Source organism: Neolamprologus brichardi, chromosome 23, assembly GCF_056152115.1.
Source record: "Neolamprologus brichardi isolate AB-2024 chromosome 23, ASM5615211v1, whole genome shotgun sequence".
In the NCBI taxonomy this organism is placed as follows: Eukaryota; Metazoa; Chordata; class Actinopteri; order Cichliformes; family Cichlidae; genus Neolamprologus; species Neolamprologus brichardi.
The window spans coordinates 3893927-4122557 of record NC_142125.1 but is presented as its reverse complement, the minus strand read 5'-3'; the positions used below and the strand labels follow the sequence as shown (position 1 = coordinate 4122557).

Sequence of the window (228631 nt, the reverse complement as noted above, 5' to 3'; positions counted from 1 at the left end):
AGTTTAAGGAGGAAAACTGCTTGATGTGCAAAATGTGGGTGTTTGGCCACATGTATAAGCGCATGGTCATTGCGTAGGATAAACGTTTTGTGTGTGGTGTCATGTGAAGGCAGTGTGCAGGTGGGAGTGGTGGTATGGAGGACCCAAAGTGCAGACATTCAGAGGCAAACGTGAACTCAAACTCAGCTTTATTGCTAGACGGCAACGCAGAACAGAAACTAAACAAACTGAGACTACAGATAACTGAGTAGCAGACAGATGGACACACAGCGCAGGATGCTGGACACAGACAAAACAAAACACAGAGGGAGCAATCAGGGAATGGGAAACAGGAGGGAAACACAGCTGGGGCAAATCAGGGCTAACGAGACAAGGGAAGCAATCCCAGGCTGTGTCCCAATTCAGGGTCTGCACGCTTGAAGTACGCGCACTACGTACGATGCGTACTATAAGTACGAGAAGTGCAGAAGTGAGAGGCTTGTGAAATGGGACGGTCTAGCCTTCGTCGCGCTGTTCAGGTTGCCTAGCAACCATGATACTAACCGTGAGAAACGTTACATACAGCTTTGTTTGACAGAAATGAAGGAGAAAAAATGTTTTGTTGGTCATTCATTTTTGTCATGACATCACTTTGATTAGTTGAGTATCTGAGGCTGAGACCACGGGACTGTAAACATGATTCAAGGTCTTCATTTCTGTACCGAACAGTCATTTCAAGAGTTGCCGGCATGTGGCCAACAGCAATGTTTTAATGTTCTTCGTTATTAAACATTCACACATGAATAAGTGACGTCATATTCAGTACTTACTTTTGACAGTTCACTCTTCGGCCGCTCCCTTCTGCCGTATTTTGCGGCAAAATTATCCACACCCACCGCCGTGCTATGAATTGTGGGATATATGGGACCACGAAGCGTGCACCGGACCACGCTTGATATTTGGGGAAATCGACGGCGCATTTGGAGTATGCATTTGAAGTACACTTCGAATTGGGACAGCCGTCGTCGCGTGGCGGTGACGTAATCACACTTAAAATGCGTACTTCAAGCGTGCAGACCCTGGATTGGGACACAGCTCCAGATACATTAACACGAGACACTTTCAAAGTAAAACAGGAAACATAACACAGAGACGCAGACTTGACCCAGGTCTCCTAACACCTAGCAGGTGAGCCACCATTGATCAAATTAATCTACCATTTCTGCGCAAGCAGGTTCTGCCTAAATGGTACTAATGCTTATTTTAAAGAATATATCGTTCACAAACAGACATTTTTTGTCCAGCTGTAACCTTTTTTTTCCATTTGCAGAGAGTTTTTTGCTCGATCAAACCCAGTGACGGTGAAGTCCTGCAGTGGTGGAGCAAAAGTATCAGCAGTAAACCAGAAACATCAACTTTCTCTTTTAGCTTTACTGATTTATATTTAAAGTAAACATACCACTCCACTAACTCGTTACTTACTAATATCAGTCACATTGTTTCTCTTTTTAGTCATAAAACATTAACGAATGCCTGATTCCAAAAGAAAGCATATTTTAAAACACCTAGGGCATTTACTAAGACTTTTCCCTCAATAACCTGCCAATGAATGCTTATTAGGAGGTGATACAGTCATTCTCTTGGAGTGACCCATTGGCGTATTTGTATATTAACAAATCACAAAAGAGTAACTGGTAATAATTTCCAAAGTATGGTAGATCTCAGAGATCTGTGCATGACCAGTAAAGTGGACAACTGCAGTGCTGATCATACTTTAGGCTTGCAAGCTCTACATCTGCAGCTGATAAACATCTGGATCTTACATTTTAGTCATGAATGTATGCACGTGATGCAGATGCACGTGTACACTGCTGCGCGCTCACTAAAAGGCCCGATTCCATGCGTATGGATTGCTTAATGTTGCACCCGTGGGTGGTTCATCCATATTATATGAGTGGAATGCAGCAGATGAGAATCCTGAATGGGACGTGTGTTTCATCTATGACGACAGCTGCTCGTGCTGCTGTTCATTGGGTTTAAAGGACATGTGAGGAGCTGTGAGTACAGCCTGGTGTGACTGGGGTTTCTCAAGTCGCAGATGTCCCAACTCAGGAGGGAGAATATGTTTCATAATTATTGGATTTCATCTCCTCCAGAGGATACCACCGTCTGGGAGGCAGAGGTGAGACAAGGCTGCATGAACAAACAGGCATATAGTTGTTGGTCTTCAGACTCATTTTGTTGTGTTGAAATTTATACCAACTAAGTTTAAAAGTTTTTTTTTCTCTAAAAGCATTTAATCACCTGATCTACTGGGTTGTTATTACTGGCTGATTTTCTTCACGGTGTTCCTCTTCTGCAGCTTCATCAGGGAACAAATCAGGCTTAGGTCTTCACTTGGTTTCTTCTAAATGTGGTTACAGAGTTGCAGAGTTTGGGAGCCAGGAGACATAATTTGCTTCACTGCATGTCTGCGCATGTGCAATTTTTATGTTGTTTCAACATCATGCAGAGCTGACCTCACGCAGAGAACGAGGATTTGCATTCTGAAGGTGCTGAGTTAGAAAGAAGTGAGGTCCCATCTTTTTTACCTCGTCTGTGCAAACAGCTCAAGGCTACAAATGCAACTAAAATCTGAATATTGGATTAAAATCAGGGCCGTACTTGCACTGTGAATAAAACAAGGCACCAGGTTTGGCAGGTAAAAGAAAGGAATGAAAAAGCACAACTGGTTCTTCTGCAGTAATTTTGGTCCTTATTTAAAGATCTCTGATCAAGCTTTGATACCATGTGTCCTTCGTAGTATCAGCTACTTTATTTTGGTTTTAATTGGTTTTATTCATAAAGCACCAGCATCTTGTAGGAAGGCGGTCATCAGAATAGGGCAAAGAAAAGTGATGAAAGAAAAACATAAAGAAAAAACAACCAAGACAAAGCAAAAACTACGAGAGAGGAGACAAAACTAATGGGATAGTGGCAACCGAGGCAAGGTTCAGAATCATCTGACTGAGCCGTAAATAAGATTTAACACCAAAAAGAACATTTTAAACTTAAGTAGAGAGGAAGTCTAATCGTCTAATTTTCCAGCTTACGCTCTTGTTTGGAGTTTTACGTTTGTTAAAACATAACAAGGATGTTTTCTCAGCTTTGTTTTCCCTCAACTCTGCAAAGAAGCTCCCGGTGGATCTCCCTGTGATGATCTCGGGTCTGGCCTTTCAGACCAACATATAGGAGAGCATTGCATTACATTACAACCCCTCCCATCGTGTTATTACACATGTAACACTTCAGAGTCAAGAACCTATCAGAGCAAATGCTGCATATAAGCTCACTGGAAGCCTGCTGTGTAATGTGATGTGAATTCCACAGTGTTTTTTTCTCTTGTGGGTTTGTCTTTCTCCAACATGCAATGAGATCCATTGGTTTTTGAACAAACGTGGGGCGATCGTGGCTCAAGAGTTGGGAGTTTGCCTCGTAATCGTCCGGTTGCCGGTTCGAGCCCCGGCTTAGACAGTCTCGGTCGTTGTGTCCTTGGGCAAGACACTTCACCCGTTGCCTACTGTTGGTGGTCAGAGGGCCCGGTGGCGCCAGTGTCCGGCAGCCTCGCCTCTGTCAGTGCGTGTCTCCTCGAGAGACGCGTGAAATTATTTTTCTTAACTACTGAAATAATTCTGTCATCGTGCTTTTTTTGTCTTCTGTGGTCTTTCAGGCATTTTGGAATCGATGAGTCAGTGCAGCCATTGTTTTTAAGAATGTACCAGCTTGTAGATTCAACCCTCCCTAAAGGTTTTTACAATCTTTGTTATAACAGTAGTCACCAAATACAAGTGGAATTAGCTGCAAATATTTTATCTGTTTAATTTGTAATGGAGTACCAAGGGAACAGGACACATCTGGGCATGACAGCTAAAAAAAAGCTGAAAGTCTGCGCTTCAGTCACATTTAGATTGATTTAAAATCTTCTGAGGTGGTGCACAAAGGCACAATTACACAAAAAAGCTGTATTTGTGCAAAGAAACTGTATGATCAAGGAAAGAGAGACAACCATGTCTGTAAAATCAAAGATGCAGAGTAAAGCTTGTCGAGACCCAAACACATCAATCAGTCTTCAGCTCCGAAGCTCATAGAGCCTCTCTGAAGATGTAAGAAACACATGTTGCATTCAACTAACCCGACCTTCTGTTTCAAAAAATAAAAAAGTAATTAATGTTTTGAAAATCTTTAAACTTTAAAGCTCTCTCCGCTAAATCAACGCTACAATTTTCAGATAGACGAAAGATAAAACAATCAATAGATAAAAATCATCCGAAACAGATGAAAGGCAGCGTGTTTCTGCTTGAGTTTACTTCCGTCGATGATTCTCTAAAAAACGTGAGTCCCATATTTGTAGCTACCTGCTATGAACTGTCTATTTCTGTAAAATAGATCTAGTGGGGGGGGGTTTTCTTCAAAGAAATAGAAAAGAGAGACGCTGCAGAGACAAAGGACAGCCCAGACATTAGAAAAAATGTAATTTTCCAAAGGCCAAGAATCTGGGTAAATGATGTTTCACAGCATGGGGGTCGATGTTGAGCATCAGTGGGTGTCTGAGTGCATTCCTCGTGTAGTGACCTCTGTGTGAGAGTGTGCACGGGTGCTTGCAAACCATATTTCTGCAGCTACGTCCAGGCTCTCACGTTGTTTTCCTCGTCTCAGCAGTCAGTGATGTTGATTTAAGCTGGACATTCGACATCTGGCGGACTGTTTGTTCTTAAGGAGTGGCCAGTCAGGGTGTCAGAGAGCCGTTATGTATGTCCTGATTTTAACCTCGCTCACACAACCTCTGGGCCCCAGTCGTCTGTCCTTTTTTTTTCTTACACCTGTCATTTGGGGATTTTTTTTCTGTTTGCTTGTTTGTTTTGCTTTTGCACATAGAACATAAATTAAACAATCATTAAAAAAAATATATATTATTAATTTTTACACTTGCAATGACTGCCACGCATAACAAACTGGCGTAAAAGCTAGATATTACCAGTCTGTTTCTATTTACGACTATAGGATGCCCTCTGGTGGAGAAAAATGAAAAGAAAGAGGAAAATCTGGGAGATTTAGGGGCTTTTTTATGATTGAAATAGTCTTAATGACATTGTAATTAAGAAGTAGCCCTCAATAATTTCCCCCCAGGTTTATTTGCTAATTCTAATATAGTCTCTGCATTTTAAGAGTAAGATATCTAGGCTTACTGTCAATGGTCACTTTATTAGGTACGCATCACTAATACTGTGTTGGACCCACTTTGTGCCTTGTTAACTAACATGTTTACAGATCCAATAAGTTCCCGAGACCTTGCCAAAATATTTTGATCCATATTGAGATGCTAATGTCGCACAGTTGCTACAGATTAGTTGGCTGCACACAGTGTTGGGAAGGTTACTTTTAAAATGTATTCCATTGCAGATTACAGAATACGTGCCCCAAAATGTATTCTGTAACGTATTCCGTTACGTTACTCAATGAGAGTAACGTATTCTGAATACTTTGGATTACTTATATATTATCATGCTGTTTACAACTACATGAATGTACTATTGCTGTGATTTATTACTGTTACTGAAGGTCCGCGGCTCCGAACCGTAGTAAAGGGACCTCTGACTAATACGGTGGGTTCCGTGTCGGGCTCGTAGCCGAAAACTAGCTTTACTTTGTTGTCTGGGTCAACTTTGCTAGCGAGAGACAGAGAGAGGCGTTGAAAGGCTGCTCCAACGGGACTTATTGTTTCGGAGGAAAACACGAACACGGTGTACAGTCGAGTCTTAATAGCTTACTTACAACTGGGCTCGTCAGGCACTCTTCTTGGCTGCAGTGGTTATTATTATATTTACATGCTTCCAGCTCCCGTTTTTACTGGATGACAGCTCGTACTTTTCCTTTTTCTCCCTCCCTCGCTCACAGACACATAACGGGTATGGCAGTCCATTCTCCCTGCAGCACGGACTACACTGCCTATGATGCTACATTCTTTAGAGCTATACCTGTAGCATTCAGCCTGTTAGCTTAGCACCACAACAACAAAAAGGCCTCTCTCACCCAGGAAACACGCAGAGAGAGAGCGTCACTCTGTAACCATGGCAACCGTAACGCTGCCGCCTGGAACAACAGAACGTAGCTGTCAAACAAAACCCAAACAGTCCTGACCCGCCACAATATGAAACAGGGAAGTACCGCCGTGTAATCCATTTATTTCAACAAAGTAACTGTATTCTAAATACCACCTTTTTAAACGGTAACTGTAACGGAATACAGTTACTCATATTTTGTATTTTAAATACGTAACGGCGGTACATGTATTCCGTTACTCCCCAACATTGGCTGCACATCCGTGATATGAAGCACTCATTCCACTGCACCCCCAAGGTGCTCTAGTGGGTTGAGATCTGGTGACTTTGGAGGCTGTTTGAACCAAGAAATCAGCTTGTTATGATTTCAGCTTCATGGCATGACATGTTTTGTTGCTTGAAGCAGCCATCAGACGATGGGTACACTTTATGTGGCCGTAAAGGGATGAACATAATGAATAGCAATACTTGGGTAGGCTGTGAGCCCTGCGACAGACTGGCGACCTGTCCAGGGTGTCCCCTACCTCTTGTCCTAAGACAGCTGGGATAGGCTCCAGCGCCCCTGAAAAAGGAGAAGGGAGAGGATGGATGGATGGATGGATGGATGGATGGATGGGGAGGCTGTGGCATCCATGCTTTCATGTTGTTTACATCAGATTCTGAGCCTACCATTCAAAATGCCATTCAAACTCAGTACAAATTAAGTCCTATCAGACAGGGCAACATTTTAATTTTGGCAAACCCAAATTGTGACCTCAGTTTCCAGTTCTTAGCTGACAGGAGTGGCACCCAGTGTTGTCTTCTTGTGCTTCGAGGTTCAATGTGTTGTGTGTTCAAAGATGCCATTCTGCACCTTGTGACCTTTCCTATCAGCTTAAGCAGTCTGGCAATTCTCTCCTGACCCCTAGTAACAAGAGGCCAACTTTCCCCCAGAGATCTACGCTCAGTGGATATTTCTCTTTTTCAGACCATTCTCTGAGATGATTGTAGTGGGAAAATCCCAGTAGATCTTCATCTTTTATTTCTTTTTTACTTTTCTGAATCACTGTATGTGTCACCCTTAACACTTAACAACAGGATCTTAGGACTCATATTTAACATTGTTATATTTACATCAATAAATAAATGACCACGCTTAATATTTTCTCCAGTTTGTTTGTTTTTATCTTTTTGCTAGTCCACAAATATCGACATGATAAAGGCTTTGCAAACATTATATATCACTGTGAGACATCATTTTGACCTCTGTTCATAACACCCACAGAGATGAGCACACACAGCTGTCACAGCTCCACGTATAGCTTCTTCCTTTTTTCCTTTTTATTTTACATTTCAACAAAATAAAGCTACTTGTAACCTTTCTATGTTAGTTCTTTATTCCTGAAATTGAGTTCCTGTATTTGAACTTTTACTTCACTTCATCAAGACTCAGCAGATCATGTGTCATATAGTATGATACAAACTGGTGTTTAAGGTCATCCCAGCGTGTTCGTTCTTTTAAAGTGAACGAGCTCCAAAACGAGTCATACACTCTTAGTTTACAGCTTTATATTATTACTTTAAACAACTTGTGAGTACTTAACATTTCACACTAAATATGCAAAGCCCTTGTTTTTATTTTTCTCCCATCACCCCTGTATTTAGTCACCTGTGTAATCACAAATTAGTGTTTTAAAAAAGTGCAAATCTGAAAAGAGAGCGGAACATATAAATGTTTACTGAACTTACTGCAATGTCTGCAGAGAGCCTGGCTGGAGTGCAAACATACAGAATGCAACACTGATCTGACTATACACTTCTGATACACTTTAATACACCTCTCTGCATTGAATCATATCTGTTATTAATCTCTGTCTCTCTTCCACAGCATGTCTTTATCCTGTTTTCCTTCTCTCACCCAAACCGGTTGCAGCAGATGGCCCCGCCCCTCCCTGAGCCTGGTTCTGCTGGAGGTTTCTTCCTGTTAAAAGGGAGTTTTTCCTTCCCACTGTCGCCAAAGTACTTGCTCATAGGGGGTCATATGATTGTTGGGTTTTTCTCTGTATCTATGAAGCGCCTTGAGGCGACTTTTGTTGTGATTTGGCGCTATATAAATAAAATTGAATTGATAGTTTATGATTTAAACCAGCGGTCCCCAACCTTTTTTGCGCCACGGACCGGTTTATGCCCGACAATATTTTCATGGACGGGCCTTTAAGGTGTCGTGGATAAATACAACAAAATAAAACTAGTACTGGTACCAAAAAAAAGAAAATTTATTCATAACACACGTGAAAAGACCAAGGAAAACCGAGTAAACGATAAAAACGATAACAAAATAACGCTGAAAACGATAAAATCCCTGAAAACTATACATTTCATACCTGAACCTCAACTCTCGCGGCCCGGTACCAAACGACTCACGGACCGGTACCGGTCCGAGGCCCGGGGGTTGGGGACCGCTGATTTATACCACTATCCATTTAGGTTATATGTATGAATCCAGTCAATAATAAAACAGCCAAAAACTTTGATTTTCTCCTGTAAAAATAATTAATTTCAACAGTAAAACTGTTCTGTTTGCTAGTGAAGGACCCAATTACTCAGACCTGAGTGTCCTCCTAGTTGGTGGTTGCTAAAATGATTGCAAAGCGTACAATGCTGCTCTGAAAACCTGATTGCTCAGGTCGACAGGTTTCACCTAACAAGAAGTTGGGAAATGCATTTTAGCCAGGTGTCAGAGCTTGTTTTATGACATAATTTTGCTGACCACATATCTGTATTAATTTCCATTCATAAACTTCTTTAATAATAATCAGGCCTCATACCGCTTCATTTCTGAGAGCCACAAGGACGGGACATTTTCACTGCCATGTCCAGTAACTGTTGGTGCAATTTTATTTGCAAAATAAAATCTTTAAATCTTTAAAAATCTGACAAAAACAATGCGCATGTGCATTGTGCAGTTTTATACCCGCAGCCCGAGTTTCTGTGCCACCGCGCGGCGCAGAAAATGTTTTAAAAACATCCACAAAACTAGAAAGACATTTGAATCACGACCACACATTTAATTCTAGAATTTATCACAAGTCTAAAAGGAAAACTAGAAAAACAAAAACGTTACAAGCAAGGAGAATCAAAGTGTGACATTTAATCTTAAAACGCTTTCATCTGCAACAAACTTTCACTGAGCATCTTTTTAAAAATGACGAGAACCTGAAACTCTCAAATTATTTTCAATAAAGTTTCATCAAAAAACAAAACAACAACAAGAAGAAAAAAACTTTTAAGGGCTTGGATACAGAAAGGAGGCTTGTGAGGTTAGGTCCATGAACTCAGGCGTCTAAAGCCTCTTTCAGACATGCGCTCTTCTTCATTAAACTAACGGCAACAACGTATCAGCATCCTGATCACTCGTCCTTAAAAGACAAAAAATAAAAATGTGGAAATCTGTCTAGGTCAAACCTAGAAACATCCATGTATTATTGAAGCCAGCAATATTACATATCACATGTCTGAAAAGGGTTTAATAAACATCTGAATTTATTTTACACGCACGCACACACACACTCACGCCAACTTGCGAATGCATAACAGCTGTGATGTACAAACAAGGTAGGGCTGTATGATAAATACACTATCACTGTATCACAAAAGGATAAACACACGTCCATCGAAAATCGATGGGAATTGTGCCAAAAAAGGAAAAAAATAATCCTGATTTTAAAAAAACGATTTTTTAATTTTCTTCTTTTTACAAAAACAACATAACCACATCATTACACAACCGTCTGCAGACAGGCATCAGTAACGGCGACCGAAAGCTCCGCCCTGCAGCCCGCTGCCCTGCATCAGCTGGTTCTGTCTGTTAAGCGCTCCGGACAGAGACTGAGATGTTCCCGTGTTCATGTAGCCGCCACGGCCTCTGAAATCAAAGACGCACCGACATCAGCTCTGTTGTGAAACCAGCGAGGCTAGCTGCAAACAAAAACAACACTGAATGCAGAAGCTACTCACCCAGCCATTCCTCCCCGTGCCATGTGGCTCTGTCCTGGGATGGCTCCATCCCGACCTGGAATTTAAAAAAAAAAGAAAGAAAGATCCAAGTTAAGACATCAGTGCTTTTATAGCTAACACCTTAAAGTGCAGGTTGACCTACCTTGCCAGGGTCTGTCTCCATCCATCTTACGGTTAGAATCCCAGTCACGACCGCCCTCCCTAATAAAAGACAGGAAAACGGCATTAGTGGACTATAAAAGTCGCTTATTGCGCTTGAAAAGAAGCCAACATAGAGTGATATTCACCTGGGATTCATGCGCTTGTCATAGCCTCCACCCCACGAGTCTCTTCCGTCTCTGCCGTGTCTTTCTGAGAAGTGCTGCAAAAGGACACAAGACAGCTGAAACTTCTATATTCTCACATGCGTCTGCATATTCTACACACTAAAAGTTTAGCGTTTAGTGGCTTTTGCTGTTAGTTAAAGCTCTGAACCACAACAACATATCAATACTGTGGGAGCTCCCTTTAAAGAGCACTTGTGTTTGATATCCACACGCCAAGTTTGTGAAGCTGCAGTGCTCAGCTCAACTGTGTTTTATTTAACTTAAGAGGCTTTGCCGGTGTGCATGTCCCACATCTAGACTTCAATATGAAGAATTTAGGAGTCAGGGTGGTGCCAACAATAAATATTTGTGGTTTTTGTAACTCATGGTGTTTCTTTTCCTAACAGAATAATATCTGGGGGGAGGATGCAGGGTTCTTACCTGACCATCTCTGTCAGCACCCATATTACGGGTGTTGTCCCGCCTGTCCATCATCATGTCGTCTTGGTAACGTCCCCTTTCTCTGTGATCAAAATCCTGATAGCGACCGAAGTCTGAGCGGCCGTAACGGTCATCCATGGCCATACGCTTATCAGGCCAGTCGTCTTTCCTAAAAAGGAACCACAAAGACCACGAGGATCGACCAGTGAGCAGAGCTGTATCCAACAGTTAAACGCAGCATGCATCAGTGTCACACACACGTCACTGTACCTGCCGTCCATGTCGTAAGGCCTCTTAACGGGGCGCCGCTCCTGTTCATACCGCAGCTGCTCCTGCTGCCGTCTCAGCTCCTCGCGCTCCCTGAGGATCCTTTCCTGCTCTCGCCGCCTTTCGTACTCGATGCGTAGCCTTTCGCGCTCCAGGAACTGACGCTCCATGCGATCTGCGTCGAGACGCTGCTTCTCAGCCTGCAAATGAAATCGTTTGCTTACAGTTAATTCATACATTTTTAGAACTAACAGGGATTAAGGTGAGAAGTGAATGAAAGCAAATGTAGTGATTATGTGCAGAGTGCATCGGATTGAGAGTTGTACCAAAGGACGCATATTTGGAGGCAGAGAGGAGTCATGTGACGGTACCTCCAACCAGTGTCTCTTCCTCATTAAGTGGTTTCGCTCCTCCCTCTCCCGGAAGAGACGGATGCGCTCACGCTCTCGGTCAGGTCGGAATTCCCGATTGCGGTCACTGAATGAAAAAAAGCAAAGATCAGCTGCTATTTATTATCCGATCAAAACCTCAGCTAAGTGCTAATCTATAGAAGTGTCTTTATGAATACATTCTGCATTGTTAAGCTCCACGATGGGCTAAGTGTTATTTCTGTATTCATGATCCTTACGTGAATCTGCGTCTCTCGACCTCTCTGATCTCCCTCTCCCTCTGCCTTTGTCTCTCCCTCTCCCTTTGCTCCTTAATCTGATCAAATGACAAGATGTCTTTCCTCTCCTTACTCGAAGACGTTCGGTCCCGACTCTTGGAGCTCTGAAGAAAGAGCAGAAGAGTGTGAAGACGGGCATGATCTAACCACTTCATGCATCAACAAAACAACACTGATTAAGAGGGAGATGGCAGTTACAGGGTCATTAATCATTACTTACCCTCTCCTTGCTTTTGCTTTTGGTTTTGACACTGATAACAGGCTCTCCCTTGGACTTGTCCATAACTACAGTCCTCTCATTTCGTCCTGTCAAAAAATCATAATTATTAATGTCAAGTATGTAATAAAGGTTGTTTTTTTTTTTTTAAATCATGTCCAGGTGGAAATTCTAACACATCTCACACCTTTGCCATCTTTTCCTTCACCCTCAGACTTCTCATCCTTTCCATCAGACCTGCAGAAACATCCATATTGTCAGAAATCATTGAACAGTTAACCTGATCCTTATCTTGGTTTATACAAAGGGCTAAATGTCTGACAAACTACCCAGACACATGGCATGCTAAAAATATAAATACACCTGTGATATTTAAAAGCTCACTGGGCCAAATTTTCCCAGCAGAAGAGGCACTTTTAGCGATATCACTCAAACACAAGTCAACGGTCTGGCAGTCTTACTTGGAGTCAGTGGAGTGTCTCCTGTCACTGCTAGACCTCTTGGGGTCGTTCTTGTCAGCTGGCTTCTTCCCTGCAGGTTCATTTTTAGCCTGCAATGTTTCAACGGGAACACGTTTATTCACAAGCTCAACATCAGTGTGTTTAACCCTTTAAGACCTACCATAGAAACAAGTCCGCCAGAGCTTATATTATATTTTTACACGCTGTAGTGCTATTTTTGGGAGCATTTCAAGTTGATATACATCAATACAACTGTTATAGCCCAAATTTGAATAATATGTCTGCATTAAGTGCATAGAAACTACATAATTTGCAAAAAGTGCAATAAACTACAAAAAATTTTTAAACTATATATTTTTTTTTAACATATATTTCTAGTTAGAGAAATTTAAGAGGCTTATCCCTCAAAACTGTAAATACAAAAAAGTTGCACAAAATAGTTTCCCACCACAGGAAATTTATTTTGAGTGTCTTCATAGTTTTATTTTTGAAATACACCAATTTTTATATACTGCAGGAAAAACGAAAATAAATATTATAGTGCAAATTTGCAAAAAAGCAGCATATGCATCAAAATAAACTATTTCCAGCAGTGCAATATGAGTCCTAAGCATCCCAGAAACCACACAGAAAGTCATAAAGTCAAACATAACTTTTAAAAACACCAGTATAGGCTCATAAGGCCTTGATGGTAAAAAACTACATTTCCGCAAAATGACGTCACTTCCGGTTTTGGGCAGGACATGGAGGACATGCGATAGTTCGAGCTGACATAGGAAGTGTTACAAACAGCTGATCGGATCCGCAAAGCGTGTTTCTGGAATATTATGTTTTTGTTGCTGCAAGTGCTTTTTATGCAGTTTTTGCAAAGCTATATGTGGAAGGAAACGGTGACCGAGGACAAGCTGATGACATAAGATGTAAGTACAACTCCTCCGGTTTCATATGCAAAAAAAATTATTGCGCTAGCTTACGTGGTTACAGAGCTACCGGGATTTAAAAATAGTTACGCAAAATGGAGCGTGTCCGCTCTGACCGGCTTTAAAGGGTTAAAGAAACAAATACTACTGCCTTCTCTATAGCTTTCTAATTACTTCAGATCATTTCTAATCTTTGCCATTTTTAACCATTTTATTTACTGCGTGGTTTTTATTTAGAGCTAACGCTTTAGTCTGATTACAAACATCAGTTTAACAAAGTTTCAGGCATTGCAATACAACTAAACAAAATAAACTGCTGCTTCCAAATGATCAGTAGGGCTGCTCGATTATGGCAAAAGTGATAATCACGATTATTTTCACTGAAATTGAGATCTCGATTATTTGACGATATTTATTTAACCCTTTAAGACCTACCATAGAACCAAGTCCGCCAGAGCTTATATTGGTTTTTTTTTTACATGTTGTAGTGCCATTTGTGGGAGCATTTCAAGTTGCTATATATCAATACAACTGTTATAGCCCATATTTTAATAATATGTATGCATTAAGTCCATAGTAACTACATTAATTGCAAAAAAGTGCAATAAACTACAAAAAAAATTGAAAATCGTTTTTGTTTTGTTTTTTACATATATTTCTACTTGGAGAAATTTAAGAGGTTTATCCCTCAAAACTTTAAATACAACAAAGTTGCAAAAAATAGTTTACAACAACAGGAAATTTATTTTGAGTGTCTTCATAGTTTTATTTTGGAGATACAGCAATTTTTATATACTGCAGGAAAAACAAAAAACAATCCTATGATGCAAATTTGCAAAGAAAACAGCATGTGCATCAAAATAAACTATTTTAAGCAGTGCAATTTGAGTTCTAAGCATCCCAGCAACTATTCAGAAAAGTCAAACATGACTTATAAAAAAAACACCAGTATAGGCTTTTAAGGCCTACAAGTAAAAAACTACATTTTCCGTGAAAATAACGTCACATCCGGTTTCGGACAGGAAATGGCAGACATGCGATAGTTCGCGCTGACATCTGTTTCAATGTGGGAAGTGTTACGAACAGCCGATCGGATCGGCAAAGCGTGTTTCTGAATTATTATGTTTTTGTTGCTGCAAGCGCTTTTTATGCAGTTTTTGCAAAGCTTTATGTGGAAGGAAACCGTGACCTAGGACAAGCTGATGGCGTAAGATGTACTTACATCTCCTCCGGTATCATATGCAAAAAAAATTTATTGCACTAGCTTACGTGGTTCAGGTTCTACAGGGATTTAAAAATAGTTGCACAAAACGGAGCGTGCCCCCTCTGACCGGCTTTAAAGGGTTAACAATAACAATGTATTGAATAATGACTTTAAAAAATAATATAAAATAGTGTGCAAATACTGATAACAGTGCAAATGTTTGCAATATAAAAAATGAATGAAAAATGTAAACATCTATGTTTAGTGAACTTTGCAGTGTTGCTCTGTGGTGCAGCTACGACACTGTAGCAAAGTTTACACACTGTGTCTACTTGATCCACGTCTGACTCCACGAACCCATAATGTTTCCACACCACTGAAGTTTTTTTTACCTCTCTCTTCAACCAACGGCAGTCACTCTCCTCTCCAAATAACTTCTGCTTAGCTTTCCGAGCTTCCCTCGGGTCCTCTTAATTGTTGTGACACGTGTTCGAAACACAGAGAGGTGCGCTCGATTTGCCACACGGAGCAGCGCGAGAGTAATTCAATTCAATTTTATTTATATAGCGCCAAATCACAACAAAAGTCGCCTCAAGGTGCTTCATAGATACAGAGAAAAACCCAACAATCATATGACCCCCTATGAGCAAGCACTTTGGCGACAGTGGGAAGGAAAAACTCCCTTTAAACAGGAAGAAACCTCCGGCAGAACCAGGCTCAGGGAGGTGCTAATAATCGGCTCAGTCATTTTTAATGATCGTTGAAAGCCCAGATCGTAATCGTGATTAAAATTCGATTAATTGAGCAGCCCTAATGATCAGACTGTCAGATGAAATGTTAGTTACTATAGAATAAATACTAAAATCAGCCGTCCTTCTGTCCACACTCACCCGCTCCACAGAGATCATCCTGCCATGCAACTCGGTCCTGTGAAGGTGGCTGATACACTTGGTTGCTTCCTCTGTGGATGACATGGTGACAAACCCGTAGCAGCGAGCCCCGGGACTTTTGGCATTGGTCACCACCTTTGCTCCGACAACCTGCAGGACATTTATAAAGCCCATAAATATTTCCTGTTGCGTCCATGCAGAAAGTAACTGTCTGGCGACACTGGTGAGAGACCGTTTTCAATCAACTAACCTTGCCATATTTGCTGAAAAGCGTCTTCAGATCAGTCGCTCTGGTAGTGGAAGAGAGGCCACTGACCCACAGATTCCTGCTGCTGCTTGCTGCGGCCCCAGCTCCAGCACCTACACATGTGCACCATAAAATAATGAGCACACAGCCACTGAAAACAAGACCACCAAGACAAAGAAGCCATTTGATTTACTCACCCTTTTCATCCTTCGACTCGGTCTTGCCATCTTTCTCCTCAGCGCTAGAGAAGAAGGGGAAAAAAGCCATCAACCTACAACGGTGAGGATGTTGGCGAGGACATCCACGATCTTCTGGCACACATGTTTGTATTTCTGTTATATAGCATCTCTCATTGCCTACAGCGATCAACCCAACATGTACCATAGTGCAGTGATGTACTGGCGAATAAATGGAGTTATATCCTCTGGCAATCCGAATAGTTAGGTTTTTAATGGATAATAAAGTGGGACGGGTGAGTGCAAGGAATGGAAAAATGGGGGAAACAAACCAAAACAAATGTACAAAACGTTTTTACCTCCAAAAGAGCATCCAAATTTTGCTAGCACAAAGGGGCCAAAGCAACAGAGATAACCATTTTTGGTTTCTAGTATACAGAAAGCAACAAACCTCTTTTTCTGATCATCGCCCTCTACAGAAGAGGACTCTTTCAGTGTCGAGGCTGAATCCGCAGCAGCTTTCTCTTCTGTCTTCTCATCCTCCTCAACCTTCTTAGCCCCCGTTTCTGAATCAACAGTTTCAACCTCGCCGCCCTGTTTGCTTACACTAACAGCCTGCGACATTTTGTTTTCACCGTCAACTGTCTCTTCTGGGGCGTTCTGTTCCTCCCCAACCTCTTTGGGATCAGTCCCCACAACATCCCCGCTGCCCTCCACATCTCCAGCGGCAGTCACGTTGGACTGGGCACCTGTGTCGGACACACTTTCTTCCCCTCCGGCGGTGGCTCCTTGGTCTTCTTCAGGGCTCGTCTCGTGGCTCTGGTGGTGATCTTCGTTATGCGGCTCAGATAAACAAGACCCGGCTACTTTGTCATTTTCTACGGATTTAACAGGAATAGAATGGCACATAGTTTAATCACTTCTGAAACACATCAATGGTTAACGAGGAACTGGCAAGGCCTGGATTAGGAACGTCATGACCACTGGCCTGTGCTCTTAGAACTATGTATTAAAACGATGACCCTAAAGAGAGACTGGAAAAGGGCCCAAAGGCTGTTGGGACAACCGAGCAACTAAAGGGGCTAAAACTCATTTCTCAAGCTCAACAACTTCACTCTTTTCACCTGATCCAAGACAGACAAAGAGTAGAGTGCTGAAGAGAGCCACAACATCAGCAGTACACCGGAAGCTCGCTGAACTCCATCTTCTTTCAGCCTTTGAGACTTTTCCAGCGTCCATTGGTAGTGAGCAGACCTTCAGCTCAAGTCCAGCAGCTTCTTATCCAGCTGATTTATGATTCACCGTCTTTAAAAAGTCGTAAGAGTTGACAAATCTTGATGCATCTTCTTTGCCTTGACCTTCGCGTGGCAACCTAGAAACACTACAATCACCTGCACACCTTAAACCTCCCTCACCTTGAAACTGAATTGCTGGCAGTGTGAATCAACTTGTTAACCACAGTCACGCGAGCGTGTGAGAAGATATATGGTAACTTGACCGATATTTACAAACGAACAAAGACAAGATCATATGTGGCTAAACAAATTTCAACACCATGTCAGCAATTCCCTTTGGGCTTCCAGTCTCTCTTGTTGGTTGAAACTAAACAAAGTGTTTGCATTTTCAAGCTTAACACTGCACATCTACACCTCAACCTTATGATGAGCCAATTTTTTTTACAGTACCTGTTTCTTCTTTTGTGTCGTCAGCCTCTGGATCCTGAGCCTTTAACACAGAAAATGATGTCTCGTTCAAAACGTTATCGTGTTTTAACAGGCTCTGCAGGTAGGGGTGCACCGATACCGATACTGGTATCGGGTATCGGGCCGATACTGTAAAATGTGTGTGTACTCATACTCGTAAAAGTTAACCGATACCATGAACCGATACTAACTTATTTCATTAATCAGAGGGTGGCTTGTCATTTTTGTTGTAGTTTTTTAGATTGGCCACTAGGGGGACATCCCGCGCTAAACAGGCACAGGGTTAGGCGAGTGAGACTGGTGGCTCCAGATAAAAAACAGAGAAACTGGAGGCTGCTGTAGCTAGGCTAAACAAAATGTCAGCAGTGTGGACCGGAACAGTCAACTTTAACTCAGGTTTTGGAAAAGCAATGAAAAATGTCAAGAGAAAATCCACAGGCAGTTAAAATAACAGAGGCTCTGACTCATTTTATTGCTCTGGATGACCAGCCAATGCCAGTCGTGGAAAATGTAGGATTCTTCTCAGCATACTCGAGCCGCGATATGAAATTCCCAGCCGCCCACACATCAGGGAGATAATGGTGCCAAAACTTTCTGAAGAGGTAAAGACAAGCAGTGTGTGCGCGATGTCAGTCCTTGGTTTAACGGCACAGTGGTCTGATGATCCACGGGCAGATGAGGAGTTTGTTCGTCAATGCCAAATACTTTCGTTATTTTGTTTGTTTGTTTACAATATGGACACTCTGCAACAATTTAAGTTTATTTTATTCTCAAACCTAATTTGTATTTATTTTACTCCAAACAGAAGTGTTTATTTATTATTCTGAAAGCTCGAGACAGTGCCAATAGTTCAGTGATATTTTGTTAAATTACAATGTGGAGACTCTGCAATAATTTAACAGAAGTGCTTATTTTTCACTTGAAATTTTTTTGTTTTTTATCGGCAGAGAATAAAATAAAACCTTTCTTCCAATTAATTGCATTTGTGTGTGTGTGTGTGTGTGTGTGGTAGAAGTATCGGTTTTTGTACTCTGTATCAGCAAGTACTCAGATCCAAGTATCGGTATTGTATCGGTTTGAAAAAATCGGTATCGTTGCATCCCTATCTGCAGGCGTAAGAAATACTTATCAGTAAACCTACCACATTGGCCGCTGAAAATGTTGAATCTTCATCCTTATCCAGCATCTCAAATTCATCCATCTGTTAAAATATATTCAAATAAACTAACATTAAAACAGAGTTACAAGTAAAGATTTTGCAGACAGGTTTCTAGTATTCTCTCTCACCTCGGGACCTCTCGTGTCTTCTTCTGACTCGAGTGCCCTGTAGTCGTTTTCTTCATTCATCCCCGAGTCGTCCTCTCTGTAAAAGTTCTCGCTTCCGTACTCGTCGTCTTCAGCCGGTATTCCGTTGTCATTGTCAGTCTCGTCCAGAATGTTCATGTCAAGGATGTCCATGTCCTGCATGTTCTCGTGTTCGTGCTCATCCTCCTGATTATCCTCCTGATGAGACAAAGACGTTTTTAATACATCAGCCGTAGCATCCAAACTGGAGGAAAAGCAAGATAATCCTATCAATAAACTTACATGGCCATCGCGGGAATCCTCCTCCATAGTGCCATCCTCCGGTTCATCGTTCTCCTGCTTGGTATCTAAAGAAAATACACTTTAGTTTAGTCTTCGCCTGATTTTGACAGGTGACTAAATCTCTCCCACGCATATTCTGTTATCATTGCTCTTGCTATACTCTTCTTTTAAACCCCCAAAACGGCCTAAAGGTTTTATTGACATGGTAAATGGTAAATGGCCTGTATTTGTATAGCGCTTTACTAGCCCCTAAGGACCCCAAAGCGCTTTACACATTCAGTCATCCACCCATTCACACACAGGTGATGGCAAGCTACATTGTAGCCACAGCCACCCTGGGGCGCACTGACAGAGGCGAGGTTGCCAGACACTGGCGCCACCGGGCCCTCTAACCACCACCAGTAGGCAACGGGTGAAGTGTCTTGCCCAAGGACACAACGACTGAGACTGTCCAAGCCGGTGTCGTGCCAAACTAGGTATCCCCGACAGAATTTGTTTCCCCTGCATCGGGAGCACACGCTGGACTGTCCAAATCATGGACAAATAGTATCCCACATTGTTGATTTTTAGTTTACAAACACTTCTTATAATGACTAACTACTCCTGACATTTTTGAGATGGTAGCTCTTTATACAACGACGTTATAGTGGGATACAAATAATATCAGGCTGATCTTGCCACAATTTGTTCCCCCTGTGTAAATCACGGACAAACAGTATCCCACATTGCTGATTTTTTGTTCACAAACACTTCTTATTATGACGCATTACTCCTGAAACTTTGGAGGATTTAGCTCTTTATATAGTAAAGTTACAGGAGAATAAAATAGTTATCAGCCAAAATGTTAATGGTTTGTTAAAATAATCCCATCTGATACGCCGTGAGCAATAAATATATAATTTTCTGTTGTAACCCTCAAACTGAATGGTAATGTAATGATACTAATTTTTCACTTTTTCACAAAATGAAAACATCAGTACTTGCTGCGTGCTCCCAGCACAGGGAAAACAAATTCTGTCGGGGATACCTACTTTGGCACGATTACAAGGCGAACTCCCAACTCTTGAGCCACGATCGCCGCACATTATCAAAACTCTTTGTCCATAAAGATTTGGGAATTATAAAGGCAAGGAAGTCTGCATCATTTGACTAACAACAAAATGTGCTCAGTAATGTGAAGCGAACAGAAAGCGACATATAACGAAATACCGTAATTGTTCACGAATGCTGCACAAGCACGAAATACAACGACATGACATATCACGTGTCACCTGCCTTGCAGAAGCCTCTCGAGCACAGAAACAAACGGAAAACATGCTGTTTTAAGAGCTTGCTGCAAATCTTACCTCTGGCAGCGCGTTTAGGTGTGACGTTAGCCTTTTTGGTGGTCAACTCCGGAGCGACGATAATCTCGTCGGGATTCCCACCCTCCTCCTCGACTGCCTGTTTGTCAAGAGTACGGCAAAAACGCTTTACAGATTGTACATTTAAGCAACAGTTGAAATAAAAACATGTCAAATAGGTGAATGCACGCAAATTAGCGGCATTAGCGAGTTGTTTGGTACAAGCGTATGCTAGCACTTAGCATACATTTAGGGTCAACGGCCTTGTAGCGTAGTACGCTTGAAATTTTGCGGCTGTGTGAGCGTCAAACTAAACTTCTACAATGCAGGCCTTTCTGTGCATTTTAAGCATTGTTATTCAGCGAATGGCTGTTTAAGAGACTGTAAAATTCAGACCTTTTTAAGACGCTCTGATAGCACGCTCTTCACGCCCGTCGTGTCCAGGTTTCGTTTCTTCAGCTCGGCCTTCAGGTCTATGACCCGCAGCTCCGACAGTTTGCGCACTTCTGCACCCTCCGGCACCTCCACATCTGCTGATGGGTCAGCCATCGCAAGACACGGGGAAATATCTCTTCAGCTTGCAATAGTAATGATAATATTCCTTCAGAGAGCCGTGTTTACTGGCGCCGCACAACGAATGGAAGCAGCGGGATTACTAAATTACAGCAAAATGGCGGATGCTGCAAGCAAAGGTGGTGACGACACAGCGCAGGCGCAGTGCAGCGATAGTGCGGAGACTTGCACCAACCAGCGACGAGGATCTGATGGCCGTGAGAGCGCAGAGTATAGTAAAGTTAGCAGCTGCTGTTATTTATGCAAGCGTTAAAACACGATAACAGCACACAGACAGCTATTTTAGTTAGTTCTTCTTTTCTGCTCCCACCATCTTCATCCTTCTTACCCTACCTCTTACATCCTCCACTGTTACACCAACCATATCCACTCGCTCCACCCACTCCACCCTACCTGCACTCTTTTTCACGTCTTGTGCACTTTCCCTTGCTTTGGATGGTTGACCCCAAGTATTAAAACTCTTCCTCCTTCACTGTTACACCTGTCTCCCTCTCATTCACACACTGCTGACTTTTATTCCTTTTCTCTCCAGTGCATACCTGCAACTCTCCAGGCCATCTTCCACCTTCTTCCTATTCGTGTCATCTTTGAACGTCATAGTCCATCTCTGCAAGCAAGAATGATCTCAGATGTAATCCCACCCCCAACTTAAACCCATATGTCCCTCCAGCTGCACCTCACCACTGTCTTACTGTCCTCATACATGTTTTTCTAAGGCATGTTACAAAAAGGTTAAAGGTATAAAGTTTATGCTTTATTCTCCTGTTTTGAAGGCAGTCTTTGGGTTGCATAACATTGTTACACATCCATAATAAAGAAAAAAACATTACACAACTTAATGCATAGTTAATACAAAGATCACAGCTTAAACGGCCCCCATACAGCCCGGGCCGAATTTAAAGAAACGCCATATTAACAGGACTCGTCTGTCAAGCTTTCCACACATTCATGATTTTGTACTGCTGATTTATTAGTGGGTAAAGGCTGAATCTCAGTCTCAGAAAGAATGAAAATTGTACATGTCACTGAACTTGTAGTTCGAGTCATTTACTTTACTGTGGGGCAAACTTTTGCTGGCAACAAGAGGTCGAGGGTTATCTAGTATTTCAGGACTGTCAGTCTCCTCTGGCACGTTGGCACTCCTGGGTGATGTCGGGGAGGCACCGGTGAAAGACACACTGGCACTTTGTGCATGATGCGACCATGTGTTTGAGGCTGTACCAGTCAGGGACAAGTCTTCACCAAAGGAGGAGCATCCGGGAACGTTAAAAGAGTCGAGGCTGAAGGTCGAGGAGGCGGAGCTGACGTGAGCTGCTCGCGGTTCGTGGAGATTGAGTTTGGAGACCAGTGGTTTGCCGACTGTTACTTGCTGCCTTTCTTGTACTTCCTCATCCATGTTGGTGTAGGTGTAATGAAGGCATATTGTGAATGTGAACTCCCTCTATAAAGACAGTAAAAAGCACAATTTATTTTAGGTTTTTTTAGCAGTTATGAAAAAGCATCGGCTTCAGTCTTCAATGCATATGATTAAACTGCCTTTAGATGGCATATATAATTTTTTTTAAAGTTTCTTTAAGGCAGTGATTCCCAAAGTGTGGGTTGAGGCCCTCTGGGGGCCACAGCAAAACAAAAATTCTGTTTAAAATGATTTATCTATTCACATATTTATATAAATGTATTTATTTTTATAAAAACTACATTAAAACTGGTAATAAGAGGAGGTTACTTTGTGACATTACTCATTACTTTGACCCTTTGACGGGATTTCCTGTTTTTTAAGTGAGCTGCAGCCGGCTTGGTATTGGAAACGACTGCTCTGAGGTCATAAATAGAAGAACTTATTGTAAAAATAGGGGAAAATGACAGACCTTGAGTCTCTGCAGGCTGCGGATGCGCGTGTAGAGACTGTGGGCTTCTGGTGAAGGAAGCTCCTCTTTTATCAATAATAAACAGCCAGCTTCCAGTAGAGTCTCCTGATTGCTCTTCTTCAAATCAATGTCCACATCCTGCAAAAGTGATGCGAAAACTCTGTAAAGCTCAGTGCATTTTCAATTAGATGCTTGTGCTTTAACCCTTTAAAGCCAGTCAGAGCAGCACGCTCCGTTTTGTGCAACTATTTTTAAATCCCGGTAGCACTGCAACCACGTAAGCTAGCACAATAATTTTTTTTGCATATGAAACCGGAGAAGTTGTACTTGCACCTTATGTCATCAGCTTGTTCTAAGTCACGGTTTCCTTCCACATAAAGCTTTGCAAAAACTGCATAAAAAGCACTTGCAGCAACAAAAACATAATATTCCAGTAACATGCTTTGCCGATCCGATCAGCTGTTTGTAACACTTCCTACGTCCATCAGCGTGAATTATCGCATGTCCGCCATGAGCTGCCCGAAACCGGAAGTGATGTCATTTTCGCGGAAATGTAGTTTTTTACCATCAGGGCCTTATGAGCCTATACTGGTGTTTTTAAAAGTTATGTTTGACTTTATGACTTTCTGTGTCGTTTCTGGGATGCTTAGGACTCATATTGCACTGCTGGAAATAGTTTATTTTGATGCATATGCTGCTTTTTTGCAAATTTGCACTATAATATTTATTTTTGTTTTTCCTGCAGTGTATAAAAAATGGTGTATTTCAAAAAGAAAACTATGAAGACACTCAAAATAAATTTCCTGTGGTGGGAAACTATTTTGTGCAACTTTTTTGTATTTACAGTTTTGAGGGATAAGCCTCTTAAATTTCTCTAACTAGAAATATATGTTAAAAAAACAAAAACGATTTTCAATTTTTTTGTAGTTTATTGCACTTTTTTGCAATTTATGTAATTACTATGCACTTAATGCAGACATATTATTAAAATCTAGGCTGTAATGGTTGTATTGATATATAGCAACTTGAAATGCTCCCAAAAATGGCTCTACAGCATGTAAAAATATAATATAAGCTCTGGTGGACTTGGTTCTATGGTAGGTCTTAAAGGGTTAAGGGGCTGCAGCAGCAGATTTAGTCCTGGGTAAAATTCTGTCTGTTCTGTATTGAATCACATGCTTTTTAGATCTAAGTGGAATAATGCGTCACACACCTCAGGGAAATCGGTCAGCTGAGCCGAGCAGGAGACTATTTCATCGGGTTTGTCAAGTATCCGAGTGTAGATGACCATGACGTTGGAGAATTCTGCAGCAAATCCAAGCTGAACCTTCACTCCACAGTCAAACTGGAGGTAACGGCTTTCAGGGAGAACTGTGAAATAAATAAATAAATATGAGTAGAAATGTGCCTTTTGAAATATTTCATCATTTCAGTTAATACTTTTTTTTACCATGTGCAATAGCCCACTGCAGGTTTCGAGCTGAAGAGGATGCAGAACACTCAGAAACCTGTATCCTGTCAGTGAGGGAGCGTCTTTCAGAGAGATTACTGCGGAGCTCCAGCGCCTGCCGCCCTCGTGTGATTACACAGCGACCCATGTCTGAGAAGAAAAAACAAGCTTTAATATTGGGAGCACAGATGTGACGTGTCTATTTTTCTGTTGCAGGACATTATTTTTGTTTAAAACACTTTAATAATAGGACTAATATGCATTTTAAAAAGTGTCATAGATGATCTTAGAGCTTTAAATAACTGGATGAAATCAATTTAATAGTTTTTCTTGCAGGCTGTGCCACTAGATCTCAAATCTGTCATAAGACTAAACAGGCCATAAAATCAACAAATAATTGTAAAGTTATTTAAAATAGAAATGATGCACTCAGTTTGCACCATTCAGTGTGGGTTTTCATGCTACAGCATGTATAAGTGGGATATGACCGGACCTGCAACATCCTCCTTGTTAAACAGCATTTAGTGGGCTTTCAGGTTTCTCTTCATATCCACGTTGGCATATTGCTACACCTTGACTCAATCCATCTAAGTCTGGTAAATGTTGCCAATGAGTCAACACGCATGATAAGTACTTACATGAAAAATCAGTGAGTACCTCCCCACTGACTCCCTTGGAATCAGCTTTTCTTCCTCCAATAACTTTGATAGATTACAATGAAGCCATGAAAAAATTTACCTTCGTTGTATGCATTTTAAAAACATAAAAGTGGCTTTAATTACGGTGCTCACAGTTTACACACTAGGGCTGCCACGATTAGTCGACTAGTCACGATTACGTCGACGACTGATTTAATAGTCGACGCGTCGTTTGAAGCTTTGTAAGATCACAAAAGACGCAGGAATAAGTAGTAGGATTTAAGAGTGTAATAACGGACTGAAACAGAAGATGGCAGCACTGCATGTACAAGGATGCCAGCTGCCGTTAAACCCCGAAGAAGAAGAAGCTGTGTCCCAGAATTCATAGCGCAGCCCAGCTCAGTTTCCAACAATGGCGGCAGCTAGTTAGTTTTAATATTACTCTTATTATTCTTTCTGTGTCACAAAATAAACGTTTAACATATTTTCAGGCGAGAATGTAGCTGTGTAAACCTCAAATATCTGCTCAGTTTATCAAGACACCACATATTTTCAAAAGCGCTCCGACGTTTTCGGAGACGTCTGTTACCCACCAGCTCGATAGCTAGCCGGGGGCTAGGCTCACTAGAGCCGTGAGTACACCGGACTCCCGGCAAATCGATTTTCAAACCCACCACCGTCTTTCGCTACTCAGGTTAAACATATATAAGTCACTTAGATAACTTAACAATGTTATTGTTTGGCTTTTTTTTTAGTATTTTATTTGTTCCTGAGTAAATCGGTTTGGCTGAGATTAAAGTTATAGTTTTCACACAGCTGAATAAACATCAAGCAGACAACTGATTATCAGAAGTGTGAGATGCTCGAGAATATACTCCGGTGTCCTGTTATATTTTAGATAGCAAGGAGTTTATTAAACTTCACCGAAACAATCTGCAAATTTCATTGAAATTTAATAAACTATCATCTTGTCTTTATTTTTAGTTAGCACATACCTTAAACACTTAAAGCTGTAAGCTAATGATAGTTATATAAGAGCAGATGTTGCTGGTGCAATAAGCTGTACGTTTTACGTCCAATGGATGCATGATCTGATTAGTCGACTAATCGCAAAAATAATCGGTGACTAGTCGACTATCAAAATAATCGTTTGTGGCAGCCCTATTACACACATTACAAAGCTTCACCAAGGGTTCGAGCATCGTGCCAAAAACGAAAGGAATCAGTTTGTGGTTGATGCTCACAAAGTAGGAGATGGATACGCAAATTTATCCCAGCATTTCAGTAAGTGTCAGGAATAATCATTTCTCACTCCTCACACGACTTTGCAGAATTCCTGCAAAATGAAGGATGTTGAACTGTTTTCACAGTTACTTGAAAAGAAAAGCGAATGGACTTCTGTAAGTTTTGTGAAGACGTTTCACGGCGCATCCAAGAGACATCTTCACTTCTAAAACCGTCGGAGTCGGAGGTGTTTAAACCCCGTTGGGGGTTATCCCTTAAAAGGGTCGTTGACCCACTATTAATCGTGCTTTATCACATTAGCCAAGACATGTGTCAGTGACACCTTGCCTCATCCTATCATGTGACCTATTATAGTAAACCGACGCAATATTTTGGGGGAGCTTGCAAAGGATCTCAAGACTGCACTGTAGGTGGCCAATAGCTGGTGTCAGTACCCAGCCACTCTGTTCGATGATTGTTATTCACGGTGGACACAGATGGCCCCTTTTACTCCTCTTTCAAATCTTCTGTCTTTGAGTTCCAAAATGTGAACATTGGCATCCTCGAAAGAGTGACCTTTATCCTTTAGGTGCAGGTGTGCAGCTGAGTCTTGTCCTAAGGACTTAAGAAAATCTCCGGCACTGCCAGAGCAGTCTACTCTGAACGTGAAGCCAAACTGAAATCAGATATGTTTTTAAAATTTTTTTAGATGAGGAATATTGCGATCCGACAGATTGTTGAGTGCTCTACCTTCAGCCACTCTGTCGAGCATAACGGTGACCTTCTCGTCTTCACAAACTCGCCGTTTGAGGAAGCTTATGAAGATGCCATTTGACACGTCTTCCCTCTTCACCTCATACGCTTCAGCGTCTACGCATCTGAAAGACAGCAACTTTCACGTGAGTTTGACCTTGTAGCCTGAAGTAGAAATACACAATAAGTGCTAGAAAACAACACCCGATACTGAAGAAATTCAAAACTGAACCGCATTTAGGACTGGGAACTTACGTGGCATAACCAAACACTATATTTGCTGTGACCTTCAGCAGTCCAGGCTGCACGATGACATCATCGTGTGGGTTTCTGAAAAAGAAAACGCACGAACAGATTCAGAGGGTCTGCTCTGATTATAATTTCATTAAATAAAAACAAAACATACCTTTTGCGACACATGTCCAGCAGGAATACATTAAGACCAGTCTTCTTCTCCTGCATCTTTGTGAGTATATTCTGTACACACAAGCAGTGCTCTGATGTGTAGGAGACCGGCGCGTCAATGGGAACCATGAAGCTGTTTCCGTAGTTCTCATAGCCGTGACCAGCAAAATATAGCAAACCTTCAGAAGTAAAGAAAAACAGATGCAATTATTTATCCTAGTTGTATTCTCCATCTACCCATCTTCATCCGCTTTATCCGAGGCCGGGTCGCGGGGGCAGCAGCCTAAGCAGAGAGGCCCAGACCTCCCTCTCCCCAACCACCTCCTCCAGCTTATCCGGGGGAACTCCAAGGCGTTCCCAGGCCAGCCGAGAGATATAATCTCTCCAGCATGTCCTGGGTCTGCCCCGGGGCCTCCTCCCGGTGGGACATGCCCGGAACACCTCACCCAGGAGGCGCCCAGGAGGCATCCATATCAGATGCCCGAACCACCTCAGCTGGCTCCTTTCGATGTGGAGCAGCAGCGGCTCTACTCTGAGCCCCTCCCGGATGGCCGAACTTCTCACCCTATCTCTAAGGGAGAGGCCAGCCACCCTTCAGAGGAAGCTCATTTCTGCCGCTTGTATCCGCGATCTTGTTCTTTCGGTCACTACCCACAGCTCGTGGCCATAGGTGAGGGTAGGGACGTAGATCGACCGGTAAATTAAGAGCTTCGCTTTTACACTCAGCTCCCTCTTCACCACGACGGACCGGTGCAGCGTCCGCATTACTGCAGCTGCAGCACCAATCCGTCTGTCGATCTCCGGCTCCCTTCTCCCATCACTCGCGAACAAGACCCCGAGATACTTGAACTTCTCCACTTGGGGCAGAAACTCATCCCCGACCCGGAGTGGGCACTCCACCCTTTTCCGGCTGAGAACCATGGCCTCAGATTTGGAGGAGCTGATCCTCATTCCCGCTGCTTCACACTCAGCTGCGAACCGTTCCAGTGCGAGCTGGAGGCCCTCACCCGATGAAACCAACAGAACCACATCATCCGCAAAAAGCAGAGATGAGATTCTGAGGCCACCGAAGTGAAAGCCCTCCGCCACTTGGCTGCACCTAGAAATCCTGTCCATAAAAATTATGAACAGAACCGGTGACAAAGGGCAGACGTATGCAGCAGACGTACCGTAGACTCCTTTGTCGAGCAGCAACAGGAACTCAGTAACAGCGCTGTGCATCTCCTGCCAGTTGAGGTCGAGCAAGGAAACCACCTTGAAGTCCAACTGTCGAAGAAGGTTGGTCAACTCGTGGACGTCAGAAATGGGAGCACACAGCTGCGTGTGGTAAATGTAGTTCATGTTACCAATCAGAAGAGCGACTTTGTCTGTGGCTGTGGACAGGAAGAGAACGAGCAGTGAAACACCCACAAATCGACAAAAGTAAGACTCGGTATTTGTCTGTTTGCTTGCGTAAATTCACCATAAACGTCCTTGGCAGATGGGGGCGAACTGGCTATCTGTTGAAGCGGATGTGTTTTGTAGGATTTGTGGACTTCCTGTGACTCTGAGAACACCAAAAGAAAAAACATGCTGTGTTATCTGATAACTATTTGTTTAACATCTCGTTTTCACTTCTGTAAAGCATGGTAACCAGACTAACCAGACTTCACATTAACCCAATTAACCACAGCTATCAGTAGCTGTTTTTAGGTTACAGTATACACATGCACACTATCTATAAATACCACTGTTTAATTACCTGTTATATTTAAAAAGAGGAATCAAAGTCAGACGGGACATAGAAATTACAATACTGCGGTAGTTCCTCTAAATATTCTACCAGAAATTAAAGAGTACCTAGACCGCGGTCAACCTCTACCCAGGAGGCGTCAGTGACAGAACTGGGGCCTGCATGAGAGTCGAAAACAAGAACAGTTACCACAGCACGGTACTGCCATTTTGTAACTATACAAATGTGAAGTGTCAGACTTATTCTAATGTGCTTTTACTTATTTACTTCATGCAAATATATAAACATTTTAACATTAAGAGCTTACTAAATTTTCTCATTTATGTTTACATCCCTAATTTAGAAAATACAAACAATGGCTCACCGATGGTGACTGTTGCCGTGCTGCTCCACACCTCATGATACAAATTGAACACCTTGCACGTGTACTCTCCTCTGTGTGCTGTGGTCACACATGGGATCTGCACAGATACAAAGCATACGCCACATAGAGCATCAAGCTGACATCGAGCTACAACCTGCAGAGATGGAAAATGAATGTGGGAGTGCTATAAACTTGTAACTGCCAAGTGACTCCCGGTACATGGAGTGATTTGGATCCTTACTGATAGTCACATCCCTCGTGGGGGACCAAAAAGCCATCACGTGACAGCAGAGATGGGCAGTAACTGTAATCCAATTACTTTTTTCAAGTAACGAGTAAAGTAAGGGATTACTATTGCAAAAACGGTAATTAGATTACCGTTACTTTCCCGTAGGAACGCTGCGTTACTGCGTTACTAAAACCGTGAGAGCAACAATGGATCACATATCGAGTGCAGAGAGAGTATGAGTGTGCAGCGTTTAAAGCGTGGAAGTACTGACCTTACTTTGAGTTTGATTCCATAAAAAGTGACAAAAACATTAGTGTCCGTTGTGCGTGGGAAGAAAACTTCTTTTTACAGCGAATAAAACCCCTAAACTTCCAAGCAAGCACCGAGTAGCTACGACGTAATGGGAAACTCACAGAGAAACTCGCGGATTCTTCCACTGACCGCTGCGGCACACCTGCACCAGGATAAACCTCCGCCTACCCCACTCCTGCTTTACAGGTGAAAATAGAGCAAAAGGACCGCTAGTCTTTGATTTTATTTATTTTCTGCTGTGTTTTACTTGCATCTATTTGAAAGAGTGAGTGTAAACACACAAAAAAAAATTATTTTATGTGCTGGAATGTGCAGAAAATAGGTTTAAATATTAAACAAATTTCTTCCAGTCAGAGAATGTTGCAGATAATTAAATTTTTGCTTGATGCATAAAGTTAAAAGGTTAAAACTAATAAAACAAGTTTTAAAAAGAGACTTTTCCATTTGATTACATTTTGTATGATGGATTATGTAGAAAAAGTAGAATTGGGCTGAAAGATCTATTTATCACCTATTCAGGTTGTAAATCGTGATTTTAAAAAGTAACTAAGTAACTAAGTAATTAATTACTTTTGAAAATAAGTAATCAGTAAAGTAACGGGATTACTTTTTGGGGGAAGTAATCAGTAATTAGTTACTGATTACTTTTTTCAAGTAACTTGACCAACACTGCGTGACAGCCAAAATGTAAATATTTAGGTATTAAAATGCAGAACCCATAAACCAATAACTGATGCTCACGTGCCTATCTCCATCTTTTATATACAGTCTATAACCGATATAACAATCAGCTGCATTTTAATGTGAAAGTTTAAAAAAAAATTAAGGTGTTGCAGACATGTGACATTTTCTTACAAATGTTAAATGGACTGATTCTTATATTTATACTTTACTTGAGTAGAAGACGTCTTAAGTTTCCGACACACGTGTGCTTTCTATCCAACACTCACCGAGTAATGCATCTCAGGGTTCAGTATCTTGCCCAAAGAAACTATGGCATGCAGACTGGAGCAGACAGAGATTGAACTAGCAACGTTCCGATTAGTAGATAAACTAGAATACTTGCTCTATCTCCTGAGCCACCCAATTTAGGATCAAGTGAACGAGGTTCCGGTCACAGAGGTCACACAGTCGCCACCCATCCAGTAAGCACTGATGGAGGTTGATATCAGTTGCTCGGGAAATTATTACTAAAGCCCAGGTCACACAGACCAGTCGGTGAACCCCCAGGAACCACTTGCCACTAGGGAAAAATGCATTTTCCTTATATGGTTGATAAAAATTGCTTGGATGGACATGACAGATGTGTCTACAAGCATTGTGCAGTTAATCTGTGACGTTGAGTCATAACTTCTGCTTTTAGGTGAATACGGTACTCTCTCTGCAACAAAGTTCATTCCCCACACAGCTCCAGGACACATCGCCAAATAGTTGTTTTCCATCCCAACTATATCCACATGCACAAAAATACCCATCTTTCCATCGCAAATGGTGAATATATCATATCCAGTGCGCATGACGTCACATGTAAATCCACCGTGCTCTTTAAGTGAATATAATTCAGTGGTTTTCATATCCAGTAGAGAAGCAGCTCTGTGCAGCATAGCTGTGCTGCTTACTTACCCTGAGCGAGCTCGTCTTTTGTTGTGGCATGGGCACTTTGTTGTGGTACCACTCATACTGTGCAGGTGGGTTTCCCTCTGCAGTGCACTCCAGGACTAGAGTGTCCCCCTCAGAGGCTGCCTGGGACCGCGGGCGCTGGATGATATGCAACCCGCTCACTGAACCTGGAAACAGACTGCTGCTGCAGCCTGAGAAAAGTCACCAAAACATTACATGACATGCTGAAAGATAAATTAAAACGACGTCAGAGAAGCAGAAGGAAGAAGAACCTGCAGAGGAGATCAAGCGAACTTGAGCCCACTTGGAGAAAACAAATTTCTCTCCATGGCTTATCCTGCAGATATAGTGACCCTGGTGGGTGGGGCTTAAAGGGCAAAGAACCAGTTCTGAGGAATTTCCTGATTCCCCCAAAATCTATAAGACAAAAGCAAAAAAAATCAACATGCATGAGAGTTCACAGCTGAAACTGTGTTAAGATATTAAGATGCTATCTCATTGCCTCTGCGGGTTTATCCAGGAATCTTTTTCCTTCTTTTTATAATCCATTAATCACAAAAATGTCAGTGACCTCCTGTTTGCCTTTGAACCACTGGTAGCCGAGTCCGGGGGGACCAGAGGCCCTGCAGGTCAATACCACATTGCTGCCAGGTGCGGCTTCCTGGGACTGCGGCTGCACTGTGATCTGAATCTGCTCTGCCACTACCACACAAACACACAACATGAGCAAACACATCACAGGAGAGAAGAAACAAAGAAAGGGCATTACTAAATATTACTGCTAGAGACTAAACTGGGGAAAAAACTGCTCCATACAAGGCCTAGTATTGTTACTGACCATGTCTATCTTTTAATGACCCCAGTGTATCAGCTTTATGACACGTGCAAAACGACCAATACTGCTGTGCATATGTGAGTAAATCAAAATCATTGTAAATCAGTGGGCTCGTGCTTGCTGTTTACAATCTGCATTCTACCTGCACACGGACACACCGCCATTTCTTTATATAGGGGAAACAGTTTACCTGAAGATGAAGTGGAAAGAGTTGTGATGTTGTAAGAGAGAAGCATACATCGCCGAGGCAAAAAAGAAGGAAAAAGTGCGACTGGGGAAACTTAAATAATGGTGTCTGAAGTCTGAGGAGGCAGCCAGAACAGGGGCAGCTTTCCAAAGAGTTTACACAGGCGTGATTACTCCAATTACTGGCTGAAATAACAAAGGTGCCGAATTACTTTTCCCTTGAGATGCTCACTAAAAGTTAAACTTGATATGAGAAGACTAACAGGGTATAAGAAAAATAAGAAAACGAGGAAAAGGAGCGTGTGATCTATCAGCCGCAGATAACTTACTCTATGAAACTGGACTGTAAGTGACGAATATATAGCCAGAAGTCATGTTTAATTAAAGATAGGATGAGATAAGAGATACTGGAATGTATCTTTTACATTTAAATGTGTTTAAATGTAAAGGTTAAAGCCTATACTTAACCATTAAGCATTCTGTTTTCTTTACAAGTAATTTTATTTTTAAATGTTGATGTATTTTGGGGGATTTTGTGGCTTATGGGGTTCTGGAAAACTGTCTGTAATTATCAGGGTTAGCCTTATTATTCGTAATAGTAGTATTTCAGTATTCATTTATGCACAGATTTGTGTGTATGCCCTGTTAGTAAATGAGGGTCAGTTAGTTTACTGTAGTCAAATGGCCTCCACGGTCACATGATTGAGATGACAGTCACAGTCATTAGAATTAAGGTAGTTCTGAAGGCAAAAGGAAGTACTAGTGAGGTGTACCTAATAAAGCGGCTTGTGAATGTGTGTTTTACAGTTACATGGTCTAAACAGGACTATGTCTTCCTCCTGTTTATAAGGAAACAGTAGGTAACAGTCGCAGTAAGAAACAGACTTTGCATATATAACAGCCCAGTGACTTCTCCTTTACCTGCAGTGGTGAGGAACTGCACAGCTTCCTGGTGCTCCATCTTCCTCAGGCAGTGGAGCAGGAAGTCCAGGGAGCAGGAACGCTCAGCCAGTAATGCCAGCAGGGTGCGTGCCGGGCTGCCTGCAGCAGTCAGCACCTGGAGAGAACAGCTGGTCAGCTCCCGCTCACTGCAGGAGACAGGGCAGTGTGTGATGTTAGCAGATGGTGGCATAGTCAGTCTTGAGGGGGATCCATAACCCCCCATAACAACACACCATACAGTAGAGACACAGCTTAAGTTTTAGAAACTGTGAGTAAAGCGTAAAGCTACCACCTTCACGTGATGCCTTCAAGGTCTCACCTGCAGCGGAATTTCGGCTGCTCGGACACCGCGTTAGCTAGCTGCCTCCATCCACAGGTGGAGTTGTCCAACATCTTTGCCAGCTTAATTAGGATTTCGTCGCTGAGAGTACCGATGCTCCTTTTCCACTCCTCCATCTTCGTAATCCTTCACTACTAACAAAGCAGGACATCGAATTTAAACTTTAGGAGCTAAAATCGCCGAGTGACTGCGCAGTCGCGGTTTCTCTAACGCTTCTACCTCGAGGTGTGACTGACAGCGGTGATCTACAACATTGCTTTGATTGTTGAATGAATGCACTACTTATTCGCCTACGGAGCCGAAACGCCACTAACCTACGGGTTGTAAACACAGCCTCGGGTTTTCCCGTTTCTTACTTTATGAAAATCCGCCTATAACTGCACACGCCCGCGGATCATAGCACCGCTGTGAATCAGGAGGAAGACTTAACAACGAAACTCCCCGAAAATGAACTGAGTTGAACTCATACCAAACTATCAAGACGTCCATTAATAGCTGCGCCAAGTGCCGCTTCCGCTATTTAGCGCTACTAAAACCTTAGTTTTTTGGGGGGGATTTTAAGCCGTTAAATAAGCGCTCGACTTACCAGATTTACAACAAACCGGTGTTCAAATCTCAAATACATAGAAAGAGGAACAGAGTTACTTTTACATTAACGAGATAGATGATGCATCCTGATACAATCACTCTTCCAATCTTGCATGATTTGTTCCCCAGATGAGTCGCTTCTCATTTCGGTTCCTCGTTTCTGCAACCCCTGCTACGCAGTCATTTGCATGAAGCGTTTTTTATGGCAACACCACCACTGTAGCTAGTATTTAAAGATCAGCGCAATAACTATTACAAACTGCGACCCAAAGCTTTTCCTGTGACTTGGGGTTGGGCTGAAAAGCACCGACTTACCAACCGTGAACACAGCTCTACATTACAACCTAAAGTGGTGCCACATCTGGATACCTAATATCAATTAAAGCAATGGGACAAACTCAACTTTTGAATATAATTTCATTTTTATTTATAGACAGTCTGCACATTCACAAACAGGCAATGTGATTTGCAAAAAGAAAACAAAACACCATAAACACATGTTCAAATGATTTAATCCAAGTTAAACACAATGAAATCCTTTTTTTCTACTTTTTGCCACAAAGTAACTACTCCAGAGCGTTCTAGTATACAACAGATATGTTGAAAATTGTTACTACAACTTCATGAAAACTGGTCAAATTTGATTTAATGAAGAGTTTGTCTGAAGTGAGACAATAACTTTATTAGGTTCATATGATGTTCAGTTTTGGCCTTCTTGAAGGACTCCTTTGCTGTTATATCACCACCTTTGTTTAACACAAGAGAACATTTGCATCAAACAGAACCAGCGATGAAGAGACAAAAGTCTCTCAGCTGTCAGGTGGGATAGACTGATCCAGAAGTCCGTTTCTGTCATGGTAATTCAGTCCAGGGTGTAAAACACTGCTGTTGCCCTCAGTATGTCCAGTGAAACCCTAAAACTTCTTCCCTTTATGTAGTCTGTTGAAACGCCAAATGTTTTCCTTCCTCAGACGTTTCCAATACTCCCAAGAGTCCGACTCGAGCTCGTTCAGCTTTTTGGCCGCTCCCAGGTTTAACTGGAACAACCTGAGTGAAAGAAAAGAGAAAAAGAAGTGAAATATCACAACTACAACAACAACTCACAAAGAAGTTCCCCGATTACTTAAGCAGTGAGTCGATATGTCTATGATACAATATCAACTAATATAAAAACCAAAAGCACTCATATTTTGGAAATGGCCAGTATTCATAATCACTGCAGGTAGAAAGGCTGTGGAGGCCTTTGAGTTTAAAAATAGATGTAAAAGTAAATTCAAAATTAAAGAAAATTACCTACAAATGGCACAGATTCACACAACTGCTAGCTTCTCCTAACAAGTTCTGGCCGATTGCAGACTTTTTGCTGTAAAACGAAACATCCACCAAGCTCAAATTTTGAAAAACACTGCACACATTTTACGTTTTGCCCTTGATCTCGCTAAGCTCTCCTTTTTCCCCTCTTCTCTTTTCCTTCATTCTCTAGCTGGTCACAGTTAGATGGCTGCCTCTCCTCAGACCTGGCTCTACTGGTTTCGTCCTGTTTAAAGGGAGTTCTTCCTTCCTGCTCTCGCCAAGTGCTGCTCATACGGTATCGTCTGATTGTTGAGTTTCCTCAGTAATAAAGACCTTGAAAGGCCTTTATCTTTTAGTTTAAAGCAGCTTGAGGTGACATATGAGTAGAAATGCATTTTATATTATCTATATTAAAAATACAGGCTTATTTTCTCTAGATTTCTTTAAACGGTCTTCAGGAATTTCAGGAATAGTTCTCCGGGCTTCTTGAAGGACATTCAAAGCTCTTCTTTGGATCTTGGCTGGCTTTTGTTGCATTCTCTGTCAAGATGATCCCACACTGTTTTAATAATTTTGAGTTATGGGCTCTAGGGAGGACAATCCATGACTGCATTTTTTCAATCCAGATATACTTTTATTGCATTGCAAGCAATAAAAGGTCTCATCTGCAGCGGAAGTTTGGCTGCTCGGACACCGCGTTAGCTAGCTGCTAACCCATAGTTTACAAATGGCTGTGAACACTCACTGACCACTTGTCGAGTGTCTTCATATATTTTCATGGACACAGTGCACAGCGTGTTGAAATATGGTATAGATGTTCAGCTGGTCCAGCTAGTTTAGCTAATAGCTCTTTGGAAATCACAATGTTGGTCCAAAAATACTATTTTATGCCTCTCAGCGTGTTATCTTTGGCATTTTTTGTAGATTCAGCTAAAGACATGGGAACAAATTAAGCATTTAATAGTTAGGACAGCCAATGTCCAAAGAAAAACTTAGAAAAAATTCCCTGGAGAAAAAAAGAAATACAATAAAGACATATAGTCATAGTCCCAACTCTGTGCTTCACTATTAAGAATAAATGTACTGTGGTATAACTGCTGAACAAATGTATTCTTATTACAGTCTGTGAGCTGCAAGAAGAACTCATATTTTACTTGATAAAGCAATGCATGTCTTTTATTCAGAGATACTGAATAAAAGTGTAAGAGTGTAAGTAGTTTCCCATTCACTGCCATTGTTTTCAGAGGATCGCACCGTGGCTCTGATTAGTGGCACGATGTCTCATTCTGTACCTCTCGATCACTGCTGCAGCTGTGTTTCTGCATTTAATTTAATCACTGATCGTCCACTTTGTGTTTCGATCTTTATAAAGATCTGGTGTTCACAGTCATTTCAGGAGCAGGTTTATACATTTGGACTAAATGGAAATCGCACCTGCAGACAGATTTGTTTCAGGAATCACAAGTTTCCTAAGTTTTATATCAGTTTTGGAATTTTTTTGAAAACCAGTAAACTTCTAAAAAATGCCTATTAATTAATTTAAGCTAAGGAGGCACAACCAGTTTCTGGAGCCAGATGTGGACTTACTTTTCCCAGAACATCACACCATTTATTTGTTCAGTAAATGGGTGAAACCTCCACTGGATGTGTGTACGATGATGACACAACGAGGGAAAACATTAAATAAAAAATTAACATAACGTGCACTCTCACCATTCAGGGTACTCCTCAGGAGGCTTCAGCTTGGGGTCTTCCCCTTGTTTGAAGATGTTGACCCCTACTGCGTGAGATGTGAGTCTGACAGGATCTTTACACACCTCTGGACCTTTCAGTTCCTCTTTCATCATGCCTTTACCCTTTCCCTTGGCCGCTAAAAGATGGAGGAAGAGATTTGTGACACATGCGTTAAATTAAACTCATGTGGAATGAAGAAAAAAAATATCCACACATTTTAAATTTAATGTGATCTAAATGACACATGCGACGACATCTCCCCTTTTTGTTTTTATATATTGGCACACAGATGTCCTCTTTACTCACCAACTTTCTTAGCATATCCACATGTCTGTCCTCTGTTTAATATGCTCACTCTGCACAGAAACGATGTGTTGTTTCCGGTGAGGCACTGCGCTACCGGTGCTATCCGTAACAAACTGTACCGTAACATTTTTACTTTATTTTAAAAACGAACTCCACCATGCTACAACTTGACATTCAGTTTTGCCTCAACTTCCGCTTTCTGCCTCGTATTTGCCTCGTTAGAAGTAGAGTACAGCACCCCCCGTGGCTGGGAAGAAAAACCGCAGGACATTTTCATGCATACTTGGGTCGCTTCCTTTCACCTCCCGATAGGTGGCAGCACTGATCCGTCTGTCAGAGCAGAAAGCAGAAGAAGACGACAAACAGCTTCTCGAACATGTCTGAGTACGCTACAGTCCAGAAAAGTGCCCTGAAATTAAAGGGTGTGGGAGATATTTCTGCTGGGAAAAAGTAAGTCTTAGTAGTATCAGCGCTTAGAAGAAAATGTACGAAAAAGACATCTCTGTTAAGTCGATGAAATACTTCAAATTATGTGGTTGTGTTCGTACCAGGCTATGGTTAGCCCTTTTGCTAGTAGGAAAACAAACCTCTTTGTTCACTGAACGTGTGTGAATATGAGTAATATCACGTAATATTTGAAGAGGCCAACAAATATGAAAATAACATTTAAACGCATGCTTCGTGGCCCCAGAGCTGTTGATAGTAGAATTATGGACTGTAACAGAAGGGGTAGCTAGCTAGCTAGCTAGCTTGGCAAAAACAAAACGACCGACTAATATATACTTTATTTTGTACGACACTGGACACACATCCCTTATAAATGTTAAAATCTAAAATACACAAAACCAGCTGAATAGTTAGTTGTTCAGAAAACAGGAGACACAAGGTTTTGAACGCTAAAGACAGATGTGTGTTACGTAATACATGATTACTGCTGTAGTTGTGGGACTGTGCAGGCCTCAAGTGCTTACAGGATCTTTGTGTATTCAAATGAAACCTGTTTTTAGTGGTATTTGACTAACATACTCAAAAAACCCCAACTTGAATGGTATGTGCAGTACTGTGCAAGTCTTGTGGCACCTCTAATTTCTTTGTTTTTGTTTTTATTTTGCTGTAATTGTTCTTTAGTTGTGTTGATAAATAGTTGGCCAGGCGGTATGAAGGCATTTCAAAGGTTTTTATCTCACCTTAAAAATAAGGCAAATAGAAAAGAAGAAGTTGGAGGCCTAAAAGAAAATTCATCTACAGTGGATGAATAGTATTTGAATGTGTTGTCCTTAAGAACATCCCAAAAAGACCTGATACAGAACCTGAGAGATGGCCCTTCAGTGGATCCATCTACTGTTTGCTGAAGCTTCATCAGAATTGTACTCAGGCTGTCAAGTAACCATTCTCGAGGAAGAGAAATGAGGGGGAAAAGGCTGAAGTATATCAAATTACTCAAGAAGTGGAACAAAATCAGTGGCACCAGGTCTTATGGAGTGAAATGTGAAATTTTTGGTCCAAATTGTTGTTAACATGTGGAAGAATTCAGGAGAGAAGTTTCATTTTTGATCCCAAACACACAGTTAGACATTAGTAGTCACCATTGGTGTACTCGATTAAAAAAATTGCTGCAGCTATTTCCAATTTTTCTGGCAAAACATTTTTGTAAAAGAGGAGTGGCTCAAGACCTTTGCACAGTACTGTCCTGCATGTACATTTTCTTGCACAGAATTGGTAATAAATTATAAGGTATAATAATGGTGTTTCTCTTATTTTTAGGAAGAAGAAGAAGAACAAGGAGAGCAAGCATCGTATGGAGCAGGTCGTTACCAGCCAAAGCGATGAGGAGGTGAAAACCAAGAAAGTATATCTTGACAAAAGGACACCGGCACAGATTGCTTTTGACAAGATGCAAGAGAAACGGGTGAGTTCATTTTCTCCAGCGTTCAAGTGATTGAATTGTGAGGGGAACCAAAGCTAACATAAGTATTAATAGATTGTAGAAGTTTCTGTTTAGAAGAAGTGAATTATTTGTAAGGTTGGGTTCAAATTTGGCCCTTTAAGGACTGGAAAAACAAACTTGAGCTGCTTGAAAACTGCAGCCAAATCTATTATTCTCTGAAGTAAATTATCTAAACTCAGAATCTCTTTTGTTGTTTAGGGCAATATTTCCTAAAGCCATCTTTATTGTCAGCATCATGAATTATAGCAGGGTTTCAATAACAAATCTGCATCAGGTCTGCCAGTGGAAAAACATCAACTGGTAATGATGTTTCACTAAGGTATTGATAATATTACCTCTAAGAGACAGCCAACAGTTTTAGCACTGTACAATAATTCCAAAATAGTGTAGTTTTGAAATGCACATTTGCCTAATAAGCATTCCCAATTCCCAGTTCATTTCTGAAAAGAGACCTAAATCCCTTTGGGAATGGCATCCAGTGTGAAAATCTGCCAAATCAACTTTGGTGCTACCTGCTGCGGTGACCACTTGTGAACAAAGAAGCATCCAAACCTTGACTTGTTATGTAATCTGAAATAAATTCTTATTTTGTCTGTGTGTGTATCAATCTTACTCCCACTAAATCCAGTAGTCTGTGTTAACTGTTTTGGGGTTTTTTTTTTTCTCCCCTTTGGCAGAGATTTAAAGATTGTGAATGTGTAAAACTAAAGTTCTAATGTAAATTGTTTGGCATTAAATTTCTCTCCATTTCTTTTTAACAGCAAATGGAGCGGATTTTGAACAAGGCATCAAAGACCCACAAACACAGAGTCGAGGTAAGCGCTTCCTTAACTCGGCCTTTCAGAGAGATAGATTTAAGACAACATTTACGTAAAACTCAATATCAAAATTGCATATTTCTTAATAGAAACAGTTTGTGACATTATGTTGTTGTTGTTTATCAGGATTTTAACCGTCACCTGGACAACCTGACAGAGCATTATGACATCCCCAAAGTCAGCTGGACCAAATAAACCGGAGCAGATGTTCACTCTTGTTTTATCACTTGTACAAAATGTTTCTGCACCATGTTTTTTGAAATGTATATTTGTTGTTTACAATTAAAATTAATTTGATTTCACCTTCATACTTTGGCTGTTGTAATCCCTGGTGTTTATACAGCAGATGTTTAACCAATCATGCTAATGTGCGTGCATGTAGGCAAGAAAAATATTGAAATAAGACTGAACTTATTTTAATAAATGCATTTCATTTAACGGACACATGGCATAAATGGCACACATCGTGTAAACCAAAACACACGAGGTACAATGTTATGTAGTGTTTTGAAGCAACCACAATGGCACTCCGAGCTGCGATGATATCGACTACAAGCTGAGGAGTTAAAAGTATTCTGACTCTGGAAGGAAAGAAAAAGGACTTTACATGTTTACATGTACAAAATTAAGTCATATTGATGACGAAGCTTTACTGCTGCTAATTCTTAAAACATTCCCTGTTAAGACACAAAGATAAAAGGTGTGTAGAGCTGCATCAGCTGTTTCATGATGCAGCTCCAGTTTCCATATCAAAGGACCATGACACAGTGCACTTTGAACTCTACCAGTATGCCAGATATTACGCAAGTTGCATTATACAACAGTATCCCAGATTTTTTGTTGAGAGATAAAAAGTTCAGGATCCAAAAAAAAATGCTTACTCAGTTCCACATCTGATTTACTTAAATACTCTTTTCTTTTGTGTAAAAGAGTTTTGTTTTTTTTTTCCTTGGGTTGTCAGTTTACTTTGGTCCCAGCATGTCACAGGGCTTCACCCACTGGTCGAACTGCTCTTCGGTCAGATAGCCCAGCTCCACGGCCACAGCCTTCAGGGTCGAGCCTTTCTTGTGAGCCGTTTTAGCGATGGTGGCCGCCTTGTCGTACCCGATGTGTGGGTTAAGCGCTGTGACCAGCATGAGGGACTCGTTCATGAGCTTGTTGATCCTCTCCGTGTTAGCCTGGATGCCCACCACGCAGTTGTTGGTGAAGGAGACGGAGGCGTCGCCGAGCAGCTGTGCGGAGTTCAGCACATTCTTCACCATCATCGGCTTGAAGACGTTGAGTTCAAAGTGTCCGTTGCTGCCTCCGACGGTGACGGCCACGTGGTTCCCCATCACCTGGGCTGCCACCATGGTCATGGCCTCACACTGGGTTGGGTTCACCTTGCCCGGCATGATGCTGCTTCCTGGCTCATTCTCTGGTAGGATGAGCTCTCCAAGGCCTGAGCGAGGTCCTGACCCCAAGAAGCGGACGTCATTGGCGATCTTCATCATGCTGACGGCCACAGTGTTGAGAGCCCCGCTCAGCTCTACCAGGGCGTCGTGAGCTGCCAGGGCTTCAAATTTGTTGGGAGCGGTTACAAACGGCAGGCCTGTGAGAGAAGCAACGGTGGAGGCTACCTTCTCAGCAAACCCAATGCGGGTGTTGAGTCCCGTTCCTACAGCCGTGCCTCCAGCTGCCAGCTCATACACCCTGGGCATGGCTGCCTTCACCCTCTCAATGCTGTATTTCACCTGCTGGACGTAACCGCTGAACTCCTGGCCCAGCGAGAGCGGCACAGCGTCCTGAGTGTGTGTGCGCCCAATTTTGATGATGTCCTTGAACTCTTCAGCCTTTGAAGCAAGTGCATCATGCAGAGTCTGCAGGCCGGGCAGCAGGACCTGGTGGACCTCAGTGGCTACTGCAATGTGCATGGCCGTGGGGAAGGTGTCATTGGAGCTCTGACTCTTGTTGACATGGTCATTGGGGTGAACTGGATCCTTGGAGCCCAGTTTCCCTCCCAGGATCTCAATAGCCCTGTTGCTGATCACCTCATTGACATTCATGTTAGTCTGAGTTCCAGAGCCAGTCTGCCATACCACCAGAGGGAAATGATCATCGAGCTTACCGGCTGAAACCTCATCTGCAGCCTGGACGATTGCCTCAGCTATTTTTGGATCCAGACCGTACTCCTTGTTCACCTGAGCAGCTGCTTTCTTCAGGACACCAAAGGCCTTGATCACTTGGATGGGCATTCTCTCACTTGGTCCCCCTATCTTGAAGTTCATGGTCGATCTGACAGTTTGGGCCCCGTAGTATTTGTCGGCCGGGACCTTGAGCTCCCCAAACGTGTCCCGTTCAATCCTGTAGTCCGAGCTGGCCATTCTGGACGTGCAGATGCGGAGTTTAGAGGTAGCGCTGAGCCTCTGCAGAGTCAGGAAGTTGCAGTTAAACTGCTGAACGCGTCCTAAAGACCGAAACATGGCTTCTCACTAGAGGTGATTTCGGGGGGAGGTCAACGTTGCTTTCCACATTGTAATATGTCATTGGGTGATCAGGAAACTGATCGGCGGTCAGCCAATCGCGAGGCAAGAAAGGCGGGATTTCCGCTGTGGCTGTCGTATCACGAGAAAACGAAGAGACAGCTTCATCCGGATTAATGAAGCTTTCCAACCGTCCCACAACTCTATTTCCGGTGCGACCGGGAAGTCTGTTTGACTTAAAAGAATAAAAGTCAAGAATTTAAATAATTCAGTCATTTAAAATTGAGCGTTTAATCAAACCTGAAGACGACTTTTAAATACATTTTGTTGTGAAATAAGTGATATTGGGTATGTGTGAAGCTTGTTGGGATTGATGTGCTTATAGTTTTACTTTTAAGAATGTCTGTCTTACTTCGCGTTTCTGTGTTTTACTATTTGAAAAGCACAAATTATAAAGACTATTGTCATTATACAAGCATAACGAAAATGCAGCTACACCACCCTTGCATGGTGCACAAAATTTCAGTAACAGCCAAATATACTGATATGTATACGCATACACATATTCACAGGTTTAAATAGTGATGCAGTGTTTAGTACTATAATCTCACAGCAGAAAGTTCCCAAGTTCAAATCATTTCACACATCTGGGGCTTTCCTGTGTTGAGTTTGCATGTTGTATCCTGGTACACTGGCTTTGCTCGACAGTCCAAAGAGGTGCATCTAAACTGAACACTGAATGTGTGCGTAAATAGTTTTCTGTGTCTATCTGTCCAGGATGTACCATGCCTTACTTCCTATGACAGCTGGGAGATTGGATAAGCAGAAGAAAATGGAGCGATACATACTTCCCCACATATGTATGTAAATGCATGTATGTATTCAAGGATATTGCATGTTTACAGACCATGAAATGTGCAAATAACATAGTCATAAGTATATGTCTATAGTATGTCTGAGTATGTAAACATGTGGAACTGAACTGTATAATTTTGCATATATGTATTTAGTTCGTGTAAATTTAAGCTACACTCTTAAAAAATATTTTCGTGATTTTTCTTTGGTGGAAAACTAGAATTTGTTTAATCGCGGCCAAAAAAATTTTTATATGAAGGAAAAGATAATTTACTGTTTAATTGAGTCGTTTTTTAAAGTCTTTTCTTTTGAAGTCTAACTTGGCACCCTGGAGCGGAAACCGTTAGTACGTAGCGTCTGGCTTCACGCAGCTTCTCGCGGTAACGTTAGTATACTGTTAGCTTGGTAGCTAACACCACCGTTTCCAGGTTTCGTGTCGACCTGAAAACATCAAACCAAGAGAGACACAGAAAGACTGCGTATCTTAAACCGTTTTAAACCCAGGCTGTGCAGAAGAGAAGGACAATGCCACACAACTTCCAGCCCGGAGACCTCGTCTTTGCTAAGATGAAGGGATACCCCCATTGGCCAGCCAGGGTAAGCAAGCAACGTTAACAGCAGCAGCAGTCTGAGAGGCGGAGGAGGGGGTGGGCTGCTCTGCACGGGACGCTGTAGAAGGTTCTCTGTAGATGTTCTCCACTACGTTTATGGATACAGACAAACAGAAAGCGTAGGCTTACCTCTGCAGGGCTGACAGGCTGCAGGTGTGCACAGGCCCACTGTCAGCGTATGAGCGGCAAAATTTGCATGAGATGCTCGTGGCCTAACCTACACGGAGACGTTCACCACCCCAGCTAACGTTGTTTTTATGGAGATGACGTTTAAAAAAAATGTGGATTTTTTCCCCCTCCTCTTTTTAAAAACTTGCTGATATTGTAAAACACATTTCCCTGCGCATTAAAATGGATAAAACGACTATCAGGTTGCGTTTGTTGTTGTTTTAACTGCTAATTGCACAAATGGCCAAGGGGCTGACCGTTGAAGTGGCACATTTACCGGGATTCTGATGAGCAGAAACAACTTTCCGAGCCACAGTTGTGTGTTCAGTCCTGTGTCTGCAGTGAATGTGTGACATGTCATCTGTTTGCTCTCTTCATTGAAAATCATGCTTTTAAAAATTATGATTTTTTTTTTAAACAGATTGAAGATGTGGCTGATGGAGCAGTGAAACCACCTCCTAATAAAATCCCCATTTTCTTCTTTGGGACACATGAAACGTAAGTACACAGAGACTAGAGTTAAGTGTATTTGCAGAACTGTTTAATCTTGGGTGGATGCAGGTGTTGTAAACCTGCACATTGGCTGACATTCATCAGCCATGTTTACTTTTTCTGGTTAAATTTGGTAGTTCCACTTTTGAATTTAGGCTCTGGCTCACCTGTTTTTTATAAATCCCCTTTGGTAGAGCGACGTTGGCACATATAACTACTTTGATGTGAAACTACTGTTAATTTGAGTCAGTCTTAGTGCGCAGTATGTTTCCACAAGATGTGTTGACATATTTGAACTGGTGAGACACACCATCTGTTTGACAAGATGGCACCTGCAGTATTTTAATCTGTCACTAGGTGGCACAGTGATCTGCTTCAAAGTCTGGAGTCGAACACCAGCCTTCCTAAACACAAGTATAAACATCCTGTTCGTTACTGAAAGCCCGGGACATCAAATCGTTTCCCGTCAGTTTGCTTCACGTTTTCTTTATTTTCTCTGTTTTCAAAGAGCATTCCTCGCACCAAAGGACCTTTTTGCCTATGAAAAGTACAGAGAACGATATGGGAAACCCAACAAAAGGAAGGGATTCAATGAAGGCTTATGGGAGATCCAGAACAATCCACATGCCTCCTACAGCGCCCCACCTGTAGTAAGTCTCCGTCATCTTCCCGAAATCCTGAAGCACGCATAATTCAGCATGAAATATAAAAGATACTGGAAGCGTATTTGTTTTTTCATAACCCTCATTTGGGTGATTTTTGTGATCATAGATTTAGAATCTGCAGGATGTACTTGTTAGCGACTGGTTTGATTCAAATGAATCCACTTTTCCTTTTCATGGAAAATTCCTTGTTCAGACTTGGAGAGGCTGGCCTGTGTGACCTTTACCAAAGCAGCTACTGTTCTTCACCAGGATCTTTGCTGCTTCTCCCCTTTTTGTCGCCCCATTCAGATATTTTTTTATTATTGTATTTTATTGTGTTTTGTCTGCAGCCAGCTAGCTCATCTGACAGCGAGGCTGAAAATGCAGGAGGAGGAAGCGACGAGGAGGACGATGAGGAGGACGCCCCGGTTCCTCGGAAAGCACACACAGGAAGTGAGGTTGATTCAGATTCTGGGAGTGAAGACAGAGGAAGGGGGGGCGGAGGAGGAGGAGGGGGCGGAGGAGGAGGAGGAATGAAGCGAAAGCCACAGGCTCCTAAGGTAATTATACGAGGATTATATTGTTAGTGGATGTGTGTCATTACAACTTGTCCAGTGATTTGATTTAAGACTCACTCCTGTTGTTTTTGATGTCGAGCTTGATTAAAATAAATGGTTTCCTTGGTCACGGTTTGGGCCACAAAGGAGTTTTTTCTGGCATCTTACATGACCAACTACCATCAGCCGATGCCAAGTTACTGTAACAATTTGTCATTCATGAATAGTTACCGAGAATTTGAAGAGTTGAAAGAAGAGCACACGTTTTCTGGTGGCTTTTTTTGTTTTAGCCGATGTTGTCGCAGCAGTGACGAAAGCTTAATGAGCCAGGAATAAAGGGATTTGTCTGCATGACTTGAATATTTGAGCAGTGAGATTGTTTTTATATCTCAAGTGACCTGTTCAAATTTTCTGTTTTCTCACAAGTACTTTTTTTTTGTTTGTTTCAGCGGCCTCCTCCTCCAAAAAAGGCACGAGGCTCATCGAGCGACCGAGATGAAGAAGAGAGTGGATCTCCTTCTGAATCAGAACCCACACCTTCGGAGTCTGACTCTGGGAAAAACAGTGATCAGGTAATAACATGTGCGTACGCGCGTGATTGCGGAGGAGTCTGACGCTCAAAGCCACTTTTGGTTGCCTGTCATTCATAAATGGGTTGCAGTAGCCGCGTGTTTGATTTGGTAGATTTATTTATGTTGGATGCCCTTCCTGACACAAGTCTCACCACTCTGCTGCCAACTTGGCAGCACCTCTGTAGTCACTATTTACAAATGAAATGAAATGAATTCACGGTGCAGCGGTGGTTAGCATTGTTGCTGCACTGCAAGAAAGTCCTGAGTTCAATTCCACCATGAGGCCGGGGGCTTTCTGTGTGGAGTTTGCATGTTCTCCCGGGTACTCCGGCTTCCTCCCACCGTCCAAAGACATGCAGCATTGTGGGGATAGGTTAATTGGATAATCCAAATTGCCACTAGGTGTGAATGTGCGAGTGAATGTGAGTGCAGATGGTTGTCTGTCCCTGTGTGTTTACCCTGCGATGGACTGGCGACCTGTCCAGGGTGTACCCCGCCTCTCGCCCTATGACAGCTGGGATAAGCTCCAGCACCCCCCGCGACCCTGGAAAGGATAAGCGGAAGCGAATGGATGGATGAAATAAATTTCTTTGGTCATGGTGGCATAAAAACTGCACATACAGAACGACCAGTCAGAGTTTGGTGGGTTTTGCCTCAAAGTAAGGTTTTAAGGCCCCCCCCCCCTTTTTTTTTTTTTGCAGTGCAGTAAATTGTAGCTTTATTCCAATTAATTTCCCAATTTTCTTCCCATTTTCCAATATGGCTTTTGATTGGCCTTTTCAGGGCAGGGAGGAGACAAACTGCTGTTGTGGATTTGTTTCGTGTCTCTATCTTCTAACGTCTCAGCTGTGAATCATTTGATGTTTGTTTTTCTTCACCAGGATTTTACTCCAGAGAAGAAATCTGGTGGACGAGGTGTGAAGAAAGCAGGAGGCAGAGGGAAGAAAAAGGTGAACCAGAAGGCCCCGTCACAGAAAGAATTACCTGCCACAAAACTCGGTGTCTTCTCTTTGCGTTTCCAGCTTTCGTTACTTTTTCTCTGTGACCTTGCAGAAGGCTTCGTCCGACTCTGATTCAGACTCGGGATCGGCATCGGAGAAGAAAGTAGCAGACAGCGACTCGGAGGACGAGAAGCCTCGACCGGCTCTGTCTGGCTCAGAATCCCAGTCTGGCTCAAAGTCTGAATCGGAATCAGATCCTCCCCCGCGGAAGGGCCCACAGGCTCGCAAGAAAGGTGCGAGTTTAGTTTTGCTCTTTTATTTACTACAGTTTCATCTACAATTGTAGCGATGCAGATAGATGTTTAGAAGCCATTCTTTGCTCGTGAGTTAGTGCAGAGTTTTTCAAAGTCTGTGCTTGTGTCTTTCTGATTCACAGAGAAGCCGGCGCCAAAGCCTCGAGCACGGAAACCCAAACCTGCGCCGGCAAAACGAGCGCCTTCATCGTCCTCCGACAGCGAAAGGTCAGGCCGCTCCCAGGATTTCTTCTTAACGATTTATGCACCACAGCTTAAAACAGTAAGAGAACTTCTACTCCATACATTAGCTTGGCATAATTAAGGTTACCTTGCCCTCCCACCTCTCGCAGTGACAGTGAACCCGACCGCATCAGCGAATGGAAGAAACGAGATGAAGAACGCAGAAGAGAGCTGGAGGAGCGGCGAAAAAAGGAGGAAGCCGAAGAGCTCCGCCGGCTACGTGAGCGAGAGAAAGAGGAAGAGGAGAAGAAGAAAAAAGACAAAGATAAGGGTAAAAAAGAGAGTGAAAGCGACAGCAGCAGTAGCTCAGATGAAGGTATAGACGATCACCCGTTGAAGAAGTCCAAGAAACCCCCCCCACCACCTATCCCTGCGCCCTCAGACTCTGATTCTCCGGCACCAGCTGAGGTACGTCTGTTAACATAAAGTAATGTTTTTGCTTTTGTTAAAGAAATGGGATTATACGTGATACTTTCCCATCAAAAGGTAAAGAAGCCACCCAAGAAGCTAGACAACCAGAAGAAAGCAAAAATAAAGAAAGAAAAGGAGAGGAAAGAACGAAAAGAGAGAGAGCTGAAAGAGAAGAAAGCCAGACGGTCAGAGGAGAGGTCCAGAGCGAGGTGAGTGCCCAACAGGGAACAGACTACTGCATGCACAGCTCATCAGGAGAAGGTGATCAAACATTAATGTACACGGATCACAGAGTCTCCTCTCTGTCTTAGGTCTAAGCCTGAAAAGCTGAAACGCAAACCAGAGAAGCTGCCGGAGAAGAAGGTGGAAAAGAAAAAGGGTCAGTGACTCTCGCTGTTGGCTGAAAACAGGCAGTGTCATTTATATAAGAGAAAGAGACGAGTTCAGTTTTGTGTTCATTGTCAAGAACGGATGAAGCGATAATTTAGTACTTTGTGTGTTTATTTGCAGAGCCGTCACCTGGAGAAAGGCTACAGAAGCTTCATACAGATATAAAGTTTGCACTTAAAGTGGACAACCCAGTACGTAACACTTAAGACGACGATTAATATGGTCACATAAATGTTTTGGGTTTCTTTTTATTCTGGCGTGAAAATTCGGTTTGTGTGGTTTTCAGGACATAGAGCGATGTCTACAAGCACTGGAAGAGCTCGAGGCTGTTCCTGTCACCAGCCAGATCCTACATAAGAACGCTGAAGTTATTGCCACACTAAAGAAGGTGAATTTCTTTTGTGTTGCTCCACAGTTCTTTACTTCTAGGTGCACAGCTCCTTTTGGTGTTTAAGCTGGAAAACCTGTGCTAAAATTTACTCAAGTAGTCAAAACACAACACAAGGTTGGTTGAGCAGTAACTGTTTTGCCCTTGTGTTTTTACTCTTAAACACTTGTAGAGTAACTTTGCATAAGTCACCGTTCACAATAATACTTATTTGACACTGGGCTTTGATGCAGCCTGTCCAAAACAGGGCATTTTGGTTCTTCTGCCTTTAAGCCAGTTTTTAAGTATTTGATTGGCTAACTTTGAGCAGCGTGAAGCTTTGGCTCGTAGGGATTACTTACACACACGCTGACCTCATTGTTTGAAGTTTGATCAATTGTTCATGTGTATCCACCTCTGTAAAAGTATGGGAAATAATAAGAGGAAAGGCACGAGTCTTTTTTGGGAGACTCATTGGCCACTTTGTTAGTTACATGACAGTGCTGGAGACTCTTCTGCTTTCTAAACCGCCTTACTTCTACATGGCATAGATACAAAAAGGCAGGAACTCCAGCAACACTTAAAGGTAAAGAGGAACAACTTTATTAACTGACCAGCGTGTTTCGGCTTGTGGCTTTCATCAGGGTCATAATAACATAGAAACCAATTTGTGTTTAAATAAAGGACAGGAAACAGAAAAAAAAAAGTTTTCAAATGAACCAATCACACCTTCACAGGTAAACCAGCTGACGTATAACAGGTTGGTATTGGTTAATAGGTTAATTGGTTAAGTCGCAGCCCAAGTGGAAATTGGTGAAGTTGTTGCTATGGATACGACAAGGTGCAGCACATGATAGCATCACACAGTTGCTGCACATCTGTAATGCAAATCCTGAGGAGATGTGCTCAGATGGATTGAAATGTGGTGACTTTTGATGACTGTGAACTCAGAAGATGGGTACAGCCCGGTCATAAAGCGACAGACATGTTCAGCAGCCATATTGTGTGTTTTCTCTGTAAACCATAGAGATAAATGTGTAGGATCAGCAGTTTCTGAAATACTTAGGCAAATTCATTCAGTACCCAAAGTTACAATAGTTAACTAAAACTGTGCTAAATATGGAGAAACTGTATATGGGGAAAAACATTGTAGTTAAAAATAAAAACTGGATTTTTGGAAAGATTAAAAGTGAAATTATTGAGAATTTGGAGACAAAATAAAATGAAAACAGAGAAAATATCCTTACGTTTAGTTTTTGTTTTTGTTAGACTATTAAAGCCTCATCAGGGTTTAATGGTCATGTTTATTGAGGCTTTGGACATCTACGAGACTGAGAGTCAACTGTGTTATGTCCCTCTGCAGCCTCTAATCTGCTCAGTGTGTTCAGCTGGTGCTAATTGGCCACACCTAGTCAGGTGTGGATAAAAGCATACCTGAGGCAAGCTTCCCAGGGAGCTCACTAGTCTTTGCCTTGGTGGCATCAGCCATTTTAGCCAACCTGGTTTTTCATTTTAAGATAAAACCTCTTCTCACCCATACTCTGGTATTGGTCTCCTTTTTTATGTTGCGGCTTTGAGCCGGGTCGTAACATAAGTGGGGGCTCGTCCGGAATCCCGGACGAGCCCCCACAACTGCTTTTAAACAACTGCTTTCAAAAAGTTCACTATTTTTGTTGGAACACTTGTACTGATTTTCCTAAATCTTGCCACTAGTAGATGCCCTCCATACAGTAACAATTAAAAAAAACTAAAGTCACTTAAGTCTCCCTTTTTCTGATGCTCAGTTTGAACTTCAGCAGGTCATCTTGACCGTGTCTGCGTGCCTCAATGCGCAGAGTTGCTACCATGCGATTGGCTGATTAGATATTTGCTTTAATGAGCAGTTGAACATAGGGCTGTTTGATATAACGATATATATCGGATAACGATATAAAAACGTCTATCGTTTCATTTTACGCTATCGTTTGTTTTGTGGTGTCGTAAAATAAACTGTTTAGGGCAATATTTTTTCATGGTTTTGATGGTCACTGTAGTGGCTATATTAATTTCCTAAAGTTCTCTCTTTGTCTTATTTTTAATATAACCACACTACAGATGGACAAGCGCCTGTTTTTATGCATTGTCGTTAGCAACAACGATGGCAAAACCATCGCGTGTCCGCTGGTTTCGTTTCCACATTAACCTTTCACAATAAAGTTCAAGACTTTTCAAAATAAACTGAATCACGTGAAAGAGCAGATTATTTACGAGTGAGAAGTAAAAAAGAGCCGCCAGCTGCTAAAAAATAAACCTTAGACTCAAACGTTAAAACAGGCTTTTCCCCGCAGCACGCCGTGTAATAAATACTCACAAAGAAACCGGCGGCCGTTACGTCTAAAAATGTATCGTTTCATGCATCGGTTAAAACACTCGACGAGTGTTTTAACCGATGCATGCCTTCAAGTCGAGCTGCCCGAGATTCACAGAATTTACAGAAAATGTTACATTCTTGTGATTTATATCGTTATCGGGACGACAGATGTCTTAATATCGGGATATGAGATTTTGGTCGTATCGCACAGCCCTAGCTGAACAGATGTACCTAATAAAATGTTCAGCAAGTGTATGTTTAGCAATCTACGTGTTTTTTATTTGAACAAATTCATATAATGTTACCGGACTTATTTGACATGTTTGTGTTCATTTTAGATCCGGCGGTATAAAGCCAGCACTGCAGTCATGGAAAAAGCTAGCGACGTCTACAACAAGTTAAAACTGCGTTTTGTGGGCAAGGCGGAGGTGGCAGCTAAACCTAAAACTGAGAACAAGGAGCCAGAGAATGATGAGGAGAAAGAGACAGAAAACACAGGTAAGAGCACTCGTTTGGGATTTACTAAAATCTGGATTCTACTGTTTTCTACGTTTTCTAGTGCACTTTCTTTTTGATTTATCTGCTCGCTTATTTAAATCTGATTTTGCCGTGAGCAGATTCCACACCTGTGAATGGGGAATCGGAGCAGAAAAAAAATGACACAGAGGGAGAGGAAAAGCCAAAGTCACCCGTACAAGACGAGAACAACGTTGATACGGCTTCAAGTCCAAACAGGTGAGCGTAAACCCACCTGTGACAGGATGCGAGCTTGGGATAAATGTCATATTAGTAAAAATGTGTCTCGTTTGCTATAATCAGATGATGTCATGTATGATGTTTTCAAGCATGCCTGCTCTTCGTTAGACAATTAAACATAGGGAGGGGGGTACCATCTTAAATTGCCTGTGATTGGTCACAGGACCACAACCAATGGGAATAATATCCAATCAGAACCATATCTCATACAGGACAAACAGTTTATGAATAAATAAGAACACATTGTAGCGTCCCTGGCTGAATGATGGTCTCTTATACTGATGCTTCACAGAGGTTTTATTGGAAATGTTTTTATTGAAACATTCAGTGACGACACCGTAAGAGCTAGGAGCAAAACAAAACCAGCAATATTAATACCATCAAAGGAAACAAATTTCTCCTGCTCACATATAGCATATACATCAAATTTACATCACTCAATTCATTATATCACCTCACTAACTTACAACTACACATAAAGGTCAAGGTTAACAACAAACTCTATTAAATGACATTTTGATTGCATGTAACTTATTCCGTTAAAGGAAACATTAACAAACCTTGTGCCACTGTCAGCCAGGTACTAATTGGCAAAGGAAACGTACATATTTTTCACTTTAAGGCACACTATTTACCATATCCTAAAAGAAACGTTACTAACAAGCCCTTTAACGGTTTTGCGACAGTTTCCTGTTTCAAAATAAAAGCATGGATTTCAAAATAAAACCGACATACCTTTCAAACAAATGTAAAAATATTTACCAAATTTAAAGGTCATTTACACACATACTGTCAGAATAATCAGAGCCTTGAAAGACAAATAAGGGAAGATAAATATGTGTCAGGCAACGTCTAACAATAAAACTTGATACATTTGGTTAGACACACTCGTTTAACCACTATGTGTCTGCTATATAAAATAAATAAAATTGTATGAAAGGGTTTTGAAAAGCACGCTACACAAAGTATTTAAAGACACCTTCGGTAAGACGTCTTATGGTGCCGTCAGGTTAAGTGTAGGAAAACTCCTAAAGAGGTGCCTGCATTGTTGGATGCATGATATTTACTAAATAAACATTATTGGGCGTAATCTTGTTTTACATGTATTCTGCGATCCTCTTCAGGCGAAGCCCGGACAGCTCGGCCGAACAGCAAACGCACACGTACGAAGAAGAGGACAACTCGATCTCTGCGGAGACGGAACAACCTGCCGTCGAGAGCTGAAAGCATCCCTCACCGACCACTGCAGTGGACCAAGTGCTAAAAGATGGTGGCCTCTGTTTAACATGACGCAGTGCTGCTGACCCAACAACATTGCAACACACACCCAGCATTTCCTACCTTATCTGTTACTTCATTGTTCATGTTTTAGACATTTTTGTACTCTAACCATACCAAACCAGGAAAGGCCCATTTTTAGTCCATTTGTTCATCACATCAGAAACGACATGCTTATTAGTGAGCTAGATAACGGCACCACGCAACACTCTTTGGTTTCCGAGATGTACTTTTTCTTTTCTATGACACTCTGGCCGTCCTGGATCCTCACTCCAAACTCCCGCCAGCTCCTCGCTGCTTTCTTCTTTCTAAAATCTGAACTCTTACTTTGGTCTTTCATACTGTGTGTATGTCAAATGATTACATTTTTAGCTCTTCTATATAGAGCGGGGTAATATGAGATGAAACTGAATCTGATGAAGAAAATGGGAAGAAATGAGTTATGCTTTTGTGTGTGTGTGTGTGTGTAGCTCTTACATCTGTTGGCTTCTTTCTTTTTCTTTTTTTTTTTTTATAAAGCCTGCAAAACATCACAAAGGCCTCCTATCTGTGTGTTTGCCATAGTGGGAGGGGTAAAATGCTACTTGTCTTTTATGTTAAGTATTTTTTTTTAATTCTCTGGTCTTGATCCAGTGAATCCAGTCTGAAATGTAAAGAGTCACTTAAAACTGTTTTCTGGTTGAGGTCCACCTACTGTTTTTATAGCCTCGTTTTCAGATAGATACAGTTTTGTCTAAAAAATAATAATCTATGTGGAGTTAAACACCTTGTACTCTCCTCTCCCCTAGTGTCTGCTTAATAAATGGAATAACGCACACATTAAAAACAAAAACTGCCCTTAAAAGCTAATGAGATCTCATGTAGCTGCAGCCTTTTTTTTTTTTTTTTTTTTTGGACATGTTTTTTTCTGTCATGTGCATACAGCCGGTGTTTTTAGTGCTATGTAAATTGGTAAAGTATTTCTATCACTAGACTTGAATAAAAATATCAGCATGGTTTTGGTTCTACTACATTTTTTGGTGTTTTGACCTGCCACATTGACAGTCGGGGCTCTTCCATGCAGTCATTATTCTCACATGCTACACTGACTGTGTTCTGATAAGTGGTTAAAATATCAGCGGAGTTGTGTAACTTTTTTAGGATTAAGAGAATAAACCTTCTGGCTCACAACAGACGCTAAGTGGGGAGGACGGGGTGGGTGGGGAGGACGAGCCCTTTAACTCAACTGATTCCCACATGAGAATCTCGCATAATACTCCAAGTCAGCTGACTTTAGACGCCATTTTGTCAGCCATTTCCTACACCGATCCACTGCCAGCGTCTCTGCACAGCACAGGACGGCCCCGTCTGGCCTCAACTTCATCTGCCCGGGCTCGGTAAACGGCAGCGGACCCCGCAGCACATCACGGTACCCGGGTGGATGAGACACGGTGTAGCGCGTCGGTCGGCACCCACTAGATCTCTGCACGGCGCTCGGCCCCGCAGGACAGAAGCGGTAGAAAGTCGCAGACAGTCATGGCTTTGAAGATTGTCAAAGGGAGCATCGATCGGATGTTCGATAAAAATCTCCAGGATTTAGTACGTGGCATCAGGAATCACAAGGAAGATGAGGTAAAACGAGCAAACGGTGACACCGGGGTGTTTTAAGCATTACGTTCATTAACGTTTTTTATAAGTCCAGCACACACACTGTGCCGTTACCGTTATCGCTGACCAGCGGGCTAGCGCTGGGTAAATTAACGTTAGGTAGGCTGGAAAGCTAGCGTTATCGTTAGCGGCTAACGCCGCTGCCTTGCTGGCTGGGTGATAAACTGTCCTTTGCTTACTAACATGTTATTGGTTGCGACCTGTTACTGAGTCGGTAGAAACACAACTTTTCAGGTTTTAATAGAAAAACGCTGCCAACGTTACTGACAGCTAGCTAGTCTAGCTAACAGGCAGTTAGAGGAAGCATCTCGCTAGATCATTAAAGTTTACCTGGAGATTACTCACCGAGAGCACACCAGATATGCAGATATTTAGGCTCTTGTCATTTATATTGTGAGCTAAAGGCTTTTTACTGTCAGGCCCGTTTGGTGAGAAGTATATGCAGTCACTTATTTGAGTTGACTTTGCAGCCACTTGGCCTCTGAATGAATGCTGTGATGAGTTGGTGAAGAGAGGCCTAATGTTTCGAGGGTTAGCCTAAAAATTCTAGTTGTAACTATTCTGGATTCGCAGATTAAATCTCAGCCTTTATATAATCTCGAAATGAGTCATCCAACAGCTCCCGTGAAACAGCTCCTCATCCCTGCCACAGCTCTGTGGGTGATGACAGGCTCATCAAAGCGTCTTGCTTTGAAGGGGCAGTCAGAGGGTGTGTGGGGGGTTAGCCATCTGTTAACATCTGTCACATCATCCTATCTCTCCAAGCTCTGCGTTGGCTGCATCTAAACATATTGATGCTGTGAAATGCTATGTCAGGTAGTAAGGCAGGGTGGGTATGAAGTAGAGCCAGATACTGATATTGGCCCGTCTCAGACGAGATGCTTGGAGTAATTCGGAAATAGTCATCACACAGTTTGTCAAGCAAAATGCTCCAATTCTGTTGTTTACAAAACTCTCAGGACTGTCTGCAGCATATTTATGAATGTCAGCCTGTGTCCAAGTTTCCACCAGTGCATGGGAAGGCTGCCATCCTGGGTCCAGCAGCCAGATCTTTTCTTAACTTGTTAACTAGTTTGTAAAATTCATAAACAAACAATAAGCACATCATATCCCTATTTTATCTATAACTCTAACATACCATATACATTCTGGCCAGAATACAGTATATCATACCAGACCATATATACCATATCATATATGTTTGTTACACACTATATATGTTTGGGGGTTTTGTTTAACTTCCTTAAAAACTACATTGGCTTTGGCTTCGTTATTAGGTGAACTATTCACCTAAAATCTGCCAAATCAAACATGCATAGCAAACCCTTTTGAACAATGGAGCAGTTGAAAGTAGCTTTTACTGTGAAGCACGATCCCTGATTGCTTAAAGCTGTACTGCTATGTGTGCGCACCTGTATCGTTGCTGTAGGGAAGATGCCAAATGTCAAGGTGTCACGTCTGACCTCAAGACTACTTTGAGATTTGATTTCTTCTCAGTATTGTTCAGCTAGAAGCACTAAACCGGCTTTATAGATGCTTTACTTTTACATTATATTACTTGTATTAAGACACAAATGCTGTCTGTGTCTATATTTGAGTTTTTGGAAATGGAAAAACAAGCATGTGGGTCAGTTTTGTCATTCCAGAACGTTAGCGTTTGATCTCTTGCTTCGCTGTATAGTCTGAGCTGTTCACCAGTGGAAACCCAACCCAGACAGCCTAGATAAGGTGGTGGTTACCCAGTCAACAGTGGGCAGTCTGCTAAAATATTAATACGCCTCTGTGTGTACTCTGAAGCGTGTGCCGAATATCCCACAGTTTCTCTGTTTGTTTTACACATGTGTGCAGAGTTTGCGCAAAGTTTCTGCACAGTTCATTCATTCACTGTCTCTCCCACGTCTTTGGAACAGCAGCTGTATTGAATTAAGGTGGGAGGATTGAAAGTATGAATTTTACTCGTCTTTGTGATAGTGATCAGATTTTTTTTTTTAAAAATATAGCACTAGTTAGTTTCATCTAAGCCCAGTCATTCGTTTCTTGGAGAGCGCACGCCTTCAAATATATCTCCACCCCAGTATGTGTTACTGGCAGGACGGTTGTCTGTGTTGGCCTCATGTCAACTATTTCAGTTATTTAAATTGGTTCTGGGTGGATAACTGAAGAAGATTGTGATGGAGAAGCACTCTGTATATGCGTACGTCTGTTTGCTGATGGTGTGTTCAGGCCTTCACTCTTGATAGCTACAATTTCTCCAGGAGCGGGAGTAGCAGAGCGTAGTGTCCCCCCCTCTAACAGCACCTCCTGTCACTGTGCTGTCTCATGACTGCACACACATGACCAGCACACTCTCACACACTACAGAGCTATATGTGTATGTGTTTGTTTAGCAAGGTTGGTCCTTTCTGTAATGGTTAACCGGTTGCTGGAATTAAAAAAAAATTAACCCCAGTTTGTTCTGCACCGTTGAATGAAATGTGCTCCCAGTATTTTAGGAGAACTGATGTGATTTAGCTGTCATTATGAGAGTTGAGATTTCATTGTTATTCATTTTCCCAGAAATGGTTTTCTGGGAAAAAACTAATTTATTTAAAGATAAGTGGATAGATGGATGGATTTATTGATAAACAGATATATAGATGATGGTGCTACTGATGCTAGCATCCTACAACATAATAAATACAACTGAAGATCTCTTTAATTGTGTAATTGTAGTAATAATGATATATATATATATATATATATATAACTGGCTGTTATTATTTCTTAATGTTTTTACGCTGAGTAGGATTTTTTTTTAATTGAATTTATTTTAATTGTTGGTCATTATAACTGAGACAATGTTTTCGTGAAAGAGAGCTGAGCACACCTCATTGTTCATTAGTATGGGTGGTGGACCAAAAACACACCTAGCAGATTTGAAAATGGATAAATCCACACGGCAAACAGCTCCAGTGTAAAGGTTTAATTTGCTGTGTGACGTCCCAAATTAATGGCAACTCTCTATTCATCACAAGTCTGAGTGTGAGCTTTGTGCTCAAGATGACTGTATTTTCAGAACTGTTTATCAAAATATATTTATATCTGCCCCTGTAAATACCTGCATACATCAAGGCGCATGTGACAATCTTGTAGGTTAGTGGTAGAAAGAAAGAAGCAGTTAAACTTGGGCAAAACACTCTCAGTTCTTGGTTAGTGTCTTGGAAAGTGACAGCAGAAAGATCAGAATTTTCCAGCCTGCTCGCAGCCTCCGTCTCCGGATATCAGTCCACCTAATCTGATCTGGTGTCTGTTGTTTGCCCTCTCCTTTGTCTGCCCCCAGGCCAAGTACATCTCCACATGCATCGACGAGATCAAACAGGAGCTCAAGCAGGACAACATCGCTGTCAAAGCCAATGCTGTGTGCAAGCTCACCTACGTAAGACCTGTCACCCTCCACTCATTCACCGACTTTGTCTGTCAAATCTACTCTCACACACGCACACATATATATGAGCTATTGTATACACCTGTCAACATAAGCCCACCATGTGGCTTCGTTGGGCTGTAGCTTAGTAGCAAGTTATGCTGCTGTACTCTTCTTTACAGCACACCTAAAATTAACAAAGAAAAAACTAAAAAACACAATGAAACAGACGAGACTCTGTTTATAACAACTATTATATATACCATCAACATGTAGTTGTAGTGCAAGAATACTTGGCATATATTTTAATTCACAAATGAATCCTTCATCTGTCCTATATCAGCTCCACTAGTATATTGTGACATATTTTGTTGACATGCACACAATGGAAAATTGCGACTTGCTGTGACACACAAAAATCTGTGGTTAGTATCTTTTCTACCCAAACAGAAACAAGCTGAATCAAGGGGCTTTATTTCCTCTTACACTTTCATCAGATCAAATGGAAGTGCTACTATTTCGCAGAGTAAAGTAGTGCATTTTTACAAAAACACATTCAAGGTTGAGTGTGTGTTTCTTGTTTTTGTTAAGATAAGTCACTTCACCGCCAAACGTCGGGCAAGTGGCACTTACTGAGAACATTGTCCAATTCCCGTTGAAATGAAATCGCTCTGTCTATTTATAGTCAAGGTACACATTTAGATGTAGATGTCTTGTTGTGGTCGGCATCAGTATTCACTTTGAGAGCTTTCAGCCCAAATTAATTATTCTCTCTCTGTACCTCGCCGGAGCAGCTTAGAGCTCCCTCTCTTCCTTTTAGTCACAATCTATGTCTGTCTCCTCTATGTTGCAGCTTCAAATGCTGGGCTATGACGTCAGCTGGGCTGCTTTCAACATCGTTGAAGTCATGAGTTCCTCAAAGTTCACGTACAAGGTAAGTCTGGGATGTCAGGATTGGTCGTGGAAGTGCAGGACGGAGAGTAATGCAAATTGAAAGGAAGACGCACACCCAGAATTTACAAAGTGATGTAGTCACAGCTGAGTGAGCTGTATAAGTGGATCTCTATGGTGCTGCAACAGGCTGACGAACGTTTGTAGTAATGTAATATAATAGCAGTATGTTCGTTATGCTTGCTTGCTTTCCTACAGAGGATTGGCTACCTGGCAGCCTCGCAGTGCTTTCATGAGAACACAGACGTCATCATGCTGACAACCAATCAAATTCGAAAGGTCAGCGATGCACATGTTTTGTGAACTCTGTAAATATCTCCTTACTGCTAGTTTTCCCTCAGCTAATGTTTTCTTTCTTTTTTGTTTTTCTTCCTATTTTTTTAATCTACTTCTCCCAGGATCTCAGCAGCCCCAACCAGTATGACACAGGTGTTGCCCTCACTGGCCTGTCTTGTTTTGTGACCCCTGACTTAGCTCGGGACCTAGCTAATGACATCATGACATTGGTGAGTAAGTCCTGAGGTGTACCCACATGACTTCTGCTCTTTTTTTCTTTTTCTTTTTTTCCTCGTTACCATTTACCTCAGTCAAATAAGCTGTCGTTCCAGGGTTTGTTTTTTTAATCTTTAAAATTTTGTCTTTACTGTCTTCTACTGCAGATGTCCCACACTAAACCTTACATCAGAAAAAAAGCTGTGTTGATCATGTATAAGGTGTTTCTCAAGTATCCTGAGTCCCTGCGCCCAGCTTTTCCCAGGCTCAAGGAGAAACTCGAGGACCCAGACCCAGGTATCTGAAAACACAGTATTTATCCAGTCTGCTAGGGAACGTTTGTTTCTCAATTTCCGGTCATGAAAAAGAGAGATTATTTGCTGGGGTTTTTTTTGTTTTTTTTAGTACATTTGATTTGTGCCCCATGTACACAAACCTTTTGTTTTCACTGAGCTTTAATAGACACAGCTGGAACTTTTGGGGCCTCTGTGTACATGAACCGAGCGCCACATGATATTTTTCTGGTTAAAATCATACTCTTAAATTTGGGCGATGACTGTGTTTTGTTTACTAATCATATCGTGAGCCAATCAAGCTTTTCCTAAGTTCATTTGGAAAAGAAGGTACAGAAAAATTTGCACAGTGTTATTATTTTTAAGGTTTTTAAAGTGCAGTTGTTAGTAACTGTAGATTGTATATAAATGGTGGATTAAGCCACCTTGATGTCACATTTTAACCCAAGATTAGCTGTTTGTTGGCTGCTGAAGAAAACACTAGAATTTGACTCGCCACCACTGAAGCACTTTTTTTTGGATACTTTAACAAGACAATAAAGCTTCTTTCAGGTTTATGTGTAATTAATTTAACGCAGTTGTGTCAAATACTGGCATATTTATTTCCCTACGGATGGCGTACGAAAAGGGGTTTTCAGGCCAACTTGACATGGATGACGCTCCGTGTTGGTCAAATGCTGATTGGTTGACAAATGGGCCAGAACAGGGAAGGGATCGATGGCAGAGTTCACTGGGAATGGAAAGAGAATACAGCATGAAAAGTACAGATTGTGGCTACAGTGGATACTTCTCATTGTTTTTAACGCTCGGTTTCACTTCATCATTTAGTATGTCATAACTTTGCTTTTCTCAGCGGCTGGCTGACAGAACAAGCAAGAGTCGCCCACATACTGGTTGTAACATGTTGTGCAGTGCCCCCATCCACAGCAGACGCTGTCTCCAAGCAGACAGGCTGTCCATGGACTGCTAGTGGACGACCAAGGTGTTATCACTGCTGAAGCATCATTTTAGCTAAATTCACAAGGGTACACCACAGCAGATGGAGCCTTGGCTTTTTTTAGCCTTTCTGTGTTGGCTTTGAGTTCTAGATTATCAGGTTGCTGCTTTTTGGTAAATCTGCCAAAGTTGGCCTGTTTCCGTACCAGCAGTAGCTATTCCGGTGGACTTCACCGCGTCGTTCAGCTACCGCTTCTGTGAGTCTCACATCCTTCCAACAGACTCCAGCTGGGAATGTTAGTCCTTGTATTGTTATCTGCTGCAAACTGGACAGCAGCTGCAAGTAGAGCTTGCACCAGATGAAGAAGTGGTTTTGTGAGTCACTCCACTAAGTTGTCTGCAGAGCAAAGCAAGCGATACAGTCACCAGCTGCAGTCCAAGACACTACAGTTGGACTTGCAGGGGTCGAAAGACTCAGTGGAGAAGCAGCTAATGGTTAGCAACACCAGAACTTTTACAATAAAATATACTCCAAAAAGCATTACAAATTAAGACTGTCCACGATATAAGACATCAGATCCCCTAACTGAACCCCATAAATGATTCAGCAGCAACGAATATGTGATTAAAGAAGGCTCGGGTATGGTACTGAGCCAGGACTGCAAGACAATACTGCTGACTCTCTTCTGGTTTTAGATGGTTTCATACTTACTACTCTACTCTATTTAATATCTCACTTTTTTATCCAGTTATGATGACAGTACAAATTCCATTCTTTTATTATTACACGCTTTGTTTTGTATGTTGGACTGCAGTCATTGGACTCTTTGCATTACATTTTTTTCTTTAATAACACACTACATAGTTTCCAATGTTCTTTTAAAGAAATTAAGCTTTTGTAGTTTTCAGTACGTGTTTCCTGATGTTATATTCTCTCCTGTTAGGCGTCCAGTCAGCAGCAGTAAATGTCATATGTGAGCTGGCCAGGAGAAATCCCAAGAACTACCTGTCATTGGCCCCGCTTTTCTTCAAACTCATGACTTCCTCTACTAACAACTGGGTTCTCATTAAGATCATAAAGCTGGTAAGACTTTACATTTACATTTTAGTAGTTAGTAACTGAATAGATTTAAATATATACATTTATATATTTAGTGTAGCAGCTTCTGAAAGGTGATTGTGGACAAACAAAATCCAGAAATTCTGTGTATCTTGTAGTTTGGTGCACTCACACCGTTGGAGCCACGGTTGGGGAAGAAATTGATTGAACCTCTAACAAATCTAATCCACAGGTGAGAGGAAATTCTCTTTTATTATATTTCCCGTAGACGGTACAACAGTCTGATCTGATAAACAGCTCAATAATAATTCTAAACTTTCTCACCGTCCTGATGTTTTTCTCTCACAGTACCTCTGCCATGTCTCTGCTGTATGAATGTGTCAACACTGTGATTGCAGGTCAGTACAGCTGTTCTGTGGGTCGCATCAAATCTCACTTAGCTTAGTGGCCCCAGCCCCATGTTTATTTCATCGTTTCAGTATATTTTTGCTTCTGTGTTGAGAAATAAGCTTATACATTGATCTTCAAAAAATACAGTGTAGTGTCTTATCTGTATTTGCTCTTTTCAGTCCTCCTACATGCTAAAACCAGATTTTCTTAGCTTTGCTTGAATGAATAAGTGGAATTTGTACAAGTTAAATTTTAACTTGTATACTGGGGCTTAAACATCCTTGAGATTTAGCAGAGGTCTTTTTCCTCACGTGCTCTGATCTTTATTTGTTTTGGTTTTTTTAAACTTGCTCATAAAAAATCGTTCTCTTGTTTCCTTGTGCTACATTACAGTGTTGATTTCTTTGTCCTCGGGGATGCCTAACCACAGTGCTAGTATCCAGGTAATCTCCTCAGTTCCTCTCTTTCATCAACACATTCATGTGTTTAGTTGCAGATTTTTAACCCTTTCCACTCCAGTTGTATCACAGTGCATGCCGTCCGATTCAACGTAGCTTAAGTAGAAACGCAGCAGCCATCAGACAGGCCAGAAAGTCTCACAAAGCTCCTGGTGTGGAAAGGTTTTCCGTGGTGATAACAGATCTGCCCCTCTCCCTCTCTGTTTTTCGTCTCTCCCACAGCTCTGTGTGCAGAAACTGCGAATCCTGATAGAAGACTCGGACCAGAACTGTGAGCCCTCTGTCAATGCCTGCAGTGTGTCATTTTCTCATTGTCTGCGTGTTTTTGACTATGGAACAGTCCACCCTTTTAGACGACAATAACATAGACCTCCTGACTCTGGATAACTCGAACATTACTTCCTTTTCACTCTCAATTGGGCGTCCTGCTTGGAATACCATTGCACTTAAGTCACATCCACCCGGTTTCCAACAAAATATACACAAAAAAAGTACCCAATTTAAATTTTTTAAATATTTTCTTTGCTTCACTCTAGAGGGGCTTAAATTTGTTATATTATAAGTTGTTATTACATTCTCTTTGCACACAGTCATTTGGAGCTTAGAGTTCTACATTCAGGTATTCGAGTTGTCTGGATCTTAAAACGTAGATAACTGTGCGTGTGTAAAGTAAATCGTAGACTCCTGATCATAGGCTACATCCACTCTAAAATGTTTCCCATATCAGTCCTAAATCACTGAAATAGTGAGTACTCAAAGGCATAAAGTCATGCTTTTTAAAAGGAAAACTTATTAGTGTGGACATGGCCTTAATAGAGTAGACTGTGAACCTGTGGTTCAATGTTTTATCCTTTCATTGATCACTGCTGTGCCCCTGCTTGGTTTCACAGTTATACTTGGGTATAAAAGTTTCCAAAACATCAGTGAGTAAAGCCGAAAATATGTAGCGATTCCCTTGTGACGATGCTTAACTGGTAAAGTATTTAATCTCAGGGCCCACTTAAAAGCCCTGAGTAAATTCATGTAGAACACTTGTTGGATTAGGACTGAGTAAAAGTCAGGTCACATACTTTTTGGTGATGATGCCATTAGATGGAGTGCAGGTAACTAAGGGTTCAGTCACATTTAGGCATGTATTATTATTGAGTTATTATTGCCAACCAGTCAGGGTTAATAATAGTAATAATAATAATGATAATAGTTATTAATATTAATTATGAATGTTATTGATAAATACTTGCTGAGCTTAGATAAGTCTTCAAAAATGCAACGCCTGCTGAAAATGGAGAATTTTCACCTTTAAAGTAAAAGTTGTGCTTTACCATCTTCTTCTGCCTCTTCCGTGCAAAATAAGGGCAACCATGGCAACATGCTAGCAACCAAAACAGTCACAATTAAAACCATAGGTTAAAAGAAATATGTTTGAAAAATGTGTGTAGCCTTTTCTTGTTCAGCACATCACTGAACTTCCACAAGTCCACATCAGTGGTCACTTCTCTAATCTAAGCACTGCAGTGATCAGCTTCACTGATCCAAGGTCAGTATAACACCCTTTTATTGATCACAGAACCTGAGGGGGGGGGATGAGCTGCCAGGGGTATGAGAAAGGATAAAGCAAAACAAGACTGTGTCCCAGTGTGTGTTGTCCCGCGTGTGTGTTTGTATGTCCTTTCCATCTTTTTGTGTGTTTTGTGTTTATTTCCTGTTTTAATTTATTTTTGTTTTTGCTGTGTGATTTATATTTTTTATAGATTAGCAAAGTGAAGATGAGCATAGAAAGAGTTCATAGTGTATTATAGTTATTACATACATATGATTATTACTGCAGTCACAGTAATGTAACGCTAATCAGGTTTAAGAGTGATGGCATGTAGCAAGGTGAACAAAATATACTTAGTAACGTGTGGAGATTTCAAGGGTTGTTGTGTGTCCTTTTTTAACTACACTAAGGTAGCGTGTTTTTGCGTATTTCTGTAGTGAAGTATTTAGGCCTGCTGGCGATGTCAAAGATCCTGAAGACCCACCCCAAGTCAGTGCAGTCTCATAAAGACCTCATTCTCCAGTGTCTGGATGACAAGGATGAGTCCATCCGTCTGAGAGCTCTGGACTTGCTCTATGGCATGGTATGCAGTAGGGGTGGGGAAAAAAAATCAATACTGTGTAGTATCGTGATATTTTGTTTGCTAATAATGTATCGATACAGGGACAGCAGAAATCGATATTTTGTTACAAAAAAGGTTTTTGTGCTCTGACTTCAGAGCATGTTGATCCTTTTTCTGAGCAAGAATCCTGACATTCCTTCACTGTCCAAATGTGTTTAACTTTTTTTTTGGCAGCAATAAACATGACAGTTTACTTATTTTAATTTAAGACATGTTTTATTTTAATTAAGTTTAAAACTTTTTTATTTAATGTAAAATTATATTTTGTTTTAATTTACTTTCAAATTCTTCAGTTGCTGAAGGGGCTGCATAGTTTTCATAAACTGCATAGTTCAGAATAGCTATAATTGTACCAGATGGTTGCGTTCAGTTAAGTTGGACTAGACTGTAATACAAACCGTTCAGTTTGTCAACAATAAAACTGAAATGAGAGAAAGACTGAGTGTGAGACTTTGATATTAGATAAAATGAATATTGATAAAGTTTACCTTTATGTACAGAATCTGAATATCGCAAAATATTTTTTAAAAATTGCAATAATATCATATCGTGCGTTAAGTATTGTGATAATATCGTATCGTGGGATGTATGGTGATTCCCACCTCTAGTATGCAGCCAAACTTTTGTTTTATTCAGTGTTCACGAAAACTAATGTTGAATATTTTTAGATCCAGATTATGCTTGTTTCAGTCTATTCTAAAGAATACGGTGCAATGCAATACAAAAAACAGAACTTTCGCTGTAACTACTTTGCTGTAACTCGGTATAATAAAACGGCTTTGCTAGCACTCGCACACTAAAGTGTCAAGTACATTAGATACCTTAAGCTGTTACTGCCAACTATAAAACTCTGCAAATGGTGCTGTTTGATCTAGTAAAGTAATAATTCTCTGTGGTCACTTGTGGGTTCTGCTCTTTGCAGGTGTCCAAGAAGAACTTGATGGAGATCGTAAAGAAGCTGATGATACATGTAGACAAAGCCGAAGGAACCACCTACAGAGATGAACTGCTCACAAAGATCATTGACATCTGCAGTCAGAGCAACTACCAGTATATCACCAACTTTGAATGGTTAGTTTACCAGCAGCACTGTCCTGTGCTTCACTCTGAGGTGTGTCAGTTTGTAGTTGTAGTTATATACACGCCCTCTCCATGTCTGCCCAACAGGTACATTAGTATCCTAGTAGAGCTGACCCGACTAGAGGGCACACGGCACGGCCACCTCATTGCCTCGCAGATGCTGGATGTGGCCATACGAGTCAAAGCCATCCGGGTCTTTGCCGTTGCCCAGATGGCTACCCTGCTGGACAACGCCCACCTGCTGACAGGCAACATGCAGAGAAACGGCATCTGTGAAGTGTTGTATGCTGCAGCCTGGATCTGTGGGGAATTCTCAGAGTAAGTCATTAGAAGTAGTCAGTATAATTGGTATATTTAAACTCTCTGCTGATGCTAAAGGTTTGGCAAACAGAAGAGACTGACGCATCCGACCATGTGTGTCTTCACATTAGTTTCTGCAGCTCCTCAGGGCAGAGCAAATACTGTTTTACTCTGTAAGAACAGATGAGTCAGGACAGAGTTAATGCAGTCATATAATATGTAGTGTGTTGTGTGTATTTATTTTGCACAGTCACAAATGTGTGTAACCCAAACACCGTACTGCTGTATCTGTTTGGGAACCTTCCTGAGGGTTGAGAGTACCAAACCTGAAATAACAGACATCTTCCCCTCGTTTTAGACACCTGGAGAATCCCGTGCAGACTTTGGAGGCCATGCTGCGTCCTAAGGTCGCGACCCTACCCGGTCACATCCAGGCTGTATATGTGCAGAATGCAGCCAAGCTGTTCGCCACCATCCTGAAGAACCAAGAGGGGAACACAGACAGCACAGCTGCACAGGAAACCAGCCAGATGATGATAGACAGGCTACCACTGTTTGTCCAGAGCGCTAACCTCGAGGTGCAGGAGAGGGTAAGATAAAGAGCCAGAGTCCTTACAGAACCTGACCTTTAATGCTTCACAGATTACAAGGTTACCTACTGCATACAAATCGGATAAATACCTGCAACCTACAGTTCCTCTCCTTTTTTCTCAGGCGTCCTGCATCCTGCAGCTAGTTAAGTACATCCAGAAACTGCAGCAGAAGGATGTAGAAGTAGCAGAAGAAGTCAGCGCGTTGTTTGCTGGAGAACTCAATCCTGTAGCTCCGAAGGCACAGAAGAAAGTGCCTGTTCCCGAAGGGTACGTTGGCTCAGCACATGAGATAAACAAAACAAAACTGCAGTATCACACATTTTTTACAGTTTATAATCTTTTTGCTTAAAATGCAGTGTTTTTGTTTCCCACCTTTGAGGCGTAGCAGCAAGAGTAACTAAAACGTTTCGGCATTTATGCTGCATGTGTCTGCTTTTGAGTTTTTCATAATGGAATACAACAACCATGTTTGTGTGTGTAGGCTGGACCTGGATGCTTGGATCAATGAGCCTCCTTCTGAAAGCGAGTCTGAGGATGAGCAACCCAAGGCTATTTTTACCAAGGAGGAGCCCAAACACTCACGCCCCCGTCACACAGAGGTGGATGAGAAAGAGCTGGCAAGGGTGCGTAGGTTGGTCTTTGTATCATTGATAAACTGCAAAGAGCAGTTATGATCCAGGACTCTATGTCCAAATTTGTTTTTTGTTTCAGCTTGTAACATTTGAGGTGTTTGACCTTTTTGTGTTGTTACTGAAATTTTTGTAATGTCAGCTGTAAAAATTGCCACCATGAGTAAGAAATAGTTTCAAAGCAACTTCTCAATTTTAACTGATGGAACATAGAACAAAAACAGTACACAACTCTGACTTTTTGTTGTTGTTTTAACGGACAGGATTAGTAAAAGTCTCATCATTTTTGGTGTTTTTTTTTTAATACCGTTTTCTTTTACAAAGTGCTGACTAATAGAAAGAGTAGAGTATGGTTTAAAGTGATCATGGAGGAAAAGAGGAACAGAGATGTTGGCCCTGCAGTCACTACATGTTAATGCCACCTCAGCAGACGGTTTTCCCTTAAAAAAGCCTTAAAACCAGTTGGACTTGTGCTTTCTTTGTCAGGGGAAATTGACATTTGGTTTTCCATCTTCCCCTCTGAAAGAACTTTTTGTATCTGAATGAATTTTGTTCCGAGTGTCGCTCTATGGCTCTTCTGCCACCTAAGACAGAGGTTTGAGGTTGGGGAGGAAACTGTCTGCAGATTGGACGAATCCGGTCCTGTAAGCACTAATTCCAACAGTAGGAAATCCCACCGTGTGCACTTCTTCTGATCTGTAGCAGTCATAGACGCGCATCAAGACTTTGAAGCAGAATTGTACAATGTAATGTTTGATCTTAGTTTTAGAAAGTGACAGACCGACGATGCTGCCAGCACTGTTTCTAGTCTTGGATATGAATTATTTATTGTTTCGGTACATTACTTTAAATGTTGTTATATGCCAAAGCCTTCAGGTTTTTTCATCATTGATTTTTTTTAATATATTTGTTTAAATGAACGGGAACATATGTGATAAAATGGCCTGCGACTGTTTATTAATGTTGCCATTGACTCAGAATCAATATTAACCTCCTCAGACTCACAGTTAGTAAATCTGGCCCTTGGATCCCAGCTCATGCTATAAGTGACGTAGGCTGTTCATGAATTCATATATTTCTTGTTTCCACTACAAGAGGAGAGAAGCCAGAAAGCAGGAGCAAGCCAACAACCCATTCTACATCAAGGCCTCTCCATCTTCTCAGAAGGTATGCTCACTGTCTTCAGTAATTACTTTGTGTTGGTAGTCATTTTCACTGCACAGGGTATTTAGTAAAAGTAGTTACGCTCATGTATGGCAAAAACCTTTTTGAAATGAATTATTTTATGTGTAGGTGTACCAGGAAGCTCCAGGAGTGGAACACATCCCAGTCGTGCAGATTGATCTCAGCGTGCCTCTCAAAGTCCCAGGTGGGACACACAATCCTCATATATTACTACAAAAACTAAAAAAAGGAACCCCAATATAACTATCATAACTTCACCTGAATCTAAGTGCAGCCTTACCTGCAAACATACTGTTGTGTCACAATTTTTCTATTTGTATACTGAAAATGATCAACGTTACCCTTAGCTACAACTTGCCACCCCACAGGTCTGCCTATGTCTGACCAATACGTTAAGCTAGAGGAGGAGCGTCGGCAGAAAGAGAGAGCAGAGAAAAAGAAGAAGGAGAAGAAGAAGAGGAAAGAAAAACGCAGCGGGCGAGGGAAGAAACACGACTCAGGCCCAGAGAGCGAGGAGGACATCACACCTGCACATGTGGTCGACATTGTTACAGAGGAGATGCCAGAGGTAGGCACGTGGTGACATCAATGGAAGAAGACTTTATATAAATACTAAATTTAAAACATTCTGTAAGTTGTTGTTGAAACCTTCTGTTTCTGCCTGGTCCTTCTTTCTATGTAGTGTTGAAAGTTTTATTACTTTATTATTTAATTTAGTTAATTTTAATTATTTTACACTGACATGTTCAAGGAAAATCAATTTCACTCAGTTTTTTATAAATATATTTTTACTGTATCATCACAAAGATCACTGGAAGTCAGTAGCTCAGCTAATCTCTTGTGTTTTGTCCTACAGAATGCCTTACCCAGCGATGACGATGACAAAGACCCCAATGACCCTCACAAAGCCCTGGACATCGACTTGGACAAGTGAGGTTTTTTTTACATGTGTTCGACCTTCATCACTTTAACTGCTGATTTTGAAGATGCTGAAGTCATCGTTTTTATATCTAAACTAGTCTGCCAGGCATTGAAATTTAAGATTTTCCGCCCAAAGTTGTTGTTTGTGTTGTGTACCTTGTTTTAAAGCTGGAGGATTTCTAGTTGGAAATACAGATATGTCAGAAAATAACTGAATAGTGAGTTCAACAGAGAGCTGTTTGAAAGGAATCTATCAAAGTCAAACTGAAAAGCAGACTTTAGGTTAAATTCAAGTGGTTGAACAAAGATATTGTATCAACAACCAGATGTAGCTTATTTACAGTCCTGTGTCATTGGGGCTGTTTTGTGGACAGATTTAGGCTGTTTTTTGAATTAAGCATGTAAAAGGTTTGCAGTCGATTCCAAGTGTAGCGTTTGCATTTGGAAGCAGTTCATTCAAATTCAAATTCAAATGCAAATACCGTTCTCAAAGGGGATCTTATTTCAAATGAATCAAGCCAAACTTAGCATGCACAAATAAAACAAATTTATTAGAGAGAGTGTGGGAACATAAGAAGTGGCCAAATCAGCATTTTGGAACATTCAGAAAAACACGAAGCACCTGTGAACATGAAAAGGCCCAGGCCACGATGTAAGTCAGCAGTGGTGGATGATCGCAGGATGCTTTCGATGGTAAAGAAAAAACACATCACAGCATGTGATATTATAGTATATAGTATATCAGAAATCTGTTCACTGTTTTTATTACAAATTATATCAGTAAGGAAGCTGACTAAATATTAACTGATAATTTATGGCAAAGGGGTGGGATTAAATAAGTGTTTACTTCTTCCCACTCCCTTTCAACATGTAAATTAATAATTTTTTGTATGTAATTTGTACAGTATTTTTTTTCTTTCTTATTTTCTTTTCTAAATGTACTTGTATATTGTTCACATGTTGAAATAAATTACCAATCAATCAATCAATCAATCTAGGCAAGACACTAATCTCCACAATGTAGACACATGATTAGCCAAAAACGTCTTTAAAAAAATAATAAGCCATAAACTTTGATTCCCTGCAATTATGTCAAGTTGTCCAATTATATTTGAGCTGATGAAAATGGAGGACTTTGTATAAAAATGAGCACTGTGGTCAAAGCTAATATTTTTCTTAAATCCTCCAAATTTAACCTAAAAGTTGCATTTAATCCTTTCGTTTCAAACCTGTTGTTTTGGTGTGCTGAGGCAGAGAGATGAAAACTGTTGCTCTTCAAACATTTCATGAAAGTATAGTTTTAGCATTTATTCCTGAAGCTTTCCAGTCACAGCATTAAAGCCAGTGTGACCGGCCCTCTCCCTCCTCGCCCTCCTCCTCATGGCGTTCTGCTTTCTGCTTCCTCTTTTCTGTGCCTACACACACCCATTACTGCCTCTTTGTGTGGGCAGCTTATTGGAAACAACTGCGCGCAGGTGAGTAGCAGCCCAGCCATAGGACCTGACCTCTGACTGTGCACAGGTCACCTTTTTTCTTTCTCTCTGTCTTGCTTTCCAAGTAGCCGTCCTGCTCTTTTCAACTAATATAGCTGTCTGTTCCTTACCTATCTGAAGCTCGTAATGTCCACTTTTTGCTCTTCTTCCCTTCGATCTGTTCTTTAGTTGTAGCATTTGACCTAGTGATGCATAACGATATTGTAGTATCCCGCTTCTCTTAAAACTGCTTCTTCTTCTTTTTTATTTTTTTTTAATGTTCTTGAAAATATCAGCATCTCTATTTCTGAACAAGCAGTTCTGATTTATCTGTCCTTAAAGAAAAGGAAACAAAATGATTTCCTAGAAAGAAAGAAAATAAGAACTGGCTGCTGATGTTCTCAGGACTTAATCTTTCATCCTTTAAATTCCCAGAATAGTTTCCTAAAAGCATGTTTGCTCTTCTTTTTCTTGTACTGGGCAATCGGCATCAACATGCTTTTAGAAACCTATCCCAGGGGTTCGACGCTATAGTGTAATTCTTTTCTCTTAGATCTGCTCAGCTGAGTTTAGTAGACTTGGCATGCCCCCAGACTGTCTCCAGCTGTTTTTAAGTGGATACGCTTTGCCCGCCCTCAGTGGAAAAAGATGTGGCCTTAAGCCAAGGATAGAATGTGGATCATTTTAATGTGTTGATGAGATCATGCAGGACAAGCTGTAAACAGTTTTGGTCTTATAAATTAATGTTTACTTACAAAAACACATGTGGAAGTCTTTCTTTTGGATTGTAATTCTAAAAGAAAAATGACACCACAGAAGCAAGATTACTTAATTCTAGGAATTTAAAGCTGAAAGAATAAAACCAAAAAAGAAAATTTACTTAAATTGGAGACTGATGACACGTCATGGTTTTATATAATATCTATATTAGATTTTATATTATATATAAAGATTTTCCAACAGGGGGCTATAGTGCACGCTACTGACTCCTAATTTCCGGCTTTTAGGACATAAGTTTACCAGCTCTTATCACTTCAGTATGGAGGACATTATTAGGATCGATCGTGGAGCTCTGCTAGAGGAATGTCTTGTGCTTTGAATGAGACCTGGCTGCTTCACAGTGCAGAACATGTGCTTGAGTGGATTGCTGCACCCTACATGCCTTGTTCACCTTTAACAATTAATACTCAAGGAATGCATCTTTCAGATGATGTAGCCCAGGAGGATCAAAATCACCTCCCAAGTCCTTATCTGTGCAGAGTTAAAATATGTATCTGTATGTTTTGTTTGTGCAGGCCACTTGCAGACAGCGAGAAGCTACCAGTCAGGTCACATCGTGCAGCAGGGGCTCCAAAAAGCCCGGCTGAGGATGGAGAGGCAGAAAATGCCACGCCACAGGAACCCAAGAAGAAGAGCAGCAAAGAAAAGAGGGACAAGAAGAAGGATAAAGAGAGGGATAGGAAGGTGAGGTTAAGATGCTGGAAACATTTGCCACCTTCTGGTCATAAATCAGATTCACGGAGCACTCCGAGCGAGGGGAGAACAGCAGCGCGCCGTCAGCTGCGCCGTTGCAATTTGATGACTCAGTGTTTGCATTTCTTAACCTGACTGACACCGACTGGAATATTTTCTCCTGTTTCCACAGAGGAGCAAAGAAGAGAAGAAGAAGAAAAAACACAAACGTGAAGAAAAGGAGGAGGATCTTCTTGGAGGTCAAGCAGAAGAGGCCGCGGTCCAATCGGAAGAAACGAAGGAGGTGGAAGCACAGCCCAGTTCAACTAGTGCTGAGGTACGCCTTTATAACATGTTGGACCGAGGATGTTTCCTACGCAGCGCCGCAGTTTGTATCTAACATCCAAACACTGGTTTTAATTACCAGATCTATAAAATTATAATTAAAATGGCTTAAAGGATACCTTAAGGCAGTGGTTCCCAAACTTTTTTTGCTGGGCCCCCCTTTGTTTTACAAGAAAAAACAACGCACACGCACGCACGAACACATCCTCCAACCACACACGCCCATATTTTGCTCCATTGCGGTTTATTTCACACCTCAAACATTTAGTAAACAAGTAAGCAAATACAAGTAATCTGCAATAAATTACAGGCAGTAAGAAAATAAACTACTAACTCTTTCACGCTACGTCCACACCTACACGGGTATTTTTGAAAAGCAACTGTTTCGTCCACACGTAAATGGCGTTTCAAATCACCAAAAATGGAGATTTTTTAAAACTCATTTTTTGCGTTTACGTGTGGACGAGGAATACAGAGTTCGTCACGCAACCTCAAAGGTATCATGTGCCTTTTTTCACATCACGCTGTGCGCCACGTTATTGTTTACATGAGATGAATTGCAGAATAGCAGATAGAGACAAAATACTGTTAATCTGACTATCTGCAGGTTTTACAGGCTTACATACACAAGCAGTTACTGTCCCTCTATTTACAAAGGCAGAGGCGTCACGGTGTAATTATTTTACATGTAGTTGGTTTTTTCCTGTGTAATAATATTCAACATTGCTATCAATACATTTTTCAATCCCTCTGCAAAATGGGTTTAAAAACATAAACAGCTGTAGGATGCTGTTTGTCCGTAATTTAGACAGGGGAAACAAATCGTTGCAGGATCAGCCTGATGTTATTTGTATCCCGCTGTAACTTTACTGTATAAAGAGCTAACATCTCCAAAATGTCAGGAGTAGTTAGTCATTATAAGAAGTGTTTGTGAACTAAAAATCAAGAATGTGGGATCCTGTTTGTCCGTGATTTGAACAGCCCAGCGCTGCTCCTGATGAAGGGAAAACCAATTATGCGGGGAGACCTACTTCGGCACTTGTGCAGGTGAAGCCAAAGGGCAGATATGCTTCACCAGATTTTCTAGACTTGGCTTAGAATGAAGTTGGTTTGGAAACATATTCAGCGATGCTTCATCTCCTGGCTTGTGTTTGTGGAGGCGCATCGTGCTAGCAGTGTCCAAGCGTTGTTTTTTTTGTTTTGTTTTTCCTTTTCATACCGCGCCCCTCCTGCAATGGCTCTGCGCCCCTCCTAGGGGGCGGGCCCCACACTTTGGGAAGGGCTGCCTTAAGGAGTGCTCCACAAATTCTGTCAAATGGTTAAATGCAAGCAGACACGTTTTATCATGTTCATTAACTCGGCGCTTCCATTGCTTTTTCCCAGCCTGTCTTTCAATCGGCTATAGCGATCAAGTATCAGTTTCCTCGTAGCCGACTGTGCAGTCTCTTGCCAAATACTTGATTTATTCATGAAACAGGACAGTGTATTCTCTGTATCCATTTTCATGAATAGTAGTAAGACACAGAACCTGTTTGGCCCTCACCCCTCTCACCTCCTCGCGCTCCTCTCCCTCCCTTCCTCTTTTAGGTTTCGGACCTGGATTTCTGGCTCTCAAATGCTCCAGTGCCCTCTAACACCCAGGTTGAGTCACGCCCCTCTTTCTCTCTCTCTCTCTCTCTCTCTCTCTTTCTGTCTCTCTCACCCTGTCCTGCCCACATCTGTTCAGTTTCATGACACGGTTTTCAATCAACCTGCCTCAGACATCGGTGTAACCATACGTTCTGTCCCTACTGCCCTTGAGTTGTTCCTTTTTTCTTTTCTTTTTTTCCCCTCCGCATCCTTTGACACTGCCTCTCTTTCACAGGGCTCACAACACTATATTCTCTCATTTTCCAGCACCCTTCTGCTTTCTAGCATGTGTGTGTACACAGTATGTATCTGTATTTGTCTCGCACTTCTTCTTGCCTTGTGTTGTGTCAGTCATGATGTCAGAGCGGGTGCTGTTACTTTTATTGTTTTGTTTTTGTTTTTTGTGATCTTTGTTTATTGATTTCTTTATTTTTGAAGAAGTAACAATGGACCAAATGTCACTAAAATGTCTTTGAACCAGTGTGGTCCTGGTACCCATGCTGGTGTGAAACATCCAGTACACACACACACACACACACACACACACACACACACAAACTCCAAACAGAAGCTGGAGTCATTTTAGTGGTAGACAGGATATGTGAGCTTCAGCTAACAGTTATTAGCTGAGGTAGCTGATCGTGGCTCAAGAGTTGGCAGCTCGTCTTGTAATCGGAAGGTTGCCGGTTCAAGCCCCGGCTTGGACAGTCTCGGTCGTTGTGTCCTTGGGCAAGACACTTCACCCGTTGCCTACTGGTGGTGGTCAGAGGGCCTGGTGGCGCCAGTGTCCGGCAGCCTCGCCTCTGTCAGTGCGCCCCAGCAGTGTTGCCAACTTAGCGACTTTGTTGCTATATTTAGCGAGTTTTCAGACCCCCTAGCGACTTTTTTTCTACAAAAAGTCGCTAAAAAAAAGACAGGAAAGCGCATATCGCTTTTACTCTCAACAAGCAGCGGGTGCTGTAACGCAGTCAGTTCTTCTTTTATTCTTTTACTCTTATGCTGTTTTGTGGATCACAAGGTTTAAAACTACTTATTCAATTCAATTCAATTCAATTTTATTTATATAGCGCCAAATCACAACAAAAGTCGCCTCAAGGCGCTTCATAGATACAGAGAAAAACCCAACAATCATATGACCCCCTATGAGCAAGCACTTTGGCGACAGTGGGAAGGAAAAACTCCCTTTTAACAGGAAGAAACCTCCGGCTGAACCAGGCTCAGGGAGGGGCGGGGCCATCTGCTGCGACCGGTTGGGGTGAGAGAAGGAAGACAGGATAAAGACATGCTGTGGAAGAGAGACAGAGGTTAATAACAGATATGATTCAACACAGAGAGGTCTGTTAATACATAGAGAGCGAGAAAGGTGACTGGAAAGGAAAAACTCAATGCATCATGGGAATCCCCCGGCAGCCTACGTCTATTGCAGCATAACTAAGGGAGGATTCAGGGTCACCTGGTCCAGCCCTAACTATATGCTTTAGCAAAAAGGAAAGTTTGAAGCCTAATCTTAAAAGTAGAGATAGTGTCTGTCTCCCAAATCCAAACTGGAAGCTGGTTCCACAGAAGAGGGGCCTGAAAACTGAAGGCTCTCCCTCCCATTCTACTTTTAAATACTCTAGGAACAACAAGTAGGCCTGCAGAGTGGGAGCGAAGTGCTCTAATAGGGTGATATGGTACTACAAGGTCATTAAGATAAGATGGGGCCTGATTATTTAAGACCTTGTATGTGAGGAGCAGGATTTTGAATTCAATTCTGGATTTAACAGGAAGCCAATGAAGGGAAGCCAAAACAGGAGAAATCTGCTCTCTCTTTCTAGTCCCTGTCAGTACTCTTGCTGCAGCATTTTGGATTAGCTGAAGGCTTTTCAGTGAGTTTTTTGGACATCCTGATAATAATGAATTGCAGTAGTCCAGCCTGGAAGTAATAAATGCATGAACTAGTTTTTCAGCGTCACTCTGAGACAGGATATTTCTAATACTTATAAACACACACACACACACACACACACACACACACACACACACACACACACACACACACACAAAGTAACTCCACCAGAGTGCCTATTTCGGGTCACTTTTGCCGGTCCAAGCCCGGGTAAAGGAGCAGGGTTGGAATTGTGACATTAAAAAAACAATAATTGCTAAAATAAATTTAATTTGTAGTTCTAAATAAACTCTAAATGCATTTAGGACGTTTTTTGCTCACTTTATGTCTCTTCCACGATGTTATTTCTCTCTCCAACAACATAGATTACAATTACATTAGCATGACCAATTATGCAAATTAGGTGATGACGTCATTTAGCGACTTCTAGCGACTTTTAGGACAACCAATAGCGATTTTCCTTACTGAGGAGTTGGCAACACTGCGCCCAGGGTGGCTGTGGCTACAATGTAGCTTGCCATCACCAGTGTGTGAATGGGTGAATGACTGGATGTGTAAAGTGCTTTGGGGTCCTTAGGGACTAGTAAAGCGCTATATAAATACAGGCCATTTACCAGTTATTGCTGGGATAGCCTTTCATGGTTCTAGGTTGGACACCAGCACCTCAGTGGTGGAAGAGGGGTAAACAGCTCCCCAGAAACTGGCCCAGAGTCCTTTCCTCTTAGGTCACCACTGTATGAGCACAATATCCACTCTCCATTATCCCTTCAGTGTGGGGCCATACTTATCTTTGTTTCTGTTTGAAAACCAAGTAGAATTTCCCCAAATCAGCTGCTTAACTTCACCTTTACTAATAGACTTTTTGATGACTGTTTTCTTTCATTAAAAAAAAAAAGGAAAATTACTTTCTCAGTAGTTTTAAATTAAATCTATGTGGCCTGTGGTCATACCAGGACAGCCTCTCACACCATTTCCAGCTTGTTTAAATAAGCTAAGCTATCCAGTTGCTCCACTATTTCATCCTGACTGTTCGATGAAAAGACTGAATAACAGGCGCACTGTTTCCTTAGCTGTACATGTGACCCAGATGAGAGCAAAGATTTCGTTTGGCTCCGTCATGACTGTACGCTCAGATCTGTCGGGCCTTTTTACTTTCCCTTTGGGCATTTCTGTTATTAATCATTTGAACTGTCAGCCCAAGAGTTAAAGCTGCCCCAGTAATATGCATCGATGTCTTCGTGGAACGCTTGTTTTTGTTCTGGCTGTCACACCAGCGTCCCAGATCGTACTGTTGCATATATTTAGCCTGTCAGTCAGCCTGCTTCAGTTTCGAGCAGCACCCGGTGTAGCTGGTTAGTGCAGTGGATCCAGCAGTTGTACAGCAAAACCGCTGTAGGTGTAGAGGTCCATACAAACATGATATGCTCATGTTTAGCATTCTTCCATGCAACACTCGTGGCTCATTGTACCTGATGTTTGTTTGTGGTGTCACTCAGCTCAGTAGATTGCAGGTGATCATGAATGACTTCTCTTATGAATGACTGAGTAAACTCACTGACCTCACTTACCTGTGTCAACACAGGAGTGGTAGAAAGTTTTGCATGTGTTAAACGCTGTGGTTGTTCTTGTTTGTGTGTTTATTTGGTGGCGTGCTGGTGTATCTGAACAGGAAGCAGCAACAGTAGCAGCAGCAGAAGCAGACCCTGCGCCCGAGGCGCCTGCTGGCACAGCGGCCGACTCTGAGCCCGAGGAGCCCAAAGACACCGAGACGGAGGAGAGTGTGAGTTAACGCAGACGAGGCAATAGTTGGAAGGAACAAAGTTTGACAGCACTGCTCGAGATTCCAGTTTACAATAACCCCGACTGGACTTGGGGAATTGGCAACTCTAATTCTGATACATTTGTGTGAACGATGTGTCGCAGACCTGCCAGTTTCTGTGGGCTCTGTGGGAGTAATTCTGCTACTTTGTGTTTTATTTTCATTAGCATTAACACTCAATGGCGATTAAACACCACTTCAGGAAATTTATCTCCTTCTCCTTCTTTGGGTTTTTCTCTATAGAAGTCCTCCAAGCACAAGAAGAAGAAGCAGAAAAAAGAGAAGGAAGAGAAGGAGAAGAAAAAGAAAAAGAAGCATCATCACCATCACCACCACAGCGATGGAGGCGGAGAGGAGTCTGTGCAGAATGGCACCGTCGAGGAGGAGGAGCCTCTGCCGGTCAGTGTCGAACAACCACAACATTAAACTTAACCGATCATTATTTTTAATTTGTAAACTACGGGTTATGTTTCCTAAATCAGAATTGGTACAAATTTACACGTACAAAGAATTGGGCTCATTCGTTTTCTTCGTTGCTCTCAATTTACTTAACAGAATAGATAAGAAACATTACTGATAAAAGCACGACACAGACAATAGCAATTTGTATAGCATGTTTAAATGTGCAGTGCACCAAGATCTTGGAATAAAACATTTACCAAGCTGGGGATGGATAACTGGTTACTATACAGTATATACATGAGGAATCAATGATATAGATGTGTAGGTATGTACAATACTATATTGATACGTACAACAAAACATTATGTACAGCACTCTTTGGTTTTAGAATTTGGTGGATGTTAAAGTAGAGATGATATGAGTGAAGTAAAAATTAAATTGGCGTCTTTGTGTCATTCCTCTTCGATTGAAAACAGACAAACAAAAGCTTCCTGACCTCAAAGACACGAATAACTCAAAGCCACATGTAGGCAGAATAATTTCTCATCATTCATCTGAGCTCCACTGGGTAAACCCACTTACTGCTGCCAGCACACACTGCCTTCCTTGTTATATAGCAGCTAGGTAGGAGCTCCTGTTGCCTAGTTAGCATGCTTAGTGGCTGAGAATGCCTCCTCTGACCTGAGCTCGTCTCTCCTTTCAGCCCATGTCCAATTACTGCCTGCTGGCTGAGAACTCCTACATCAAGATGGTGAGTGATGGTGACTGCGATGCCAGGCTTTGGAAATTTGTTTTGCTCTCAATTTGTTAAAATAATTCCGGTCTCATTTTGGCAATGAAAACATTTAATTTTTGAATTTAATTTTTAGCATCCAAAGCTGCTCACGCCTTCTCCAATCTAATAGTTTGTATTGTTAATTAAAATGCACCAAGTGAACCAGGTTGTGATAAATAGTCTGCTTTATTTCGACATGTTGGGTTCTTCTGTTTACTTTAGTGAGACGATAAATAAAAGCATTTTCTTGCTACATTATAGCACACGTTTCTTTCTAGATGCTGAGAAAGAGAAATGTTGTTGTTTCCATGATCCAGCATGTGGAGTAATTAGAGTTAAAAAACCAAAAAGAACTATCATATACAGATTTCTTTTTCTGTTCCTCTCTTTAAAGATGATGGAGGATGCTGATCAGGTATTGGTTAAAGTTTTGTCCTAGATGTGTTTCTCTCTGGTCTCGTTGCTCTTTACAGGCCTTCCTCCTTGGGCAGACTAATTTATCTTTCTCTAGCGCAGCAGCGCTCGGTTTCTGAGAATGATTCTGTCCTTGTGATTATCTCCTTGTGTTCACTTCTTGGAAATGGTGATGTGTGCTCTGGATCTGGGTAATGACTCTGATTTGCCTTGTTAACACTGTGTAAAGAGAGGAAAGATGAGACCGTAATTCACTGTTCCAAAATCCACGTTTAGCACTTTCCTTGTTTTCCCTTTTTCCCGTAAGGTGTGTGACATCCAGGGGAACCTACAGGATGGCAGTCAGGTGGTGGTTTCTGTCATCTTTGAAAATAAGAGTGACAGCTTCCTCAAATCCATGGAGTTCAATGTGCTGGACTCTCTGAACTCCAAGCTGCAGAGGCCTGAAGGGTCAGGTCCACATGATGGCCTCACCGTCCCCTTCCAGCTTCCCCCTGGTCAGTTATTATCTAAAGAACAATCGTGTATGAATCCATCCATCCATGACTGTGAATTAAAAGCCCATAGCCCCCCTCAAATCTTTAGTATTCATATTTTGGAGGGGCATCCAATCAGAAGTAAGTTAGCTTAAACTGAGGTTGAATTGAGCTGAAAGAGTTTTTGTTTCTTTTGTTCAGGCAGATTATTATCTGAGGCCCAGGATAAGATAAATTAGTATTACTTAAACCATGTAAAGCTAGTTTTGCATAACCCAAGATGGAAAATATGGGGTTGGAAATGGGCATCATACGTATCCTTTGCTATAATATTGGCTTACTAAAAAAATAAAATAAAACAAGCATTTTCCTGGTAATTGTAGTGGGGCTTTTCAGAATAAATGTCCGTCCTTTTTACTGAGTTACAGATGATTCAAGCTGCAACTTAAAAAACTGTATTATATGAGCTTTTAAAGTTGAGTTCCGTAATTTGATGCTGAGAGCTTCTGTTTTTTCTTGTAGGAGTGTCCAATGAAGCACGATTTGTCTTCACTGTGCAGAGCATCGTAATGCCGCAGAAGCTGAAAGGAACCCTCACCTTTATTGTAAAGGTTCGTAGGAAAAGCAAACAAGTGCCGTGTATACTAAAAAGAAAAGAAAATCGAATGAAAAATCTGAAATCCAAATGAAACACAAACAAGATTGACGGGATTTTTCATAGGTTATTATTAAACCTGTGGCTTAATTAATTAATCTTTTGTATTTGTAATACTAGAGTTGGCGTAGTAGCATATGAGTTAATTCCGAGACCTATGAAGGAATCAAACAGGTGTTTGTAATATGCCGTTTTGCTCCATTCCCACAGAACGAGGACTCCTCCACTCATGAGAAACTGGACTTCAAACTGCACTTTACCTGCACCTCCTACCTGATCACTACTCCTTGTTACAGGTTGGCTATGCCACTCCTCCATTCATATCAGAGTTTCAGTGAGTCATTTAAACTTTTTAAAGAAGCTGTTGAAACTCCTCTGAAAGTGTTTCCAGGTAGAAATCTTCGGAGTGGGAGAGTTTGTAGACTGAGTGGTTTAGGCATGGCAGTAGAAAAAGGCCATCTTTGAGGAAGAATAAATATCAGTAAATTTCACTTGCATTTGTTTTAAAATAGAGCTGGTGTGAAATTTTAAATTAAAAAGATCAAGAACCACGCTCTGGGAATCATTAAAATCTGTTAGATCTGTTGAATCTTTGTTAGATTTTAGTAATGGAGAAATCTAAAATTGACTTCTTTTTGTTCTTTTGCTCTCTCAGTGATGCGTTTGCAAAGTTGCTGGAGTCGGGAGATCTGAAGAGCAGCTCTGTCAGACTGGAGGGAGTTAACATGCCCTTCCATCACCTTCTGGCCAGGATCTGCTTCCACCACCACTTTTCTGGTACCTTTACATTATCACTTTTTTGGGGGGGACCTGAAACCTGTGCTACTTCACATGCAGGAAATTACAATCATCAGAGGGGAATATTTGGAAAAGTATATTAGAAACCATCAAAGGTTGGATGGCTGACAACTTCCTCCAACTTAATGAAGAAAAGACTGAAGTCCTTGTATGTGCTCCAGACAGACATGTACCTCACATAATGAATGCTCTTGGTCCTCTTTCAACATTTGTGAAATCGTCTATCAGGAACCTCGGGGTAACCTTTGATTCTGCTCTTACCCTGGATGTCCACGTCTCTGGTTCGGTCATGCTTCTATCATTTAAGAAACATTTCTAAATTGAGCCCCATAGTATCTCATACTGAACTGGAGATTGTTATTCATGCATTCATTTCATCACGATTGGACTACTGTAATTCACTGTTTACATGTCTAAACAAAAACTCCCTGGAGCGTCTGCAGATTTTCCAAAATGCTGCAGCAAGGCTTCTGACAAAAACATCGAAATACTCTCATGTAGCACCGTTGCTTATACAGCTGCACTGGCTCCCCGTTGAATTCAGAGTCCATTTTAAGATTCTGGTTCTGACATTTAAAGCTCTTCAAGAACAAGCACCAGCGTACATCATTGAACTTTTACAGCCCTATGACTCTAGTAGGTCCCTGAGGTCTTGTGATCAGGCCTACTTTTTATTCAGTATACAAGACTGAAAACCAAGGGTGATAGAGCTTTTGCCACTGTGGCCACTAGACTGTGGAATTCTCTTCCTCAGAACTTAAGATCTGCAGACTCAGTGATTACTTTTAAAAAAACAGCTAAAAACATCTTTTTAAAATTGCATTTTGTTAACTTTTGACTGTTTTTGTTTTATGCCTTGTAAAGCACTTTGTGATCTTTTATCTATAAATGTGCTATATAAATAAAATTTTACTTACTTACTATTAATGCTGGGTAATTTTGACATTAATCCTGATGCGCTGCATTTGTGTGATTGTGCTTCTTCCTCATCTTTGATTAGTTGTGGAGAGAATCAACTCCTGTGCCTCCATGTACAGCAGGTCTATCCAGGGTCACCATGTCTGTCTGCTGGTCAAAACGGTAAGCGACAATAACATAAATCTGAGTTGAAACCGAAGATGAAAAGAGTTTTCAGGTGGTGATGCTGACATTGTCCCCCACTTCTCTCCCCCTCTCTCCCAGTCTGCTCAGACTGTGTCCATTGACGCTAAATGTGACGAGCCAACGCTGCTTGGGAATGTGCTGGATGAGATCAAGCAGACCTTCTCTCAGTGCTGATTGTGTCTGACAGCCGAAGGGTGCCCCACCCTCCACCCTACCGCTCCATCCCGCCCCTCCCTCACTGAAACACAACATAATCACGTTACGAAACACTGCGACTGGCACCTCCAGTATCGCCCTATTTATTAGTCCGCAGATTTGCAAGATTTCTTTCCCCTTCTCTGCTTCTCCAGCGCCCCACACTTTGGCCCTCTTCGCACTCTGTGGTCACTCCCTCACACTTGATGTTGCTTTACAGACTCATTGTGTACATGCTTCATCTTCTCTGCAGTGTAATTTTCATTTTTACTTCCTAGTTTTCGAACAGCCGCCCCGTTGCACCCCGACTCTGACTGAGCTGCCGTTTCTGGACGCCTGGCGTCCTCTGCTCTTTCCCGCGTCTCTTTCCGCCCTCCACTCTGTCGGGAATTCAATCTGTGACGGTCGCGTCATGTAATGTTGACAACTGGACTTTTGCTGTTAATGGTTGAATTGTATTTTTACTGTTTTGACGTTTTTGTCTTTGGTTTGTTTTGTTGTTTTGTCTTTTCTTTATCTTTGTCTGAAACCTGACTGCGCCTTCATCTAATCCCCTCCTTTACTGCTCACTAAAATCTGTGTGTGCTGCTCATCTGTGTAGGCCTTGAAAAAAGACAAATCAGGTGATTGACTCTTTTTTTCGGACTAGATGGGCGCTATAACCTGCTCACCCACCACTGACCTGGTGCCTGGAGAAGACCAGACACTGGGCAAGTGCAGTGAGCGGAGAGCAGAGGTGAAACCAAAGCTACAAATAAGGCATGGGTTTTAAGCTTGTATCGGGGTGCTTTTGCCCTACTTGCCTCTTGGCGAGGCTCAGAGCAGATCTGCTGGTGTTTAGTTGAACCGAATCCTTGTGTCTCTACGGGTGATTGTACAGTAGTTCAGTAGTTTTGCTCTGTGCCTTAGCCCTGCAGTCTGACCTACTCCGGCACTTCATAAGTCTCGTAGAGCCCCCACCTCTCCCCTGAGTGCACTGATCTAACAGTGCTAAACTGCAGATTGACCCTCCCCAAGGACTTTGAACATATCATTCCTTTGGCAAATCCAGTGCAATGTGAGGTTTCTATGACACCTGACAAAGCCACCTGTGTTCTACCACGTATGGATGGTTTAGTTATTGTATAGAAGATGTAATAATATTGTAAAGCAGGATGCTGTTCTTTGTCTGAAGGCAGGTCGTCACTTGGCCAACGTGTTCACGGAATAATCTGACGTAAAGAGCTGACATCACTGTCCTCTGTGGGGGGGAAAAAAGACAACCTGTGACAAGTTAAAGGACACCACACTTATACTCTCAGCCTGCCTGTACTGTTTCTTTTAAAACTGCTGGTCTGCATATGAGATTGCTAAAAGTCATTTACTACTAAGCGGACGCTGTTAACTGGTCAGTGGCTTGAGGCGCCCTGTGAGTCAGTATTAATCAACACGGCTTCCACAGTAAGGAAGCATCGCCTCTGTCAGCAGCAGCAGTTGTGTGGTTTTTGTCTGTCCTCATGTGAAATATTTGCGCCCGTCTCCTTCTCATACATCACAGAAAAGGCCAGTTGACCCACCCATATGTTTCTTTTTCCCTCCAGAAACTGCCTTGCTACTTTGTGTGTGTGTGTGTGTGTGTGTGTTAGGAGAGTCTTTAAGAAAACACAACACCCGACTTCCTGTTGAACTCTAATCGATGTCTTCATTTGGATCATTCATGTTTAAAGCAACCACCCCGTCCACTTCAACTAATCCTTGTAGTAGCGAGAGTGAAAGGGAAAAAAAAGACTTGGTAGCGTCTCTGTTCATATATACTGGTAAGGCCCTCCTCTCTTGCATTTGTCTGCTATTGTAGATAAGAAATATGATAATGATGTCTGGCCTGAAGGTCAAGTCAGCCATTCCACTAGATTTTCAGTAGTAGAGTCTGAAATCAGAGGTGATCAGCTGTTTTTCAGGAACGTCAGTAGAAAATAATTATGTTCGTGCTCCCTGTTCCTGAAAATGATATCCGTGAATCTGAGAAATAACTTCTCTAATCACACGCTGTCCTAATACTGATCATTCTGTGCATACTGTTAGATTAAAATTTGTATATTGCATGATTAGGAATGTACACTTTTATTTTCCTTGTTTCTTTCCCATGGACATGCTTACACGGACAAAGATGTCATTCCATTTTCTCCTTTGTTTTTCCTACTTTTTTTTTTTTTGTTTTTTTTTTTAAAATGAGGTTTTCTTGACCATTCTCTATTTTTGATGGTATTGTGTTTTTATCTATTCTAAGTGCAGACAATTAAAAGAAGTGATACCATTGAATGTTTTTAAATTATTAGTCACAGGGGAAGGAAGGGGGTTCTGTTTGGCGTCGCACCACTGAGGACATGGGGCTCACAATAACAGTAGAACAGGTTACGTGAAGCAGTGTACTGGGAGGCAAACCCGCTCTGTCTTAATGCTCTGTTGGTTCAGCTGTAGTGACTTATTCTACCAAGTTTGGCTTGTGACATTGAAATATACTCTCGTATGACAGATTTTTTTGAAGGTCCTGTCTTTTTATTTCTTCATATTCAACTCTACAATGTCATATTCAGAAGGGGACAACATAAATTACATTCCCTTCAAAGAAATTCCACTCAACAAAAAAATAAAAATAAAAAATAAAAGCTGTAAGAAGATGCTGTAGTCCTTTTGTGTGTGTGTGTGTACGTGTTAAAGTGAGCCAATAAGCATACAAAAAACTAGTTTTGAATGAAATGATAGAAACCTGAAGTGTGTACGTGTAGATGAAGATTTGTTCTTGGCAAATTAATACCTGTCTCTATCAATAAAGCAAGATGTGCTGCTTTGAACTTCAATTCCCAGAAAGCCTAGCAGCAGAAGTAATCGAGACCCCTACTGACTGACAGCGAGCAGCTGAGTTGAGAAAAGTTGAGCAGACAAAGCCTCAGATTGAAGTTTTATGAAAAAATTAATTGTTTTATCGAAAATGCCGCTTGGCCAACCTCCTTTTCCTCCTTAAGGCACCCGATAAAAAGAGGAGGCTGACAAGCTTTCGGTAGCAAAGATAACCGAGATCAAAATGAATTTCCGGTATAGACTTTCAAAACAAAACTTGCGATTCGAACTGTATTTTTCTCTAAGAGCAAGCAAAAATGGACACTTGCGTATGTTTAACTAGAAGTACATTAAACGACACAAAACCTAAAAAATAAAGATTCTACCTTCATCATAAACAATGAGCATCCTAACTGTAAGGTCTTAATAAGTTGTTTACCTGAGAGAGTGCAACTAGGGTAAAGGTCAAAAGAGAGAGGGGTAAATTGTGCAGTGCTGTGAGAATGATTTATTTTTTTTTTTTTTTTTGCATATTTGTCTCACTAACATGTTTCAGTTTAAAAAAATTTTAGGCAAGCTAAACAAATGCAAAATGCAGTTTTAAATGATGGTTTCATTTATTAAAGGAGAAAAGCTATCCAAACCTGCCCTGTGTGAAAGAGCTAGTAACCTAATAACTGTTTGTGAAAACAGTTATTAGGTTTTGTGCATTTGTGAAAACTGGCAATGAGTCTTTCACACTGCTGTGGAGGAATTTTGGTCATGAGAAAGTAAGTTTATCAGACCTCGACCTGGACTTTGATTAAGCAACCACAAAATCAAAACTTTAATTTTCCTTTCAAAGGTGGACTTGGTGAGATATTCTCCTTCAGGATTTCCTGGCAGACAGCAGAATTCATGGGTCTATCATTTACAGCAAGTCGCCCAGGTCCTGAAGCAACAAAGCAGTCACAGACCTTCACACTATCAGCGCCATATTTGATTGTGGGTGTGATGCCCTTTGTATGAAATGCTGTGTTAATTTTAATGTGAGACAAGACTTGTTCAGAATTTGAACACTTCAAGAATCCCTTAGAAAATTATGTGATGGTGGTTTTTGCCTTGGAACTCTCCATGGATGCTATTTTTGCCCAGTCTCTTTCTTTTTATTGAATGATGAACACTGGCCTTAGCCGGGGTAAGCGAGGACTGCAGTTCTTAAGACTTTGTTCTGGGTTATTTTCTGATCTCCTGGAGGACTTGTCAATTCCATTTCCCAGATTGGATTCGGTAGACCAACACCCTTTCTATTTTCAAGGTTTAAAACTTTTGATAAAGCATTTAGTTGGGGCTGGATCAGTTGACCCTGAATTCTCCCTTAATTATGCTGCAACAGGCCAATAGACTGTTGGGGGCTTCCTGTGATGCACTGAATGTTTCTTCTTCACTTACCTTATTCATTCACCATGTGTTTACACCCCACTCTGCATTTAATCAGTAGTTATTATTAATCTCTGGCACAAACACAAATGTTTGTGTTGTTCTGTTTTCCTTCTCTCACCCCCAACCACTCGATGGATACCCCTGCCTGAGGTTTCTTCCTGTTGTAAGGGAGTTTTTCCTTCCCACTGTCACCAAGTGCTTGCTCACAGGGGGTGGTTTGATTGTTACAGTTTTCTCTGTACTATTGTAGGGTCTTTATCTTACAGAATAAAGTGCCTTGAGGCGACTGCTCTTTTGATTTGAAAAATGAAAGCATCTTTTAAAAACTTTGTTTTGTATTTATATGGGTTAAACTATGATAAATATAATATACTTTTATTAATGACATAATATCACAAATTTGTTTGACGATCTCAAACAGACAAGTTTGAAAAATTAGCAAAAAATAAGAATTCGGGGGGGGGGGGGGGGGGGGTCACAGCTGTCTGATATGGGCTACTGATACTTTAGAGTTTTATTTTGAAGAATGTCACCGGAAATGAGGCAAAAAAATACCTTCGACTTGATAACGGTAGGTTCATGGTCGTTAATAACTGGGGCTCCGTTGGATTGTTCACAACAACAGAGAGGAAGGCGCACCAGCTCCGGCCAAATAAAGCCCAGACGCGTTTTGGCACCGCACACAAACGGAAACCAACCGTTCCTGCGTGACGAGCTCCGTTCTTCTACTGTTAGCTGTTGTTTGTAACGAGCTAGCTTTGTCCTTCGCAGTCACAGCTGTGGTGGGTCGCTGATATTTTTTTATATATAAAAATCGCCGTGGAATATGGCTCAGAATAGACATCATGTAGCCAGTTCCCAAAAAGCATTAATGCTGGAGATGAAAAGTCTCCAAGATGAGCCGGTCGAAGGGTTCAAAATAACTTTGGTGGACGAGTCGGACCTGTACAACTGGGAAGTAGCGATATTCGGACCCCCGAATACACACTACGAGGGTGGTTATTTTAAGGTGAGTGGCTAATGTTAGCTAGCTGTCCGTCTATTGTTCTTTAACTGGTTAGTTTTACTGTATATTTCAGTAATTTGATCATACAGGGCAACCAAGCGACCAACCTCACCCTTCATGTAACCGTTTCCACCAGCAGCAGGTAATCGTTAATAACGTTAACTTGGCTAATTGCCCCCTGTTTAGCGTTATTGTGACAACTACTTCTTTGTTTAACTTTAAACCAACAAGACTCCACGAAAACTTTGTTGCTTGGGCATATTTTTTCATCAAAACACAGATTAGGTCTCTTACAGATCTGACATGTGCCCGAGTTACTTTTTTGTTGGCTTGAAACAAAAGGTTGTTGAGCATAACCGCCTCCAGCACTACCTTGATAGTTCAGCTCATCAGTTATCTCGCTAATTCAAACCTTTTCTTTGTGTTCATCGTTACAATTCAGCAGCCCTGGCTTGAGTACTTTTTTTTTTGTTGGTTATTCAAATGTACCATACATACATGCATGGTACTAACGTTGCTTTTGAAATGTTAGCTTCCAGCCTTAACTTGTCTAACTTGTGTAGTGACTCATAATTTGTTTTCTCGTCTACTTCCTCCCTTGAGAGTAAAGATGCGTTGGTTTTGTTCCTGTTTAGCAGAATTTGTGCTGATTATAAACCGCCACCATCGTATTTCCGTCTTCAGAAGATTTTTGCGGTTGATGTTTGAGTGTGCCATTTCTCTGCCCTTTAACTCTCTGAGTACTGACCATTGAGTAGTGTTTTAAAGTTCTAGTACAAGTATTTATATTGGCATGCCATGTTTTCTAATTCTAACGTTCAAACGTTGCAACTCACTGGAGTCATTGTTTTTGGTGCTGTGATGCTCATCCTGGAGGGCGATTGGATTCATTACTTTGCTTATGTTTAGTGCAATAAAGCCCCAAGTAGCTGTGGTTCAGACTTGCCCTAGATTTTTTTGGTTTTTATTTAATTTTTTTTTTTTTTACTGTGTATAAAAAAACAAACAAACAGATGACAAGCCTTTTATTGACGTGGCACAATAATGTTTGCTTGAAACCTGAATTTAATTTGCAGAAAAGCAAAGTAACAAATTCTGCACGATTGCTTTACAATGACTTTGTTTTATTTCCTCCCAATGCTAAGCCTGTGTTGTATCCATACAACAGTTGTTAAGCTGTAAATGATTAATATTGTCTGCAGACCTCATGTAACACCACCCTTCTTGCACACTGTCCCTTCAGCTGTCCTGAGGTTTTTTTTGTAGTTCCAGTTCCTAAGAAACAGTCGTCATTTTGCCTCTGCTCTTTTTAAAGCCTGTAAGCACAAACGGAGGGGCCCGACCAGGCTCCCGTAGACGGTGTTCAGTGGGTCTGTGTGGTTGCCGTGTACAGGATTCCTTTGTTGGGCCAGGAATGCACAGCTTGGCTGTGAAATCTGCCGCATGGCTGTGACTCATTGTTCTGTGCTGGGTTTCTATCCGACCAGTTTGCAATATTCAGAAGAGAGAAGGGAGGGGGGAAAAAAATAGGAGAGGGAAAGAACCACCTCTTTTTGGTGTTCCCAAAACAAACAAAGAGTTATGACTCGCCGTGAGGCCTGTTCATCTGAAGCGGGGCTGATACTGACGTCACGTGCAACCTGGCTGACTCAGGCGTTTATTTCACATGGGTGTTTCTTTGAAAAAGGCACACCATGACGAACACATTATGCATGCAGGCGGGCACGCACGGAGTGGACCGAGACGTATTGAAGTGTCACTCACACAGGATTAGATAACTGTCCTTGTTGCTTTAGTAAACACACAGTGCAGAAGTAAACACACAGTGCCTTATAATGATAAGCTGACCCATGACCTGTGACTTTCATATACTCGCTGGTGCTAACACCCATTTGCTGACTCTGACATTTCTGTGTATTCATGTGAGGAATCAGTTTAGGCTCTGAGACTGATGTTTACTGACTTTGGCCTGTAGTAAGCTCTGGTCTTGGGACACGAACAGCTGAGTTGGCCAGAGCAGTGGTTCCCATACTAGGTGCTGAGAAAGGTCAAGGTGTGCTTGGGGATTTAACGACACTACCTGAAAAGGACTGATAATTAGTAGTGGTGGGGGAAAAGAATCAATACAGCATAGTATCAGTATTGAAGTGATACAGGGACACCAAATATTGATATTTTCTAAAATGATATCAAATATTTTGGGAATACTGGAAACAAGAGGGCACATCTCGTGCTCCACCATCCTGTGATAATGTTAGCTGAGGAAACTTGCATTAAATCAGCTCAACTGAAAAACCATCCAACACTGGACACACTTAATTATCTCCTAATTAAGCTAATGGCTCAGTCACAGGAGTAGAAATAGGACTGCAAGCTTCTTGCAACTACAAATCAAAGCATAAAAACGGTGGCTGTCTGGTGATTGAATGTTTTTGTACATTCTGCAACCGATTGATTGGCGACTAAGCTGCCCGGACCCTCATGGTGTTGCACGCTCACGACCAGTTTTGATGGCGAGGTGATTGCACAGGCAAAAGGAAGCACTCTTTCTGCAAATGTTTGCAGTCTGAGTTGTAGTGACGCTAATCACTCTCAGAAATAATTGATGTCTAATTATGAATGCAGGCAAACGGCCAACATCTAAGCGCAAATGGAGTTGTTATATGTGTTATTTGTTTGTTTTTTTGACAATTTATCACAATAATTGCTGTATTATTAGAAACTGATTGCAGCTTGACCCCATTCAACCACAGACTGATAGCAGCATTGATGATCTCATTTCGCAGCAAAAGATAAACTAAAGCGAGATGGTGTTATCTTATTTAAAACGGACAAAGTTTGAGGATGTAATTTGCGGTTAGAAAAAAAGGTGATAAATGTTGCTGTGTTTTTAACACCTTGCAAAATGTTAAAAGTTGCATTTAATATTGTATCATGAGTGAAGTATTGTGATAATATTGCAACGTGGTTGATTCTCAGCTCTGTGAATACAGATGTATACACCCAAACTGTTTGAAGACCTCCATGTTGGAGTGTCTAGTAGGGGTGGGGGAAAAAATCGATACTGTGTAGCATCGTGATATTTTGTTTGCTAATAATGTATGGATACAGGGGCAGCAGAAATCGATACTTTGTTACAAAAAAGGTTTTTGTGCTCTGACTTCAGAGCATGTTGATCCTTTTTCTGAGCAAGAATCCTGACATTCCTTCACTGTCCAAATGTGTTTAACTTGTTTTATGGCAGCAATAAACATGACAGTTTACTTATTTTAATTTAAGACATGTTTTATTTTAATTAAGTTTAAAACTTTTTTATTTGATGTAAAATTATATTTTGTTTTAATTTACTTTCAAATTCTTCAGTTGCTGAAGGGGCTGCATAGTTTTCATAAACTGCATCGTTCAGAATAGCTATAATTGTACCAGATGGTTGATTCAGTTAAGTTGGACTAGACTGTAATACAAACCGTTCAGTTTGTCAACAATAAAACTGAAATGAGAGAAAGACTGAGTGTGAGACTTTGATATTAGATAAAATGAATATTGATAAAGTTTACCTTTATGTGCAGAATCTGAATATCGCAAAATATTTAAAAAATTGCAATAATATCGTATCGTGCGTTAAATATTGTGATGATATCGTATCGTGGGATGTATGGTGATTCCCACCTCTAGTGTCTAGTCAGATTATTGTATATTGCAGATTATTCTCACAATATGCAGTCCTGCTGTTTTTGTGCACCTTTTGTAAAGTATTGCCTATTTAGTCATGCACTTTTTCTTTTTTTAATCTGAGGCTTAAATATGAAAACTTTGGTAATGCAGAGAGTTTAAAAATATTCTCAGTGCAGGAAACTGTGTGTAGATTACACTGAGTGTAATGAGTGTTTGACTCTCTCGCTCTGCTTCTTCTTCTTCTTCTTTCTCCTCACATCTGTTTGTCCCCGGGGATAAGATTTGAGTCACACAGTTAAAAACACTCCACGGCTTTAACAGCTTACTCACCAGCCCAAATCACAGGAAGCATAGTATCGCGTATCGAGTGTGACTGCTGCAGAACTTTAGATGTTTGCGCATTCACAGATTTATCTAGTGAGCAGCAACTTGTTGATGATTTGAACTTGAATTGCAGTTTGAGTTTAACAGCTGTGACAGTCAGAGACGTCGTGAAAACTGCACTCAAATAGTCCCGAATTGATGCAAGAAGACAGATGGAATTAGTTTTATTCACCTTTGACTGGTGGTTCAAATATAAAAGTGCAATGTTTTATGTGAGCACTGAAGTTCAGGCTTTAACAATCAGTGTTTTTAAGCTGGCTAGTGTGGCAAGAATTGCTTCTGTAAGGACTTTAAGGCAGCGTCCCACCCTGAACACGTGCAAACACTACAGTTTGCATCACAGTGCAGAACTTCCACAAGTGTATTTAAAGCTGTGGGTTTAATTTTGCTTTCTATTCTGTCGGCAGTACATTTAATGTCTGCCGAAAACCGTAACCATTAGCCACAAGTGAAACAGCCCAGACATTTTTAATTTTGCCAAACGTTTTCTAGAACACGCTGACACGAGGCGGGGTCGGCCAGGTCACCAAGTCGTATGACAGAGAGACATTTTTACTTTGCCTGAAACAAAATAGTTGCTACATTTCTGTATATTTGTACTGCTTTTAACCTAAAGCATTGCACTGATCGCGCAGCTAATGCTCTAAAAGAAAATACCTTTAATCTTTCAGTTAAGTGTTTTTCTCGACTGGCAGACCCCATGTTCACAGCTGTTATGAAAGAGGAGAGCTGCCCTTTGGTTTTTGCCCGGGCCTGTCTGTTGTTCTTTTTGTTTTAAAGCATTTGACAATCAGATGACAGACACTGTTTGCGATTAAGAAGCTGACTTTGTAGTCGCACCTTCCTAATATGCTGCAGAATTTGTACATGTTCTCTGTTAGCCTTGCAGTAGCAATAGAAGAGAGGGTAAAAAAACCCAACCTGACTGCAGTGTGCCTGGCTGAGCTGCTGGAGTCATGTTTCCCCCTCTGGCTGTGTCACAGAGAAACAAGAGCAGGGTAGAGGGGGGGAAAAAACCCTCCAAAAAACAGGGAATTTTGAAGGGGCCAGATCAAGAGCAGGCACCGCCCTTTTCCTTGCAATGCCCCCCCGCTTTGAAAGCGCCTGCTGTGAGCAGAGGTGAGTGTGAGGCTCTGGTAGACGGTTATAACCATCCCCTGAAGCCCTGGCAGTGCGTTCTCTTCCTCTTCCTGTTTGGGCCACTGGTGCAATAATCTCATCTCTGAGACGTGGCTCGGTGGGCTTCTTGAAATGTCCTTGTGCTGAGATCACCTAAGAGTCGTTTGAAATATAACTATTACAGTTTGCAACAACCAGACGGACGAGAATGAAAAATAATTGAAGAGAAAGGGGAGTCGGTTGGATCTGAACCTGTTAGTCTCACAGATCTGCACGTGCTGTGTGGAAGCTGCTCGGTGCCGGGGCCGTTTTCCTTGTCCTGCATATGCGTGAGAGAGGATGAGGTCTGCGGGGACGGTGAAGAGGTGCACCGGGAGAACAGAATGATTTGTTCTGTTCAGGGTCTTTGCATTGACCTGATTTACTTCGCCTCGCTTGTCATTATCCGCAGGGTGGGCGTGCTCTTTCTCTGACTCGTTCCTTGCTCAAGGCAGCTTTTCAGGTCACAGTCAAAGATTTTCATAGAAAGAGGAAACTGATCTTCACCGTCTATGATGCGACAATAACAAGGGGAGTGTTTTATAAGTTTTTTTTGGGGGGCAAAAGAAAAATCAGCTGCACTTCCTGTCAGCTTCTCAGATGAGATGTTCAAAGTGAATCTCCTTCTGAGAATTAAGGCTGTTAATTGGCTGCTCGGGCCAATTATCAGGCATGACATGCAAACCAGCATATTTCAACAGATACTGAGAATAGCACTCTGTTTTGGGTAAACGTCTTGGTTGAGCAGCTGTATGGGAAGAGACGGAGGTAAAGACCATAGATGCATTTGAAAAGAGAACGCTGATATTGGGCATCGAAGACCCCGCTGCAGCGTCCTCGCTCCTTCTCCTCCCGTGTTTCTTATCTTCTGTCTGTTTGGAGCTGAAGCAGCTCACAGCTGCAGAGCAAATAAGCCAAGCAGCCCGTCTTTGCTTGGGCCACTTCTTTACCTCATCTATGCATTATCTCCTCTATCCACATCTGCAGCCATCAGCTGTATAATAGGTAGTCATATGTAAGGTAGGTCAAGGAGCTGTTTTAGAACAGGAAAACAGTCTGAAGCCTCTTGCTAAGCTGCAATGTGAAATCACACTCTTTCCTTTTCGCTCATGGTTATTGTTAATGCACATTCCCACCTTCCTGCTTTCTTATTTGCTCTCAGGCTCGCAGGGTTATGATGAATGGGACTATTTTATGGGAAGGGTTGCCACATGGGTCTCTCAGCCCGAGGTTAAAAACTGAGATATCGATTCAACTTATTTATTCAGACGTACAGATTTGGCAGGGTGAGTTTGTCTCACCACAGAGCTGTGTTCTTCTTTTGAACTTCCCCACAGTTGGATAGAGTATAGGATTTCTTCCACATCTGATCGCCTTTTGGTTTCACGGTATCTCGGTGGCTTTGAATAGATTTGGATGAAACTGCTTCGATGGAGGGTTCTCTGCCAGAGGTGTAAAACAAATTTTAATGGTGGTTTGGGGAGTAATTCTAGTTTTAATCTATGATATGTCCTGTGAAGTAGTTGCAACCATCTTAAAGAAGCACGTTAGAGACTCATTCAGTGTTTGTTTGGGGAAAAACAGGCACTGGAAGGATGTTTCGGCACACTCGGCCAAAACCTGTCCTTGTATTATCTGTTGAGTCGCAACAGATGGAAATGAAGGAGCATTTACATAACACTTTTGTCTACGTTACCACTGAAAGTGCTTTAGGCTACAAGCTATATTTCCCCATACGTTCATACTGTGCTTTAGTCTTTGCATTTTGGATGCAGAATATGCAAAGCTGACTCCCAAAAGGCCCACCTGACCAGGAGATTCAAACCCCGAACTTTCTCACTGTGACTGTAAGTGTTGTTGAACGGCTGCTGATGATTAGTGTGGTTTATTTAAAACATCCTTACCGGTAAATGCTGTCACCGTCAGCTTATTTATTGAGCTCTAAATTACAGCAGATATTTGACTATCTATGGACACGCTGTGGAAAGAGGGAGCAACGGAGGGCCAGCTTTCCAAAACATACAAACTAATGTCTCCTTTGCCCCATTTCCAGCCAGGGGACTGATATGATCTTACTGCTTATATTGTTTTGGACTAAAAACTAAGCAATCACTGTTGCTGTGTGGCCTCCTCCCCCTTCCTGGCTAGCTGCTATGTGTTGCACTGCTGCTAGGCTGTAATGTGTACAATGTTGGCTTGAACTCTGCACTCTGATGGGTTGCCAGTTATCTGGCAAGGCCGGTCAAACTCGGGGGTTTTATTTTTTCCAGGCCCTCTTCTCTCAGGATTGTCAACACTTCCTCTCTGCCCTGCCGTGATATGGAGAGCGCAGGTTAGGATAAGCAGGTTGACTGAATTTATCTTGTGTTGTTAGTCGGGATGTACAAACACACTCCTTCGTGACAAAGAGTCTTGAACGCAGAGTATTCTGTGACTATCAACAAGTCGCTCCGTGTTTTGCACAGATAAAACATTTGGCTGCGTGCACGAGGGTTAAATTAGGCAAAGCGGTCAAAGAAGGCTCAAAGCTTATAAAATTATATAGAGCCCAACCCCCCTTTAGTTCAAATGAAATCCCCCTCGACCTCCCCCCACTACTGCTCCTCCAACACCCCTGCTGCCAATTCACCCCCTCTCCTGCTAGTTGGTTCACTGTGGCGAGGACCAGCTGACCATGCCGAATCAGCAAATGTACACGGGTGTGTGAGAGAGAGACTTTGGCGGGGGGGTCAGAAGGTTTCATGCTGCGAGCGATGCGTTCATGTATAATAAGTCCCGTTGGTGTGCGTGCTCCGTCACAGTCTCTCCCATGGCACGCTTCATGGAAAACGGAGGAGTGGTCTTCCACACAGGATTTACAGTGTGTGTCTGTGTGCTTGTTTTCAGTGCGAGGACGCATAATGGCAGAACATGAGTGTGAGTAGTAGATTGTCTTGGGTTGCAGTGACAGCTGGAGAGGACAAACACAATGTCTTTATACCAGCACCATTTACCCCCCCCTCAGCCTCCGGTGTTTCTCTAAGCTCCACGCGCTTTGCAGCTGAACGGACTGCAAGCCTCCATCCCTCCCTTCCTCCACACCGTATTACATTACACTGTCATTAGCTATGTTTTGCACTGACCCTGTAGCTACTATTTAGAGGTTTCTTTCAATCACGGCTGACGCTGATCAGCGTGATTGTGGAGGTCTTCAATCAGCTGCTGCGCGTTGGCACCGGCGCTGCAGCGTAGGGCTTTGTGAAGAGAAGCAGTCAAAATAAAGCCCTCTCTCCTCGGCAGCTGTGTCTGTATGTGTGTGGTTATCTTTTTGAGGACCACTTCAGAGCTTTAGACCTTGGAAGAGAGAACATTATGGCTTGGCTTATCTGACACAGGGCTGTTTGGGGCACATGTTAGGTTGGGTTTTGAGGGTTAAAGTAACGCCTAGGGCAGGAGTGGGCAATCTCAGTCCACGAGGGCCGGTGTCCCTGCAGGTTTTAGATCTCACCTTGGGTCAACACACCTGAATCACATGATTAGTTCGTTACCAGACCTCTGGAGAACTTCAGGACATGTTGAGGAGGTCATTTAGCCGTTTAAATCAGCTGTGATGGATCAAGGACACATCTAAAACCTGCAGGGACACCGGCCCGCATGGACTGAGATTGCCCACCCCTGGCCTAGGGCATGCATTATGTCAGTGAATACCCCGACAGAGAGCCACACACATGCATGCTTTTATTTCTTCTGCAGAATCATTCAGACTTGAAGTGTGTTCTTGCAATTGTTTCTGACCGTGCGTGTGTGTAGATCCATTGCACAATGTGTGCAAATGGCACCAAGACTGTCTTTAATTAAATGACTAACTGTGGGTAAAGCAATCATCTTGTTGCTCGGTTGTACTAATCAGTTGAAATGGTTACCAGGCGGTGACAAAGGAAATTGGTCACAACTTGTGTGTTCACGACAGAGAGAGAGAGGTAAACGCTCGTCCTGTCGGTACGCTGCTAATAGGTGTCTTTTCTCACCCCAAGGCTCGGATCAAGTTTCCCATCGACTACCCGTACTCTCCACCAGCGTTCCGCTTTCTCACCAAAATGTGGCACCCGAACATCTACGAGGTAAATCTGAACGATTTAAAAGAAAAAAAAAAAGAAGTGTGACTTTAAACGTTTATATTTTTGTGATTCAAAGTAGATTTTTTTTCCCCCAACATGTAGCCCTAATATTTGAATCTTTTCGCGCTTCTTAAAAGAGACTGCTTGTCTGAACATGCTTGTTTACTGTCTCATGTCCCTAGAACGGGGATGTGTGCATCTCCATCCTTCATCCACCAGTGGACGACCCACAGAGCGGTGAGCTGCCATCGGAGAGGTGGAACCCCACGCAGAACGTCAGGTACACGTCAGGCTCTGGAACAACTCAAGAAAAAAAAAAAGATGATCTGCAGAGTTTTTTTTTTCTTTTTTCTGGCTTGTAGCGAGACATAATGAATTTTTAATTGATTCATTTAGATGCATAATGCATTTTATGTCTGTTGGGATTTTGCTGTCATCGTAGAGTGGGAACGTTTGAACAGATCTGGAGATGCACTGGCTGTGCACCTGCTAAAGAAGGTCATTGGCCGTGGCAAGTCGTGCTGATCATGGAGGGTCAGGGGAGGAGCTAGACAGGCAGAGACGTTTGCTTACATTCGGGCGGCATTGTTGTCTTTCCTTGCTACTGGATGTAATCCCAGCTCTATGGGTACATTTGTGAGCCTCTACACAGCTTCACCATTACTCAAGTGTGGTGGCAAGACGGCAGCTACGTTATGTACTTTGGGAAATGAATTTCTTTACTGCAATTTTGTCCACAGTAATGACGCCTCAGAGCTGAATATTACAAAAGCAGCGCTGCGTTTTTGCCTACAGAGCAGAAAACATAGATGGCTGAGTCCAGATCCTGTAGCATGAAAACAGAATGATTGTTTGAGGCCTTTTCTCAGCTTGCTGCAGTTTAAATGCAGTAAACACCCAAACATGATGTTTAATTCATACGTCTTTTTATTTCTGATATTTGCGTGACACAGATTGAATTACTTGGTCCCTCCAGATTCTCAGTTGTCTTTTTTTTCTGTGCTCAGCGTAGACAAAATCCACTAAGATGTGTCTTTCTTAAAGGATCCTCCGACTGCTGCTGACAGAAGCGACAGATAACAAAGCAGCTTAATGTTATTTACAAGTGTAAAATGTTTTGGAGGATAAAACAAACTGCCCGCCCATGTTTGTGTGACTGGTCTCTTAATCAGAGCTGTTTAGGCCAATAAAGTCAAACGCAGCAGCAGAGACGGATGATCAGCAGGTCAACAGGCTGCTCGTCTGACCCTGACCTTCATCTCCCTCACCCTCTCTCCCTCTTTTTGTCTGTGTATGTCTGTCTTTCCATTTCTGTACACTTCTGCTTCCTGCACTCAGCGTCTCTTGTCTCGTCTTACCTCCATCTTTGCTACTCTCCGCCCCGTTTCCTTCTCCTCATCCTGTATTGCCTTCGACTATTTTAATCACTCGTTCCACTGTCGGCCTCTCTCTCAGGACCATCCTGCTCAGCGTGATATCTCTGCTGAACGAACCCAACACGTTCTCGCCCGCCAACGTGGACGCCTCAGTCATGTACCGAAAGTGGAGGGACAGCAAGGGCAAGGACAGAGAATACATCGAGATCATCAGGTACAGGAAGGAAGAAAAACGCACTCGACCGTCTCTTCACAGTAGAAACAGAGCGCCGCAACTGAACTTGCTCAGCCTCATTTTTATTTATTTTTTCACCTCTTCTGTTTCTTGCGTCTTACAGAAAGCAGGTGGTGGCTACCAAAGCGGACGCAGAGCGGGACGGCGTCAAGGTTCCCGTCACGTTGGACGAGTACTGCGTCCGAACCCAAGTCCCACCCACAGACGATGGCTCCAACCTCTTATACGACGACTACTACGACGACGAGGAGCTGGATGACGACGACGACGAGGATGACGATGAGGACTGTTGCTATGACGAGGACGACTCGGGCACCGAGGACTCCTGACCTCGCCCGCCCCGCGACATCGTCCCCCTGCTCGCCGTTCTTGTTCTCAACACCCCCATCCCACCGCTGACCCTCTTCTGTCATGAACTGAACTTTGAATCCCCCTCTCCCCCCTTCTTCCCCAGTACTCACTTAGCACAGCCCCCGTCCACCTTCTGTCACGTGCAGTCACAGCGTGCGCACTAAAACCCGATGCATTGAAGAAAAGAAGGCTACAGAGTTTTTTTTCCTGCTTGTTTCTTACATGTTTTATTTTATTTATCCGTTCTGAGTAAAGGTTACACACAATATGCACACTCATCAGGAAATCTTCAAAGTCATAGTTTTGGTTTCCTCACCTCCTGTTGATCTGCACTTACTAAAAATTAGCTTAGCCTTTTAGCTTCGAGTCCTATTTCTTCTGCAGGCTGATGTCTGAGGTAATTTTGGTGCAGAATGGTCACACCTGCTCTTAATCACAGTCATCAGGAGACCGGTTCAGGTCAGAGTAAAGCAGGATTTGTGAAGAAAGCTAACGTAGGATAATTAGCATACTGTGCGTATGTGTGTCTGCGCGAGTTGTTTTGTTTTTTCTTTTTCTAAAGCGGACTCGTTTCCGCCTCTGAGCCCCGGATGTGTGTGTGACTCTACTCTAGTTTGCAGGCTGTTCAAAGCCCCGCCATGCCTCACCTCTGACCTTTTAAGCCGCAAGGCTCGTGCTGCTCCACACATGAAAGTTGTCTGCCATTCACACTCTCTTGTGCCTTCCCTCACTCCCTAATATTCCACATGTGACTGACCAATGGGATCCATGAGTCATGGCAAACCCCAGTCAGCCAGGCAAGAGGAAAGTGGCATAAAGAGTCAGTCAGCCCCCCCTCCTCCCTGCTCTTTTAATTCTCAGGTGGCGATGTTGTGTAAATGGCGCCCTCCTGATGGAGGGAACTTATTTATAGCGGCACCTGTCAGATTTGTCCGAGGTGTGAGTGAGGAAGGTAAGATCGAACAGCTGAGCTAAAGAATGGCATGTAGCCCAGAACCCCAGAAACGTCCTCTACCGACTGCCACGCGGCCTTCGTCGTACAAGCACGCGCTACTAGTGGCTCGGATGCGTTAAGAAACCGCCAGCCCAGCTCACTGCTGCTCGTGAAGTCGAACGTACTGTATTTAACAAACCTATGCAGTCAGTGCTTGAACTTACTTGATATGCAGTGCTTTAAGCGTGGCAGTAAAGCTGAGCTTCGCAGCGTGTCCCCAACTCCAGCTCGAGTCTCGCGAGCCAGCCACGTGTCCTCGGTCAGAGACGGACATGTGAAGCCGTGTCCGTCTGTGGTTTGGGATCCCAACTCCAGAGTAGCACAAGTCTCCAGAGCTGAAGAGTTGCATTGTTCACTGCCCTTCACAGAGCTCACCCCCTGCTGGCGGCTGCGCGTACTGGCATATTTCTTCGCGCCAGCCATTTTGACTCATCAGTATCAATGAATCCTGTTACCTCAAAGGCAAACGGGTGGCAGCTTGATGCAGGACGTGATTCAGAAGAATAAAAAATGGAGACAGATGGGGGAAGGAGGGGTGGGCGTCTTGTTTTCAGTCTACTGTACACCATCAGACCCTCTCCTAACTGCCAAGAGTGCTCTGTTACACCCCCGTTACCACCACCCAACAGTATTTCTGATGAAATCCTGACTGTAATCGTGTGTGAGAATACTTGCTGATGGGTTTTTTATTATTTTATTATATTTTTTTTAGATGAGCTGAAATGTGCGGAAAAGAAAAGCAAAAATGGGAAGGTACTGGGACGGGGTTTATCTTTAAGCATGAACAGGAGACTGTGGTTCTTCACTAGCATGCTGTTATGATGTGTTTGTGGTTTTAGACCTGCTATAAGGGTTGGGATTGTGTCCGAGGAAAAAGGTCCTCTTAACTCAATTTTATCTGGGCTGCGTTTGGAGGGGGGGCGGGCTGCTTTTCTGTTTTCAGGGTTGTTTTTCTTTTAAATTTGTGGTAAAGGCTGCGATGTTTTCTCTTATATGTATTGACCTTATTGTTAAAAGCCCTTTTGTTGTTCGTATAAGACTGAGTAAAGATATGAACCAGTTACACAGATATGAAACGGAAAAGTTGAACAGAGCCAAACTGAGTCTGCACACACGCAGGGATCGTTACCCGCTACTGTTTACGCCACAGTTGTCATTACTGTATAATTGATCAGTGTTTGTTACATAGTTTATGAATGAACCCCTGCCCCTCTATTGTAATGGTTTGTGAGAATGGGATTTCTTTTTTTGGGTCAAACTACTGTTTTATCGTCCTTGCTCCCCACACTCTGAGCTCTGGTTGGTGGCAGCCTCACTGAGGGAAACCCAGCAGTTAAGAAAACAACAAGAACCTCAGGAAAAAAACAAAACAACCACCAATAAACAAACCCTTTTCCAGCTGAGTGAACCTGACCCCTGGCAGTCTCACTTTTTGGCTTCAAAGGACTGTTTACAATCTACCTTGATATGCACATGTGGATATTTTGACGATCACTTGATATATTTTTTTTTCCTCGTTTTTATTTTCTTTTTTTTTTTTCTTATGGTTTGTAAATCTATTTAAAATCTGAATAAAGCTCTTTATTAGATATTGGCTGATTTTATTGTATTTGTGCGTGCGTGCGTTGGGAGATTTTTAAGGTCTCATTGGTTTCTGCATTTTCTGTGTCGTCTTGCAGTCACTCAAATGATGATAGTGAATGCCATTTGAAGGAAACTCAGACTTGTCTTGCAGAGGTAAGACCTGTTTCCTTTCTTAATTCATTTTAAAACTTGTGTTTGAGTTGAAGTGTAAGGAAAGCACGTGATGATGCGTGTACCCCGTAGTCACCCTGCTACACTCCGAGGGTGGTGGAGACTTAAAGGATTTCCTGATGCTTTCTGTGTTTGTGTTACAAACGTGAGTTTGAGCTTCGTCTCCTCTAAGTGGACGCATTTTCTTTTTCATTTATTTCTTCTGTGTAGGACCTTTTGGATCTTGGCCCAACTGAGGTAAGAGTCCAGCTGCATGCTCTGTGAATTGTGTTTAAACTTAGCTCAGTGTTGCATGAAAGATCAAGATTATGCATGAAACAATTGATTTGGTGTTTTTGGGTGATGAGCAAGCGTGGCCAGTTTCAGCTTCTTTGATGTCAGTGAAATTAACAATAGGTGCAATACAGGAACAACAATGATGCAATCCCCAGTAAGGAATGGTTTTCACTAGGGATGCAACGATACCAATTTTTTCAAACCGATACGATACCGATACTTGGATCTGAGTACTTGCCGATACAGAGTACAAAAAACTATACTTCTACCACACACACACAAATGCAATTAATTGGAAGACAGGTTTTATTATATTCCCTGCCGATAAAAAATAAAATCGTAATAAAAATGACCACAAAAAAATTTCAAGTGAAAAATAAGCACTTCTGTTAAATTATTGCAGAGTGTCCATATTGTAAACAAACAAACAAAATAATTATTATAAAATAAATAATAAATAAAATAATAATTGGCCCCCTAGTGGCCAATCTAAAAAACTACAACAGAAATGACAAGCCACCCTCTAATTAATGAAATAAGTTTGTATTGGTTCATGGTATCGGTTAACTTTTACGAGTATGAGTACACACACATTTTACAGTATCGGCCCCGATACCCGATACCAGTATCGGTATTGGTGCATCCCTAGTTTTCACCAATATTTTTCACTCCTCATTTTCTTTTTTCTGACAGTTTTTTCACTAGTTTTGCATTTGGTGATACCTAGACCCTACAGAGGTTGTGCAGGTAGTCCAGCTCCTTCAGGATGGCACATCAATACATACCGTTGCCAGAAGGCTTGCTGTGTCTCCCAGCACAGTCACAAGAGCATGGTGGAAATTCCAGAAGACGGGCAGTTGCTCTAGGAGAGTTCGAGAGGAGCGTAGAAGGTCCTTAACCCAACAGCAGGACCGGTATTTGCTCCTTTGTGCAAGGAGGAACTGCCACAACCCTACAAAATGACCCCCAGCTGGTTACTGGTATCAATGTTTCTGACCAAACAATTAGACTTGGTGAGTGTGGGCTGTGGGCCCTATTTTCATTGCCTGGCACTGCTGAGCCAGATTGGCATTTGCCATAGAATACCAGAGTTGGTATTCTATGGTTGGTATTCTATGGCAGGGTTCCAGTTGGCAACCACTGGAACCCAGTGATTTTTCACAGATGAGAGCAGGTTTACGTTGAACGAAAGTGTGGCGAACAGTATGCTGCCTGTAACATTGTGCAGCATGACTGGTTTGTTGGTGGGCCAGTGATGGTCTGGGGAGGCATACCCATGGAGGGGCGCACAGCTTTCCACAGATCTGTGCGCCGGATAAAATCCTTGGCCCCACTGGGTCCTGGTTTCCTCCTAGTACAACCTCATGTGGCGAGAGTAAGGAGGTTTGAAAGGTTCGATACCAGTCACTGACCCCCTACACCTGAGCTAAATCCAAAAGAACACCTGTGAAACACCACGTCTCGATTCATCCAATGCTGCCAAGTCGCACCTCAGCTGTCCAGCAGCTCCGTGATGCCCTGGTCCAGATCTGGGAGGAGAGCCTCCAGGACACCATCCATCATCTCATTATGGGCATGTATACAAGCCACGTTGAGGCCATACAAACTAGTAAGTACCATTCTGAGTTACTGCAATTACATCTCAGCAAAATGGACTAGCCTTTTACGTCAATTTTTTTAATGTAATTTTTGGGGTATGTTTGAATTCAACCCTCTGTAGGTTTGCTTTCATTTCCATCAAGCAAACAAGTGAACCATTAATTCCCTTCTCTGTCCCATTTCTTCTTCTTTTTCTCTCAGCTCTGCACCTGCCTCACAGGGTGAGGAGGATATCTGTGGATTCTTTTTAGTTCTTCATCATTGGAAATGATGGAAATCTAATGTGCTTTCAAAATGTTCCTTTAATTTTTTTTAACCAGTGTATAAAATGTTTCCATACTGTTCTGGTAACCTGATAAATTCTGGGACTGACTGAGATAATTTGTCATTTTTAATAGGAAAAGACGCCACTCTCTTCAAGACGAGGACACTTGAGTGACATAAGACATTTCTTGAGGGTAATTTTTCAGCTTTTGGCTAAAATCGGTTTGACTTTGTGTTAAAACCTTTCAGGAGTATCAGGGCTGTGCCTTTTTATCCTTTCATGCCGTGGTCATATGAAGCATGTGTGGATGATTTGCAGAATCTTTACTGGCAGAGTTGAGATTAGATGTTATAATCTTTGTATTCAAAAGTTTACTGTGATCTGCAGTCGTACTGAAAGAGAATAATTCAGTGTTCAGACCTGTCAGTAAAAAAGGTGTGCAAATAACCAAAACCCAGAAATAAAAGTATTCTGACTTGCTCCTGAGCTGGAGGAGTTCAGCGACAACGTTTCTAATTTATAAACAGATCACAGTATTATACTGCATCACGTACCTGAATGCCGTTATCATCAAGTTCGAGACAAATCAGGCAGGTGATTTCACTAATGAAGAAGTTCATGCTTTTCTGGGGTTTGCTTTTGTAAATATCCAGGACATTTTTCTAAGTGATGGTCAATGGAAAAAGGGTAAAAATGCATCTATATATGGTTTTTTTTCTTTATAAAATAGCCATATTTAGTTTTTTAAAGTCTTTGTGCAGACAGGGAAGTGACTTTAACACCCTTTAATAAACCTCAAATGTTTAATTATTTGTCTCCTTTCTGAATGAAACACTGCCTGATATCCCTATCCATGACACATCCATGTTTTTGGAAAACTCAACCACTTGCCAAAAAATCAATTTAATCTAGAATAGAAATCTGCGAGTAAACTGAGGTAAGAAAGTTGTATGTGTTCCAGTAATTGTGCCTGCTCCAGAGTGCAATTACTTTCTGGCTTTCTGTGAGTACGTCTTGCTCTATTTCTGGTGTTTTATTTCATCGTGGGGGCAATAACAACCTGACGTTCAGTGATGCCTATGGTGGTGGATGTATTTCTCTCAAGCCTGCATTGGTTTTCTGTCTTAGTTGCACATGTTCAAATGGGGGAGGATAAAGATCTGCACTTGCAGATCTTTTTTCCACCATGAATTCAGTTTGTTTCTGTTTAATACCTCTAGGGGGCAGCATCGGCTTGCTTCTTGTGAGCTTTGAGCCGTTTCAGTTGTCTGCGCAAACCTGAGGGAGATTTTTGTTTTTTAATAACTGATTTCTTTTGTCTTTTTCCTTGTTCTTTTTCTTTTGACATGTTTTTTCTACCTTTCTTGGAGGCACTTTGCATCCTTGAGAGTAATCTGTGCCATATTCAATATTTCACCATCTTTATAAAAGTGCAAATGCATCATCTGGTCCTTTTCCCTTTTCTCATCAACCAGCGCGCCTGTTGAAATGGACTGTATAGCTGACATGCTCTACCCTTATATGGTTTATTATCTCCACGCTATGCTTTCTGGTAGAGTTGACCCACGTTTGGCTGTCTGTAATATGCTGCTTGAAAATGAAAATCATGAATTTGAAATGTCATGCGGGAGCTTTCAGCTGACAAAAATGTCGATCAATAATAGAGCAGTGCACACAGGAGTATACTTTCCCCATTTATGTGCTAACGCTCTCCCATGCTCCTAGATCACGAGATGTCCTCTGACGGTGATACACCATTTTTTTCTGCCGAGCCGATCAGATGTGTTTCCTGTGGCGACGGGTATGACCTTTTGCCCTGCGTCCACCCAATCAAAATGCCAGTTCAGTGGACCAGAAAAAGCAAGACACCCAAATGGTCCTGGCATTTGCAGAATTGCTTCTCAGTCTGTGGTTTCCTTCATGCTCTGCGCATGGATGTTGGTCTCGAAGGATAACGCTGTGCTTAAAACCAGGCTGCTGAGCAGGAGCTGGATGCCATGAACAGTCGCTCTGGTTTCACGCTGTGACCCCGAGTCACGTGCGTTACTCAGCTGCTCTGCTCCAACTGGCAGGCATCTGAGCTCCAGCCGTCTGTGACCTGCAGAAAGATGGACGAGATGAGAGGGAGAGGATAGAGAGTTGGTTATTGGGATGCTATGTCTGTGCATAAGGCGGCAGAAGCTGTCTGTAGGGTGGAAAGAGGCTGCCAGGAGGGAAGAAAGATGGATGATGACAATAAAGAGTGGGCCGCTTAATCTTATTTCTCTTACAAGAGAGACCTGCGACCAGAAACCATAACAAGAACGTAATTAGCAGGAAGAAGAGGACAATAAAAAAAAAAAGAAGTATTAAAAACAACATTAAGAAATGCTAAAATCTCACAGAGGAAATAACAAATCTAATCTATGGTATCTGAAGCCAGAGGTAGTGCAGCATCTTATGTTAACGATCTCCTCGATCCTGATTTACATATGCGAGATGGCTTGAATGGCTGTTTTTCTTCTTCAGTGAAAAGGAGGTCTGTGCAACCTTTTCACGCAAAGAACAGTGATGAAGCATACCGCACTATTGCGTGTCTGCTGTGGTGTTGCTTGGCCAGCATGATACTAATGGGTTGCCATAATGCTAAGAGTAAACACACACTCAAAGCGATGACAGAACAAGCGACTCTATACGAGGAGCACTGAACCTCCTGCAGAGCTTTGGTGCAGCTTTCTGTGTACCAGCTCCAACTTCTCCCTCCCGTCTTTCTAGGAAGCCGGTCGAGCGTCAGCAGAGAGGATGCCACAGTGTTGAAACACACTCGGGGGTTTGTCCTTTAGTCACAGCCTCGGCGGTACATCTGTCCATCCACAGAGAGAACAAGCAAACACGATCACACTGACTCAGCTCTGTATTGTTCAGTGGGGCAGGCCACTTTGGTACAGTCAGGTTTGTAATAGCTTCAGTGTTCCTCACATTTCCTGACAGAGTTGTAGGGTTCAGCCCCTTAATGAGAGCAGAACAGACACATTAACCTTTTCTCAGTAGATTCTCCGCCGCTGGTGTATTGATCTCATTATTTTGTAGAGGAAGCTGTTCGCAGTGTGAGGCTGGAGTTGTGCACAGAGTAGTAGCACATTCAAATATTCACCAGAAGAGGTAGTTTCAGTTTTAATAAGCCTCGTTTTTTATTACACTTTTAAGGTAATATATTCCCATTTCAATTCATGCTGTAGTGTCCAAACCTTGGTTACCTGATTAGTCTGTGGACAGAAAATGTGATAATTGGTTAATCATTTAAATAAACTCTGAAGCCAGATGGTGCAGGCATGTAGTTTGGTTTATAAACAGACACGAGCTCTGAGAAAGAAAATAAATCGAAAGTAGTTTAAGGCTCTGACGCTCTCCGTTACGCACCTACTAAGCTGACAGCCTCCCACTGTAATACGGGCTTTGCTTAAAGAGGCAAAGAGAGACATCAAGTGTCTCTATGGTGATCCGGCAGCTCTGGCAGGCAGTGGATGAGGGTTCAAATGTGTCTCTGCAATCTATATGGTAAGTGCCCCCTCCAGATTACATCAGCCGGTGACCCCTGGCTGGACCTCCTAAGACGAGATGTATAATTATGTCCACTCCGCCCCTCGAGTAGGAAAGGCGGTTTCTTGCACCCGTGTTTCAAAAGGATTCCGCAATATTTGAATTCAAATGTCACGACATGTTGACAGACCAGTGTCGATCAATTCTGATTTTAAAACAAAAGCACGTGCACAACTCCGATTACACACATTTTATGAGGTATTGGATCATTGCAGGGGGATTAATGTGCGTCATCCACTCCAAAACTATTCAATGCAATATCTGATGATGCCCTCGGCCTTTTATCAGCTGCCATGCAAAGGTTGCATGTTTTTTATTGTATCAGTTGTTTACTAAACTATTGATTGCCGTCACCCTCAACCATACCTATGCTATATTACACCTGCAATTTGAGGAAGCGCTTCGACGGCTCGTAAGATCCATTTGACTTCATATCTGCTGAACTCTGTCTGCAAAGCATCTGCTGTTGTGTCCTCAGTGTCACCGTGAACTTGTTGACATGCTAATGTTTGGCTGCTTCATCAGCACAACAAGAACCGACATTGCAAGAGAATTTAGTCTAATTATTATTATTATTATTCCTTTTTCTGAGTTTGCTGAAGAGAAATAATGTACCCATGACAGGCTACCGAGAACCTTTTATGCACTTTGAACTCAGCGCGGAGTTCAAATATAGCTGTTAGTTTACTGTAGAGCGCCTGTTTCCCCTCAGTGAGCTCCCAATTAGTTATGACAAGAAGGGCAACACGACCCATAGCAATCAAGCTCGTTTTCCATGCGCCTGAGGCACAGACAGGCAGAGATGCTGACACCTATTCCAGGTCTGCGCGCGGTAAATGTTGGCTAATCACTTGTTTGCAAAGCGGTTGTCAGAGTCACCAGACACGGACACTCTCCATCTGCACATTTCTAAGTTGGCGAGCCAGTCTAGTGTTGCTGCCTATTTACTGATCTCTGATAAAGCAGCAGCAGCCGTAGCCCTCTCAGTCCACGGGCTGTATGGCACTTGACTCAAAACCAGGCAATCTGGACAAATAAAGTGCCTTTTGTGCTGCAGATCAATGAAGTCAGCCCTATTTTAGACAAATGTATTTGTTGCCATAGCAAAGTTTCCAGGGAGACCAATAGGTCGGGTTAAACGCGAAGAGAGAGAGACACACACAAAAAAGAAGAGTTTAAAAAAAGGTCAGTCTAAAGTTAATTGGACCAGCACACAGTTGCATTGTCTGCTTGTGCTTTTTTCTGGTCAAACAGCCCCATGTACATATCTATCTCTATAGAGAGAGAGATAGATTTGGATATATGCAGAGAGAGAGAGAGAGAATGAATGGTTGGAACATAAAACCTCAGTGCTGTGCGCAAAGGCTAACAAGGAAACCCCGGCAGTTAACTGCAGTGACTCTTGGGGACTCATGTAAACCCAACCTGTACGATTCCTTTCCTCACAGGAGCAACTGGTGTTCTTTCTAGCTGGTTCTGCGGAAACGCACAGTTTGATCTTATTGGTCAGCTGCATCTGTGTGCCATCTATAAAACGCACCACAGGCGCTCCGGAGCCGAGACCGTCTGAGGGCGCAGAGCAGCGCCACGGAGCGCACAGACTTATCCGAGGTGTGTGTGAGAGAGAGGGGAAAAAAGCACACCTGTTACTGAAGAAACGAAAGCAAAGTGGAAAAAAAGAGGACTGCGTCTTCCTCTGTATTGCTGTAAGTATCATAATTTTATTACATAGCTCAGATATCAACATTATTGAGCTTTTCGAAGCAGACCAGAGGAAACATGCAGGCACCTGTTGATCTGTCTTTTCATTACTGAGTTTTTGTCTTAAAAACGAGTTTATGTGATCGTTCAATGTCGAAACGTATCGATTATCTATATGCAGGAGCGTTTTTAATGCATTTGGTAAAATAATTTATATTTGTGAGCTTTTCTTTTTCGCCAATGTGTCGTCTTCCCGGAACTGAAATTAAATTAAATTAAAGCATAAGTGCAAATCAAAAGTTTCCAGTTACATCATCAGGGAGAGTTTCTAAATCAAAGAATGCACTTTTAAATTTTGCTCATTAAAACGTGACCGTGCGATCGGAAACCGAGAAGTCAATCCTTTGTTGCTGATTTATCCGCAGACTGATTGCGTAAAGACACTCTGTTATCTAAAAACTACACAGACTTTATTTCACGTGTTGGAGATTTAATGTAGCTGGATTTATTTTAATTTTTTTAGTAATGCTTTGTCATTTGTCCGTTCAAAGGATTCTCTGCTATTGTTTATAAGCCTAGAAAACCTTTTTAAAGAAGGGTTTGTCAGTATGTTCGACACTAAACAGAAAGTTGAGCTCAGGTTCAGTGTGATAACGCTATAATATTTCCTGTTTACTCAAGTCTTATTCCTGTAAACGCCCGCGGTCCTAATCACAGACTGCGTTTCAGCGCGAAAGCACTCAGGTGATATTTTTATCCCTCTTCTCCCCGTGGAGTGACGCTCTGATCGTTTAACCCCCCCTCCCCCCTTCTCCCTCTCCCCGCCCACCCATGTGTGTTATTAATTGCAGACACACCTGACTGCACCTACTCCACACATCCCACTTTCCAGTGGGGACCATGTGGGTTCTGGATAAGATCCGCGGGTCGGTGGAGAGTGGTGTTCTGCGACAAGGGGAGAACGGGGACAAGAGGGGTGGCACCCCGGCCTACAGCAACGTCCTCACCCCCGACAGGATCCCAGATTTTTTCATTCCTCCGAAGTTGGTGAGCTGCCCCCCAGAGCCCGAGATTCCCGCCGTAAAGCCCAAAGAAAGCCTGCACCCGTCCACTTCTGAGCACACCATCGGTAGTGGGAAGATCAGCAGTCCGAGAAGCCCACGTCTGGTAGCCAAGATTGCAGGAGACACCAGGAACTTGCTGAGAGCTGCAAACCGCCACATTATACAGATAGAGAGTGCAGATGATGTGGTGGCTGGAGACACTAACGCAGACCCCCAGTCGCAGACTGCAATGTCTCTGCCTTATGTCCCCAAGACCCAGACGTCCTACGGGTTTGCTACCTTGAAGGAAAGCCCCCACACGCGCCGTAAAGAGTCGCTGTTCCACTGCGAGCTCACCAGCCCCATCACCTCCCCAAATACGCAGAGGAAGACTCCGGGCAGAAGCAGCGACACGGGAAACCACCTGAATCCAGCTGACTTTAACACCTCTCACATGAATCCCTACCGATACTTCAGCGGCGGAGAGAGCGACACCTGCTCCTCAGCCGAGTCCTCCCCTTTCAGCTCCCCTCTGCTCTCTCGCTCCGCGTCCCTGCTCAAGATCTTCACCCATGAGACGCAGGCCAAAGTGGTGAAAGCCAAGCGGACTTTCGCGCGCCACAGCTCCCTCTCCACCGACGAGTGCAGCTCGGCCGAGCCCAGCCCCAACGTCCAGCGACGGCTCCACGTCCCCACCTATCACGGCGGCGCTGGAGCTTCGGACCACGGCCTCCATCAGGAGCACACCATCAACCTGCACAAAGGCGGGACAGTGCGGATCAGCGTCAACTACGACTCCAGCACCTCGCGCCTTCTCATCCGCGTCCTGGCGGCGGAGAGTCTGTACGACAAGCACTTCGACATGAAGAGCATCAACTGCTGCGTGTCTGTCTACCTGAACCCCGGCAAGCTGCAGAAGCAAAGGAGCAACATCATCAAGAACAGCCGCAACCCGGTCTTTAACGAGGACTTCTTCTTCGACTCCATAAGTTCCACTCAGGTGAAGAGCCTCTCCGTGAAGTTCAAGGTGGTGAACAAAGGCACCAGCCTCAAGAGGGACACCTTGCTGGGAGAGCGAGAGGTGCCTCTGGGGAAGTTGCTCTCAGGGGTTTAAAGCTCCAGGAACTGAAGGTCAAAGGGGGGCAAAGAGCGAGGATACAGATTAAACTTAAATTAGATGTTTGCACTGGTTTCTATGTTTTATTTATTCTAACAGTGACCATAAAGACAAAGGGAGACGACAGGGAAGGACCTCCAAGAATGAAAACCAATCCCATAAGGAACATCAGCTTTAATAAATCTAAATAAACACTAAAAGCACTAAATAACCCAGATGTAGCCGATACGTGGACACCTCAAGGATTTATCATCCCCAAGCTCTGCCTAACTCCCTCTCCCATTAATGAACACTCATTAAACCAAGCTGGGCTGAACAGCAACGGTTGAATTTGACACATGAAAGGTTTTCTTTCTGGCCGGGTCTCCCAGCCAGCTCCGGTTCAAAGGTTGGAGGACACCTGTGCTTCACTGCGCTCATCTGTGCGTGCCACGGTTTTATTATTGTAATGTGGCAGAAATCCGCAGCAGCGCTGGATGCGATTTCCCCATCTCGCCATGTGCTGCGCGGGCACAGAGATGCTTTTGTGAAACGGTGGGAGCTTTGAAGTGGCACTAGAGCCTGATGTGCAAATGACCCTTTGATCCCAGTTGCCAGAGCAGCCCACATTTACATGCCCATCAAAAAGTACAATTATAACACGATTGATCTTGTAAGAAACACTGAAGTCTGTGTTATAACGATACAATTAAGGATAACTGAACATTCCATAACATTTACAAATGTGGGGAAACAATGTCTGTAGAGTTTAATCCTTTCCTTCAGCGTCAAACATTTTAAAGAAAGCATTTGTCGCTGTCTTTTTGACACAAAACAGAGCAAAACCACCTGTATTCTTACAAGCATGCAAAATATGAAAAATAGCCTAGGTGTAAACAAATCATTTCTCATCTATTTTGATTGCAGAGCAACATTCGGACACTATCCATGAAAAAAATCTTATATTAGAAGCAGATTTCTTCCCCTTAAAATATTCCTAAAGCTTAATTATAGACAGAAATGACTTGTTAAAATGAGATTTTTATTAGTGAGCAGTAATGTTTTTGGATTTTAATATTTTTAATAGCCCCCAGTCATGTCTGTAACAGTATGAAACACAGCTATGAGTTAATGAAAGTGGAGCAGCAAGGGGAAACTGGTTGCAGTATATTTGATATACATATTTATCTGGTTGATGAAATCCTTATACTGAGATGAAATAGCAGTGTGGGCACTCCAGTTAATAACAGTCCGTCAACATGCAGTCAAGTCCAGTGTGGGCACCTTGATTAAATCCTAATTAAACAACATGTTCTCACCAGAGCTGTGCGATATGACCAAAATCTCATATCCCGATATAAGAATTCTATCGTCCGATAACGATATAAAGTACGGAGCCCCGCAGGGGACATGGGAGAAAAAAAAATTAAGACGGACTTTTGCGAGATCTCGCAAAAGTTTTGCGAGATCTCGCAAAACTAACTCGGGATCTCGCAAAACAAACTCGGGATCTCGCAAAACTTTTGCGAGATCTCGCAAAACAAACTCGGGATCTCGCAAAACTTTTGCGAGATCTCGCAAAAGTTTTAGCCGCATTCTTCCCATTAGCTTGAAGCTAACGGGAGGTCGAGACGTCCCGTTAGCTTCGAGCTATCGGGAGGTCGAGACCTACTACAGCCGGGAGGAACACCGCTTTCCCGGCACATCGTGCCTCGACCTCCCGGTCGGCTTCGAGCCAGCGTCCGAAGAATGCGGCTAAAACGTTTGCGAGATCTCGCAAAAGTTTTGCGAGATCCCGAGTTTGTTTTGCGAGATCTCGCAAAAGTTTTGCGAGATCTCGCAAAAGTTTTGCGAGATCCCGAGTTTGTTTTGCGAGATCTCGCAAAAGTTTTGCGAGATCCCGAGTTAGTTTTGCGAGATCTCGCAAAACTTTTGCGAGATCTCGCAAAACTTTTGCGAGATCCCGAGTTAGTTTTGCGAGATCTCGCAAAAGTCCGTCTTAATTTTTTTTTCTCCCATGTCCCCTGCGGGGCTCCGTAGTAAAACCCTATTCTGAACTTCGAGATAAAAACGCAGGCAAATACTCAAATGGTCTTTCCCTCATTTAAAATTTCATTCCAGGTCGCTTCACTCTTCATGGTTTACCCCAAATCTCAACAGATATGAAAAAAAGTACTCATTTTAAATATAGTAGCATGTAAAGGACATTTTCTAGTTTGATTATTACAAGTGTGTGCAAGGTTTACACTGGACAAAGTGCTGATTTACTGTTTGCAGCAGGACAAGAAAGTCGAACTTTTTAACTTTTTAAATTTTAAATTTATGCAACAACACAGTACTGTCCAATAGTCACCCCTCATTTCTTTATCCTGTTAAGGAAAATGGGAAATAAGTGCAGCGATTTGTTAAAACGTGGAAACATACGTAAAACAGTATACGAGGCAAAAACTGAGTGTGTGCAAATCTAAGGAGCTTAAAAGTCAATATTTGCTATGAACACTTTATATTCATCAACACAGCCGGAACTCTCAAAGGCAAGCTTTCTGGTCATTTCTTTAAGTGGTCTTCAGGAATAGTTCTCCAGGACATTCAAAGCTCTTCTTTGGATGTTGACTGATCCCACTCTGCTTCAATAATTCTGATCTGGGCTCTGGAGAGGCCATGACTGATAGTACAGTTTAATTTTCTACCCAAATATGCTTTTACTGCATTGTTGGTGTGTTTGGGATCACTGTCATGTAGAAAAATGAAGCTCTCGACGATCAGATGCTTTCCAGATAGTACTGTACGGTGGATTAAAACCTAGTGGTGATTTTCCGTGTTCACATTTCCATCATTTTTGACAAGATCCTAGTTAAAACGTAGCCCCGTATCCGTACATGCCCAGTAGGACAGTATGCTTTTCAACTAAAAACGATGCGTTTGTGTGATCAGCCGCTAGCAAAAAAGTACCAAAATGTACTTATTTAAAATCGCTTCATTTCTAAATTGTCTTTTATGTGTAGACACATAGGTCAGTGGCTCAACAGACTCTGAAAATGGTCAAGTACAAGGACTGGACTGAAGATGAGTGAAGGAAAACTGTTGCTCAAGGACACCTTAAAAATGACAAGAAAGCCTGTCTCCTTGGGAGCAAATCAATAAAGAGATGAAGGGTGGATTGAGACGTTTGCACTGTACTGTACATTTGCCTTGTTGGCAGTAGACAAACGATCATACCATTGTGTAACTTTATTCAATGTCTCATTTGAGCAGATTAGAAAACTTGTCACAGCAAGTTCCAGCTGCACAGTGTGAACATGGCGCTGGTCTTTGCATGATGTGTGCAAGTATTAATTAAACCCTAAAGCCTTACACTGTGTGTGTGTGTGAGAGTGTGTGTGTGTTTTGAGCCTGATTTCTTTTCTTTTTCCTTTTTTCGTCCAGAGTTGTTAATTTTCTGTCGTATTTTGTAAACTGAATGCTTTGAAACGACTCTTCGACGTACGTCGGTTTTGTATTGTGTATATACACTTGTCAGTGAAATGCTAATTATGCACCAGCGAGGGAGAAGCGCTTATGACAGACATTTTCATCTTTAATGAAGTCCGATGGGGAGGAAGCAGACGTGTCAGGAAAGCGACGTCGAGAGAACAACCTTGTGTGCTTTAACGGGAGCGGCCGCCCCGTCTTCTGTTGCTGTTCTCTGTCGTCCTTCTGAAGAATTAGAAGAAATTGGAAGTGATTGCAGCCTCGAGTGCCCAGCAGAGGAGAGCGACTTCACAAAGAAAACAAGTCAGAGACATCAGACTGATGCAAATTACTGAGAGTTCCTCGCACGTCCACCCAAAGCTTCGTTTAATTACACGAGGACCGCTCTCACCTGGCGTTCGTAGCTCACTTGTAGCACCACTATCGTCGTGCTTCATATACAGTGACTCTGTTGGGTGGTTTGTTACGGCTTTGTTGTTGTTTCTTTTACTCAAACTTCCAAATTGTTTGGTTGTCGATGTTTCTTTTGCATGCCTAAAACGCTCCAGTAGTTTCAGTGCTAAATCTCAGTGGATTCTTATTGTGCTGTTGTGGCTCTCCTTGTGCCATAGGTGAGGATTTCCTGCAGACACTAATGTGTATATACAAAATGCAGCTAATATATGGAGGATGTGTTTGAGTGTGTTCAACTTTTATAACTGTTTTCATGTTGTTTATCTTTTAATAGAGTTGAAAACAACGCCTTTATCTGGTATTTCTGCTTGGATTGTTCTCGGTTAATATGTCACAGGTTCATATTCTGCAAATTGTGAGATAGACCCTCATCAGTACATACATCTTGTAACTTAAATAAATTCAACCAGTTAATTATTTTTTATCACATTGAATGCAAACCAAAGTACAAGTTTAAAAGTTTTTCTGAAGAATATTTTACCCGAATCTTTTATTATTCACATTTTCTTGTCAGCTTTTGGATGATATTTTGAACTGAAATTGCAAGGAGTAGAGGAGTGTAAATACCTGGGGTCAGTCATCCAAAACAATGAACGGTGCACAAGAAAAGAGAAGAAGAGAGTGGAGCCGGGGTGGAAATGGTGGAGACGAGTGGTTTATAAGCGAGATCTGCTATGATGTGTGGTCTAACAAAAAGACAAGCGGCAGAGGTGAAGATTTTCATTAGGCGTAACCAGAATGGACAGGATTAGTGATGAGTATAGCAGAGGGTTGAGCGGTTTGGACATGAGCAGAGGAGGGATAGTGGATATTGCGGACAATGGATGTTGAGTATGGAGCTGCTGGGCAGGAGGAAAAGAGGAAGATACAAAGGAGATTCGTGGATGTAGTAAAGGAGAAGCAGAGCCAGAGATGAGGTGAGATGGAGGCAGATGATCTGCGATGGGGACCCCTAAAGACGGCAAGAGCCGAGGCCAACAGGACTCGAGTTATTCATCTTAACTTTGACATTCTGGGAAAATGTCAGACCGCTGTTTGAATTCTTCCTTGATGTCACAACTTAGCAGTTAACCACCAGGAAAGAGCTAGCTGATGATGGAGCTTGAAACAACAACAGTAATAAGCTCGAACACACCATACGTACCAGATGTTACGACGGTTTACCCAGCAGCTGTCAGGGTATTAAACTACAGCATCTCTAAGCGCCACTGCGCCTGTGCAGCTAACCTTTATTACATCAGCAGAGGAATGACCAGAATCAACTTACTACAATTAACTTTCCCATTATCCACCCTGCTGTTGTGGTGGAAATCAGTCTGTATATTTCTGCACTCAATAGCTGTTTAATTAGACACAGGCCAGAGAGGCCTGACTGATGACATTTAAAATGAGAATTGAGAAAAGAGTCAATACCTGTGTGTGTGTGTGAGAGAGAGTGAGCTGAATATTATACTGACGCTGGCTTTAGTCACATGTCTTGCAAAGATTTGCTTTAAAAATATGCTGTATATATATATATTATTTTAAATACACTGTGTTTCTCAAGTCTTCCTGTCTTGACAGGTTTGCTCTGACAAATGCAGCTGCAAAGTGCCGGTCCGTTACTTGATATCGAATTCCTTCATTTCTCTGGTGGAAGTTGGTTTCCGTGTGCAGTTGTTGTTCTTGTTGTGTTTCTGGACCCGTGCAGGTAGAGATTTTTATACTGTGACGCTTCAGCCACTTACAGATGTTCTCCAGCTGCTGTTTTAATGGGTGTGAAAAACTTTAATTAAAAGTGAAATTCAATGAGTTCTTCTTCTTATCTTGTTATTGGTTTGATGTTAATGAGTGTGCCGACTTCAGGTGATATTTGAGCATGGGCTGAGGTTCTTGATCAATAAAACCTCAACTCTAGTTACAGGAGATGTAGTAAATGTTCATACATTTGTACAGATCTTTTATTTGCAAGGTGCACATGACTGGAAGAATGAAAGCATCCATACGGTCCTGTAAATAAGTAAATGCTCTGGTAAAAGGCATGTGTCCAACACTCCTGCTTTCTCAAAGTAATCCCAATTTTCCTCCTTAAAATCCCACATCCCTGAGTTCAAGCCTCCTTATTTGCTCAGTTCTTGCCCTGTTTGCCTCTTCTTAATGATTCAGAATGAGCAATATGTGAAGGCATAGGGTGTATATATAGAAAGAGACATTAAACCTCTTATCTCTGAGGTGTTGTCTGTAATTGCAGCGTAAAAATACTGCACAATCTTTCCATCTTCATTATCCTCGGGGAGGAGTCAGTCTTGGATTTGTTCATTTGGAGAGGAAGCACGTGGGAAACATTAGGAGACATGAGCTATTACATGCGCCGGTAATAAGTGATGCTAATGTCACATTTGTGTTCCTCTGCATGCTTAGTGGTCACTTGTTGTGATGAACCCAAAGTGGATGAGTCAACAGACAAATCTACAGCTGCCCTCAGCTCTACAAATAGTTTTCTGTCATTAATTAATTAATTTTTTACATTTGGTGGGATGGTTTTAGAAGTTTCTGTTCACCCCAAGTGGTGAAAGTTGGCAAAAGTGAAGCAAAGGTTGAATCTTATGTGATGAGCGAAGTGAGAACATATCATCAAAAGTACCCTGAGAAACTGAAGGAAGAAGTCAGCGAATCTTCTGAGGACCAAGGCAACTTTCATGGTAATTAATGATGTAGAGCAGGAGTGCTCCAACCACCACACACTGCTAGATGCCATAAATAAGGAGATCTGCACTGTAAGAACTGTTAATTCTTTCCTATAATTAAGTCAATAATTGCAGAGACGTTTCAGCATTAACAGTAAATCAAAGTGTCTGTTACAAAACTGGGGGGAAAGCGTGCAGGTGTTATAGGTCTTTACCACAGAGCTGTGAGAGAATGATTGCTGCAATGAAACGTTTGTACTTTAACCCTTTAAGACCTACCATAGAACCAAGTCCGCCAGAGCTTATATTATATTTTTACATGTTGTAGAGCCATTTTTGGGAGCATTTCAAGTTGCTATACATCAATACAACCATTACAGCCTAAATTTTAATAATATGTATGCATTAAGTGCATAGTAATTACATAAATTGCAAAAAAGTGCAATAAACTACAAAAAAATCGAAAATCGTTTTTGTTTTTTTAACATATATTTCTAGTTAGAGAAATTTAAGAGGCTTATCCCTCAAAACTGTAAATACAAAAAAGTTGCACAAAATAGTTTACAACAACAGGAAATTTATTTATTATTTATTTATTATTCTTTTATTTTTGAAATACACCAATTTTTATATACTGCAGGAAAAACGAAAATAAATATTATAGTGCAAATTTGCAAAAAAGCAGCATATGCATCAAAATAAACTATTTCCAGCAGTGCAATATGAGTCCTAAGCATCCCAGAAACGACTCAGAAAGTCATAAAGTCAAACATAACTTTTAAAAACACCAGTATAGGCTCATGATGGTAAGAAAACTACATTTCCGCGAAAATGACGTCACTTCCGGTTTCGGGCAGGTCATGGCGGACATGCTCGCTGACGTCTGTTCCGTAGATCAGATCGGCAAAGCCTGTTTCTGGAATATTATGTTTTTGTTGCTACAAGCGCTTTTTATGCAGTTTTTGCAAAGCTATATGTGGAAGGAAACTGTGACCTAGGACAAGCTGATGACATAAGATGTAAGTACAACTCCTCCGGTTTCATATGCAAAAAAAATTATTGCGCTAGCTTACGTGGTTGGAGTGCTACCGGGATTTAAAAATAGTTGCGCAAAACAGAGCTTGCTGCTCTGACCTGTTTTAAAGGGTTAATAAACTTAAATGAATTTGTTTAGCTTTGTGTCATTTAAATCATTTGACTAAGATATGAACTGCTATTTCTGAGTGTTTATAAAATAAATAAATGCAAATTTATATTGCCTAATTTAAAAAACAAACAAAAACGCCCAACCTGGCAACCTTATGACACAATGCTTAGCTAATGGCTAACATTAGCCTTACAAACAGTGCAGGATGGAGAAAAGCCACTGAAGCATTTCTTTAGTTTAACTCCTGATAATTATGGGAGATCAGACATTATAGAAATACAACAACCTGCAAGAAGGTTACCCATCAACCTGAATAATACTGGATTAGAGCAAAGCTAACCTGTTGCCTGGTAGGTCATTTATTATTCTGTCACTTGTGTTTTCTTAAAAACTCTTTTGCCATTGCATTTCCAGGGCAGGTATACAAGATGAAAGGAAAAGCCCAGAAGCACATCCGTGGCCTCAGTGGTGAAATGCTGAGGCATCTCAGTTTATTGCATGCTCTGCTTTGAGCTGTTTGCCTACCTGCCGAGGTGCCACCCTTGCTGTGTTTGTGTGAAAAGTGTAACTGGACACTGGAGGTGGCAAGCAAATATTGTCGATTGAGGTGTTTCCACCGCAAAGACAGACAAATAAACTAAAGTCTGGATTATGGCAGCTATCTAAACTACTCTCTCTCTCTTGCCTATTAGATTTCAATTTTCTTATCACTGTTACCTTTAAATTGAGCTGTGACTAATTTTTTATTAGTTTTTTATTACTGTGGTGATACTAAAACTCCTGTTCAGGTCACAAACACCAGTTTGATGTATCATTTCAAGTCTGGCTCACACATAGTTTAAAAGAAGGATGTAGCCACTGTGACATCACCCAGCTGTTAATAAAGTCCCCCTGTGAATGCTTGAGCGGAGCATTATCGCTGTGACCATGCTGGTGTTTTTAAGCTGGACCTGATGAGCAAGGAGCGTGTTTGCAGAGGTCACTGAGCACAGGAGCTAAGGAGTGGCTCCCTGCTGGTCATTAAAAGATGTAGGTTTAAGGAGCATTTTGTCTACAGCTTCATTTTTAAGATCCAGAAGCTACATTCGTCTTTTTTACTTGTTATGGCCCTCGAGGGCCGGTGTCCCTGCAGGTTTTAGATGTGTCCTTGATCCAACACAGCTGATTTAAATGGCTAAATTAGCTCATCAACATGTCCTAAAGTTCTCCAGAGGCCTACCGTAATTGTCGGGCTATAAGCCGCTACTTTTTGCACAAGCTTTGAACCCTGCAGCTTTTAGTCAGGTACGGCTTTTCTATGGATTGTCCATGATTTTTGTCATATCCTAAGACGATTTGTTTTGTTTGTTCCGCTGTTGTACGGCACTACGTTGCCTGGCGGAAGGGCATGTGATCAGACACACAGTATCGGGGTTCAAGAGTGGTATGTTGGTCACATGTCCATCCGCCAGGCAACATAGTGCCGTACAGTAGCGTGAAAAACAAACTTCAAAGTAGCGCTATGCGTTCAGCGGGAGACGTGGATGACGAGCGGCGATAAATTTGCGAAAAGCAAGTTATGCTCAACTCCACCGGTGAAATCTGACAGCGTGGAGAAGTGTGAAAACATCCATGATCACCAACGGATTTCGAAGGACTGGACTGCTGCATGATGGAGACACCGCCACGGCCCTTCTGAGGGTGTTCGACTCTGACAACGAGGATTTGTTTGGTTTTGAAAGTGACAACGAAGGAAAGAAGCTGAGAGTGGATGACGTAGCCATCCTGAGCCTGTTCGTATCCGACACTGGAGAAGAGGACTTTGGTGGTTTTAGTGCGCAGGAAGAAGAGAAAGATGGTGGTGAATGACTGACTTTTCTTCTTGTTAAAGCCGTGTCACTGCACCTGAGCCTAAAAGGTAGTCCGAATCTATTTTTCTGGTGTGCTGTAGGTTATTGTTATGTACTACATTTGTTACTCATTTATGAAGCACAGTACATGTTTCGTACTTGTAATTACCGCTACTTGTACATATACCTAAAAAGTTATGCAAATATGTACCCGTAACTTGTTTTTCAAAATATTAATAAAAGTGTTGTGTCTCCAAACAGCCATCTCTTTCCTGACAATTCCCTTTGTGCATATTCTCTTACATATGATAAATCAACATTGAAACACCTGCGGCTTTTAGTCAGGTGCGGCTAATGTATGTACAAAACAGGATTTTCCCCGGATTTTAGCTTGTGCGGCTAATATTCAGGTGCGCTTTGTAGTCCGGGAAATACGGTAATCATGTGATCCAGGTGTGTTGATCCAAGTTGAGATCTAAAACCTGCAGGGACACTGGCCCTCGAGGCCTGGAATTGGCCCACCCCTAGTTTAGACCAACTGAGAGCCTTGAAAAACAAAAGTTTTCTAGTTAGTTCTTTATGTTAATATGGTTAAAAGTAAATCTCCATAGTCTCCCATATGAAAATGCACAATTGTGCAGCATTAAAATACTTTTTTATAGCCCAGTACAAAAGTCTTAACCAACAAATTTGGCCTTGGCCCTTTCGTGAATTTGTTTTTTTTACCTAAATCATCCACCTGGATAATCACAGGTGTCCTCAGAAAGGCAGTTGGAGCCGATTAGTGTGCGCTGGCCTCATCTGCTGCTTCGAGTCACCGAACTAAACCTCCTCACTGTGTTTGTGCTGTCAGCGCCGTTTGGAACATTTGAATGGATTCTCGGAATAATATTATATCCTGCTGTACGGTGCAGATAATCCCAGATGTTTGTAGTTTGGTTTTGGTGTGTGAAATTCTAAAATTGCCTTTATATTTACTTAGCGTGAATTAGCACATGTGTGTCTGTCTATTGCACCCATATGGTTTATAAATGCAGTTTGCTAATGAAGCTCGCTGATAAATTAGCATTTAGCATTTTATCCATATAAGCCAACTTCAGACCTCAAAAACAAACATGATGATTTCCAAAAAGTCTAAAATAAGCTACGCCCGCCTTTTATACTGTTTAATGGTCGATCCCTTCATGCATGCATCAGTGGAGCGGTACATCTCGGTGGTCACAGGGCTGATTTTTGGCATCTCTCCTTTCAGCTCTAGAACATCTGCTCATGATTTAAGGAGAGATTCACAGGAGCTACAGCACACCAAGCTGACATACACACATCCACTCATGTAAGCTGGTGTCAGAGTGACTGATGGAGAATCACAAGTGTAAGCACTTTCTGTATCCTCTCCTCCACCACCTCATTCAGAAATCGAGTTAGCGCAAACAGCTCTGCCAGCTATGATTGCACATTTCCACTATTTATTATTCAGAAATCCACACAAGCAGCAGACTCACACTAACCCTTCCTTTCTCCTTATTATTCCCATCCTTCCTCTAATTCATCGCACGTGCACACGCAAAAATACGATTAGGATTCACACGAGGTGGTACCAACGCATTCACCCGCTCACAGTGAGGGGGAAGAAAATGTTTTCCAATATGCTTCATCTGCCGTTGTTCGTTTCCATCGTCTGCCCAATGTCTCTCCGAGCCTGTAAATTGATTTATAATGCTGTCCTCTCCTGAATAAGGGTGGAGGTGGGTGGGGGTATGATGGCGGAGACAGTGCAGGCTAAAGGTCTGGGATTGGGTGCAAGGTTCAGGGTGTGACATGGCGTCAGAAATGAGAACCTACGCTTGCTGGGGCAAATTTGATTGGGGCAATTTTCATCTCTGGCTTTCTTCGCTGGAAGGAGGGAAGGGTTAGGGCTGTTATTGGCTTTGGGATTACTATGGCAACCACAGAGGAGAGCCCTCTTTGAGTGAAGGAATGAAATGGGTCTGTGTGTGTGTCTGTTTTTCATTTCCACATTCAAATGAAAGATTTAGTGAAGTCTTAAATTTGCGTCTGTTTGGCTACTTTTGTGTAGTTTCTGTATCTGGAAGAGGTGCATGATGTGCGATTACACTTCTATACCCAAATATCGATTTCCTGGCCAGTTAAATGAAAGGAAAAAACAAAGACAGCTGGACCTGTCTGAAAGTAAGAAAATACTCACAGGACATTTAAAAACTTGCCGAATTTCACTGATTTAAATCCGATTTTGTTTTATTTTTAACAACAGACACAAAAAAACCCCTATTTGTTCCTCTTGATCCACAATGCGTGATCTATATTTGCATTTAAAAGAATTCAGTGTCAGTTCAAAGGATATATCAAACTAAATACTGGATTCGAGCACTGTCACCAAAGCTTTTTGAATCTTTTTGTTTGTGCTTTAGTACATACATTATTCTTTTTAGTGGACGGTTTGGCATCGTTTGCTGTTTCCAATGCTTTTAGCCTTTTTCTGTTGTTGTGTCAAAACGAAGCTGTTAGTTTTTTGGCATTTAACGGATGAAAGTTTATTCATGTTTGGTCACTTTTTTAAAATGATTATAATTATGTCATTCTAGTATAAAAATCAAATAACAGAATTTCTTTTGCAATAAATTTCCCCAAAAGTCACGGTGACCTGTTTGCACAATGTTGTAGTTTAAGTGCCAAACAACATGAAACCGTGTTCCTTGAGCTTCTGTGCGCTGAACGCTTTGTTAGAGCAACGTCGACAGCAGTGGGTCAGGCGCCCTTTTCTTCCTTTTTTTTAACATGTTAACATGATAACAGCAGATTTATGACTCTACAGCAGTGATGTAAATCTCCAGTTCCCTGACCACATCCCAAAAGTGCTGCGTTGGATGGAGGTCTGGTGACTGTGGAGGCCGTCTGAGTAGTGAACTCATCATGCAAGAAGCCAATTTGATCCTCAGGTAGAGCGCAGCATTTAAACGAAGCTCAGTTTGTACTAAGAGGCCCAAAGTTTCCCCGACACCATCACACCACCAGCAGCCTGAACCTTTGACACAAGGCAGGATGGATCCGTGTTTTCATGTTGTCTACTTGGTCTGACTAATATCACGGGTCCATCGGTAAACTGTGTCTCATCTGCTTCTCCATATTTTATCTTCAGTTTCTGTCACTCTGTCAGGTTACAGATGAATAATTACATTTAAAAATCGAGTGTAAAATTAGGATTACAGCTTTATCTAACGAACTGACGAGCACAGACAGAATAAGAAAATCTTATACTGTGAATGACAGAGCGGACTGGAATGACTCTTTTCTCCACGCCACTGTTTGTTTTTAAAGATAAACGCGCACACATTCATATTCCTCGCTCCATTAGATTAGATAATGGAGGCTCTGCTTTTTATGTACCTGTTGCCATGGTGGATCGTGGTATTGGAGCTCGGTGTTCAGAGTTGATTGAACTAACTTCGGTCAGCCTTCTTGGAAATTCAGACTAGCTCATCTCAGCACTCGGACTTTATGGTTAGAGTTTGTTGAACCTCTTCTCTGTCTGGTCTGTGTTTTCCCAGCATCCCTCGTGCTCCTTGTGTTCTCCTGTTTTGTGTTCCTCCTTGTGGTTTGTCATATATGGACTTTTGAATGAGCCACAATTAAAAATGATCATTAATTTCTTCTGCCAATGACTTCTCATGACGCCCAACAGTTAAACAGGTTTTTGGAAGATTTTCCCTTTTAGTGATGAGCCTGAATGCATGGCCTTCACCTCTGCACACTGCGACGACCATGCTTGTCTCTTCCAGGTGAATTGCAGTTAAACTTGAAAAAAGTATCATGAGAACAACATGCTATCCTTGGTTTCTGCAGCTGCCTGTGTGCAGATAAAATAGCTTTTCGTTTGGATTCAGTTTCCACATGCACAGTAGGGTTTCGGTGGAGATTCAGATTACTGCACAAGCCTACTAAAGTTACAAGCAACATAAACTAAAGGCCACAGATCCAGTGCTGTTAGGTACTACAAAAGCACCGTCCTGTAAGTACTCCATCTTTTACTGTTAGACTTGATTTCAGGCTACGCTTTTGTTTAATTTAAATTTAGTTTCATTGTTTTATGCTGTGCAAAAGAAAACAGCATTTTTTATGTCTCAGCGCTTGTTTGCAAGCCTTTTTGCAGGCTGTCGAGTTGTCATCAACTGCCCCACCGTTCCTGTTTCTGCTCTGTTAGAATTATGACAAAACTATGAGGAAACTACTGTGACCATATGCACAAATATGTGCAGAATGTATTAAAGGCTCTCACACTGCTTTGTGCCATTTTATCTGATAAGGGAGGGGTCTGTTAGGAGTTATGACTGGTTTCTAGGTAAATAGGAAGAAAAATATATAAGCAGCATGGAAAAGAGACATTTTTTTACTTTATTTTCTGTTAATTATTGTACCTCACATAGGCCTATAGTACTTGTGTGAGGTAAAGTGACAGGACACAAAACTGGTAATTCATATTTAATCCATAACCCGTCAATCAACTCCAGAATTTCTCCTAAAAAGCTGTAAGGATGCAATATGATCCGACCATGTTGTAGGAAAATACTCTTAGGCATTCACCAATATGTGCTATTATAGTGATAATTAAAGGGTAAAGGATGAGCAGGCATAATAATAGATCCCTCATCAATGGATGGATAGGAGGTCTTTGACTTCCTGGGTGCAGCAGTCTAAGCAGAGATGCTTACACCTCCTGGTTCTCATTCTGGGAGTGATACCTGGACACTCCCAGAATTTTAAGACAAAGTGCAAAAATCAGTAACCTTAAATAAAGGCTGTAATTTTTGATCTCGTAATCAAGACCGACTGCTCTACACACTTTGCTCCAAAAAGTCCTTTATGTCTGATATTGAATGTACAACGTTGTGATGGACCGAGCAGTGAAGGAAACTTAGGCACAGGTTAAAGTCCAAAAAATGATTTTTTATTTAACCCAAAAAACATAATTGGTTAAATCATGCAAAAAGAATCAAAATCTTGGGCCCATAAAAGAGGTCAAAATAACAAAACTCTACTCAAAGTTGACAACACTACTGATAACTCAAACAAACTGACCTAACTTAACGAGACAAAGGGGAAACTTAAGTAGTGGCTGATCAGCCCACAAAAACAGGAGAAGGGGTAAAACACACAAAACCTAACTAAACCTAACATAATGAACTCCAATTCCCCCCCATGGTCCCGAGTTGAACCAATTTGCAGTCTTCCTTTAAAGCTGGCTCCGCCCCTTTTCCACCTCTTGGCTCCTTAATCAAGGGACTGGAACAGCTGCAACTAAGGTAACTCAGAAAACAAAAGATTAATCACACATAACAGTGTAAACTAAAATGTGCGCACTTATTTTAGAATGCAGTGTTATGTGGGTATGTGAATGAATTCTAAACCAAAACCAGTTATTTATTGTCCTGTAAATTAATTCCTATATTTAAAGAAAGACAAATGTGAATGCAATGTTACTTATAAGCCTCTACACTAACATGGTGGGTATTACCACTGTGTGGCTGTAAGTGCAGCCATCACAAACGTAAAGGACAAATATTTATCAGCCACTTTGTTGTGTGTCGCTGTGTGGCAGGCAGAGTGTGAACCCAAATGCAGAGCATGGAAAACAGACCTTTTACCTTTAGCTTTAATGCTGGCACACTCAGGGGAAATAAAATACCAAAATGACCTGTGTCATGAAGCCAAAAAAAAACAAAACAAATCATAATCTAAGAAAAGACATGGAACGAGGAAGCACACGGGCAGAAGAGGGACGTGATAGAGAACAAGGGGAGACACAGCTGGTAATAAGGATAAGGAATAACAGGTGGGAAACACGACAGGAACAAATGAGGGACAATGAGACAGAGCGAGTAAAAGTGAACATCAGGAAACACAGGAACAGAAACTAAGATGTGATCTTGACTCAGACATGAAGATAACCAGACCGGGGAAACAAGACTAACTACAGAGACAAGAGGACAGGACAGAATGGCATACAAAAGAAAACACACTGGACTAAAAAAAGAGGTTATAATAATGACATAACTATGTTACTAGTATTTTAAAGAACCAAACTGAGACATAAGCGGTCCATAAAACAACAACAACAAAAAAATAATGACCTTTAAACACTGGGTTAAAGCTCCAAAACCGAGACACATTCAGGATGTGCAACATGTTGTAGTTCATCACAGAATAGTTTGCACACAGCTGGCCTATGCGTGTGTTACCCAAGTTAAATCACACTACAGGCTCACTGCGTTTGTTTGTCTCAAACTCACAAATACATCAGAAAAAAGCTCACTGTAACAACTTATGATATGCCAAAGATATGCCATGATAAGGTGTCTGTCGTCCATCCATCCGACACATCTTTATACATGTAACACATGGGGACACTAAAGCAGTCGCGCCAAAATGTCCTGCTAAGAAGAAAGATTCTTTAAAATACAAGGGGGAGCAAGCGAGTCAGATACCCAGGGCACAGAGATGAAGCAGGTCTGATCAGAAACAGTTTATTACTGGGCCAGGGAGCACAAATAAAAAAAACACCCTTAAAATGTACGTAATAAAATGTTGTCAATCTTCTAAAACTAAATAAAACAATTCTAAAACCTGTAAAACTACCATTTTCTACATTCACTAAAACCCCCCTGCTATAATTATGCCACATGTTCATTATGGGTCCATCAGCAGGCCAGGAATTCCTGCTTTAGAGCAGAGTCCACACCAGCCCCGTCTTCGGCAGACAAGGAAGAGCCTCCCATCTTCTTGTCCTTCGACGGGCCTATCACATCCCAGCCCAGCTTGCATTCTGCACCCGAATCCATCATGCGACCACCGCCACAGCTCCCCTTGCGTCGGTGTCCTGAAAAAAAACAAACAAATAGGGGCCAGAACAATGGTCCCAGAAGCGGCCCTGGCTCATGGCCATGGCGACCCTCTCCCAATCCAGCTGCACCCAGTAAACAACAGTAGAGACCCTACTCACAAATGCTGCTGCCAGTCACACGCGTTGTCTCCTACTGTTGCCGTTCCATGAGGTCAGGACTGGGTCGCCATGTCACGCTGGCCATCTAGCATTCACCTTCCAGTCTGGGGCCTTTTTTCCTTCAGTGCTCAGCTAGCCTGCTTTTGAAAGGTCTCTGCACACAGCCATGCTTCAGCAGGTGGTCCCTATCAGCTAATTTGTCCCATGTGTAGCCAGTCCACAGTGGATTAAAAACTATGTCACATAAAACACTAAAAACCATGCAATAGAAACAGAATAAAACCATGCAAATAAAACGACACTCATGAATAAACACTAAAAATCAGAATAAAAACAATATACAAGATAAACACAAATTTCCACTGTGTGACATCCACATGACTTAAAGTTTCACCAAATCCTCGTTCCTAAAGCAACATCAGAGTCGCTAATATGAGATTCTTGATCAATTTTAAATGCACAAAATGACGAGGAAAGAACGCCATAAGATACCAAATGATGTGATAGCTTGAAATATCACTTGGCCACACACTTACATCCTGTTAGACAGTCCTGATTAGGATCTTATTGATCAGGATGCTGGAGGGAGCGGTCCTGTTGGTTGACTCCAATATTAGGAAGGTATGATTGGGTCCTTTCTATCACGGTTATGCTAACATCAGTGATACGGTCAATGCTGATGATTTCCCATATTTTCACGCTTTTTCACATTTCCATCTGGTGGTGAACAAGATTCATTTGTTCTAACTGAATAAGGCTTCTTGGCTTCTTGACCTACCAGGGGATTTTCATTCTCATTATGTAGTGTATGGGATTTCTTAGGTTTCTACGAGGTTCAGCAGTACTGGGATTAGTGGTTGTTCAGGTAATAACAGACGAAGCACCAGGTGTAGTAGGCCTCTTTGTCTCGTTAAATGAAGTAAGCCGATTCAACACGGTCCTCCAAGCTGTATGTGTGCGGTAAATTCAATTCAATTCAATTCAATTCAATTTTATTTATATAGCGCCAAATCACAACAAAAGTCGCCTCAAGGCGCTTCATAGATACAGAGAAAAACCCAACAATCATATGACCCCCTATGAGCAAGCACTTTGGCACCATTGGAAAATTACATTTTGTCCTCAAAAGCTAAACAAATGCATCTCTTGCATGAGCTGTTATAGTTGATTAACTGATAACTTGGGGCTGAATGTTCCCCCAGAGGTATGCTATGAAATGTAGTTTTAAACACTAGTGCTAATGGGCTTGGTGCTTATTTTTCATGTACACAGATTAATGCAATTATTCATAAAACTAATCGTAATGGTGCTTCACACAGTGCTGCAGTTTTCTAACTTTAGCAGGACCTGTGGATTTTTTTCAAAGGAATTTTATTAATCAAGTCGCACTTTTTACTTATTTATATAATTAATAAAAGTGCTTATAGTAGCACTTAAATGGGGCGTTTTTGGCTGCTGTTTATTTAAATCTCAGTGTGGTGGTGAGCTGTTTGTGAAATACAGCCAGCCAACGACAAGAACACTTGTTTTTCCTGTTCGTCTCACATGACAGGAACCTGTGAATTGTGATGGATGATGAGTCGATTGAGCTGCTACGTCACCGGCGTTCTGGTTTGGAAAAACAAACGTCAAAAACGACTTCCCACATGTGTAATTACAGCAATCTTACCATAGAAAAACATATTACTCCTGTGATTTTCTGCAGAATGTCAATCCTGTTAACATCCTTTCCCCCAAGTTTCTGTATGGTTACCTATTACTGTATCCTATTTTAAAATGTTCTGAGTATAATTTAGTTCTCACTTCCAGTAAAATGCCCGGTTATTAGACTGTTACTTTTTTTAAAAGCTTCTTTTTAGACCATGTGCCAGTGAAAAGCTATTAGGATCCTCCTGTTATTTAAGTCATCATGCTGTAAAACTGCATCATAAATCGCAGCCTTTATCAGGTCTTACTGATTGTTGCCGTGATTCTCTTAAAACTTTACCCTGATTGGCCTGTGAATGAGCAAACTGTTGGCTACTGTATGCACAATAAATCTGGCCTTAACGTTGCTCCTTTATCGTCTCTTTAACTGGCACAAAGCCTTGGAAGCAAACAAGCAGCTAATCAAGTCAAAGCAGACTTTTATTACAGATCCACCAACACTACTGTAGGTGGATCTGTAATAAAAGTCTGCTTTGCCTTGATTAGCTGCTTGTTTATAGGTGTGTGTGTGTGTGCACATTTTTTCTTTATTTATCTTTTATTGATTCAAACTAGATTTAAAAGTGGCAGCCAATGAGAACAGGTCTCTAAAAACTAACTCAACAAACTTGGTTGAAGCAGTTATATCGCTCTCAGGGCAAATACGGCACCGCAGATCGACAGATCTTGGTGAGGTTTCCATGTTTTCCACAGACTCCAGTCAGACTGTCTCATACGAAGCAAGAAATATTGTTCATATCATCACAATAGAGAAAACAAATGCATGCGTCTTTTTTAAATCCATCTGGCTGGTCTCTCTCTCAGAGATATGGACATAGGTCATTCAAGGAGCTCAGAGTAGAACAGCTACTTCTCCCCCTAAGAATGAAAGAAACCGGTTGAGAGGATTCTGGCATCTGACAAAGATGGGCGTCCCCTGGGTGATCGAGCCAGACTTAGGTCACGCTGGAGATATTACATGTCGTGGCTGCCCCGGGATAAGCTGGAGGAGGTGGACGGCTGGAGGAAGGTCTGGGCTTCTCTGCTTAGAAAATGGATCAATCAATTTGATAGACAGACCCACTCCAAATACATGGACAAGTATTACTAAAGCCTTTGTTTCTCAGTTCAGACAACACTGCATGCATTTAAAGTCTGAACTACTTACTTGCATTGTGAGCTTATTTGTCTGGACAGGTGTGGTGGAACTGGTTACTGAACCAGTTAAGCAAAGTAAAATAAATAGAGACAAGCGCAAGCACTTCATTTAACCTTACTAGATTTTTATTTTTTTATTTTTTTTATTGAACTTTTAATTGCAAAGCAGGAAAACAGCAGTCACCAGCATATACGTACATAGGACAAAGATGCATCTACATGTATAGCAGGACGTGGGAGGCAGAAAGAAAAAGCCAACAGCAATAGTAATAAACAATGAAAAAGGTTAACAATCGTCTCTTTGTTGCCAGGCTAAATCCCGTAAGCCCGATTTCAACCTCTGAGCAGAAGGAGTGTCCACATGGGCCAAAAAAGGGTCCCATATGCGATAGAAAAGGAAAGGTTTGTCCTTAAGTGCTGTAGAGAAGGCTTCCATTGGCACAATACATATCACAGACTGTAGCCACTGGTTGACAGATGGAGCCTTATCAGAAATCCACAGTACCATAATGCACTTTCGAGCGTAGTGTAGCAGTATGTGAAGGAGATCTTTGCTGCGAAAGCCGGCAGGTAGCTCATCATTTAGTCCTAATAAGCAAGTCCTTGGACCCAGATGCAGTCGGCAATTAAATATAGTACATAGCTTATCTATGAGTGATCTCCAAAACTGTAGAATAACAGGGCAGCTCCACAGACAATGAAAAAAGGAACCAACAGCAGACTGACATTTGTTACAGAGATTAGGCAAAGCTGGAAACATTATGTGTCTCTTCTCAGGTGTAATATAAAGCCTATTTATAAGTTTAAACTGCCTTTCCCAAATAGAATTAGATGCCAAGGCTTTAAAAGGACGACAACACAACTCATCCCAAGCTTCAGCATCTATAGCGCCTACGAACCTCACTAGATATTTGCTTATTCTTTTCTTGATTGATTTTTTTTATTGAATTTTATTCTATTTAATAAAAGGGTAATATGAAACACTTCATGTACGCAAACCAACTGTTGATAGAAAATCAAAGGTATCCAAATGGTATTGAAAATGAGTCAGGTGACTCTGTGTTTATGTTCTGTTTTCTTATTGTTCTGTGATTTAGTGGTTTTTCATGGTTTCCTTAGTTATTCTTTAGTACTTAAGAGATTTTCCAGTCCTTAGGTTTTGTCACTGTGCCTACCTTGTGTTCCTTGAGTCCTGGCTTCCATGTTCGTGTATTTCCTGTTTTACTTTGACAGTCCCCTGCGTCAGTGTATTCTGTTTTGCTTCCTCACCGTCTTGTCTCGTCTGATTATGTTCAGCTGTGTTCCCCGCCTGTTTACCATTTCCTTGTTTCCCTCTGTGTGTATTTTCCTCTGTTCCTTGTCAGTTCGTCTGCGTTTCCTCTGTGTTTCCATGTCTCAGCTTCTTCGTTCCTGGTTTTCAGGTTTTTGCATGTTTTCTATGTTTCTCATGTTGTTTTGGTTAGCTTCTCCCAGTTTAGGTTTCGTTAGTGTTTTTCTTTTGGAGCAATAGCTCCAAAAGTTATTCAATTAAATTCAGTTTTATTTATATAGCGCCAAATCACAACAAAGGTCGCCTCAAGGCACTTCATAGATACAGAGAAAAACCCAACAATCATATGACCCCCTATGAGCAGCACTTTGGCGACAGTGGGAAGGAAAAACTCCCTTTTAACAGGAAGAAACCTCCAGCAGAACCAGACTCAGGGAGGGGCGGGGCCATCTGCTGTGATTGGTTGGGGTGAGAGAAGGAAGACAGGATAAAGACATGCTGTGGAAGAGAGACAGAGATTAATAACAGATATGATTCAATGCAGAGAGGTCTGTTAATACATAGTGAGTGAGAAAGATGACTGGAAAGGAAAAACTCAATGCATCATGGGAATCCCATGATGTTATCAACGTCATATTATTTGGTAGAGATATAGCAGCTCAGTTTGCTCTGTTCTGTTTTACCAGGTAAGTTTAAACCTGAGCACTGGTTCAGTTCAGGCCTTTGTCAACTGACTGTTGAAAACGGGAGAAAGCACACGGAGGGGAAGGTGTCATAAGTGTGTAAAGTCAAAGGCAGGCTGTCCACGAAGGGTGTTTGTGCTTTGTTTATCACCGAGCAGCCAGCAGCGTGGCCCCCGCTGACCCTGCCGGCGAGCACGCTCTGAACCGAACCAATGAGATCGGGTAAGCCTGATCCAAAAGCGCTGTGGCTCAGCAGCCGTGAACTCAAGAGGCACTTTAGCTGCACACTCTGTTAGGGTGAAAACTGGAGAAAATGTGCTGTCAAACCAAACCTACCATGTCACTGTTTCCATGGCAACACGGGGAGCGTTTGTTACAGGTGAGAGGGAGATGAAGATTGTTTAAAAAAAAAAGAAAAGAAAAAGAGAAAACCCATCATACGGTCAGTGTGACAGAAAAGAGTGAGTGATTAGTTTGTAGTAGCAGGTTTTGCATCTCGTATCTATAAAGAAAATAAAAATCAGTGTTTTTATTAATAATTCTTAAAATGGAAAATGTCAGATGCAAGTTTCAAAGAATCTAAATATTCACATTTGAGAAGCTGGAGACGGAATTTTTAATGTTGATGTTTAGGTTTCGTAAAATTATGAAACTTAATAAGGTGCATGTGTGAAATATGACGACTTTCTTTTAAGAAAGCGCAATGAGTATTCCTGCATCCATCCCACTCCTGTATTTACCAACATCGCTGTGGAGATAAAAGTGGCGCAGTGATGAAAAACAATGTTTGCATTTATCTTCCTTTATTTGTCATAAAAGACAGGAAATGTCCACCTCTTTGACAGCCAGTATTGATTTTTATTAAGGGAACAAAACTGCCAAAGCTTCTCCTTTCACCAAGAAAACACAATGAACTGGATGGAAGGAAATGAAGGCAGTTACATTAACTAGTCATCAACACCCTGGAGACAAGGCGAGGGCTATTTTCCTCCTTAATCTCTCATCATATTAGGATGATATCAAGGGGAGTGCTGTAGCATTTGTTCTCCCACAAAGCAGCACATTATTCACCTCTTCCTGACGCAATGTCCTTATAAACAAAAGCACACTACACGGTTTCATCTCTGCAACTCTTGTTCCCTCAACCTTTAACGATGCGTTTGAAACCTCTATTTCTTCTCACCGTGTAGAACGACAGCTTTCCGATGAACACTTTGAGGCCGGTCTGTAAGCTGTGTGCATGTCCGCACAAGCTGAGATAAAAGAGGCTCCTTTTGCGCATTTGATTGCACAGAATGTTCAAAGACAAAAGCTGCTGCACAGACAAAATTGTGCAATCCAGATAAAAGGTAGCTTTTGTTTTTTTAAATTGTGTGAGAGTCCATCTGCTTGTCAAATCTGATGTAAAAGCTGTTTTTGGAGTCCAAATGTTCCTTCAGATTGCAAAAGTGAACACTGTGGCAGCGCTGAGGGTTTAGCTTTTCTCCCTGGGTGTTTAATAAAAAGCATTCCTTCTAGGGATCCATGGAGGTTTTGTAGGGTTGCTGAAGTCAGTACAGTTGATATATAATGGCCTGCCAACCTGTGATTTACTGCAGAGTGAATGTTGGGCAAACACAGCCTAGAAAAGTTTACCTTTGGATATGCTCACTTCTTACACGTCACTGAATTTCACTGACCTTCCATGGCATGGTCACCACATTACTCTTTATCGTTTCCTGTGTAAATATCCCTTAACCATCAAAGAACATATTAAAAAGCTTTAATTTTAAGCTGATAAAACAGTCGAGTTGAGGCGGCAACTTAAACACTGGAGTAAAAGTAGACAAACTTAAGTATAATGAAAAAAAGCCGGATAGCGAAGGCATGGAGGACACAAAGTGGAAATAATGATTGGAGGGGAAACGCACAGAACAATATCAGGGTCACTCCACCTACCTCTGTGTGTGTGTGACGGTCACCCTGCTGAACTGCTGCAGCAAGCCTTTGTGTGGTGTCTGCATAGACCAGGGGTGGGCAACTCCAGGCCTCAAGGGCCGGTGTCCCTGCAGGTTTTAGATGTGTCCTTGATCCAACACAGCTGACTTAAATGGCTAAATTAGCTCCTCAACGGTCGTGTCCAAATTCATGGGCTGCATCCTCCTGAGGCCGCATTTGTAGACCGATTACGTCACAGCGACGCGCCGAAGGCTGTCCAAATTCGTAGACTCCTCCGAATGCAGCCGACAAATGCGGCCTCCTTTTCCCCGAATTTGAAGGATGGGTCGGGTGTGTCCTTCTTGGCCCACCATATCCCAGAATTCATAGCGCGGCCCAGCCAAGCTCCAGTTTCCGGCAATGGCGACCGCTACTAAGTTTTAAAATTACTCTTATTAATCTTTCTGGGCCACAAAATAAACTTTAAACATATTTTCAGGCGAGAATGTGGGTTAGCTCGTTGATAATTAAAAATGAACACAAAAAACGGAGAAAGATTTCGGGGTCCATTTTCGATTTTCGTGCCGTGGCGCTGACAACCAGAAATACTCTGAATTAAGGGCGGGAGTAGATCGAGAAGGCTAGACTGTCCAATTCCATAGCCGTTTACTTCCGGCCTACCCGACCTCCTGAGGACCCGGCCCACGTAGACCGCGAAGGCCGGGTCCTCAGGAGGATGCAGCCCATGAATTTGGACACGACTAACATGTCCTGAAGTTCTCCAGAGGCCTGGTAACGAACGAATCGTTTGATTCAGGTGTGTTGACCCAAGGTGAGATTTAAAACCTGCAGGACACCAGCCCTCGAGGCCTGGAGTTGCCCACCCCTGGCATAGACGTTGGTGCTGCTGCTGCAGTGATGCTACAGTTAGAGAAAGTGGAAGCAGAAGGAAAAATGCTGCACTTTACTGTGAATGGAAATGGATAACATATTACTCATACCGTGTCGTTATTTATTCTGCTTATGGGTCCATTGGTATATGGATAACAGATCAGTTTTCTTTGTGGAAAAACTACAGGTCTATACAGACTCTCAGTTTCATCGCCTGTTTAATTAACTGTCTGCTTTCAATGGGACACCAGCTCTGTAACTGATTACTCTAAAGATATTAGATGTGCACAATATTCTCGAAACATAAAATTAAACAATACTGTGCAAAGGTTTCAAGCCACTCAATTGTTTCTAGTTTACTCAGAAAACGGGAGAGAAAAAGTTTGTATATTTAAAACGAACTTAAAAGTCAATGAATTGAACTTTGAACTCTCTTAAGCTTTCTTATAATTTCTTAACGCAGTCTTCGGGAAAGTTCTCCAGGCTTCTTGAGCAACAGTAAAAGTTCAGTAACTTTTGTTTTGTTCCCAATTCAATTTTATTTATATAGTGCCAAATCACAACAAAAGTCGCCTCAAGGTGCTTCATAGATACAGAGAAAAGCCCAACAATCATATGACCCCCTATGAGCAAGCACTTTGGCGACAGTGGGAAGGAAAAACTCCCTTTTAACAGGAAGAAACCTCCGGCAGAACCAGGCTCAGGGAGGGGCGGGGCTATCTGCTGCGACCGCCTGTTAGTGTTCCTGTCATGAACTCAAGGTTCACCCAAGGAATGGACCAAAATGCAGACACCATCACACGTAAAATAACTATTTTTCAAGAAAGTTTATTTTGATAACAGAAAATGCTTAACAAGTTGAGAGTCAGGTTAATAAGGGCCACGGGGAATCAACTACTGGAGCGGGGGAAGGATTGTCCAAACAAACTGGGTCACTGAAGTGGTCACAGCGAGAGACAGAGGAACGGGAGGGATTCTGAAACAGATGGAGAGACATTTACTGGTGAGTGATTATCCTTACTTTGCAGGTCCAGGTTTGCAAGCTCTGAGGAGGGGAGGTTCGAGGGAATTTCCAAAGAGTCCGAGGTGTAATGGAAGGCTGACGGGCAGGCAAGCAGGCAGTGAGACGAAACATATCCAGGTGAGTTAAAACCGTGGAAGCAACCACCTCTGAACACAGGGAAACACAGAGAAAGACAACTAGAAAGAGTTTCAGGAGGTCAGCCTAGTTACTGGCAAGGGAAAGGAGGTTGCACAGGTTTAAGAAGCTCTCCTGCTGATTGCTTGGAGATGAAGTGCAGGTGAGGTGCTGGAGGTCCCATGCAAAAAGGGGAGGACCAGCTGCCACAGGTGGAAAACCTCCCAGACACTCCCACAGACCATGGTAGTGAGTTTGTGTCACGGTCCCTCACTTCTCAGACCTTCAGTCCTTGCTGAATCATTGAATTGCTGCAGTTGGTAAAGTCCAGATCCTCCAGGAGAAGCATGCGCTGGAGAGCAGTGAGCTGTTTTGTGTCTGTCGAATCAAATGGATCTGTGGAAAACCCTGCCTCGAGGGGACAGTCACTACTGTTGATCATATTGTGTTGCACATTTCACAGTAAATAAACACAATCAACTGTGACTTTTGGAGTCTTACCCTGAGCGTCTCTAGACCTGTGATCCCTGACAGTTTAGGATGACTGAAGCCACTGCCAGTCAGACAATTTCCACAAAATATGGTCGATTAAAAACTGGATGGTACCATCAATTTGGTACCATCAAACCCAGCAGCACTGGCCCCAAACTGGTGACAGAGCCTCCAGCTTATTTTACAGATGGCTGTTGTATCTTTCTCCTGACTTCCTCCGTGCAAATTTTAACTCATTACTTGATTTTCAGTCCAGTTGTAATTTGCCATACCCCAGCCTTTTCTCCCAGTTTCCCCAGTGTGAGGGTGCTGGGAAGCATCTCGCTCACTAAGGTGAAGCACACACCTGCAATGTCTAACAGGAAGTTTTGGTTTTGTTATGCTTTTGTTTTGAAGTCCTCTCTCTCTCTTTTGAGGTCAACTTCCTGAAGGTGTAATTCATGGAGTTCACCCATGATTACAGGCTAATGATGTTCACCTGAAATGAGTTCCCTAATTATCCACTGTTAGTGGGGTAAACCATCAGATGAGGGCTGAGGGTGGGAGTGGGGTGAATCTTTAGTTTGATTTGATTTAGTTAGTTTGTGTATTATTTAACTGGGGTTTGTTTGTAGTCAGATGTATGTGAGGTGTGTTAAAATGACTGTATATGTTTATTTGTAGCTGGAGTGTGTTGGGGGAAATTGTTTACATTTTATTGGTGGTGGTATGACCGGTGCCTATTTAAGGAGGCGGGGTTTGGGGGGGCTGGGTTGTTTATGTTTAGATGTGTTGCTGCTGAGAGTGTGAAACCGTGTGTACCTGTAAGAGAAATATAATCAGAGCTCTGAAAAACGACCGAGGACCGAGTTAGGGATGCACCGATACTGGTATCGGGTATCGGGGCCGATACTGTAAAATGTGTGTGTACTCATACTCGTAAAAGTTAACCGATACCATGAACCGATACTAACTTATTTCATTAATCAGAGGGTGGCTTGTCATTTCTGTTGTAGTTTTTTAGATTGGCCACTCGGGGGCCAATTATTATTTTATTTATTATTTATTTTATAATAATTATTTTGTTTGTTTGTTTACAATATGGACACTCTGCAATAATTTAAAAGTTTAATTTATTCGCAAACCTAATTTGTATTTATTTTATTCCAAACAGAAGTGTTTATTTATTATTCCGAAAGCTCGAGACAGTGCCGATAGTTCAGTGATATTTTGTAAAATTACAATGTGGAGACTCTGCAGTAATTTAACAGAAGTGCTTATTTTTCACTTGAAATTTTTTTGTGGTCATTTTTATTAAGATTTTATTTTTTATTGGCAGGGAATAAAATAAAACCTGTCTTCCAATTCATTGCATTTGTGTGTGTGTGTGTGTGTGTGGTAGACGTATCGGTTTTTGTACTCTGTATCGGCAAGTACTCAGATCCAAGTATAGATATCGTATTGGTTTGAAAAAATTGGTATCATTGCATCCCTAGACCGAGTTATTTTTTGCCGTCTGGTCCCCTTCACATTACCTTGCGACCGCTACACCCCCCTTAGGAACGACTACTTGACAGGCAACCTTTCTGTGAGATTATTTCAGATGATGCTTCAGTGAACAGCAGATGGTGCTTTTCTTTTATACTTGAACGATTCACGGGTCAGTCTTAAGTAGCTTAAGAAACAAATAATGAAAATGTTCAGGTGCAAAGACTGGACTTAAAATGAGTGAAAAAGCAGCCAATGTCCAAAGAGAAAGAGCTCCACAAAAGAAAGAAAGAAGGAGTGGCTCAAAACTTTTGCACAGCTCTCTATAAGCATTTCTTTTGTATTTTATTTTCCTTGAAACCACTAGATTGTGACAGTAAAAGTCAAACTGTGCCCAACCCAGAAACATCTATCGACTGCTGCAAGCACGCTTCAAATCTCTCCAAACGTCTGCTGCACACAAATAAAACAAGAGGAGATGTGGCGATAAAAGCTCTTCACACAGGACTACTCTTATCTGGGGATCTCTAGTAATTTATCAGGTTTTCTGCAATCTTAATCCCATGCCATCACGCCGTGCCTGTAATTTGTGAAGTTAACATTTCACCACAAACCTGTCATGTTTTGCAAAAAACACAGAAGTACTGTGATGATAATGTGATTATGACAATGAGCACCTTCAACCTTTTTTTTCCTCCAAAGTGGTTTTGTGTTCTCCACCTCCTCCTTCTTTCTTCTTTCTGGAATGAGGCAGGAAAGACGCAGACATCAGGTTGTAATAATACTCCTGTGCAAACATGACCTTAAAAACAGGAATTGGAAGAGCAAACCGTAGTGCTCTGGAACTTGTGTAGGCTTCTATTTAATTCCAGAACGGTTAAAATTTCATACTAAACCAAACACCTGCAGACTGAATACATGTGCAGTTACACTCCCAGATGTAACAATATGCAGATATGCAGGAGGCTTATTACTGAGACGGAGCACAGAGGGGAAGTAGAAATGCTATAAAAGACTGCAGACTATTGAGTGATGAAAGAAAGGGATGGTGTTTTGAGATGAAGTGCAGAAATGCCACGAGTGAAACCTGAATTCCTTTGAAGGTGTCGGCATTGATCTGCCATCAGCAGGTTTTTAAGCTGCCCGTTCTGAGACTCTTAGCGCTCGCAGTTATGTTGATCTACTCTTCATGGCCTGAGTAAACATCCAGGGGAGTTAGGCAGCTGACAGGCTTTAGTGTTCTTTCAGGAACAAATCTTAATGGTTTATTTGCCATCCAGAATGCACTTTAAGATCTGTCTTTTAACAGACAGCCTCGATTTCCTGTTCTGGAGAAATCAGCGGTAGGTTGCCCACGCTGCCGTGAACATTGTTTACTGTCCAGATTAATCAGTTCTGATAAGAGGAAAAGAATAAAATGATGTGTGTGTGTGTTGTGGATTAGGCGGCATACCTTGAAGTTGCCATGGTGACTGGCAGGCAGCAGACACCTGTGAATTAACATTAGTGCTGCAGCACCAGGATCTTAATTAGAGACGCAGGGAAAGAGCAGGATGGCCGTGCGATTCAGAGCGTTATCTGGGCGCTTTATCAGCGTGCTGCTTCCATAAAATCAAAGAGAATTAGCTTTCAAATGAACAGGTGTCGGGCACTGGAAGAGAGGGATGAGTGAGGGCAGGTTTTTGCATTTGCAAAAAAAAACTAATCAATTTAAGCGTAATCTGGTCCTCGGGACATTTTATGGAGAGGAGCTTCTGAACCACATCTGATCTATTCACGTTTCTGCTGAAAACAAGTGATGCCATTGAAAAGCAGCTTATTAGCTATAGAAACGTCTGGATCAGAACTGGAGTTGTGATCAAAACCGCTACAGGAACTGAGTAAATGGCATTTTTTTGATGCGGTAACTTTGCGACCTTGCGGAAAAAAAACACGCATGGAACAAGAGAAGCTCGTCTTTGTCAGAGGCGGGGTCGCTTTCATTTGGTTTTTGATCTCTTTTGTTATCATTTGAAGATAATGTTAATGTTCTAGGTTCATTATTTAGTTCCCTCACGTTTAATCTATTTATGTTTCACTTACGTCTTCTGGGTAGTCTCGTGTATTTCTGTCTGTAATTTCAGGTTGTCAGGTTTGTATTGTCATGTTTGCGTCTTATGTTTCCTGTTTTATTTTGAAAGTCTGTGTCCTATGTCAGCGTAGTCGGCTTTGCTTCCTTTGTCTCCTTATATCAGATTAGTGTCAGCTGTTTTCCCATGTGTTTCCACTTCCCCTGATCAGCTCCCCTGTGTTCATTCAGTCTTTGTCAGATTGCCTGCTATCCTGCCATGTTCCCACGTCTTTATGTAATCATGCCAAGTAGCCATGTTTAAGGTTTTTGTTTTTTTTTTAAAAACGGGTTTAGGATGTGTCATGTTTTCTTTCTAGTTTGAGTTTTGTTTTAGATTGTCTGCACTTGGCTTCACCTCCTCGCTCCACACAGTCAGCTTTGCAAAACTGACTGTGTGGAGTCAGTTTTGCAAAATGCAAACTCTCAAAGAGGATAATAATACAAATGAAAGTTAGGAACAGTACAACACTACAAGAAATACAGCATTAGGGGAATAAAAGAAAATTAAATAAATGAATAAAAAATACAATAAAAAAACAGAAAAGATAAATATATAGCAGGCATTTAAATTGTGCATAAAAGGGAGCAGTGAAACAAAACATTAAAATAAATGGGCAATACCCTGGTAAATTCTTTTGGCATATTTGCTCTTTGTTTTTTTTAAGTGAAGAAAAAAAATTCAAATCATTAATAAAGCCAGGGAAAGAAAGCTTTAGAGTTCCTCCATTTAGCACAAAGGACAGGACTGGACTGGGACCAAAAATCGACCCGGGCATTTTCACTAGAGACCGGCCCACCAGGTATTATAAGAAAAGCCATAAAGCCTTTGAATGAAAACAAACGCTGTTGTGACAGTGATGTCTGTCCTGTTGGTATATGTATGATCTCTATAGATTTTACATCAGATAAAAACTTTGGTTGTAAGATTCAGATAATTATTTATTAAAAGTGAGACATTCCCCCCTTTCCCTGTTAATGCCCTACCTGCCCCCCTGGCAACACTTTGCTAGACCCGCCCCTGCACAGTTACCAGCTGTCAGCTACTTAGAAAAGGATCCTGGTGTTATCTGTCTCTCAGAAACAGTTCATAACTTCCCTTCAACTCATCCATGTCACCTAAAAGGTAAACCTGTTTCTCCATCACCTGTTCAGCTCTGATGATTCAGTAAGGACATCTCCTGGTTTCATCTTCATGTTTCCCTCTCACCACATATCCAAACCGACATCATGACCAGCAGCTTTACAGCTGTGGCTCCAGCAAACATCAGCTGATATTAGAAATGTATATTAAATAAATTCTAACAACAGCTGATCAAGCTTAAACGTGCTGCTGTTGTTTAGTGCGACATCTGCTGGTTTCCTCTTTCTGGCGTAAAGTGGGCGATAAACAAACAAGAGAGAAAAGCCGATCAGCTGATCATTGATCAGTTACATGATTGAAGTAGCAACAGGAAAGGGAGGGGAGAGGATGAGAGAAGAAGAGGCAGCTGTGCAGCATAAAGAAACAGAATAACTCCAGCTTTGTGTCTTTTTCCATTCTAGCTGAAGTCCGGGACAAACTGTGTTCTTTCTCGGCTCAATACGAAACGCGTAATATTTTCTCTGAATGCGGGACGATTCCATTTTTTAAGGAGCCGTTGGCAACTCTACTAACTAACCTGATAAATAAAATAAAGTTCACTATCAGTAACATCATAGCACCCAGCTGTATGGAAACTCCGTCATGCTAGCTAGTACGCAGTACAAGTTATTGTATCTGACTGTAAAAAGTCAGCAAAACTAAAATAAACTCCACCTAAACTTGGTTCATATCTGACCCAGATAGACTGCAGGTCATAACTTCTTACCTGAAGTTCAGTTCACCTGACACTCGGACCGATGGCCGCCTCGGTCTCTGCTCCTCCTGCCTCCCCTTTCCCTCATCCACCTGCTGGCCTCTGTGGAAGCTCCGTCACAGCCACAACCAAACAACTGAGTTATTTTTACACATCGGCCAGCATCTGGCTAATCCACCACCTCTCATTGTTCATGCCGTTACAAAAAAAATAAAAAATAAATCACCATCGGGCATACCGGGCCAGTCCAGCTATGACAATGGATATGATATTTACCCAAGAGTATGATGATGTTAATAGATAAACAGCATTAGACCCTGTGCACGAGAAAATGCTAACTTCCTGTTTTAAGACTAGATTTAGAGTTGGATTTTTCCGGTAGCTTTATTTTGCGGTCAATCGCTACTGCGAAGATGGACCCAAAAATCATACAAAAATCGAACACAACACCCGCGATAAACAAGGGACCACCGTACACAAATACTGAGAAATATAAAATTTGAATCCTTTCTCTCTTTTGCTCTGAGGCGCGGGGAAAAAATATCGACAAGTCGATGAACATCATCTACAGATACATTCAGTAAATGCCCAAGACATCTTGAGTAATGTAAATCGCCGCTTGATTCATCCATTTGGTTGACTTGTTTTGGAAAACCGGAGCAAATATCACACCGGAAACAAAGCGCCCTACAGGAGTTTCCCCACCGGAAGTAGCATATGCTAAGGCGCACATAGTTTATTGTAAAAACCCACCAAGTAATTTTAATTGCCTAAACCTATATATTTAAATGTATAATAATAAAATGCCCATTAAGTGTCCAAACATTAGAATTTAGTTTCATGCTTACATGTGGGTCAATGTGTTGTGTTTCATCCACCACAACTCCATCAGGTGTCTACCCCTACAAGCCAAGCTGTGACATCACAACAGTGTTATTGGTCTGTAGCAATGAGGGTGCTGGAGGGGTATGAATATAGTGATGTAGAGGAAAACCAGCATGGGGATATCAGGCGCACCATTTCAGTGCGGTGCTTGCAGGGTGTGTAATTTTCTTGTTAAAATAATAATTATCTACTCCGTCTATTTCCCCTGAACCTGGTCTCCACTTGTTTTTGATTATGATAATTCACTTTCAGATGCTTTAATAATGCCTCATTTAATTGACTTGAATCCTGAGTAATTTGTGAGTAATGTCACGAGGAGCTTGTTTATCCGTTTACTTCACAGTCATTGATTCGTTTGTCGACCGTGCAGCTTCAGAGAAACACGGAGAAAAAAACAAACTAGAGCGTCACTTGTTTCTGTCACGGTTCTGGGTCAGTTTCGACCCAGTATTTTGAGTTTTGATTGTTAGTTTATTTTTGAATAATTGTCGTGGTTTTGGGCGCTATGAGTATTATTATTATAATGATGATGATTATTAGAATTCTATGTTTCTGTTTATTCATGTTAAGGATTTGTTCTCGGTTGTATCTCACGTTTAGTTCAGGCTCCATGTGTCATTCTGTCTGTCTGTCTCTCAGTGTCAGGTCTGCGTCTTGGTGTAGTGTTCTCGTTTCCTGTTTTATTGTGAAGGTTTGCGTCTCATGTGAGTGTGTTCAGTTTTCCCTCTGTCTCGTCTTGTTGATTATTCCCAGCTGTGTCCACCACCTGTGTGTGATTCCCATGTTTCTCTGTGTGTATTTAAGTCGTGTCCTCTGTCATTGTAGTTGCTGGTCCGTCTGTGTATCCACCCTGCTTCTTCTGTGTGTTTCCCTGCTGTCAATCTGTTTCTGCTCGCTCTCGTTCATGTTCAGGTTCGTGTTCTGTACTCAGTTTGTTCCCAGTATAGTTTAGTCTTTGTTCGGTTCGCCTTTTGTCCATTTTTATTTTGTGTTTAATAAACCACCATCACACCTTTACTAGTGCCTGCGTTTGGATCCTCCTTTATTTTCCACACGGCTCATCTCACTCGCCGTGACAGTTTCGGTGTTATTTTTAAATACATTCGACATAAACGACTCATCTCACCCCGGATGAAATTGTTTTTATTACTGTTAGTATTTGCTTGAACTTTATGACCTTTCTGTCAGGTGGAGTTGACAGACCATGACGTCCTCTGATCCAGTGTTAGTTGCAGGGAGGTGCACAGGAGCAACAGGTGAGCAGGTGTTAGCAGTCAGAGTTGTTAGAGCACGCTCGCTCTGCTTTCTCTTAATGCAGATAAACAGGAAGAGCTAAAGACAGTGAGAATGAAGTGAGCTGCTGGAACAAATAATTGTCTTCTACTTTTTTCATTATTGCCTTATTAATTACTTGTGATGCAGAAAATGTCAGATCGGTGCCCCTTATTCTGCCTGTCACCTCATTTAATGAGCAAGTAAGGGAGGGTTTTTAAATCGACATGAAAGCTCCTGCAGAGAGGGTTTTCATGGAAACTCAGAAGGGTGCTTATTAAGACACTCTGTGTTCCAGACAAAGTAGAAAGCTCTGTTTTACAATCAGGACGATACACGGGAATGTGTTTGTCTCTAAAATAATGTTCATTATAGTGCTTTTTAAAAATATGGGGAGTTTTTAAAAGCTCGAGTGCTTTTCTGGTTTCAGGTTAAGAGTTTCACGCAGCCTGAAAGGCTCCTTTACGTGGTTTTTGCACGTCTGCCTGTGTGGCACTTCAGTGTTATTGAAGCTAACGCGGTACATCAGGAATAATGAAAAGGCAGCACTTACTATACAAACCTCTTGTACAACAATCCTTCTTTACTCAGGCAGAGCTGTGAATCTGTTTAATTCGTGCACCAAAAATAGAAATTAATGTTGCCATCCTGTGGATTGAGGTTGTTAATAGAAGAAGTCTGGATCAGAACTTCCCCCTCTCTATATCTTGAGCGCAACTACCAGTTAAATGATGTGCAATCAAAGTGAGCAATCAAAATACAGAATATAACCTTTATTAAAGCAGACAAATGAAAACACAGACATCAATTTCAGAGGCTCTTCAGCATCTGACTTGTTTTCACTGCATTGCCAGAATCACTTGTTATTGATAAGCAGCATCTGCAGATGCAGGAAGCGGCACTCTCAGCACTAGTCGATGCATTGCACTTCGAGGTTGGTGTCAGATGCATAGTGTGAGTACAGAGTGGTATTTGTCCATTGTACAGCATTCAGTCTTTTCCCTTTCGCCTGTTCCACAGTCGCCTGTCCCGTCTGCGTACATTTCTGGGAAGCGTGCCGTTAACTGTTGGTTTATTGTGTTTGCTTTAACTGTTCTGTGTGGTTGGCATGGCAGTGCAGGTTAGTGATGTTATCGCAGTTCAAATAGAGATAGGGACTATAGACACAAGCTAGTGAACAATAGCTGATCTGTTAACACAGCAAAAACAAGAGACACACACCTTTGTGCATTTTGTGGCTGTGACTGTGTTTAAAGACTAGCTGCAGTCATGACTCACACTCAGTTGGTTTTTAAATGCATTACATGCATTACTTTAGAAGGTAAGTGACGGTGTGTGTTTCTAGTCAAAACTATCACATTAAGCTCAAAACTAGGAAACACTACAGGTAGGATTGACAGCTGCGTAGAAAATCTGCTACATCGCCTTCAGCTGCACATGATACACAGTGATACTGTTGCCTTACAGCTAGAGCGTCCTGGGTTCAGGCAGGGCCCGTCTGTGTGCGGGAGATCCATCTTCTAACGCCATTGGAAAAACATGCAAGCAATGCTATGTTGCTGAGAAGTGATTACAGTAAAGTGTTTCTTTGTAACGCTGTTACACCCAACTCTGCATATGAGCATCCAGTTTCTCAGTCAGATTCACCCCTGTTGACCAGTGTTGGTCAAGTTACTTGAAAAAAGTAATCAGTAACTAATTACTGATTACTTCCCCAAAAAAGTAATCCGGTTACTTTATTGATTACTTATTTTCAAAAGTAATTAATTACTTAGTTACTTAGTTACTTTTTAAAAACACGATTTACAACCTGAATAGGTGATAAAGCGATAGATCTTTCAGCCCAATTCTACTTTTTCTGCATAATCATCATACAAAATGTAACCAAATGGAAAAGTCTCTTTTTAAAACTTGTTTTATTAGTTTTAATCTTTTAACTTTATGCATCAAGCAAACATTTAATTATATGCACCATTCTCTGACTGGAAGAAATTTGTTTAAACCTATCTTCTGCACATTCCAGCACATAAATTTTTTTTTTGTGTGTGTGTGTTTACACTCAGTCTTTCAAATAGATGCAAGTAAAACACAGCAGAAAATAAATAAAGTCAAAGACTAGCGGTCCTGTTGCTCTATTTTCACCTGTAAAGCAGGAGTGGGGTAGGCGGAGGTTTACCCTGGTGCAGGTGTGCCGCAGCGGTCAGTGGAAGAATCCGCGAGTTTCTCTGTGAGTTTCCCATTACGTCGTAGCTACTCGGTGCTTGTTTGGAAGTTTAGGGGTTTTTTTCGCTGTAAAAAGAAGTTTTCTTCCCACGCACAACGGACACTAATGTTTTTGTCACTTTTTATGGAATCAAACTCAAAGTAAGGTCAGTACTTCCACGCTTTAAACGCTGCACGCTCATACTCTCTCCGCACTCGATATATGATCCATTGTTGATCTGCACACAGCTGTTGCCACAAATGTGGCACTCGCTTACGTCACTGTCATGAGACATTCTCGCAAAAAAATCACGGTTTTAGTAACGCAGTAACGCAGCGTTCCTACGGGAAAGTAACGGTAATCTAATTACCGTTTTTGCAATAGTAATCCCTCACTTTACTCGTTACTTGAAAAAAGTAATCGGATTACAGTTTACTGTTTACAGTTACTGCCCATCTCTGCTGGTGACAGACAAAAAGCTTCAAATGAGGAGTCGGAGGAAAGAAGCAAAGTGGTTTTCATTTTGAGATTTACTGTGACTGACATCACCAGAAAAGCAAAAAAGGATCTTACAGATCAGCACTGATACCTCCTCGATCTCATAGCTAAGTTGTAACTAAAGATAAGCCAGGAGGTCATGAAAGTGACCACGACAGAGACCCTAATGGAGGGAGCAATGCTGAATAGATTCTTTGGATGAGATACCACAATCATCTGCAGACGATGTATCATTGAAATGGACATAGACACAGGCTTCTGGCATAGGCGGGTGCTGTGAACACTCAAAGGGACAGAAGTATTTATTTTAAATTGTCCCACTCAGTATGACACAGAAACAACGGGTGAATAAAACAGCTGAGACTCATTGTCGACCATTTCCTGGATGTTATGCGTCTCCTCCCTCGTTGCATGTCATCTCTGAGCTGTTATAAGAAGGATGTAGTCATCAGCAGCTTAACCGCACACCTACTTGTCTGTTGACAGATGGGAGTTCCTTCCAGATTAAATTATCTCCATCAGGCGGACAGGTGCTTCAGTGTAACTCTGACACATTTACCCCCAGTGACAGTGACTGCGGTATTGTCTTCATTGTCCCGAGTGTGTGCGTGAACGTGTGTGTGTGATCTTACAAAGAAGGGCTGACTACAACTATCCATCTGTGCCTGCACTCAACAGTAGTAGCTGCGATGTGCTACTCATGTCACTTTTTTCTGTAGCAGCTCACGTCCCACAGTACAGGTTACCCACAAGGCTGCATTCCTTAAAGACAACAGCTTAAGCAAAGTAACAAGAGCATCGCTCATCAGATTTCATGACTATCAGGTAATTTACCAATGGTGATAGAGTAGCTGGGGTTGAAACAAGCATCCAGAGAGGCTGACTCTTTCTGGAGTAAGTATGGAGATATGAGTTCACTACTCTGTGAAAGATGGTGCTGACTAATAGTTGAACAATTTAGCAATAAATTATTTAAGATGAGGGTTTAATGTGCAAAAAATTGCGGGCTTCATCACCTCGGTACATGCTGTCATCGAAAGACTCAGAGAAACTGGGGAAAAACCAGGACTTAAAGTTAAAACTGGGGATGCACTCACCGACTGGACAAGGACTGCAGACATGCATTAACACAGGCACAGCGGTACAGCTAGATAGTGATGCGCGCACTCGCCAAAAGCTAACATGTTTTTGTGTAGATGATTTTCACTGTGACTAAAGGCACAAAGTTCACAAGTTCACCAAGGTAAGCCCAGATGGACCTCTATGAAAACGTTTGTCACAACACACCTTCTGTCATGGTCCTGAGTCTGTTGACTCAGTGTTTTGTGTTAATTAATATTATCTTATGTTTTAGTTTATTTAGGTTATGTCTTCTGCTAAGATTTCTAGTTCCCAGGTTTTGGTTCCCATGTTCCCTCTGTTCTAGTTCCGTCAGGTCTCTGTGTAAAGCCCGTGTCTCTGAGTCTGTGTCTTTGGATGTGTGTTGAGCTTCCTGTTTTATTGTGAAGGTCAGTGTCTTATGTCAGTGTATTCAGTTTTGCGTCCTCCCTGTCTCGTCATGTTAATTAGATTCAGCTGTGTCTCCCTCCTGTGTGCAAGAGGGTGTGCAGCGTTTTGGAAAATCCTCTTGAAAACACATACATTTCAAAACGGTGCTTTCGCATCGCAGTGTGGACAGCGAAAACAGAGACTTTCTAAAACATGACACATGCTAGTCATATGATGCAGTCATGTGACCAATTAAACTAAGATAGCAGAGTACATTATACAGCAGTTGTTTTGATTACTCTCAATTTTGACAGCTTTATTAAAGATTAATATCAGTTTGTACATCCTCCAGATAGCTTTTCTTCAAATTCTTTAATTCTCACTCGCTTTTGCAACTTTGTACTTTTGTGTAACTCGCAGCAACAACTCCACCGCATTGTTAGTCCATTTAAAAAAAACCTTTCCTCAACATTTTGCTGCGACGCTTCAAAGAGCTGGAAAGTAAATAAGCGGCATACACAGTACTATAAGGTGAGCGTTTTTGGCAGTTTCAATATGGACTCACAACTCTGTGAAAACAACAGAAAACATTAATTTTGTTAGGTAATTGTATGCTATCCCAGTTTAGTGAGGTTAAATGTGTCACGTAACGGTGGGTGGGTGTAAAGTGCTCACTTTCATTTAATTATTTGCTGATAGCAGAGCATTTTATTTTTAGTTGTTTAAATGAGAGAAGGACCTTTAACTAACTAAGTTTGGGGGGAAATTGTAAAGTAGAATAATTTCTTTAATTACAAAAATAAAGTTGAATAAAATAAAGCAGTATCGGGATTGTGACAATGTCAAAAAACTGGAAATTAGTTGGGAAACTGCAGTCAGTGCATTCCCGCCAATATCCAGAAACATGGCTTTCTTCGTAAACTCATTCAAGAAGGATTGATATGAAACTGTTGTGGATCAGCCCCCAAAAAGGGCAGGAGAATAATGGACATCTGGATTTAAAAGGACTCTTTTAACTCTTTTGACAGGATCACTGCAAGTTATAATTTCAATATCTGGGGTCCCTCGTTGAGGAGAAGAAAGTGGCATCATCAGTGGAGATACGCTCCAGAATTGGGCAGGCGGCGGCAGCATTCACTTCCCTGCGCTGGTGCGTCTGGAAGAAGAACAACATCTCATTGGCGACAAAGATCCGCCTTTACCGAACCCTGATCCTGCCCATTCTACTTTACGGCGCAGAGACGTGGACAATGCTCAAACATGACCTGAGCAAGCTCGAAGTTTTCCAAATGCGTTGCCTTAGATGCATTCTCGGCGTTTCCCTTCACGACCGTCATTCGAATGACACCATCCTCACCAGCTGCGGCAGCCAACCGACGATCGGCGACCTAATCCAGCGCCGCCGACTCCGTTGGTTTGGCCACATTTGTCGAATGGACCCGAGCCGCTACCCCCATGGCCTACTCTGGTTGACCCGCCGCACCGATTGGAGGGTGCATCGAAATGCACCAAAGAAGACATGGATGAAACAAATCCAGGATGATTTGAAGGCCCTTCGACTTGACCTCGAGCAGGCAAGAACCATCGCCTTAGATCGAAAAGCGTGGAAGATAATCGTTGGTCAAGCAAGAGAACCTGCGGCACCTACAGCAGCGTACTGGTTGCACGGCAGACCGCCGCTGGTTGCCCGCTAAGGACAAGAAGAACTGCAAGTTATGCAAAACACTTTTTGAACCTGAACGTTGCATCTTTAGAGCTTAGCTCACGATTGTTTTCAAATCCTGACTGACAGTGTTAGAAACTTTATCCAGGAATCAGCTCAACCTAAGGAAACTGGATGGACTCATGTTACAGCTGTACCATAAACAACACTGTTTTCAGTCTGTATCCTACAGTAAAGCCACCACAGCATACCTGGAGTGCTTTCGTAACCTCACCTGACTTTTGTCCTAAAGAGAAGCGTGAGATCACCTCAGAGATCTGTGACATGCTTTTCTGTGTCAGCTCTTAAAACATCATAGGTGCAAAGTCTGTGACGTCACCCACAGATTTCCAGAGGCACCGTTTTAAGCTCGTTGCTCCTTTCAAGTTGCACAATGGGTTCCTGTCAAGAGGACGAAAGAAAAAAAAAATCCCTCCTCCATATTCATCGTGGTTTCATCCAGTAGGAGTCAATTATGATCACCGCTGTGTGGGTGTTCCTGAAGTGTACATGTCATGGCAACTTCACAAGAAGCAGAGGAAGCTTAGTTTTTTCTTTAATACAGCGCTGCTTGAGCCTGTTCCAGCGGCTAATAATCAGTAGGTGAACAGAGAGTAAGATGGACTGCTCTCTATTGATCCTTCCTAAGAGTTACATAACAGAGGACGCCAAGCCTCCTCGTCTGTGTCATGTATGTTTTCAGTTCATTTCAGAGAGAAATGAAAAATAAAATGTAGCGTCTGACCTCGCGCTCTGCTACAGTGTGTGTGTGTGACAGGTACATGTGAGAATGAGCTTCCATTCATCCATGAAATGTAAAATAAAGTTTCTGTTATCAGCAAAGCTGGAACAGCAGGGCTCTTATCGTTATGAAAACATAAATTTGACAAATATTTAAATATAAAGGCATCCCATACAGCTATGCATGGATATGTAGATATCCAATTAAATTATAATTTTGAACACAAGCAGGGAAAAGTCTGATAGGCGCTAACTGTTTAATGGAAAAAGTGCAAATACGAAGATTCATTTCTGGGTGTGATGAATTAGATAATGGCATTTCCATCTTTTACTATTTAAAATAACATTTCGACTGATAGGAGCAGATCTTTTGCTTTATTTATTTCCTTTATATTTGTTCCCTCTATTGTGACGGGGAAACAAAGCAAACGTCATAAAAAATGTAAACGTCTTTTAAAGAGCACAAATTTGTTTGTACAAAACCTTTGGTAGAAACTTTTTCCTTTTCCGTTTCAACAAACTTCTATTTTAGCCCGCTAATAAAATAACTACTCGTTATAATGAAGGTATGCAGAAGAGCAACATGTTGAACCTTGAAGTAGACCCAAAATGACCCAAAGACCCTGTGAAAATATTTCTTCAAGTTCGATTTGAAGATCTCCAAAGAGGAGGAGGACTTTATACATGAGGGAAGACTTTCCAGAATCTCGGAGCAACGATGGAGGAAGCCCTGCCGCCTTTAGAGCAGAAGACCAGACCAGGTGTCACACCTGTCAGCTGAGAACAGCAAACTGAGGCTACAATTCACACAAGGTCACCAAATTTGGATGATAGAAGATTGAAAGAATGTTTCCTGGTCTGATGAGTTTCTCCTGCAATATTTGGCTGGTAGGGGCAGAATTTAGCATGAACAACATGAAAGCGTGGATCCATCCTGACTCGTGTCAGCGGTTCAAACTGGTGCTGGTGGAGTAATGGTGTGGGAGATATATTTCTGTGGTACACTTATTATTTAAACCCCACAGTCTACACGAGTATTACTGACAGAGACGGGCAGTAATGCGGATTACAGTAACGTGTTACTTGTAACCAGTGTTGGGGAGTAATGGAATACATGTACCGCCGTTACGTATTTAAAATACAAAATATGAGTAACTGTATTCCGTTACAGTTACCGTTTAAAAAGGTGGTATTTAGAATACAGTTACTTTGTTGAAATAAATGGATTACACGGCGGTACTTTCCTGTTTCATATTGTCGCGGGTCAGGACTGTTTGGGTTTTGTTTGACAGCTACGATCTGTTGTTCCAGGTGGCAGCGTTGCGGTTGCCACGGTTACAGGGTGACACTCTCGCTCTGCTTTTTGTTGTTGTTGTGCTAAGCTAATAGACAGAATGCAGAATGTAGCATCATAGGCAGTGTAGTCCGTGCTGCAGGGAGAATGGACTGCCATACCCGTTATGTGTCTGTGAGCGAGGGAGGGAGAAAAAGGAAAAGTACGAGCTGTCATCGAGCAAAAACGGGAGCTGGAAGCATGTAAATATAATAATAACCACTGCAGCCAAGAAGAGAGCCTGACGAGCCCAGTTGTAAGTAAGCTATTAAGACTCGACTGTACACCGTGTTCGTGTTTTCCTCCAAAAACAATAAGTTCTGTTGGAGCAGCCTTTCAACTCCTCTCTCTGTCTCTGCTAGCAAAGTTGACCCAGACAACAAAGTAAAGCTAGTTTTCGGCTACGAGCCGACACAGAACCCACCGTATTAGCCAGAGGTCCCTTTACTACGGTTCGGAGCCGCGGACCTTCAGTAACAGTAATAAATCACAGCAATAGTACATTCATGTAGTTGTAAACAGCATGATAATATATTAAGTAATCCAAAGTATTCAGAATACGTTACTCTCATTGAGTACATTTTGGGGCATGTATTCTGTATTCTGTAATGGAATACATTTTAAAAGTAACCTTCCCAACACTGCTTGTAACGCATTACTTTTTTCAAGTAACAAGTAATGTAAGGGATTACTATTGCAAAAAAGTAATTAGATTACTGTTACTTTCCTGTAAGCACGCTGCGTTACTGAACCGTCGTGATTTTGTTTGTGAGAGTGTCTCATGACAATGACGTAATCGCGTGCGACGTCTGTAGCAGCAACAGACGTGTGCAGATCAACAATGGATAATATGGAGTGTGGGAGAGAGTACGACCATGCAGCATTTAAAGCAACGACTTACTTGCATTACTTTAAGTTTTAGTCCGTAAAAAGTGACAAAAACATTAGCGTCCGCTGTACACTCTGCGTCGGAAGAAAACTTCTTTCGGGCAAACCTCCACCCGCCCCACTCCTGCTAAACAGGTGACAATAGATTTAAGAGCGACAGGACTCAGTGCCGTTGAATCTTTGATTTTATTTATTTTTTGCTGTGTTTTACTTGCATCTATTTGAAAGAGTGTAAACACAAAACATTATTTTATTTTATATGCTGGAATATGCAGAAAATAGGTTTAAATGTTAAAGAATTTCTTCAAGTCAAACACTGTTGCATATAATTTAATTTTTGCTTAATGCAATGTGCATAAAATTAAAACTAATAAAACACATTTTTAAAAGCGGCTTTTCATTTGATTCAATTTTATATAATGGATTATGCATTAAAGGTCTATTGCTTTATTATATATTCAGGTTGTGTATCATCTTTTTGAAAAGTAACTAAGTAACTGATTACTTATTTTCTCACAAACAATTACTTTTTTGGATCAGTAATCAGTAATTAGTAACTAATTACTTTCTCGACCATGTCTATCCCTTTTATGACAGTGTACCCATCTTCTGATGGCTGCTTCTAGTAGGATAACACACAATGTAATGAACCTGTAATGAATAATCTTAATCAGGATTCTTTAATATCACAATATGCTCACTCTTTATTCACAAGATCTGGACCAAAATGTTTCCAGCACCTTGCTGAATCTATGCCACAAAAAAATTAAGGCAGTTCTGAAAGAAAAAGGGAGTCAGACCCCATACTAACAGCCAGAAACTTCATGGTAAGGAAAAAAGACGTATTATCCATTGATTCATTTACATTCTGTCTCTTATCCTTGTCTTGGGGGCAGAAGTCTAATAATAGTCCAAACCACAACATGTCCCTATTGGACACACCTTAAACACGTCACCTGAGGGGTAACATGGACTGGGTGATGCTGGCAGTCTGACATCTGGCTGCTTAAAACAGACAAAATCCAGTTTAGTGGTCTGTTTATAATTATTTTCTGTTAGTATGCACTAAAAAGTCATTATTGCAGCTTAAAATGATCTAAAAATATTCATCTTCATCATAAGTAGCATGCGGCTTAATGAACTGTGCCCCAGCAGACATAGAGACAGACGACTCCACCCCGTCTACCTCCAGCTGGGACAATTTCATGACTTTCATCAGGAAAACGAGCAGTCGTCTTGCTCCGAGTATATTTGTTCATTCACGTCGGGCTGAGAGCAGAGGAGCTTAAATGTATTGATTGGTCACAGAGCTGAGAGAGGCACAGATAGAAATCAGACCTCCAGCTGCATTTCGGGATTGAATGTGATGGAGATGAGCGTGTTTGTTGCAAGCTCGCTGTTTCTAATTTTTCTTCTTTGATTACAATAGCACGGCACGGCTTCATGTATTTTGATAAACACCATCTATTTTTACAGTGCGCTTGCAATCCGAGCCCAAGGTCTTTCCCTGTCTGTAATCAAATGAATCACTGCACAAATTAATCACTGTTTCTATTTCAGGTTTGGCGTGTTTGTTTCAGGCTTCAGTAGGTATTCTCTGGTCTAATTGTCTGTTGCTGTTAGTAAAGCATTTGCCTGTTTGAAACTGGAAGATTTTAATGTCCCCCAAATTTATGAACACATGCAAAAACAAATGGCTTCATGTTCTGGGTTCATCTGTGTTCATCGGCAGTGTTGGTCAAGTTACTTGAAAAAGTAATCAGTAACTAATTACTGATTACTTCCCCAAAAAAGTAATCCCGTTACTTTACTGATTACTTATTTTCAAAAGTAATTAATTACTTAGTTACTTAGTTACTTTTTAAAAACACGATTTACAACCTGAATAGGTGATAAAGCGATAGATCCTTCAGCCCAATTCTACTGTTTCTGCATAATCCATCATACAAAATGTAATCAAATGGAAAAGTCTCTTTTTTTAAAACTTGTTTTATTAGTTTTAATCTTTTAACTTTATGCATCCAGCAAAAATTTAATTATATGCACCATTCTCTGACTGGAAGAAATTTGTTTAATATTTAAACCTATTTTCTGCACATTCCAGCACATAAAATAATTTTTGTGTGTGTGTGTTTACACTCAGTCTTTCAAATAGATGCAAGTAAAACACAGCAGAAAATAAATAAAGTCAAAGACTCAGCGGTCCTGTTGCTCTATTTTCACCTGTAAAGCAGGAGTGGGGTAGGCGGAGGTTTACCCTGGTGCAGGTGTGCCACAGCGGTCAGTGGAAGAATCCGCGAGTTTCTCTGTGAGTTTCCCATTACATTGTTGCGCACTTGGTGCTTGTTTAGGGTTTTTTTTTTTGCTGTAAAAATAAGTTTTCTTCCCACGCACAGCGGACACTAATGTTTTTGTCACTTTTTATGGAATCAAACTCAAAGTAAGGTCAGTACTTCCACACAGCTGTTGTCACGAACGTCGCACTCGCTTACATCACTGTCATGAGACATTCTCGCAAAAAAAATCACGGTTTTAGTAACGCAGTAACGCAGCGTTCCTACAGGAAAGTAACGGTAATCTAATTACTGTTTTTGCAATAGTAATCCCTTACTTTACTCGTTACTTGAAAAAAGTAATCAGATTACAGTAACACGTTACAAGTAACGCGTTACTGCCCATCTCTGTTCATCGGTGCCTGAAGAATGCAACAGTTGGTTCAGAAAATATCTTGAAAATGTATATTCCTCATCCTGTTGGCGAGTGGTTGCTTTGATTAAAAATGACTAAAAATTACTTTGATTGCTAGCAGGTTGCTGCAGTCACCCGTAGTTTGTATGCAAGATGCCAACTTGTCCGCAAACACTTGCCAACTATCCACCAAGAGGTAAAGAAACTGTAAAAGGTTCAATGCAAACCAGGAACAGAGAGCATTCACCTTCAAGGTGAAAGTGCCACCTTTTAAATCTTGTTGGTTTCAGTTGTGAGACACTTTGAACTTTTACTTTGGAGGCGAACATTCGTTCAGGTGTGCGTTGCACTTTTTCATGGTTCACTATCGCTCCCTTGTTAGTTAGTGTCTTCCATCCAAATTGCAGACGACCACAGTGAAGTTTTTGAAGCAGAACCCCCTTTGTGATCAATTTCAGAGTGACAGCCAGCAACCATCTCGCCCTTGAGACTGGATGGTGCCACACGATCACCAACGGATCTCTGAGCCTGTGCGACTCGGACCTAAGAGTGCATCTACACTTCTGTGTTAAATCTACACCCTAAACCTTTCTGGAAAACCTCTGCTGTAGCAACAAAGTCAACAACGCAGACATATTGCTGGCAGCAGCACTGGCAACTTGAGTTGGCGCCATCATAGGCTCTATATAGATGCACCACAGAAGCACAATTGCGGTGTTAAGTAGTTCACAAGCGCCCTGACCATAAAATAAATTGAAAAAACATAAACTAATCCAAAATACAGAGCAGTAACACCATGGCAACTAATGTACCTAAAACAACCACTAATGTGTGCACAGCCCAAGGAAATTGCAAGAATCCCAGATACACAGTACTACCCAACCTTATAGACTATTTCAGCAGAACACTCCCGTCCCACAACAAGGATGATTCACAGACAAACTGCGCATTTCAAACAAGAGGCACAGAAGGAGGGCTACACATATTAACTCAAGGCTCATACTGAGCGATATCCATCAGAAGGCTACAGCAAAAAGCTTCTGATGGATGTCTGATGTCAAAAAAAGGAGAGAAAGGCAAACACCACTGACAATGCAAAACAAAATCTTGGTTTTCTTTGTCTACATGTAAATGTATCACCTCTGATCGTTTTCCAAAGGTGAGTTTTCAGTGATTTGAAATGCTGTTTACATGTTGATAAAAGGCCACAACCCATAAGCACAAATACCCATGTATACATGGAGTTATGTGTAAGAGTATCAAGCTCTCACTCTCGAATAGGAAGAACTCTGTTAAAGCTAATATTTCGAGACCTATAAACACCCACCAGTGCTTTCACCGTGACATTACCTTCTACACCCCATTTTTTGTCATCTCATCTCTACCCCACCTTTTCCATTACCTCCACATTTTTCTTCCTTTCCTGTCCTTGCCCTCTCCTCCAGCAGCGTCTGGTCATGGTCTCTGGGTGCAGATTTAGCAGAGTGATGAGAGAATTACCTTTAGATTTAGTTTGCTTTTTCTCGGCAGGGCTGAGGGCCATGTGCTCCTATAAAGCTGACAGACGGAGGAGTATGGATTTCTTTTGCAACCCGGCTTAATAAATCCGCCACTTTTGCTCTGCCACGCTACACCACGCTGCAGCAACTGTCTCAAATGTCTAAGGGTAATGGATAATCCCCAAGAGAGTGCTCTGAAACCAAATTTTAATTAAAAAACAACAACAACAACAACAATGATTTGAAAATTATTTAAAGCCTATATTTATTAAAATGTTACAAAACCAACAGATGGTCAAACTGAACAATGTTTTTCAAGTAATATGTGCTCAAGAAATTGATGCCAGGAAACAAAATTTAAAAAAGTTTAGTCGTTCATGGAAAGAAAATGTTTGATATTTAAAAACAACAAGAGAAACAAAACACTAATTAAAGAACTAATAAGTTTAATTAGTTAGATGATGAAAGTTTCTCACTATGGAGAGAGTGAAAGTTCACAGAGAGTTAATTCAGCATTTACCGGTAAGAATGAATGACATAAAGGGGCTAATGTATGTAGCTTGTTTGCCTGTGCGTGAGGGACTGTGTACTATTAGCCTGCTATTATGTCAACAAGACAAAATATTAAATATTGAGGACCTGATTCTGATGAGTACTGTTTCAAAAAGCCAACTTTGTAGTGTCACCTTAAATGTTAATGAAACTTTATTGATTTTAGAGTCAGTTCTCTAAAATGCCAAACTGAGGAAATATCAAACTTGACTATTGATATATTTTTGGTAAATAGAGTAAGAACTTCATTTTTAATACCTCTGGTTTTTAGTTGCTTGACATTTCAGATAATGTTATCACATAACCTTCATGGACATAACCCTCTGCTCACATTGATGCACCATGGGGATTGTACAATCATAGATATCCGTGCGCACTTTTTTCTGCCATTTCCCCATCTTTCTGTTCTAGTTTACAAAGCAGAGGTTGATTTTTAGCACTCCTATTCCAGTAAGGTCTGCAGATGTTGTGTGGCTGTTTTTGAAAATGCAGTGAACCATACTGATGACAAAGCATTTTGGACTCATTGTTTATTTTTCAAGGAATCACCACAGTGGATGAATCTGCCCGTATGGATCAGATGCCCTGACACAATCCTCTCATTTATCCTCTGCGTGTGTTTCAGGCTCTCGATGGGCGAGTGCCAGATGTGAACACCTGGGCCACGTGTTCCAGACTACAAAGCTACCGATGGCACTTCGTTCTACCCTTTGCTCTCCAGCCTGCCTGCCACCATGCTCTGCATCTTTTTAGTCTCCCTTTGGTTTTACTGTATTGCTTTCTGCACTGACAAAACACACGTTTCCTCACCCTACACATCATACATTGTTTATCCTACTGATTCTCTGTGGATTAAATTAATTTGTAATACTGGAAAAACAGATCGCGGATACAAGCGGCAGAAATGAGCTTCATCCGAAGGGTGGCTGGCCTCTCCCTTAGAGATAGGGTGAGAAGTTCGGCCATCCGGGAGGGGCTCAGAGTAGAGCCGCTGCTGCTCCACATCGAAAGGAGCCAGCTGAGGTGGTTCGGGCATCTGACAAGGATGCCTCCTGGGCGCCTCCTAGGTGAGGTGTTCCGGGCATGTCCCACCGGGAGGAGGCCCCAGGGCAGACCCAGGACACGTTGGAGAGATTATATCTCTCGGCTGGCCTGGGAACGCCTTGGTGTTCCCCCGGATAAGCTGGAGGAGGTGGCTGGGGAGAGGGAGGTCTGGGCCTCTCTGCTTAGGCTGCTACCCCCGCGACCCGGCCTCGGATAAAGCGGATGAAGATGGATGGATGAAAAACAGCATGTTTGGCCTTATGACACACAGGGCTGCCCATCTTCAAGATGTCAAGGTCACTTCCTGTTAAAAGGGAGTTCTTCCTCCCCCCTGTCTCCAAGTGTTTGTTAATAGGGGACCATCTAATCGTTTTTAACTCACAATATAAACCACTTTTTATTGGCTAGTGTGCCTTTCTTCCTTGTGGTTCAACTGATGAGAACACTGGGGTGATAAATTGCTGGTCCAAGTATCTGCACTGAAGCTGGATACTTGGTAAGAGAGCTGATTTCATGTGATGATGGCTGAGAATCTCATACTTGGTCTCCAGCATGCCAAGAAGGCAACAACACCCTGTTTTATCACCAGCTACCCAGTGGTTATCAGTGCACTGCAGGGGGTACGAGCTTTGTTTATTTGTTTTTTTGGGGGTTTTTTGCCCATCATGGGTCATTTCTGTTTATTTTGTTAAACCATCGCACACAGCTTCAGCAAACTCCCCGGACGGCAATGTCTTTGGACTTTAGATGTTTTGCCAAGCTGTTTTTCATTCCCTGCGATTCTCTTGAAAAATCTACCACCTGCTGACATTTCTTCTTGATTGGGTGTGTGTATCAGGGGTATTGCGTCAGAAGCGCTGTGATAATGAGTGCAAGTGCACGAACAGCATGAACAACTGGACTATTATCGGCGCATCACTGGGCAGTAGTGTGAATATTTGCTTGTAGTTGGATGTGACTGCATCTCATGGGAATGGGCTAGATTTTCTGAGCAAAAATAACAACAATACATAAATACAAAAATATATTTCCTCGATATATTTCTGGAACAGCTTTACCCTCATAAAGTCAGAAAAGAGGGTACACAACACACTTCAGTCCTTGTTTACTGTATGTCAAAGATAATAAAGGTTTTACTCAATATATTTGTGACCTCCGTGGTATGTTTGATGCACCATCTACAGCACCAAATGAGAAACTCCCAGAACAAACAACAACTAATGACATAGCCAGGTGAGCTCACATGTCAAATGTAGAAGATAAAAGAATGTTGGGCAAGAATAAAGAGAACTTCAAATTCGAGCCGGGTCTCACACACAGACTCACACACAATATTCCAGAGCAATGTTTAGTTTACTGATTGTATCTGTTTTGCAATTAAGGCAGCATGCTGTGCTTTTTCTTATTTATAAAATTTCTGTTTAACACTTTAAGACCTACCATAGAGCCAAGTCCGCCAGAGCTTATATTATATTTTTACATGTTGTAGTGCCATTTTGGGGAGCATTTCAAGTTGATATACATCAATACAACCATTACAACCCAAATTTTAATAATATGTCTGCATTAAGTGCATAGTAATTAAATAAATTGCAAAAAAGTGCAAATCGTTTTTGTTTTTTTTAACATATATTTCTAGTTAGAGAAATTTAAGAGGCTTATCCCTCAAAACTGTAAATACAAAAAAGTTGCACAAAATAGTTTCCCACCACAGGAAATTTATTTTAAGTGTCTTCATAGTTTTATTTTTGAAATACACCAATTTTTATATACTGCAGGAAAAACGAAAATAAATATTATAGTGCAAATTTGCAAAAAAAAGCAGCATATGCATCAAAATAAATTATTTCCAGCAGTGCAATATGAGTCCTAAGCATCCCAGAAACGACACAGAAAGTCATAAAGTCAAACATAACTTTTAAAAACACCAGTATATATATATATATATATATATATATATATATATATATGCTCATAAGGCCCAGATGGTAAGAAAACTACATTTCCGCGAAATTGACGTCACTTCCGGTTTCGGGCAGGTCATGGCGGACATGCGATAGTTCGCTCTGATGGATGCAGGAAGTGTTACGAACAGCTGATCGGATCGACTAAGCGTGTTCCTGGAATATTATGGTTTTTTTGCTGCAAGCGCTTTTTATCCAATTTTTGCAAAGCTATACGTGGAAGGAAACTGTGACCGAGAACAAGCTGATGGCATAAGATGTAAGTACAACTTCTCCGGTTTCATATGCAAAAAAAATTATTGCGCTAGCTTACATGGTTGCAGTTCTACCAGGATTTAAAAATAGTTATGCAAAACGGAGCGTGCTGCTCCTACCGGCTTTAAAGGGTTAAAGAAATGTTCTTGGTTTTTCTGTTGCGTTTAGCCCCGCCCCTTGCTTGTGCATTCGTCTCATTAGCCTTGGATCCTGTGGTTATAGGTTTGTGGTCTCTGTCGTGTCCTGCCTCTCTTGTGCCTGTATCCTCTTGATTCAGTACTTTTGTTGTCTTATTTTGAAGATTATTTTTCTTGTGTGCCTTCTTTTGTTTGACATCCTGTCTTTTTCCCACCTGCCAGTCTATTAGCTTCACCTGCATCTTGTTTTCTAATCAGTAGAGGTGGGCGGATCGATATTGATAGCATGAATACCAAAGCTGGTGTTGGTACTGGATTGATACGAGCGAGACAGGATCAATATTTTATTTCTATCCTTTAGATTCAGTATGAAGACCAATGAGTTGAGTCTGAACTTTTTTCTGTTGACTGTCAGTATTTTATTTATAGCCTTTAGCATTTAAACAACAGAAGTTGAGTGGGAGTACTTTAGACATAGACACATTTACATTCCAAGTCTCCAAAAAACCCAGATTCAAAGTTCAAGAAATTCTGGAAAGTTGGTTTTGTGTTATTAGCTAGTTATTGTGGAAAATAAAAGTCACTGTGATTTAATTATCAGTGGACAGTGTTCAAAATGTCCTCTTCCTAACCACAACTCCATTTACTTCCATTTACTTTAACTGCTTGTATTCGACATCCGCCCTCACGAAGAGCTGTGTAGTGACTCTGGTCAGACTGGCAGGGGGATTCTTTAAGAGTGCCTTCATGTTTTCATAAAATTGCCACTGCCATTGACAACAGGAGGTGAGACGGCATGATGGTGATATGTCTCCCCACATTGTGGCTCATTTACACTGGAGTAAATGCAGGATGGCAACCTCGCAAATAAGAAAAACTGGTAGTTGCCCTGTGATTGCATTGAATTTTTTCATGGTCAGAGACTGATTGCAAGTAGTTGAGCGTGCAACACCCTCCAGCGCTGGATAACCACAAGATAATGGTCTGACTGCGGTCGCATCACACCGGCACAGACTGATAAAGGCTTGCAGATAACTGAGTCTAATTTAGAAACACACATTAAAATCAGTCGGGGTCACTCTCTGCAGATGATTGCAACTCGTCTGGTTGCCAGCTGATTGTATCTTGGTTATAGCCCAGTGTAAAAGCATGGTTGCTCTATCGTTTTCCAGTTCAATCACCATCCTGCAGCAACTATGTCACTACTTGTGGCGTAATTTATGAATTTCTGTTTCAAATCTCTAAATTTCACCTTGAACTTGATTGCAGTGAATTTGGTAAATGGACTGACTCTTTTCTACTCTCCTGGAGTATTCAAAGTGCTTAACGCAACATGCTTCATTCACTTTCTTCTATGATTTTAAGTGCTTACCATCATTCACATTCCAATGGACCTGATATCTTGCAGAGTAGGGGGAGCCTAACCTTCCGATCAGCAGATATCCTGCTCTACCTCCTGAGCTGCAACCACCCTAATGATAAGAAAGAAATCGTGGCTCTGAAGTGTTTCCGTTACTGTTTGATATGAACTTCTGTGCATATTTTAACAGATTTGTGATTTAGTGAGTCTGATGTTATGTGCTCTGCTTTCTTGGTTGTGATTTGAGTAAATCAGTTGTTTTATCCCATGTGAAAAGGCCACCTATAGTTCGTGCTTTAGTGTCAGTGGACTTGATGTTGATCTTTGTAGACTTTAATTGGGAGTGAACCCAGGCCTGATCTCCGTGATGTAGTAGAGAATTGGACCTCCGACTCCACAATAGAATTGCACTCTACGGTTGAGAGGTGTTCGTCACCTCAAACTGACCCCATTGTGGGCTCGAGAGAGAAGTAATTTAGTGCAATTATCAAAATAATGTGAGCCAAGGATGCTTTTTCTTTTTCTTTTTGCACACAACACACACTGATTGATATAAGGTTTGAAAAAGTGTCATATAATAATAGTATTCACGATAGAGAACATTTTGAAACGGAAATAGAAAAGATCAAAAGAAAAACTAAACGTCACATCCACAGAATAAACCACTGTGTAGTTAAATACACTGAAATGAAAAGGTAAAGGTAAAGCAGACCATAAAAATGTGCCGAAAAGCGCTATATAAACGCAATCCATTATTATTATTATTATTATATTGCTTCAGATTCAATTGCCAGGTCAAACCTGTGCCCTAGTAATTACATTTATATAGTATGAAATGCTTTCTCAGTGGCAGTGGACCAGGTAGGGGGTGTACAAAAGTTAGCGGTGAATGAAGTTTGTTGCAAACTTCATTGCAAACTTTAGTTTGTTGCAAAGCTGCAGAAACTCGTCAGTGATCTGAATTCTAACTATAATGTTTACGAAGAAGCCTGAGGGTCAATGAATCCCTTTTCTTTACAGTTCCCCTCTCTAAGCTCAAACTCACTTGCTGTTTATTAGTGCAGCTCAAGGCAGCATGAATAAAACATGATCTTTGGTCGACAAAGCTGGGCAAAGTAATATTAACAAGGTGTCACTAAGTGAACCTGTGGAAAGGTTATTAACTGTTCTCTGTGGCTGTTAGCGCTGTTAGCTACTGGCTTTGGCACAGCATTGCTTGCCTTGTGGCCACCTGTGCAGGTCTAACAAGGCATGAGAGTCTGCCGCTGCTTAGGGCGCTCTTTACGCCTGTTTGCACCTGCAGACTTGCTACAGGTGAAGTGAGGCTGCTGCCAGGGACTGGCGATAGTCTTATAGTCAGGGTGTAACTTCCTATTGGGCAGTCTTGTATCTTCCACCACACTCATCTAATCTCTAATCTGTCTAATCTAATCCTTGCTTTTTTGATGCTTATTCTGTCCACATTGTGGGACAGTCTTTCCCAGACCACCACCTTTCAGATGATGCAGATAGTCAGATGCCATTTGGGTGGCTTTGACTGAGGTAGACCAGGTTATATACTAATTGAAAGGTTGGTGGTTTGATCCCTGGCTGCTTCAGCCTGCAAGCCGAAGCATCCTTGGGCAAGATACTGAAGTCAGGGTTGCTTGGAGTGTGGGTGTTAGATAAAAAGCACTTTGACAAAGAAAAATGGGTCACTGAGACATGTTGGAAACTCCTTTTGGCCTTTTGTATCAGCAGTGTCATTCAGTACCCAAACCCGTATAATTGACTCATAAGTTATGGACCAATAGGTACCCAGAGGGCCCAACCAGGCCCAGCTCAAAAGCTGTGTGTGGTGGGCGCACAGGAGGGGTCACAAGGGTTTGGTGCTCCGTCAGTCAGGGGCGGAAGCTTGGAGCTTCAAGACCTTTTGTATTGTTCATTGTGTCTTTGTCCTGCCTCCTTCCCTCACCCAACCACTAGGGGCAGATGGCCAGCCATCCCTGAGCCTGGATTCCAAAGTATCTTTGGGCAGCTCCCGATGCATCCGTCAAGTGCGTGTGTGTGCGAGTATTAGATAGCATGTATTAGAAAGTGCTTCGGCATAGATAAAAAGGCTAAATGATGTGTGAGATTGGGTGCTTGTGACTACCAGTCAAAAGCTCCTTAAGTGCCCAAGTACCAGTCCATTTCAAATATTGCCATAAATAATCAGAATTGTGGTAACATTTGTCACAGCAGCTGTTACAAAATAACGTCTGTGAAGGTTCTCAGTCATCCAGGTCATCGTAGTCAAAGGAGCTTGCAAAGAAAAGATCCCTTCCCAGACGCCTTAACGCCCACTCACATCCTGGGCCATCTGACCTCAGGAATTCGCATGATAAGGTGGGGCCAGGTTTCACAATGAGCTCACCCAAAACTCTGGCTGATTGGGACCCACACCCAGTTTCACACCTTGGCTCAGGCGATTAGAGGATCATCAGGGGGTCCTTTTGTCCCTCTGTGGGGGGATACTCCCACTAAGTTTAAATCTGGGACTCTCCACCATTTGACCTTAGAACTGAAGAAGCTTCTCGGATGAGAGGTGAAACGTCTTCAAGTAACTTAAAGAAGTCCAGACGCTTTTCTTTGCAAGCTCCTTTGGTTACAAAATAACGTTTTTCTCCAAAGTCTAAGTGCAACATTAGTTTTAACACTTTATATTCTTGTGTCCTATCTGCTGCAAGCGAGCTGTTATTAAAAGGGGACGTACCATAACATTTTACACAGGAACAGGTAGCTCATGCCTGAAATACACCAGTTTCCCTCTCGCTTGAGAAATGATATTCCTGCAGACACTTTGAATACCTGGAGGCGGATTTTTCATTAGAATCTAATACTTGTCCCTCTGCTTCTTTCTCCCACAGGTAGATTTATCTGTCTGCTTTCTCAACCTTAGCCTCCCTTTTTTATTATCGTTCTCTATCACCCCATCTCTTCTTTCAATCCCCTTTTTAATTTCACCTGTAATCTGCTTGCGTGCGCGCACACACACACACACACACACACACACACACACACACACACACACACACACACACACACACACACACGGTATCTCCATTTCCTCACTGGGTCATGGCTGGAGGGTATCTGTATTATGCTGAAATGACATCATACTTTCATTTGCCCACTGTTGACTGTTTCCATGGTAACGCTGTTAAGCTTATAGCTAAACATAGTAACACCCCTTTTTTTACCCCAGCCAAACCTGTTCAGTAAAACATGACGAACACACCACAATAAAATAAAAAAGAAACTACTGATTCAGGTGAGAACCACCCACTGGCCACAGCTTTGCCACATTTGTATTAGTATTTGTATTAAATACTAAATAAATAAATAAATATATAATAAATATTTAATAAATATTTAATAAATAATAAATATTTAAATAAATATTGAATATTTAATAAATATTCAATAAATAATAAATATTTAATAAATAATAAATATTTAAATAAATAATAAATATTTGTATTTGTATTAAATTAGCTTTTAAATTTTTTCAGCATTATCAGATTTACATTTTACCTCCAGTTGAATTTTGTGGCATTAATTCAGGACATTGTAGATTCTGCTTTAGCAACATAGGATTTTTTTTTCCCGTCCTGACACTGATGTCCTAGTAAATCTCATGGATATTAGTATATAAATGGTGTTTTTCTCTGCTTTATGTTGGGGAAAAAAGTGCTATAAACTTGCATTATAATATAGCTCCAAATCTGAGCTTTCTAATGTGAACTGTTTCAATGTATTTTCAGGTTTATATAAAATACACATTGAACCATTAGAAGTGCATGAAACAGAACGTTTGAGCTTAGGGTTTGGATTTTTTTTTTAGTAATCATATCTATTTCTAGTTTTTGTACATTACACTCTTCATCCAGGAGAATTTAATGTTAGAAGTGGGTAAAAAAGCTTCACTTTTATTCCGACAAGCTTGGACACTCAAAACAACTCCTTCCACTTCACAATTATGGCTCATGTAGGGATTGCTCTTGGGATTTTTAAAAACTTTACCTTTTGGGGTTGACAGACACTAAATCCAGAGGCGAGAACTGACAGCATAAATGTACGTCCACCTCATATTGGTTTAAGTATGGGCGATCGTGGCTCAAGAGTTGGGCGTCCGTCTTGTAATCGGAAGGTTGCTGGTTCGAGCCCCGCCTCCGACAGTCTTGGTCGTTGTGTCATTGGGCAAGACACTTCACCCGTTGCCTACTGGTGGTGGTCAGAGGGCCCGGTGGCGCCAGTGTCTGGCAGCCTCGCCTCTGTCAGTGCGCCCCAGGGTAGCTACAATGTAGCTGCCATCACCAGTGTGTGAATGGGTGGATGACTGAACGTGTAAAGCACTTTGGGGTCCTTAGGGACTAGTAAAGTGCTATACAGGCCATTTACCATTTAAGTACGTTTTCACCAGTAATTACAGCAACTGATTTGCTATCTGTTAGTAACAAAGTGTCTGAAGATACAATTTAAACTTGGTTCTTTGCTAAGTTGTGTGTTATATGTAGACAACGCTAGCTCACCGCTTCATTTAGGGGACTTTTTATGCTAGAATGATTCAGTGATTCGAACGTTAGTGTTAAGTGGCTCAACAAGTTAAAAAACATGTCTACGAAAATGGTCCGGTACAAGGACTGGACTGCAAAGGAATGAAAAAGCAGCCAAGGACCTCCATTACAATAAATTATAAGAAAAATTAGGTCCAACAAAATATAGAAAACCGCAAGGCAGCTGAAGACTTTCGCAAAGTACTGTATATTACAAATGTTGTTCCAAAAGCATATTTGAGGCTCCTTGGTTAACCCTTCCCATTAGATAACCTTCTTGATGTCAGTGTTGTCTCGCAGCGGTGTGCGTCTCAAGTCTGTCCTTCACAGCGATAGCCTGAAATTGGCAAGACTTCTGAATTGTGTTGATTGTTCATTTGCCCTGATTGTAGAGGTTTAATTAATGCCTTTTAAATGTCTTCTGGCACATGAACAAGTTGTTGTTTAATTATGTAAAGTGCCCTGGCCACTTTCATGCACCAAGCGCGACGATGATATTCAGCAAATGAGGCCCATCTTTATAAGGAACCAGATTCATTTCCTCCAACTGAGCACGACTGTTTCTTCTCTCACAGTCTGCTGATAATATCTCTTTTTGGTTTCCCCAAAAGGTTGCAGAAACTATCAGCCTGAAGTCCATCCTTAGTACTCATGTCTAAATATTCCTTTTTATTATAGTCGGAAACCCTTAATTCAGTCCTCCTCAGCTCTGTAGTCTCTTAAGTCTAGGTTTCCTACATTTTATGGTCTAAGCTCCAGTGCTGCTCACTGGAGGCAGCATCCCCATGCTTCGCTGTTTGTCTGATTTATGGGAGGGAAAGTAAAACTAGTTGAGACAGGGAGAACCAAAGGGGTAGAAAAAGATGAGTGTAGCAGGAGAGAAAGTTTGAAGGAAAACAAAAGAGGAAGACGGAGAGAATGGACAAGACAGGCAGTCAGTGCCATGGGGGAGGAGTGGGTGGATGGGCTCTGAATGAGGTGGGCAGCAGTAGATGGAAGATGATAGGGAGGGAGTTTCATCATGCCCACACTGGCTATTTTATTACCAGTTTTATTCATCTGGACCGACTCATAACTTCCCTCCTCCTGTGGATTAAGGAGTGCATATCATCATCTGAATTCAGTGGCTCTGCTGGGCTCTCGTGCCTCTCTCCTACTTTAAAAGTTAAAACGATAACTCTTTCAGGCATCTGAGTCAACAAAGGGTCAGTATTTGCATTCTTATGGCTCTTTTGATTAAGAAGGATGAGCCCGGAGCTGCTCTTCTCTCCATTACCTGTCTAATTATACCTGCGATGATGAAGGAGAGCAGGGGGAAACCTTGTTACCACTAAAAGCCTAATGTCATTCTCGTTTGGGGAAGCAGCTGCTGACTGTGAGGATAAGACCCTAAAGCTATTTTAAACAAGCTCAGAGAACAGCAGCACACACAGAATATGATGCTACTGCAACATAATGATTCAGGTGCAAAATATTTGACACGCCAAATGGATCTGTTTTTTATGTTTTTGCACCGGCAGCATCGGTGACAAGAGGCATTATTATGTTTTCAGGTTGCTCTTCCATTAATCCCACTGTGGTCAATGTGATATTCATGCGTTGAGTGAATTTCTTTGAATTTGGCACAAATTTCCTGGATGAGCCAATTAGAATTGAGAACAAAGTCACTGTTTCTGCATCACCTGTTACTAATGTGCCACAAATATCCAACAGATCAAAATTAAGAAACACTCGATTGTTCAGAGTGACTGTGGGTGAGTGGGTCGTTTACTAATTTGAAGGTCAGTGGTTTAATCTGCATGTCGCCGTATCCTTGGGCAAAATACTGACGGTTAGACGGTGGGTGTAATCTTTTTGATCTACCCTAAATTTGATCCCATCTGGTTAGGGCTGTGCGATATGACCAAAATCTCATATCTCGATATAAGAATTCTATCGTCCCGATAACGATATAAATCACAAAAATGTAACATTTCCTGTAAATTCTGTGAATCTCGGGCAGCTCGACTTGCGTGAAGTGTTTTCAGCTGCGCGTCCTTCGAGTCGAGTGTTTTAACATTTTTAGACATAAGTTGTAACGGCCGCAGTTTTCTTTGTGAGTATTTATTAAACGGCGTGCTGCGGGGAAAAGCCTGTTCTAACGTTTGAGTCTAAGGTTTATTTTTTAGCACCTGGCGGCTCTTTTGTACTTCTCATCCGTAAATAATCTGCTCTTTCACGTGATTCAGTTTATTTTGAAAAGTCTCAACAGGATCTTGAGCTTTATTGTGAAAGGTTTATGTGGAACATAAACAAGCGGACACGCAAAGGTGTTACCGTCGTTGTTGCTAACCACAACGCATAAAAACAGGCGCTTGTCCGTCCGTAGTGTGGTTATATTACATATAAGAGAAAGAGAGAACTTTAACAAATGAATATAACCACTACAGTGACCATCAGAACGATGAAAAAATATTGCCGTAAACAGTTTATTTTGCGACACCACGAAACAAACGATAGCGTAAAATGAAACGATAGACGTTTTTATATCGTCATCCGATATATATCGTTATATCAAACAGCCCTACATCTTGTCATATAAATAAATGCTCATCAACATTTCAACAATCAGAGCAGACCAGGGATCTGTTGTTTTTTTCTATACTCAAGGAAAAGACACACCAAGCTTTTCTTGTTCATCAGAAGATAACTGTAAAACTTACAACTGAGAAATTAAAAAAAATGATTATATATCTTTCAAATACTCTGAATAATTATTAATAATGATACTTTTGTAGTAAGTTGGGGGAGTCTCCTAGTGTCTGTGAGTGCAGCAGCAGCCATTGCATCTGAGCAATCTGGTCAGAGAGAAACCATACCGTTGTAACGGACTCACACAGGTATGTACGGACAGAGTAGGGCTGTGGGGACCTGGCCTGCATGGTCTTATGTTTCTAACAACGAATAAAGGTCTGTTGTTCAATTTAACTGACTGGCTTTGAGTTATCCAGTTAACCTCCACACCACATGCCCGCTGGACCTGCTCGCCGCTCCTTCCTCTCCAGACTGCCGTTACAACCTACAGTATTTTCATGCAAAGTTTGATTAATACAAAACTTCATTGTGTTTTGCAAGATGTTTCACAAAAACGTAAGGCGATACATCATGTATAGAGCCAATATCTGATTTAAAATCTTTCAAACAGAGCAGGAAAATGCACTAAGCACTAAGTAGAAGCTGAAGTACAACAACCACAACTTTGCATGCAAATGCTGTGAATGCATCACAGGGATGAAGAAAGAAGGGATATTTTGAAGGTGGAAGTGGCTTTGCGATGTCACTGGAGCAAATAGCTCCATAGCATCACTGGAGGGACTGTATGTTTACATTAGTGTTAAAAGTTCTGCATTTTGTAAGAAATTGCACTCAAAAAACATCCTGCATGCAACTCTTGGACATATAGTGGTTTATAAGAGCACTTGTCATAAAACCAAGAAAACAAATGTTTTAAACAAATTTTAAACAAAAACTTGTTTAAAACAACAAATTTAATGTTATTTATTAAGCAAATTACAAACTGAAATTATGCTGTTTTTAGCCAAACTGGAATTTTCTGAGAAGTTGTGAGTTAATTAGGCAAAACATTCAACCACTAAAACTTCAGGAATGCCAAGAAAATTTGGCATCGGAATAAAAAATGTGAAAATTCAAGAACAATGATTCTATCATTTAAATTAAAAATCTTGTTCATACCAATGGATTAATCATTACAGAAACAAAAAATGATTTTGGTAATAACCTGTTAATTAACTGTACCACCCCATTCACTTGAGTTATTTTCCTCATAAGCAGAACTAACCAAAATCTTCCAGTTGCTTCTCCATCTCCAGCAAACTCTTAGCTTCAGTGATGCTCATGCATATGAATGATGAGTCACAAGCATGCAAGCTGAGGCAAACGCTGCAGAGATAAATGATGAAATTGAAATTGTGGTGGGGAATTTCCTCAACTGAGTTCACCGATCTGAGCAAAACGTTGCAGCTGCAGCGATTTCAGTCATCAAATCTTGAAGTCAGCTCTCGTGCTAAAACTGCACATTCTCCATTATCATCAGCAGCCGAACACTCCTTAAACATCACGTGACAGTTTTTTAAAAAATGAGCATTTTTGGATCTCTGTAGTTTGAAGCAAACAAAGCACTTCTAAATTTATAAGAAAAACAATTTATAATTAGAAAGGGGATTTACATACATGCAGCTCTCGATGCAGTTATGGTAGAGTATAGTAGCGATTCAATCTGAAAAATGTACACATGAATACGTTTTGACGTGTCTGCTCTTGTCACATTAAGGCTCAGTGATCCGATCACAGCCACGATATCTGCTCTAATTGGCCCGCAGAGGTTTGTTATAGTGCTGATATGGAGCATGACAGAAAACAGAGGAGCCTATCTGATGCTCTGCTGCCAGGTAAACTCGGTAAGCCCTCTGCCTCTGGCAAAGTCAGAGCCAGAATGGTATCTGGACTGTGCAATGCATCTAGGTACCTCTGTGGCTGCTTGTCGATTTCACCCCCGTTTTTTTGTCTTAAACCTCTACTTTTCACACACACTTCCCTGGGTTTATTTGCACAGTGCTTCAGGCTGGGATTTCTCTTTTTGCTGCAGAAAGATTTAGCATCACAGACAAGCTGACAGCCGAACCCCCAAAACACTAGCTATTCAGTGGCAGCAGAAACATGACCTGGAGCTCATTATCCAGCATTTGTAGAATAAAAAGGATCCACGGTGTCATAATTTATCAACCAAGGGCCGGGGTTACACTGAGTTAATTCAAATGCACCGTTGTTATTTTGCCTGGCAGGACAGAGAAGGAGTGAGAGGATGCACATCGAGACAGCAGAGACGAGACAGTTATAATAACAGAGGCATTTTATGAACGTAATAATGAGACTGACATTGAAATATGTAATTTTCCATTAAGCATGGGGTTGAAATCATTTCATTACGGATTTAGATTTGACACGGTGTCCCTTATTTGGAAACGGGGCAGCAGTTTGTCTTGTTATATGATGGTAAATTTAAGTTCACATGAAATACACACAACCACACAACAGGGCAATGGCCACATCCCTGCAGGTCACCCAGAGCTGCCTGGAAAATGTTATTACAGTATTGTTTGGCACGGCTAAGTGCTCCATAATGTCTTGTTGTGAAAGGTCGGGAGTGCATTTAAATACCCAACCCCCTCGACTCTCTGTTGGTCCCAACATTTCTCCATCTGTTTTGATCTGCATGGCTCCTCACGCCTCTCTTCTGCAAACTGAACATCAAAATGAGCAAGGAAGGTGATTTCGGTGTCTTTGAGCGTGGCATGGTTGTTGGTGCCAGGTGTCCTGGCCCTACTATTTCAGAAACAAAATCCCAGCATGGATTACACAGAATGGTCTGAAAACGATTAAATATCCAGTGAATGGTAGTTCTCTGGGTGAAAAGGCCTCGTTGATGCCAGACGTGAGAGGAGAATTGCCAGGCTGCCTCAAGCTGATGGGAATAGCACTTGTAACAACTACGCTAAGCGGAAGAGCATCTCTGAATACGCAACACGTCTAACCTTGAATCAGATGGCAGCAGATCACATCCAGCGGCATTCCTGTCAGCTAATAATACACAGGCTTACCAAAATTAGACAATAGAAGATTAGAAAAACATCATCCAGTCTGATGAGACTCTGATGAAACTTTCAGATGGTAAAATGTAAGCATGGATCCATTCTGTCTGTCGGTTTGTGATGTACGGGATATTTTTGCTGCACACTTTGGGCCCCTTAGTACCTTTTATGACCACAGTGTAGCTATCTTCTGATGCGTGCTTCCAGCAGGATAATGCACCATGTCACAAAACGCAAATAATTTAAAATGAATTCTTGAACATGACAATGAGATCCCTGTACTCAAAAGGCCTCCACGGTCAGAAGATCTCCATCCAATAGAGCACTTTTGGGATGTGGTGGAGCGGAAGAGTCTCATCATGGATGTTCAGCCAACAAATTTACAGCAGTTGTGTGAGGCCATCATGTAAATATGGACCAAAGAGGAATGTTTCCAGCAACTTGTTGAATTTATGAATGAAAGCAGTTCTGAAGCTACAAAGGGGCCAACGCGCTACTATCAAGTTGTGACTAACTGAAGTGGTCAGTGAAAACTATTGCTAGTTTATCAACTAGCAATAAATCTATCACCATTTTTTCTGTGTGTGTGTGTGTGTGTGGCAAAGTGTTTCTGCGCAGTGTACCAGGGGCACGGAGAAAAGTTGTCGTACCATAGGCATGAGCAGTGTGTGTGTGTGTGTGTGTGTGTGTGTGTGTGTTTGTGTGAGAGAGAGAGAGACGGAGGAAAATAAACCAAATTTCTCGCTGCAGACATTTTCCCTCTCACTCACAAATTGAAGGAATTACTCTTCAGATACGAAGAGTTAATTTATGAGCAATAAAAACTGAACATAATCAAGGGAAATACTAGCCTGACTCTTCTTTGCAAAATAGCACCTCTAAAGCTCACTAATTAGCATATTTTATTTAGTTTATTGTTCCCCGACAGAATTGTAAGACTCATTTTGTGACACAGTCACAGCAGATAAGTCCCCATAAAAAACAGCAACTCTTTGTTTACATCTTTGTGAGCAAATGAGATACAGCATGTCAATTAGTGAGGTAAAGGGAACATTCAGACAGAACTTGAAGCAAATATTTAAAGTAGCATAAGTGCATACAAAATTAATCTAACGTCACAAATAGATGACAATTTGCTCTACAGGGTGAAGATCGAGGCACAAACACGTACATGCGGGCTGAAAGGGTTTCAGCTTGGGTGAAAAATTGAATAATTATCCAGAAACTTTTTAAAATCAATTTCACAAACAAACAGAAGAAGAAGGAGAAAGTGATGGAGGTGGTAAAATCCAAGTTCAGTTGGAGTCTGGGATGGAGACACTCACACACAGTTTGTGTTATGTTCCTAATTACTCCCTGAGGAAAGTAACTTGCTACACTATAAGTTACATCACTTATACTTATAATTACCAGTTAATGGCATGAACCTCAGGCTACAGCCCTGTGCTTATGAGGAGCAAAAGTGCTTTCTTTCAGTGTGTGAACACCAGTCTAACAACAATGTTAAAAATACAGCTTAAAGTGCACTTCACAGCAACTCTACTGTAGAAATCCAATTCCAATCCAATCCAATTTTATTTATAGAGCACTTTAAAATACCCAGCACAGGAACAAAGTGCTGTACAGAAAATAAGTTAAAACAATAGAATAACAGAAAACAGCAAAATAAATAAGTAAAACACATAAAACATAAAATTAAAACAGCCCTATATTGAAACAAAAACAATATAAAACAGCATTGAATCACCTAAAAACAACTAAAAAATAAAAAAAACAACATCTCACGTGGTGTCAAAGGCCAGGGTAAAAAGGTGGGTTTTCAAGAGGGACTTAAAAACAGATAAAGAACTGGCCTGTCTAATCTCTAAAGGAAGCTCGTTCCACAGTTTTGGAGCTGCTACAGCAAAAGCACGATCTCCTCTAAGTTTACGCCCAGTCCTGGGTACATGCAGGAGCAGCTGATCAGCTGACCTGAGAGAGCGGGTGGGTGTATAAGGCTGTAGCAGCTCAGAGAGATAAGATGGGGCTAGGCCATGGAGAGCTTTAAAAGTAAATAAAAGAATTTTAAAATGAATCCTAAAGAACTAGAAAAACAGTTACTGCGTTTGCCTGCGACTCGGCCTGGTTACATTTAGCTTGAAGATCATCCTGGGGTGTTGTTAGCTTTGTGTTAGCATCTGGCTTTTGCAGATGCTTGCAAAGACTCAGTGTTGTGGTTGTAGAAGCCTTTTCTGTCCCAAGCTGTTTGCACTTTAACATATCTCCACTCCTCAAAAGGTCTAGACTGCTCCCCCACTCCTTCTCCTCCCCACATAATCTGAGGTCAGCTGAGCCACCCATCATGTATATAGCTGAAGAAAATTCTAATCTGGTTAATAAAAATAATTTGTACTACTCCACGATACATTTAATCACTAGTCGTTTAATTACATCCACCTTACTTGTCCTGGGTCGGATTTCAGAACTTCCTTCATTCTTCGTGACATCAGTTGAACAAGGTGCTGAGACATCCCTCAGATCAGCAGTTTCAGGAGTTAACTTTTCCACATTGTGATGCTCAGTTTGAGCTTAAATAGGTCGTCTTGTCTGTGCCTACATGCCTAAATGCACTGACTTGCTTTGTGTGATTGTCTTATTAGATTTTTGCATTAAAGCAGCAGCTGAACAGGTGAGTGGTGAGCGTTAGCTGATTTGTTGGTTCAGCAGTCAAACTTGCAGGAAAAATTATTTGTTTTTTGTTTTTCGAGTGCACTTTATTGGTGTGTTCACACCAAACACAAAGCAGAACTGTTAAAATAACTTATTACATGCAGAAGCTTTGCAAAGACACATTCTGGGATGGAGGTGAATCTGTGTGAGTTAGAAATATTTCACCTTGCACTTCATGCTGGGCTCCTGAAAGCCTATCAGCAGAGACTTTCCTGACCCCACTGACAGTCAGAAATGTTGGATGATCTAACTATAGCTCCTTAAGGATGGACAGAACCATAAGGGTTAGCTTCAGTTTTATATAGAAACAAGAAGAGAGCGCTTGAAGAAAAGTGAGTGAAATCAGCGGACGTCGAGTTTTATCCACTGCTGGATATTGGATATTTTGGGTTTCAACCCCCGTCCCCACTATAGCAACAGCAGTTGGATGAATAACTTTGTTTTTTTTGTTTTTTAACTGAGACAAACTGACTGCTTTCGCCTCCTTTTAGTCTCAGTTAAAAAACTAACAGTCCATCTCCATCTTCATGCTTAAGCTCAGCCATCAAAGCTGCATTTTGGTAAAATTGTTTGAATTGTTTTGTGAGTGATGTCTGTTTTGTCTGTGATGTAAATGTATTTAGATATCTTAGCAAATCCATGGGTCGTAGCCTTTTCTCAGTGCACTGTTCCAAAAAATAGTAATGTCAAATTATTTTACTGTGTATTTTACAGTTGTGTACTGTTTTTCCACAATATCATCAAATTTACATAAATCGACTGATTTCACATGTGAAATGTAAAATAACATAAAATCACTGTAAATGTAATAAAACAATCTCCTTGTTACCCAAATATATTCTCTGTACATATGCATAGCTAGATTGCATATGTACACCTGGGGTGAGGGCGCGGTCATGAAAACAATGTGACATGCTATTGGATGTTCGGACACATAACGATATGACCATAAACATCGGCCAATGAATTAGAACTGACAACCACAAGGTCGCGGGTATGGCTGTGGAAAGCGCGGTGGAAGAGAGAGAATGAAAGATCATCCACGCAGTGCTGCAAGAAAAGTATATCAAACTCAGCTCAGTAGAATCAACTTGGCATTGCTTGACCACTATGGCTCGTAGTTTACTGAGATGGTAAAAGGCATGGAATCCCCAGCTATGAAGGATAGTTTCTACACCGCTAATACCCGTTAGAGGGCTCACGATGACAGCTGCCACTGATGCATTTGTCTTAATGTGAAAGTAAGTATGCAACTTAAGAGCTAATAGGCGACCTGTTCCACTCTAGCAACACATCTGCACACTGTAGAGAGCTCGTGCATGCACAGATCTGCTGCGTGATGAAGTGAGAGAAATAGGAAATAGAAGTAGCCCACTGTGCTAGCTTTGCCCTGTAAATGTAATGGACACGTAAGCCAAGTATTTCCTTCTATTTTGTGGGAAGGAAGTAGCGCTAAAGCAGCTGAGGCAAATTATTTGACTACATTTAAACGTACATTGCATACATGTATTTGAATTTTGGCAGGTTTCATGATTCATAAGGTTTTTTTTCTTCCCCTGCAGATTAGTAGCGTGAGTTCTCAAATTTATTCAGTAAGCTGTAAAGGTGAGTTTTGTGCTGCATTTACAGATGTCAAAAGATTACACCTGTCGCAGTTGTGGTGCTTTAATGTAAATGTTTGGGCACCCATGGTCAGAATTTCAGTTCATGTGAACACTTAAGCAAGTAGAAGATGAAATAATCTCCAAATGGCTTAAAGTTATAGATGACATTTCATTTTAAATAAATTATTATTATTTTCATATTTTTTTAAACAGAAAAGGAAAAGACCTACAGCAAAAGTTTGGACACCTTGTAGTTGACCGTAGGGCCCAAACTACATGCCAGTGTATGTAATTGATATACATCAGTTGTAACATTGCAGTTAGTTGTTTCAGTCATGTGTGGACTTGTGTTTTTGTCCCCTTGTCTCTTGTTCATGTACACAACAGGAAACTCTACTTTGGCAGCCGAGCACTTCATGTTATCTGTGGACCAGGCAATTGTGAATGGCCATATCACTATCTTCAGCGACGCACTTATCCTGATGTTTGACTCTTACACGAGCATTTCTTATCCAGCAGCCCAGGCAGCAACCTTGGAATTCTTGCAACGGTAAGGCGGCACCAGTCAATTTTATGCATTGAGACATAAGAATGATGAGACAGTGAAATCTAAAGTTATGCAATCCAAATCAAATCATCAGATCTCCTTACATTTGCAGCTAAATCACATAAGAATGAGCAATGCTTGAGTGTTGAGATGATTTGTAGATTGATAAATCAACAAATAACTAATATTTGCGTTTCAGATGGCTGTCTCTGAAATATCATTGATTCATGCTCATGTCAAGTTATAGAAAGAGACCTTTGAGTAGTAGATGTTCACAGATGTTTACTACCCTGAAACAGCATTTGCAATAGACTCACAGGTTAACCAAACGTCTTTGCATCACCCCTCTGTTCCACAATGACCTGTATGTCCAAACACGCACTCAAAAGCAAGCTCAATCTACACTTAGATTTAACCTAGGACTGGGCGATATGGCCTAAAATTCAATATAATATAAATATAATATAATTCAATATAATTTCAAGCATGTGCGGTAACGATATATATATCACGATATATTATTTTCTTCTGTATAAGGTATTTTCCACACTATAAGGCACACTTAAAATCCTTTAATTTTCTCAAAAGTCTAGATTGTGCCTTATGTATGAATTCTGGTTGTGCTTACTGACCTCGAACCGATTTTGGCGTGCAGAAATCTGTTAAAAAATGTTTTAGTACAACTTTGGTAAGCCGCACTGCTTGATGGATTGTCAGAGCATTACGGCTGCCGTAGTGAGGAACTTCGCGGAATAATCTGGGTCCAAAACTCCGTCTGTTTCAGGTCCCAAAGTCAAACAAACACAGAGTAAAAAACGGTCTAAATTCTTTAATCTTTAATAAAATCATCAGCGTTGCTGCTTTACCAGGTGTAACAATTAAGTTTAACATCCAGGCATCCATGAAAATAGAAGTTATTAAATTTAATGGAGTTAGAAGTTAGCAGGAAGTTAGCTCGCTAGTTTCCACCATGACATACCATGTTCTGACTGAGAGATTTTTGAAACTAATTCAAACGTACAGCTCTGCTACCACTTCCAACATAAATGAAGAGAGAAAACTAAACAGCAGTGACGTTTGCAGGGTCACTGAAGTTGGACTAGCTGGTATATAATGTTGTGCTACGTGATTGCTAGCGACACAGCTATGTTAGCATAACATTAGCACAGTGAAGCTGGAGGATGAACGGCAACTTTTTTCCACTCGATAAAAGTCATTAATGAATCAATGTTCCGGAAGTGGAGGAAGCGCAGTTTTTGGCTTTCCCCATATTTCAAAAGTGCTTCATCTCTTTGCTATGACTGTCGGCATATTTTGCAGATGATAATGGTTGTAGCCGCTGCGATGCTTTCGACCAAAACAGGCGCAGCGTGATGACATCATCAACATGCGCTATCGCGATAGAGCGGTATAGTCAAAGTCTCTATCGTTGGCCAAATTTATATCGTTTCTATCGTATATCGTTTATATCGCCCACCCCTAATTTAACCCAACTGTTAACTGTATATTTCTGTAAATTTAAGCATTATTATTCATATTGCCACATTCATTGACCTTGCTTATAGGTAATTTCATTGTTTACTCACGTTAAAATGTTCCTAATTTAATGTCTAAAAGCACTTTGAAAAGGCAAAATCCCATGTAAAATTAGCTCAGCAAACTAAATTTTTTATTACTGAAAATAACTGTATTTTTATGAGAAAGTTATTTTCTGTTATTTTACAGTATTATTTTTGCGCCCCAGCTGCCGGAATATTACTGGGGGTTTTTTAGATGTTTTTTTTTTAACAGTGTGTGATAGCAGCGTCATTACAGCTCTCATACAAAAGGAAAAGGTCAGACTCATCAACCTCGTCTAATTAAACATCCATTAGTGAGCAATATGTAAATCGGCCCTCCAACTCTGCATGCACGCTGATGCATTCTGGTTACAACCCATTTGTCACAACCCTTTAATTCAGCCGCGTACGCACGCTCTTTGCTAGGGCTCAGTCGCAGTGAACTTTCTCCAGTGGTAATATCACCTTTATCTTCATCTGTCTCTGTAATTATAGCCTTTGCAGCCACACTGCATCATATCTCAAAGCTGAGAACCACTGAGTGAATGAAATGTTTAAATTTCTCCTGTACTGCAGGGATCATGGATTTCTTTTTTTACTTCAGGTGGTGCAAGAAAAATTATCACGGATTCCCTATAAATTGCATGAATATGTATTAATGCAAAACCTTTTCTCTAATCATCTGGTGATACATTCATAGCTGTAAAAGAGAGAACTCACTGAAGGGCGTCAGATTATAAGAAAATAATTTGAAATGGTGTGACACAGCGGTTCACAATATCACCTCACAGGAAGATTGTCGTCGGTTCAAATTTCAATTCAATTCAGTTTTATTTACATGACCCTACAATAATTGAGAGAAAACCCAAATCAGATGGACCCCATGAGCAACTACTTGGTGACAGTGGGAAGCAGAGATGGGCGTTACTGTAATCCGATTACTTTTTTCAAGTAACGAGTAAAGTAAGGGATTACTATTGCAAAAACGGTAATTACATTACTGTTATTTTCCCGTAGGAACGCTGCGTTACTGCGTTACTAAAACCGTGATTTTTTTGCGAGAATGTCTCATGACAGTGACGTAAGCGAGTGCGACGTTTGTGACAACAGCTGTGTGCAGATCAACAATGGATCATATATGGAGTGCAGAGAGAGTATGAGCGTGCAGCGTTTAAAGCATGGAAGTACTGACCTTACTTTGAGTTTGATTCCATAAAAAGTGACAAAAACATTAGCGTCCGTTGTGCGTGGGAAGAAAACTTCTTTTCACAGCGAAAAACCCTAAAACTTCCAAGCAAGCACCGAGTAGCTACGACGTAATGGGAAACTCACAGAGAAACTCACGGATTCTTCCACTGACCGCTGCGGCACACCTGCACCAGGGTAAACCTCCGCCTACCCCAACTCCTGCTTTACAGGTGAAAATAGAGCAACAGGACCGCTAGTCTTTGACTTTATTTATTTTCTGCTGTGTTTTACTTGCATCTATTTGAAAGAGTGAGTGTAAACACACAAAAAAAATAGATTTTATGTGCTGGAATGTGCAGAAAATAGGTTTAAATGTTAAACAAATTTCTTCCAGTCAGAGAATGTTGCATATAATTAAATTTTTGCTTGATGCATAAAGTTAAAAGATTAAAACGAATAAAAAAAGTTTTAAAAAGAGACTTTTCCATTTGATTACAATTTGTATGATGGATTAAGTAGAAAAAGTAGAATTGGGCTGAAAGATCTATCGCTTTATCACCTATTCAGGTTGTAAATCGTGTTTTTAAAAAGTAACTAAGTAATTAATTACTTTTGAAAATAAGTAATCAGTAAAGTAACGGGATTACTTTTTTGGGGAAGTAATCAGTAATTAGTTACTGATTACTTTTTTCAAGTAACTTGACCAACACTGGTGGGAAGGCCTCTACTTTGTCACTCAGAGCCCCATCCGAGCCTTCATTTTCATCTCCACCACCACCAGCACGTGGACTCTGAGGAGTTTGCTCCTACTCCCTTCACTCCAGTGAAGCTATCACTGTTTGTTGTGGTCAGAGCTGTAAGAAAGCACCTCAGTTGACCTGAGCAATTCAAATCGACAGGAAAAGATGTGATGGCAGAAAAATGTGTGTCATTTCTCTGCTCGGTTTGAAATTATTAAGCTAATTAAGGTCTTCGTAATTGCCTTTAAACTTTTTAGCTGTAAACATAAATACTAAAAGCCACAATCCCAGAGAGAACCAAGAAAAAGCAGGTGGGCACTTTTAGAAAATCGCACTATCAGAAAATCCAGTCCACTGCTCCGAGGGAAGCACATTTAGGAGCAGAGCCACCATGCATGTCGAAATTACAGTGAACATCTGTGAGCTGTTTACAAGATGGCAACAGCCACTGAACTAAAGGCCTCTGCAGATGACGATTAGTCTATCGAGGAGAAATATTTTTCTAAAGTATGACGGTTCAAAAGCAACATTTAGTTTTTGACTTAACGAGAACGACGCAAAAAGACTTTCCACCATCCACACGGGATAGTTCACTGGTCCCCTTTGAGGATGGAGAGAAAGTGACATAGGCTACGCTGGTAAGATAGAGTATTTTAACTTTACCTTCTCTACTTACTCTTTTCAGTTGTTTATAAAAAGATATGTATCTATGAATAAAAAATGTTCATGGTAACAGTGGGCCCATAAGATACTTGGCCGTGCTCAATAACTGCATCCAATATTTAAGAGTGTTTTCACACCTGCACTGGTTCGTTTGTTAAACTCTGGTTCATTTTCCCCCTTGGTGTGGGTTCACATGTGCAGATGTGAAGGTGGATAACCACACCCGCATGTGCTGAACCAAATGACCTTTGGAAGAGGTGGTCTCAATCCAAGGTTTAAGGTGAGAATGTAAACCAACTATCAGCTTTACGCTAGTTGCAGTAGAGTTTTACCAGAAAATAAAGTTAAATATGAACATTAGAAGTGAATTTGCCCTTTTATCCATTAGTCCAGAACACAGCACCTTGTTGTTGCTTCCACCCCAGAACAAAACAGACACACTGGCCAATAAGCAGTCTGAACATTTTCACTGTTGATGGGAATTGATTTAAATTTAGCACTTCTGATTCCATTATTGATGTGACTAATCAATTTTATTCCTTATCAATTCTCACTGGCTTCGCTTTGAGAATCACCTCCATCGCTTAGCAGCATATCAAAGATATTGCATTCACACAAATTAACTGAATGCTGTGTGATCAAATGTTTGTGCATGCTGGAGGTATTTCTTTGCTGTGATCAGTGTTGCAGTCGTTACACAGCACACTTTTCTTAAACTTAATGCACTACTTTACTTAATTACTCCCAGGAAGTAGTAATTTGTTATGCTGCTCATTACATTACATCTGCATTTCTCCGTAAAATAACCTGAAACTCTCTGATGCATGCTTTCGTCCTTGGCGTGAAGCTCAGGTCCTGCCCCCGTGCAGAGTCCCGTGTCTCAACGTGGCCCTCTTAAAGACCAGTTCAGACTCCACTCTTCGCTAGATCATCAGCTAAACAGCAGCAGTAAATTGGCCTCCGTGTTTTGTTCGATCCAAGTGTTTAATCTCATGCTCTTTGTCTCCAGTTTCCTGCACCTTTGGGTCATTATCCACTTACATCTGCACTTACCTGGGTTTCATCTGACACTGGTCCAACTCACTGCCTGAGCCTTACCTGCCAGCTGGCTCACTCAACTTCCTGTAGAGAATCTGGAAACTCACCTGCCTACTACTCACTGTAACCATCCACCACCCGGAAAATAAGGTCGGACATCTTTCTTCACTCGCTGCTCACTGTGCCACTGCCCCTGGAGAGTCACCCCTCCATCAATAGCCTTAGTTCACCAGTTTACTAAGTAAGCAAACTTATTTATTCACCTTATCTCCTGCACTGGAAATAATAACACTCCCGTTTGTTACAGTGGATCCAGCCTCTGAAGTTTCCTTCTACTATTGACTATGTCTGTGTTTAATAAACTTTTACACGCCGGCCACTCAGCCTTGACATTAACAAAATAAACATATAGGACACATATGATCTCAGCATTTAGATATGAATGCAAAGCCAACAGCACAAAGCAAAGGTGAAAAGCATCCCACAGAGACTTTAAAGCGATCTTCACACTGATTCTACTTTAGAGCTATGAAGAGGTTGAAACGGCGGCTACAGCCTCACTGCTCATCCATCTGTTACCTGTTGAGGTTCAGGGTTTGGCTGCTGGGCTGGGGTCAGCATTCACTCAGCTTTACCATCACTCTGGGTTGTTGTTTTGTTTTGTTTTGTTTCTTTTTCTCTGTGTTAAAGTAAACCAAAGGGGAAAAACTACAAATTTACAAACTCATCAACTGATTCACACTGCAGCAAACGAACTATAGGCATTTAAAAATCTTTAAATTACAAATACTACATAATTAAGAAAGCAACAATCTAACCAATTTTAGTCCCCCAAAGCTTGGCTTTGGGTATCAGCTAATATTGAGCAATGATCGGTGTTACATTTCCTGCTTTGAAGAAAGACTGAGATTCTTTTATGGGCTTCATTTAGCACACGTGCTTGCTATTAAATCACCTCTGGGACCCATAAAAGTACAAAAAAAACCAAACAAACCCAAACTAAACTTCCTCTTTATCATTTCCATGTCCTTTAAACAAACTAAATATGTTGGTGTTGCATGTCAAATATGGGCCAACTACCAAACTCGCTCTGCTCTTACTCCTACTTCAAGAAAAACCAGTTATGATGTAATGAACCACTTAACTCGGTATATTAGATAATATTGTTACAGCATTTTATGACCATATTGTATTTCCAATGGAAGCTTTTTTCTAAACATAATTTAAGCAACAATAGTGTTTATACTGTTTTGGTTATGTAAAACTAGTATCTCATAAGTGATTTCCTCTGCGTGCCAATCTAATGTTTATAAACTATAATAATTAGAAAAACCGATAACAGAGATGCTCTGCGCTGACATATGGAGGAGAAAAAGCTTGACTCTGTGCTCAGAGGCATTTGTTAAACCCAGCACTGCTTTTCAAGCCTTTGACTCACCTCTGAGTGTGTATGCATCACACTGTGTAGGAGGCCTGGCCAGTATGAATTAACTTTCTTAATTGCCATTGTGCACATTGTGCATTTCCATCTCCAACAAACCGTTTCCCGGCAATCACAGGAGATGACCGATATAGATTCTGTGATTAGTACAGTTGGCCTCAGCCTCCTCCACTTATAAGCCAACAGGCTTATTGTTCTTCAATGAATCTCAAGGAAAAGAGGAGCATGGCTAAAAAGACAAAAAGCACTGCAAAAATGGAAGATGAGCAGAAGGAAGGGAGAACTGAGAGGGAGATAAACAGGTACTGAAAGGGGGGAGGGAGGGCAGGAAGGACAGAGAGTGCCAGTGAGAGAAATGATTGACATAAAACGGTGCTGCCATGCCGCCCGGGCCCAATTACAACGCCATTATGGAATCGCTGTAATGACGCATCATTTAGTGTGCTGTACAGCTGCTCTGCCTGGTGATGTTGCACCAGTCCAAAGCGCCATTATTCCCACTTCCTCCTGCGGCTCTGGACCCAGACAAAGGACAAGAACAAAGGCTGTGTGTGGGTTTTCTTTTTTCTTTTCTTTTTCAGTCTTACATTTCTGACCAGAACCTTATTTTTTCTGTAGTTTCTAAGCTATGTTAAGATGAAAATAAACCGGCAGAAGTCACAACTTTACAAGCATCAAAGCAAAACAGGCTGAGGTAACGCTAACGCAGAAAAGAGTGGGACTAAATGGTAGAGGGAAGTGTTGAACAGTCTGGACAGCTGGTTCTCATTAAAAATGAACGCTCTCAGGTCTTCGTCTATTATGCATGTGGTGTACATTTAGGAGACTTGAATCATCTATTTTAATTTCGACTGCATGAGGAGCCACGCGTTGTTCCCCAGCACAGTGCAATAATGTGATGCTTAGGCAGATTGTTACCCTGGGATCCAAACAGTGTGGCACTCAGACTCTCTCTGGCTCCCAGGTGTTAGAATAGGCTGGTAGAAACATCGGCCACTGCATACACACCATCTGTCCCTGAATTCTCATTACTCCCCTCAGAAAGCAATCGAAGAACTCCTGCAAACTCTGGCAGCTTCTAGGCTAAATAGGCAGTCACACACTGTGGCTGGCTCACAGAAATAATACAGAGAATGAGAAACTGACTAATTCGCTGGGTTCTTACTTTGCTTTTTTATTATTTTGCCATTTTGGCTTTTTGGCCAGCTGATTATTTTGCCTAATATCCGATTCACATCATAAGTCACTCCCTCACAGAGGTGCAGATGAGCATTAATGTTGCATGTAGCTGATACGTTTTTAAGCTGACAGAACTATAGTCCAAAGTTGTGTAATGTCTGATTTGCACTGATGTCAGTCCAGTGAATTCACAGCTAGCGAGTGGAGCTAAAAGCTCCTGACAGTAAAGTTACGTGAGGTGACAAATTAAGTTTAGAGAATCAGTGCAACTCAATGCTTTTTTAACCCTTTAAGACCTACCATAGAACCAAGTCCGCCAGAGCTTATATTATATTTTTACATGCTGTAGAGCCATTTTTGGGAGCATTTCAAGTTGCTATACATCAATACAACCATTACAGCCTAAATTTTAATAATATGTATGTGTATGTGCATAGTAATTACATAAATTGCAATAAACTACAAAAAAATTTAAAATCGTTTTTGTTTTTTTAACATATATTTCTAGTTAGAGAAATTTAAGAGGCTTATCCCTCAAAACTGTAAATACAAAAAAGTTGCACAAAATAGTTTCCCACCACAGGAAATTTATTTTGAGTGTCTTCATAATTTTATTTTTGAAATACACCAATTTTTATATACTGCAGGAAAAACGAAAATAAATATTATGATGCAAATTTGCAAAAAAACCCCAGCATGTGCATCAAAATAAACTATTTCCAGCAGTGCATTTTGAGTCCTAAGCATCCCAGAAACGACACAGAAAGTCATACATAACTTTTAAAAACACCAGTATAGGCTCATAAGGCCCTGAAGGTAAAAAAACAAAAAAACAAACTACATTTCCGCAAAATGACATCACTTCCGGTTTCAGGCAGGTCATGGCGGACATGCGATAGTTCGCGCTGATGGAGGTAGGAAGTGTTATGAACAGCTGATCGGATTGGCAAAGCGTGTTTCTGGAATATTATGTTTTTGTTGCTGCAAGTGCTTTTTATGCAGTTTTTGCAAAGCTATATGTGGAAGGAAACTGTGACCGAGGACAAGCTGATGGCATAAGATGTAAGTACAACTCCTCCGGTTTCATATGCAAAAAAAATTATTGCGCTAGCTTACGTGGTTGCAGTGCTACTGGGATTTAAAAATAGTTACGCAAAACGGAGCGCTCCAACGGGTTAATAGTTTAGTTCAATCAGTTTAATCAGTTAGGACCTTTTTCCCGTCCTGGAGCACAACCCATTGATAACTGACTGCCGACACCGCCTGTCCTCAGTTTCCCGTACCACACTTCCCCATCCCAGTCCTCTTGCTTTACTGCCAGGTGTTTCCCAGTCGTCTCCACTTTCTTTAGGTTTTCTGTTTTGGGATTGTCTTATAATATTAGTTACCAACTTTGTCAGGGTGTGCCCAAGCCATTTCCATCTCCTTCCCAAGATCTCGTCTACTATGGGCCATTGGTCTGTCTGCTACATCAACACAAACTGATGATGGTACGTCTTTTCTTCTCATTAGAGTGAGAGGATCTGTCATGGGCACTGGTACATATTAGTCTTAACTTTGCCTGCTGCAGATGTTTGAGTTGGTGTGTTGGCAGATCTAGACTTTCCTCACCTGGACAAATGCTGCTGCCTGGCTGATTCTGGTCTTCACATCACCATAGTTTCTTTTGAGCAAGCCAAAAGTTAAATGCCACTCACTCATCTAACAAAGCGGCAATTAGTTTAGTTTAACAAAACCTGCCTACTAGCACAAATTTATGAAAAATCTAAAGTGAGAAAAAATGAGCACAGCGCCAACTCAGCAAGCCCAAAGCAGCTTATGGCTCAGCTGATGTCCTTCTACACCAGAGATGGGCAGTAACACGTTACTGTAATCTGATTACTTTTTTCAGGTAACGAGAAAAGTAAGGGATTACTATTGCAAAAACGGTAATTAGATTACTGTTACTTTCTCGTAGGAACGCTGCGTTACTGCATTACTAAAACCGTGATTTTTTTGCGAGAATGTCTCATGATAGTGACGTAAGCGAGTGCGACGTTCGTGACAACAGCTGTGTGCAGATCAACAATGGATCATATATCGAGTGCGGGAGAGAGTATGAGCGTCCAGCGTTTAAAGCGTGGAAGTACTGACCTTACTTTGAGTTTGATTCCATAAAAAGTGACAAAAACATTAGTGTCCGTTGTGCGTGGGAAGAAAACTTATTTTTACAGCGAAAAAACCCCTAAACTTCCGGGCAAGCACCAAGTAGCTACGACGTAATGGGAAACTCACAGAGAAACTCGCGGATTCTTCCACTGACCGCTGCGGCACACCTGCACCAGGGTAAACCTCCGCCTACCCCACTCCTGCTTTACAGGTGAAAATAGAGCAAAAGGACCGCTAGTCTTTGACTTTATTTATTTTCTGCTGTGTTTTACTTGCATCTATTTGAAAGACTGAGTGTAAACACAAAATATATATATATATTTTATGTGCTGGAATGTGCAGAAAATAGGTTTAAATATTAAACAAATTTCTTCCAGTCAGAGAATGTTGCATATAATTAAATTTTTGCTTGATGCATAAAGTTAAAAGGTTAAAACTAATAAAAGAAGTTTTAAAAAGAGACTTTTCCATTTGGTTACATTTTGTATGATGGATTATGTAGAAAAAGTAGAATTGGGCTGAAAGATCTATCGCTTTATCACCTATTTAGGTTGTAAATCGTGTTTTTAAAAAGTAACTAAGTAACTAAGTAATTAATTACTTTTGAAAATAAGTAATCAGTAAAGTAACGGGATTACCTTTTTGGGGAAGTAATCAGTAATTAGTTACTGATTACTTTTTTCAAGTAACTTGACCAACACTGTTCTACACATGCACTTGTTTATCACAAAACTGCTGCACTATTTAGCTTTAGCTTCGTAAGATAACTGATGCGGTTTGCAAGCTGCTTTGCAACCCACTTCCAACCCAGCTCTGTTGTCATTGATGCCTGCTCTTTTCCATGCATCATGTTTTTGATGTTGCTTACTTTCTATGGCTTTTTACATATGTGAATGGAAGAGCAGGGGGATCCCAGTCAATCCAGTCTTCTTTTCATTATACTGATCCTGACTCAACTATAAAATGTGGTTTATATGATGTAATCTGGCAGATGGAATTAATGGAATTTCTGCTTATTGCCTGGAACTCTTAAAGCAATGACAAGACTAGAAGTCACCGCACAAAGCAAAACAAACAGAAACAGAAATAACAGTAGATACAACTGTAAGGCACTAATGCTTTCCACAGCCAAACAAATGTAGTTTGGTACCCTTGGGTCAAATAAGGGACACTAAAAGGGAACACAGTAAGCTTTAAAAGTCAAATCTTCCAGCACAGAAACAGCCTTTCCTTGTTTCTGTGCTCTTCCTCACAGAGATAGTGGAGGGTATAAAACAAAACCTCCAAACCCAGGACGTGAACTAAAAAAAGTCTGGTGAGACTAACTGCCTCCTCGACACACCCGCTGAACTGTCTCACAACAACACTGCTATGCAATGAAATAACGTGGAACACTCAGAGGAAGAAAGCAAAAGTCAAAATAGATTAAAAGGTTATCTGGCCATGAAGGGATATTTTGAACTGACAGAAAGCCTCTCTTACTGTCAGAGATAATAAGCAGAGACAGATCATAACCAAGCACAGGCTCAGTAACCACAAATTGGCCTTAAAAGACACAAAGGTCATGGCAAGAAAAGGCTTCTGTAGACTTCTTTCTTCTCTCCGATGTTCTACCTTCAGCAAAATAAGGCACATTTATCAGGTCAAATGCAGAAAACATAAATATCTAAGGCAGCTTAATGATATCTCAAAAGTGTAAGAAACCCCCCTGAGATGGAGCTACTGTTAATGATTCATCATAACACTGCAGCTGTGTACTCTCCAGTTTTCAAACACTAATTGCTCCCCAAATTAAACAAGTAGCTTCTTATTTAGCTCTCAGTAAGAAAATAAATAACTGTATTTCCCAGAAACTTTTCTTTTGGAATTTAGGAAGGTCCAAAAGAAATGTTTCCCTTTGAGAAACTGAAAACTCTTGTACTTTAAATTCCAAAAGGATCTCTGAAAGTATGAGCATAATGTGATTTTTGAAGGGACATGAGAAGTGGAGATTAGCAGTACACACAAGTTGTGCAGTTGTGATAAACTTCCCCCCATAAAAAATACTTATTATTAGTTCTGAGGAGTACGCATGAGAACGAAAACTATCTATTCAAGACAAAAAGAGCAGCTTGGCTCTTCTCATCAAGCGTGTGACCAGTGGCTCAAACTCCCAAAGGATAAAAAACATAAAATTATTGTACTGGGTGCTTTTTAGGCTGGTAATAGAAGAACTTAAGCCTAATCAACTGTTGTTACACAACATCAGCTAAAAGCCCCATGGCAATGGCTTAATTGTGCTAATTACTACAAATGAGTACGATGCCATGTATCTACAAAGAGCATGCAAACTGTGTTGGTGCAAAATTATGAGTAATTACAGACACGTAAAGGTTTGAAAAGTAATTAGGTTATGAAAACACTGAAAGAAAAAGATTACAGTGAAAGTAAAATGTGTAAATGTCAAGGTGTTGCCGGCTTTACTTGTGTATGTATCCTTTTTTAAAACGCACAAGCTTTTCATGTTAATAAGTTATGAATACAGAGGTGCAAAAAGGATCTGTGAAGAGCAAGCCTTAGTTTTTCCATTAAAGTCTTCAACCCCTCAAGAAGCGTCTTGTTCTCCTTAGCTATTAATTGTCCAGGACAGAAAGGGAAAGCAGCACCATGCAGTGCTCCCTGAGAGGTCTTATCTGCATTTCTACAAGCACCGCTGAATGCAGTAATTACCTCTATCGCATTTCAGGAGAGTGCACGGTACTCACACAACGAGAGGTTTCAGGTACCCTCAACAGTTTTGACACACGTGTGCATCAGACGTGGAAAACACATGAATGTATTTGCATAAATGCAAACATGCAGTAAAAGAACTCTAGTCCAGCATTGCCATCAGTAGCCAGTGGTGTCGCCCACACTCAGGGGTTGAAGAAGGCCAAAAACTCAGTTCCTTATGTGACCACTAGAGACTAAGTCATGTTAATCCCAACTCCCCATTTAAACTCCCATGTCTACTTGATAAAATTCTGACATTTTATTACTGTGTTAACCATCCTGTGTTAACAGTAGGGATGGGAGTCGAGAACCAGTTCTCTACAAGAACCAGTTCCCAGTTCAAATCCTTGGTTCGTTAGTCTGCCTACCTGTTGATCCCGCTTATCACAGTTCCACTTAAAATTGTCAGTAAGCCAATTTCAGTTCGTGTGCCGATAGAGGAAATAGTGGCACAGTCAACAGCGTGGATATAGATTTTGTGATGGTAAAGTGACTGCATTTCAAGATAGAAACAACTGCATTATACCACTAACTCAACTTCGGCTCCTTACAAGCATCTACACAGTCAGCAATACCTCCAATATGCACAAATGTTTGACCACACAGCATGCAATTAATTTCCACAAATGTAATCTCATTAGCATGTTGCTTAGAGATGGCGGTGACGGTTTTTTGTTCTTCTAGGTTTGTTTCTATCTTGAGTTTATTACGCTTGCTTCACCAGTGTTTGTTGTTATACTCCCTGTTTTACTTCGATGGTTTGTTGGCTTTTGTTTCTTACTGCTGTGATTGCTTTGATTACTTTCATCTGTGTCTGGTTTCCATCCTGTTTCCAACCCCAGTTAGTTGTTAATGTGTATACAGTCCTGCCCTTCCTCATAGTCTTTGTCTTTCTCTCCGTACTAAAATGTAGAGGTTAAATACAGCTGGTGTAGACAAATCAGTGGTATGAGTGTAAAAGAAAATGACTGTACATTAGTGTATTATTAAAACAGCTGTATGAATGTGTGTGCACCCTGCTATATTCATAAAATTCAGCCTATCTGAATCCAGGGGGAAAGCCAGAACATTCCAGCCATGTATATTTACAAGCTCATCAGTATTGTTGCTGTATCGGTAAGAATGTGATAATTTAATATTAATATTCATTATGTGCACTTTAACACTGATTTAAAGATTAACATTATAAACAAAGAACTTGGCTAACATTATGATACATGAAGAGGTGGAAAAGGAATAGCATGTTCACTACAAGCAGGGCAAACATTAGCTAACCAGAGGTTAAAAAATATTGACAAATGTAAAACCTGCTAAATAGATTCAATTGTTATAAATTTCAGTAAGTAATGTAAGGTGGGTGATATAACCTTTATAACTGTGTTCTATTAAAACTTACCCCCCCACCCCCAATGCTACTGTATTTTAACCGATTTTAAAACTAGCTTGACTTATTAGCTAACCATGTTATGCTAACGGCTACTACCATTCAAAAACAAATTAGCAGGATAACACAACACTTAAGTAAAAGACATAACTAAAGTAAAAGACAACTTTTTTCATCACATTATCTTCACTGTACTTCTGTCACGTTTGGGTAGTTTTGACATTGTTGATAATGCTTTCTGGCATCACGTCTGAAAACTAGCCCATCCCCCCAGACAGAAGCTATAATCTGATCAGCAAGAGGAGGTGTTGGTGGTGGTAGGGAGACTTAGGAAAGTATTAATATTTTTTCGTAGGCTTGGGTATACAGTTAAATCACTTTTCATGTTAAGAAATAATAGCTAAGTATTAAAGATACTGGGGTTTTTTCCTTCCACCACTTGTGGCGCCCCTAGATAGACGTTAGCATTTGCTAACGATAAAAGTGAAAATCACAAAGCAGTGGCTAATGTAACCGTTACTGCAGCTATCTTTGATTCACAGTTTTATGGATGTGCTTCATGGCAGTATAACATGAAAAATAACTGTCAGAGACTGGAATATCAACGTCTATCACTGGAGAGGAGCTCAAATAACATTTACGCGCCATAACCACCCTCATCTCATCAGCAGTCAGATTTAGTCAACTGGCTGTTTCCATCGTGTAATGGAAATATGCTTTTGTGTGCCTTTCCATGAAAATAAAGTCCCAGTATAAGAAAAATAATGTTGATGGTAAATCTGACACCAGCAATGCAAACCACGTACTTGCGTAGCAACAGGGAAGTAAGGAACAGTGAGCGGTCAGTTGTCTGGTGTTTTTGGCAGCAAGCATGATGTCCTTTGATTCGAGGTAAGAAGCTTTTGTTTTTGTGCAATCTTGCAATTATAATGAATTTGCAGATTAAATGGTCTGAGAACAAAATTACCTCCGCTAATGACAAACGCACATTTTCAAACACTACCTACTTTGCACATCTCCCCAGCATTCCAGAGAAAACCGGGTTACGCTTTCAGATACAACCAGCAGCTTTTAAAGCATTTTAGAGACTGAACTGCAGCTCCAAACCAGGGCAGACCAGACAATGCATTCCCTCAGGGACAGGAGTGGGCCACAGAGACAAAAACCTCTCCATTTAGAAGCGCCAAGCTGCTGACCCGATGTGGATCTCATATCTTGCTAGCGTCTCCCCCGGCTACAAATATATGTGTATGTACTTTTCCATTTGATTCGGTGTCAGCGGTCAGGGACGATAATGGGGTAAACAGTGTATTGCTCGCCGAGTGTCTGACCAGCTGGAAGAGAAGACATTTTTTGAAACTTTGCTGTTAGATATCTTCAAGGGAGCGAAAGGAGGAGGCAAGGTAGACTTCAGATACATTTCTATGTATACATAATTGATAATTCTGTGTGAGTGTGTGTGCAATGCTGTAAGATTAAGCCCCAGGGGAGATAAGAGCATGCTCTGCAATCTCTCTCGCTTTCTCTCTGCTTCCCTCCATCCCTTTTGACTTGTGCTCCATTAGATGAAGTGATCAGAGTGGCACCCTGCAGAGTGACAGACAAAGAAAGTAAAAAACACACAGCGCTCTTATGATTCACAAAGATATCACAGCAGCAGAGCCGAACTCTGTTGTCTATTACATGAAAATAAAATGGAAACGTTTGAGCTGTCGGGAGCAACTGGTGGCCGACTGACAAAACTATAATCACTTAAATATCAGATTATCATATCAAAGTCTTTGGTATAAAATAGTGGTGAAAATGATTTTTCTGACATTTATTCTTGAGTGTTACTTCTCTGTTTTGCCTCTTCTGGCTTCTGAAAATGATTTAAATAAAGGTGCAGCAATAATGCTGTGACGTTACCGCTACTAATTTTCATTTATGTCTTCAGTTGAGTCAAAAAGGAATTGCGTTTATGATGTTTTAGTCCGGAAAACATTAGGTTTAGGCTTCTTTTCTTAAACAATTTTCAAGGTTCAAAGCACTTTGTCTGCTTCCAGTATACATTTAGACTAGTAGGCTTAGAAAGGATAAAAGATCGGCCCGTGTTCCCGATTCACCTCGCTACCACGTGTGCTTTCATTTAAATATCTAGCCTTCTTGCGTCTCTGTGTTAGGCTGTGTTTCAGTGGCCTGCCTCTTGTTCATTTACTTTATTAATTTGTGTTTTCTTGTTGGAATGAAGTGCTTTTTGTTTGTGTTGTCCAAATTATTTGTGATTTTGAAAAATACTATTCAGATCTATTTTAGAAGATGCAAAAATATGTCTTTGATGCTTTCATGGAGAATAAAGTTAGTTTTATTAAAGCACCTTTCTGTTGTAAAGCACTTTGTGATGTCTGATATAGGTGTAATAGGTATAAATTCTTCCCTTACCTGCAAATGGCTTTGCTCTTTTAGAATAAAAACACTGTTTTTCATTCTGTTTCATCTCACACCTCAGATAACATCTAAAGAATTTAAAACCCATTCCGTTTCTCTAAGTTTATATTATATTTATTAAACATGGCCAAAGTTTCAGTGTGCGAGACCATGCAAAAGCTTGAGCCATCACTCATTTCTTTATATTTTGTCAGGGCTCTGTGTGCGGGCAAGTGGAGGTGAGGATCCAAACACAGGACTTGTGAAGCCAAATTTCAACAGAAAACCACAGTTTTATTGCTGGCAATGAACAAACATGAACAGAACAATGAATTATGAGAACCGGAAACACGCAGGCAGAATCTGAGGGTACGACACAACACTGAGCAAAGGCAAGCACAGGTCTAAGGCTACGTTCACACTGCAGGTCTTGATGCTCAATTCCGATTTTTTGATCAAATCCGATTTTTTTTGTCTGCTCGTTCACACTACAGATAAAATGCAACAGCAAACGCGCTCTAGTGTGAACGCTCAAAGCGGCCCGCATGCGCAAAAGAAGACGTCACACACAACGCGCTCTGTTTAGACCCAGAGCAACAGTATTGTTTGACTGATGGCCTTAATATAAAGACTTCGGACTTCACGTTTCCCAGTTTTTGCTTTAAGTTATTTTGTTATTTACATAATAATGTAAATAACCTAATAATGATCCTTATTGCTGTTTAAGAGGAGCGCTGCTTCAAAGGATAGTTGCAGATTTCTGTCAGAATCTGCAGATTATGCAGTACAAATAAAATGTTCACGTTTCTCCAACGTTGTCTTCCCAACAGTTTCACCGGATGGCCAGGAAGCGTTCGCGATGTCTTCTCCGGCGCTGATAATTGGCGGATTTGAAAATATCGGATTTGTGCCGTTCACACTGCCAGACCATGATCGGATATGGGTCGCATAGGGTAAAAAAAAAAATCGGATTTGATGCGCTTTCGCCTGCAGTGTGAACGTAGCCTAATATACACAGGGAAGTAATCAGGGAATGGAAGACAGGAGGGAGACACAGCTGGGAGAGATCAGGGTTAACGAGACAGGGGAGTGTAGTGATTCGAGACATGATTCACTACACAAAGACAGACTCAACACTGAGAGGCAGACAGAAAATAATACATGGAACTCAAACTATACATGAGACAACAAATCCTTAACCACGAATAAACAGAAACATGAAACGCTAATAATAATCATCATCACCAACACAAGCACTACAAGAGAATAAGAAAACAATCCATAATGCAAAAAACACACCTAACATAACAACTCAAAATACTGGGACAGACTGACCCAGAACCGTGACATATTTTGCAAGGAAAATGTGGATTAGTTGCAGTGATTTATTGAAACGTGTGGAAATACACATGGAAATACAGCAAAAACAGAGTTTGCACAGTAGTAAATATGTGGTAATAACAGTTGGACCAAGGTTTCCTGAGGTCTTAAACATAATGTGTGTTCGTGTGTTTGGTTTCTGTGAAATTTCCCGCTCTGAAGCAAGCCACACCTGTCAAGTTATCACACTTACCTGATACTGATCATCCTCGTCACGGGCTCGCTACTTAGCTGAGTGGCTGAGCTTCAGGAGGAACACAGTAACTCCAGCTCATCAGGTGAATTGTGGAAAAAGTGTTCTTACCTTTGCGTCTTGTTTTGGCAGGAAACCTACGGGAGCGTGTGGAGGGAGCTGAGCACTTTTGTAAGTAGAAATGAGAGGATTCACTGCAGGGGAGATGGGAAATGGTCACAGAAGAAATGACACACTGTGGACTGTCTTACACTGCTTGTTCATTTATTCACTGTAAATAAACAAACTGTTGCCAACTCAAAGGTCCTACTTTCTAAAACCTGAAAGTTTCTTTGACGTCTATATCAGCAGTGTGACACACACACACACACCTAAAGAAATTGCACAATACATTGCAAGAAAATAGTAGCAAATATGACACTTAGGGATGCAACGATACCAATTTTTTCAAACCGATACGATACCGATACTTGGATCTGAGTACTTGCCGATACAGAGTACAAAAAAACGATACTTCTACCACACACACACACACAAATACAATTAATTGGAAGACAGGTTTTATTATATTCCCTGCCGATAAAAAATAAAATCTTAATAAAAATGACCACAAAAAAATTTCAAGTGAAAAATAAGCACTTCTGTTAAATTATTGGAGAGTCTCCACATTATAATTTTACAAAATATCACTGAACTATTGTCTCGAGCTTTCAGAATAATAAATAAACACTTCTGTTTGGAATAAAATAAATACAAATTAGGTTTGAGAATAAAATAAATTCTTAAATTATTGCAGAGTGTCCATATTGTAAACAAACACACAAAATAATTATTATTAAATAAATAATAAAATATAAAAAATTATAAAATAAATAATAAGTAAAATAATAATTGGCCCCCTAGTGGCCAATCTAAAAAACTACAACAGAAATGACAAGCCACCCTCTGATTAATGAAATAAGTTGGTATCGGTTAACGGAGTATGAGTACACACACATTTTACAGTATCGGCCCCGATACCCGATACCAGTATCGGTATCAGTGCATCCCTAATGACACTAATTAAAAACATTCAAATACATTTTTAATTGGCATTTTTATTTGTCAGAAGGTTCAGTAAACCGATTCATGGTTCACTTTAAAGGGTTAAACGTGTTATGAGAGTTACTTATAAGTTTTAAGAGCATGGCAGAAATAAAGATCTTCTTCTCTGGACTTTGTGACGCCAAATGACCTGTACTCAGCAGGAGAAAAGCACAAAAGGACCCTCCATGCTACAGCCCATGAAGCAGTCCATTGGCCATACAGGATCCAGCAGTGAGGCCTTCAGCTGTGGCAGCAGAGCAAAACCGTCCATCCTTTCCCCGGCAGCACTCCGTCGCTGATGAATCTCTCCTTCGAAATCCACTCTTTTAGTTTAACAGTCATCTGCTACAAGCTTTAACATGAACAAACTGAAGTTAAATGTTCAAAATGTAAAATGTTCAGATTGTTTATTTTTATTTAATTCACTTAATGTACAGAATTCACCTCCTTGCTGAATACAATGCTACTACTGCACATTCACCTAATGTATATAATATATAATGTCCCCCCACCGCTCCCAAGTGTGTTATACTTGTATAACTATGCATGTGATGAATAAAAACCTTGAACCTTGAATTAACAAAAGAGATCCTGATGAGGCGAGACTCCTGCTGATCTCCTTTCTTCTTCATAATCACACAGATGCCTATGACTCCTCTAACCTGCAGATGTTGCTGTTGAGGCATTTTAATCAGAATTTCAGTGATGGATACTTTCCAAAATAGATTTTATTTTAACAAATGCCACAAAGATCTGAATAAATATGTATTTATAAGCTGCTATGGGCTGTGGGGAGGCCAGTCCATGACTGATATCGTTCCGTTGTGTGTGTGTTTTCTATCCAGGTATGATTTCACTGCATTGGTGGTGGTTTTGAGATCACTGTCATGCTGAAAAATGAAGTTGTCAGCAGTCTAAAAATTACTGAAAATGGTATTGCATGTAATCTTGCAGTTCTTTTTCTACAATTTTCTACATTTTGACAAATCCCAGCACCACTGCCTGAAACGTAGCCCTAAACCATGAAAGAAGCACTCCATTTGTCCAGTTTCCTCAATTTTTTAAGGCAGTACGCCAGGTTTTTAGCTTATAGGTCTTTGTGAATCATCTTTTTATGCTGTTATATGCCTGTCAAATTTGTGTTAGCTTTGACCTTTTTTGTTGATCCAACTAAAAAATTGCGAACAAATTATCTGCTGGTAACAAATTGCCTGAAGATATTTAAAAATTTATTTCCTAAGTTGTCTTTTATGTGTAGGCAGAAAATCCTCTGAAAATGGTCAGATACGCATGTGATGTTTACAGAACTTTTATTTTGAAAGGTCGAATGTAAGGCGGAAGGAGGATATAGAAAAAAGAAGACAACAGAAAACGGTAGATGAACAAGTTAGCGCTGCAGACTGTGTTGCCGCTGCAAGCCTGAGAATTAAAGAATGGAACTGAGAAATACTGAAGGTGTCATAATTAATGTTTGAGGCATGCAAACATTACAACGCAGACAAACTAATGTCCAAAGAAAACTCCTTGAGAACTATTAATCCCAAATTATTTAAAAATATCAAACCAGGTTGAGCCTTTCTGGAAAGTTCAGTACAGAAACAGACAGGTGATATATGAAAGGACACACTTAGGGTACTATAGGGCATTACCCTTGATCTGAGCTTTAAGAATTTGATCTTTTTGTGTGTGTGATTGTTTGTTTGAATGGGAAAAAGCTACTTTTTTGCTTAAACTCCATCCATCCATCCATCTTCATCCGCTTTATCCGAGGCCGGGTCGCGAGGGCAGCAGCCTAAGCAAAGAGGCCCAGACCTCCCTCTCCCTAGCTACCTCCTCCAGCTTATCCGGGGAAACACCAAGGCGTTCCCAGGCCAGCCGAGAGATATAATCTCTCCAGCGTGTCCTGGGTCTGCCCCGGGGCCTCCTCCCGGTGGGACATGCCTGGAACACCTCACCCAGGAGGCGCCCAGGGGGCATCCTTGTCAGATGCCCGAACCACCTCAGCTAGCTCCTTTCGATGTGAAGCAGCAGCGGCTCTAATTCTTCAGAAGACCCTTATGAAATAACATCGAGGGAACAGTTTATCCTGCCTGGGATAGGGTTACCGGGGCCCCGCCCTGGAGCCAGGCTCGGGAAGGGCCGGGCCTTAGTCCATGGGGCCCGGCCGGGCACAGCCCGAAGAGGAGACATGGGCCCATCCTCCCACAGGCCCATCACAGGGGTCGGGTGCATTTTGTGCCGGGTGGCGGCCAGGAGCGGAGGCCCTGGCGGACTGACCCCCGGCTGCCAAGACTGTCAATAGGGCTTAAACTCATCACTGTGAAGTAATGTTAACTCCAGATTGTGGTGCCTGTAGAGTAGAGAAACCATTGGCACTTGGTGTGTCACCACATTCCCAGTGCAGTTCAGTCTGTCATCAGATAGGACACTGTAAAATGAAGGCTGGGTGGCGTAACCAAAACATGGGGAGGCCAGTGGTTTTGTTTTTTCCCAGTACCTATTGATAGCTCTCCCCGGGTATTTGAAATGCAGGGTAACTGTGGAAACACTATCCGCCAAAAGAAAGAGTTCTGTTACCGGAAGGAGGCGACAAAGGAAGCAGGAGATTTTTAAAAACCTGCAGTTAAAGGTTATGACTAGAATTCACTTAATGAGGAAAAATATAACGCTTAAGAGTCCAAACGTAACATTAAGTTGGTGCAAAAATCGCATTATCTTAACACAAGAGGGTGTTTGTAAATGGTCTTGCTACAATGACACAACAGCACTTCACAGAATCTTTACTCCTCTTTACTCTTTCACTCGTGTGAGACTCCAAACAGAAAAATGGCACTTCCTGAGAACTACAACACAGAATATCAGTAGGACACTCCATAAATTGAATTAGGCTTATTAAGTAAGTCAGCAGCGTCAAACCCTGATTACTTCAGAGTCCACATTTCCTTCCTGTCCGCCCTGCAGAGCGTGGTACAGTAAAGCTCTCTAAGAGGGATGTGATGCGCTCAGGCTTCACCACCGTGGGACCAGAGCAGCCTTTAGCGCCTAATGTCCTGTCTGTATGGCAGAGATAGAAAAGTAGAGCCACAACAGGCACCCGCTGCTGCAATTCATCTTCATTTTAATTGGGAACATTTTGTGTTGCTCTCTTCTCTACAGTAATAAACCAGGACTCCGCAGCAGTTTCTTTAAAACTCATTAATGCGCAACAAGCCGTCCAATCCGCAGGTGATCCTGAACAGAGGGCACATCAGAAAAGCTATTTTCCTCCTTCTCCGTTTTATTTGCTGTCAGATTTTCGTTTCACAATCAGAAAAGCTGTAATTTTTCTCTCGTCATTTCTATTTCTGCTGCTGCACCGTTAGCTGCGCTGACACGAGAAGAGACAATTTACTTTGGACGTTATTACCGAGTAAAAAAAGTCTTGTTAATGACTTCTGAGAAACGATCAAATACTCCTTTTCGGATCAGGTTAAGCTCTTGCAGGATTTATTGACATACAGTATCCACTCAATAAATTTCTCCCCCAGAGCTGAGCGATGGGTGTGTGAAGCGGCACACAGCGAGGGAGAAGCAAGCGACAAAGGGCCAGCTGCTGCTGCAAACGCTGGAGCTGCTTTGGGAAAGCGAGTAGTGATTCATGCTGGCAAATTGATTCATTTCTAGTGCTGATAAGCACCTTTTTTTCCTTTGTACTCTCATGCTGCAACGGCTTTGAAAAGAGCCGCCGAGAAACACGTCTCCATCGCCACAGCGTAAAGAAACAGGGTGGGCACACAATGGCAGCAACATCTTACAATGTGCAGCGGTGCAGTCCAGGTCAACGTCACAAACGACAGCTTCGACAGTCGGCGTTTGGTACGAACTGCACCTTTCTGAACGCTGGAAACTTTGCTGCAGAGCTTTTTGCGTTGGGCTTTCACTGTGTTCTACATCTGTTTACGTTGCAGTTGCTATTTTATGCCGTAATCTCAGCAGTTTATTGCTGTGATTGCGGCTGCATGACAATCTGTGTGTGCACCTGTGTGTGTGCAGCATGTGTTTGATAAGTACACAGCAGGTATGTCTCTGCTTTGAGGAAATGGAAGCTTTGACCAGCCCTTATCAGTACTAAGCAGTCCATAGCAACAAACCAGGCAGCAAAATCCATCCTACGAGAGCCCACTGGACAGCCAGCACTACACATCTTAGCTCTGCTTCTCCGCAGGAGATCACCTGTGATGGAAGCAGCTGGACTTCTCACCCAGCGCTCAGCATCAGAGGTAGGCGAGCACATGTCAGCCGACACAGGGAGTTAGATCAGTGCAGCAGTGGTATGGCTGTGGGAGCAACTGAAGGCAGATATAGACAGGTAATATATATCAGAGGGCAAATCTGTACTCTTGATCGCTGCAGTGAGAGGAGCCCTTTTATGCAATGGAGTGGGAAGGGTGCCTTGCAAATTAAGTTATTTTGTTTAGACTTTTTCTATAACGAAGCATCCTAATAGGAGTGGTCTCTTGCAGGACATCCATACAGCACGAGGGGTCAATAAATGATTTGATGTATGAAAATGAAATCGTCATATACTTCAACCTCTCCAACTAAAAGATTCCAACCAAGTTGAATATATACAGTTTGTTTTTTACCTCCGACAGTCTCGGTCGTTGTGTCATTGGGCAAGACACTTCACCCGTTGCCTACTGGTGGTGGTCAGAGGGCCCGGTGGCGCCAGTGTCCGGCAGCCTCGCCTCTGTCAGTGCGCCCCAGGGCAGCTGTGGTTACACTGTAGCTTGCCATCACCAGTGTGTGTGAGTGGGTGGATGATTGTGTATAGTGTAAAGCGCTTTGGGGTCCTTAGGACCAAGTAAAGCGCTATACAAATACAGACCATTTACTTGTCGAAGACTAAACTTTGGACAGAAAGGCCCACAAACAAACAGCAACTGAAAGCTGCTGCTGTAGAGGCCTGTCAGAGTAATGGAAAGGAGCAAACTCAGCATCTGGTGAAGTCCACGAGTTCAAGACTTCAGGCTGTCATTGCCAGTAAAGAGTTTTCAACCAAGTATTTTAAATGAACATTTTATTTTCACTTATTTAATTTGTCCAATTACCACTGAGCCCCTGAAATGAAGGGATTGTGTTTTTTTAATGCTTTTCCCCCCCTCACATTTTTATGCAATCTTTTTGTTCAACTGAGTTAAAGCTGAAAGTCTGCACTTTAACTTCATTTGAGTTGTTTCATTTAAAATTCATTGTAGTAATGTATGTATTTTCTTTTTCCTGTGCCTCCTGTCTGTTTGCCACCTGAGATTTACATACACAAATCTTTCATTATGAGTAAAGGGTGTAAGGTCCTGGCTTCCCCCCTGTTGTTATATCCTTCATTTCTCAGCAAGGCCAACTTTTGGAAGCATCGCCCACACACTCCCACAGGAATCAGTTTTAAATGTCAGCCATGTAAAATTGGTTCTGTCCCAAAAATTGGACCTCATTCTGTGAGCTCATGTGATGGATTCAAGTCAGCCATTGCAGCATGCCGAGGTAGGAATAAAGTTCATTTTTTCCTTTTTTTAAAAGACTTACTAAGATAAAAGGTAGAATAACTGCCAACAGAAGCCTTTCTTCAAGTCCTGCAGAGCCGCTGCAAAGTCCCCATCAATCCTGCACACTGACTGTAAAATGCATGTGGAGGATAAGAAAAGCACAGTGTTGTAATAATGTGGTATAGTGTGTTTTCTGACTTCAACACTGGTCGTTTGGCAATTAAATATTTGTATGAATTATTACATTAATTTAGAAAGTAGTTTTCTTGTACTAACACGTCGGAAAATGCTCATCACATGGGCACTCACATACACTGGGAATCCCTCGCCCCTGTCCTGGAGTTTTCAAACTACGAGAGTCTATGTGCGACCTGAAAGGCTGTACTCACGTAACAGTTTCTCTCACAGTAGCCTTTGAGTTTTATGCAGGGTGCCGGTGGTTTCAGTGCCTCACTTTTATAGGGTTTAGAGGTCTGATGGAACTGAACCTAACATTTTCATCCCTAACACAATGGCAACTACAGCAGTGCTTTTAACAGACAGGTTCACTATTTACCATCACAACTAAGTGTTTAAACTGCTTTAGCTTAATCCTAACTCTAGCTCCAAAATGTCCTCAAACTGGTTCTCAGAAAGCCAGGCACAGATGTTGTCTGCAGATATACTGACACACAGATGCACAAGCACATGCGCACTCAGACATATCCCCTACTCCACCTGTCTCACATACGCACGCTTGAAAATGTCAAGCCGTCTGGATGAAACGGTCACCTGAGCCACAGCACCGGTCTCACCCTCCTTTGGACAGCCATTATCAGGCGCAGTGCGAGGTTGTGCGTGCATCCCCATTTGTGTGTGTAGGAATTACATTTCTCTTAAATGTGCTCCAATGTATCCCTTTTTGTTAAATATGTATGCTGTGTGTACAGTTTAATGGAGAAATGGTGACTGAATGTTTGTAGAAGCGGGCTGTCACGGACTAATAAGGAGCTGCTTTGGTTGTGGCAGTCAGATGGACAGATGAGGATCTAACCATGTGACGCCTGATCTACTGTCAGCTGTCGAATCTGCATTTTCAGAAGGACAACAGGTGAACGTTTGGTCCTTTGTTGATGTGACACCAGTGTTCACAGAGGAATTTTTGCAGTCTGTTTCTTAGACACACACAAAGTCACGCTGCTCGGTGAAAATGAGCGGTGTATGTGCCAATTCAATGCAAATCCTGCAGTTTTTTTTCTGTTCGCAAACAGCAGGTAACAGACGTGTGATTGACGCCTGTGAGACCTTATTTGTCTTGGTGACAGAGCCTCACAGAGAAAACACGTCACGCAGACAGACACGGCAGCTCACTCTGGACATATCTGTGAAGGTCCCTGTTATAGTTGCTGGTTCTCTTGTGCTTCTCTGTGTTTCTAGTTCCTCCTGCACAGCTCTGCTGTCATGCTATTGTTACTCTTCATGTTTCAGGATCAGTGTTGGGGAGTAACGGAATACATGTACCGCCGTTACGTATTTAAAATACAAAATATGAGTAACTGTATTCCGTTACAGTTACCGTTTAAAAAGGTGGTATTTAGAATACAGTTACTTTGTTGAAATAAATGGATTACACGGCGGTACTTCCCTGTTTCATATTGTGGCGGGTCAGGACTGTTTGGGTTTTGTTTGACAGCTACGTTCTGTTGTTCCAGGTGGCAGCGTTACGGTTGCCATGGTTACAGGGTGACGCTCTCTCTCTCTGCGTGTTTCCTGGGTGAGAGAGGCCTTTTTGTTGTTGTTGTGCTAAGCTAATATGCAGAATGCTACAGGTATAGCTCTAAAGAATGTAGCATCATGGGCAGTATAGTCCGTGCTGCAGGGAGAATGGACTGCCATACACGTTATGTGTCTGTGAGCGAGGGGGGGAGAAAAAGGAAAAGTACGAGCTGTCATCGAGCAAAAACGGGAGCTGGAAGCATGTAAATATAATAATAACCACTGCAGCCAAGAAGAGTGCCTGACGAGCCCAGTTGTAAGTAAGCTATTAAGACTCGACTGTACACCGTGTTCGTGTTTTCCTCCAAAAACAATAACTTCCGTTGGAGCAGCCTTTCAACGCCTCTCTCTCTCTCGCTAGCAAAGTTGACCCAGACAACAAAGTAAAGCTAGTTTTCAGCTACGAGCCCGACACAGAACCCACCGTATTAGCCAGAGGTCCCTTTACTACGGTTCGGAGCCGCGGACCTTCAGTAACAGTAATAAATCACAGCAATAGTACATTCATGTAGTTGTAAACAGCATGATAATATATTAAGTAATCCAAAGTATTCAGAATACGTTACTCTCATTGAGTAACGTAACGGAATACGTTACAGAATACATTTTGGGGCATGTAATCTGTATTCTGTAATGGAATACATTTTAAAAGTAACCTTCCCAACACTGTTCAGGATTAGATAAGTTGTCTTTTGGTTGCTCTCTGTCTTATTTTGAAGGTTTATTTTCTTACACCTGTTGTAGTTTATTTCTAATGTCGGCTTTTGGTCTATCCTTTTGTAACTGAGCTTTGTGTCTGCATTCGGGTTACTCATGTCCAAAGAGTGCCATGATCCTGAGTCTTTGAACCCATATTTTGAGTTTTGTGTTCTTTATCCTAAGTTAAGAGTTATGTTTTATGTTATTATGTTTTGGATTTTGTGTGGGGTTACAGTTTCTGGATAGGTTATGTCATGAGCTGGTTTCCCCTGTGTCTAGTTGTTAAGTCCCCATTAGTGTTCGTCAGTTTCATGTTTTATTTTTTCCCTGTTTTATTTCACCAGTCACTCGTTTTGTGTGCTTTTGATCACTTTTGTGTCGACTTGTCTCATTGGTATTCTGTTCAGCTGTGTCTCATTTCCCCCAGCTGTGTCCGCTTTCCCTAATGTGTGTATTTAAACCCTGTTTCCTAGGGTTGATACTTTGTTTCTATTGCGCTACTATCAATCTGAAACCAATATCATCATTGGTATCCATTCTATCGATATTTAGATCCACCGATCTCTATTACTGGGTGCAAAACCTGCCTGCTGCACAGTGAATAGTGACACAAAGAAAGAAGGAAGAACAGGAATGTGTGTTTAGAGGTTTTTTAATATTAACTATAAAAAAAGTCCACTTCCTCCACCAGATTCTACATAAAATAATTCACTGTCACCAAATTAGAGGTTTCACAATTCTGAAAAATAGTTACCTACCACACACAGTAGCTCAAACACACAGTTTACATCCTGTTGGTCAACAATGTTTAAAAAAATACAGCAGTTACAATTAAATCAAACACGGAAGTTATCATGTACAGTAGAATTACACTTTTCTTTGAGGGCATCATCATCAAAGATGTAAAAATATAGCTGCCACATCTGAAAAATGTAGCAGAGTCAAGATCAAAACACTTTATATACAGTCAACAAAAAAGCAGCTGGAACCACCACTGTGAGCTGATATTAGCTTCAAAGTCATTAAAGTCACTGGCATTTTCCACTCGTCATAAAATGAGGCACACAGAGCAGAACTCAAACACACGATTAACATCATAAAAGGTTGGTTTAATATTCTTTTCCACGCGGCTTTGTTTGGTGTCAGTAATTCTCACAGACTGTAGATAAAAGAAGGACGTAGTGAAGTCATCCATTGGTTTCTGGACTTCAAATAGATCCTATATTGGTCGGGTTTATTACCATTTACTCGCTTTTAGAGCCTCAAGTGGCTGTTAGAGAAACTGCAGTTTAAAGCACTTGCATGTTGGATAAACTTCTTTGGACGGCTGTTTGGATTACAACGATGTTGTGGAAACACAATAATTGTGGAATAAACACATGGCATGCTATCACAATAACCATTACATATTATAAGAATTAAGTATCTCCAATGACAAGAATTACCAGCTTGGATAAAATACTTTATTTTTTAATTATGCAAATTATATAAATTGTATAAATTGACTGTTAATGTAGTGAAATTACTGAATATTTTGTTAGCTTCTCCCAAATCCAAAATAGGCAAAAATGTAAAAACAGAAAGTTGTTTTGCTAATACATAAAAGCCAACAAAGGACTTAATGTGGTTCCAGCTGACTTGCACTGACACACAGTTTTGTCAAAAACTTTGGGGGCGATCGTGGCTCAAGAGTTGGAAGTTCGTCTTGTAATCGAAAGGTTGCCGGTTCGAGCCCCCGCTCGGACAGTCTCTGTGGCTACAACTGTAGCTGCCTCCACCAGTGTGTGAATGTGAGAGTGAACGAATAGTGGAATTGTAAAGCGCTTTGAGGGTCTCAAAAAGCGCTATATAAATGCAATCTATTATTACTAAAATGAGGCATCACCTGCTGATTTTTTTTTTTTTACCATCTTTAACTTTATGAAATAAGTTCACAAAACAATCAACTCTCTGAGTGGTGATGATTTTAACCCTTTAAAACCGGTTCGTTTTGCGATCAGCTGTTCATACCACTTCCTACGTTAGAATAGACGTCAGAGCGAACTATCGCATGTCCGCCATGACCTGCCCGAAACCGGAAGTGATGTCATTTTTGCGGAAATGTAGTTTTTTACCATCAGGACCTCATGAGCCTATACTGGTGTTTTTAAAAGTTATCTTTGACTTTGACTATTCTTTGACTTTCTGTGTCGTTTCTGGGATGCTTAGGACTCATATTGCACTGCTGGAAATAGTTTATTTTGATGCATATGCTGCTTTTTTGCAAATTTGCATTATAATATTTATTTTCGTTTTTCCTGCAGTGTATATAAATTGGTGTATTTCCAAAATAAAACTATGAAGACACTCAAAATAAATTTCCTGTGGTGGGAAACTATTTTGTGCAACTTTTTTGTATTTACAGTTTTGAGGGATAAGCCTCTTAAATTTCTCTAACTAGAAATATATGTTAAAAAAACAAAAACGATTTTCAATTTTTTTGTAGTTTATTGCACTTTCTTTCTTTATGTAATTTCTATTCACTTAATGCAGACATATTATTAAAATTTAGGCTATAATGCTTTTATTGATGTATAGCAACTTGAAATGCTCCCAAAAATGGCACTACAGCATGTAAAAATATAATATAAGCTCTGGCGGACTTGGTTCTATGGTAGGTCTTAAAGGGTTAACACAGAGCAGAAATATTGAGCAGAGTTGGAAGAAACTGGTGTTTGACAACTTCAAGTACAGAAACCTGCTTTTCTCTAGCTTACTGTATGCGAACTGGACATTTAAAAGTCAAGCTAAGAGGGCTATCTCCTGCTGTATTTTTGAAAAAAACGAACGATACACATTCACATGGGACATGACATTTATATTTCAGGTCTTTGTCTTTACTCTGGAGCGCTCCTCCTCTCAGTGAGCCCACTCTGTTTTGCTGGCCAGCTTCCAGCAGCCGGCAGCTCTGGAGGCTAAAACAACAATAGCATTTCGCATCCTGTTCTTTGCGCAAAATGTTAACTCCTTAAATACATTCATCTGCCAAAAACCCAGTGAACAAAAACCACAGAAATGATGGATGTCTGTGGCCTTGTCTGAACAATTTGACAGCAAGTAGAGGTAATTTGTTGCCAGTAGCACGACGAAGCTTGTGAGGGAGCATTTTTGAATCACAAAGTACAAGATGTCCTCTTTAAGTACCTAAACCAGCTTTAGCAGATTTTTTGGACACTCTGGGCATAATATTAAGCAAACGGTTGGCTATTTTTGCATCATAAGAGCACAATAGGAGCCAGTCAGGATTTAAAGTCTCTGACAGATGGATTCAAAATCCTGCTCCTCACATACAAGGTCTTAAATAATCAGGCCCCATCTTATCTTAATGACCTTGTAGTACCATATCACCCTATTAGAGCACTTCGCTCTCGCTCTGCAGGCCTACTTGTTGTTCCTAGAGTATTTAAAAGTAGAATGGGAGGGAGAGCCTTCAGTTTTCAGGCCCCTCTTCTGTGGAACCAGCTTCCAGTTTGGATTCAGGAGACAGACACTATCTCTACTTTTAAGATCAGGCTTAAAACTTTCCTTTTTGCTAAAGCATATAGTTAGGGCTGGACCAGGTGACCCTGAATCCTCCCTTAGTTACTGGGGGATTCCCATGATGCATTGAGTTTTTCCTTTCCAGTCACCTTTCTCACTCACTATGTGTTAATAGACCTCTCTGCATTGAATCACATCTGTTATTAACCTCTGTCTCTCTTCCACAGCATGTCTTTATCCTGTCTTCCTTCTCTCACCCCAACCGGTCGCAGCAGATGGCCCCGCCCCTCCCTGAGGCTGGTTCTGCTGGAGGTTTCTTCCTGTTAAAAGGGAGTTTTTCCTTCCCACTGTCGCCAAAGTGCTTGCTCATAGGGGGTCATATGATTGTTGGGTTTTTCTCTGTATCTATGAAGCACCTTGAGGCGACTTTTGTTGTGATTTGGCGCTATATAAATAAAATTGAATTGAATTGAATTCCCAACGCGATGCTGCTTTACTGAAAACACTTTAATTAGTGTTTGACTAAAAAACTGCAAGTTTGTTAGTTAAAAGAGAAGATGAGAAGTTAAAAAAACTGAAAAAAGTGAATCTAAACAAACCTCAATACTTTTAAACTTTCCTTCATCTGGCTTTTGGAGTTTATACAGTTTATACAACTTTTACTTCAGTCCAGATTCACTCCAACATATAGTCTGTAGTTTCTTTCCACATTTATATCATTTAAGAGCAACTTACGCTCACGGCCACTAAAGTCAAAAGTAAGTCTGTTGTGCTATAGTGATGTCACGGCATTGTCACGCTGACTCAACAGGTGGCAGTTGCAGATTTCTGCTCATCAAATGACGGCGACTGTGCTGAACAGATGTGTTGAATACAGATAACATGAAAGAAATACTGGCAGTGAAAGATAACTGTAATCAATAGGGATTTTGGCACGCCGGCGGATGTTTTTCAGAAACAATGAAGGACGGCACTGTGACAACAATCGCCCACATTCAGGGCATCTAATAAAAAAGTGTGCAGTAGTTCGTAACTCATATTGCCCATACAGCTCATAACAGTAACGCTTTGTGTTTACAGTTTGCGTTGGAGTGTGCATTGGCTTCTACGGTACCTGAATGGGACTGGAAGATACACATAAAGCGCTGAAAATGTGTGACAGTGGTGTTGCGTTCGTGTGTGGCCCCATCTCCACTTGGAAAAGTCATTACTCTGTTAATGGCGGCACAGCACTTCATAGCATCTCTGCTCCCGCTTCAATTATGGATCAATTCGGTCACGGCATGACCCGAACGCCTCTTCATCTTAAAAAAAGAAACATCAAATTGGGCAAAAAAGCTGCAAGCTGAGAGAAACGAGAGCGTTTACTGGCTCCTCGTCATGTGTTTCAAATACTTCCTGAACAGAAGAAGAGGATGAGAGTAAAGTTGTGATAGTCGTGGTGATGAAAGGAAAGTGCTTCAATCTCCACTTGCGTCTTAATTAAAAGGAAGAATGAGAGGAGGACGAGGGGCACAAAAATATTAAGCAAACCTGATGTTCTGACTTCCGCACTTTAGAAGGAATTTTATGTGGAAAAGAGAAATCCCTTTTTGGCTTTTACAAGTAAAAGGTCCACAAAGAGAACCATCTTTCCTCCTGGCTTTCATTGCCTTTCATTTCAAGTTCAGATGATCCCATAGTCCCTTAGAGACTTGAGCAGCACCGTGTCCTTCACGTCGCTGAAGACCCTGCGGATGTTGTTGGTGTCCGTGGCACAGGTGAAGTGGGGGTACAGAGTCTTCCACGTCTCCCGGTTGTTGTGGTTAACGGCCTGCTGCTCGTACATCTTGCGGATGAACTTCATAGCATCTTCGGGGTCGTGTTTCCTGCCTGTTGAAAAGTGGAAGTGAAAGATGGAAGTGGACAACAAAGAGATGAATTTGGGTGGAATAAACCGACTGATGGAGAAGAGCAAAGACATCAGAGAATTTTAGATTTACTTGTCACTAAGCATGAGATGGAAATTAGATTAATCAACATGGCAAAACTTTTTAATTTCAAATTTAGAGGTGGCTAAAGTTGCATAGAAGGATATCAGCAGAGCGATCACAATGGCATGCAGAGCTCGACTCCAAGGTCTGCCTGAACTAACACTATGTTCGACTTTATTCTATCAGCAGATGAAAAAACCTCCCTGCAAGTAATATATTTGAAAAACCTACTACTGATAATGATAGTTCAAATCAGCTCCTCGCTCTTTAAAAACAGCAGAAGACTGCAGGGATTATTAACAGGTATAGCCTTCAGAAGGAGTCACTGTAGCAGTAATAAGGACCACACAGTGCCTGCACTGGAACACAGCCACATTAGCGGCAAATAGCAGCCAGTGCTAGGAGCTGTTCACAGTTGTCATTAAGGTTAAATTGACATCAAAGAGTTTGACCCTGTGTGAGTCATTATTTTACCCCGCTAATGCTAGTGGTAAAACAAAGTGTGTGCACCGCACATACACATGTGCAAATGTTCACTTTCAGTCACTCATTTCAATCTTCCACACACATACACTTGTACACCTGGGGGTATTCAGGTGGGGGGGCAGGGCTTGCAGGAAGGCCAGTATCTGTCTGTGGTTGCCGTTGGTTACAGAGAGAGAGCGGAGGTGTGTGGGGGTGAGGGGGGGGCACCCTACTGCCTCTAACAGCAGCAGAGTTAAAGGCTGCAACCTCGTCATTAAGCACACAGAGTACCTGAAGTGACTCATCTACAAGAAAGACATAAAGAAGGAAGGAAGGAAGGAAGGAAGGAAGAAGAGACAGAAAGATAGAAGGAAAGAAGCAAGGATGAGGGCAAAGATGGTGAGCAATAAGGAAGGGAGGCATGAAGTGGGTAAAGATGGGAGAAAAAGAAGGAAGAGGCCAAGGAAGAAAGAAAGGAAGACAGGAAGAGGGTAAAGATATCCGAAAGGGGGAGGAAGAGGAGAAAGATGGTGAGAAAGGAGGGAGGAAGGAAGAAAGAACAGAAGGAACAGAATAAAGAAAGCAACAAGGAAATGCGAAAGACTGCAAAGATGCTAAGAAGGAAGGAAGGAATGAAGTAAATAAAGAAAGAAGACGATAAGAAAGTAGAAAGGGAAGGAGCAGTGAAAGAAAAGAAAAAAGCAAGAAGAGAAGAGCAAAAAATGTCTAGAATCTAGAATTAGAAAATGAAATCACTTTGCACACACGTTTTTGGAAATGACACATTTTGTGCCGGGCGTGATGAAACTGTTGCATGCTCAAAGCAAATTGGCTGAAGCAAAATAACATCACAGCCCCTCGTGTCTCGGACATGATTGTGTCCACGCTGCGATGGAAATAAACGCTCGCAAACAATGAGCTGCAATTGTAATTGTTGATGGCAGTGAAATCTGGCTGCTGACTGGGCTCAGTCAGCCTTCAATGCTGCTGTGATTTCTTATTTGAATGTCTGAAACCTCCACGTTGAGGCTGAGTGTCGGACTGATTCACAAATATCAAACCCTTAGTGCTCGCAGTGCTCCCCGCCATTATTAAATCCACCACAACTCACGAACACACACATGTGCCCCAACTTCAGCACAGGCACTCGCAGACATCTTACAGTCTGACCAAATCTTCACAAAGAGCCTTCAAATCAACTAAAATACTTCGAATATGGTCTTTTCTTTCTTTAGTTGCTAGCAAAACTACATCACACCCTCACCCTAAATGCAAACAAACAGAAGACCAGCTGACCTGTGAAACTGGGGAAGTATTTCTGCAGGTCTGAAGTTTTGATTTTATCAGTCAGGATGTCAGTCTTGTTGAGGAAGAGGATGATGGAGGTGTTGAGGAACCACTGGGAGTGAATGGTGGTGTAGAACAGAGCCAGACTCTCTTGCATGCGGTTCTGGGGAGGACACGGAGAGAAAACAGTCCTTCAAAGAGAGGAAATAGGTTGTTTATGGGCAGCATATGGACCACAGTGGAGGTTAATAAATGCGGTGGCAGACCAGAAAGTGTCTGGGAGAGATAAACGGATCAGTGACAGGATGGGAGGGAAGAAGAAGGCGATAGGGGGCTGCAGAGGCTGAGAGGAGATAAGAGAGAGGCTTTGTTGTACAAGAGCGAGACCTGCTGGTGAAACGATGGAATGACTGTAGTGAGACACATTTATGACTCTGGTACACATGTATATACTGCGTTATTTATTAACAAATTACAAAACCCCCAAACATAAGCTAAACAACCCAGTGTATGCTCTGTGTACATCTGCTGTGTATTTTGCACAATCTATGTCCAGTGTGAACGGCCATCTTTAAACTGAGGTGGTGGCTTATGACACCAGCTGTCTGCCACCTACAGTGCAGGCTTGAGATCCCTTCCCAGACGCTTCAACCCCCGATCACACCTTGCCTCAGGTGACCACAATAGGTCACATGTTGGGTTGGGGCAAGGTCTCTCTGTGCTTTCACCCTTAAGCTGTTTTTTTGTTTTGTTTGGCTGAGCAGAAGTCTGCCTGCAGTGAGCTCTGATGTCGGATGGAGGCAGTGTACAAAGCATGTGGTACAACCGGTCTGTGGGCCACTGTTGCTTGTGTTTTTGTTGGGTCGCCAGCCAGCCGAGGAGAAGAGCACGTTACACACCTCGATCACACCTCGACTCAGGTGACCTCGATTAGGTCACATGGTGCGCTGGAGCAAAGTCTACGAGTGTTTTCAACCTTCAACATTCTCATTGAAGGTAATAACCCACGCCTTTTGTTTTTCACGTGATGTTGCAGATGATCAATAGTGGGTCAACAACCCTCAGAAGACGACCCCTCATAAGGCTAAATACTTGGAACTCCTCTCTTAACCCTTTAAGACCTACCATAGAACCAAGTCCGCCAGAGCTTATATTATATTTTTACATGCTGTGGAGCCATTTTTGGGAGCATTTCAAGTTGCTATACATCAATACAACCATTATAGCCCAAATTTTAATAATATGTCTGCATTAAGTGCATAGTAATTACATAAATTGCAAAAAAGTGTAATAAACTACAAAAAAATTGAAAATCGTTTTTGTTTTTTAACATATATTTCTAGTTAGAGAAATTTAACAGGCTTATCCCTCAAAACTGTAAATACAAAAAAGTTGCACAAAATAGTTTCCCACCACAGGAAATTTATTTTAAGTGTCTTCATAGTTTTATTTTTGAAATACACCAATTTTTATACACTGCAGGAAAAACGAAAATAAATATTATAATGCAAATTTGCAAAAAAGCAGCATATGCATCAAAATAAACTATTTCCAGCAGTGCAATATGAGTCCTAAGCATCCCAGAAACGACACAGAAAGTCATAAAGTCAAACATAACTTTTAAAAACACCAGTATAGGCTCATGAGGCCCTGATGGTAAAAAACTACATTTCCGCGAAAATGATGTCACTTCCGGTTTCGGGCAGGTCATGGCGGACATGCGATAGTTCACGCTGACGTCTATTCTAACGTAGGAAGTGTTATGAACAGCTGATCGGATCGGCAAAGCGTGTTTCTGGAATATTATGTTTGTGTTGCTGCTTTTGCGCTAGTTTACGTGGTTGCAGTGCTACCGGGATTTTAAAATAGTTACGCAAAACAGAGCGTGCCCGCTCCGATCGGTTTTAAAAGGTTAAATACCTGGGATGAGAGGTGAAGCATCTTTGCAAACCTAAAGAAGTCCAGTTACCTTCTTTTTCAACCTTTCAAGACTACAATGACCTGGATGGCTGAGCACCTACATATAAATATTCCAAGCACCTTAGAATAGCTGGTAAACTATCCAGGAGATAAATCTGCACAGATCCTATGATTGTGTTCGTTTTCTGGAGCTGTAAACTGAACGAGAGTCACAGGAGTTCTTACAGTCGTGTCTTTCTCCTCCAGGACTTGGTCATACTCGCTGAGCGACGCAAGGAAGATGAGGGAGGTGACATTTTCAAAGCAGTGGATCCACTTCCGCCGCTCCGACTTCTGACCGCCGACGTCCACAATCCTATGGATCAGAGGAAGGAAACGTGTAAAAGAACAAACAGACGACAAATTGCCAAATGACCGTGAGTTGCTGAAGCGCCAAACGCGAGATCGAGCAGGGATCTCACTGGAGATGTGCTTACTTCTCCTGCCCAACAAAGTAACACTGTAATGCCACACCTAGGAAAAATGCAAAAACTATGACAGAACCCTGCACGAGCAAATTACACAAGAGGCATTCATTAACGTGCAGGTTGTCCCGGCGTACCTGATGTGAGCTAATTCCTTTGTTAATATTAAATCAATTAAGTACTAAAATTAGCAAAGGAAGCAAATGAATATAACAAGTAGAGGTGGGAATCACCATACATCCCACGATACGATATTATCACGATACTTAACGCACGATACGATATTATTGCAATTTTTTAAAATATTTTGCGATATTCAGATTCTGTACATAAAGGTAAACTTTATCAATATTCATTTTATCTAATATCAAAGTCTCACACTCAGTCTTTCTCTCATTTCAGTTTTATTGTTGACAAACTGAACGGTTTGTATTACAGTCTAGTCCAACTTAACTGAATCAACCATCTGGTACAATTATAGCTATTCTGAACTATGCAGTTTATGAAAACTATGCAGCCCCTTCAGCAACTGAAGAATTTGAAAGTAAATTAAAACCAAATATAATTTTACATTAAATAAAAAAGTTTTAAACTTAATTAAAATAAAACATGTCTTAAATTAAAATAAGTAAACTGTCACATTTGGACAGTGAAGGAATGTCAGGATTCTTGCTCAGAAAAAGGATCAACATGCTCTGAAGTCAGAGCACAAAAACCTTTTTTGTAACAAAATATCGATTTCTGCTGTCCCTGTATCGATACATTATTAGCAAACAAAATATCACGATACTACACAGTATCGATTTTTTCCCCCACCCTTAATAACAAGTATCCACATTGGAACAGGTGCCTGCGAGAGGTGAAGTATGGCATCCAATTTATTCAACAAAGATGTTCACTGCATAAAATAGTATTCATTATTACAGCATGTCTTAATGGATACTAATTTATTTAATCAGGCCTTTTTATAACTGGCCGTTTTGTGTCCACCTTTGGAAAAACTACGTCACACCTAGCAACGGGGTCAGCCACACCTCGAGCTCAAGGTTCCCTTCCATTGCTCCGAGCATTTCCCAAACCACTTACAGCTGTACCCAAGACGCACTACAATGTGCTTATGTACAAATGCAAGAAAAACAAGCCCTTCCCACTCTTCCAGTGCTTACACGGTACCCTCACATCAGTAATGTGTTAATAAGCTGCGATGTGAAGCGGAGATGTCCTTCTCAGAACATGACGCACTTTATTAAAGGACAAAAATGCCTCTTTGCCTTTCATTCGCTTTTTTATTTTGCCATTAATTTATCCAGATATATTTTCTCTTTAGTTTAAAGTGCATCATTATTTTCATTTCCAGCTCCATATTTGTATCCTTAGAGTCTAGCAGAAGAGCTCTGCATGATTCACAGTTTTAAATAAAGCTTATTTTGGTCACCTGCTTGTTGGGATTGCTGTGCTGAAAGCCAAGGATGCCCTCCCTCTGTGACATCATAAAGATTCAAGAGTAAAAATAACTGCCTGACACAAAGTGTGTGATCTTTTGGCTCATAGGGATTACTTGTACACGCGCAGTGAAACTTTGGCCATGTTTAATATCAGCACTTCCCATCTGTAACAGTATACATGTGAAAGAAAGCAAAGAAAGGCTTTTACTAGGTCAACTTTAAATGCTTTTAAGAGTTATTATTTTAAGATAATATGTTGGAACACAATGTCCTTTAGAAATAAACTTTGGATTTGTTGTCAAAGCTTAGTCTGACTGCCTACACATTTTCAAAATAAAACCCACATGAAGTCTGCACAGAGTCAATCAGAAATGTGATCCTATTGCGTCCAAGCAGGCGTGAGCAGACAAAGCCTCTGCAAGAGTCAATAGTGTTTTTTTCACAGTGCAGTGAATAGTGAAGGTATTGGATTTGCCCCTGTGAGAGGTTAGAAATCCGAGGATTGGTCACCTTAGTGTGATGGTATTGACGGTAAAGGAGTAGTCGTGGATGCCCGTGGTGGGGAATCGAACTCTCAGCACGTCCTGTTCCGTGGGGATGTAGTCCTGGGAGGTGATGCGGTCCAGATTATTCATGTAGCTGAAAGAGAGACGCGATGGGGCCGAAGAGAGAAAAAATATTACAACGGCAAAAAAAAATCTGTTTCTCACACTAGAGGATATTTCTACTGAAACATATTGCCTCTGTTTACTTTGCATCCGGCAATGACAGAGTAAGACAAACTGAAGCGAAACTGATTAAAAATGCAAGAAGGGAATGGAGCAAGTCCACATCAACCTGTGTACAGACCACAGCTTTATGGCTCATGTTGATACAAGCTGTCATTAGCTAATGTTGACTGCCTGTCCCTTATCAAGCACGCACCGCGATGACTGAACTGCCGGGTAAACACAGACCAGAACAGCAGTATAAAAGAGAAAACATGCAGGCTGAGCCCACGCTTTGCTCTGTGACACTTGAGATACTTTTAGCGTAAGGCTCACACCTACTGTGTCTTTTCCCGTTGGTAATAAAAAGCCTGTCTGGGGTTAGCTCGACACTGTGCCTTAAAATGTTTTTTGTGATGTAGCTATAAAACCCGAAGACTCCTCCGTGAGCGCGACGTACAATTTCAGTGAGTAAAGCAGAGGTGGAAAATGGAAAAAATGACACAGTTAGGGCATAAATCTGAAGGGATCCTGGAACTTATCAAACTGGAAAAAGTTGGTCGATAAAATATCCACAAATGCTTGAGTCATTGTCCGTGAAGGTTCTCAGTCATCCAGGTCATCATAGTCTAAGGAGCTTGGAAAGAAAAGCGTCTGGACTTCTTTAAGTTGCTTGAAGACGTTTCACCTCTCATCCGAGAAGCTTCAGAAGTTTGAGGATCATCAGTGGGTCCTTTTGTCCCTCTGTGGAGGGATACTCCCACTAGGTTTAAATCTGGGACTCCCCACAATTTGACCTTAGAACTGAAGAAGCTTCTCAGATGAGAGGTGAAACGTCTTCAAGCAACTTAAAGAAGTCCAGACACTTTTCTTTCCAAGCTCCTTAGACTGCTCAACTCATTGTTTTAGCCAACATAAAATCCTTCAAATAACATCTTTGGTATTTAAATGAATACCAAAGATGTTATTATATCGTGACAACGTTACAAAAACAGCAAAAATGGAAACCCCAAACAGTGTAGCAGGAGCACAAACCTAAAACAACTTTAATCTCTTCCTGTCTAAATATAGCACGTTCACTGAAGAGGACAGCTGTTATTAGTATGACTACAACGGATGCCGGGTTTGTTGTGCTTATCTATTGTTGCATCATTTGTGTAACAGCTTTAACAGAATCAACATCACCGACTCTGTTTTATGGCTGTGATGTTACACCTTTATTTATTACTTATTTATTAAGACTTTTTCAGACTGATAATAAGCAACGGCACACTGACTGAATGCCATGCCGTGTCTCTTGTTGAAAGAAATGAAGGTTGTTCATTTTGAACTGAAGGTTTTGTAGCCATTTCTGTTTCAAGTTGGATTTTTTTCCCCCCAAACAACAGCCTAAAATAAGGAGTTAGAATTATTTACTTTGTGATTTGAGTGTTTTTCTTGGCTCTGGGATGTTAAAAAATGAGCAGCTCGATCAATAATGATGATAACAAAATCTAAATAGTTACAAAATTACCAGGCTACCTACACATTACACCAACCGGAGCTGCTCAGCCATTGAAACCATGCCATGAAGCTCCAGGCACACAGTTTTTGTCCAGATGTTAAAAAGTTCAGGAGGTTTAGGACTGCGCTTCAGCACTCAGAGACGGCGCTCTGCAGCATTACATGGTTTGAGACTTTATGGCTGAGTTGCTCTGGTTCCTAAATGCTTCCACACTGCCACTTACAGTGGATCGTGGAATATGCACAAGTAGGGATGGGTATTGATAAGATTTTCACGATTCCGATTCCATTTTCGATTCTGTTTAACGATTCAATTCTTTATCGATTCTTTTTTTAAAAAGGAGAACACTAAGGTTGATTAGCTCAGAACTTTGTTTTATATCTTCTCTTTGAACAAGATAGAAGTTTAGGAGTAACATGGCCTTACAAACCCAGCAGTGGGTCCCCGGGGAAAAAAAATTGTAAATGTAAAATTATAAAATAAATATTCTTCTGTAGCAATAACAAAGTATAACATAAATTATTCTGTAGCAATTACACAAGAATATCCAGTAATGTCCCTGCCTACAATTAAACACATTCACTTACCGAAAATCATCTGCTGTGGCAAATGGGTTCAAGCCTTTTACCACAAACTGAGTCACTGCTCGGTGACATTCGTCTATCCTGGCCGATCGTAATAAGGCAGATCATGCTAACATAATTTGCACTGTTAGTTGATTATTTACCTGCCGCATTAACGGGAGAGGACGTGCAAACGTTACCGCTGCTGCTGGGTTGAGATTCACGAGTCCGGAGCGGAATTAAAAACACGACATTCATTTAAGGTCAATGTGTGTTTTGTGAGCAAATGCTTTTGCATATTCGTAGTGTTTCCTCCCTTAAATGAAATATCTACTTTGCAAGTATTGCAAGTTGCCCTGTTGTCATCCGTTCTCGTAAAGTATAATCAAACTTTTGAGCGTTTGAGCCGCCATGTTTCCTGCCAGGTAAATGACGTTCCGCAACGTCATTTGGGGCGACTGGAATTGATAAGGGAATCGTTTGCAAAAATGGCAAACAATTCCAAGGAATTGAAACAGTGGGAACTGGTTCTCAACAAGAACCGCTTTTCGATACCCATCCCTATGCACAAGGGGAAAAAACTTCACAGACTGACTTGTTGCAGTGGTGGCATCCTATTAAAACACCATGCTTGGATTCGGTAAGCTCTTAAGAACGACCAATTCCTTCACGAATGTTTATAAAGGCTGACTTCAAGCCTAGGTGCCTGATTTTATGCACTTGTGGCAATGAGGCTAAAAGCACCTGAATTCAAAGATTAAGACGTTTTGTCTATATATGGTTATCCCTTTTCCCCCACAGATATCGACGTGCACTTTCTTCCAAACTTGCCGTCTATCATCATTTCCCATATCCTGACATTGTTGTTGGTGTTTTGTTGTGACAGCATTTCATCATGTGATACTGCGTCCCAGCCCTCACAGAGGGTGTGGTGCAGCTTTGACTTCTAGCAAAGCACAGCTACTCACTACTCTGTAGAGTCCAGGAGTTGGTACTCGCAGCGGCGGCTGTAACAGGCACGTATTCCCGAGTCTGCCCAGAGGCGGCGGATTGCGTCAACATGGCCCCGTTCCAGTTGAGTGACCTGCACTATGCTTACGTCCTCCAGCCTCTTGGCGTAAATCTGGAGGACAGCACAAGATTCTCAGTGTGAAGAGATTTCATGAAAACATTGAATGCAAAGCTTTTTAACATCCAGTCCAATTAATCCTTCAACAGATGCTTTGCACCGAGGATTTGTGCATGTTTATAGTAAAACCACCAGCTATTTATAGGCTACAGAACGCTATGCACGTATATTGGTGCGTCGCTCTTCTTCAATGTGGGCGTAATCCCACAAATCCTGGGAGTGCACTTCTGGTCAGACGCCTGCACACCTGCGCTGGCGCCCGTGTTTGTGAATAAGCGTTGATGTGTAACTGGGTGTGTCCGTGTGTGTTTATGCTGCATCTACCTCGTTCTGTGGGTTGGAGTAGGGAATTCTGAGCGTGGCCATCGCTCCCGTCATTGCAGCCATGGCAGTTAAGATATTCTGGTAGATGCATTTGGCGAAAGCCTTCCTCTCCTCCTCTGAGAAGCCTCGTCCGTGAATGATCCTCATCTGTCGGATGAAGGTGGTTTTTCCACTCTCCCCAGTCCCTGAGGCAGCAAACAGAACAGCTGATAATTTACATTTAAAGCAGAAATCCTTCATTCAGGTTTCCTCAGAGCAAAGATGAGATCGACTTAACTGAAAATAACGGTGCTTTAAAAATGGCCAGATATGCACTGCATTCCCAGGGAAAAAAATGGAGACGCTGTAATTGTGAGAGAAGGTTAAAGCACTTATCTGTGAGCAGTATATTTAAGAGGATGGGACGATGATGCTACCTGAGTTAATGCAATTCATACATTCATACGTGAACACAACTCCCGTCCATTTCCAAGAATACTTCAGCACCTTTCAGACAAAAAAGGCTGCAGAGCTCTTCTCCCTCAGACTGATATAAAACCACGTAATAACTCCTCGTTCTGTGACAGGTGAACAAATACAAATACTTCTGTATTGCACCTCCACGCAAATGTTGTTCTTAGATTTAGAGTGTGCATGTTATTTATTAATGGAACGTGCACTACTCTTTTTACAAAGTTACAAAGTTTTTTCTTTGTTTTTATCACTGTTGCATGTCTATATTTTTGCAGGCTCTCATAGGGTTTTTGCAATATCTGTGCTTACTAAACATTTAACACAACATCTTTAAAAGGTGGTAATATGCTGGTGTTTGCATCATATTCTACTATCCTTAACCCTTTCCCACACACACACGGGTATTTTGGGAAAGTTTTTTATATCGGTTTTTGTCCTTTTGTCCACAACCAGGTTTTAGGTCACTGAAAAGAAGTCTTGATGCATATGCTCAATCATCCAGGTAAAGAAATCTCAAGAAGCTACGTCCACATGAACAGAATCAACTTTTTAGGGTCACTGAAAAGTGTGGATGGTCTCTTAAAACAAAAGCAGAAGCTCCTAGTTTAAAAAAATATTCTCATAGAGGTGGGTGTAGCCTTAGTGGTCAGAAAAGCAGCTTTAAAACAACACATAATCATTCTCCTTTGCATCCAAGGCTATGGTAAGTTCCTCCTGTAGCCTCGGGGAGATCAAAGTGTTAACCTTAAGCTTTTTTGTGAATACAAACTATAAAGTAATAATGATAAGGAGACTTTATTCCACAGGAAGCTGAAAAACACTCAATTCAAAACACAAAAGGCCTGATATACAGCTTGCAGGCACCTTCTCTGCAGACTAGAATCAAAGATACTCTGTTAAAGATACACCGAACGAGAGGGGGAAAAGTTGATTTATGTTGTTACACCTCGGTTTATTGTTAACATTTTATGCCCTTCTTGTTTTATTGTTTTGAATCCACATCATTCTGTGTGGTGACTGTTTCATAACGAGCGCCCTGGATTTACGCTGCTTCTCACACGGTTACAGTCCCAGAGTGTTAAGTCGTGTTTATTATTTTAGGGTTCTCTGTTTGCTTTCGCTGATGTTTTAGTGCTCGGTGTGTTTTGTATTACTGTTGGTTGAGTTCTTCATTTCTATTTTTGATTTCTTTATTATTTCAGTCTCAGTTCTTATTACATTCTAGTGATGAATGTGTTGATTTTTAATAGTTTTATTTCTGTTCCACCCCTCATATCTTGTTGTTCTCACCTGTGCTAAGCGCGCTAACCTGTGCCTCGTTTCCCACCTGTTTCCTGTGTAATCAACCCTCTGTGTATAAATAGTCCTGTCTTTTCCTCTTTCTAATTTTTAGGTATCTGTTATTAGGGGTGCAACAATACTCTATCGATATTGAACCGTTCGATACAGTACTTTCGGTTTGGTACGCATATGTATCGAACAATACAAATTTTTTTTATCAACTTTCCTTCTGACGATGCTGTCTGTGTTGAGCGCTCAGTGGATCTGCGCTCGACAGTGCGGCCTAGGCGGAGTAGTCGAACACAGAGTCACTGAGCGCAGCACAAGCTAGCAGACAGAAGTTAAGCTCTCCTTGCAACATGGCAAACTGAACCTCCCCCACCCTCATTCAGATCTGGCGTTTGGAACTATTTTGGTTTTCATGTGACGTATGACCCTGAAGGTAAGCGCGTCATGGACAAAAGTAAAACAGTATGTCGGATGTGCCACGCAATGCTCAATTACATGGGTGGGAACTAGTGCGTTAGCGCAGTTAGCTCGTTAACGTGTACGGGGCGATCCGCGGTAGCTCGTTAACGGAGATTTGCCGTGTTGTGGCGTTAACGTCATTTCAGATTAACGCTGACAGCACTAGTGGGAACACAACGAATATGACTGCACATTTACTCCGACATCATCCTAGTGCAAAGACAAGTGGAAGCAGACAAAAACAAGCACGCATGCTACAAACTTTACCCGAGTCATTTAGACAGCCGTTAGCACATGATTCTCCTTATGGGGACCTGATATGTTTAATATGCTGCTGAGAATATAGCCCAGAAGAAGTGTATAGTATAGCTTTTATTTTGGAAAGAGCCATTTCTCTGTAATAAACTCTCTTTTCCAAAGATGAGTGATTTCTCGATCAGATTTTTTTATTATTACATTAAATTTAAAACTTTAAAAACTGTTCTTTTGAGTTAAAATATATATTTATAAATTTAATAAATGACAAATTAAAAAGGCATGAACATTTTTTTTGTATTGAAAAAATATTGAACCGTGACACCAAAGTATCGAACCGAACCGTGAATTTTGTGTATCGTTGCACCCCTATCTGTTATGGCTCCTGTGTTGCCTCTGTGATTTTATTTATACTTTTTATGGCCTAAATAAAGTTCTGTCTTTTAAGTCTGCATCCTGCACTCAGACAAGGAGTACAGAGGACTGAACAGACTTCAGTGAACGCTCCTGAAATCCTAACTTAATCACTCAGACGAAAGAGTGAGTGGTCTTTGGATGTATTTCTTTTATTCAGTTGTCAGCTAGAGGAAACAAAACTCTTGAAACTTTTTATTCTGGGAATCAACACGACTTTTGAAGGAAAATCATAAAGCAGCGTTTGTGTGAGACGTGCTGAAGATGTTTTCCTGACAGTCCAGTTTTTCCAAATGACAGAAATTGTTGTACGAGACGTAAGAAAAACTGGCCCCCGTGTATCACGTCTCATTATCTTTTTAGTCTGCTGAAAACATCCCAAAAAACGACACACTCATTTACTGTGTGCTATTTACTGGGTATCTGCTGCTCTTTCACAGTGACACAAAACAGCAGCATAGCTATCATAAAAGATACTGTGGTTCACGCATAGCTGCAGAGACAGTTGATTAACTAATACAGTATTAGACATTTTTAGAAAAATTGGATTTGGTTTTGTGTTATTCTTTTGGTTCTGACGCAAAAAAGCATGAAAAAATTACAAAAATTTAAATATTTACCAAAAATGTATATAATGCATACTTTCCTGTTAATATACATAAAGAAATATGGGACTTTTCTTTGTTTTATCACATTTAGATGGATGAATAATACTAATTCTATTTTTTTAACCACTAATCCAATGGTCATGAGGGAGTTGGAGGCAGGTGCACGTCGCCAACCTGTCGCAGGACTAACGCAGAGAGACAGAAAGCCATTCAAGCGCACACTCAGACCTACAGCCAGTTAACCAAACACATGTCTCTGAACTCCACGAGGGACCCGGAGTACCGAGAGAGAACCCACAAAGATACAAGGATACAAGAAAGGCCCCAGCATGGGGCGACAGCGCTAACTCCTGCAACACTGCACTGCCCACTTATTCAATATATGTCAATAAAGTAAACCTATGATGTTCTACCTCATGTTTCAATCGTATATGTATATTACGAGAAATGAATGTCCAAGCATTCTCCGGCGAGGGATCTCTTGTTTATGATCTTTTGATTCGTCATAAACTTGATTTTCTGTCTAACGGAGGCCTGGCAGCGGCCCAGTGACTTCTTCGAATCCAATCTGACCGCTCCACCTGGGTTTGTTGACACCTGTCAAGCCCGTGTATCTAGACGTGAGGGTGGCGCCGTCTGTTCCTACCCATTCAAAATATGAAATCACGATGATACAAATCAATGGACCGATTCCCACAATCTCAGCTGCTTTTTGCTCTCTACCTAAGCCCAACGCTGACCTTTTAAATGATTTTTCTGATTAGAAAATCCTGGGCATTTATATGACCAAAGATTCAAATACTGAGGACATTGTATGTAAAGTAATTCCTGTGAGCTCTGGCTTCAATCTGCTCTACACACTTGGTTTCAGACACTTTTGTCAAATCTTGCACCTTTATGACATCATTTTTTAAAAAAAAAACAGATAACCACAGCCATACAGCTCTGAATATCAGAACGTTGAGTAAATAAGGTTAATTATGAACCATGACTAAGACTCTATTAAAGTACAAGCATGAAAGTATAGATCTGAAAAGAGGATCATGCGTTGATAATTACAAGGGTGTCAACCTTTCTGGTCTTTGTGTTATAGTGGTTGCTGTTTGACACAAGCACTAAAAAGAAAAGCGTATATATTCAAATGACTTGGTTTTGTCTAACAAACAGCAGAGAAGCTGCAGAAACAAGACAAAATAAAGTCAGTACATAGAGATATTCAAATTCAAACGATTAAAAAAGAAGTGGTCAGTTGAGTTTCTGTCAGCTAGACTATTTATCATGTAAATATTTCACCTATGACACCAGCTCAGGGTATCTCTGCCAGGAAGGTGAAATTATCTTAAAATCAGACAATCCGAAACTTGTCAGGCTAACTGTAAGAAAACCCAAACAAAGCTGGGCTTGTGTGTTTCTGGGCTGTGTGCCACAGGTGGTTTTCAGGTGGCATAGCCAATCCCAACTTTCATCGTTCATTCTTCACATACTCACATGGTGACACATGCCTTACATAGCTTATACACTCATGTGCAGAGGTCACCAAACAGTCTTGATTTGTATGCAGGGTGTACCTTAGGTTATCTTGTCAAATTTTAAATGCAGTTTAATGTCTGTTTAGTCTGTTTTTTGTGGGTTGTTTTTTTTTTTTTTTGTTGTTGCATGAACTAACAGGTGTGTGTGGTGCTCTACTGACCCAGCAAAAGGATTTTAATCTCCCTCCTCTCCTTCTTCTTCTGTTGCTTCAGGATCCTCTTGATCTCTTTGTCCACAGCAATGGTGTTCTTCTCCTCCTCGGACAGACAGCACACGCAGGTGCTGTAGCACCACCGCCCGCAGCCGGCCATGGCCAAAAACACTGAAATCAAACTGTTAATGCGTTATTAAGTAGCCAAGCACCCGCAATAATAAACTCACTGTTAGGCAGCTTGATGTCTGTTTGCTCTTCGGTGGTTTTTACTTGCTCGCTGACACGCCAGTGGTCTTTATTTGCAAGTATGCCGACCGAAGGTTAACTTTAAAGGGTGTTTCATACTTTTATGTACGCTTCATTTAACCACCTTTATAAAACTCGCCGGTCAGTTCGGTGAGTAATCCCTACAGCACCTTTGTCACTAAGAGCTTTTCCTTTTCGTCTTTTACAAGAGACACAAAATGAATCTCTCACCTCCAATCAGTCTGTCACACTCCCTGAAGACGAGCAGGTACGGGTTCAGATTTCTTTTCCCGGGCCATTTTTCCCATCCCTCAGCTCTGCACCTGCTGACAGCGGCTAACAGCTGCCGTGGCCCACCAGCAGCTTCATTAGCTCCCACGGACTTTAAACGCCTTTTTTTTCCAGCCCACACGGTACAACGTCCAGTTCGGGAAAGTTCACCGCGCCTACGCAGGAATGTGCCGCCTCCCCGAGCCGCTCCAAACACCGCGACTAGAATGCTGTCCGAACGACGCCGCCTCAAGACAGCGGCAAACGACGGCAGAAGCGCCGGAAGATAGAGGTTTGGACGTACAAAATAAAAGCATGTCACAAGTTGCATTCAAACGTGAAAGATTAAATTGAAACCCGATTTTTCATGCATGTGATTTCTTCTTCACTCACCCTTTTCCACTCATTTTACCAGTACACCACTCTGCATTTAATAATTAGTTATTGTTAACGTCTGACTTTTCCACATCGCCCTGTCTGCCAAAGGTCTCTTCCTGTTAGAAGTAAGTTTTTCCTTCCGACTGTCGTCGAGTGCTTTCTCATAGAAGGTCATTTGATTGTTGGGGGTTCTTTACCTTATAATGTAAAGTCACCCAAGTAGACTGTTGTTGTGATTTGACGCTATATACATAAAATTGAATTGAACTGATTCCAGTGTTATTAACTTGTTTTGTAGCTGTTACTGTTGTCCGTGCTTAGTAACCTATAGTAGACAAATATCGCCCTAAAGGAAAATTATATGTGAATTATGTGTGATTAATACTGAAGAAAGCTCTGTAAAAACTACATGTGTGAAATATTTGGGAGTTTGTAACACCATTACCACCATGGTCTCCTGAGATGCATCACATTTTGATATTTCGCATACAACATATGCATCGTCACTGACGATGCAT

The 228631-nt window shown here is 41.4% G+C and overlaps 10 protein-coding genes across 14 annotated transcripts; 5 read left to right on the top strand and 5 right to left on the bottom strand.

The window, feature by feature from the left end:
- Positions 1-9103: 9103 nt before the first annotated feature.
- safb (scaffold attachment factor B) lies at positions 9104-21201 on the bottom strand. Of its 2 annotated transcripts, none has more exons than XM_087835871.1 (21): positions 20898-21201; positions 20505-20601; positions 19159-19223; positions 18859-19074; positions 18713-18772; positions 17554-17593; positions 16320-16746; positions 15890-15933; positions 15696-15805; positions 15446-15595; positions 12432-12520; positions 12158-12207; positions 11974-12059; positions 11715-11857; positions 11413-11563; positions 11090-11286; positions 10820-10988; positions 10361-10434; positions 10216-10274; positions 10074-10128; positions 9104-9981 (listed from the first exon to the last, which is right to left on the bottom strand). In XM_087835871.1, the coding sequence occupies exons 1-21, from the start codon at positions 21048-21050 to the stop codon at positions 9861-9863; spliced, it is 2556 nt and encodes an 851-aa protein (XP_087691997.1). In that variant the 5' UTR covers positions 21051-21201; the 3' UTR covers positions 9104-9860. The 2 variants fall into 2 exon arrangements, with proteins under 2 accessions (XP_087691997.1, XP_087691998.1); XM_087835872.1 differs by having other exon boundaries at positions 11458-11563.
- A 638-nt stretch (positions 21202-21839) lies between these two features.
- On the bottom strand, positions 21840-31834 carry malt2 (MALT paracaspase 2). The gene is made up of 12 exons (XM_087836058.1): positions 31673-31834; positions 29509-29605; positions 29252-29302; positions 28875-28958; positions 28582-28785; positions 27414-27591; positions 27263-27337; positions 27005-27132; positions 24393-24542; positions 24156-24313; positions 22943-23080; positions 21840-22515 (listed from the first exon to the last, which is right to left on the bottom strand). The coding sequence occupies exons 1-12, from the start codon at positions 31700-31702 to the stop codon at positions 22072-22074; spliced, it is 1737 nt and encodes a 578-aa protein (XP_087692184.1). The 5' UTR covers positions 31703-31834; the 3' UTR covers positions 21840-22071.
- A 3222-nt stretch (positions 31835-35056) lies between these two features.
- mrpl54 (mitochondrial ribosomal protein L54) lies at positions 35057-38096 on the bottom strand. Its single transcript, XM_006800426.3, has 3 exons — positions 37894-38096; positions 37567-37723; positions 35057-35607 (listed from the first exon to the last, which is right to left on the bottom strand). Exons 1-3 carry the CDS (start codon positions 38018-38020, stop codon positions 35475-35477), a joined length of 417 nt encoding a protein of 138 aa, XP_006800489.2. The 5' UTR covers positions 38021-38096; the 3' UTR covers positions 35057-35474.
- A 112-nt stretch (positions 38097-38208) lies between these two features.
- fam32a (family with sequence similarity 32 member A) lies at positions 38209-40969 on the top strand. Its single transcript, XM_035911899.2, has 4 exons — positions 38209-38343; positions 39658-39802; positions 40603-40656; positions 40786-40969. Exons 1-4 carry the CDS (start codon positions 38270-38272, stop codon positions 40852-40854), a joined length of 342 nt encoding a protein of 113 aa, XP_035767792.1. The 5' UTR covers positions 38209-38269; the 3' UTR covers positions 40855-40969.
- Positions 40970-41059: 90 nt separating this feature from the next.
- fh (fumarate hydratase) lies at positions 41060-43329 on the bottom strand. Its single transcript, XM_006800427.3, has one exon. The coding sequence runs from the start codon at positions 43119-43121 to the stop codon at positions 41622-41624; it is 1500 nt and encodes a 499-aa protein (XP_006800490.1). The 5' UTR covers positions 43122-43329; the 3' UTR covers positions 41060-41621.
- Positions 43330-44337: 1008 nt separating this feature from the next.
- On the top strand, positions 44338-55039 carry hdgfl2 (HDGF like 2). Its single transcript, XM_087836535.1, has 16 exons — positions 44338-44573; positions 45177-45253; positions 45756-45897; positions 46242-46451; positions 46898-47020; positions 47902-47970; positions 48074-48254; positions 48398-48482; positions 48608-48905; positions 48984-49117; positions 49220-49287; positions 49419-49489; positions 49585-49686; positions 52354-52513; positions 52633-52750; positions 53896-55039. Exons 1-16 carry the CDS (start codon positions 44502-44504, stop codon positions 53993-53995), a joined length of 2010 nt encoding a protein of 669 aa, XP_087692661.1. The 5' UTR covers positions 44338-44501; the 3' UTR covers positions 53996-55039.
- Positions 55040-55332: 293 nt separating this feature from the next.
- On the top strand, positions 55333-86624 carry ap3d1 (adaptor related protein complex 3 subunit delta 1). 3 transcript variants are annotated; one of them, XM_006800429.3, is made up of 34 exons: positions 55333-55660; positions 59016-59111; positions 59953-60033; positions 60249-60329; positions 60449-60556; positions 60710-60839; positions 62716-62855; positions 62990-63063; positions 63180-63229; positions 63615-63664; positions 63902-63950; positions 65657-65802; positions 66764-66912; positions 67009-67239; positions 67580-67811; positions 67936-68081; positions 68296-68437; positions 69539-69610; positions 69737-69812; positions 69997-70196; positions 70485-70558; positions 72001-72024; positions 73317-73485; positions 73667-73810; positions 75406-75459; positions 79005-79115; positions 79398-79553; positions 80260-80307; positions 81053-81242; positions 81744-81832; positions 82087-82172; positions 82532-82653; positions 83675-83754; positions 83857-86624. In XM_006800429.3, the coding sequence occupies exons 1-34, from the start codon at positions 55565-55567 to the stop codon at positions 83950-83952; spliced, it is 3792 nt and encodes a 1263-aa protein (XP_006800492.1). In that variant the 5' UTR covers positions 55333-55564; the 3' UTR covers positions 83953-86624. The 3 variants fall into 3 exon arrangements, with proteins under 3 accessions (XP_006800492.1, XP_006800493.1, XP_006800494.1); XM_006800430.3 differs by lacking the exon at positions 72001-72024; XM_006800431.3 differs by lacking the exon at positions 75406-75459.
- Positions 86625-88767: 2143 nt separating this feature from the next.
- cdc34a (cell division cycle 34 homolog (S. cerevisiae) a) lies at positions 88768-100682 on the top strand. Its single transcript, XM_087835750.1, has 5 exons — positions 88768-89221; positions 98449-98535; positions 98715-98812; positions 99988-100122; positions 100247-100682. Exons 1-5 carry the CDS (start codon positions 89039-89041, stop codon positions 100470-100472), a joined length of 729 nt encoding a protein of 242 aa, XP_087691876.1. The 5' UTR covers positions 88768-89038; the 3' UTR covers positions 100473-100682.
- A 4712-nt stretch (positions 100683-105394) lies between these two features.
- On the top strand, positions 105395-114157 carry LOC102789911 (C2 calcium-dependent domain-containing protein 4C). 2 transcript variants are annotated; one of them, XM_087836048.1, is made up of 3 exons: positions 105395-105576; positions 110411-110668; positions 111515-114157. In XM_087836048.1, exon 3 carries the CDS (start codon positions 111564-111566, stop codon positions 112818-112820), a length of 1257 nt encoding a protein of 418 aa, XP_087692174.1. In that variant the 5' UTR covers positions 105395-105576; positions 110411-110668; positions 111515-111563; the 3' UTR covers positions 112821-114157. The 2 variants fall into 2 exon arrangements, with proteins under 2 accessions (XP_087692174.1, XP_006800495.1); XM_006800432.3 differs by lacking the exon at positions 105395-105576 and having other exon boundaries at positions 110349-110668.
- A 96463-nt stretch (positions 114158-210620) lies between these two features.
- Positions 210621-227923, bottom strand: LOC102790192 (guanine nucleotide-binding protein subunit alpha-14-like). Its single transcript, XM_006800433.3, has 8 exons — positions 227697-227923; positions 227226-227398; positions 222057-222241; positions 221572-221726; positions 218340-218468; positions 216146-216275; positions 214010-214163; positions 210621-212147 (listed from the first exon to the last, which is right to left on the bottom strand). Exons 2-8 carry the CDS (start codon positions 227374-227376, stop codon positions 211942-211944), a joined length of 1110 nt encoding a protein of 369 aa, XP_006800496.1. The 5' UTR covers positions 227377-227398; positions 227697-227923; the 3' UTR covers positions 210621-211941.
- Between the last annotated feature and the right edge of the window lie 708 nt (positions 227924-228631).

Excerpts from the sequence above, each read along its gene's own strand:
- fh (XM_006800427.3), bottom strand. The coding sequence starts at position 43,121 with ATGTTTCGGTCTTTAGGACGCGTTCAGCAGTTTAACTGCAACTTCCTG.
- LOC102790192 (XM_006800433.3), bottom strand. The coding sequence starts at position 227,376 with ATGGCCGGCTGCGGGCGGTGGTGCTACAGCACCTGCGTGTGCTGTCTG. Across the intron at positions 222,242-227,225 it reads GATTAAAATCCTTTTGCTGG|GGACTGGGGAGAGTGGAAAA; the intron begins GTCAGTAGAGCA and ends TTGCTGCCTCAG. Across the intron at positions 212,148-214,009 it reads ATACTTCCCCAGTTTCACAG|GCAGGAAACACGACCCCGAA; the intron begins GTCAGCTGGTCT and ends ACTTTTCAACAG.
- malt2 (XM_087836058.1), bottom strand. The coding sequence starts at position 31,702 with ATGCCACAACAAAAGACGAGCTCGCTCAGG. Across the intron at positions 29,303-29,508 it reads CACGGCAACAGTCACCATCG|GCCCCAGTTCTGTCACTGAC; the intron begins GTGAGCCATTGT and ends ACTCTCATGCAG. Across the intron at positions 27,133-27,262 it reads ATAGTGTTTGGTTATGCCAC|ATGCGTAGACGCTGAAGCGT; the intron begins GTAAGTTCCCAG and ends GCTGTCTTTCAG.
- fam32a (XM_035911899.2), top strand. The coding sequence starts at position 38,270 with ATGTCTGAGTACGCTACAGTCCAGAAAAGTGCCCTGAAATTAAAGGGT. Across the intron at positions 38,344-39,657 it reads GATATTTCTGCTGGGAAAAA|GAAGAAGAAGAAGAACAAGG; the intron begins GTAAGTCTTAGT and ends TCTTATTTTTAG. Across the intron at positions 39,803-40,602 it reads ACAAGATGCAAGAGAAACGG|CAAATGGAGCGGATTTTGAA; the intron begins GTGAGTTCATTT and ends TCTTTTTAACAG.
- safb (XM_087835871.1), bottom strand. The coding sequence starts at position 21,050 with ATGGCTGACCCATCAGCAGATGTGGAGGTGCCGGAGGGTGCAGAAGTG. Across the intron at positions 15,596-15,695 it reads TTTTCAGCAAATATGGCAAG|GTTGTCGGAGCAAAGGTGGT; the intron begins GTTAGTTGATTG and ends AATGTCCTGCAG. Across the intron at positions 10,129-10,215 it reads TGGAGACAGACCCTGGCAAG|GTCGGGATGGAGCCATCCCA; the intron begins GTAGGTCAACCT and ends TTTAAATTCCAG.
- mrpl54 (XM_006800426.3), bottom strand. The coding sequence starts at position 38,020 with ATGTTACGGTACAGTTTGTTACGGATAGCACCGGTAGCGCAGTGCCTC. Across the intron at positions 37,724-37,893 it reads TGGATATGCTAAGAAAGTTG|CGGCCAAGGGAAAGGGTAAA; the intron begins GTGAGTAAAGAG and ends TCCATCTTTTAG. Across the intron at positions 35,608-37,566 it reads CCTGAGGAGTACCCTGAATG|GTTGTTCCAGTTAAACCTGG; the intron begins GTGAGAGTGCAC and ends TCTTTCACTCAG.
- ap3d1 (XM_006800429.3), top strand. The coding sequence starts at position 55,565 with ATGGCTTTGAAGATTGTCAAAGGGAGCATCGATCGGATGTTCGATAAA. Across the intron at positions 60,840-62,715 it reads ACTCGAGGACCCAGACCCAG|GCGTCCAGTCAGCAGCAGTA; the intron begins GTATCTGAAAAC and ends CTCTCCTGTTAG. Across the intron at positions 67,812-67,935 it reads ACCTCGAGGTGCAGGAGAGG|GCGTCCTGCATCCTGCAGCT; the intron begins GTAAGATAAAGA and ends CTTTTTTCTCAG.
- LOC102789911 (XM_087836048.1), top strand. The coding sequence starts at position 111,564 with ATGTGGGTTCTGGATAAGATCCGCGGGTCGGTGGAGAGTGGTGTTCTG.
- cdc34a (XM_087835750.1), top strand. The coding sequence starts at position 89,039 with ATGGCTCAGAATAGACATCATGTAGCCAGTTCCCAAAAAGCATTAATG. Across the intron at positions 89,222-98,448 it reads ACGAGGGTGGTTATTTTAAG|GCTCGGATCAAGTTTCCCAT; the intron begins GTGAGTGGCTAA and ends TCTCACCCCAAG. Across the intron at positions 98,536-98,714 it reads GGCACCCGAACATCTACGAG|AACGGGGATGTGTGCATCTC; the intron begins GTAAATCTGAAC and ends TCATGTCCCTAG.
- hdgfl2 (XM_087836535.1), top strand. The coding sequence starts at position 44,502 with ATGCCACACAACTTCCAGCCCGGAGACCTCGTCTTTGCTAAGATGAAG. Across the intron at positions 45,898-46,241 it reads CCTACAGCGCCCCACCTGTA|CCAGCTAGCTCATCTGACAG; the intron begins GTAAGTCTCCGT and ends TTTTGTCTGCAG. Across the intron at positions 52,514-52,632 it reads GAAAGAGACAGAAAACACAG|ATTCCACACCTGTGAATGGG; the intron begins GTAAGAGCACTC and ends TGCCGTGAGCAG.